General features: G+C 42.0%; 2 protein-coding genes and 1 long non-coding RNA gene across 6 annotated transcripts in view; all 3 read left to right on the top strand.

Moving 5' to 3' along the window:
- The window catches only part of LRRK2 (leucine rich repeat kinase 2), an 816,940-nt gene extending 758,811 nt beyond the window's left edge, over nt 1-58,129 (top strand). For all 4 annotated transcript variants that reach the window (XM_082254234.1, XM_082254231.1, XM_082254232.1 and 1 more), the window contains 7 exons: nt 10,068-10,140; nt 25,571-25,755; nt 27,633-27,785; nt 27,866-28,071; nt 43,399-43,458; nt 43,582-43,712; nt 58,115-58,129. In XM_082254234.1, coding sequence (XP_082110360.1) covers nt 10,068-10,140; nt 25,571-25,755; nt 27,633-27,785; nt 27,866-28,071; nt 43,399-43,458; nt 43,582-43,706 — 802 coding nt within the window. In that variant the 3' untranslated portion in view covers nt 43,707-43,712; nt 58,115-58,129. The remainder of the gene's footprint in view (nt 1-10,067; nt 10,141-25,570; nt 25,756-27,632; nt 27,786-27,865; nt 28,072-43,398; nt 43,459-43,581; nt 43,713-58,114) is intronic.
- Nucleotides 58,130-125,476: 67,347 nt separating this feature from the next.
- MUC19 (mucin 19, oligomeric) lies at nt 125,477-239,392 on the top strand (the record flags this gene model as incomplete). Its single annotated transcript, XM_082256303.1, has 31 exons — nt 125,477-125,579; nt 128,907-129,056; nt 137,293-137,325; nt 138,289-138,514; nt 141,084-141,201; nt 145,108-145,168; nt 145,862-145,965; nt 150,302-150,503; nt 151,255-151,377; nt 160,426-160,546; nt 165,040-165,178; nt 171,550-171,639; nt 178,536-178,611; nt 178,710-178,931; nt 185,430-185,579; nt 186,824-186,918; nt 187,262-187,388; nt 189,521-189,758; nt 189,903-189,955; nt 192,319-192,419; nt 192,651-192,802; nt 193,531-193,669; nt 195,920-196,015; nt 201,195-201,386; nt 209,900-210,139; nt 213,149-213,305; nt 214,525-214,650; nt 219,315-219,459; nt 221,260-221,291; nt 226,282-226,431; nt 239,355-239,392. 31 exons carry the CDS (start codon nt 125,477-125,479, stop codon nt 239,390-239,392), a joined length of 3,999 nt encoding a protein of 1,332 aa, XP_082112429.1.
- Nucleotides 239,393-247,305: 7,913 nt separating this feature from the next.
- On the top strand, nt 247,306-251,944 carry LOC309553296. Its single transcript, XR_014225155.1, has 2 exons — nt 247,306-247,457; nt 251,822-251,944. It is a non-coding gene; the product is annotated as an uncharacterized lncRNA (long non-coding RNA).
- The last annotated feature ends 36,414 nt before the right edge of the window (nt 251,945-288,358 follow it).

Below are 288,358 nucleotides of genomic sequence, written 5' to 3'. Positions count from 1 at the left end.
AGACAATTACTTGACCCCTCCCCCAATATGTCAGCGTTTTGCTAGGAGATATCCCTTTAAGGAGTCTCTCCTGAAGAAACTTACGGTTCCACCGTCGGTGGACTCTCAGGTTTTCAGGTTAAATAAGGCCACACATTTGCCAGTTGGGGGGTTCTCCATCTTTTAGGGATCCTGCGGACAAGAGAGCTGAGGCTCTGGTCCGTTACCTTTTCATCATGGCAGGTTCAATGTTGAGGCCGGTCTTTGCTATCACCTTGGTATCCCAGACTTTAATGGAATGGGCAAAAATTTTATGCCAGGATCGGGAAAGGGGGTCAACACCCTCCTGAGCTGGCGGATCAGTTGATCCAGGGGTTACAGTGCATCTGGTGTGGGGGGGACATCTTTTCCAGAAACGTGGACCTTGTTCATTCAGGACAAATGGGTCCACGAGTTGATTCTGTTTGGTTACAAAATCAAGTTTCGGTCCTTGCCTCTGGCAAGGTTCTTGACTTCCAACTTGCACCTGTCTCGCGATCAGCTACAGGGCCTCTACGGGGCAGTGCAGGACCTGTTGGCACAAGGAGTCATTGTGCTGGTTCCAGTGTCAGAACTTTTTCAGGGTGTTTATTCAAATCTATTTATAGTTCCCAGGAAGGAAGGCAAGCTTGCCCAATTTTGAACCTCAAGGCTCCGAACTGTCTTGTGCGGGTTCAGAAATTTCGGATGGATGGTAGTAGCTTTCCTTCATCAAGGGGATCTTCTGGCTTCTATTGATCTCAAGGACGCTTACCTTCATATTCTAATATATGTCGGGCATCAGCGTTTTCTTCGTTTTGCCGTGGGCGAGGAGGACTGTCAATTCGTGGCGTTACCTTTTGGTCTCGCCTCCACTCCTTGGGTGTTCACAAAAGTTTTGGCCCCAGTGCTGGCCGTGCTAGGGCAGAAGGGGATCGCTGTACTGGGTTACCTGGACGATCTGCTTCTGCGTGCAGAGTCTTCTTCGGCTCTGGAAGCCGACTTGGACATTACTGTGCGAACTTTGCAGGAGTCCAGATGGACATTGAGTTTTCAGAAATCGGCTTTGACTCCGTCCACCAAGCTGGACTACTTGGATCTGACGTTGGACTCCGCATTGTCCCGGGTGTTTCTTCCTCAGGCGAAACTACTGAAGCTACTGGATGCGATTCGGCTCCTTTTGTCCAACCATTGGTCGTCGCTCAGGACTTGCATGCAAGTGCTTGTTCCTTTTGCTCAGTTCCATACCAGACCTCTGCAAAAAGATATTTTGGCCAAATTGAACAAGGATCTGCTGTCATTGGATGATGTGATCCTGTTGAGTCAGGGTAAGAGGGGGTCTCTACTCTGGTGGCTCCGCTCCCCAGCGCTTCGCCTGGGAAAATCTTTTCTTCCCCTGTATTGGACTGTGATCACCATGGATGCCAGTCTGTCCGGGTGGGGAGGTGTTTTGGGAGGGTACTTAGCCCAAGGTGTTTGGACTAGAGAGGAGTCCAGTCTGCCGATCATATCCTGCAAATTCAGGCGATCAGGCTTTGTCTGTCTCAATGGACGGATCGTCTGCAGGGATGCCCTGTGAGAATACAATCGGACAATGCTACGGCTCTGGCATATGTCAATCATCAAGGGGGCACAAGGTGTGCCCCGGCAGCCCAGGAAATAGCCAGTATCTTGAGATGGGCATAACTATATGTTCTGGCCCTCTCTGCTGTGCACATTCCGGTGGTAGAGAATTGTCAGCGGACTATCTGTTGGCAGACGTTGGACCTTGGAGAATGGTCTCTTCACCCGGAGGTATTTCATCAGCTGTGTCTTCAGTGGGGGACCCCTGATGTGGACCTGTTGGCCTCCCGTCTGCACAGGAAGGTGCAGAGGTGTGTATCAAGGTCTCAGGATCCTCTGGCCGATGCTGCAGATGCCCTGGTGGCCCCTTGGCATCACTATTGTCTGATTTACGCCTTTCCTCCAATTCAACTTCTGTCGAGACTGCTACGCAGAATAGAGGTAGAAGGGATTCCAGTCATTCTGGTGGCATTAGACTGGCCTCTCTGGTCTTGGTACGCAGGCCTTGTAAGGCTGGTAGCAGACGTCTCTTGGAAACTTCCTCTCAGGGAAGACCTTCTGTCTCAGGGACCAATCTTCCATCCTGTTTACAGTCCCTGGCCTTAACGGCCTAGCTATTGAAAGCCAGGTGTTGAAGGACAGAGGGTCGGTGATTCCCACTTTGTTAAAAGCTAGGAAATCTACTTCCAGGAAAGTTTATCATAGAGTTTGGAAGGCATACATTACTTGGTGTGAGTCCTGGTACCTCAGTGGGATCTCAATTTGGTACTGTCAGTGCTTTAAAAGCCTCCTTTTGAAAACATTTGTGAACTCCCTCTGCCCACTCCATCGCAGAAGGTGGCTTTTATAGTCGCTATTTCTTCTGCACGTAGGGTGTCAGAGTTGGCTGCATTGGCTTGTCGGTCACCCTACCTGGTGATTCACAGGGACAAAGTGGTGTTGTGACTCTGTCAGGCGTTCTTTCCTAAGGTTGTCTCGGGGTTCCATTTGAATGAAAATATTGTGTTACCATCCTTATGTCCTTAGCTGAAACATCCTAAAGAAATTGCTTTACATTCCTTGGATGTGGTCAGGGCGATTCGGGTGTACCTGGCGCGGACTGAGCCATTTTGGAAATCCGATTCTTTGTTTGTTCTTACGGATGAATCTTGTAAGTGGCAGGCTGCGTTTGCTGCGACCATTTCCAGATGGATCAGGCAGACGGTGGTGCAGGCCTAAGGGTCAGGTTCCCTCTTTCCCTGTCAAGGCGCATTCTACGAGGGTGCTTAGTGCCTCCTGGGCCTTCCGTCATCAGGCCTCAGTGGTTCAGGTGTGCAAGGCGGCTACATGGTCGTCTGTACACACATTTACAAAGTTTTATAAGGTGGATGTACTTGCAGCTTTGGATGCTGCTTTTGGCCGCCAAGTTTTGCAGGCTGGCGGCTGTAGAGGCTCCTGCCTCTTGAGGGTGTTATTTTTTTCCTGCTGGTGAGCTCCAGTTGTTTCTGGTTAAACTATTGTTTTCACCTGGTTGGCTATGTTTAGCCTTGTTGGGAATTATACATATTGCTGTGTTTTTCCCACCCCTCAAGTTGATACTGCTTTAGGACATCCCAATGGTCTCGAAGACATGGGGCTGTGTCTGTCAGTGAATGAAAGAGAAAACTGAATTTTTGTCTTACCGTAAAATCCTTTTCTCTGAGGTTCACTGACGGACACAGCACCCGCCCCTCTGTTGGGTTGAGGTGTATTCTTCTGACACTGCTTGTTACAAACTGAAGTCCTATAGAAGTAAGTGATGGTATACCCCCTGGGACTGCCTCAGGGGAGTAACCAAAATTGTTTCCACCTCTTCTTAAGAAAGAACAGCATAAGCCCAAGGGTCTAGAAGACATGGAGCTGTGTCCGTCAGTGAACCTCAGAGTAAAAGGATTTTACGGTAAAACAAAAATCAATTTTTTTTAGTCTTGTCTGTTAAATCCTTTTCCTGGAGTACATTACAGAACACAGGTCCCTCTCCTCTGCTTCCAAGTGTCCAAGGCAGCTGCATAAGCATTGCTCATAGACTGAGATCCGGTGTCCTGCAATGTACTCCAAAAAAAAAAAGGATGTCGAATATTGAAATAGTGAGACTTATACACTTAATCTGCTAATTTGGGATGCGGACACATCAGCTAGAATGTCCACATAAAATACACACTGCTGTGTGTGGAACAGATACATGAATGAAACATTTGGCCCCTCATTGACATTATATTGCTAAAATGCTTTGCATATCTAAAATTAACACTTGGTAAAAAAAAGTTTGACAATAACTGAAAATATGATCCAAACTTAGAAAAAGTGCAAATATGATCTAAACCTATGATCTCTTTTGCCTCTAGCATGACTATGGGGTTAATTTACTAAAGGCAAGTTGCACTTTGCAAGATCAGTTGCTTCAGACCTTAAAGTGGATGTAAACCCAACTCATGACATTTGACCTGGGCACATCACATAATATATCTCTAGTGTTTACCTATCTCTCTTCAAAGCCTTAAGTCTTGTGTCTTTCTGCTGCTTCATTCCTCTGTTATCAGAATGATAACTACTGACAAGTTCTCAGACACAGGAGATAAAAGCAGCTGGAAATTTGTGTTGGGTGGGCACAGAGATAGATTAGCAGAGAGCTGGTCTATTCACAGCACAACTCTGCATCTTTCATCCTTTCTCTGCCTATGTGGAAGGGGAAGTGTGCCTTTCCTCCAATCAGCTGTCACACGGTGTGTGCCTAAACTCCACATCCAGTGTGGAACAGGAAGAAATTATTCTAACACAATGTTCACTTTCTAAACCGTGTAGAAAGCTGAAGACAGCAGATATACAAATAAAACTTATGTAGGGAGATTTGTTTAATCTCTGTGTATCACCTGAGGCTTTTTACTTCATTGGGTATATGTGAGAATTTACATCCACTTTAATAAATTAGATAAAGCTTCATTTTTCAAAGAATACCCAGTCACATGCAAGGAAAATTAAAAAAACTAAAAAACATTTTTTGCTTGCACATGATTGGATGATGGAATTCAGCAGAGCTCTACCTCATTTACTAAGCTCTGGAGCAACTGTACTTGCAAAAGTGCACAAGCTGCTTGCCTTTTGTAAATCAACCACAATGACTCGTTAGGCTATATTATTTTTTCAGTGACGCAGAAGTCCCAGTTTTCATCAAATAAGGATTTACTGTAAGTCCGTATGCAGGCTTGAGCCAATAGTAATTTAAAGCGGAGTTCCGGGCAGAGAAACGATTTTTGGATGAACATACCCCCGGGACAGTCAGGGCTAGCACATTCCACAATGGCTAGCCTCTGATCTGTCCCGGTTCGCACTTACCTTTTAGAAGAAATACTTACTTAGAAATTTTCTTCCACAGCGTTTCCATCTCGGTTGTGGGCAGCTGAAGCCGGCGCGGTCCTCTTCTCTGTCTTCTTACGCGTCTTCGTGTCCCAGAATGCACTGCACCAGCCCCTCTCGTCACTTCCGGTGCGGCGCCGCATTCCTAAACAGCTTCTGGGCATGCCCAGAAGCTGTTTAGCAGGGGAATGCGGCGTCGCCCGGAAATGACGAGCGGGGCCGGTGCGGCGCATTGATTCCTGGGAGCGATGACGTTTAGCTCCCAGGAATCATCGCGAGGCAGGAAGTGACGGGGTGAGCCTCGGCGCTGGAGGAGGAAGCTGTCATAGGTGAGTATTTACGATCTTCAATAAAAAGGTGAGTAAACAAAGAAAAAAAAAATAACTATCCAATTCCTTTTCAGGTGAGGCATACCTAACGGAGGGGCACAAAAAAAAAAATCTTTTTTGTGCCCGGAACTCCGCTTTAACTAAAAATTAGCTCAGCCATGAACAATAGCTTTGTGAAGATCCAGTCACAGAGATGTTTATTCAATTTAGTGTTTTTTTTTAGAGGCTGTGTTTTTGTGGTATTTAGCAGCTATTCTTTTAAGCATACCCCATCTGCATTCCAGTCTTTAAATTGCAGCTTTGATTGCAAGTACTGTGTTTTGTTTTTTGTTTTTTTTACCTGGGATGAGATACCCATTTCGGGCAGTGCAGGGTCTAGTCTTAACTTTGCTGTTTACAATTTAAGCTGCTCTCCCATTACATCAAACCTCTGGCTGTGTAGCAAGTCATTCATTAGTGACTGTATTATGTGGCTATATGTGGTCATTGGCATCAGTCGCCATCCATGACCCCTTTGTTTACATTTAGCTGCCTGGAACAAGTATATGGAGCAAGAAAGTTAGGGAAAATTCTTTTTTTTTTTCAAAGGGAAAATTCTAAGTCATTATCTACATACGTTTTCCAGAATAGTGACTCAGAAACAGTTTGAAACTAATGGGTCAGTGTAAAAGCCAGACAACCAGCATTTTAACCACTTAAGCCCCGGAAGATGTTACCCCCTTCCTGACCAGGCCCTATTTTGCGATTCGGCACTGCGTGACTTTAACGGACAATTACATGATCTTGCGACGCTGTACCTAAACTAAATTGACGTCCTTTTTTTCCCACAAACAGAGCTTTCTTTTGGTGGTATTTGATCACCTGTGCGATTTTTACTTTTTGCGCTATAAACGAAAAAAAGAGCGTAAATTTTGCAAAAATAACTATTTTTCACATTTTTTTATATGAAATTCCCCTCCAAAAAAAATTAAAAATCAAATTTTTTTAACATTTTAGGCCAATTTGTTTTCTGCTACATATGTTTGGTAAAAAAAATCGCAATAAGCTTATTTTGATTGGTTTGCGCAAAAGTTATTGCGTTTACTAACTAAGGGAAAGATTTTTGTCATTTTTTTTTTTAACGAGTAATCGCGGCGATATGTGTTTTTTTTTTTTTTTTTTTTTTTGCGGGACTGCAACATTGCGGCGGACAGATCGGACCCTTGACTGACATTTTTGACACTTTTGGGGGTACCAGTGGCATTACTACAGTAATCAGTGCTATACATATGAACTTTTACTGTAAAAATGACACTGGCAGGGAAGGGGTTAACTTTATTGGTAATGCAGGGGTTAAGTGTGTCCCTAGGGGCGTGCTTCTAACTGTAAAGGGGTGTGGCTAGTGGTGTAACAACAGAGACATACGATCCTACATAGCAGGACCGTATGATGTCTGTTCTTACACAGGGGAGAATGACAGGCGGCTTTGTTTACATCAGCCGCCTGCCCTTCACCCTCTGCACCGGACACGCGCGGGGATGTGCAGGAGCTCCGCCCCCCTAGAGCCTCACAGGCTAGCGACGTAGTCCTACGTCGCTTTGCCTGTGAGGGGCTGACTGCCGCAGTAAATATACTGTGTGCGGTCGGCAAGTGGTTAAAGAGGTAAGAAGTTTACAGCCCCAGTTTTTTCTCCTGTGCCAGTTTTCTTTAAAATAGGCTATGAGAACACCATAATAATGTCAAACTTTTTTTTTTTTTTTTTTTTAGCCTCCACCAGTCACCAGGTCTAATCCTCCATAAACCTTTATATGAGGTTCTATAGCACAGAGTACTAAACAGACAGGTGCATCTCAAAAAATCAGAATGTCATCAAAAAGTTAATTCATTTCAGTAATTCAATTCAAAAAGTGAAACTCCTATATTATATAGATTCATTACACACAGAGTGATATATTTCAAGCATTTCTTTCTTTGAATTTTGATGATTATGGCTTACAGCTAGTGAAACCCAAAATTCAGTATCTCAAAAAACTAGACTATTGTGAAATCGTTCAATATTGTAGACTAATTTTGTACTCTCTAGCTTTAGTAAATAAACCACATGATGCCACACTCTAATCAGCTAATTAACTAAAAACACCTGTGAAGGTTTCCTGAGCCTTTAAATGGTCTTTAAGTCTTGTTCAGTAGGTTACACAATCATGTGGAAGACTGCTGATTTGACAGTTGTCCAGAAGGCAGTCATTGAAACCCTCCACAAGGAGGGTAATTCATAAAAGGTCATTGCTAAAGAAGCTGGCTGTTCAGAGTGCTGAATCCAAGCAAATTATTTGAAAGTTGAGTGGAAGATAAATGTGTGGTAGAAAAAGAGGCACAAGCAACAAGGATAACCGCAGCCTTAAGAGGATTGTGATGCAAAGGCCATTCAAGAATTTGGGGGAGATTCACAAGGAGTGGACTGCAGCTGGTGTCAGAGCTTCAAGAGCCACCACACACAGTATCCAGGTCATGGGCTACAACTGTAGCATTCCTCATGTCAAGCCACTCCTGAACCAGAGACATCAGAAGCGTCTTACCTGGGCTATGGAGAAAAAGGACTAGACTGTTGCTCAGTGGTCCAAAGTCCTCTTTTTCGGATGAAGGTAAATTTTGCATTTCATTTGGAAATCAAGGTCCTAGAGTCTGGATGAAGAGTGGACAGGCACAGAATCCAAGTTGCATGAAGTCCAGTGTGAAGTTTTCACAGTCAGTGAAATCTTAGGGAGCCATGTCTTCTGCTCGTGTTAGTTTACTGTGTTTTTATCAAGTCCGAAGTCAGCACAGCCCTATACCAGGAAATTCTAGAGCACTTCATGCTTCCCTCTGCTGACCAGCTGTATGAAGAGGCAGATTTTATTTTCCAGCAGGACTTGGCACCTGCCCACACTGCCAAAAGTAGCAATACCTGGTTTAATGACCATGGTATCACTGTGCTTGATTGGCCAGCAAACTCGCCTCACCTAAAACCCCATTGAGAATCTGGGGGGTATTGTCAAGATGAAAATGAGAGACACAACGATGCAGATCAGCTGAAGGCCGCTATCAAAGCAACCTAGACTTGCATAACACCTCAGCAATGCCACAGGATGATCGTCTCCATGCCACACCGCATTGTTGCAGTAATTCATGCAAAAGGAGCCCTGACCAAGTATTGAGTGTATACTATACTGTACATGGACATACTTTTCAGTAAGCCAACGTTTCTGAATTAAAAATCTTTTTTTTTTTTTTTTTTTTTTTTCCTGTAATATTCTAATTTTCTGAGATACTGAATTTTGTGTTTTCACTAGCTGTAAGCCATAACCATCACAATAAAAAAAAATAAATGCTTGAAAAAAAATCACTCTGTGTGTAATACATCTGTATAATATGAGTTTCACTTTTTTAAATGAATTCACTTTTTGATGATCTAATTTTGAGCTGCACTAAACTTCTTTCTTTAGCCTCCACCAGTCACCAGGTCTAATCAACCATAAACCTTTCCATGAGGCTCTATAGCACAGAGTACAACACTTATCACATTTCCTTTATAAAAAAAATTGAGATTTTTCATCTCTTTGCTGAACAAATAATGTTTCATTTATATCTTGATTTTATTTTTTAAATACATTTAACCAAAATGTAAATATTATGCGTGTATGTAAAAAAAAAAATATATACATATATATATATATATATATATATATATATATATATATATATATATATATATATATATATATATATATGTGTGTGTGTGTGTGTAAATTTGTACTATATTACTAAAAGTACTTTAATGGCATCCCAGTCTTAGTCCGTAGGGTTCAATATTGAGTTAGCCCGCCCTTTGCAGCTATAACAGCTTTAACTCTTCTGGGAAGACTGTCCACAATGTTTAGGAGTTTGTCTATGGGAATGTTTGACCATTCTTCCAGAAACGCATTGGTGAGGTCAGACTTTGATTTTGGAGAGAAGGTCAGCTCGCAGTCTGCACTCTAAATTCATCCAAAAGGTGTTCTATTGGGTGGAGGTCAGGACTCTGTGCAGGCAAGTCAAGCTCCTCCACTCCAAACTCCCTAATCCATGTCTTTATGAACCTTGCTTTGTGCACTGGTCCAAATCATTTGGTGGAGGGGGGATTACGGTGTGTAGTTGTTTTTCAGGGGTTGGGCTTGGCCCCTTAGTTCCAGTGAAGGGAACTCTTAAATTCTTACATACCAAGACACTTTGGACAATTTCATTCTCCCAACTTTGTGGGAACAGTTTGGGGTTGGCCCTTCCTGTTCCAACATGACTGCACACCAGTGCACAAAGCAAGGTCCATAAAGACATAGATGAGAGTGATTTGGGGTGGAGGAACTTGACTGGCCTACACAAAGTCCTTACCTCAACCCAATAGAACACCTTTGGGATGAATTAGAGCTCAAACTGGGAGCCAGGCCTTCTCTCCATAATGCGCTTCTAAAAAAAATGGTCAAACATTCCCATAGACACACTCCTAAACATTGTGGACAGCCTTCCCTGAAGAGTTGAAGCTGTTTTAGCTGCAAATGGTGGGCCAACTCAATATTGAACCCAACAGACTAAAACTGGGATGCCATTAAAGTTTATGTGAATGTAAAGGCAGGCATCCCAATACTTTTGGTAATATAGTGTGTGTGTGTATATATATATGTGTGTGTGTGTGTGTGTGTGTTTATATATATATATATATATATATATATATATATATACTGTATGTGCAAAACGTTTTTAGTGTCTTAGTTACTGCTAGAGTATTGATTTTCCTTCCTCTTCTTTTTTTTTTAGCCAGAAAAAATACTTCCTGTTTGTTGGCACAGCAAATGGCCTTATCACAGTGTTTGATGATGCTGCAGTGAAGGTAACATAACTAAATATTTCGATGACAAATGGCAAAATTATTTCTTTCTTGTGCATTGAAGGACACACAAAAAGTTCTTAAATCTTTTGGTTATACCACCGCATTCAGGAGTATTGAACACTAGCAAACAAATAAAAATGTAGACCAGACCTGGGTTTTTTCTTTGCTTGTTTCCTAGGGGGATAGATGTATTGTCTTAGCTCTGCTGATTTAAGACTTATTCTACTTTTTTCTAGGAACTTATTCTTTTGAATCAGGATAAGTCTTCTTGTAGCTGCAAGGAGAGACACACAAGCGCCTTCTAAGTGATGCCTGTAGAGAAACTTTAATAGAGCACAATAAAATTACTACTCAAAAAGGTAGGTATAAATTTGGCATATAGTACTGTATAGATGGTCATCGACTTTACAATCCTGGGGGTCCCCAGTGGCACTTTTTGCATGGTTTCAATGGTCGAGGCTACTTCGGTGGCTTCCGTTGCTCCCCATACCGTGGAACGCAAAGTCCCGTTGTCGGGTTGGCTGTGACGTCACTTCCAGGTTGTGATGTCTAGACGTAAGGCGACGCGTTTGCAGAGCATGCACTCCTTCTTCAGACCTTGGAGGCGCCATATTGGAAGAGGGCTTTTATAGGCACTAGTGGGATATTGATGTACAGGAGCTCTTAAGGGCCAAACTAGGTGGCTATATTCACTGGATATGTTTTGGCCTTACCCAGCTAATGCTAAACACAATCTATTATATATAGATGCAAGGGAAATAAGTGTGGAAAATGAGTGTACACATAACAAATAACAGAATAATATATGAATAGGGCATACAATAAAAAGGTATGAAATAGCGATTAATTAGTTAGTTGCATGCCTTGACCATTGGAACTATGCGAAAACTGCCACGGGGACCCCCAGGACTGTGATGTCCAGGACCATCTTTACAGCGCTATATGCCTGTTTTAGACCTACCTTTGTGAGTAGTGATTTTATTGCGCTCTATTAAAGTTTCTCTACATGCTGCATTTATATTGTGTCTGTCTCCTTGTTCTTCCCCAGAGTTGCTTCTCACTCTCTCACACCAGCTGCCACTACAGTGCGCATCCCCTATGTATGGACATCTTCCATTGACTTTATTCTTTCCCTTGTTTAGTACTTATGTTTGTGGCCTTTTAGAGACTTTTTTGGGTCTACACAGTAAACCCTCTTTTGGGCCAATATTATTGTTTTGTTTTTCTTGTAGCTGCAAGAGGTCTCTTCACTTCTTTGTACAATTGTCCTTGGAAATGACCTGGACACTGCCAGAGCACTTTTCAGTCTGGTTCTGATTGATGAAGCTGCAAAGTGCTTACTAAAGGTCTAGAGCTCTTAGCTTTGCCTTTCTATTTGCTCTAACTTTAAAGACTCACCTGTGTGAGTGGACCATTTCAGCCAGGCACCAGGAGCCCCCTTATTTCTTAATAGTACATCACAGGATATGGTGGAGTAAATGGGCGTTGTTGCATCAGCGGGGGATAGCGATACTGGATGATCTTCTACGAGCAGAGTCTCCGACTGTTCTGACGGGCAAACCGGGAGATTACTGTGCGGACTCTGTAGGAGTTTGGTTGGAAATTTAATTTCCAGTTATTGGCCTTGGTTCCATCCACCAAGTTGGACTATCTGGGTCTGTTCTGAATTCGGCCTCAGCCAGGGAGTTCCTTCCATGGGACAAGTTCCAATATCTGTTCACATGAGACCTCTGCAAGAGACTTTCTTGCTTTGTTACGCAAGAATCCACAGTCACTAGATATTCTGATCCAGTTAAGCCGGGGTACGAGGAGGTTCCTGCATCGGTGGCTTCGCTTTCCGGCGCATCGACAGGGTGATTCTTCCTTCCCCTGTACTGGACGGTGGTAACCATGGATGCCAGCTCCTCTGGGTGGGGTGGGGTGGCGTGTTTTTGGCACGGATTGTGTTCAGGGAATCTGGCCTCTGGAAGAAGCCAGACTACAGATCGATATAATGGATATCTCCTCTGAGGTGTTTCATTAGTGGTGTCTCCGGTGGGGAACTTCCAAGTTGGTCCTGTTGGCCTCTCGTCTCCACAGGATGGTGTTTGTGGCGCAGTCTTGGAATCCTCTTGCCGTTGCCACGGACGCACTGGTGGCTCCTTTGGGGCCGGTGTCTGAAATACGGCTTTCTTCTTCTGGAACTTTTACCAAGGCTCCTGCGTTAGGCTCGAGGCAGAAGGGATTACAGCCATCCTAGTGGCTCCAGACTGGCTTTGCCGGTCTTGGTACGCAGATCAGGTTGCGGTTGGTCGTTGATATTCCTTGGTAACTTCCTCTTTGAGGAGATCTGTTGTCTCAAGGGCCAGTCTTCAATCTTGCTTTATAAAAAAAATACTGACCTAAATCAGTGAGTCAGCACTCACTGTACCAAAATGAAAGGAACCACAGCACCGGTGGTACCACAAATGTGAATCACAAGATGTGAATCAATTAGAAAAAATGAGTGAAAAAATTATATATACAGTCAGGTCCATAAATATATAATCTTTTTGGCTCTATACACCACCACAATGGATTTGAAATGAAACAAACAAGATGTGTTTTTAACTGCAGACTTTCAGCTTTAATTTGAGGGCATTTACATCCAAATCAGGGGAACGGTGTAGGAATTACAACAGTTTGTATATGTGCCTCCCACTTTTTTAAGGGACCAAAAGTAATGGGACAGATTAACAATCATAAATCAATCTTTCACTTTTTAATACTTGGTTGCAAATCCTTTGCAGTCAATTACAGCCCGAAGTCTGGAACGCATAGACATCACCAGACGCTGGGTTTCATCCCTGGTGATGCTCTGCCAGGCCTCTACTGCAACTGTCTTCAGTTCCTGCTTGTTCTTGGGGCATTTTCCCTTCAGTTTTGTCTTCAGCAAGTGAAATGCATGCTCAATCAGATTCAGGTCAGGTGATTGACTTGGCCATTGCATAACATTCCACTTCTTTCCCTTAAAAAACTCTTTGGTTGCTTTGGCAGTATGCTTTGGGTCATTGTCCATCTGCACTGTGAAGCGCCGTCCAATGTGTTCTGAAGCATTTAGCTGAATATGAGCAGATAATATTGCTCGAAACACTTCAGAATTCATCCTGCTGCTTTTGTCAGCAGTCACATCATCAATAAATACAAGAGAACCAGTTCCATTGGCAGCCAATACATGCCCACGCCATGACACTACCACCACCATGCTTCACTGATGAGGTGGTATGCTTTGGATCATGAGCAGTTCCTTTCCTTCTCCATACTCTTCTCTTCCCATCACTCTGGTTCAAGTTGATCTTGGTCTCATCTGTCCATAGGATGTTGTTCCAGAATTGTGAAGGCTTTTTTAGATGTTGTTTTGCAAACTCTAATCTGGCCTTCCTGTTTTTGAGGCTCACCAATGGTTTACATCTTGTCGTGAACCCTCTGTATTCACTCTGGTGAAGTCTTCTCTTGATTGTTAACTTTGGCACACATACACCTACCTCCTGGAGAGTGTTCTTGATCTGGCCAGCTGTTGTGAAGGGTGTTTTCTACACCAGGGAAAGAATTCTTCGGTCATCCACCACAGTTGTTTTCCGTGGTCTTCCGGGTCTTTTGGTGTTGCTGAGCTCACCGGTGTGTTCTTTCTTTTTAAGGATGTTCCAAACAGTTGATTTGGCAGCACCTGTTTCTGCTATCTCTCTGATTGGTTTATTTTGTTTTTTTCAGCCTAATGATGGCTTGCTCTTTCGATCTCATATTTAGAGTTGACAGCAACAGATTTCAAATGCAAATAGCACACTTGAAATGAACTCTGGACCTTTTATCTGCTCCTTGTAAATGGGATAATGAGAAAAGAACACACACCTGGCCATGGAACAGCTGAGCAGCCAATTGTCCCATTACCTTTGGTCCCTTAAAAAGTGGGAGGCACATATACAAACTGTTGTAATTCCTACACCTTTCACCTGATTTGTATGCAAATACCCTCAAATAAAAGCTGAAAGTCTACAGTTAAAGCACACCTTGTTTATTTCATTTCAAATCCATTGTGGTGGTGTATAGAGCCAAAAATATTAGAATTGTGTTGATGTCCCAATATTTATGGACCTGACTGTAAATGATGAATAAAAAAAAAAAAACATTTTTTTAAACAATAAAAACACAACAAAACACAATAAATTGATACGGGGGAGACAAATACATGAACCTCAAATTTGCAAAAGTCCTTTTCAATCCTGTGATGATCATGAGGAAGACCAGTCCTGCTGTGGACGAATCCTAAAGTTCAAATCGGGGTGCTGGGGTGAGAATTAGACAGGCAGCTCCTCAAGAGGTAGGGATTCCCTCCAAATGTGCAGCAAAGAAAAAGAAAGAACAAGGGCGCCAAGTCATAAAGGTGAATGAACAGATGAGAATTTTAATGTAGCAACTTACATGTAAAAACAGGCATTCCAAAGGACAGCATGTGTGGTTGGGATGAACAGTCCCCACAGTGGGTCCGATAGGGAATGGTCACATCAGAGTCCTGAGTGGCGGTCATGTAGATAAAACAAGATCAGCATATGTGATGTCCAAAGGGGGTCTCCACAGTGAAGCCAGATGGTAAGTAGCGGGCTGTGAGGTCCAAGTGACGGTTATGTGTTGAAGGAGCTCACGATCCAGGCACTGTGCTGAAGCCTGCAGATAGCAAAGGCTCCCTGGATGGGCAGCTTTGCTAACGCCGCTGGTCGGACATCACATATGCTGATCTTGTTTTATCTACATGACCGCCACTCAGGACTCTGATGTGACCATTATCTATCGGACCCACTGTGGGGACTGTTCATCCCAACCACACATGCTGTCCTTTGGAATGCCTGTTTTTACATGTAGGTTGTTACATTAAAATTCTCATCTGTTCATTCACCTTTATGACTTGGCGCCCTTGTTCTTTCTTTTTCTTTGCTGCACAATCTTGCTTTATAGTCACTGACTTTAACGGCTTGGCTATCAAAGCCAGGTGCTGCAGGCTAGAGGGCTGCCTGAATCAGCGATTCCCAGGCTGCTGCAAGCTAGTAAATCTACTTTTAGGTAGTTTTATCATTGCCTTTTGAGGAGCATACTTTGCGTAAGTGAATCCCCTAGGGCTCACTCCCACTCCTTTTTGGTGATTCGGAGTTGGTTTCCTCCAAGGCGGTGTTGAGCAGCACCTGGCCTCGGGTAGCATCAAGGGCCAGGTTCGGCCATTGGCGGTTTGCTTTTTTCGTCCTTTGGCCATGCTTTCTGTGGTTGGCACCTTTGTTAAGGGGATTCGCCACTTGACTTCCCCAGTGCAGTCTCCGTTGCCCTTGTGGGATCTCAACTTGGTGCTGTCGGTTTTCAGTAACCCCCATTGGAAAATATTTGCGCGATTCCTCTGCTTACATTGTCCCAAACGGTAGCCTTCGTGGATGCTTTTTCTTCTGCCGTGAGGGTGTCTGTCAAGGTCTTACCTTGCCTTCCTGTTGGCAGCTATCTTGGACATTTGCAGACTGCTGTCTCTTATAAACTCGGTTTGCATTATCACTTGTCTGCTGCCTGGGCGTCACTCAGTGATGATGTTGCACACCTGGCTAAAAATATCACCTGATGGCTTTCAGACCTTGACCTTGCGTTTCTGCTCCAAGGTGCATCACTGCTAGCAGTCCTCTGGTCTCTGTGGTTTCTCCGTGCATGAATTGGCTTGGCTGTAGACCTTCCTGGCTCTGGATTCCGCATCGGCAGACGATCCGCTTCTGGACCCTATCTAAGCTTGGATGACTCCCTGTTTCTGGACTCGATCCCGGGTTGGATGACTACCCGCTTCCGAACTTGACCCCGGCTGTTCTCGATTTTGCTCCTCACTCTTGCTGTGCGATTATTATTGTTGCATAAATAAATCGCTTTATTTTACTTGCATCTTCGTGTGGTCTAGTTTCCTTGCACCCTGACAGTATGCAAGGGCCATGAATCCTGACGATGCAGGTGCTTCTACGCTTCCCATGCTGGTTACCAGGCTCGATCAACAAGATCACCTTTTGGGTCAGTTTGCTCAGGCGTTGCAGACATTGCTTGCACGCACAGCACACCTTGCTCCTGGTGCTGCTAGGCCGGTGGTTCCTCCTGCTGTTGCACCTGTTGCTGCTCCTGTTGCCGCTCCTGCAGCTGAAGTCGCTGTTACCAGAGGGATGACTGGTTCATCCCCCTCCCGCAGCGCTATGGGGGTGAACCGAGTCAGTGTCATGGCTTCCTAAACCAAGTGGGCATTTATATTGGGATTGTCCTCAGGCGTTTCCCTCTGACAGGTCTAAGGTGGACTTCCTAATCTCGATGCTCTCGGACAAGGCCTTGGCCTGGGCTAATCCCTTATGGGAGAACGATAATTCTGAGATTCTTGATTACCCGAGTTTTGTTGCCTCCTTTTGTAGGGTATTCGATGTGCCTGCTCGCTCTGCTTTTGCTGCTAAGCTGCTCCTGTCCATTCAACAGGGTATTCAAACCATTGCCGAGTATGCCATCGAATTTTGTACCCTGGCAGCAGAGGTGGGCTGGAATAATGAGGTTCTGGTGGCGGTCTTCTCTCATGGTCTCTCCGATGCATTGAAGGACGAGATTGCGGCCAAGGATCTCCCTGATGAGCTCGAAGCTCTTGTTTCCTTCCTGATTTTGATCGATACCAGGCTCAGGAAGAGACCATCCTTTAAGGAGCACCTGCGGAGGCCTCCTACCAGATTGGCTCCTATGTTTTCTTTCCCACCCATTCCTCCCTCCCACGCCTCCTGGGGATGGTGCGTCTGGCTGTGGACCCATGCAGCTAGGGTTCACTCGTTTTTCTGAGGCTGTGCGGGCCTTTAGGAGAAAAGGGATGGCCGGTGTCTGTATTGTGGCCTTGGTGGACATTTCCTGAAATCTTGTCCTACCCATCCGGGAAACGCTCGCACCGAAAATCCTGTCAAGGGCAGATCATCCTCGTCCCCAGTTTCCAGTAAAGATAAACCGCTAATCACAGTTGTCCTCTCCTGGGCAGCAGGCTTGGTGGTTACCCAGGTGTTGGTAGACTCCGATGCTGGCGGATACTTAATTGACAGTACTTTTGCTGCTGCGAATTCCATACGCTTGCAGTCCTGTGTTGCTCCACTGGTCATTGAGGCGATTGATGGCAGACCTCTGTAACCGGCACAGGTTACCAACGAGACTGTTCCAGTTGACATGGCTATAGGGGCTGTTCACAGGGAATCAGCCTGTTTGCAGGTTATATCGTCCCAACACTACTCTGTTTTTTTATGGTACCCTTAGCTTCAGAAGCGTAATCCAACCTTTGATTGGCAGTCGGTTGAGATACTCTCTTGGTCTCCACAGTGTGGCGCTGTTTGTATCCATGGGCCTGTTAAGGTACTTTGTACCTCCTCAGATTCAGTGTTGCCTACTGAATATCATGAGTATCAAGATGTATTTGACAAGGTGCGCGCTGGTACTCTTCCTCCTCATCGTCCGTACGATCGTGCCAAAGACTTGCAACCTGGTGCCAGTCCCCCCTCGTGGCAGGGTTTATCCTCTCTCGGTTGCAGAGAATAAGGCCATGAGGAAGTACATAGTGGATGCGCTTTCCCACTTCTCCAGCGGGTGCCAGATTTTTATTCGTAAAGAAGAGGGGGGAGTTGAGACCTGATTATAAGGGTCTCAGTCGCATCACGGTCAAGAATGCATACCCGATTCTGTTTATTACTGAATTGTTCGATCGCCTCAAGGTAGCAACGGTCTTTACCAAGCTTGACCTAAGGACTGCGTATAACCTTGTAAGGATCAAGGAGGGCGATGAGTGGAAGACCGCGTTTAATACCAGAACGGGTCATGCCCTTTGGCTTGTGCAATGCGCCCGCTGTCTTCCAGGAGTTAATCAATGATGTCTTTCGTGATATGTTGCAGCAATGCGTGGTAGTCTATTTGAAAGACATCTTTATTTATTCGGACTCCATTGAATCACACTACCTGGATGTCAGACGGGTGCTGCAACAGTTACGTGAGAATGGGCTTTTCTGTAAGCTTGAGAAATCTAAATTCTATCTGATTCAGGTTGCCATCTTGGGCTACCTCATTTCTGCTGAGGGGTTCTTTATGGTTTAGTATAGGTATTTAGGTTTCTGCTGTTCTACAGTGGCCTCGCCCTAGTGGTCTCTGTTCCATTCAGCGTTTCCTTGGGTTTGCCAACTACTATCGGAAATTTATCATGAACTTTACCTCTTTGGCCAAACATATCTCAGATGTGACCAAGAGGGGCAGCGATCCCCACAGTTGGACGCCTGCTGCTATCCAAGCTTTCGTTTCTGCTCCCATTCTGTCTCATCCCAATCCTGGTTTGCCCTTTGTCCTAGAGGTGGATGCGTCTGAGACCGGAGTAGGCGCCCTTCTCTCTCAGCGTCGGACACCTGATGGACCCTTACTTCCTTTTGAGTTCTACTCCAGGAAGCTGTCTCCAGCTGAATGAAACGATGAGATTGGAGACAGAGCGCTCTTGGCCATTATCCTGGCTCTCAAGGAGTGGAGACACTTGCTCGAAGGTTCTGTGGTTCCAGTTCTCATTCTCACCGATCATAAGAATCTGACGTATCTCTCGGAGGCCAAGAGGCTCACACCCTGTCAGGCCAGATGGGCCTTATTCTTGTCTCTATTAACTATGTGGTCTCCTATTTGCCTGGCTCCAAGAATGTTAAAGCTGATGCCTTGTCTCGCCAGTTTTCTGAGTTGTCCAGGGAGGACTCCATACCGACACCGGTCATACCTTCAGATCGTATCCTGGCTGCCATCCACACCAACTTAACCTCTCTTCTTGGGGAAGAGATCTTGGCTGCCCAACCTGTTGCTTCCACTGACAGACCTGCTGACAAATGTTTTGTACCCGAGGGGTTGCGCATTAGACTGTTGTGCACGTACCACAATTCCAAGACTGCCGGTCAGCCTGGTAAGAACCAGATGTCCTGGGCTATTTCTCGTCAGTTCTGGTGGCCATCTCTCTCCACTGATGTTGCTGCGTAAGTGGTTGCTTGTTTGGTCTGTGCCCAGAACAAATCTCTGCGGCACCTTCCCTTACGCCTACTCCATTCTATTCCCAAAGGGGAAGCGTCCCTGGTCTCACCTGGCCATGGATTATATTGCGAAACTTCCCGCGTCTCGAGGTTACACAGTTGTCGAGCGGTTTTCCAAAATGTGCCAGTGTGTTCCTTTTAAGCGGCTGCCTACCGCTCAGGAGCTTGCCTCTGTGTTTTTGCTAGGGAGGTTTTTTGCTTACACGGGTTGCCTAAGTAGATTGTCTCGGACCATGGGAGTCAGTTGGTCTCTAGGTTCTGGCATGCCTTTTGCTCTCAGTTCGGTATTCGACTCTCCTTCTCCTCGGCCTTCCATCCCCAGTCCAATGGTGCTGCTGAACATTACAACCAACCTCTGGAGCAATTTCTCTGCTGCTATATCTCTGACCATCAGGACAATTGGGTTGATCTGCTACCCTAGGCAGAATTTGCCAAGAACTCTGCCGTCAACCAACCGGCTGTGTTGCCCGAGTCGTTCTCGCTGTGGAGGATTACCTTCGTGCCCTCCGTTCCTCATGGGTGCAGATTCAAGAGTCTTTACGGGTCTCTGCACAGCGTCAGAAGCTCCAGGCAGACCGGAGACGTTTATCTGCTCCTTCGTACCAGGTCAGGGAGAGGGTGTGGTTGTCGGCCCATAATCTCAACCTCAAGGGGCCCACTCCAAAACTGGCACCTCGTTTTGTTGGCCCTTTTTGCATTCTCCATAACGTGAACCCGTGGCCTATGCCCTTGATCTTCCTCCTGGCATGCATATCTCCAATGTCTTTCACGTGTCACTTTTGAAGCCACTGGTTTGCAATCGCTTTACTTCACTTTCTCTCCCTCGTCCCATTCCTGTGGGCAATCATGAGGAGTATGAGGTTGGCAACATCTTGGATTCTCGTCTTTCCTGAGGTCAGGTTCAATACCTGGTTTACTGGAAAGGTTATGGTCCTGAGGAGCGCTCCTGGGTTCCCTCCACTGATGTTCATGCTCCCGCCCCTCTCCACGCTTTCCATGCTCAATTTCCTCAGGAACAGTTTTTTTGCTCCGCGGAGGAGGGGCCGTTGAGGGGAGGGTACTGTCAAGGTCTTACCTTGCCTTCCTGTTGGCAGCCATCTTGGACATATGCAGACTGCTGTCTCTTATAAACTCTGTTTACATCATCACGTGTCTGCTGCCTGGGCGTCGCTCAGTGATGATGTTGCACACCTGACTATATATCCCCTGATGGCTTTCAGACCTTGCCCTTGCGTTTTGTGCTCCAAGGTGTCAGAGCAGTCCTCTGTTCTCTCTGGTTTCTCCGTGCATAACTTGGCTTAGCTGACGACCTTCCTGGCTCTGGATTCCACATCGGCAAACTGGCTTCGGCAGATGACCCGCTTCTGGACCCTATCTTGGTTTGGATGACTACCTGTTCCTGGACTCAATCCCAGCTTGGATGACTACCCACTTCCGAACTTGACCCGGCTGTTCTTGATTTTGCTCCTCTCTCTTACTGTGCGATCATTATTGTTGCATAAATAAATCTCTTAATTTTACTTGCATCTTCATGTGGTCTGGTTTCACTGCACCCTGACAGTGTCGGTCTTGTTGTTCACCTTACTTGGTGGTTCATGGAGATAGAGTGGTGCTTTGTCTCTGCCAGTTTCCTTCCTAAGGTCATCTCTGGTTTCCATTTTAAAATAAAAGCATTGTGTTGCTTTTCTTGTGTTCTAAGCCCAAACATCCTTAACCACTTAAGCCCCGGAGGATTTGGCTGCTCAAAGACCAGGCCCTATTTTGCGATTTGGCACTGCGTGATTTTAACGTACAATTGCGCAGTCGCGCGACGCTGTACCTAAATGAAATTGACGTCCTTTTTCCCACAAACAGAGCTTTCTTTTGGTGGTATTTGAGCGACAATTTTGAAATTCTCCAAAAAAAATGTAAAAATCAAAATTTGTTTACTTTTTAGGCCAATTTGTTTTCTGCTACATATTTTTGGTAAAAAAAAAATCGCAATAAGCGTATTTTGATTGGTTTGCGCAAAAGTTATTGCGGTTACTAACTACGGGAAAGATTTATGTCATTTTTATTGTTTTTTTTTAACTAGTAATGGCGGCGATCTGTGATTTTTTTTTTTTTTTTTGCGGGACTGCGACATTGCGGCGGACAGATCGGACCCCTGTCTGACATTTTTGACACTTTTGGGAGTACCAGTGACATTATTACAGTAATCAGTGCTATAAATATGCACTGTTACTTTAAAAATGACACTGGCAGGGAAGGGGTTATTTTATTGGTGATCAGTGGGTTAAATGTATCCTTAGGGGCTTGATTCTAACTGTGGGGGGCATGGCCTGTGATGTAACCACAGAGACATACAATCCTACATAGCACGATCGTATAGTCTCTGTACTTACATCAGGGATATGACAGACGGCTGCGGGAGATCGCCAGTAGCCGGCAGACATCGGAGCCGCTGGTCACACGTGAGGGGATCCCTGTGAACGAGCGGGGGTGGGAGCGCGCCTCTGGTGGCGCGCGCTCGTCCCCTTCAGACTCCTGGGCGAGCGACGTAGCCCTACGTCGGTTTGCCCAGGAGCAGCTGACTGCCGCAGTAAATAGTCGTGCGGCGGTCGGCAAGTGGTTAAGAGATTGCCTTACACTCTTTGGATGTGGATTGGGCAATCGGGGTGTACCTGGCAGTGACTGAGTCATTCCAAAAAATTGGATTTCCTGGTTGTGCTTATGGATGGTTCCCGTAAGGGGCTGGCCACGTCTGCTGTGACCATTTCCGATGGATCAGTCAGGCGGTGGTGCAGGCCTATTGTATTAAAGGTCAGGATCCTGTAGAGGCACATTCTACGAGGGAGCTTAGTGCCCCTTGGGCCTTCCATCATCTGGCGTCAGTAGTGCAGGTTTACAGGCGGCCACTGGTCGTCCGTGCACACTTTCACAAAATTTTATAGGGTAGATATATTGGCATCTGTGGATACCGCCTTTGGCCGCAAGGTTTTGCAGGCCACTGTTGGAGAGGATTAGTCCTCTTTGAGGGTGTTAATTTTTGCCAGGTGAGCTCAAGTTGTTTCCTTGTTGAGCTCCCGTTTTACCTGGTTGGCTATGTTTAGCCTTTGGCAAGTATGTTTATTGCTGTGTTCTTCCCACCCCTCATTTTGACCCTGCCTTGGGACGTCCCAACAATCAAAGAAGATATGAAGCTGTTTCAGTCAATGAACAAAAGATAAAACTAAATTTTTGTCTTACCGTAAAATACTTTTGGAGTTTTGTTATGTATTTTTCCGACACTGCTTGTTACAAAACTGAGATCCTAGAGCAGGAAGTGGGAGTATACCACCTGGGACTGCCCTATAGGCGTAGTTAAGCTTCATTAACCCTTTTCGGCCTAGTGTCCTATTCCTTGGGCCATCGCTCCTTTGCTAGCAGAGGAGAGATCTCACAGCTTTTATTCCAACCTGTTCTTAGTTTGCAAGCCAAACTCAGATGTCTGGCCAATTTGGACCTCAAAGGTCCCAAAAAGTTCTTGAAATTACAGAAATTGAGGATGGAGTCCACCCAGTCAGTGATTACTTTGCTTCATTAGGGGGACTTCTTGGCATTCCTTCATATTATTTTTGCTTCTCTTTATGTTGCAATTTTACAGCCATACCAACAGTTTCTGCATTTTGCTGTGAAGGATCACCATTATCAATTTGTGGTGCTGACTTTTAGCCTGTCCAAGGTGTTGGCTCTGGTTCTGGGGTTAGTGAGGAATCTTGTATTCCCATTGTGGGCTACCTGGACAACCTACTGCTCAGAAACTGAAATTAATTGTCAAAAAATGGTACAAGCTCTAGAGAGGTCTGGCTGAGTTCTAAACCACCAGATGTCAGCCTTGCTTCCAACACAATGTCTGGAATACTTGGACTTGGTATTCAGCCAATAACAGCTGAATCTGGGTGAATGGGCAACCATGGACAAAAGTGTTCACATAGATTTCTCTGTGGTGGAGGACACCAGGTGTGCACCTCTTTGTACCCAGATGAAGCCAAAAACTGGACAGATTTGTGTCCTGCAGCAGGAATCCAAAAGCGTTGCAATAGATGTCCTAGTGATTTCTTGTGATTCCTTTTCCTTAATATAGGACTTCCCTCCCCTGCCTCCCTCCTTTGCCTATTCCGAAGTATAAAAGTGGAGGGTATTCTGATGGCACCTGCCAAGAAGAATGTGGTGTGCAGACATCATAAATCTCCTGACAGATGAGTTGTGGGCTCTTCTATATCAATATCATCATATCTGCTTTACAGCTTTATCTGCATGGCTAGTAAAACCTGAGTCCTGAGGGATAGAGGCGTTTCTGACTCTATAATCCCTACCCTCCTCAAGGCTAGAAAGTAAACCTTCAGGAAGGTGTACCATCATACATGGTGTGATGCTTGTAAGTTTTTGGTCCCGGACAGTATGTTGTGAGGAGTATTATGGTTTTTCTCTAGTCTGGTGTTGAAATATCTTCAATGGATTTGTCAGCTCTTTGCTCAGGCGTGTGATATCAAGGGCAAGGTTCTGCTTTTCTCTCTCAACACCCATTACACCAGGAGTGTCAGAGCTTTTTCTGTTCAAGTTTGTAAGGCTCCCACTAGTCTTTTCTTAACATGTTTACTAAGTTCTAGTAGGTAGATATTTATGCATCGACGAACACCAGTTTTGAGCAAAAGGTTTTGCAGGCAGCTTTGTAGTAGTGTTCCCCTGTTCTGTTTTGGATTTTTGAGCATGCTGGTCTTGTTTCTGTTTTGGCCTCAACTCATAGTCAGTGTTTTGGAACATCTCAAGTAGTTATGGATATGAAGTCCACTGTGTCCTGCGGGTTAATAAAGTAGGATTTCTGGTTTACCTTTTGTCTTGAGCATTAGGGTCTGTGACTTCTCCAGGAGCGTAGCCTAGTCTTCTATAATTAGACTGTAAACTGCTTGCCACACTTGTGGCTGCAGAATGTGTCTCTCTAGACACTGAGTTGGCAGTTTGGCTTTTCTGAGTGTCTCTGGCAAACTATCCCATTAACGGGTTGGGGTCTGCTTGAAACAGCGTTTCCTTTGATAGTGAGGATGCCGGTAACATGGAGTCTCTGGCTTTATTGGATATTGCTGTGTCTGATTCCTTCTCGGAGGAGGTGTTTACTACAGCCATGCACAGTTTTATTTTGCAGATTGTCCAGGTTATCGCTGACCCTAAGTGCAGAGGCAAGCAACTCGTCACTGCACCTTCCACTGCAAATTAATTGCCTGATCTTCCTGTGGCATTTGCCTATTCCAGACCTTGGGCTCTGGAAACAATGATTCTCAGGTGAGCTCCATACTTCCGGAATTAGCGATCAGATATTACTCCTAAACTGAAAGACTGTTTTGACCCTCATTGATTTGGTTTTCCACACACTTCAACTGGAAGTTCTGCCTGTCGCTTCTACCAATACTAGTCTCCCCTGAGGCCTCCCATAGCTTCCATTTACACTTTTTTTTTTTTTTTAGTTGCTTCTGTATAAAGATTAAAACCACCCTGATAGAATTTCTGCACGTGGTCGATACTGTTCAAGTTTAGGGACCCCACCAATAAGAGACTGGGTGTTACAGACGGGTTTAGTTATGGAAAACATCAAGTTTCCTCTTTCAAGTTAAGGCTCACTCCTGTGGTGGGGCTACAAGTGCCTTTTGTGCATTTCGGCATCAGGCCTTTGTTTCCCAGGTTTGGAAGGCTGCCTCCTGGTCTTCAGTTCATATGTTTTCAGAGTTTTACCAGTGGATGTTGGGACCTTCTCTGGTGCCAGTTTTTGGTATAAGACCCCTCAGGCAGCTATATAAGTTGCAGGCAGTCCCTAGTTCCTGTTAGCAGTTTGCTCTGATGCCAAGCCCTAAGTTGGGTGGCTTTGGCCATCCTGAACATTTAAGGTTTCCCATATCTGTAAATGGAAGAGAAGGAAAACAGGATTTGTTTAGTCATCATAAAATCCTTCATTCATCATTCATCATACAATCCTTTTTTTTTTTTTGGAGTCCCTTAAGTCACATAGGTCCCAACCCTCCTTGTTTAGCATGTTTTTGATACTGCTTTACTGCTAAATTGAAGCATGTTGGTAGGTGTGGTTATCTCTGAGTAAAAGTAAGTAAACTTTGAGTTGTCACTAGAATAGAATGGAGGTTTCATCCAATGGGTTCTGATCTGTGACAACTGGCTAAGATAGGAATTTCTCTTATTTTGGGGTGGTTTACCCTCATTTCCAGTTGGGTCTTCAGGACAGGAAGTGAAGAAACATATCCCCAAGGGACAGTAAAAAGTAACCAAAAAAAGTCTGTAAATAAACATTATTAATGGATTATATGTATGTTCTCTTTTAGTGTCAAGATGTGAATCCTGTGAAGGTACTCCATGTTGGAGATGTCAGCACTCCAGTGATGTGCCTGTGTGAATCTACATATTCATCTGAACAGACTGCTGTCTGGGGGATCTGTGGAACAAAGATCTTGTCTCTTTCCAGTGATTTTATTATTCAAAAGACTATTGAAACAAAAACTGCTGCATTGTAAGTTTGCATGAAGCTTTTTTTTTCCCAAAATATTATCTTTCATTCATTTGTTTTTTAATAACCAGCAAAAAGAGAGTGCTTTGTTAGTGATAGAAGTTGTTCTAGGGCTGTAGCAAGCAAAAGTTTGACTTGTTATAAAGCGGTAATTGTATGTTTGGCCCAAGGTTTCATGTACATAAATCCCTGCATATGGTAACCAAGTGTGTTAGAGCAGTGGTCCTCAACTCCGGTCTTCAGGGCCCACTAACAGGCCAGATTTTAAGTATTACGTTGGGGAGATGCAGACTAGAGTACTGCAATCACTGAGCAGCAAATGATATCACCTGGGATGTATTTCAGTTATTTTGCAAACCTGGCCTGTTAGTGGGCCCTGTAGGCCAGGGTTGAGGACCACTGTGTTAGAGGTTATGGTAGCCCTGATAAAAATGTTAGTATTACTGCTTTATTCAGCTTGGAGCCTTATGTAAGAGTCTTAGTAGAAAGCAGTGTTTCACATGCCACCACGCTTATGTCGTTTTTGTCTGTGTGTTTGTGTGGCTGCGATAGGAACATTTTCTAAAGGAACTGAACTAATGTGATTGTAGACATACAGTATCTCAGTAAATGTGAGTACACCTCTCACATTTTTGTAAATATTTTATTATATCCTTTCATGTGACAACACTGAAGAAATGACACTTTGCTACAATGAAAAGTAGTGAGTGTACAGCTTGTATAACAGTGTAAATTAGATGTCCCCTCAAAATAACTCAACACACACCTATTAATGTCTAAACCGCTGGCAACAAAAGTGAGTACACCCCTAAGTAAAAATGTCCAAATTGGGCCCAAAGTGTCAATTTTTTGAGTGGCCACTATTGTTTTCCAGCACTGCCTTAACCCTCTTGGGCATAGAGTTCACCAGAGCTTCACAGGTTGCCATTGTTTGTCCTCTTCCACTCCTCCATAACGACATCACGGAGTTGGTGGATGTTAAGAGACCTTGCGCTCCTCCACCTTCCATTTGAGGATGCCCCACAGATGCTCAATAGATAAAAAGATATAAAAAAAATATAATATGCCAGTAGGTACTGTTTACTAACTAAGAAGTAGAAACATTTGGGGATCTCTTAAAACCAAGCAAAGGTCAGGTAGACCAAAAGGATTGCAGCCACAACTGCCAGAATAAATGTTTAGGATACAAATAAAAACCAATAGGTAACCTAAAGAAAAATACAGGCTGCTCTTGATAACGACGGTGTGATTGTTTCAAGGAGCACAATACAATACTTGAAGAAAAAATGAACCGCATGGTCAAATTGCCAGAAATAAGCCTTTACTGCGCCAATGCCACAAAAAAGGCCAAGTTACAATGTGCCTGACAACACCTTGACTTCCTAACAGCTTCTGACTCTCTGTATTCTGGAGTGACGAGACCAAAATAGAGCTTTATGGTCACAACCTATAGGTGCTATGTTTGAAGAGGGGTCAACAATTGCCTATAGCAACAAAAATAATATCCCCACTGTGAAGCATGGTGGTGGCTCAGGGATGTTTTAGGGGGGTGCGAGCTCTAAAGGCACAGGGAGTCCTGTGAAAATTGATGGCAAGATGAATGGAGCTTTATCATAGATTTCTAGAAGCGTGTAAGGTGAATAGCATTTAGGGCTATTTGAAAACATTGTCAGCCTCACTAAATTGATGTGAATGTATTAGATTTCTGTAAAGTACTGAGTATTTTAGCAACAATTACATTAGGTAATATATACAAATTTTAAACAAAATGACCATTTGAGAATTCACCTCCAAACCCTATGGGGACAAGAAAATGAAAAAATAGCATTGTACAAATTGTCATAACGTTTACATTAAAATGTTGTATTTGTTCCCCCTAGATTTTCTAATGGATCTTTAAATGACTCGAATATAACTTCTTTTGCAATTGACAAATACATCTATGTAGCAAAAAAATACAGTCCTCATGTGGAAATTTGGGATAAGAAATCAGAAAAACTATCTGGAGTACTGGACTGCGCTCAATTTCTGAAGTAAAGGCCTTATTTTTACTGTTATTTGTGTCTTTAGCTTCTAGTATTTTTTTTTTAACATTTTTTTTCCTGTGTTGTAGAGAGGAAATTGTAAAACAGAGAAAACTGAAGAAGGAAGATTCTTACACTGCACGAGTAAAAGCTTTATTTCTGCAGAAGAATACTGCCCTATGGGTGGGGACTGGAGGAGGACACATTCTTCTCATTGACTTGTCAACACGGCGGCCACTAAAAATTATTTCTAGTTTCTGTGACTCTATTCGATCCATGATTCCTGCCCAGCTAGGTAAAAAAAAATTAAATACATTATCTTGTTAGGCAGCTTTTTGGTTCAGTCCACTTAAAATGTATAAGATTTGAATACACAATTGAACAGAACCTGGATTTCCAGCTGTTTACAGTCAAAACAAAGGGTAATGCTACTGTTGTACCTTTACTTTCACAGTGCAACTCCGCTTAGTAAATAGATATTTGTGAACAAGCAGGTTTTTGATGCAAAAGAGACCTACTGTGTCTCTTTAGGGTGGAACATGTAACATGTTCCTACTGCTGCAACCTCTCCCCCCCTCCCTATGACAGCAGAGAAGTTCCCCATACTAGCTGTCATTGTATGAAATCAGAGTGGGGGCTCCGCCCACACGACCGTCATTCATTCACACAGCTGTGTGTGTGTGAATGAACTACAAGTCCCGACATTCTTTGCGGTTGACGGCTTGTAGTTTTCAATGGACTACCATGTCGCTCCACAGCTTCCTGTCCATGTATCTGCTTGCCTATACGGCACACAGATACACAGAAAGATCTGCAGGAGACCTGCATGGCACCAGCGATCTGCTGATTCTTTATCATCAAACTTGCGATGTGAGGATTTTAATGTACAGCTGCCAGGGTGGCAGTGGGGGGAAGGTGGTAATTACAGTTGATACAGTATGTTAAATGCAAAACCATAAACTGGGAAGGTACCTGCAAACCGTTTTGTGACACGTTTGCTTACCTAGACAGAGGAAACAAGTCATATCCTAACTGTACATCACAGGGCACAAAGGAGTTAAGATACATGACTACTTGGGTTTTGCTGCCAGCTTCAAGTGAATGGACACTGGCAAGAAAAAAGACAGCTCACCAACCCTGAATTTTGTGCTAATGTCTGCAGGTGATGAAATGGCCCCACTAGGTCAACTGGTGAATGCAGTTCAGGGCACTGCCAGAGTGTGTTTTTACCCTATAGGGTGCTGTAAAGGCTATGGCAGCATTTAAAATGTATGTTTTGGTACGGCTTGTACTTCTATTTCTATGCCCCATACTGACTCCACGGAATCCAGCCTGAATCTGCATCATGCTGCCACCTATCAACACTGATACCTACTGTGACTTGTTGGGGTTTTGTAGCTCAGTGGTAGTGCCAAAACAGTGAGTTTACTTAACCTCCCTGGCGGTATGATTGTTTCGGATTTTAGGTGCTGAAAGCGGTACCATTTTGCATGTAATTCTTAAGAACGAGCAGCCCAAACCAACTATTTACATATGATTTTTTTTTTTTACTGTGCGTTCTTCTTTATAACACCTCAGGTATGATAAAGTTTGAAACACAAAATCATAAATTATAATCTAATAAATAACTATAAATAAGTTAAAGTGTATATTATATATATGTGTGTGTGTGTATACATATATATATATATATACGAGTATATATATATATATATATATATATATATATATATACACATAAAAAGTACAGTAAAACTGCAGGAAAGGGCACTGGGGGGCAAACTAATGTGAATTAATTTTATTTTGTAATGTATCAGTGTGTTTGTGTGTTTTACTATTTGAATTTGCCGCCGGTTTCACCCCCCTGCGAGCGTCACGTCGTAGGAGACGGAAGCCGGGGCTCAGAGCATCGGGCAGAAGATCCGGCCGCCGCACACTCCCGGGATACATCGCTGGATCCCGGGGACAAGGTGAATACCCTCTCTTCCAGGATCCAGCGATCTCCCTAGCGGTACCCCGAGTGTGGCTCGGGGTTACCGCTAATGGCTCTGAAAATTCACCCCGAGCCACACTCGGGAATACCGCTAAGGAGGTTAATGCCAGAAATAGTTTTCAGGGCTTTCCTGCCCACTTTTATTTAAAGTCAAAAATTCATACAGAATATGTCTTCCCACGCAGGGGGTTCTCACCGTCAATATGAAACCTAACATTCAGCCCCCTGGCTCTTTTACAGCTTTAATGCTCTGATTAGCACCTCTTGGTCCTCCTGACCATTAGTACCTTATCAAACACATCCCAGTGTTTGGCACAGACACTGCACCTCAGCTCTGCATCTTTCCTTGCAGCTCCCTAGCTGCTCTGTCCCTCATTGACTCTCTCTCAGGCTCGGGACTTGGTCTCTCCTGACATGGACACCATGTTACATGCGAGCACCTCTCACTGCTCCCTTCATGCATTGACTCCCCTCAGGAGGATGGGGCTCTGAGCTCTACCTTTGGCGCTCAGAAGAAACCAGCACAAACCTGTGCCATGAGTGTTACATAGTTAGGTTGAAAAAAGTCCATCTGGTTCAACCAAAAAAAAAAAAACAGTATTGAAAACCCAACCATACAATCCCATATACACAATCCTATACCCGCAGTTGATCCAGAGGAAGGTGAAAAAACCCCCAGCAAAGCATGATCCAATTTGCTACAGCAGGGGGAAAAAATTCCTTCCGGATCCCCCGAGAGGCAATCGGATATTCCCTGGATAAACTTTACCTAAAAAAAAAAAAAAATTTTAGTACCCATTTATATTATGTACACCTAGGAAAGAATCCAGGCCTTTTTTAAAGCAATCTAGTAAGCTAGCCAAAACCACCTCTGGAGGGAGTCTATTCCACATTTTCACAGCTCTTACGGTGAAGAAACCTTTCCGTATTTGGAGACGAAATCTGTTTTCCTCTAGACGTAAAGAGTGCCCCCTTGTCCTCTGTGTTGACCTTAACCACTTTACCACTGGTCACTGTGCTGCTACTGTGGCAAAGTGGCTTGTTAAGGTCTGGCGACGTAAAGCTACGTCACCAGACTCTCCCCTCTCTCGGCAGCGCGCGCGAGCCGCTGGAGGCTTGCTCCCGCTGTATTCAGACACAGCGGGAGTCGGGCCAGGGGAGGAGAGGCAGTGATCACCGCCGCTCTTTTCCCTGATCGTTGGGGATCGAGTGAGGAAATCCGTGTAAACAAAGCGGGCGGATCTCCTGTGTGACAGACAGTGACAGATTACAGGATTCAGCATAGCTGAACCTGCGATCTGTGTCTCTGTCACACAACCCCCTCCCCCCACACACGTCAGTAAGCATGAGGCATACATTTAACCCCTTGATCACCAACAGTGTTAACCCCTTCCCTTATTACAGTAACAGTGCATATTTATAGCACTGATTACTGTAATGTCACTGGTACCCCCAAAAGTGTCAAAAATGTCAGTCAGGGGTCCGATCTGTCTGCCGCACTGTCGCAGTCCCGTAAAAAAAATCGCAGATCGCCGCCATTACTAGTAAAAAAAAATAAACAATAAAAATTACAAATCTTTCCCGTAGATAGTAAACGCAATAACTTCTGCGCAAACCAATCAAAATACACTTATTGTGATTTTTTTACCAAAAATATGTAGCAGAAAACAAATTGGCCTAAAATGTTAAAAAATTTTGATTTATAAATTTCTTTTTGGGAATGTTGTATATCAGAATGTAAAAAATATTGTTTTTTTTTTTTCAAAATTGTCGCTCTTTTTTTTTTTTTCAAAAATTAAAAATCGCACAGGTGATCAAATACCACCAAAAGAAAGCTCTATTTGTGGGGAAAAAAAGAACATAAATTTAGTTTGGGTACAGCGTTGCACGACCGCGCAATTGTCCGTTAAATTATCGCAGTGCCGAATCGCAAAATATAGCCTGGTCAGGAATGGGGTAAAATCTTCCGGTCTTAAAGTGGTTAAAAATACGCTCATTGAGAATTTTTTTTGTCAAAGACATGTAGCTAAATACATTTTGGCCTAAATATATGACAAAAATTGAATATATTGGATATTTTTTTACTGTCAAAGTAGAAAATGTCAATTTTTTTTGCAAAAGTTTCGCTTTTTTTATTAATATCGCAAAAAATGAAAAGCGCAGAGGTGATCAAATACCACCAAAAGAAAGCTCTGTTTGTGGGAAAAAAGGACGTAAATTTCGTTTGGGTACAGGGTTGCATGACCGCGCAATTGTCAGTTAAAGTCGCGCAGTGCCAAGTTGCAAAAAGTGGCCTGGACGTTAAGCAGGAAAATCCTCCGGTGGTAAAGTGGTTAAAGTGAACAACTCAACACCAAGTTCACTATATGGACCCCTTATGTACTGTATTTATACATGTGTAGGGTTATTTTGGTCACTCTTGGCGGCTACTGGGGTATGATGATGCCACCTGCGTAGTATTTAGGAGCAGAGTATATAATCTGTGTGGATCAGGACAGGATTTATAGTAAGTGCCAGTGCCTCCACTCAATCAGGGCTTGTGATTAGCAAGTGAAATCCCAATTGAGAAAACATATCCATAAAGACAATAATCCACACAGCAGAGTGTTTAAATGTCCATGTATTGAAGAAATAACATTCAGTAAGCCATACAACATAAGATATTTTCCTCAGGAACATGAAATCATTAGCAGTGTCTCTGTGTGTCTCAGTCAGGGCAGTCTTTAACGCAGGGCAAATGGGGCAGCTGCCCTGGGCCCTGTCATCATTGTGGGGCCCAAAGCAGCTGCCAACAGTTCAGTTTTTGCCAGGGAAAGTCGTGGTTTTTAGACACATGTCCCGTCTGTTGGTGTCCCGGGTCACTCAAAGCCGACGTTTCCGGCTTTGAAAACATGGCTGTGGGATCTCCCTCCGGCTAGCAGGGCACTTCCTTGTGTACAGTGGAGAGGGTAGGGGCCTCTGACCTGAGCAGCTAATCAGCTTCTCTCTTCAGTGTACAAGCAAAGCTATTCACTTATACACTGAAGCCGATTAGCTGCCGGGGTCAGAGGCCCCTCCACTGTACACAAGGAAGTGACCTGCTAGCTGGAGGAAGATCCCACGTGGGCACCGCAGAGCTGCGTGTAAGTCTAAGCTTGCAGCGATTTCCCCTCCCTCCTCCTCCAGGACCGTCAGGGATCTGTAGTGGAAGGATAGGCATCGGTGTAGCTCTCCCCTTTGGCTCAGGTAGTGGAAGAACATGTAGCACACTCAGTGCTGCACCCTGTCTAGTCATCTGAAGTAAAAAAAAACGTTGAATCTGCTGTCAAGTAGTGCATGATTGTGTATAGAGGGGACCAGATGTGCAGGGGGGTTTGGGGGTACAGCGGGTAACAGATGTGCAGGGGGGGAGTGTTGGGGGGTACAGAGGGGAACCGATGTGCAGAAGAGGGTACAGAGGGGAACTGATGTGCAGGGGGGGAGTGGTGAGGGTGCAAAGGAGAACAGATTTGTGGAAGGGTACAGAGGGGAACAAATGCACAGAAGGGGGTTTGGGGGTACAGAGGGGATTAGATGGGGGGTGGGCTTGGGGGTACATAGGGGAACAGATGTGCAGGGGGGTTGGTGGTACAGAGGAGAACAGATTTGTGGGGGGGTTACAGAGGGGAACGGATGTGCAGGAGGGGTTGGTGGTACAAAGGAGACAGATTTGTGGGGGGGGTGCAGAGGGGAACAGATGTGCAGGGGGGTTGGTGGTACAGAGGAGAACAGATTTGTGGGGGGGGGGTACAGAGGGGAACAGATGTGCAGGGGAGGTTGGTGGTACAAATGAGAACATATTTGTGGGGGGAACAGATGTGCAGGGGGGGGTTGGTGGTACAGAGGAGAACAGATTTGTGGGGGGGGCTAGGGAGCGGAACAGATGTGCAGGGGGGTTGGTGGTACAGAGGAGAACAGATTTGTGGGGGGGGGGTACAGAGGGGAACAGATGTGCAGGGGGGGTTGGTGGTACAAAGGAGAACAGATTTGTGGGGGGGGGGATACAGAGGGGAACAGATGTGCAGGGGATGTTGGTGGTACAGAGGATAACAGATTTGTGGGGGGGCTAGGGAGGGGACCAGATGTGCAGGGGGGGCACAGAGAAGAACAGATGTGTGGGGGGTTGGGGGTACAGAGGGGAATACATTTGTGGGGGGTACACAGGAGAACAGATGTGTAGGTGCGATACAATGGGGAACAGAGATGCGGGAGGGGGCACAGAAGGAAACAGGGGTGTGCTGGCCCTACCCCTCCATATATATATAGAGGGGAACAGATATACAGGGGGAGTTGGTGGTACAAAGGAGAACAGATTTGTGGGGGGGGGCTACAGAGGAGAACAGATGTGCAGGGGGGTTTGGGGGGGCACAGAGAAGAACAGATGTGTGGGGGAGTTGGGGGTACAGAGTGGAACAGATGTGTAGGTGGGACACAGTGGGGAACAGAGATGCGGGGGGAGGGGGCACAGAGGGAAATTGAGAGTGAAATTGCATGGGGGCTGGGGGGGCCAAAGAAAAAGTTTGCCCAGGGCCCAATCAATATTAAGGATGGCCCTGGTCTCAGTGAGGGGATGTTACAGCACTTACAGTCTGTTCTCCAGACAATCCATAAATAAAAATGGGGATTTGGTCCCACCATATGGCCATATAGTGCTCAAGCCCACCACTGCGTCAAAGTACCCCATTATCAGTGGGTCCTACACTATCCATGAAAAAGAGATGAATCCAGCCTTTCTAACCTTTGGAGATAATACTCCTTGCTAGGAAAGATGTGCAAATGCACTACAGGGGACTTCTCCTATATCCACTTGATAGTGGACACTGAGTACAGGTGTGTGTGGGGGGTGGGTGAGGGTTGCTCAACCTCGGTAGTCTGGTCAGACCGAATACATAATAAACAAGCAAAACATTTTGGGGGAGCATACCCATGTATTTCTAAAGCTGGTGCAGTTATGAACCAAAAGACATGTATATTAAAAAAGAATAGCGCACACATGCAAAAGAAATTTTTACCAAATTTGAAGACAATCCATAAATAAAAATGGGGATTTGGTCCCACCATATGGCCATATAGTGCTCAAGCCCACCACTGCGTCAAAGTACACCATATGGTGGGACCAAATCCCCATTTTTATTTATGGATTGTCTTCAAATTTGGTAAAAATTTCTTTTGCATGTGTGCGCTATTCTTTTTTAATATACATGTCTTTTGGTTCATAGCTGCACCAGCTTTAGAAATACATGGGTATGCTCCCCCAAAATGTTTTGCTTGTTTACAGCAGCCATATTGACAAAGGGCAAAAACAAACACTGCATAACAGGAATACACACTTGAAAGATGGGCAAAGAAATGATCACATCACTACACATGTTTATCATATCCCCCCTTAATCTCCTCTTCTCAAGAGAGAATAAATTCAGATCCTCTAATCTTTTCTCATAACTGAGGTCCTCCATGCTTCTTATCAGTTTGGTTGCCCTTCTTTGCACTTTCTCCAGTTCCCCGATATCCTTTTTAAGAACTGGTGCCCAAACTGAACTGCATATTCCAGATGAGGTCTTACTAATGATCTGTACAGGGGTAAAATGATATCTCTCTCTCTGGAGAATACAAGAAAGGACTTTGCTTGCTTTGGAAACAGCAGCTTGGCATTGCATACTATTATTAAGCTTATGATCTACCAGAACACCCAGATCCTTCTCCACTATGGATTCCCCTAGTTCTACTCCACCTAGTATGTATGATGCAAGCATATTCTTAGCCCCCAAGTGCATAACTTTACATTTATCATCATTAAACCTCAACTGCCACATAGTTGCCCAATGAAACAGTGCATTGAGGTCAGCTTGGAAGTTTGGAAGTTTGAGACATCCTGTAAAGAAGTTATTCCACTGCAAAGCTTGGTGTCATCTGCAAAGACTGAAATGCTACTTTTAATCCCAGACCCTATATCATTTATCATTTATAAAGATATTAAAAAGTAAGGGTCCCAACACTGAACCTTGGGGTACACCACTGATAACTTTAGGCCATTCATAGTAAGAATCATTAACCACTACTCTCTGAATTCTATCTTTTAGCCAATTTTCTATCCAATTACAAACCGATCTTTCCAAGCCAGTAGACTTTACCTTACACATTAGCCGTGTGTGGGGAACTGTGTCAAACGCTTTTGCAAAATCCAAGTATACTACGTCCACAGACACCCCACCCCAGACAACTTCTGTCTTTCATGAATCCATGCTGTCTGTTGCTTAAAATATTTTTTTCCAGCAAGAACTCATCTATGTGGTCTTTTATTAAACTCTCCAATATCTTTCCGACTTTAGAAGTTAAACTAACAGGTGTCTATAGTTACTTGTCAAAGACTTTGATCCCTTTGTAAATATAGGCACCACATTGGCCCTACGCCAATCCAATGGTACTATTCCAGTCCTTAACGAGTCCCTAAAAATTAGAAACAAAGGTTTAGAAATTACAGTGCTCACTTTTTTTAGGATGCGTGGGTGGATGCCATCTGGTCAAGGCGCTTTATCCACCCTTATTCTGTCTAAATATTTCTGGACCATATCACTTTTGAGCCATTGTGGATCATTTGGGGCTTGCTTCTGGCAAAATCTGGCATAAACCACCACATTAGACAGTGGCACAGGTATCCCTGCCACACTACTCATCTAGGCAAAAGTAGTACAAAGGTGTTTGTCTTTTGAGGATGCTGCTGCACAATAATTCTGGCCTAGACCAACTCTTCTCTTAGCTGAGTGACTATTTCCCTTGGGGAGTATACAGGCCTGATTATCCCTCCGCAAGCCATGGCTTCATGTAAGCAGAGAGGTGAGACAAAGGACAGTGGGATGGGCTTCCAAAGCCTATTCCCAGGTAGAGAAGTTCCCCTTCAAAGTTCACCCTGCAATGGCTTAAAGCAGCTCTGAATCCCTGCCCTTATCTGGTACTTCCACTATTTCAGAGACACAGTCATGTGCTCCTTTCTTGTCAAGGGAGGCATCCTCTACAGCCATTTCTGGATTGTGGGATCAGCTCTCACTGGCTTGGAACACCTGGGATGCAAAGTGGGCGCTCTCCTTCCTCCCCTCCCCTTTCATGGCTGGATGAGGCAATGACAGACATTCCTCTAGAAAAGGTAAAAGTAGAAGCCACTGAGGATCAGAAATCCTCTGTACATATATCACCCCAGGAGGAATATTAGGGTCCATGGCTGTTTGAAACAGATGGCCATGGCGGGCTTCCTAGTGAATTTGGTGCACTAACCTAACTGCCACCAGAGTCCTCTGGGCCTGACAGCCACCTAAAAAATTTTGTTCTATTCCAGCACACCCTCACTTACAAGAAGGGATATATGCCAATTGGGCTCACCCAGAGAAGGTGCTTTCACCCCAAAACAGTTTGCTCACCAGTATGGAGAAAGAATTCTACATGAAAATGGGTCTGCCCGGTATTTCCTTTTTAAATAGGACCCTGACCGTTCCTGTGGATGAGGTCTTGGTCTATAAAGAAGATATGAATAACAAGTTGGAAGCCCTCTCACCAGAGAGGCATCCTCTCTGGTGGGAGCAGCTCTGCAGCCTGTGATGGCTAAGGTAGGAGTGTACCAAGCCCCAAAGTCTGCACCAACCTTGTTATTTATTCCAGGGAATTTGATGCAGGAGATCCTGCCATTTGGCAGCTCCTTAGAGGCTTTCTGGAAGTCCCAAGATTCTGCGTGGAAGCCTTGGAAAATTCCATAAAGATGCTTTCAGGAGTGGCCCCCATGTATGTCTACATGAGAAGGATTCTATGACTCAAGCATGGGTTTGTGTAAACTATCTGCAAGAAACAAATTTAGAGGCTGTCCTTTAAGCGTGAACACTTGTTTGGACCATCCTTGGATGTGACTGTGGGGAAGAACACACTTTTAGCCCTTAAGAAGAAGGTGAAGGTGACAGAAAAGAAACTGGTGATGCTTGCAGAATCCAAGAACGGTTCCTTTTATAGGCAACTATATTCGGGCTCCAAGCAAAGTTTTGAAAGAGAAAATGGACCCCCAAGTCCTCCATATGTGGAGATTAACCCCCCCTATTGGTGAAGGGGCACCCCCTTTAGCATAGGTGGAGGGAGGTCTACAGAACTTTGTGGTCATTGAGCCAGTAGGGCTCTGGATTAAAATAGGACAAATATTTGGAGTCTTTAGACCTGTCAATTCCAAGACCAGAACGACTCTAGAATGGTGAATATCCACTCTAATGCTGAATACCAGGAAATCCCTTTTCTGGAAGGTCTTGATGGAACCCAGCCTGTTGGGCTGGGGAGGTGTTCTGGAGAACCTCTTCAGGGAACGTGTTTATCAGAGGAGCAGACAATCAAGCAATTTGACTAATGCTTATACGCGTGTCTGTCTGTTGCAGGATGTTCCTATTAAGGTGCAGTCCTACAATGCTATGGCTGTGATATATATATAAACCATCATGGGGGAACTAGAAGTTGTGCTGCTCAAGAGGAAGTGGACCTGATCTTGTCCTGCTAGGAAATTCACATATCTGCTATCTCCACCTTGCACGTTCCTGGTGGGGAAAATTCACAAGCAGGATGGCTGGGCCCTTCATATGGAAGTGTTCACATAGATTTGTCCAGCTGTGGATCTCTTTGTGTCCAGATTGGACAGGATTGGGTCCAGAACCAGGGATCCTCTGCCCTTGCAGTAGATATCTTAGTGACTCCTTAATACCTGCTTTCTCTGATCTATGCCTTTCCCCCACTCCAGCTCCTTCCACGTCTGTTACACAGAATTAGGTGGGAAGGCATTTTTCTGATTCTGATTGCACCCGTTTGGCAAAGAAGAATGTGGTAGGCAGATATCGTATATCTCTTGGAGAACAAGCTGTCAACTCTTCCAGATCAGCCAGACTTGCCAACATAGAGTCCGATCTCCCATCTTATGACTTTTACACCATGGCTGTTGAAACCCAAGCCCTAAGGGATTCCTACTCTTCTCAGGGCTTCAAATGCAATATCAAGAAAGGCATAGCATCAAACATGGAAGGCTTATTTTACCTGGTGTGAAGCTCATAAGTTACATCATCAACAGTTTATCAAGAGGCTTATTTTAGTCTTTCATGCGTCTGGGTGAAGATGTCTTTAGTTTTGAGTACCATTAAAGGATGACTATTGCGTACCATTTTCAGAAACCTATCGCGTTACATTCCTCAGCACAGGGTAGTTCATCCTCTGTTACTCCTCTATCCCCATGGGACCTTAATTTGGTCTTATGGGTATTGCACCCTTCTCCCTTTGAATTCCCCCAAGAGTTCACTTCTTATGAGCAAGGTTTTCTTTTTGGTGGCCATTACCTCAGTTTGCAGACTCTTAGAGTTGGCTACACTTTCCTGCAAAGAACCTCCCCTGGTGGATTGTGAGGCCTCAAACATTTTTCCTTACCTAGGGTGGTTTCTTTGCTCCACCTGAATCAGGACATTGTGTTGCCGTCCTAGAACTAAGCATCCTAAGAAGGTGCTTCACTCTTTGGATGTGGTTTGAGGTATTCTGAAGTTTACAGCTTAGTTTCAGCAGTCCGATTGTTCTGCCTGAGGCTCCTTGCCAAAGTCAGGCTGCTTTTCGATCCACTATATCTAGGTGGATTTGTCAGCTGTTTTTCTCAGGCCTATGTGTTCTTACCTGGTTTGTCAAAAGGACAAAAGCATAACGCTTTTGTTGTGACTGCTACCTGGTCTTCTCTTCACAGAGTTTCTAAGTTCTAGCAGGTTGATGTTCATGTCACTGCTGACATCAGTTTGGGTGGAAGGTCTTGCAAGCAGCTTTAGAGTGAAGTTCCCTCTTTCCCGTTTGTGGATTTGCGGCACATTGGCCTTGTTGCTGTATTGCCCTCCCACATGTTCAGTGCTTTGAGTCATGTATGCAAACTCCTCTGTGTCCTGTGATGTACAATTAAGAAATCAAGATTTTTAGTTTACCTGTGAATAAAAAAAAAAAAAAAAATTAAAGGGCAGTACTTTACAGGACATAGAGATCCCTCCCCTCCTTTTTCGTCTTCATTGTTTGCTAAAGAACCAAGGCTTGGCTGAGCTGGGAGGAGTTATGCCCGGACAGTGATTACTTCCTTTTTTTTTGGCCATTGTCCATTTACCTAGAGGTGGTAGCATAGCACAAGTAGTCAAGTACAATAACTCCTCTGTGTCCTGTGATATAATCCAAGAAACGCATTTTACAGGTAAATAAAAAATCCTCATTTTGTCCCCAGATATTCACTTAAAAGCATTCACTTGTTGGCTGGCCTTTTTTCAGTGCAGAACTTAAGGGAAGCCACATCACACATGCACATTTTTCCAGGTGACGGAGTTTTTTTTTGTTATATAAATTCTTTATGAAAAAATGCAGATGTTTTGTCACAAGGATAACAAAGACCAAAAGAGTATAATCAGGTATGCGCAAAGAAAACAGACATAACAGATATGTAGCCATTGACAATATGTTGGCCTCCTGTCTCCACAAAAGCTAGATACAGGCCTTGGAGCATTTAAATATGTAGATTAACAAGGAGTGTTTATTTCTGTTTCTAGGAAGGTTGTTAGCATAAAGAAGCTAGGCAACAAGATCAACACCCAGGTTCACATCTGTTAGTTTACTGGTGAGGTCCACAATCTGGCTCAGAAAAGTTTTTCCTCAAAAGATATCAAGCATCATTCCCTTTTTTTCAGTCTCCTGGAGATAGGAGAATGATGTGCAAAGTAAAGGATATTTACTCTATGGTCTAGTGAGAAGAAAGTGTTCAAATCTCTTTCCCACATGAGTAAGAAGGGCAAGCAATAATGGTTGGAGGGTCTTGTCAAGAAGGAGCAAGTGTGAGATAAGAAGTGTGCCCTCTCCTGTACATAAAATTTCAAAAGAGCTCACGAGATGAGTCCTTTCATTTTCATCAAGTGCAGTCAAGAAATTGTGAAATTATAATATTTTTCATCTGGAAAAAGAAGAGTTTGATAAGTTGTGAGAATCAGAGAGTAAAAGAATACCATGGGAAGTTTTGTAATCTTTGAGCCCAAATTTGTGTTCCTGAAAAAAAAAAATGTATAAATTATTTATCTCCTACGCTTGCATAGAAGTTGGAGTTCCCCAGAACTGGGGTCACAAGGTCCACTTTTAAAGCAGAGGAATATGAGCACTTGAAGATGCAACCGATAGGAGTGAATTTTGGCAGATCTAGTGTGGTGAATACTCCTTTCCGTAACTTGCAACAGTAGTTCTTTCAGTAATAAATTGTGAGCAAAGGTACAGTAATTATCATGCTTCCTCTTGTTATCACTTGTGAAGGAACAGTAAACCCTTTCATCACTTGTGAAGGATACTCCCCCCCCCCCCCCACACACACAAACACACACCAAAACACTTAAGATCCCCCAAAAAGTTTTGTGTTTTTGCATCGGGGGCGAATACATGCAAAAACATTAATTGTGTTACACATCACCATGCGCACTGGAGCAAGCTCAATAGTTTTAGGTCCATTATTCACAGTTGACTCTAAACTGATGACCTGTCGGAGCTTTTAAAGCGTCTCCTTTAAAACATATAGGTTACTGAAGTTTGTAGCCGTTTCCCGCACACAAATTTAACGTTTGACACGTTTGGTATCGATTTATTCGGCGCAACCGCATCTTTAATATTTTTTTAAAGAAATTTGTCATTTATTGTTTTGTGTGCCCTAAATTTAACTTTTGTGTATTATTTACTGAAGTTTACCATTCCCTGAATAGTTGACATAAAACATTGGAACTACCACTTTTTTTTATTCCCTTGGGTGTCTACTCCCAGAAAATATGTAATGCTTTGGGAGTTTTATGTAATCCCCAGGCCTAATTATTTTATAAACCTGTGCAATAAATGTAAAATCGTCTGACAGCAAAAGGATTAAATTACAGTTTTTACAAAATGTTAAATTGTTTTTTGTTAATCTTTGTGTTTCTAATATATGGAAGTGATATTTTTACTTTGTGGATTCTTTCCTTTCGCCTTAGGGCTTGCTCACACAGTAAGTGACATTACAGTAAATAAACAATTTGAGATGTGGCTTGTCACGGTGAATGTTTCTTGAGCATAGTCTATTAACAGGGAAGGTAGCAGCATGGTTTCCTTTACTAGGCTTTATCTAATGTTTGGCCTCCTGCAGATGATGCTGATGTATGAGCAATTGGCTGAGTAAAGGAAGAGGAGGGGGGCATCCAGGCGCTATTGGGTACATCCAACTGTCTCCCAGAGATATTCTAAAGGGCACTTTCATGCCCTGTATCATAATAATGCACATACCCTCAGAAATGTATGTCAGCCATCTTCAAGAAGCACAAACAGGAATTGTATAGAAGTAGGTGACTGCAGGACACTCTATGCTCTCCTCTATCATTACAGGGCATTGTGGGACATTATATTTTTTTAACTCATTTTAACATGCTGTAAATGCCTGCCAGTGTGCTTGTGGAGCTTTACCACAGACTTGAATAACACCACAGACTTGAATAAGAGGTGTTGAAAGGCTTCAAACTTTTTAAGACCTGATATGAGGCTTCAAATTTGAAGCAAAGCAAGACGACGCAAACGATTTATGTTTTGATAATGTGAACAGCACTGTGTGCTGTCTATAGTAGCATTTTCATAGGGGTTTGAGGAGCGTTAAAAATGCCCCTAAAACACCTGCTTTTATTGCCAGTGTGAACGTGGCACTGGTTAGCATTGTTGCAATCTACAAAATGGTTTTCACTTTTTTGTCTTAGGCAGCAATGGAGACATACCATAGATTAGCAATTTGTTTAAAGTGGTTTTAAAGTCAGATTTACAAATAGCTGGCATGCCCTCTGTTGTATGAAGATATAAAGTACTGTTTGTCAGTTTTTTTTAAATTCTAATCCTGAATTCCTTTTTGCACAGCTATGCTGTGCGGTCATGTGACCTCCCTTGACTCCCCTTCCCCAATATAAGGGGTGCAGCAGGAGGGGATGAGATTCCCCTCTGATGTCAGCTGGCCAGCAGAGGGAGATCACGTGACTGCACAGCAATGTGTGCAAGAAGGTATTTAGGATTCTAGCTTTAGAAAATCTGACATAGTATTTTAAATCTTCATACAGCAGAGGGGATGCCAGTTATTTGTAAATCTTACTTTACAGGTGCAGGTAATAGCTGCAAGAGGGGAGGGGTGGGGAGGAGATTGACTCTAACACACAGAAATGATAGGCAGGGAAGGGAGGGGGAGAGACTCTGAGCACACAGTGGGATGACGGAGGCACTTAAACTGACCATGGTATCATGGATCAGCAGCCATGATTATCATGGTCAGTACACCTAGGGGGACACAGAAATGTTTTTTTTTTTTACTTAGTGAAAGCAATATACAGGGTTATGGGATATTGTAGTGACATAAACACATACATACACAAACCCACACAGATTGAAATGGATATATTGGTGTCTTTATTCAACCCTAACAAGTGTGTAACTCTGATATAGATCCCGTTATCTTTTACTCCAGTCAGGCACCCAGATCTGCTGTTATTTTGCTGTCTTTGGTGAGTCTCTGAATCCATATAACAATGCTTTGTAACTTTGTTTTTTTTCCAGATAAAGGAAGTGTTAAAAATGTTGTACTAATTTTGGGATGCCGCTGCACACCACAAAAAGGTATTTTGTGTGTGGGTGTGTGTATATTTTTATATTAAAAAAAAAACCCCTCTTAAAATGTGTATATGTTCATTTTACATTGCCTTTGCAAAAAAACTTTTTTCTTCTTATATTTTGCTGTAGAAATACAATCTTTTCTATCTGTGTGGGATACAAACCTCCCACATGAGGTTCAACACCTTAAAAAACACAATGAAATTAGACAAGAGCTGGCAGAAAAAGCACGGGGGTTGTCACTAGACTTGTAATTGGAGGTAAGTTAATACATACAGTAAATGTTTGTGGTGTACTGATGCCATTTGTTTTATAGTGAACAATCTACCTAACAAATTCCAGATACCTTTTATGAGAGAAATGTAGAGGCTAGCATATAGTTGTGGTTTGAAAGATTTGTTCTGTATTAGCCAATTCAAGCTGTTGAGGTCTGCAAAGTCCTTTCATTAGTGCTATTGGACTAGGCAAGTCTGAGGGTTATGAACTTTCAACCAGCTTACATTAGGGAAATATGTCCCATACATCATAATTCTCATTTTTTTTTTGTAAGTCCATGGTCTGCATGAACGCATTTGCTTTTGGATTAGAGGCAGAATGTACAGGTGCATCTCAAAAAAATAGACTATCGTCAAAAAATTAATTTTTTTCATTAATTCAATTCAAAAAGTAAAATTCATATATTATCCGCTTCCCGGCCAGCCGCCGCGGCCAGATATACTGCGGCAGGCTGGCTCTCCTGCGCAAACCGCCGTACCCGTACGGTGGCTCTCGGGAGCGGGTCTCTCTAGCCCTGCAACTAAGCAACGGGAACCCGGCGATCGCTGCAGGGACTGACAGAAGGCGGTGTGCCATTGTAAACACGGCATACCGCTCATCTGTCACTGATTGAAACAGGGCTCCTGTGTTCCTGTTATTTCAGAACACAGGAGCCCTGTTTCCATCCACCAAGTCTGGCCCCCACACAGTTAGAATCACCCCCTAGTTACACATTTAACCCTCCTGCCAGTGTCATTATTACAGTAACAGTGCATATTTTTAGCACTGATCACTGTAGTCACTGGACCCCCAAAAGTGTCAAAAATCTCAGGTGTCCGATCTGTCCATCGCAATGTCGCAGTCCCGCTAAAAATCGCAGATCGCCGCCATTTATAGAAAAAAAAATAAAAATGACATAAATCTTTCCCCTAGTTTGCGCAAACCAATCAAAATACACTTATTGGGATTTTTTTTTACCAAAAACATGTAGCAGAATACAAATTGGCCAAAAATGATGAAAACATTTGATTTTTACATTTTTTTTTTATTGGGAATGTTATGTAGCAGAAAGTGAAAAATATTGCTTTTTTTTTTTTTCAAAATTGTCGCTCTTTTTTTGTTCATAGCGCATGATCAAAAAACCGCAGAGGTGATCAAATACCACCAAAAAGGATGTCTATTTTATTTGGGTACAGCGACGCCCGACCGCGCAGTTGTCAGTTAAAATAACACAGTGCCGAATCGCAAAAAATGGCCTGGTCATTAAGGGGGCAAATCCTTCCGGTCCAGAAGTGGTTAAATAGATTTGTTACAGAGTGATCTATTTCAAGCAACCCTTTCATTTAACTTTGATGATTATAGCTTACAGCTAGGGAAAACCCAAAGTAAAAAGTTCTAGATTGTACTCACGGTGTCCCACTTTAATCAGCTAATTAACTCAAAACACCTGTAAAGTGGTCTCTCAGTCTGGTTCAGAAGGTTACACAATCATGGGAAAGCCTGCTGACTTACCAGTTGCCCAGAAGACAGTCATTGACACCCTACACAAAAGGCAAAAGAAGCTGGCTGTTTACAGAGTGCTGTATCCAAGCATAATAATGGAAATTTGAGTGGAAGGAAAAAGTGTGGTAGAAAAAGGTGCACAAGCAACAGGGATAACCGCAGCCTTGAGAGGATTGTGAAGCAAAGGCAATTCAAGAATTTGGGGGAGATTCACAAGGAGTGGACTACGGCTGGTGTCAGTGCTTCAAGAGCCACCTCACACAGACTTATCCAGAACATGGGCTACAACTGCTACAGTTCCTTCAACTTCAACTACAGTTCTTTGTGTCAAGCTACTCCTAAACCAGAGACAACATCAGAAGCATCTTACCTGGGCTAAGGAGAATATGGACTGGCTCAGTGGCCCAAAGTCCTTTTTGCGGATGAAAATAAATTTTGCATTTCATTTGGATATTTAGCCCTCTATCAGGAAATTCTAGAGCATATCATGCTTCCTTCTGCTTTATAGAGATGCTGATTTCATTTTCCAGCAGGACTTGGCACCTCCCCACACTGCCAAAATTACCAATACCTGGTTTAAAGGTTATGGTATCACTGTGCTTGATTGGCCAGCAAACTCGCTTGACCTAAACCCCATTGAGAATCTGGGGGGTATTGTCAAGAGCAAGATGAGAGACACCAGACCCAACAATGCAGATGAGCTGAGGGCCGCTATCAAAGCAACCTGGGCATCCATAACACCTCAGCAGTGCCACAGGCTGATTGCCTCCAAGCCACGCCGCACTGATGCAGTAATTGATGCAAAAAGAGCCCCCACCAAGTACTGAGTCCATAGTATACTGCACATGGACATACTTTACTTTTCAGTAAGCAAACATATCTGTATTAAAAATCCTTTTTTTTATTGGTCTTATGTAATATAATAATTTTACTGAATTTGGGGTTTTCACTAGCTGTTAACCATAATCATCGAAATTAAAAGAAAGAAATGCTTGAAATATATTACTATGTGTGTAATGAATCTATATAATATGAGTTTCACTTTTTGATTTGAATTACTGAAATAAATTAGTTTTATGATTTTCAGATTTTTTAAAATGCACCTGTATGTTGATTAACACTATGCTTTCTGTACTTTATATAGTATACTGCTTTTCTACATCCTTTCTTTATTATGGTTGTGACTAAAAAATAAACATTTTAAAACCTTTAGTTAGGTAAAATCCTAAATTTTCTTTAGCCAGTGGGTGGAGTTCTTCCCTGCGTATATCCTCTATACAGCCAATTGGAAAAAAATTCTTCTGTTAAAAGTGACCTTGCCATAAGGGAAATAAAGGTCCACCATTGCATCTGAAAGTGCTAAATGCCTGCTTGTCTGACTTCAGTTCATTGAGTAAAAAGACCCAGTATAAATTTTACATTGATCATTTAAATATTGCACATTATCAATATCTCCCTCTGGAATAATAAGATTTATATTTATTTATTTTATTGAACATCAATTTATATTTATATTCATTTATACCTTATAGCGATTCGCATCTAATACCCTTGAAGCGCAGTACCCCCCCCCCCCCCATATTTATAAAGACCCAGTATAAGCATTCTGCAATTGTTTACAATATGAGAAGGGGACCCCCAACAGGACTTATAAGGCAGAATCACGGATACATTTAAAGGCAAATGCTAATCTTTATTACAAAAAGTTGAAAAAAGACCCATAGGTCAAATAAAACAATGTCATAATTTCACACAGGATAGTGTCATAAAATTAGAACATAGTACCATTCAATATTGCATATACCCTGAAAAATACAGGTACATCCAAAATAGTGCCCTATGGATAAAAACCTACGGCTGCGCCTCGTCAAAAACGAAAGAGAATATATTGAAGATAAAAGTCCATTCAAAGATTAAATATACAAATGAGTTGAACATGAAACAGTGCTGGCCACTTTAAAAATATTAACAATGTAAAACAAGTCTAAATCCCAAAAAAGAGAATGACCAGTGGCGCACAGAATACACCCTGTGATGACAAAGTGCAGAGAATAATGATCTCAAAGTCCATAAAAACACATATAGTTGAAATGAATTAAAGTGCAAATGTTGACATTCTTGATATAATGTCACTCACCACACCACGTGCAAAAGTGATACCGCTCCCTCTAGGTCATGGGTGTCCAACCTTTTGGCTTCTCTAGGCCACATTGAGTGTAGAGAAATTTTCTCGGGCCGCATATAAAAAATATATACTATAGTTAAGGTATAGAAGTAAAATGCCGCCGCGCCCTTCCCGCGCCTCCGCCCCCCCCCCCGCACTAATTTAACACAACTAGAAGATGATCAAATGAAATTGAATCAGTATACAGAGGTTTACTTCTTCTGAGAGATATTAACCACCTCCCACCCGGGCCATTGTAAATATACGGCCGGGTGGGAGTCTCGTCCTTCTGAATGGACGTTCTGGAACGTCCTTCAGAAGGAGAGAGATCGCGCCGCCGCGGGCACGCGCAGCGGCGCGATCTCGATGTGCCTGTGTCCCTCGGACACAGAGCAACATCATTCGGCAGGAGGGCCCTGTGATTGGCCCTCCTGATCACATGACGGCAGTGTCCAATCACAGCCGTCATGTAATGTCAATACAGCCGTTGTAACGGCTTCGATCTCTTCTCCTCCTGACAGATCCTGTCAGTGAGGAGAAGAGAAGAGGATCGGTGCTGCTGCTGGGGTGATCAGTGAGTATTTCTAATTACTCACTGATCACAGGGGGGGTCTGTGCTGGTAATCAGATGATTGATTACCAGTACAGCCTTGGGGGGGGAGGGGTGCCACTAAGCCACCAGGGATGCCCACCCATGACCACAAGGGATGGCAAGCAGGGCTCAGAGAGCCCCCCAGTGCCCTCCCTATCAGTGTTGCCCACCAATGCCATCTATCAGTGCTGCCCACCAGTGCCGTTATTGCCATCTATCAGTGCCGCCCACCAGTGCCCATTACTGCCCACCAGTGCTGCCTATCAGTGCCGATCAGTGCCCCCCATCAGTGCCGATCAGTGCCGATCATTGCCGCCCAACAGTGCCACCTATCAGTGCCCATCAGTGCCGCCAATCAGTGCCCATCAGTGCTGCCTATCAGTGCCCATCAGCGCTGCCTATCAGTGCCCACCAATGCTGCATATCAGTGCTATCTATCAGTGCCACATATCAGTGCCCATCAGTGCTGCATATCAGTGCTACCTATCAGTGCCCATCAGTGCTGCATATCAGTGCCACCCCATCAGTGCCACCCCATCAGTGTCTCCTCATCAGTGCCTGTCAGTGCGGCATCATCAGTGCTCATCAGTGCAGGAAAAAACATATCTATTTACAAAATTTTATAACCTAAACAAAAAAACTTTTTTTTTTTTTCAAACTTTTCAGTCTTTTTTTATTTGTGCACCAAAAAAGAAAAAACCTGACGGTGATCAAATACCACCAAAAGAAAGCTCTATTTGTGGGGAAAAAATGACACAAATTTGGTTTAGGTACAGCGTTGCATGACCGCGCAATTGTCATTCAAATTGCAACAGCGCTAAAAGCTGAAAATTGGTCTGGGAAGGAAGGGGGTTTAAGTGCCCAGTATTGAGGTAGTTAAAGGAACACTCTAACATCATGACCACTTCAGTGATTTGAAGTGGTCATGGTGGTAGGAGTGAGAAACACTGCACATGCTCGCCTCCCCTCCAAGACAGCCTCTGCCTACCATTAGTCGGAAGCCGCTGTGGCCATGCCCCGACCCGACTTCTTTCCTCCCCAGCAAAAAAAAATTGTCAGGGGGCAGTGGGCCTGGGGTTCCGGGCCACAGGTTGGACATGCCTGCTCTAGGTAATGAACTCACCAGAAATCTGGTAATACTGCGCATATCCAGCACACCAGTTAAGGGGCTGTGTATGGATATATTCCAATAGGGTGGTCAGTGGCTCATAAACATTCCATGAGTATCAATTAATGGAAAAAAAATGGGAAAGACCATAGTGTGATACCGTAAAGATAGGTACTTTATTCACATAAACCATAAAAGTTAAACTCTCATATCCCACAGGAATAATGAGCAGTAAGATCTCCACTGTGTCTCTAAACAGACCAAGGTAGGGCTGATCTGCCATGTAGCTTGGTCAGTTTGGGTGTAATCCTCAAGCAGATCCCAACATGTTTCGGAAGACAATTTCCTCCAGTGGAAAGGTGGGGTATATCAGTTCTAAAATATAACATACAAAAGTAAGTAGTATACAATAAATTAACTACATGCCATGTTAATATGATAGGCTAACACTAAGCTACACTCACAATGTATTTAGGGTGGTCCATAAAATCAATATCAGATCTCTTGAGGCTAATATCTGCTGCTGCCCGTGGAAAACTCCCAGGAAGGCCTCCCAGAGAAAATTAAGCTATTTAAAAATGAGCTACTCAGCATTACAATTCAAAGCATCAGATAAACAGCCAGAGACCTAGGAATCTCAAAAGTGACACCCTTCACTAATATGACAGAAATGAATAGCTCCTTGTAAAATGTACACAAATTACATTAGACTGGATTTTCCAGTAAGAAATGCTGATTTCCTGGGATAACTAATGTTTTAGTCAAGCAAATGCTAAGGACTAGTCACCAGTATACCCTGTAGGTGATCATTTCTCCAAGTCTAATATATCTCGACTCATTCCGCAGTGTACCTTGTGGTATTACCCATCTTAAGATGGGTATACACTAGCAGAATTTTGAACAAAAATTTTTACAAAATTTTTTAGGAAAATTCATAAAAAATGATCAGATAATTGCAATGCCATTTGAAAGTAGGTTAAGATTTTGTTATCTTTTAACATTCAATTTTGGAATAAACTTTACCAAACAAAAACCACATCCACTGTTAGAAAGTCGTACATTCAAGAACATTTTCCATCCTGATCCTTCAAATTTTTTCATCACTGTGGTTTAAAACTAACATTAATTTTACCCCATTAATGATTAAAAAATGATCTTAGAGCATTCTTACAACTAAAAATGTTGAATTAAATTTTGCTAGTGTATTCCCAGCTTTCATGGAAGATCTAGAAACAGCAGGATAGGGGAAGGGCCACAGATCAATAGATAGCAGCAGCAGCACAGGCAGCGAACACAGAGACATCAGAAGGGGTGGAAGTGCATAGATCTTCACACAGAGACTGTGAAGCAGGATGAGATGATCAGGAGGTAGCAGGAAAAGTATAAGAAAATAATTGTCACTATCGCCCATTGACAGACGCAGCTCTCATACTTCTTAGACCATTGGGTTATGCTGCCCCCTGCAGGAGTAGTACTAGGCAAGGGAAAAAAAAACAATTCACGACGCCCACAGGTCTGTCCCTATAGGCATAACCCCACACACCCTGCTCCAGCAAAACAGTTTGTTTCTGCCTAGTAAAAGAGTAGGACCTAGGTTTCCTGCTGGGACTTCGGTCTCAGTTTTTTTATTCTTTTAAGAATATTTTGTTTTATTTATCTTTACTCACTTTGCTAGTTAGTGTTCAGGGGGATCTACCTGGTGATCTACAAGCAATGCAGGCTGAGGTTTCACACTGGATAATTTAGATCCTTAAGGTCTCCCAGCCTGGCCTACGAGCGTGAGCACTATGCCTCGTTACGACGGAGCCCCTTTTTGAATGGGGACGAGCCTGTGGGTGGATGTCTCGCTGGGACGATACGACCTGGAACGCCCTGAGTCGCAGCGTACCCCTCCGCTGGCAGCACCCCCACTTTGGGTGGGAGGTTGTCTGTTCGGAGCGGAGCCCACCCGGTCCATGGTATGGGGAGTAAATGCAGCCCCACCTTGTCCCTTGGTGGTCTTGCTATCTGTATCTGCTATCTGTATATTTGTAAAGGGGACTCCGCGACTTCAGCAGCACTGGAAAGCCTGGTGACCAAGGTCGATTTTGTTATGAAAAGGTTACTAGTCGCAAACGGCTGCTGCCTTCATCATCATTGGTGGGGTCCAGAGACTGATATGGTCGCCATGAACGCCCCCCTACCTGAGGGGTCGCTGTCCTCGCAATCATATGGTGAAGAGGACCTGTCCTCTTCAGTGCGGGAATGCGCTTTAGTGGAAGCCGCTTTGGTGGGAAGAATACTCTTCCTCAATCCTCCAAAGGTAAAGCACCCCGTAATAAGCGGGGACCTTCCTTCACCACTCATAGACAGTTCTTTCGTGCCTCTGAGCGCAAAAAAAAGGTAAGCCGTTTAGAGATTCTGGAGGGACTAAGATGCCCTGGGGCAAGCCCAAGACCAGTCATTCTGGTTCTGCGGACAAGTCCTCTTCAGCATGAAGGGGCGCCCTCACCCGTTTCTGGGGTGGGGGAACGTCTGCGCTTGTTCAAGACAAATGGGTTCACAAACTGATTTGTTCAGGGTACAAGATCGAATTTCGGTCCCAGCCGGTGGACAGGTTCTTTCAGTCAAATCTTTGCCTGTCTCCGGATCGTTTTAAGGATCTCCGGGAGGCTGTGCAGGATCTCCTTTCTCAAGGAGTGATTGTGCTGGTTCCTCTGCAGGAGCGGTTTCAAGGTTTCTATTCAAACCTGTTCACGGTGCCCAGAAAGGAGGGCAAGGTATGTCCAATCCTGGATCTCAAGGCTCTGAACTGCTTTGTGCGGATGCAGAGGTTTCAAATTGAGTCCATTCGGTCGGTGGTGGCATCTTTGAATCAGGGGGATTTTCTGGCCTCCATCGATATCAAAGATGCGTATTTGCATATCCCCATCTTCGAGGGACACCAATGATTCCTTCGCTTTGCGGTGGCAGAGGAAGATTTTCAATTTGTTGCGCTACCCTTTGGTCTCGCTTCCGCTCCCGTAGTTATTACCAAGGTCCCGGCCATGGAGGTGGCCGAGATTCTGGTATGGGCGGAAGACAATGTTCAGGCTCTTTACGCAGTCCACATTCCGGGGTTTGGAGAATTGGCAAGGGGATTACCCGAGTCATCAGGTGCTGGATCATGGGGAATGGTCTCTTCATACGGAGGTGTTTCATCTCCTGTGTGCCCGGTGGGGGACTCTAGAGATGGATCTGTTTGCGTTTTGCCTCAACAGAAAAGTCCAGAGGTTTGTGGCCAGGTCTCTGTACCCTATGGCCGACACCACAGACGCTTTGGTGGCTCCTTGGAGCCAGTATCGGCTAATTTATGCCTTCCCTCCGCTCAAAGTCCTGCCAAGGTTTATTCGCAGGGTGGCGGTGGAAAGAATTCTGGTCGTTCTGGTGGCCCCAGACTGGCCTCATCGGTCTTGGTACGCAGACCTAGTAAAAATGGTTGTCGATCCTCCTGTGGAGACTTCCTGTGCGGGAGGATCTGCTGTCCCAGGGACCGATCTTCCATCCTGCTTTACAGTCGCAGGCTTTAATGGCATGGCTGTTGAAAGCGAGGTGTTGAGGGGTAGAGGTTCTTCTGACTCGGTGATTCCTACACTTTTGAAGGCCAGGAAGTCGATGTCCAGGAAGATCTATCATCGTACATGGAAATCGTACATTTCCTGGTGTGAATCGCTGCAGCTGCACCCTCGCTTGTTTTCTATAGCTAGGGTTTTGGCCTTTTTACAAAGAGAGGTTGAGCAGCAGTTGGCTTTGGGCACTATCAAGGGCCAAGTGTCTGCCTTGGCCATTTACTTCCAATGTCTGTTGGTTGCTAATGCCCTGATTCGCACCTTTATTCCTGGGGGTGCGTCTTCTGGATCCCCCGCAGAGATCCCCATTTCCTCCGTGGGATCTCAATCTGGTTTTGTCCGTTCTTCAAAAGCCTCCCTTTGAGATTATTAGGGGGAAATTTCTCTGCTTTCTTTATCCAAGAAGATTGCCTTTCTGGTGGCAATTACCTCTGCCCGCAGAGTGTCTGAGTTGGCGGCTCTGTCCTGTTCGCCCTATTTGGTGGTCCGCAGAGATAAAGTGGTGCTCTGACCGAATCTGTCTTTTCTTCCTAAGGTGGTGTCGAATTTTCATCTCAATGAAGACATTGTGTTGCCTTCTCTATGTCCTAAGCCTCAGCATCCCATGGAAATTGCCTTGCAGTCTCTGGATGTGGTTCGGGCGATAAGGGTTTATCTGGCGGTAACTGAGTCTTTTAGAAAATCGGACTCTCTCTTTGTCCTTACCTATGGACCTCGGAAAGGTTTGGCTGCATCTGCTGCGACCATTTCCAGATGGATCAGGCAGACAATGGTTCAGGCTTACTGTATTCGTCTGGTGCCTCCTTTCCCTGTGAAGGCGCATTCTAGTAGAGCGCTGAGTGCCTCCTTGGGCTTTTCGCCATCACGCCTCCGTAGTTCAAGTTTGTAAAGCAGTTAATTGGTCGTCTGTGCAAACTTTTACAAAATTCTATGGGGTACATTTGTTGGCATCTTTGGATGCTTCCTTTGGCCGCAAGGTTTTGCAGGCTGCTGTTTCAGAAGAGAATTGTTTATTTCTCTTTAGGGGTTTTCTTCTTTCATGGGTGAGCTCCTGTTCCTGGTTAAGCTTCTTGTTACCTAGTTAGCTAAGTTTAGCCTTTGGAGTTTACATTTACTATCTGGTTGCGTTCTCTCCAACCCTCATGCCTGCACTGCTTTGGGACGTCCCAATGGTCTAAGAAGTATGAGAGCTGCGTCTGTCAATGGACGATAGAGAAAACTGGATTTTTGTAAGAACTTACTGTAAAATCCTGGATGTACATGTGTTTTTGGTGCCTCTTTGTCTGTACATTCTGTTGGTTGTTGGAAGCTGCCACCCGATGCCTTCCTAAAAACGATGAGTCGTCCATGCTATAAACAAAAAAGCCAGCATGTAAAAATAAATAATAAAAAAAATGAAAAAAAATGTGGGGGTCCTACCCTCTCTATCCGGATTTTGAAAGGGACCCTATGCCAAATAAAAAAAATGCATGGGTTCCCCCCACAAAATATTTACCAGGCCCTAAGTTCTGGTATGGATTTTAAGGGGAACCCCACACCACATAAAAAATTGACAGGGGGTCTCCCCAAGAAGTCATACCAGACCCTTATCCAAGCATTCAGGCCAGAAAAAGTTGGATGGCAAGCGAGTGTCCGTCCATCTCCCCCCCCCCCCCTAACCATGCCAGGCATTACCCCCCAAAGCATAACCCTAGCCTGGTGGTTGTGGGGGAGCAGGCGTGACTTTTCAGAATCTTAAAGCCCCCTTTAACATTGGGGCCCCAGATACCAGCCCCCCATGTGAATGCGTAAGGCTACATAGTACCCCTACTCATTCACCAAAAAAAATGTCAAAAGCAAAAAAAAAAACAAGTGTTTTGACAGGTCCCTTATTTAAAAAAGAAAAATGTCCCCCAATGTGGATCCATATTCAATCGTGATGAACACCGACCGACACGAAAAAAATGCCTCCCTCCGTATACAACTGCTCCTGTCACTTGACACTGAATGACAGTGCCACTTTCTCTCACCACTAAGTAAACAGCGGGGCAGGACCACCTGATGTCACTGGGTCACCTGCCCCTCATGATGTCATAAGGGCATGGTCTCCGGGGCTATCCCGTGCCCTCCAGGGGTGGAGTCCAGGTGATCTCTGAGGAAGGTCACATGACGTCGTTGGAGGTAGAAGTCATCCAGTTACATCAATGGGTGACGCTGCCCCTTACATACAGCCGGGTCTCTGGGGAACATCGTGTGGCGGAGTCACTCAGTGTTTAGTGGGGGAAAGCAGTACTATCCTTCAACAAGTGTCAAGTGATGGAGAGGCCGGGTTCAGCAGGCAGCGCTTTTTTTTGTACTGTTGACATTTTGTTGGTGAATGAGTAGGGGTTCTATGTACCCTTATAAGTAGGGGTTCTATGGGGGGCCGGGAACTGTGGGCACCCTTGTTAAAGGGGGCTTCCAGATTCCAATAAGTTACCCCTGTACCCCCACAACCAATAGGCCAGGGTTATGGGGAAGAGGCCCTTGTCCTCCTCAATGTGGGGACAAGGTGCTTTGGGAAGGCAGTCCCTGCCCCAAGGACCCGCACCCATCACCTTGAGGGCATATGCCTGGTGTGATTTCCTGACCTGCCAGGCTGCATGCTCGGATAAAGGTCTGGTATGAATTTTGGAGGGACCCCACACCATTTGTTTTTTTTTTTTGCTATGGGGTCCCCTTTAAAATACATACCAGACCATAAGGGCCTGGTATGAATTGGTTGGCACCCTCACACTGTTTTTTTTATGACTTAAGGACCGCCCTATAGCAGATATAGTGCTACAGGGTGGCCCTCCTGTAAAGAATCTTGTATGTGTGTGTGTGTATGTACATATATATATAATTTCCCTGCAAACAGCACACAGTTTACACATAAAACACTGGTTAGGCACACAGTTAACCTTTTGATCGCCTTAGATGTTTAACCCCTTCCCATTAGTACAGTAACAAAGTGTCAGTGTCTGATTGTCTGCTGCAATATCGCAGTCCCACTATAAGTCGCTGATCACCACTATTACCCCCCTCGTCATGAAGGCAGGTAAATCTTCCGGAGGTCAAGTGGTTAAAATGCCAGCTCATTTGACAGCAGGGTGACTTATCTTTGTTAGAATGCCTGGTGGGTGCGTCAATAGGTAGGATGTCAGCAGGTGACGGCTTCTAACAACCCACCGAAATTACAGGCAAAAACACATTACCCTGTGTTTTTGATGCATGTTGCCATGTTCCACATGTGTTCCAAAAAAAATGTAACATGTTGTACTTTTGTTAATCACTTAAGCCCCGGAAGATTTTACCCCCTTCCTGACCAGGGCCTATTTTGCGATTCGGCACTGCATGACTTTAACGGACAATTGCACGGTCGTGTGACGCTGTACCTAAACTAATTTGACGTCCTTTTTTTCCCACTAACAGAGCTTTCTTTTGGTGGTATTTGATCACCTGTGCGATTTTTTGATCATGCGCTATAAACAAAAAAAAGAGCGTCGGTTTTGCAAAAATAACAATATTTTTCACATTTTTTTATATGAAATTCCCCCCAAAAAATGTAAAAATTAAATTTTTAACATTTTAGGGCAATTTGTTTTATGCTACATATGTTTGGTAAAAAAGCGTATTTTGATTGGTTTGCGCAAAAGTTATTGCGTTTACTAACTAAGGGAAAGATTGTCATTTTTGTTGTTTTTTTTTTTTAACGAGTAATGGCGGCGATCTGCGTTTTTTTTGCGGGACTGCGACATTGCGGCGGACAGATCAGACCCTTGACTGACATTTTTGACACTTTTGGGGTTACCAGTGACATTACTGCAGTAATCAGTGCTATACATATGCACTGTTACTGTAAAAATGACACTGGCAGTGAAGGGGTTAACTTTTTTTTTTTTCTTTTTTTTTTAAAGGCAGGGGTTAAGTGTGTCCCTAGGGGCATGTTTCTAACTGTGATTGGCTGTGGCTTGAGGTGTAAGAACAGAGATCAACGGTCCTACATAGCAGAACCGTATGATCTCCATTCTTACACAGGGAAGATTGTTTACATTAGCCGCCAGCCTTTCTCCTGGTGTAACGGACGATCACGAGGGCACACGCGCGGGGGGTCCGTGACCGAGTGGGAGCGCGCCTCTGGCGGCGCGCGCTCGCTCCCTAGAGCCTCACAGGCTAGCGACGTAGGCCTACGCCGCTTTGCCTGTGAGGGGCTGACCGCCGCAGTAAATAGTCGTGCGGCGGTCGGCACTGGTGTGAACTAGGGACTTTGGAATCCATGGTAACTACTGTTCATGCGTTTTTCATGCAGATTAAAAACGTACTGGACTGCATGTGGTGTGAACTGACCCTTAGGGTTGCATTTTTTACTGACCACTTCAAATGACAGTAACTCCTTTTAGAATCAAATTGATACTTAACAATTGAGACTTCTGGGCACTGTCACACACACAGACACATAGCTGCAGTCAGCCATTATATTTTAATGGACAGTTCTCCCTTCCACAGACTTTCAGGGGTCTTTCATATGGACGGCCAGAGGGCAGTAATAATAGGCAGCTGCCCACCTAAATTCCAACATTACAGCCAGGTGGGGCTGTATACATGCTGCAGCTGCAATGTTCTACTTTGCGGCTGTGGCAATTTTAACTCTTTAAGTCATTATTTCACTGCTATTTAGTGCTCCGAAAGTCACAGTAACAGCAGTTTTACTGGATGGGATGTGAGAGAGAATTTGCAACAGGGTCACATATGGCAATAAAAAATGAATGGTGAGCCTAAACTTCCTCATTCCAGTAAACAAAAAAATGCATTTAACTGTAATGGTGTTAGAGATTTTCTGTCACCTTTTTGTCCAAATGAAAATGGTTTCAACAGGATGAAAATGAGGTAAAATTTCCAAGACCTAGTTCACACTCAGGAGCCGCAAAAATGGGCAACTGAGCTGCAATTTTTACCACCCCCTTAACTTGTAAAGGCAGCCGGGTGAGGTTGCACACATGGTGCAGCCCAATACTTTGCTTCAAGGCTGATACCCCCTGTGGCATTTAGCAGGCAGTATGGTCGCTGAAAATGACCCATTCAAGCAGTTCCTGCATGGTATTGAGGGCTTACAGTTTTAAAAAAAGCACTGAGGAAGCAAGGTGTTACCGCCCAGCCACATGTCAAACCCCCACCCTGAAAAATGATCCATCACATTTCAGAGGGATGGCAAGAGCTGTCAAAAGTGTGAATGAGCCCTTATGGAGTCCCAGATAGCAGATAGCTCTATTGTGTATTATCTACATACCATATTTATACATAAATGTGAATAAACCATGTGTTCAGGTATGAAAATAGCACTTGTTACCTAGCACGTGAAACGTTTTAAGTGTTATCATTTTTATTCACCTGCATATTGGTTTATGCTAGGCAAGTAAACAAATTAACTTTCGTTCTTTCTTTTTTTAACACAGTAAATGCTGCTCATTGCTATACGTATTCAGTTTTCTGTATCATCTTTATAAATATAAGGATCATTGCAACATGAAGGAATACAGATTCCAGGACAGATGTGGAAACCAAACTCGCTCATTGATCTGTTTGTAAAAATTGATTTGCTATCACAAATACATGCAATTTGAAACTAATTAGGCTCCTTTCACAATAGCGCTTCTCCAAAGTTGCATTATTTCCAGTACGACTTTGATGTGACTTTTGCTGCAATTTTGATTTGACTATTGTGACAGGAAGTCAGGTAAATCTGGGAATGTAGTCACTGAGAGGAGACACATTCCCACCTGCTTAGAAAGTCCATTAATTAATTTAGGGTGTTGGCTACAGAGCTAGCCAGCAGGAAGTTGAAAGGCCTTCACCTGTTCAGAATGAGGGAGTTAAGGCTCTATAATTTGTTCAGAGAAAGTCCTATTGTTTGCTGCCTCCAGAAGCTGCATCCTGAAGCCATGTGGGCTGGGAGCAGGAGGACAGTCAGCGTGTGCCTCCCGACAGGATGTGTGGGCCTGGGAGAAGACCCCCCGGAGTGATGTGTGCCCGGGACGGTAACCAAGGGTGAATACGTCTCAAAGGTGAGAAGACGAAGTGTTTCTGTGTGAAAGAAACAAAAGGACTGTGTTGCCCTGTGAAACTATTATAAAAGGACTATTGAGTGTCCACTGTAGGACAAGGAAGTCTGCCCGACGGTAGGTTGGAGACAGACACTTAGGCAGGTTCCAGTTGTGAGAAGGTAGCCGCCCACAGAGGCAAGGATTTATTTTCTGTTTTATTTTATTTTGGATGTTTTGCTGCATACAGCCTGGTGAAGAAAACACCATTTAATAAACCACACTGTTTGTTTGCAAGCACTTGTCGGCTACCTCTCTGGAAAAACGCACCCCCCAAGGGGTCATCCACACCCGCCACCGAGCTAATCCCTCACATATGGTGGAGGTATGCAGTGGGCATAAGCAGAGATCCCTGCAAGGAAGTGCAAATGTTTGATGAACTGTATCTGGTGCATGAGATTGCACAATCTATGTGTGCAGGAGAGAAGATCCTGACAGAAAAAAAAAAGTGTTTTAAAGAGACAGCGGTCTCAAAATTATTTGATGAACTTTGTTGTGTCTGGTGCAAGTGACTGCACAAACTGTGTGTGCAGGAAAAGAGATCTTGCAAGAGAGAGAGAAAAACTACATGTGTTAAAGAGACAGTGGTCTGAAAAAATTTTTGCTGGACTGTGAAAAATTTGTTTGTGGAGTTATTGAAGATGGGGCGTTCAAAACGCCTGAAGAATGCAAAGATAGATGAAATGAGAGACCGGATTCTATGGATGGAGGGGATGTTACCGTCTGAACCAGCCCCATCCATGCCTAAAGAGAGTCTACTAAAGAGGAAGGGTGTTGTCCCTAGCAACACTGATGAAACTGCTATGGAGACGCAGTGTGCTCAGATGAAAAGTAAACCCAAAATGGGGGAGATGCTGAAACAACGGAGCTTTGCAGCTCAACAAAAGGCTCATCAAGAGAGCATGGCAGGCTGGAAACAGAGACGCCAGCAGCCAATGGAGGCCATCGGTTTGGAGGAAACCGAGTATGTGTGCAGGGCTGAGTTGGATGCCTTGCAACGGAAAATGGAAGAAAAGGAACAAGCCTTGGAATTGCTTAAAATGGAGCATAGAAACTTGCAGGAAATGAATGAACTACTCAAGTCTCATGTGTTACAGTGGGAAGAATCCACTGCTCTTCTTTTGGTCGAGTTGCAAAAACGCAGAGAGACTATAATGGAGAAAGATACCATCCTCATGGAAAAGGAAAGTGAAATTCAGACTTTGCAGAAGCAAAGCATGTGTGAAATGTTGGAGTTGCGTAATCAGCTGGAAAAAAGTCTTCAGTGTTTGGAAGTTACAAAAATAGACCTGCAGGAGTCGCAGGAACAGAATGTCGCTCTGAAAACGACATTGTCTCTCAGCGACAACGAGAAAAGTGAAAGAGAGGCTAAATTACTGAGTACTGTGTATGAGCTCACTACTTTGAGCAATGTGGTAAATGAATGGCGTGCGGACTGTGAAAGTTGGAAAGGGGAAGCCCAACGTGTCCAGCAGCAGTTAAAGGAGAAAGAAGCCTGTGTGGCAGAATTACATTCTTATTCCCAGATGCTAGCCAATGAGGTGAAGGCTCTTATGCAGGGAAAAGGAGATTGTGAACATAAGAGGGAAAAAGTAGAGGCACAGCTTCTGGAATCGCAAGTGAAGGTGTCAGAAGGTGACCGATTGTGTGCTAAGCTGTCAGAGAAGGCAAACCGACTGCAGGTTGAGTTGGACAATGTTACAAATCAGCTTTCTCAAGCAGACAGCAAATCTAGAGAAATTGCGGAAGATTTTTCTATCTTGGAATCGCAGCTGCAAGACACGCAGGAACTCTTACAGGAAGAGAGGTGTCAAAGGCTGAGTTTTAGCACAAAGCTCAAACAAATGGAAGATGAGAAAAATGGCTTCCTGGAACAATTAAAAGAGGAGGCGGAAGCAAAGAAAAACCTATCAGAGCAAGTCGCAACATTGCAAGCTCAGATAGCGGATATGAAAAAACGCATGGAAGAAAGCGTTGCTTCATTACAGTGTGTTGAAGATGTGAAAAAGAAGTTTGATCAGATGCTTGGTGAAGAGAAGACTGTGTCTGCAAAATATGCAGAAGAACGCGACCGCGCAGAAGCGGAGGCGCGTGATAACGAGAGCAAAGCCCTGTTCTTGGCTCGCTCTTTGGAGGAAGCTCTAGAGTCCAAGGCTGAACTAGAAAGAGTTAACAAGCAGCTATGTACAGAGATGGAACATGTGGTCAGCTACAAGGATGAGGTTGAGAAAAGCGTTCAGGAGCTAGAAAAGTCTAAACGAGCCTTAGAACAGCAAGTAGAAGAGATGAAGATTCCGTTGCAGGAACTGGAAGAGGAATTCCAGGCAACAGAGGATCTGTCCCAAAGAGGGGATAGTGTGCCTGATGCAGTTTTTAAAAGGATCAGTGTTTTGGGGTCTGTCCTGAGTGAGCCTCAGAAATGTGATGACACGTGGCTTGAATCACCCCTTTGGAATAAACCGTTCCTTCAAAAACTTCAAGCATTGGAAAATGTATCATTAGAGCTTCAGCAAACAAAGGAGCTGAGTAAGAAATGTGGTGATTTCTCAGTTCAGGCTGAAAACCTAGTGGAGAAAACTAAGGCTGTTGGTGAAAACGTGAAGCAAATGAATAAGTGCCTTTCAGGGAGTGTTTCCAAAATGGAACTGGTGAAAGACGGGTGGCAGAAGTTTGATCGTGATCTTGAGATGCATTCCATGTGGAATTCAGATAGAGAAAAAGAACTAGGTGACCTTGAGCGGTCAAATAGTTCAGCAGAAAGTGCATTGAAGAAACCTGTAAAAGAATGTGTTGCAGTTCCATGCTTCTTCACTGATGCAGAGAGGAGGTCTATAATGGATACCACCCAGATCGCTGGGTTCAACTGTGTTGTTGCCTTTGACCCCTATGTTGGTGGAAGGAAAGTTGATGATGTTCTGGTTGGCTACTTCTGTGAAGAGTTTGGCAAGAAATATAAACTGAATATCAAATCAAATAGTAGGCCTTTACTGCGACTCGCTCAGGAGGGCGAAAAGTTTAAGAAGTTGATGAGTGCAAATGCTTCAGATCTGCCTATGAATATGAAATGTTTGAATGATATTGATATCTCTGGGAAAAGGAACAGGGGTCACTTTGAAGAAATGTGTGACAGCCTGTTGTCTCAATTGGAAAATCCTCTGCACAGCATCTTAGAGCAAGCAAAGCTCAAGAAGGAAGATCATTCCCTTTTACAACAAAAAGTCAATGATTGTGTACAGCTGTATGGAGAGGCAACTCAAGTCACAGAGGGATGTCAAGAGTCCCTACTTGGAACAAAGCTTAGTGAAGCAAAGGTTCTCAAAGTTTTGTGGAAAACATTTATGGATTGCAGAGAGAGGCGTCTTAAGAATGTTGAAGACCTTAAGACTAGCCCAATTGAGTTGCCTATGGATCACGGTCCTCCATGGTGGATTGGACAGACGGTTATGAGGGACAAGCTGTCTGACATTTATGAGAAAGCTGTCAATGAAGATGACAGAAACGAGAAGGAGCAAAATGATGCCAAAAATGCAGTTGAAGAATGTGTATATGAGATGAGAGACAAACTGTGTGGCATTTATGAGAAATCCGTCAATGAAGATGACAAAACAGTTTCATCCGGAAGCTTGAGGATAATAGGAGGCTTATCAGTGAGTCAGCAGTGCCTGACACATGCGTGCCTGGAAATATGTGTCCCAACCCTAGGGTTGAAACAAGAGGGGGGGGTATGTGACAGGAAGTCAGGTAAATCTGGGAATGTAGTCACTGAGAGGAGACACATTCCCACCTGCTTAGAAAGTCCATTAATTAATTTAGGGTGTTGGCTACAGAGCTAGCCAGCAGGAAGTTGAAAGGCCTTCACCTGTTCAGAATGAGGGAGTTAAGGCTCTATAATTTGTTCAGAGAAAGTCCTATTGTTTGCTGCCTCCAGAAGCTGCATCCTGAAGCCATGTGGGCTGGGAGCAGGAGGACAGTCAGCGTGTGCCTCCCGACAGGATGTGTGGGCCTGGGAGAAGACCCCCCGGAGTGATGTGTGCCCGGGACGGTAACCAAGGGTGAATACGTCTCAAAGGTGAGAAGACGAAGTGTTTCTGTGTGAAAGAAACAAAAGGACTGTGTTGCCCTGTGAAACTATTATAAAAGGACTATTGAGTGTCCACTGTAGGACAAGGAAGTCTGCCCGACGGTAGGTTGGAGACAGACACTTAGGCAGGTTCCAGTTGTGAGAAGGTAGCCGCCCACAGAGGCAAGGATTTATTTTCTGTTTTATTTTATTTTGGATGTTTTGCTGCATACAGCCTGGTGAAGAAAACACCATTTAATAAACCACACTGTTTGTTTGCAAGCACTTGTCGGCTACCTCTCTGGAAAAACGCACCCCCCAAGGGGTCATCCACACCCGCCACCGAGCTAATCCCTCACACTATACATTCTGTGCATCAAAGTAGTGCATGCACCTTTCCAAAGTCGCTGCAGCTTTAAGTCGCACTGATTTGAAAGGGTGCCATTGAAATGAATGGTGTACGATTTTGTCATGCGACTTTGATGTACAAAGGGGTATGACAAGTGAATGAACTCATGGACACTGTTAACACTTTCACAGAATGATCTGTTTGTTTCCCTAATGAATTTATGTATAGTAGCTAATATTTGATTATTTTTAGTGCAATTTAGATACATAGATAATAAAAATAACGCTTTATGCATTTGCTATATATTTTGGCATTTTATTTATTTTGGATCCTTAATGGGAGTTCCGAAAAATAAAGGAAACCTTTGTAAACTAATCCTACATGAGGAAACAATAATGCTTGTGGATGTGTTAAGCATTTGGCCCACTGACTACATTTTTTTTTTTTTTTTTGCATTTTTTCAAAAAAAAACATTTGTTTATGTACTTGTACATATGTACAGATATGTTTTTTGGGTTTTTGTTTTTTCCTGTCAGCCTAATTTTATACAGATGTTATACTGTGTACATGTTTTTTTTTATGTATGACATGCTTATGCCATTTACTTATTTCATTTCTTTATATATATATAGAGTGTGCAGTATATGGTTTGAAAATTTAGAACTTTGAAGAAAATCCTAAATAAGATATGCTTTAATATATTTACACTTTTTTCTTGAATAAAGAAAGTAAACACTGCCTTTGTTCAATTTATATAATGAAAATTAGGTTCAGCTTTGTACTTTTGCATTTAGGATACTACTGGACTTTCCTAAGACTCCTATAAAATGATTTGGATATCACTGAAGCTGTGTCATACAATCAGATGACCATGGCTTTTCCACAGCTGCAGGAGTTGGCTCTGATGAAGAGGTGCTGCTTTGAAATGTGTTGGACAGGATATTAGACCTCACACTGCTGTCACTGCTCTGCGGCAATCTCCTCACACTGCTGTTACCATTCTGCTTCAGTCTTCTCACACTGCTGTCAGTGCTCTGTTCCAATCTACTCCACCATTGTCACCGCTCTGCTCACTGCTCTGTTCCAGTTTCCTACACCACTGTCAGTGCACTGTTCCAATCTCCTCCACCACTGTCATCACTCGGCCCCAATCTCCTCACAAGGCTGTCCCCACTTTGCTACGGGTTTCTCCAATACTGTCAACCACTCTGCTCCATTTTCCTACACTGCCATCACCGCTCTGCTCACTGTTCTAAACCAGTTTCCTCCACCACTGTCACCACCCTTCTCGACACTATTCATGCAACTGTCACCGCTCTCCTCATGACTTTGCTCCAATATCCCTAGGGATCGACCGATTATCGGCAAAGCCCATATATCAAGGGCCGATATGCACTTTTCCCAATATATCCGATTTGGCCTCAGAGATTACCGATATTTCGGGAAAGTGCATGTACCGGAGTGATGCCTGCAGCTAGAGGCATCACCCTGGTAGCAGCGTCCATAGCCGACGGTCGGCTGTCTTGTAATGACAACCGATGTGGCTGAGAAGCCGCTCGGCTGTCATTACAAGGAACGGGAGGGGTTATCCCTCCGCCGCCTTCCGAGGCTCGCTTGGGTCTCCCGTCCCACCGGGAGACCCGGGCAGCCAGCCTGCATGGCCGCCGAAGACCCGATCAAAGCCGCATTCGGCTCTGATCGGGTCTCCATGCAAAAACCCGGAAGTGATTATGAGTGACATCACTTCCGGGTACTGTCTGGCACCAGATTTTAAAAAAATGACAGCATTCAAATCAGCCAAACTTGGCATTTTGAATGCTTTTAAGTGAAGAGAAGGGGTTTGGGGTCTTTGAGACCCCCCAGATCCCTCCACGAAGGTACCTGCCAAAAAAAAAAAAAATTTTAAATGTAAAAAAATATCAGCCAATATTGGCCGATACCGATATGCATTGGCCAAAATATCGGTATCGGCAATGAAAAACCAATATCGGTCGATCACTAATATCCTCCACTGATCTGCTCCATGCTCCTCCACTACTGTCACTGCTCAGCTCCAGTCTCCACCACCACTGTTACCACCCTGCTCTACTCTCTTCACACTATTGTCATTGCTCTGCTCCAGTCTCCTCCACCACTGTCACCATTCTGCTCCAATTCCCTCCACCACTTTCTTTGCTCTGTTAAAATAAATACCTCAGGCCCAAACTTGCAAGGACCCGCCACCATGCTTCACTGTTGTCTGCAGACACTCATTATTGTACAGCTCCCCAGCCCTTCACAAACAAACTGCCTCCTGCTACAGGCAAATATTTTGCATTTTGACTCATCATCCAGAGCACCTGTTGCCATTTTTTGGCACCCAAGTTCCTATGTTTTCTTGCATAGGACGTGGAAACAAGGCAAAGCGACTCAGCTATGCACAAAAACATAGGAACTGCAGGTCAAGAAAAATGGCATCAGGTGCAAGTTGGCCACCGATTATATTAGTCTTGAAAATGGTGGCCTGAAAGTGTAGGCAAAAGCAACACAGAGGCAGCGTGAAAAAAAAAAATCATGAAGAAAAAGGCAAATGGACATACATGTACCGTATGTAAGAAAAATGGCAGCAAGTGCTTTGGACTGTTGAGTCAAAATTTGAAATCTTTGGCTGAAGCAGGAAGCAGTTTTTTGCAAAGGACTAGAAAGCGGTACAATAAGAGTCTGCAGGAAACAGTGAAGCATAGTATAGGTTCCTTGCAACGTTGGAGCTGTATTTGTGCAAATGGAGTTGGAGATTTGGTCAGTAGACATGGGTAGAACACCACCCTGTTAGTTTTGTGCCAGAACTCCCGAACAGGGGAAATGTTCTAACCCGAATGGCGAACCCCATTGAAGTCTATGGGAGCCAATCAGAAAAAATAAATGCCCATTTTTTAGGCATATATAAAAAAAAGGCCATAAAAGGGGTATGGCGGGTCTGGGTACTGCCCGGGGGGGGGGGGGGTGGTATGTATCGATTAAAAAAAATATATATATATATTTTTTTTTAGGAGCAGTAATTTTAATGATGCTTCAACTGCAACAAAACAAATTAAAAAAATCCTTTAAATATAGTTCATGGGGGGGTCCTCTTAATGTGCCTGTAAAGTGGTGCAAGCATAAAACATGCTGCAACAAAAATTAAATTTTTAAAGAAAAGAGTCAAAGCACATTTAAAATGACTCACCGTTGGAATTTCCGCCACGTGGCTTCGGGTCTGGTATGAATTTGGAGGGGAACCCCACATCAAAAAAAAAAGCGGCGTGGGGTCCACCCCCAAATCCATACCGGACCCTTATCCGAACATGTAGCCTGGCAGGTCAGGCAAAGGGGAGGGGGGACAAGCGAGCGCACCATGAACCATACCAGGCCATGTGCCCTCAACATGGGGGGTGGGTGCATGTTCAATGGGGACAGGGGTCTCTTCCCCACATCCCTGGGTTGGGCCAGGGGGGCCTCCAGATTTCGCACCCCCATGTGATTGAGTATTGGGTATATATAGTACCCCTACCCATTCATCAAAAAAGTGTCAAAACGTAATATACACAAGAAACATGTTTTTGACAATTTCCTTATTAAAAAATAGTGTCCCCTGATCTGATGTAAATCCATCTTCAATCACGCCACCCACCGACAAGAAAAATAGAAAAAGAATCAAAAATGCTCCTGCCTCCTGGGACGCCTCCCAGCGAATGCCTGCTCTGCACTTTGACATTTCTTATATAGGTATGGGGCGGGGCCACCTGGCTACATCACCCGGTGGCATTGCCCCCTTCTGACATCACGGACTGGGCATGCGCGGCATGATTGACGATGGATTTACATAGTACCCATTCACATAGAGGGGGCTGGGATCCGATAAGCCCCCCTGCCCGCAGACCCCCACAACCACAGCCCAGGGTGGTGAGGAATAGACCTTTGTCCCCATCAACATGGGGACAAGGTGTGTGCCCCAAAGCACCCACTGCCCCATGTTGAGGGCATGTGACCTGTTGTGGTTCAGGAGGGGGGGCGCTCACTAGTCTTCCCCTCCCCCCCTTTCCTGACCTGCTGGCCGCATGCCCGGATAAGGGTTTGGTATGGATTTTAGGGGGGGGGGACCCCACGCTGTGTTTTTTTTTTTCTCAAACTGTGCAGCCTACGAGTTTGGGTGTTCGGCGAACACCTGAACAGGCAAATGTTCAGGCCAAACCATTTCCCATCCCTATTGGTCAGGACCGCCCATCCCTATTGGTCAAGATCAATGGTGTCCTCAATGCTGAGAAATACAGGCAGAAAAGTATCCATTATGCCATACCGTCAGGAAATCCCCCCCCCCCCCTTTTAAATAAATTTGTTTTTTATCCAGCTGTGTTTACTATTACTCTACTGTATTGTAACATCCCAGTGAAAGATATAACCGCATATACTAAATACAGCTGGTTAAAACAAAAACTGTGTCTGTCTTCATTTCAAGCTGCAATGCAACAAAATGTAATTATTTTAAAGGGGGGGGGGGGGCGATTCTTTTCTATGCCCGTGTCTTCAGTGTAAAGAAGAACAAGAAGTCCTGGAAGTGATAGCTTGGCCCTCCACAGAGCCCTGATCTGAACATCAAGTCACAAAGGGGTTATTTACTAAAGCTAGAGAGGGAAAAATTTGTCACAATTCTGCAGAGAAACCAATCAGCTTCTAACCTCAGCTTGTTTAATTAGGCTTTAGCAATAAAACCTGGAAGCTGATTGGTTTCTCTACAAAATTGTGACAAATTTTGCCCTCTAGCTTTAGTAAATAAACCCCAAACAGAAGGATTTGAGACCGCCTACAACCACAGACATAGGTCAATAACATAAGTAATAGCATGTACCACCTGATCGGTTTCTGTCAGTTCCCTCCACCTCATCGCAGCCCCAGGCCTTTCAAACAGCCAGAGCCTGAAAACACGGAAGAAAAGCCAGGTGAAGATGGAAGCCCTGTGACAGCGCTGCGCTGGAGGGCTCCGTTTATAGGCAAGTCTGTCATAATGTGCTAATGTGTAGCGGTGCATACTAGCACAGTATATAATAAACCTGTAGGGAGCCCAAAAGGTTTTTGCTTGTATTGGTGGTTTACTACCGCATTAAGCATTTTTATTTTATTTTAATTTTGTTTAGCGCGGAGTAGAGATATATAAATGGTCACACCAAATATTGATTCGATTTGTATTTCTTTTCTGTTCATTTACTTTCCATTTTTTTCATTGATAAAATATGAACACTTCTCTTGCTTAATTTACATCATTTCTTCATACCGGCATAAAACTTTTGCACAGTACTGTATACAGGCAATTGTGGACTATAAGCCAATAATACACAATACTAGAACAAATATGCATCTGAATGCTTCAACATTGTGCCTTGTTTTTTTGGCTTCTGTTTCTGCTCTGCCAACAACGTTTTCATTACATGGATATCTCCTGATATGTTTTAATAAAGAATTTTAAGAAAAAAAGCAGGTCCATTTATTTATTGCTCAATTAGATGCTGCTGGCTACTATCTCTCCTAGTACATTGATTAACTTCCCTGCAGGGATTCAAACAAAAAGTCCATATTTTATCAGAAGCCCTAATGAAGGTGTTTTCTGGCCCCAAAATGCATTGGCTGTTTTTTAGTGTTAACCAATAAATTAGTTTGGGCTTGTTTATCATTTAGACTGACACTCCTTCCATTGAGCTGACCTAAGCTCTCTGAATGTTTCTGCTCTTACTATTTTGTGTGAACCCACATCAGAATCCCAGGGCCTCTTGGATGTTTTCTTTTTTTCTGGACCACTCCTAGATTGGGAGCAGGGAGGTGTTCTAGTTATATTGCCTAAGGGTCCTTTCACACGGGTGGTCCGATCAGTCTGTCAGTTTTTTAGGTGGATCTGATCAGATCCTCCATGCATCCCTATGGGGCAGCGGAGACATGTCCGCTGACACCTGCTGCCATCCGCATCTGATCCTGTCCATGAAATTTGGATGGATGGAAACCCTATTTTCCATCCGTCCAGGGGATCGGATCGGATGGGAGCGGACAGGCGGTCCGCTCTCATCCGATTCCCCGTAGAGAGCAGCGGGGCTCTGAAACCTCCCTCTCCCCACACAGAGCGGAGACAGAGCTTTCATCTGCCGGCTCAGCAGGGATCGGTCCCCGCTGAGCAGAGCACCGTCCTCAATGGAATGCGGACCGTGTGAAAGGACCCTAAAGCAATATATTCCCCCTTTCAGTAAAAGTCACATCAAAAAGGTTTGTTTTTAATTACCTTTTTGTATTTCTACTCCCTTGGTTCGCTGAAGCAATGGCAATAAAGCCAGGGCCTTGCAAATACCCCCTGGGAAGGAAGGCTTTTTTTCAAGATTAATGTAATGTTGTACGGCACATTTACAAGATGAGGTGCACAAGGTTATGTGCTTAATCTTGCTCATGAGCAGTGTGACAATACAAAAAGCTGAGGCACAGACAGCAAGATAGAAGAAGTTGGCTACCAATGATATTAGTTTGATAATGGTGGCCTGGAAGAGTGGGCAAAAGTAGCGCAGAGGCAACATGAAAAGGCTAATCCTAAAGAAAAAGGCACATGGATAAACAGGTATGTAAGTGTACATGTTTAGCTACACTCTTACTCAGGTTTTTAAAGGATGGGGAGGTCCACTTAAACTGCAACAGAGAAATGGGAGGGTCCCCAGTCTGGATGTGCTGATTTGCAGGGCTGTGTAAAGCCCCGTACACACGAGTAGAAATTCGGCCGGGAAATTTCGTCCGACGACCGATCTGCCGATTTTCGGCTTGTTAGTATGGTGCTTCCGACAACCGACTCTGACTTTTCGGCTGAAAAAATCCTGGTGTGCAGGCTATATAATTTTTGTCCACCATCAAAACGCGTCCGATTTTCGTTTCATTAGTACAGATTTCGATGGGGAAAAATCTTATGAGCAAGACTAGGCATGCTCAGAGATGAAAGAACACATACAAAGCAATCCAACACATGACATCACTTCTGAAGTAGAATTCTGTCATGCGGGAAAATTCGTGCGCAGTCTAGAGCACATTCCAACCAACAGAAACGACTATGGACAAAAGACAGACGGCCGGTCGGCGGAAATTCGTTGCGTGTGTACGAGGCTTAAGTTTCAGGACTGGAAGAAAATAAATACAAACTCTTTGTCAGGTATCACAGCTCCCATTTTTTAATTTTACACTTCCCTGAAATTATGGATAAGTTCACTCTTGAGAACATGGTACATGTTTCAATAAACTCTATATTTTGTAGCGCAACCTACATATAAATCTATATAAAGTGCAAAAGCATTTCATATCAGATCAGTGTTACAAAGTGTACATATATAATATGTACACAATGGTATAGATGATACACAATATCATCTATACCAAAAAGAAGACAGCATTGAGTGTCCATATGACTCAAAAAATATGAAATAGTCCATATCATACTCTTCCACCTCTGTGCTTGAAAAAGTGAGAAAAACATGAATTGCCCATGCAATCCTCCACCAGTGTTAGGCTGCCCATACATGTTTAATTCTCTTGTACAATTTTCTGTTAGATTTACCAAAAAACATATAATATGAGGTCAAAACTAAATAACACCTTCAATCGTATCTAATTAGGCAGGCCTTTGTACTACATAGTTGAAGGTAAATCTAAAGAAAATTGTATCATGTATGGCCAGCCTTAGACTGGCCGCTCACCTCACGTTAAGACACCTGTTTTACCAGTGGGTTATAGCCAGCTGTTGCCTATTAGGGATGTAATCATCTGTATTCCACTTTCTGTACTTGACTCCTTGCATCACAGGTGCAGATACAAGTTTGTGATACATTCAAATAAAATTTTAAACATCTAGTGCTCTCTGTTTTAAAACGCTTTATTGCAATAATATGTTATATAGGTAATACACTCATAAGGATGGCAATCCACCGTGCTAGCTGTATAGGCTCATTTAGCAATGGCTTGTTGCCATATGGCTCAGGATGACCATGGGCATCCTCAGAACTTTTTCCAGGGGGGGGGGGGGGGTATCATTTTAAAGAGGTTGTAAACTAAAAAAAAAAAACCCTGTAAGACAAAGGCATAATGAGCTAGTATGCATCGCATACTAGCTTATTATGAAATACTTACCTTAGAACAAAGCCCCTGCAGTGCCATCCACTCAGCAGTGACACGGCCGACATGTTTGGCCGTCTTAGTTCCTGGTTCACGCCCTCCGGCCATCTGATTGGCCAGAGGCACGATGACATCACTCACGCCATTCACGGCACATGGCTCTGAAGGAATGGCACGGGTGGCTGTTCTTTCAGATCGCATGCGCCAATGATGTCATCGACTGCATGAGAAGTAAATATCTCCTAAACAGTGCAAGTTTAGGAGATATTTACAGTACCTATAGGTAAGCCTGTTTATAGGCTTACCTATAGGTACAACTTATAAGAGTGGGTTTACAACCTCTTTAAGGTCACGCATGCTCCGCCCCTTTGCGATAATGTCATGAAGGTGACGTCAGTCACGGCGCAAGCCGCAACTCGCAAGTATTTATTTTTAAAGGGAAACGGCAGAATTTATTTTTAAAGCATTTGTTAACCTAAAAAAAATATATATATATATTGATCCTGTTCCCTTAAAGCATGTTATACAGCACTGTGCTTGTGCTGTGTAATTTGGCCCCTTCTATCACCTAAAATACCTGGCTGATCCTGCCTGGCTATGTCCTCTCCTCTGTAAACTGATTATGGTATACCATGGCTGCTGAGCCCTGATACCGTGGTCAGTCTACATGCCTCCGTCATCCACAGCCCTCCTGTCACCCTTTGTCCTCTCTTCCCCCTCCCTCCCTGCCTGTCTGCTCCTGTGTCAGTGCCCACATCCCCCCCTCCTGCTGCTGTAGTTCAATTTAAAGTTTCATATCCTGTCTACAGCCTGTTTAATAATCCTGTATGCCCCTGTGTATGTGTTTTCTAAAAATAAGCCATTCTTTACCAGTTTTCAGAGCGCCAATCACGTGCCCTGCCGCCTCTCTCCTGCTCTCAGTCTCGTCTCCTCCTCTCTTCCTGACTGATGTGCGATCCGTTTATGTTTCTGTCAACGGACATTATTGTTTTAGACTTCTTACCACTTTGTATCTCCGTTTACTTCTGTTATGTGGAATAAGCTTATTTCCATGTTACTGAATGTGTACCATGCCTTTGCTTAAATAAAGAAATATTCTGTTTTGTTAAAAATCCTATCCCCACCTTCCTTTGACGTTATCCTCATGGGTGTCTGCAAGTCGTCCCCCCCCCCCCCCCGGAATCTCAACTTCCTCTTTAAAGTGGTTGTTAAGCCACTTTATACCATCCTGTCTGGTCTGTTTATTAATCCTTTGTGCCCGTGCTCCCGTGTCTTAAAAAAATAAGCCTTTCTTTACCAGTTTTCAGGGCGCCGATCGCTGCTCACGTGACCTGCCAGCCCTTTCTTCTTGTTATCTGACAGCTGCCTGCCGCGGGCGGGGCCGAAGATTCCCCGCTTAGGGGTTCCAGCCACACTGCAAAGTGCACAGTTGTGTGAGGAGGAATACATTACACCTATGCAGTCCATGGCTTCCACACCCTATAAAGCTTTTTAGGACAGTTCCTGCAGATGTAGATTAATTCATACATGGAAAGAGCAGTGTTAATAGATTTTTTTCCCAGGAAGCTATGGAGGGGAACGGGAATTCCACTTAAGTATAATTCCTCTTTTAGCATAATAGAACAGGTAAGAAACGAGTATCTTAATAGTGCATCTAGGCCTCTGCTTGTCATTCTGGATACCTAGCAACATCAGTTCAGGAGTGATTGGGAGAGCCAGCTGAAGATGAGGATCTATGAGTTCAACCACCTTTTTCCAGAAGCAGGCCACTCCTGGACATCCCCATGGAGATATGTACCTATTGCTTACCCACAACGTGTATACTCTAAAGACCTCAGGGGAAATATTCTATGCAGTCTCTGGGGTGTGTAATAAACCCTAAGAATTAAATCTGTTTTAACTTATCACATGAGGATATTAGCAATCTAACACTGTCTTCAAGATAATTTTCTCCCAGTCATCCTTGTCGAGGTCAGTTAAGTCAGTTTTCCATCTTGGGAGAGTCAGTAGATAGCAAGTCCAGATAAAGGGCAAATAAGGATTTAGATAGGGATTCTTGAGCCAAACGTTCCTCAATAGGGTCCATTTTTAGGTTGAGGGGGAGGGATCGGGCTTGTGTGGCATGACGCAATTGGAATTATCGAAAGAGCATTCATCCTGGTAGTTTAAATTTGGCCCTAAGGTCTGAGAAGGGGAGTAGAGTACCCACCGGAAAAACATCCCTCAGGGTCCTAATTTCATGTTTAGCCAAGTGCTGATGGTCAGGAAGGGAACAAAAATGGGGGAGATTAGGATTACCCCATAGTGGGTGAAAGGGGCACCAAGTATTCCTCTTATGGAATCTTCTCCTAGCCACTACCCAAACCCCGAGTGTAGTCCTAGAAAGCGGCATGACAGAGTAAACCCGACTTCCCCGATAGACAAAATTCCCCAGCTCCTGGAGGGAACCCAAAGTGGCAGACCAAATTCCCCAGCTCCTGGAGGGAACCCAGAGTGGCAGCCTCGAGGCATGCTGCAGCATTAGCACGAGATTGTATAAACCACCACTGGGGTGACTAAAACTGACACCCAGTAGTACATCCAGAGATCTGGTAGTGCCAGGCCACCACACTGCACAAGGAGAACTAAAGTCGTTCTCGCCAGTCGGGGGGGAGGCTCCCCCCTATATGAAAGACCCCATGCATTGTTCTACTTTCTTCAAAAAAGAGTTGGGTATCCAGGTAGGGCAGTTATGGAAAACATAAAGGAATTTGGGGAAGCTGATACACCCATGGAGGTTCAAGGGCAAGGATGCCCATGACCCACACTTAGCACGTAGTTAAGTTTTTTCAGATCAGAAAAACTGGTCCAGTTCCAGGGGACATGGATACCCAAGTACCTTAATTGGTCAACCTATAACAACTGGGATTCTGCCGTGTCCACCAAGGCCTGGGGGTCTAGACGGAATAGAGTGGACTTTGTCCAATTAATGCAAACCCCGGAGAATTGCCCAAATTCATAGACTATATCAAGGGCTGCCCGAAGAGAGGAGTCCACATCATGCAGATACAGGAGGGCATCATCGGCGTACAGGGAGATTTTTTCTACTAGGGACCCACCCTCAACCCTTTGATCGGGAGCTCCAAATGAGAATGGCCAGCGGTTCCAGCGCAGACACAAAGGCGACAGCCCTGACGTGTACCCCTTTGTAGCAGAAAGAATCCAGATAGCTGGTCATTAGTGTGGATCCGAGCCCTGTGGGTTCTGTACAACATCTCTGGCCACTGAAGAAGTTTTCGGTCTAAATCTATGCATCACCTCCTACAGGAACCCCCACTCTACCGAATCAAATGTCTTCTCGGCATCGAGGGAGCCAATGACTCTTCACCACTATTAGCATGGGGGATTAATAAGTTCAGAAAGAGATGTCGAAGGTTAATGTTGATGCCCTTCCCAGGCATGAACCCCGTTTGATCCAGATGAATTATACCCCCCTTTAAGGACCACTCCTCAAGCACCCTAGATAAACAGTTTTCGAAGACCTTTGCCAAGATGTTGGTGTCAACATTAATCAGGGATATTGGTCTATACGAGGAGCACTCTTCAGGGGTTCTTACCCGGTTTGAGCACCAATACCACTACCGTCCACCCCGGGAGTCTTTCCTGACTTAAGTTGGGTCATAGCTAACTGAAACTCCTCCAGTGTAAGCTCCTGGTCTAGGCTAGAACTAGTCTCCAAGTCTAGGATGGGAAAGTCAACCCTATCTAGGTAGGGGTGTAATTCTAGGGCGGTAAAAGTTGCATGGGAGGAGTATAAGTGTACACTACTGAAAGAATCTGTAATTTATGTCGCTGGTTAATCTTAATAATTCCCCCACGTAGTCTCTAATACCACTAATATGTGTAACAGCAAATTGTCCTTTAGCCAACCTAATTATGCGAACAAGAAAACATGGACTTTATCGGCACAGGGGTATAATAAAAAATTAAACATTTTATTGGTGTACAATTAAAAACAGAGAAAACGCCTGTAAGGCAACAATATGCCAGCAGTACTGTGATTGATGGGAAGCATGACAAAAAATATACAATAAATTGATATATGGACACACAAATAAAAAATTAATCAAATATTTATCTGCGACGTATTCCACATTAGAGGGATCCATCAAAGAGGACAGGTGGATAAGGCTGTCCTTTGAAGGGATCTGTCAGCGTGGTCACCGCAGATACATATGATTAGTAGAGTTTTTGAGCTAGAACACTGTTTCACATATGTGCTTCATCTGGAGTTTTTAAGTTTATCACTCTGTACTCTGCTTGCAATTGGTATACAAAAGGACACAAGGGAGGTGAGACTGAGGAGCCAGGAGCCGCATAAGGTAACTAGGAATCATGGATACTGATTCCTGTTAGTGGGATGTTGATAATTCATATGTATCATTCATCATACAGATCCACTTGTATTATGGATCCATGGATATCCATGGCCAGAATATCGTACATATAGCCCGCTCAGAAAAAAACATTCTTTGCCAATAGCCCAAGGATATCAAATAGAATAAAAACAGGATTGCTTACAACAGGGTATACAGCCTTAAACCGGCTCATATATGTCACGTCCACCGTCCTGGGATAGGGAGTCGCCACCAGGTCAAAGGACTCCACAGCTGCTCCCCAGGGGGCCTAATCCTAATGTTACTATCAGTGGGACGTGGTCTGAAATACCTTTGGGAAGGATAAAAACCTCTGACACTCTCTGTAGGCAGTATAGGCTAGATCTATGTGTGATAGCGTTCTGGAGGAAGCTGAGTGGCAAGTGAACTCTAAAGGGTGAGTGAAAATGTCGCTAGATGTTTACAATGTCAAGTGCGTTCACCCACTGAGACAGACCAGGAGGTGGAATGGAGCCTATCCAGATCTGGGGAGGGGGTCAAGTTGAAATTTCCCATTAAAAGAACATCCTCAACACCATAGTCAAGCCTAATTTGCATAACAGTAGCAAGTATAGAAACATCCGCTGGAGGTAGTAGGTAGAGGCCCACTGAAATTAACAGATTATCCACTTTTAAAACATGCATGATAATGTATTGGCCTCCAGGGTCAGTCCTAAAGTTCAGAAGCTGAAAAGGAAGCAATCTGTGCATCAAGACACTGACTCCCCTGGAGTAACTGGAGTACGTTGCATGGTAGTAGGAACCTACCCAGGCCCGTTTGAGGCCCTAAATGTGTGAGCCTAGAAGGTGAGTCCCTTAGAAGATTTACTCCTCAGATTTGTATACTCTAAGATAATTAAAGACTAGGGACCTCTTAACTGCAGAGTTAAGCCCTTGTACGTTCAAAGGAACTATGGAAACTGTAGTCATGTCACAGTAGGGAGATAAATTGAACAGAGATAAAATAGAGGGGCGCGTACTCCAGCCCTCCAGGGAGCATCAGGCATGAGATGCAACCCACATTGTGCGATCAAAATCTTACTACCAACATGTATCTGCTTTCCATCAACATTCCTTTTATTGAAAAATAGTCAATGCCATAAAGGAACAAACCCGTAGTAAAATAAAATGAACCACTAAAAACGGGAAAGAAATTAAAATCCAGCTTGGGTCAGCAATGGCTGACATCCCATTCGCCCCACCCCGCAGGACCCACATAATGTGAAACTGCTTAATTCCCCAATAACCTGCCCGAGGGCAACAGAAAAACATGAAGGCATGTATGTAAATGTGGAGTGTCAATTAACCCATGTCAGTTTGCATTCTGGTAGTTCCACAGGTAATCGAAAGAAGGGAGGGGTCAGTATATGCAAAGTTCCCTACAGGGGATGCTGGAAACAGTAGGATTTAACCTGGGTCAGGGTAATCACCTGGACTAAGCCAGGGACACAAAACTTATAAGTGCAAAGTAGTTACAGATAAGCATAACCAACAGATCTTCAATTAACTTGAAAATAGAGGGTAAAGCCTCCTGAAAGAAACATGAAAATGTGAAGAACCTCTGGCATGTCTAAGGCCCAGCAGTGCTCCCCCCGCCAATGAAGCCCAAACAGGAAGGTACACAGCAATAAGGGGACAGTCATAACTTTTCATAACCTTGAGGCAACATCCAGGTAAAAGCAGGTCAGCAAATTCTTCAGCCCTGTGGGTGTAGGGACTCCAAAATACCAACAAAAATGCTCCAACAGATATAATGATGCTTCTTTATTAAACCAACGGACAGTCAATACAGGATACAAAAAGGTAGACGCGTTTCACACGTAAAGTCGTGCTTGTTCACCACCTACACATACAAAGCAAAGGTCTATTTAAGGTGTGTACCAATCGATACCCCACCCCAAGCAGATCAGTGCCAAATCTCCATCACATAAGCAAAGGGGCCACAATATAATGAAAAATTCTGTGCAAAAAAATCGTTGCTACGCATGAACATAACAAAAAGACACGATTGCTCAAAAAATTACAGGATAAAAACATATGTTGAAAAAGGATCTAGTAAGTTTAAATATTTAACATCAAAGGTATGATTAGAAAATACAATAATATATACACCAAAATGTTACAAGAATGAGATAGCATGTAAATAAGCCAGAGCCAAAAAACTCATGAAATCTGCTACAAACAGGCCGATTATCCAATAGATCAGATATAAATCACCAATCGATCGACCGGACTAAAAGACACTCTGGCAGTAAATAAGACTAAACAAATGGGGAAAACACATAATCACCAGCTAAACCCAAATTAATAATCTCCAAAGGCAAATACATAATAAATCGGATTAAATTAAATATGTATGTGAGGATAAACTGCCAAGAAAAAAAATAAAAACCCATATATCTGACAAGCACCTCTGACAGACACAAATCAAAGCTAAGGGATCATCTCAACGGCAACATTGCTTCACATAGCCTATAAATGTTGCTGTCAAACCGATGTAGCGTATTATACCAACAATTGAACAGCAGACATCGCTGGGTGTGATCAAGTAAAAAAAATACTGATCCCACACACCAGACAATATATACTGATCAAACTGGGCACCCTGGCCAACATGTTATATACAGCACACCAACTATAAATATAACTAAAGCTATTAAAGTGACTTAGACTAAGTTAGACCAATCTAACATATTGTAGCAACAATTGATTAAACAGCAGACATTACTGGGTGTGATAAAGTAAAATTACTGATACCACACACCAGACATTGTTGTTGCCGATCGAACTGGGCACCCTAGCTGCACAACAACTCTCCAACAATAAATAAAATTAGAACCAAGAGGAGCAACCAGAAAAGAAAGAGAATCAAAGCACCAAAAAGAGGAGCATATTGCCAATTTAATCATAAAAATGTGTGATGTCCCACTCATAGTTCAATCCATATGGTATACGTGTCTTGAACTGATATATCCAAAAAACTTCCCTTTTACAGAGAAGTTTAAAGACATCACCCCCCCCCCCCTCCCCTTTTTGGCACACTAACCCTCTCAATAATTTGAACACCAACTAAAGAAATATCACCATCATGACGTTGGTTAAAATGTCATGCAACCTTTGTCGGAAGTTTTCTCATACTGTTCAGATGTTCATAAAACCTATCCCTAAGGCATCTAGTAGTGCACCCTAAATATTGGACATTACACAGGCGACATTTAATAATATATATAACATATTCCGTGTTACAATTAAAAAAATAATTAATCTTGTGCGTTTTCTCCGTAGAATAGGAACGCACCGTGTCACCTCTAACAATGTGTTTACAGCCTAAGCATCCATTTGTTCCACATTTATAGTTGCCCTTAAAGGGTAACCACGTAAGAGACCGTGAAACCCTGGGATTAAACAAACTTGGCGAAAGGGAGTGACCTAAAGTAGGTGCCCTTCTTGGGACAACATTAATGCCATCCTTCAAAAGATGTGCACAAATGTTGTCCTCCAACAAGATAGGGAGATATTTGTGAATAATCCCCCTGATTATATTGAATTCTGCGCTATATGGTGTAATGAGAGTAAGTTTGTCTTTATTAAATTTCTTATTATTGGGGGAATGGATCCTAGATGTAGTCTTCAGTAAAATATACTCTCTCTTTTTAGAATTAGCAATAAACAAAGCCCTATTAAGCATCCATCTAGGATATTCCCTTTGAAGAAAATGGGTATAGAGTACTTTGTTCTCCAGTTCATAAGAACATTGATCACTACAAATCCTTCTTACTCTAAGGAATTGTCACACGGGGATCCCCTTGATGGTGTGTCCTGGATGACCAGATGCAGCCATTAATAGGGTATTACCCTATTGATGGCTGCAAGAGTGGTTTCCTATATAGACTGGTATTAATCCTAGCATCAGCTCCATACAGATGCACATCTAGAAAACAAATATCTGAAACACTACACTGTCCAGTGAAGTTCAAATTAAGGTTGTTGTCATTCAAATAATCAAGAAAACTGTCCTAAGAGCCCATCTCAATATCCACAAATGAAGATTAAGTCCTCAATGTAGCGACGGAACATTTTAATAAAAGGTCTAAATGGATTTTGCATACCATAAATGTACCGACGCTCCCACCATCCCATATATAAGTTGGCCAAAGAGGGTGAAAGTTTGGCGCCCATCGCTGCACCGCAGAGTTGGATGAACCATTCACTATTGAATTTATGATTCAACAAATACTGTAAAACATCCAAAATGAACATGCAAATTTCAATGGAAAAACCAGTATAGTGTCTCAAATAGAAATCAATAGCTTCAATGGCCAAATGATGAGGGATGGAGGAATAGAGGCTAGATACATTACAGGTCACCCACATAGAACCCTGATCCCACTGGGTGGCACTTACAATGCTAAGTAGACAGTTAGTGTCTTTCAAATAGCTATGTAGTTTAACCACCAAAGGTTGTAAAACGTGGTCAAGCCAATGACCCAGTCTCTCATTAAGGGAACCAATACCAGCAATGATAGGTCTACCTTGTAGTGGATCCAACCCCTTGTGGGTTTTTGGGAGGTGGTGGAAAATAGGTGCAATAGGGTAGTCAGGAATAAGGTTACTAGCAAACTGCTCACTGAAAACTCCCAGTTTAACCCCTTCCTGCACTAAATTAGATCACAACACCTTAAATTTCTTCGTGGGATCACTCTTTAATCTCATATAGGTTTTAGGATCTAAAAGTTGTCTCTCTGCCTCTCACCTGTACATATCCACTCCCATAACCACCACCAAACCTCCCTTATCAGAATTACGAATAACGATGGACTCATCATCCTGTAGTATTTTGAGAGCCTTCCTCTCCAATAGGGATAAATTGTCAAGGCCCACACCAGTGTAATTGAGAATACGTGCGGACGGTGACACTAGATCCCTTTTTAACAAGTTTTTGGAATTAATTCATTTCTGGACAGTGGGCACTGATGGGATATAAGTCTGAGCGTGTTTTAAATGGTCTAACAGATACACACTCTAACGAGAGGTTTTTACTATTATCTATTGAATTTTCTCGTGATAGATCTTCTAATTCACCCAGTGCACATTGTTCTCTAAATGTAAAATATGGATCATCATCGTCTCCCCGATGTTGGAAAACGGGAGAAGAGAGCGCATTATCATCACTATTGCACACTTCAGAATTAAAATAATGTTTTTTAATTACCACATTTCTAATAAATTTATTAGTATCAAGTAAAGTATCAAAAACATTAAAATGTCTGAAGAGGCAAAAATTCAGTCCCTTTGGAAAGTAAGGAAGACTCTTGTACAGACATAACTCTGTTGCAAAGATTCAGCACATTAGTGATACCTGTTACTGTACATCCTCCGTGTGTGTGTGCGAAGTGGATAACGATTGCCATCTTTGTCTCCCCCTGCGTTTTTGTCCTCTTCTTGTTTTTTTGTATTTGATTTGCGTTGTTTCTTGTGTGTTTCCATCTGAGCGACCCATTTTTTGGGGGAGTAATAGCACCTGGTTTCTTAGACCCTTGAGAGGTAGTTGATGGACAATCTGTCCAATGTAACTGCCATATTATCCACATATTCAGCCTTGGTATCAGAGAAGCTAACATGTTTAGCTGATGAGTGGCTCCATCTGCGTCTGCGGTTCCACATATAGACAGAGCTGGAATCATAGTCCAACATATCCCTGAGCATTTTCTCTTTTTTTATTTCCAATTATGTAATTTTCCAATTTATTAAGTCTCTTATTCAAACACTTATCTAGATCAGAAAATTCAGCCGGATGAGCGGTGTGTGCACGTGTTGTTAATTTAGGGACTCCAACCAGTCCGCTGCATCCTTTGGGGAGGTAAAGAAGCAGACTGTTTCTCCATTCATAACCCACAGCTCCATTGGGAAAAGAACACTGTACTTGATCTCCTTGGTGCGTAGGGCAGCTTTAACCCAGTAAAAAGACTGGCTGAGTTTCTGAGTCACCACACAGTAATCGGGGAACATCATCAAATGGTTATTTTGGTATGTGAGCTCATCTGCAGCTCTAGTGGTCCTTAGTATTTCATTGAGGTCTCTAAAGTTGTGGGGGGGCCCCTTGTGGCCCTGATTGTGGTGCATGCAGTGAGCCCTTTTCACAGTGAAAGGGGGACAGCTGTGCAGCAGGCAAGAGGGAATGCAGCAGTTCCTCAACAAAACCATTCTTGCCTTCAGCCCCCTTCGCTAAGCCAATGATGCGGATGGTATTCCTTCGACATCTGTTTTTAGTGTCTTCAGCTTGGCACTCCAGCTTCTTCACCTTGGACTGCAGAATATGGATCACCACAGTCTTCCACATGGCCCACTCGTACCTCTTCAACAGTCAGACGGGAATGAACCTTATCCAGGTCCTGACGGATAAGGCCAATGTCCAGCTGTAATGCTTCAATTTTGTTGGTGAGGGCAGCTTGGTAAGCTATCGGAGCCATAACCTCCGGGGATGCCTCGGGCCGATGCGGCGGGCTCATCCGAATGATATTTCAGAGATTTCTCGTTCTGAGACACCATAGCTACACGTGGCTGCCGACTCGCTCCAGGCCGTGGTTCGGGGCTCTCTGTATAGGCTATTTTCTGGGGAGAATTACGTTTCTTACCCCCTTTCCCATGGCCGGAGGATTTGGAACGCATCCACACCGTACATTGGCGCAGGAGTCCTCGGTAACCCAGGTAAGGATGAATGTAGGAGATCACTCCAGCAGAGCTCCAGGGAAGATGTCTGGGCACTCCGCCATCTTGGGCACGCCCCCCAGGAGCCTAAACTTTGAAGTTATCCCTAGCTGCCACTATTTGAAAGCTCCGCCCACCCAGCCCTGTCAATCAGACACATAGCTCAGTGTGTCTGAATGAACTAAAAGCCCCAACATCATTAGCCGCTTGTAGTTCTCAGTGAACTACCATGGTGCTGTGGAGCGCCGTGCTAAGTCATTTCGTCTTCCTGTTGGGGAGTATCAGCTTACCCATAGGGGATGTACGAGTAAGCCTATACACTGGCAATGTGCAGGAGACCTGCATGGCATCAGCAATTTGCTGATCGCTGGAGCAATGCTTTCATGGCTCCTGCAACAAAAAATAATAAATGCACAGTTTTTTACCTGCAAAAAAAATGTGCATTTATAATTTTTTTTTTGAAAAGTGAACTTATCCTTTAAGCTTTGAGTTTCTTAGCAGAGAGACAATCATACTGTGTAGAATCACAAAAGTATCTCATAATATATGTCAAACTGATGCCCTTGATGCAAGTCCAAAGCCCATAAACATAGGCCCTAGCTGACCAGGGGAGTATTATTGTATTCTCAGAAAATTTAGTGTTATACTTAATTTATAAAATACTTCAGTGCTGAAAAGGCAAAATTAAACATTTTAGAGTTGTCACAGAAAATGTAAAAGGGCAAAAAAAAAATGCTATAAAGTGCACCAGGCAAGCTAGTGATATGTATATAAAAACAATTAAAGCAATAATGTTTATTCATTATTTATAAATCCAGACTACCAATATATAATGATCCTAAATAAAAGCGTCCAAAAGAAAAGTGTATTTCTTATAGTGAATATGATCCTTGATAACACACACCCTCAGTGCTTGATTCTCACCCTGAAAGATATAAAGACAAGGCCATGAAAGGCGTCATTCTACTCAGGGGTTAAATGTCCCTCTTCTGGAATCTCCCACAAGTGTTCCCTGCTCCTCCTCTTCTCCATGTGCTGAGGGGGTACCCATTAGGGTGTGCTCCCTTGTTGGGCTGTGTGCATCCATAGACAGACCCCTCTCCCTCCTCACAGAATTTGACTGACAACAGCAAAAGCCAATTGCTTCTGCAGGTTTGTGTTTCCAGAGAGGCTAAGAAGAGAGAGCAGCGCTTTTTCGCAGATGGGCACAGCGTTGAATACAGAAAGAACTCAGATAAGTGTTTAGGGGAGGACAAGGGGAACAAGCAACAGCTAGTAGCAGGCTTTTTACCTTAATGAGAAAAAATACATTAACCTCCCTGGCGGTCTGATTATGTCAGAATTTTTGTGCTAAAAGCGGTACATTGTTTTGCATGGAAATCTGTTGTTTTATATTTTAGACCTGCAATTCTTACTATAATAACTCACTTAAACCTGTCCAAACAAGAGTCTAGTAAACATCCCGGGTATGATAACGTTTGAAACACAAAATCATAAATTATAATGTAATAATAATAAATTTCATCAAATTCTTCATTGTTTTCGAAGTGGAGATATTTCATTGTGAGGGAGAATCTGTACTCAGGGGCGCTGCCTGATCCGTATAGCAGTCAATAGAGCACCAAGTCCGCACATCGCTGAGCTCAGTCGCAGAATCATCGCTGTTGTCACTTTTAGTACCTGATGACGAATTTTCCCACGAATCACTATCACTCAGTTCTTCAAATCATTCCGATACATCGTCGCTGTCTTCCAGTTCGTTCAAAAGCATTTTTGAGCTAAAAGAACGCTTTTTGGACGCCATGGATGTTATCAATTTTCCAGGCACAAACTACCGCAAACAATACAGGCAGGGCACTGGAAAAGCCTCTAGGTGAAATGGCATGATACAAAGTTGTACTTCTAACAGATTACACTGTATCATGTCATTTTTTTTTTTTAATCTCACCCGGTTCCACCCCCCTGCGACGCGGCGCCCACAGGGAAGGGAGCCGGAAGAAGGTGCCTGCATCGGCCGAGCACCGAGAGAGATGACAGCGGGAGGAAGGCTGCAGGAAGGCTGGGGAGGACAGCGGGGGATTGCAGGGGAAGGTGAGTATCATGCTGGGGTAATCCCGAGTGTGTCTCGGGGTTACCGCTTTTGGTGCTGAAAATTAACCCCTAGCCACACTCGGGAATACCGCTAGGAAGGTTAAGGTAAAATACCTTTAAGAATTTTAGACCCACTTTAATTAGCAGCAATAGCAGGGATCCAATTCAATACCTTATTACAGGGGTATTGAATTAAAATTCAAGGAGGTCCAGTCACTAAAAATTTCTTCCGGCCAAGGTCTGAATCTTAAGTCTATGCCATAAAAGATTGCACGCATCTACTTTCCTTTTCTTGGTGCAAGCCACACTCTCGTGCTTTTGTTACTGTTTCCCCACACACTCTGGTAATACTCTGTAATTATACATTGGATGTTCCCCCTAACATCAGGTGCCCTTACCAGAGTAATTCATTTATATTATACATTGGGTTCCCCCATCAGACTACCCCCATAAATCAGTTGCCATGTCAGAGTACCCCCTTATATCAGATGTCCTCATCAGAGTGCCCCCTTAAGTAATGTGTTCCTATTAGAGTGCCACCTTACAACAGGTATTCCCGTCAGAGTGCCCACTTATATCAGGTTTTTGCAACAGAAGGCCCCCTTACATTTGGTGTCTTCCATCAGTGTGACCCCTTACATATTTTGTCCCTATCAGAACGCCCCATTATACAAGGTTCCCCCATCACAGTGCCTTACATTAGGTGTTATCAACAGAGTGCCTCCTTACATCAGGTGTGCCCATCAGAGTGCCCTTTAGATTAAGTGTGCCCATCAGAGTGCCCCTTTACATCAGTTGTCCCCATCATACCATCATGCCCCTTTTTATACCAGGTGTCCCCATCAGAGTGGTCCTTTACATCAGGTGTCCCCATCACAGTGCCACCTTGCATCAGGCATTCCAGTCAGAGTGCCCCTTACATCAGATATTCCCATCAGAGTGCCCCTTACCATTAATTGTGCTCATCAGTGTGCCCCTCAACATAAAATGTACCCATCAGTGTGCCCCTTAACATAAAATAAGGGTCATGTTGATGGGCATATTTTATGTTAAGGGGCACTCTGATGGGCACAACAAAATGTACCATTCAGCGTACCCCTTAACATAAATTGTGCCCATCAGCGTGCTCCTTACCATAAAATATGCCCATCAGCGTGACCCATAACATAAGGGGCACTCTGATGGGCACAACAAAAAGTGTCCATCAGAGAACACCTTAATATAATATATGCCCATCAGCGTGCCCCTTTACATAAAATGTGCCCATCTGTGATCTCCTTAACAAAATATGCCCATGAGCGATCCCCAAATACCTTGAGGGCAGGAGTCAGCACAGGTGGCAAGCTGCAGGGGGCCAAAGCCGTGAGGTATCGTGCCTCCCTAAGGAGCGAGAGCTTGGAGTCCCAAGCAGCAGGGGGCGGGGAGCGTATGTGATATTACGCCTCAACTCGCGGCCTGGCCAGGAGTGAGAGCCGGGAGCGAGAGCCATGATCAGCAGCAGGGAGTGGGGCATACACACATCCACCGTCCCAGCAAGCAACGACTGCTAAAACGTGGCACTACACTGTCGGCCTGACGGGTCTGGACAGGAGCGTCGCTTGGTCCGTATTAATGACGGCTGCCCTGTTAGATTGTACGCTCCTTTGAGCAGGGCTCTCATAACCCTCTTGTATTTTATTGTATTGTAACTCTACTGTCTCCTTTTTATATCGTAAATTGCTGCATAACCTGTTGGCACTATTTAAATCCTGTATAATAATAATAAAAATATTAATATTAATACAGTAGGCTTTTAGATTTTAGCAGGTCAGAAAGAAATCTAGATGCAATCCATAGTACAAGAGGTATTTCATTCTACTTTCTGTTTAAAGTATTTGTGAAGGCATATCATAATAATAATACATACTTTAATAACTTACACTTTTACTAAAGGGAAGGGGTTCGAGACTTTAAATGAGGCGTGTGCCATGGCCAATTAGATAAAAACATGTTTATTACAGCAGAGATAACAGTGAAAATAACAATGCATATGACAAAAGTGAAAATGGAATTAGATAACAGACATGATAAACATGAGCTGAGTACGTATGACTGAATCACATAATGACATAACAGGTTTAAACAGTTTGTGTGGAAGAAAAGACAATACAGAATACTGAGATTGCATCAAAGTATGTTTGACGCGTTTCTATGGACTGCATTCAACTTCATCAGGTGCAGATGTATAGTGAATGTCTGCAAAGGATATACAAATATATATCAAGTGTACAGAAATGGTATGTATTGAGAAAAAGGAAAGAAGGTGATTCAAACCTCATCAACTTACAAGGCAGCTCAGATCTATTGTTGCATACTGATATGGTTTTACCGGGAATGGCTGGAAGTAGGGCTCTCCCAGGAGCTGAGGGGGTGAAACATATGCGGACAGGGCATGAGGCGACAGAAACTCAAGAAGAGAAAGCATAGATGAATGGGGATAAAAATGGAAGTGAGAGACTTGCAGTGGTAGGGAATAAGGATGAAAATGGAAGTAAGGGACATGCAGCCACAAAGTGATTCAAAAGGGAGGTACAGAAGTGTGTATATATATATATATATATATATATATATATATATATATAGCAATGGGTGATGCTATTGAAACGCAACGTGTTGTCCAAAAGAGGGACATAATGAGGAAGGGCATGCATGGGGTGCTAAAAGATGACCATTAGGGTGAAGGCCCACAATGTGAAAAGATGGCATGAAGTAGGGTGCAGGGTGTGGAGGGAAAAACCCAAGGGTATAGGATGGGAAGGATGAGAAGGGACTAGGATAGAGTAACTTACCAATGAATGGGACATCAAGCCTCCAAGGGGGGAAATTTGAGGATGAAGAGCAGGAGTCCAAAGTCCAAGAAAAAAGTGTCACACCAAGCCAAAAATGTCCACATAGTACCCCCAACGCCACGTAAATGTACATAGGAAAGGCAATCCCACACGGGAGATAGGCGCCATGTGGCAAGCCACTCCCGAAGGGATGCCTTATATGCACAAGGTGGAAGTCACAGCCAATTACACGGCACCGTAGGAATGACGTCACGTGCATAGCGTGAAGCGTGGCGACTATGCTCAGCAGGAAAACCCGCCCAAACACCAGTGCCGCTAAGCAGGGGGGATGGGCAGGTCACAGATGAGCATCGCAGCTCCCGTGAATAAGAGACTGCCAGACAGCCCATCGAATACATACATGATCAATGAGTCTGAGTGAAAACGTGAAGCCGTATTTAGAATACCTGTCTGACAGTCTCCAGGGGAGGAGGAGACTGCCAGACAGCCCAACGAATACAAATGTAGGCAATGACAAAAAGACGCAAAAAAGGATGCTGATGTATTGTATATAGATGAAGTACATAACGTGAATAAACATATTGGGAATATCCCGATTGAGTATTTCAAACACCTCCTAATGGGGGGGGGGGGGGGGTTTATTTATTGCACTAGTGGTGGCCATGAAGTAGGGCAATCACCACACTGGTTATAGCCATAGGGGTAAGACAATCACCTGGAGTCAGAAAATTCGGACTAATGATACAAATTGGTCATGGACACACGTCTCCATCTCTAATTTGCGTAGCAAAGCACGTCCCTGTAACAGGGAAGAATTTGGGACTTTGAATGAGGCGCCAAAGAGCACCTCCATTCCTAAACTGAATACAAAAAGGAAGGGATTTGAGACTTTAAATGAGGCGTGTGCCATGGCCAATGAAATAAAAACATGTTTATTACAGCAGAGATAACAGTGAAAATAACAATGCATATGACAAAAGTGAAAATGGAATTAGATAACAGACATGATAAACATGAGCTGAGTACGTATGACTCAATCGCATAATGACATAACAGGTTCAAACAGTTTGTGTGGAAGAACAGACAACACAGAATACTGAGATTGCATCAAAGTAGGCCCGACACATTTCTGTGGACTGCATTCCACTTCATCAGGGGAGATGTATAGTGAATGTCTGCAAAGGATATATACAGTAAATATATATCAAATGTACAGAAATGGTATATATTGAGAAAAAGGAAAGAAGGTGATTCAAACCTCATCAACTTACAATGCAGCTCAGATCTATTGTTGCATACTGATATGGTTTAACCGGGCATGGCTGGAAGTAGGGCTCTCCCAGGAGCTGAGGGGGTGAAACATATGTGGACAGGGCATGAGGCGACAGAAACTCAAGAAGAGAAAGTAGAGATGCATGGGGATGAAAATGGAAGTGAGAGACTTGCAGTGGTAGGGAATAAGGATGAAAATGGAAGTAAGGGACTTGCAGCCACAAAGTGATCCAAAAGGGAGGTACAGAAGTATATATATATAGATATATATATATAGCAATGGGTGATGCTATTGATACGTAATGTGTTGTCCAAAAGAGGGACATAATGAGGAAGGGCATGCATGGGGTGAGGGAATGAAAGCAGTGCTAAAAGATGACCATTAGGGTGAAGGCCCGCAATGTGAAAAGATGGGATGAAGAAGGGTGCAGGGTATGGAGGGAATGGAAAAACCCAAGGGTGTATGATAAGAAGGATGAGAAGAGACTAGGATAGAGTAACTTACCAATGAATGGGACATCAAGCGTCCAAGGGGGGAAATTTGAGGATGAAGAGCAGGAATCCAAAGTCCAAGAAAAAAGTGTCACACCATGCCAAAAATGTCCACATAGTACCCCCAACGCCACAGAAATGTGCATAGAAAAGGCAATCCCACATGGGAGATAGGCGCCATGTGGCAAGGGATGCTTTATACGCACAAGGTGACCTGCCCATCCTCCCCTGCTTAGCGGCCCTGGTGTGTGGGGGCGGGTTTTCCCGCTGAACATCGGTGCCGCACTTCACGCCATGCACGTGACGTCATTCCTACTGCGCCGCGTAATTGGCTGTGACTTCCACCTTGTCCCCATGACTCTATTAAAAACTGTGGCCAAAACTCATTAGTATCCCACAAACCTGGAAAGGGGGAAAAGGGACCATCATGCCCCTTTTTATACCAGGTGTCCCCATCAGAGTGGTCCTTTACATCAGGTGTCCCCATCACAGTGCCACCTTGCATCAGGCATTCCAGTCAGAGTGCCCCTTACATCAGATATTCCCATCAGAGTGCCCCTTACCATTAATTGTGCTCATCAGTGTGCCCCTCAACATAAAATGTACCCATCAGTGTGCCCCTTAACATAAAATAAGGGTCATGTTGATGGGCATATTTTATGTTAAGGGGCACTCTGATGGGCACAACAAAATGTACCATTCAGCGTACCCCTTAACATAAATTGTGCCCATCAGCGTGCTCCTTACCATAAAATATGCCCATCAGCGTGACCCATAACATAAGGGGCACTCTGATGGGCACAACAAAAAGTGTCCATCAGAGAACACCTTAATATAATATATGCCCATCAGCGTGCCCCTTTACATAAAATGTGCCCATCTGTGATCTCCTTAACAAAATATGCCCATGAGCGATCCCCAAATACCTTGAGGGCAGGAGTCAGCACAGGTGGCAAGCTGCAGGGGGCCAAAGCCGTGAGGTATCGTGCCTCCCTAAGGAGCGAGAGCTTGGAGTCCCAAGCAGCAGGGGGCGGGGAGCGTATGTGATATTACGCCTCAACTCGCGGCCTGGCCAGGAGTGAGAGCCGGGAGCGAGAGCCATGATCAGCAGCAGGGAGTGGGGCATACACACATCCACCGTCCCAGCAAGCAACGACTGCTAAAACGTGGCACTACACTGTCGGCCTGACGGGTCTGGACAGGAGCGTCGCTTGGTCCGTATTAATGACGGCTGCCCTGTTAGATTGTACGCTCCTTTGAGCAGGGCTCTCATAACCCTCTTGTATTTTATTGTATTGTAACTCTACTGTCTCCTTTTTATATCGTAAATTGCTGCATAACCTGTTGGCACTATTTAAATCCTGTATAATAATAATAAAAATATTAATATTAATACAGTAGGCTTTTAGATTTTAGCAGGTCAGAAAGAAATCTAGATGCAATCCATAGTACAAGAGGTATTTCATTCTACTTTCTGTTTAAAGTATTTGTGAAAGCATATCATAATAATAATACATACTTTAATAACTTACACTTTTACTAAAGGGAAGGGGTTCGAGACTTTAAATGAGGCGTGTGCCATGGCCAATTAGATAAAAACATGTTTATTACAGCAGAGATAACAGTGAAAATAACAATGCATATGACAAAAGTGAAAATGGAATTAGATAACAGACATGATAAACATGAGCTGAGTACGTATGACTGAATCACATAATGACATAACAGGTTTAAACAGTTTGTGTGGAAGAAAAGACAATACAGAATACTGAGATTGCATCAAAGTATGTTTGACGCGTTTCTATGGACTGCATTCAACTTCATCAGGTGCAGATGTATAGTGAATGTCTGCAAAGGATATACAAATATATATCAAGTGTACAGAAATGGTATGTATTGAGAAAAAGGAAAGAAGGTGATTCAAACCTCATCAACTTACAAGGCAGCTCAGATCTATTGTTGCATACTGATATGGTTTTACCGGGAATGGCTGGAAGTAGGGCTCTCCCAGGAGCTGAGGGGGTGAAACATATGCGGACAGGGCATGAGGCGACAGAAACTCAAGAAGAGAAAGCATAGATGAATGGGGATAAAAATGGAAGTGAGAGACTTGCAGTGGTAGGGAATAAGGATGAAAATGGAAGTAAGGGACATGCAGCCACAAAGTGATTCAAAAGGGAGGTACAGAAGTGTGTATATATATATATATATATATATATATATATATATAGCAATGGGTGATGCTATTGAAACGCAACGTGTTGTCCAAAAGAGGGACATAATGAGGAAGGGCATGCATGGGGTGCTAAAAGATGACCATTAGGGTGAAGGCCCACAATGTGAAAAGATGGCATGAAGTAGGGTGCAGGGTGTGGAGGGAAAAACCCAAGGGTATAGGATGGGAAGGATGAGAAGGGACTAGGATAGAGTAACTTACCAATGAATGGGACATCAAGCCTCCAAGGGGGGAAATTTGAGGATGAAGAGCAGGAGTCCAAAGTCCAAGAAAAAAGTGTCACACCAAGCCAAAAATGTCCACATAGTACCCCCAACGCCACGTAAATGTACATAGGAAAGGCAATCCCACACGGGAGATAGGCGCCATGTGGCAAGCCACTCCCGAAGGGATGCCTTATATGCACAAGGTGGAAGTCACAGCCAATTACACGGCACCGTAGGAATGACGTCACGTGCATAGCGTGAAGCGTGGCGACTATGCTCAGCAGGAAAACCCGCCCAAACACCAGTGCCGCTAAGCAGGGGGGATGGGCAGGTCACAGATGAGCATCGCAGCTCCCGTGAATAAGAGACTGCCAGACAGCCCATCGAATACATACATGATCAATGAGTCTGAGTGAAAACGTGAAGCCGTATTTAGAATACCTGTCTGACAGTCTCCAGGGGAGGAGGAGACTGCCAGACAGCCCAACGAATACAAATGTAGGCAATGACAAAAAGACGCAAAAAAGGATGCTGATGTATTGTATATAGATGAAGTACATAACGTGAATAAACATATTGGGAATATCCCGATTGAGTATTTCAAACACCTCCTAATGGGGGGGGGGGGGGTTTATTTATTGCACTAGTGGTGGCCATGAAGTAGGGCAATCACCACACTGGTTATAGCCATAGGGGTAAGACAATCACCTGGAGTCAGAAAATTCGGACTAATGATACAAATTGGTCATGGACACACGTCTCCATCTCTAATTTGCGTAGCAAAGCACGTCCCTGTAACAGGGAAGAATTTGGGACTTTGAATGAGGCGCCAAAGAGCACCTCCATTCCTAAACTGAATACAAAAAGGAAGGGATTTGAGACTTTAAATGAGGCGTGTGCCATGGCCAATGAAATAAAAACATGTTTATTACAGCAGAGATAACAGTGAAAATAACAATGCATATGACAAAAGTGAAAATGGAATTAGATAACAGACATGATAAACATGAGCTGAGTACGTATGACTCAATCGCATAATGACATAACAGGTTCAAACAGTTTGTGTGGAAGAACAGACAACACAGAATACTGAGATTGCATCAAAGTAGGCCCGACACATTTCTGTGGACTGCATTCCACTTCATCAGGGGAGATGTATAGTGAATGTCTGCAAAGGATATACACAGTAAATATATATCAAATGTACAGAAATGGTATATATTGAGAAAAAGGAAAGAAGGTGATTCAAACCTCATCAACTTACAATGCAGCTCAGATCTATTGTTGCATACTGATATGGTTTAACCGGGCATGGCTGGAAGTAGGGCTCTCCCAGGAGCTGAGGGGGTGAAACATATGTGGACAGGGCATGAGGCGACAGAAACTCAAGAAGAGAAAGTAGAGATGCATGGGGATGAAAATGGAAGTGAGAGACTTGCAGTGGTAGGGAATAAGGATGAAAATGGAAGTAAGGGACTTGCAGCCACAAAGTGATCCAAAAGGGAGGTACAGAAGTATATATATATATAGATATATATATATATAGCAATGGGTGATGCTATTGATACGTAATGTGTTGTCCAAAAGAGGGACATAATGAGGAAGGGCATGCATGGGGTGAGGGAATGAAAGCAGTGCTAAAAGATGACCATTAGGGTGAAGGCCCGCAATGTGAAAAGATGGGATGAAGAAGGGTGCAGGGTATGGAGGGAATGGAAAAACCCAAGGGTGTATGATAAGAAGGATGAGAAGAGACTAGGATAGAGTAACTTACCAATGAATGGGACATCAAGCGTCCAAGGGGGGAAATTTGAGGATGAAGAGCAGGAATCCAAAGTCCAAGAAAAAAGTGTCACACCATGCCAAAAATGTCCACATAGTACCCCCAACGCCACAGAAATGTGCATAGAAAAGGCAATCCCACATGGGAGATAGGCGCCATGTGGCAAGGGATGCTTTATACGCACAAGGTGACCTGCCCATCCTCCCCTGCTTAGCGGCCCTGGTGTGTGGGGGCGGGTTTTCCCGCTGAACATCGGTGCCGCACTTCACGCCATGCACGTGACGTCATTCCTACTGCGCCGCGTAATTGGCTGTGACTTCCACCTTGTCCCCATGACTCTATTAAAAACTGTGGCCAAAACTCATTAGTATCCCACAAACCTGGAAAGGGGGAAAAGGGAAAGAACGAACGTACAAATAAATTACGGTGAAAAAATATAGCTATACATTACTCTGCTGTACAAATATACAAACAATTTAGGTTTGCTTGAAGATGATACACTCCCCACCAAACAAACTCGCTTTGTGGGGATTCTCAAGGTAAGCACAATATACATTCCCTAACTGACTGTCTCTAAGATGATCCCACCTGTAGAGAAATAGAAGCAAAAGTTAGTCAACTGCATACATTTTAGAAAATTCAAGACTAACTATCTAAGACAGTTGAATGAAAAGACTCCTATCAGGGCGGCCTTTTCATTCCCTTCCCTAACTACTTCTGCTGATCAGTGTCTTGACTCACCGCGGGGTCCACTCCTGGCAGATAGGAAGCCAATGCCCTACACTGGCTAACTAGGCAGAGTCCTGTTCTGAAGTGAGACACAGCACCCCCTGGTTGGGTCCCAAAGTACTTCTTGTAGGAAACAGGGCAAGTCACTGGAGCCTGAGTGACCTGCAGTCCTGCTGAGTCAGGAAAGTAACAACAGGGGTTCTTCAGGGCACCCCCACCAAAGTTCCTGGGTACATTCTTGAACCTGTAGCAGCTGTGTCTCCTCTTTGCTTGAACTGTGGAAGGTTTCCCACACAGTATTTGTAATCCACATAGATCCTGGCCCGGTGACCCAAGGGATCTAACATAGCAAACAGTCTTCCAAAAGACCCTGGCCCGATAGCCAAAGGGGTCTGCAATTAACCTTGAACATTTTCAAATAGAAACTCGTAAACTTCAGCATTACATTTTTCTCTTACAGTTCCTTGGTCAGTTGTGATGGCCAGCCAGCCAAATATGCACAGTTTGAATTCTTTTTGAAATGAGCAAATTGTTCCTTTTAAATATAGTAGTCAGGATGGGGAACCCAAACATAAGTTCCTTGCTCATCCTTTACTCGGATGGACCAGGCCTCCACCCTGTCAATGTAAATGGAGCGCCCAAAGTTCCACTGACCTTTTACAGCATTAATCCTTCCCTTTAACTTCTCTTCAGGTGAATCTCTATATGTTTTGGGAATGAACAAGAAGTCCCATATGACCTCATCACACCAGAAATCCCTGTATTTCTCGATAAGCAGCATCACTTCTCTGGGAACATAAGGGTAATCGTACCCGTATTCCACTGCCACCTTTCTCTGTATCCACCTTTGCATCCGGGATAGCTGGGGAAGAGTTCTCCTGTTACCTCTCCCAGGTGGAGAAAATGGGGTGGTCACTCTCTGCATCATGTTCCCATAAGCAGCATTTTGGTCTCTAGCTCTAGCAATGTTTCCCGGAGGGGTGAGACCTGGGATCCTCTCAACATAGGTGTCACAGAATCCCAACTTTTGAGCTAAGTCCCGCCTCTCCATAGCTTCCTTGGGCTCCTTGTCAATGGTTATTGCAACTGGGGAGCTGCTCTCAGCTTCTGACCCCCAGTCCCACTCTGTTTCATCAGCCGACCCCTAATCGTCGATCCCCTCTTCTATAAAGCCATATTTGTACTGGAAGGATGGGGATTATATGGGCACAAGGCCTGCTTCTTCCTCACCAATAGTGCTGGTGGCTGAGGCTTGGACAATTGCAGGCTTTGCAGGCTGTTGAATTGAAATGGGAGTGGATCCTGCCAATACTGTTGCGGTTGATGCACCTTCCAGCCACCCTCCAACCACTTGTGCGTGCTTGCATCCCCTCCCTAGGGGCTCTGTGACCGAGTCCCCCTCAAAAACACTGAAGGCCCACTGGCTGCTGGCATGGCCTCCAGGTGTATCATCAAATGCAACATGCCCCTTCTGCCTCTGCGGAGGAACTTGGATTCGGTCCCGGTCACCTCCTGAGTGAGGCCTGACATACAACTTCTTGGGCTAGTCCTCGCTCCTCTCTGCCCAGAGCAGCAGATAGCCTCACTGCCCACACTGGACCCACGCCTACACTTTCAAAGTAACAGCAGCACATTGAGGACATACCTATCCTAGGTATTCCCTGCCTCCTCCCGTGCACAGCGCGAGCCCGCCTTCAGGCACCATTCGGATGCCTGTGTCCCATACTAGGGATGTATTGGGCTGGTGGTTCTGCTCCAGTATCTGCCTAGCAGAGTCTTCGCCGATAGCGGCAGCAACAGCGGTCACACTCTTTTGCTCTCCCATAAAAGCTATGTATCTCTCTCCTTCATGTCCCACATAGAAGACTTATCAATAAACTGCAGTCATTGAGCATGGACTCCCATATTGTTGAGTGGATTAGGCAGTGGCTGAGTGACAGACAACAGAGGGTTGTAGTCAATAAAGAACATTCAGAACAAGGTCATGTTACCAGTGGGGTACCTCAGGGATCTGTACTGGGACCAATTTTGTTTAATATCTTCATAAGTGATATTGCAAAAGGCCTCGATGGTAAGGTTTGTCTTTTTGCTGATGACACAAAGATATGTAACAGGGTTGATGTTCCTGGAGGGAAACGCCAAATGGAAAAGGATTTAGGAAAACTAGAAGAATGGTCAGAACTCTGGCAACTGAAATTTAATGTGGATAAGTGCAAGATAATGCACCTGGGGCGTAAAAACCCAAGGGCAGAATATAGAATATTTGACACAGTCCTGACCTCAGTATCTGAGGAAAGGGATTTAGGAGTAATTATTTCAGAAGACTTAAAGGTGGGAAGACAATGTAATAGAGCAGCACGAAATGCCAGCAGAATGCTTGGATGTATAGGGAGAGGTATAAGCAGTAGAAAGAGAGAAGTGCTTATGCCGCTGTACAGAACACTGGTGAGACCTCACTTGGAGTATTGTGCGCAGTACTGGAGGCCATATCTCCAGAAGGATATAGATACTCTAGAGAGAGTCCAGAGAAGAGCTACTAATCTAGTACATGGATTGCAGGAAAAAACTTACCAGGAAAGGTTAAAGGACCTTAACATGTATAGCTTGGAAGAAAGAAGAGACAGAGGGGATATGATAGAAACTTTTAAATACATAAAGGGAATCAACTCGGTAAAGGAGGAGAGCATATTTAAAAGAAGAAAAACTACCACAAGAGGACACAGTTTTAAATTAGAGGGGCAAAGGTTTAAAAGTAATATGAGGAAGTATTACTTTACTGAGAGAGTAGAGGATGCATGGAATAACCTTCCTGCAGAAGTGGTAGCTGCAAATACAGTGAAGGAGTTTAAGCATGCATGGGATAGGCATAAGGCTATCCTTCATACAAGATAGGGCCAGGGACTATTCATAGGATTCAGATATATTGGGCAGACTAGATGGGCCAAATGGTTCTTATCTGCCGACACATTCTATGTTTCTATGTTTCTATGTGTCTCCCTCACAGCCACACCCGAAGGAGGGGGTATCAATAGGACTCCCTTGGTCACTCCTGATTGGTTTGATGTTCCCGCTGTCTCCACCCTTTTTCCATGTTGGGCGATGACTCCTCCTGCTAGGCAGGTCTGCATGAAGCGCATTTTCCCGCGCGGTACTGTAACTCTTCCCCTGCCATGTTCTCTCACTCTAGCCCACAGGGAAGTGGCAACTAAGCGCACCATGTCACTTGCCAGACATGCATCCACTCTCCTCAATTGCACCAGGGGCACAACTGCGCCTTCCTCCACTGAAGCCAGCTGTCCCTCCTTGCTTGGCAAGAATAATATCCCGCTGCCAGTCGCACGGTCGATAGTTCTCTTCCTAGCCATACATGTGCAATTTACATCTTCCATACTGTCTCCGAGGTTAGCCCCACTGCCTCTCCTGGCATAACCAACTATGATCCTCACAGCATCCGTGCACCCACTATATAGAATAAATGTCCCGCTGTCGGTCGCACGGTCGACATCAGTCCATATAGCATGCACACGCACCCGGCCCCTGGCATCTCTCTTCCCGTGCCCCCTGGTCACCATCTTTACTGTCCTCACCGGGACCACTGGCATCCTCTTCTTCGTCCCCACCGGGACCCCTGATGCCATCTTCTCCATTCCCACCGGGACCGCTTCCTGTTAAGCAGTTGCAGCATTCATGCACTTTCACTCTTTTTCCCTCTGCTCTCCAATGTTTGACAGCAGAATACATATCATACTCCATGTGGAAGGTTCTCATCATTTTGCAGACTTTGCTTGAACACTTGCGTTGCCATAAGCAACCTTCCATGTGCACTTCTAACTTCATTCCAATCTCCCTGCTTCCCACAGATCTGGCCTCACACTTGGCTTGGTACTTGAACAACAGTTCTGGGCACAAAAATGGACTTTGCCGACTTTTTCTTCTGCCGTTGCGGGGGGGCAACCAGCCCAGTAACCAATGGCAAAATCCAGAACGAGCCCCCAAATGTAGAAGCATTTCCAGGCATTGGAAACAAAAACACAAAGAAAGGACGCACCAGCCTAGCGCATTATCCTCAATAAGGCCTTTATTAATAACAAAATAAAATATGCCTACTCACAAACGGGTGATGTAAACCAGCATATCAGATACAAACAGGGAAGTCCATGAATACAGAGTCCACAGTTTCAGTTTTTGATGTTGGCTAACAGGTTTCGAGGCCTCACCTCTTCCTCAGAGCCTAGGGACCATACCTGGACTAACGATTTATATAGCAGAAGTGATTCCAAATAGCCCAAAAAGGGCTCCTCCCATTTGGGTGTGGCCACAGAGGTGTGGTTAACTCCGGTCACACCAACACTTCTTAGTCCATACAGAGAAAACCTTTGATAAATCTATGTTCTACACATATCTGCTGATCACAACCATAAGACATAATATGATATACAATAAAAGCTTTCACACTCGTTGTATAGAATCAGGCTGTATGTATATGTATATGTACAGTGGGTACAGAAAGTATTCAGACCCCCTTAAATTTTTCACTCTTTGTTATATTGCAGCCATTTGCTAAAATCATTTAAGTTCATTCTTCTTCCTCATGAATGTACACATAGCACCCCATACTGACAGAAAAACACAGAATTGTTGACATTGTTGCAGATTTATTAAAAAAGAAAAACTGAAATATCACATGGTCCTAAGTATTCAGACCCTTTGCTCAGTATTTAGTAGAAGCCCCCTTTTGATCTAATACAGCCAGGAGTCTTTTTGGGAAAGATGCAACAAGTCTTTCACACCTGGATTTGGGGATCCTCTGCCATTCCTCCTTGCAGATCCTCTCCAGTTCTGTCAGGTTGGATGGTAAAAGTTGGTGGACAGACATTTTAAGGTCTCTCCAGAGATGCTCAATTGGGTTTAAGTCAGGGCTCTGGCTGGGCCATTCAAGAACAGTCACGGAGTTGTTGTGAAGCCACTCCTTCGTTATTTTAGCTGTGTGCTTAGGGTCATTGTCTTGTTGGAAGGTAAACCTTCAGCCCAGTCTTAGGTCCAGAGCACTCTGGAGAAGGTTTTTGTCCAGGATATCCCTGTACTTGGCCGCATTCATCTTTCCCTCGATTGCAACCAGTCGTCCTGTCCCTGCAGCTGAAAAACACCCCCACAGCATGATGCTGCCACCACCATGCTTCACTGTTGGGACTGTATTGGACAGGTGATGAGCAGTGCCTGGTTTTCTCCACACATACCGGTTAGAATTAAGGCCAAAATGTTCTATTTTGGTCTCATCAGACCAGAGAATCTTATTTCTCACCATCTTGGAGTCCTTCAGGTGTTTTTTTAGCAAACTCCATGCAGGCTTTCATGTGTCTTACACTGAGGAGAGGCTTCTGTCAGGCCACTCTGCCATAAAGCCCCGACTGGTGGAGGGCTGCAGTGATGGTTGACTTTCTACAACTTTCTCCCATCTCCTGACTGAATCTCTGGAGCTTAGCCACAGTGATCTTTGGGTTCTTCTTTACCTCTCTCACCAAGGCTCTTCTCCCCCGATAGCTCAGTTTGGCCGGATGGCCAGCTCTAGGAAGGGTTCTGGTCGTCCCAAACGTCTTCCATTTGAGAATTATGGAGGCCACTGTGCTCTTAGGAACCTTAAGTGCAGCAGAAATCTTTTTGTAACCTTGGCCAGATCTGTGCCTTGCCACAATTCTGTCTCTGAGCTCTTCAGGCAGTTCCTTTGACCTCATGATTCTCATTTGCTCTGACATGCATTGTGATCTGGAAGGTCTTATATAGACAGGTGTGTGGCTTTCCTAATCAAGTCCAATCAGTATAATCAAACACAGCTGGACTCAAATGAAGGTGTAGAACCATCTCAAGGATGATCAGAAAAAATGGAAAGCACCTGAGTTAAATATATGAGTGTCACAGCAAAGGGTCTGAATACTTAGGACCATGTGATATTTCAGTTTTTCTTTTTTAATAAATCTGCAACAATGTCAACAATCCTGTGTTTTTCTGTCAGTATGGGGTGCTATGTGTACATTCATGAGGAAGAAGAATGAACTTAAATGATTTTAGCAAATGGCTGCAATATAACAAAGAGTGAAAAATTTAAGGGGGTCTGAATACTTTCCGTACCCACTGTATATATATATATTCTCCCCATATGTAAAAAAAAGTTTCTGTTAAAACCACAAAAATGTGTGGGAAGGGGGGAAACCAAATAAATAAATAAAAACATGTAAAGAATGTATCATGACCTACCCATGTTAATCCTAAGAAATATTGTCACAAGCAGTGAGAGGGATGGAAGTTGTGGCTAATATAATTGATATTAGCATAGTCTTCTTCTAGGGATGCCCTTGAATTGTGGGTGAATGAGATTAGAGCATAAGTGGGGTCACCAGTATAGATGCATCCAGGGTGCACTTCCAAATTGATCCCATAAGCTTACTGTACTGCTCATCCCTAATGCAGAGTAAACACAGCGTGTGACAGTAGGGGAGGTGGAACGCACGCTGCCGGATCCCGGAAGGGCCATCGCGTAGTGCGTTCCAGGAGAGTGACGTCAGTTCCGCCTGGGTCACGTCCGCCACTCACCGTTGCCGCCCCCAAACAATGCAATCTGTCTAAAAAGCCGAACAGCTGGAACACTCCAGCCGACGGGTCTTCCCGCAGTGTCCACAACCCCTCCACAACCCCTCATTAGGTACTCCATCTTCCCCCTACTTGAAAAGCGTGGCACATTAATATGACCCTGCCCAGATTCACCCATAGCATCTCAAGATATTCAGATGGGCATTCTCTGCCAGAGTAAATAATCATGTACATGTATATTCATGGCACAAGTAGTCAAATATATAATAAGATGGAAAAAAAAAAAATATATATATATATATATATATATATATATATATATATATATATATATATATATATATACACAACCATCAATCAAAAGAATTGATTCAATAGCCTTTGTCAAGAGTAAAAAGAATTCATAAAATTCTATATATTTATATATACAAAATGACACTGTGCCTTGTGAGAGGCTCCCCAGTGTCACATACTTTACTACTTTGAGGGAAAGCACAATGTCACATTAGGAATGAATTCCTTCTATGATACAGGAAATGACAGATCAAAGGTATATATATATATACATATATATATATATATATATATATATATATATATATATATATATATATATATATATATATATATACTGTGTATATATATATATATATATATATATATATATATACACATATATATCAATACGTAATAAAATTATATATATATATATATATATATATATATATATATTGTGACAGGAAGTCAGGTAAATCTGGGAATGTAGTCACTGAGAGGAGACACATTCCCACCTGCTTTGAAAAGTTCACTGATACTATAGGGTGTTGGCTACAGAGCTAGCCAGCAGGAAGTTGAAAGGCCTTCACCTGTTCAGAATGAGGGAGTTAAGGCTCTATAATTTGTTCAGAGAAAGTCCTATTGATTGCTGCCTCCTGTCGCCGTGTGGGCTGGGAGAGGAAGGCAGACATACGTGTACCTCCCGACGCCGTGTGGGCATGGGAGAAGGACTGCTGCCTCCTGTCGCCGTGTGGGCTGGGAGAGGAAGGCAGACAAACGGCTGCATCCTGACGCCATGTGGGTAGAGGACAGTCCTGTGTGCCCCCTGAAAGCTGAGTGAGCATGGGGAAGACCTCCTGAAGCGGTGTGCGCTCAGGAGGGTAAAAACGAGTGAAGACGTCTCAAAGGTGAGAAGACGAAGTGTTTCTGTGTGAAAGAAAACAAAGGGACATGTTCAATGGACAATGTTTGTGCTGTGTGAAAAGCAAACAAATGGACATTTGAGTGTCTGCTGTAGGATCAGCAGTGTCGGCCCAACAGTAGGTTGGGAAGACTTCTTAGGTAGGTTCCAGCGTGAGAAGGTAGCCGCCCACAGAGGCAAGGATTTATTTTGTCTTTTATTTTATTTTGGCTGTTTTGACGCTTGCAATTGTGTGAAGTAAATTGCATGAATAAATCAGTCTTGTTTTCAACCTCTGCTCGGCTATCTCTCTGTGAAAACGCACCCCCAAAGGGGTCATCCACGCCTACCACCGAGCTAATCCCTCACATATGGTGGAGGTATGCAGTGGGCAGAAGCGAAGATCCCTGCAAGGAAGTGCAAATGTTTGATGAACTTTATCTGGTGCATGAGATTGCACAATCTATGTGTGCAGGAGAGAAGATCCTGACAGAAAAAAAAAAAAAAAGTGTTTTAAAGAGACAGCGGTCTCAAAATTATTTGATGAACTTTGTTGTGTCTGGTGCAAGTGACTGCACAAACTGTGTGCGCAGGAAAAGAGATCTTGCAAGAGAGAGAACAACTACATGTGTTAAAGAGACAGTGGTCTGAAAATTTTTTTGCTGGACTGTGAAAAATTTGTTTGTGGAGTTATTGAAGATGGGGCGATCCAAACGCCTGAAAAATGCAAAGATAGATGAAATGAGAGACAGAATTCTATGGATGGAGGGGATGCTACCATTTGAACCAGCCCCATCCATGCCTGAACGGAATCGGCTAAAGAGAAAAGTTGTTGTCCCTAGCAACACTGGGGCAAATGAAACTGCTTTGGAGACGCAGGGTTCTCAGATGAAAAGTAAACCCAAAATGGGGGAGATGCTGAAACAACAGCAAGCAAATGCAGCTCAACAGCAGGCAAATGCGGATTTTCAGCAGAGCTTTGCAGCTCAACAAAAGGCTCATCAAGAGAGCATGGCAGGCTGGAAACAGAGACGCCAGCAGCCAATGGAGGCCATCGGTTTGGAAGAAACCGAGTATGTGTGCAGGGCTGAGTTGGATGCCTTGCAACGGAAAATGGAAGAAAAGGAACAAGCCTTGGAATTGCTTAAAATGGAGCATAGAAACTTGCAGGAAATGAATGAACTACTCAAGTCTCATGTGTTACAGTGGGAAGAATCCACTGCTCTTCTTTTGGTCGAGTTGCAAAAACGCAGAGAGACTATAATGGAGAAAGATACCATCCTCATGGAAAAGGAAAGTGAAATTCAGACTTTGCAGAAGCAAAGTATGGCTGATATGTTGGAGTTGCGTAATCAGCTGGAAAAAAGTCTTCAGTGTTTGGAAGTTACAAAAATAGACCTGCAGGAGTCGCAGGAACAGAATGTCGCTCTGAAAACGACATTGTCTCTCAGCGACAACGAGAAAAGTGAAAGAGAGGCTAAATTACTGAGTACTGTGTATGAGCTCACCACTTTGAGCAATGTGGTAGATGAATTACGTGCAGACTGTGAAAGTTGGAAAGGTGAAGCCCAACGTTTCCAGCAGCAGTTAAAGGAGAAAGAAGCCTGTGTGGCAGAATTACAGTCTCATTCCCAGATGCTAGCCAATGAGGTGAAGGCTCTTATGCAGGGAAAAGAAGATTGTGAACATAAGAGGGAAAAAGTAGAGGCACAGCTTCTGGAATCGCAAGTCAAGGTGTCAGAAGGTGACCGATTGTGTGCTAAGCTGTCAGAGAAGGCAAACCGACTGCAGGTTGAGTTGGACAATGTTACAAATCAGCTTTCTCAAGCAGACAGCAAATCTAGAGAAATTGCGGAAGATTTTTCTATCTTGGAATCGCAGCTGCAAGACACGCAGGAACTCTTACAGGAAGAGAGGTGTCAAAGGCTGAGTTTTAGCACAAAGCTCAAACAAATGGAAGATGAGAAAAATGGCTTCCTGGAACAATTAAAAGAGGAGGCGGAAGCAAAGAAAAACCTATCAGAGCAAGTCGCAACATTGCAAGCTCAGATAGCGGTTATGAAAAAACGCATGGAAGAAAGCGTTGGTTCATTACAGTGTGTTGAAGATGTGAAAAAGAAGTTTGATCAGATGCTTGGTGAAGAGAAGAATGTGTCTGCAAAATATGCAGAAGAACGCGCACGTGCAGAAACGGAGGTGCGTGATAACGAGAGCAAAGCCCTGTTCTTGGCTCGCTCTTTGGAGGAAGCTCTAGAGTGTAAGGTTGAACTAGAAAGAGTTAACCAACAGCTGTGTACAGAAATGGAAGATTTGGTCAGCTCCAAGGATGATGTTGTGAAAAGCGTTCAGGAGCTAGAAAAGTCTAAGCGAGCCTTAGAACAGCAAGTAGAAGAGATGAAGATTCCGTTGCAGGAACTGGAAGAGGAATTCCAGGCAACAGAGGATCTGTCCCAAAGAGGGGATAGTGTGCCTGATGCAGTTTTTAAAAGGATCAGTGTTTTGGGGTCTGTCCTGAGTGAGCCTCAGAAATGTGATGACATGTGGCTTGAATCACCCCTGTGGAATAAACCGTTCCTTCAAAAACTTCAGCAAACAAAGGAGCTGTGTAAGAAATGTGATGTTTTCTCAGTTCAGGCTGAAAACCTAGTGGAGAAAACTAAGGCTGTTGATGAAAACGTGAAGCAAATTAAGTTCAAGTGCCTTTCAGGGAATATTTCCAAAATGGAACTGGTGAAAGACAGGTGGCAGAAATTTGATCGTGATCTTGAGATACATTCCATGTGGAATTCAGATAGAGAAAAGGAACTAGGTGACCTTGAGCGGTCAAATAGTTCAGCAGAAAGTGCATTGAAGAAACCTGTAAAAGAATGTGTTGCAGTTCCATGCTTCTTCACTGATGCAGAGAGGAGGTCTATAATGGATACCACCCAGATCGCTGGGTTCAACTGTGTTGTTGCCTTTGACCCCTATGTTGGTGGAAGGAAAGTTGATGATGTTCTGGTTGGCTTCTTCTGTGAAGAGTTTGGCAAGAAATATAAACTCAATATCAAATCAAATAGTAGGCCTTTACTGCGACTCGCTCAGGAGGGCGAAAAGTTTAAGAAGTTGATGAGTGCAAATGCTTCAGATCTGCCTATGAATATGAAATGTTTGGTGAATGATATTGATGTCTCTGGGAAAAGGAACAGGGGTCACTTTGAAGAAATGTGTGACAGCCTGTTGTCTCAATTGGAAAATCCTCTGCACAGCATCTTAGAGCAAGCAAAGCTCAAGAAGGAAGATCATTCCCTTTTACAACAAAAAGTCAATGATTGTGTACAGCTGTATGGAGAGGCAACTCAAGTCACAGAGGGATGTCAAGAGTCCCTACTTGGAACAAAGCTTAGTGAAGCAAAGGTTCTCAAAGTTTTGTGGAAAACATTTATGGATTGCAGAGAGAGGCGTCTTAAGAATGTTGAAGACATTAAGACTAGCCCAATTGAGTTGCCTATGGATCACGGTCCTCCATGGTGGATTGGACAGACGGTTATGAGGGACAAGCTGTCTGACATTTATGAGAAAGCTGTCAATGAAGATGACAGAAACGAGAAGGAGCAAAATTATGCCAAAAATGCAGTTGAAGAATGTGTATATGAGATGAGAGACAAACTGTGTGGCATTTATGAGAAATCTGTCAGTGAAGATGACAGAAACAGTTTCATCCGGAAGCTTGAGGATAATAGGAGGCTTATCAGTGAGTCAGCAGTGCCTGACACATGCGTGCCTGGAAATATGTGTCCCAACCCTAGGGTTGAAACAAGAGGGGGGGGTATGTGACAGGAAGTCAGGTAAATCTGGGAATGTAGTCACTGAGAGGAGACACATTCCCACCTGCTTTGAAAAGTTCACTGATACTATAGGGTGTTGGCTACAGAGCTAGCCAGCAGGAAGTTGAAAGGCCTTCACCTGTTCAGAATGAGGGAGTTAAGGCTCTATAATTTGTTCAGAGAAAGTCCTATTGATTGCTGCCTCCTGTCGCCGTGTGGGCTGGGAGAGGAAGGCAGACATACGTGTACCTCCCGACGCCGTGTGGGCATGGGAGAAGGACTGCTGCCTCCTGTCGCCGTGTGGGCTGGGAGAGGAAGGCAGACAAACGGCTGCATCCTGACGCCATGTGGGTAGAGGACAGTCCTGTGTGCCCCCTGAAAGCTGAGTGAGCATGGGGAAGACCTCCTGAAGCGGTGTGCGCTCAGGAGGGTAAAAACGAGTGAAGACGTCTCAAAGGTGAGAAGACGAAGTGTTTCTGTGTGAAAGAAAACAAAGGGACATGTTCAATGGACAATGTTTGTGCTGTGTGAAAAGCAAACAAATGGACATTTGAGTGTCTGCTGTAGGATCAGCAGTGTCGGCCCAACAGTAGGTTGGGAAGACTTCTTAGGTAGGTTCCAGCGTGAGAAGGTAGCCGCCCACAGAGGCAAGGATTTATTTTGTCTTTTATTTTATTTTGGCTGTTTTGACGCTTGCAATTGTGTGAAGTAAATTGCATGAATAAATCAGTCTTGTTTTCAACCTCTGCTCGGCTATCTCTCTGTGAAAACGCACCCCCAAAGGGGTCATCCACGCCTACCACCGAGCTAATCCCTCACAATATATATATATATATATATATATATAAACGATGTAAACTACTCACTTTTGAGGCCACATAATCGTTCTGCCTAAAATTTAATTGGTAAAACTACACCAACCAGATATGGTATCTAACAAACTCAGGAGAGATGTATCTTAAAAATGCTGACATGCTCAGCTGTAAGGTAAGACTTTTGTGTGAAACACAGGAAAGAAGCATAATATTACTAAATACAAAAATCTATGTATAAGAGAGAATATTGCTACATAAGGTATAAACATTAGGACACTACAAAAAGGAAGGATGTAGTTATTAACAAGCTATATCCGGGAATCTACAACTACAACCTACATGGATGGACAAATGGTACATAAAGGAAGTGTAAGAGACTGTCCCTGCTAATACCCTAATATCAAGATATAATAAAGGAAAAACAGATCAAAGCAGGGGAGCAGAATGTATCACAAAGTTACAGGACCCCCTGAATCTCAAGGTCCTCGTTGAGGCCTCCTGGTTGTGATCAGCAGATATGTGTAGAAAATAGATTTATCAAAGGTTTTCTCTGTATGGACTAAGAAGTGTTGGTGTGACCCGAGTTAACAACCCCTCTGTGGCCACACCCAAATGGGAGGAGCCCTTTATGGGCTATTTGGAATCACTTCTGCTATATAAACCGTTGGTCCAGGTATGGTCCCTAGGCTCTGAGGAAGAGGCGAGGCCTCAAAACGCGTTAGCGAACATCAAAAACTGAAACTGTGGACTCTGTATTCATGGACTTCGCTGTTGGTATCTGATATGCTGGTTTACATCACCTGTTTGTGAGTAGACATATTTTATTTTGTTATTAATAAAGGCCTTATTGAGGATAATGCATAAGGCTGGTGCGCCCTTTCTTTGTGTTTTTGTTTGCAGTGTTATGTTGACCACCCCGCTTGTAGAGGGCAGCAAGGTCTAGTCATTGGGGATGCCAAGTATGAGTCCCGTGACAGGAGTAGTCTGTGAGCCCTGTTTCTGAGTGCAGGAGTAAGGTGCCAAGCACCATAATTTTTTTTTCCAGGCATTGTCTGCCAGCAGCCCCTTTGAGCTGAATACCCAAATGTGAGATTGGAGTCAAAGATGAGTCCGGCTTTGGTTTGTTTTGTTTATTTGATACTGGGGATGGGAGAAGGGAATGAGTGGGATACTCATAGTTACATAGTAGTTGAGGTTAAATAAAGACAATAGTCCATCCAGTTCAACCTGTGTAGGTGTGTATGACCGTAATCCTCTCTCATACCCCTGAATGTTCTGATCCTTGAGATGTACGTCCAAGAGTCTTTTGAAAGTAGCCAAACGCTTCTCCTCTAATCGCATTGTATTCCCTCCAGTCCTCATGCAATCCTTTCAACTGAATAGCATTTTTTCTATGCTGAGATCACCATTGAGGTATTTATAATTTGCTATCATGTCCCCTCTCAGATGTCTCTTCTCCAGGGGGAATAAATCAAGCGATTGCAGACGCTCCTTATAATTAAGGTCCTCCAATCCCCTATTTAGTTTAGTTGCCCTTCTCTGGGCTCCAACACATCCCTCCTGAGGACTGGCGACCAGAATTGGACAGAATACTCCAGATGCGATCGGACCAGATTTTTTATAAAGTGGTAGGATTATAGCTTTATCTCTGGAATACATCCCTTTCTTTATGCATGCTAATATTCTACCGGCTTTTGCAGCTTCCGCTTGACATTGCATGCTATTGCTTAGTCTATCATCTACCAAGACTCCCAGATCTTTCTCCATTTTTGATTCCCCCAAAGGTTCCCCCCCCTAAAGTGTATTGTGCTTTTATGTTTTTAGTCCCCAAGTGCAAAACCTTACACTTCTCCACATTAAACCTCATTTGCCATGTCGTTGCCCACTCTGTTATTTTGTTCAGGTCATTCTGTAGGATATCTGCTTCATGCTGTGCAGTTATTGCCTTGCCCAATTTTGTGTCATCTGCAAAAACTGATATAGAACTACTGATCCCGTCCTCAATGCTGTTTATGAATAAATTGAACAATGTTGGTCCCAGGACTGAGCCTTGGGGGACCCCACTTACCACCCCAGACCAGTCTGAGTATGCGCTATTTATTACCACCCTTTGAAAACGCCCTTTTAGCCAGCTCTGTATCCAAGAGCAAACCTTGCGGTCGATGCCTGCAGACCTTATTTTATAAATTAAGCGCTTGTGGGGAACTGTATCAAAAGCCTTAGCGAAATCCAGGTACACCACATTCACTGGTCTCCCCCTATCTAGCTCACAGCTCACCTCCTCGTAGAATGTTAAGAGATTGGTTTGACAAGAACGCCCATTTGTAAACCCGTGCTGATTACTGCTGATGATGTTGTTGTCTTTAGCAAACTTTACGATATAGTCCCTTATCATCCCCTCCAGAAGTTTACATACTATCGATGGCTCAACTAGGTACAAATGGGACACTTTGAAGAAAAATGCCTTTCAGCGCTGTCTTGACGCCAGGCTGGATGCCGACCAGCGCTTGCTGGCACTTGAAAAACACTGACTTGCTGAACTGTACTTGAACTTGACTTCTGACACTCTGGTTAGCTCAAAAGTCCTGGACTGCACTGAGACTTGACTCTTGATGCTCTGGTTAGCTCAAAATTCCTGGAAACAGCTCCCTCCAGTCCTTCCTGACTGAGGTAACTTCTTGGAACTGCTTGTGCTGCTGCAACTCTCAACACTGTACACTGCACACTGTACACTTTAACACTTCAGGGCCCAACCGCTGGCACCCCCTCTGTAATTCAGGGTCCTCTTACTAGGCACCCCCTCTATACTTCAGGGTCCTCTCACTAGGCACCCCCTGTTCGATTCAGGGTCCTCTCACTAGGCACCCCCTCTACACTTCAGGGTCCTCTCACTAAGCACCCCCTCTACACTTCAGGGTTCACACTGGCACCCTCTCTGCTTCTCTTCAGGGTCAACACTGGCACCCCCTTTACTTTTACTCCTGCACTGGCTAGCTATCTCCTGGATCCCCTCGACCTTCACCGGAGTGGTCCACTCTCTCTCTAGGCAGACCCCCAGGGGGCAGTTTGCAGTACTCACGAACTGGGAATGCTTTCCTGAAACTGGACCCCTCTCAACTCCGCTGGTCCTCGGCACACCGGATCCTCTCTTCAGCTCAGCTCAACCCTCTGTCACCTCAGGCAAGCCGCCTGGGACACCCGATCCTGCTGACAGGAAGAGAGACAGCCATACTCTCCCTCCTTGTACTCTGCTTCCCGCCAAAGACGCAGCGTCATGCGTTCCCCTCAAACTTATATCCACTCCCAGAATGCTGTGTGGCAGAATCTGTCTTTCTGGGGTAGATTCAGGCCTGAGTGCACCATTGGCTGGGTTTCCTCCACTGCCCAATGAGAACCCTCTCATTGAGTACAGTGGGGAGACTCCCCAGTCTCAACAGCTACACCTGGGAGACATGACAGCCCAGCTGAAAATCATGGCCCTGCTGTTAGGCAGCCAGGGCCCACTATACTTTTACCTAGCACCGACTTTGTAGGGTGCTGCATCACTATTATAGATGGTAGACAATTTTAAGTGACATAACCAAATAAGGAATAGTCATTACATAAATAAAAAAAAACACACACACAGTGATATGAGCAAGTGCACAGCCCTAAACCCCTAACCCATAGGGAGAAAGAAAAAAGGGAAAAGGTGAGGGGATGGGGGCAAAAGGAGGGAAAGGGGAAGACAATAGGAAAAAGGAGAAAGCTAAAATGGGAGAGGCTTAAAATGTACATAACCTGGGACAGCTAGTCAATCAAAGGAGATAATATCCCATCCACTGCAGTACTCCAAGAATCTATCTATGCCATCCATATCTTATCAAATTTCCTAGGACAATTACGACTGGCATAGGTAATTTTATACAAGGGAAAAACTGTGTTAATGGCAGTACACCAGGAGTCAACAGTAGGGGCAGGGGGCGACTTCCATTTAAGAAGTATTTCTCTTCGGGCACAGAAGGATGAGAAGAAGACAAATAGCTTATTGTAATGGCTGAGCTCCACACCTGCCAGCACTCCCAGAAGCAGTATCTTGGGATCATGAGGTCCAATGCACAATAGTTTGCAGGACCAAGGACAAAAAAGCACAGAGCTTGGGGCAAGTCTAAACCATGTGAAATAAAGTGCCATCAGCTCCTTGGCATCTAGGGCACAAAGGACTGACCATGGCATAAATACCAGCTAATCAGACAGGGGTATAATAAAATCTATCCAAACATTTTACTTGACCAAATCGATCTTGAGCTGAGATCATACTCGTGACATAGTGAGATGTACATGCTTCCCACTCCTCCTCAGTCAGGTCAGGGGTATCTGTCTGCCACTCAGATAACAATTTAGTAAGTTTGACTGAGTGAGCCATGGAGAGATGGAGGTAAAGTGATGACAAGAGTTATCAGGGATTTAGAGATCAGGAGACACTCCAGCAGATCAGATTCCAGAGTGAGAGCATCTGGAAATTGTGCAGTCACTGCGTGTCTGAGTTTCAAATAACGAAAGAACATCTGGTTTGGTAGATGAAACTCATCACGGAGATCATTTATGGTCCTCAATCTGCCAATAGATATAATTTTTTTGAGTCCCACTATCCCTGGAGCTGCCCACATCTTGGGATCAGGCGACAATCGGTGTGGACGGGAATGGTTAGTTCACAGGGGGACATGGGGGGAGACCACATAGGGCTGATATTATTGCGCCCCGGCTTGCTGCCATGTTTTAATAGTGGTTTTCATGAGACAAGCGAGTGCAGGGTGCACCCTAAAGCCCGGTAAAACTAAGTTGCTGAGAGTGGCATAGGTACCTACTATAGCCGCCTCCAGCGTTAATGCAGGTTTGTCCTTTGGTTGAAAAAAACACCATCGGACTGTAACCGAGACCACTGACCGATATTTGAGATGGAAGTCCAGGAGGGACTGACCCCCTTGAGAGAGAGTGAAAGTCTCAGAGTGGATTTTGCCAGTCTAGGAGTCTTGCCAGCCCAAACAACGGAGCCAACAACTCTATCCAACTTGTTGAAAAAAACTATTTGGTTATGCAGACAGGCGTATTATGGAAAAAATACAAAAACTTAGGGATATAGATAATTTCCTAGATAAATTCTGCCCACTGGGGACAGCGGAAGGGTGCGCCAGGTGGTGCCTGAGATAGGGATTGAAGCAAGGGGAACAATTCAAGCTTGCCCAAAAGAACAGGTATCGTTTGACGAACAAATCCCCAAATATTCACATTCCATGACCCACTGTAGTGGGGTACCAGTGGCCGGTGGAGAAGACCATGAGCCAAGGGGAAAAAATTGATTTGTTAATCCATACCCCAGAAAAAACACCAAACGAGCCATAAACTGGAGCGCTGCCTGCAAAGAGGGACCAGGATCATTAAAAACAAGAGGGTATCATCTGCATATAGTATGATAATTTTGACAATAGAATTCACCCGAATGCCCTGTACTCTGCAATCTGTTTGCAGGACGGTGGCCTGTGGCTTCATTCCGAGGGCAAAAAGTCCTGGAGAAAGGGGGCAGCCCTGGCGTGTGGCCTGATGAAGTAAAAACGGAGAGAAGAGGTTGTTGTTGGTACGAATTCTAGCCACAGGAGAGGGGTAGAGCATATATATCCATGAAATGAAGTGAGGTCCAAACCCAAATTTTTCCAAACAGCCCAGAGGAAGGTCCATTCTACAGAACCTAAGGCTTTTTTCGGCATCGAGGGAGGTTACAACCCCTTGGCTGTCTGGAGATGCCAAAGCAATATGGGTATGCAGCCTACGGATGTTAATGTCAGTTCCCTTACCCGGGATATAGCCAGGTTGGCCAGCATCAACCAAGGCCACAATAAATCCAATCAACCAAATCACCAGAATTTTAGCTAGTACCTTAGCATCTACATTCAGAAGAGATATCGTTCGATATAACTAACTGAGATTCGGGTATTTCCAGGGCTTGAGAATCACCACCACTACCACTTTAGACATAGAGGCCAGAAGGGAGCCCACAGACACCGACTGATACAACATAGCATGGATACGCGGCACCAGATCCTTTGCATAGGCCTGGTAGAATTAGACAGGAAGGCTGTCAGGTCCAGGGGTATTGCCAGTCTGAGGAGATTTAGGAGCCTTCCCTAACTCCTCCATTGTGATCAGGGCACCTAGTTGGTGCGGTAAGTAGAAGTCAAACAAGGGAGGTCCACTGTGGACAGATAGGCAGCAAGGTATTTGGCTATATACGTCGCTCTGGAGCTATAAAGGGAATGATAATAGGACCCAAAACATTTGTTGATCTCAACCAGATCATGACAACGGGGCCAATATTCTAGAAATAGTGACAGAAGTGGATTGTTCCTTGGCCAGCCAAGTAAGCATCTTACTGTTCCTCTCTCCATGCTCAAAAATAAGCTGGGACTGATGTAAGATTGCTTTTTTAGTGATGGAGGTGTGTATTAGTAGGGCCTCAGCAAGTGCATCTTGCCAGGAACGATAGGAGTGATCGCTCTGGGAGTGGGTGTAAGCTTGTTCTAGAATTGTGGCTCTATGGTCTGCCTGGTCGAGAGCATTCTGAGAGTCCCTATAGACCCGTCTAACAATATCACGATACCATGGTATCTGCCTTATAGACATCCCAGGTGAGAACTTCTGTGGCCACTCTAGTATCAGAGATCCAAAACAGGGAGAGCTTCCAAAGACTTTTTGAGGGGGCAGTAGTAGAAGTCACTTAGAGCAATAATGGGAAATAGTCAGATATTCCCAGTGGGAGAATAGAGATATCATGTATCTGGGAAGGACAGTCACACTAGCTAAAGCCAAATCAATCCGATAAAAGGATTTATGTGTGGCAGAGTGACAAGTGTAAATAAGAGAGCAGGGATTCTTCCAATGCCAGACATCCATAGGATGATAGGTAGTCATACCAGGAGTGGAGATCTCCGGAGGAGGAACTGTCAGGGTGCAGCTTGATCCATTACCATGTTAAAGTCCCCCAGGAGAATACCATTGTCTGTCTGGTATTTAGTCAGATAAGCCTTAAAAGCATGAAGAAATCCGGTAGAGGCTGAAGGGGGCAAGTAGATACCCACCAATACCAACTCTTGGTTGTAAATAAAGGCATTTAAATTAACGTAGAAACAATCCAGATCAGCACCAAATCCATCAATAAAAAAGGCAAGAATTTATAGAGTAGAATGCTGACTCCCCTAGAGTAATTTGTATAGGAAGGATGATAATGGTGTCCAACCCAGGGCCTCTTGAGACTAAGGAGTTTACCACTCACTAGGTGTGTCTCTGGTAGGAGACAAATATGAGGGTTGTACGTCTTAAGAAACTGGAAAAGCAGAGATCATTTAACAGGAGTTCAAGCCCCTAACATTCCATGAGATACGTTACAGACTGCCATGGCAAGTGAGAAATGTAGAGTACAGAATCAAGTCTGGGCAAAATCCGGATGGTCACCCAGCAAACTACACACACTGTCCTACGAACAGAATACTTATCACATCATAAACAGCACTTAAAAATATGCAAATAAATTCAATAACCACTTCCCCACCCCCAATCCTGCTCCTCCAAACAGAAGACTGGAAGAGGCCTGGATCCCAAACCAAAACATGGTATAGCTACCAAATGGGAGCACAATGTGCAACAAGTGAGGAGGAAAAATCCCCAAAAACAAAGGGTAAGTCCACAAACAAAAGGAAGCCTCTGAAGTCTGCTTATAGTGCAGGTGCAGGTCACCCTGCCTAAGCCAGGGGTACAAGCTTAAACTTGCTATACCACCAGTCGAATAGTACACTGTGCAGGCGAAGCCCAGGGGGAGAGGCATTAGGCCAACACTTGGGTCCTTAGTATAAAGACATGCAGCGAGTCAGCTTCGTCGGGGCACCACAGCAGATGAAGTGGAGATCTACAGGGGGTTGTAATGGTCACTGGAGCCCGGAGTGTCCCTGGAGACAGGAAAAGTGGCCCATTACAAGAAAGCACAGCCAACACAGAAGGCCCTTTCCCTCTTCTCCTCTCAGGAGTGATAAGGCACATTAGATGCATAGATCTGTTATAAATTACTTTAAGTAGAGGAGGTACAGTAAATCAGTCGCCCAGGGCAAACATAATGAATACAAACAAAACAGGAGAGAAATCATACAGGCTACTTGCGGGTAGTTTCCAACCAGGACTTAGCATCTTCGGGTGCAGTACGAACTTGACCAAATCCCCAACCTTTACCCAGAGACGAGCAGGGAAAAACATGGTATATTTCACCCCCTTCTCCCGCATCTTGGCACCGACTGCGCCTCAACTGAATAATCTTGGAAGATCATTAGCTTGAAGTTTTCAAAGTGCAGATCCCTTTGAGCTTGAGCAGCATGGAGGACCTGAAATGTAGGAGTTTGAGGATGAAAGTGCGTGGGGTGCGTCTGGGAAGGAGGCATGCGATGAGACTGAGAAAAAGTGGAAAAAATGGCCACCGGGCAGAAGCCGCACAAGGAGTTGCTCCATAAACCTAATAGGGTCAGTACCTTCAGATCCCTCAGGAAGGCCCAAGATTCTCAAGTTGTTCCCCTGGTTTCGGTTATCAATGTCCTGCACGGGATTCAAAGTAGCATTCTTTAACTTTCTGGGCATGAAGATCTCCAGCATGATCCCGCTGGCGGTCCTTGACATCCGAGATCCGTGTCTCCACTGTGGCAATGAGGTCCCTAAAAGTGTCATTTTCTGAAGTTCTGCCTGTGCATAATGTTCAGAATGATAGGCAGAGGCGCATAAAGGAGTTCAACATATGGCTTAGTAAATGGTGTCAAGAGCAAGGATTTGGCTTTGTTTCCCATGATAGCTCTACTTGGAATAGAAAGGAAATGTACAAAAAAGATGGTTTGCATCTTTCTCTCAAAGGAACAAATGTACTTAGTGAACAACTCCAAGAATTTGCGAAAGAGTATTTAACCACTTACCGCCCGCCCGCCGTCATATGACGGCGGGACGGTGCGGCTATTATCCTGGGCGGACGTCATATGACGTCCGCCCATTCAAGCACGGCAGGCGCGCGATCGCGGGCGCGCCGCCGTGCACTGCCGGTGTCGGCGTGTCCCCGGGACACAGCCGGTCACCGGCAGGGGGGAAACAGCCAATAGGCATGGCTGTTTCCCACGTGATCGGCTGTGTTCCAATGACACAGCCGATCACAATGAAGGCGCCCGGGAGATGACCGCGCATGCGCGATCGGGAGCGCGCAGCGCGGTCATGTCGGTGGCACTGTGTTCCGTAGGAACACAGCTGTCACCGGCGGTAGTAAACAGTCACTGACAGTGACTGTTTACTAAGTGATCGGCTGTGAATCCATTCACAGCCGATCACAAAATGTAAACACAGAGCAGTAACTGACTGTTACTAGCTCTTCTCCCCTCATACAGTTTCCAGTATGAGGGGAGAAGAGCTAGAAATAGTGAGTTACTGCTCTGTGTACCTGCAAAAGTAAAATCACACTAATAAAGGTCCCCCCACACAGTCCTCAGCCCCCCCCATGTCACCTGTCACCCAACAGTCACCTCATCAGTGCCCAGAAATTGACACCCATAACGTTCACATGTGAGCGCAGCGATCGCGGGCAGAATCACCGCGATTCTGCCCGCGATCCGGAAATCATTGCAAATTGCGGGATGCCTGTGCGTTGCCCGTTTTTTGCAATAGCACCCCAAACGCTGTGCGATGTTGCCGCCATTTCAGCCTGCCGAATCGCAGTAACATCGCGCAAACATCGCATGACGCCCAAAAAAGGTACAAGAGCTTCTTTGGGGCGTCATGCATTGTTTGCTTGATGTTACCTCGATTTGGCAGGTGGAAATCGCAGCAACATCGCACAGCGTTTGGGGTGCTATTGCAAATCACGGGCAACGCACAGGCGTCCCGCCATTTGCAATGATTTCTGGATCACGGGCAGAATCGCAGTGATTCTGCCTGCGATCGCTACGCTCACATGTGAATGTAGCCTAAAATTCACCGGTCACCAGAGACTGCCATCAGTACCGCCGTGCACCATCGCCCGTCACCTGTCACCCATCAGTGACCATCGCCCGTCACCTGTCACCCCATCAATCACCGTCACCTGTCACCCCATCAGTCATCGTCACCTGTCACCCCATCAGTCACCGTCATCTGTCACCCTATCAATCATCGTCACTTGTCACCCCATCAATCATCGTCACTTGTCACCCCATCAATCATCGTCACATGTCACCCGGTCAGTGATTGTCATCTGTCACCCCATCAATCATCGTCACTTGTCACCTCATCAATCATCGTCACCTGTCACCTCATCAATCATCATCACCTGTCACCCCATCAGTCATCGTCACCTTTCACCCCATCAGTCATCGTCACCTTTCACCCCATCAGTCATCGTCACCTGTCACCCCATCAGTCATCGTCACCTGTCACCCCATCAGTCATCGTCACCTGTTTGCCATATACATGCAATCACTTACTGACCGCCTAACGACTATATGTGTCGGCCATTAAAAGCTAAATACTGGGGTTATGGCAGAAGATAGCCCCCATAACCCCGGTATTTTTTGAAACGGCGGGCGGTCGGCTTTCAGATAAGGGTGGTCCCAAGTGGCGGATTCGCCGCGGAATTACCCTTACGGTGCAGGGGAAGAGGTGCCCCCCCCCCCTCCTGCCGCGTCCCAGACGTTTTCCCAGCTTACCGGACCCGCCGGCAGCGGGGAAAACTATCCGGTCCCGGATCCTCAGAGACAGGAAGTCGAGTGAGGGCAAGATGGCCCTCACTCAACTCTATGGTCTTGGAGGACCGGAGCTACGTCAAAAGACGTTGCCTAGCAACCGGTTTAAAGGGCCGCTTTTTTTTTTGCTTTTTTTTTTTTCCTCTTTCAACAATTTTTTTTTTTTTGCTTTTTTAGTGTAGTTGTGAGGTGTGAGGTCTTTTTGACCCCAGATCTCACAATAAAGAGGACCTGTCATGCCTATTTCTATTACAAGGGATGTTTACATTCCTTGTAATAGGAATAAAAATGATCAAAACATTTTTTTTTTTAAACTGTGTAAAAATAAGAAAATAATAAATAAAATAAATAGGAAAAAAAATAAAATAAAATTAAAGCGCCCTGTCCCCGTTAGCTCGCGCGCAGAAGCAAACGCATACGCAAGTCCCGCCCACATATGTAAACGGTGTTCAAACCATACATGTGAGGTATCGCCGCGATCGTTAGAGCGAGAGCAATAATTTGAGCCCTAGACCTCCTCTGTAACTCTAAGCTAGTAACCTGCAGACATTTTTAAAATGTTGCCTATGGGGATTTTTAAGTACCAATGTTTGGCGCCATTCTGTGAGCATGCGCAATTTTGAAGCATGACATGTTGGGTATCTAATTACTCGGCGTAACATTATCTTTCACATTATGGAAAAAAATTTTTTCTAAATTTACTGTTTTCTTATTTTTTAGATCAAAAAAGTGATTTTTTTTCAAAAAAATCGCATTTGGAAGACTGCTGCGCAAATATGGTGTGATAAAAAATATTGCAACGATCTCCATTTTATTCTCTAGGGTCTCTGCTAAAAAAAAAATATATAATGTTTGGGGGTTCCAAGTAGTTTTCTAGCAAAAAAAATGATTTTAGCTTGTAAACACCAAGTGTCAAAAATAGGCCCAGTCTTAAAGTGGATAAATGGACAACTTTGTGTAAAGCGCTACTTGGATGTTAGGCCTATGTATGTGGCCAGGCTGTGAAAAAGTGTTACACATGTGGTATCGCCATACTCAGTAGGAATAGCAGAATGTATTTTGGGGTGCAATTTTTGCTATGTACATGCTATGTGTTAGAAATATTGCATAAATGGACAGCTTTGTGTAAAAAAAAATGTGTTTTCATTTTCTTTCCACATTTTCCAAAAACTTGTGGAAAAAAATGACATATTCAAAAGACTCATTATGCCTCAAAAATTATACGTTGGGCTGTTTGCTTTCCAAAATGGGGTCATTTTATGGGGGTTTCCATTGTCCTGGTGCTCCAGGGCCTTCAAAAGTACGATAGGTTGTCAGGAAATTATATGTGTAATTTGTGCTCCTAGAATGCCGGACGGTGCTGGTTGGATGTTAGGCCTCTGTATGTGCCAGGCTGTGAAAAAATCTCACACATGTGGTATCGCCATACTCAGAAGGAGTAGTAGAATGTGTTTTGGGGTGTAGTTGCAAGTATACATGTGCTGTGTGAGAGAAATAACCTGTTAATACGGCAATTTGTAGAAAAAAAAAAAATCTTCATTTTGCAAAGCATTGTGGGAAAAAATTACAACTTCAAAAAACTCACCATGCCCCTTATTAAATACCTTGGAATGTCTACTTTCCAAAAAGGGGTCATTTGGGGGGTATTTGTACTTTCCTGACTTTTTAGTGTCTCAAGAAATGAGATAGGCCTTCAGTACATCAGGTGTGATCAAGTGTGATCAATTTTCAATGATACCCACCATAGCTTGTGGACTCTATAACTTTCACAAAGACCAAATAATATACACTTACTTGGGTTATTTTTACCAAAGATAAGTAGCAGTATAAATTTTGGCCAAAATTTGTGAAGAAAAATTACTAATTTGCAAAATTTTATGACAGAAACAAAGAAAAATGCGTTTTTTCACAATATTTTCAGTCTTTTTTTATTTATAGCACAAAAAAATAAAAAACCCAGTAGTGATTAAATACCATCAAAAGAAAGCTCTATTTGTGTGAAAAAAAGGACACAATTTTTGAATGGGTACAGTGTTGCATGACTGAGTAATTCTCAGTCAAAGTGTGAGAGCGCTGAAAGCTGAAAATCGGTCTGGGCAGGAAGGGGGTGAAAGTGCACTGTAGGTAAGTGGTTAAACTAGGAAGGGGGGGGCAAAAGAGTGAAAATACAAGAGTCCAATTGCCCCCCGGAACAATGCCAGAACAGGTCAGAAGCACAGAGGTTAAGAAATTATAAGCTTAGAGTCCTGTCTACAAATGCTCGCAGCTTAGGTAAAAAAATCAATGAACTTGGGTCAATAATGGCATCTGAGAATGTAGATTTAGTGGCTGTTACGGAGACATGGTTTAATGAAAGAAATGACTGGGACATAACCATACCAGGGTACTCTTTATACAGAAGAGACAGAGAAGGCAAGAAAGGAGGAGGAGTGGCCCTGTATGTGAAAGATAGCATAAATCTAACCTAATACAAGTTGGTGAGGCCAACATAGAGTCAGTTTGGGTTACGTTGCAGTTTGCTAATCATGCAGTAACTCGTGTAGGTGTGATATATAGACCACCTGGTCAAGTTAAAGAACTAGATGATCTACTAGTTGAAGAAATAGCTAAAATGACAATGAAAGGAGAAGTTATCATTATGGGAGATTTCAATCTTCCAGATATAAACTGGAAAACCAAAATAGCAAGTTCTACCAGGAGTACAGATATTCTAAATTCCCTACTGGGGTTGTCTCTGCAACAAGTGGTTGAGGAGCCAACCCGGAGGGAGGCCATTTTGGATTTGGTATTCACAAATGGGGATTCGGTATATGATGTCATTGTAGGCGAAACCTTGGGATCTAGTGATCACCAGTCAGTGTGGTTTAATATAAGAACTGTGAAAGAGTCACACCACACAAAGACAAAAGTTTTAGATTTTAGAAAAACAGACTTTTCAAAAATGAAATTAGTCATAAATGAGTCCTTATCAGACTGGAACGGATTACATGGAGTCCAGGAGAAATGGGACTACTTAAAAGGTGCATTATTGAAGGCAACAGAAAATTGCATTAGACTTGTCAGTAAAAGCAAAAAAAGGAAGAGACCACTGTGGTACTCAGCAGAAGTGTGTAATGTTCCGGTACCTTTGGTACCCTAAATTACTCTTTTCACAAGTGTATGCGCCCCACCATTCTCTTTTGGAAAGGTGCGCATACACCTTTAAGACTGAAGCTGTCATCACTCAGCGCCGGACTAGATGGCTATTTAAAGCGCCGGTTCTCACTCACATGTGTTCGTTCAAACACCCTTACCTGGATGCTAACTTGGCTTGAAGCTTTCGTGCTTGCAAGCATACCTCGCTGACGGAACCTCGCTGCGCTGATCCCTGCATCCCGCTTCCGGATCATCCGCTCCTCCTGAACCAACCTTCGGCTGTATTGCTATTAGTGCTAAGTACCCCGCAGGGGAACCCTCTATAAACTTATACTAAGCTTACACTATCTAGCTCTGCATAGTAAAGACTATTTATCACATCTGCATATCTAGATTGCTAGCTCTTAAGACTACTGCTACTTATTCCTGCACTGGGTTGATCTCTCTTGTATGTCCACCTGCTACTCTGTCATCTGCTACCATACATGATTGCTAAACCTACCTGCATCCATCTGCTACTGTCTTACCTTCAAGTGTCTGTCACCTACCACCTCCACTCAACCTGTCTCTTAAATCTTCATCACTGTGTTACTACATACATAAAGTCACTCTAGGAACCAGCTTGTTGAGTGTGTGTATTTACTAGCTGAATTAAGACCTTCCACACATGATGAGTCATTGAGGTTGGGAATGGTATCTCAGCATCTCTCTTACATGACTACTGAAGTGGAATATTTCTGCAGCTGAAAATCCACACCATACATGAAACGCAGGAGCGTTACAAAGTGGCCCAAATCATTAAAAATAAAAAGCTAGCATTTTGTAATTATAAAAAAACCCAGAGCAATGAAGACAAGGAAATCTACAAGATTAGGCAGAAAGAGGCCAAGCAAGTTATAAGAACTTCTAAAGCACAGGCAGAAGAAAAACTAGCTCAGTCTATGAAAAAAGGGGATAAGACATTCTTCAGATATATAAATGAAAAAAGGAAATTAAAACAAGGAATAACTAAATTAAAAACAAAGGACGGAAGGTATGTAGAAGAGAATAAAGGGCTAGCCGACTGCCTAAATGAATACTTCTGTTCAGTTTTTACAGAAGAAAAAGAAGGAGAAGGACCTCCACTTGAAAGGATGACTAATGAATCGTTTGATGCATGTGTCTTTACAGAGGAAGACGTTCTAAGATTGCTGTCTAAGTCACAGGGTCCTGATGAGATACACCCAAGATTATTAAAAGAGCTTAGTAGTGAGCTGGCAAAACCATTAACAGATCTATTTAACCAATCATTAGTAACAGGAGTCGTCCCGGAAGATTGGAAATTGGCAAATGTCGTGCCCATTCACAAGAAAGGTAGTAGGGAGGAATCGAGCAACTATAGACTAGTGAGTCTGACATCAATAGTAGGCAAATTAATGGAAACCCTATTAAAGGATAGGATTGTGGAACATCTTAAATCCCATGGATTGCAAGATGAAAAACAACATGGGTTTACTTCAGGGAGATCATGTCAAACAAATCTTATAGATTTTTTTGACTGGGTGACTAAAATAACAGACGGTGGAGGTGCAGTAGACATTGCATATCTAGATTTTAGTAAGGCTTTTTGACACTGTCCCACATAGAAGACTTATCAATAAACTGCAGTCATTGAGCATGGACTCCCATATTGTTGAGTGGATTAGGCAGTGGCTGAGTGACAGACAACAGAGGGTTGTAGTCAATGGAGAACATTCAGAACAAGGTCATGTTACCAGTGGGGTACCTCAGGGATCTGTACTGGGACCAATTTTGTTTAATATCTTCATAAGTGATATTGCAAAAGGCCTCGATGGTAAGGTTTGTCTTTTTGCTGATGACACAAAGATATGTAACAGGGTTGATGTTCCTGGAGGGAAACGCCAAATGGAAAAGGATTTAGGAAAACTAGAAGAATGGTCAGAACTCTGGCAACTGAAATTTAATGTGGATAAGTGCAAGATAATGCACCTGGGGCGTAAAAACCCAAGGGCAGAATATAGAATATTTGACACAGTCCTGACCTCAGTATCTGAGGAAAGGGATTTAGGAGTAATTATTTCAGAAGACTTAAAGGTGGGAAGACAATGTAATAGAGCAGCACGAAATGCCAGCAGAATGCTTGGATGTATAGGGAGAGGTATAAGCAGTAGAAAGAGAGAAGTGCTTATGCCGCTGTACAGAACACTGGTGAGACCTCACTTGGAGTATTGTGCGCAGTACTGGAGGCCATATCTCCAGAAGGACATAGATACTCTAGAGAGAGTTCAGAGAAGAGCTACTAAACTAGTACATGGATTGCAGGAAAAAACTTACCAGGAAAGGTTAAAAGACCTTAACATGTATAGCTTGAAAGAAAGAAGAGACAGAGGGGATATGATAGAAACTTTTAAATACATAAAGGGAATCAACTCGGTAAAGGAGGAGAGCATATTTAAAAGAAGAAAAACTACCACAAGAGGACACAGTTTTAAATTAGAGGGGCAAAGGTTTAAAAGTAATATGAGGAAGTATTACTTTACTGAGAGAGTAGTGGATGCATGGAATAACCTTCCTGCAGAAGTGGTAGCTGCAAATACAGTGAAGGAGTTTAAGCATGCATGGGATAGGCATAAGGCTATCCTTCATATAAGATAGGGCCAGGGACTATTCATAGGATTCAGATATATTGGGCAGACTAGATGGGCCAAATGGTTCTTATCTGCCGACACATTCTATGTTTCTATGTCAAGATCCCTCCTGATTAGGCTGACATCCACCTGCACATAGTCGAGCCTCCATGAGAGCCACAAAGGCAGCAGCCTCAAGCAGGGAAGGAGACTGTGACTCTGTTTGCATGGCCATGTTGGAGAAGATGGCAGCCGCTTGTGGGACTTTCGACGAGGCTGGGGCCAAAGTGGAGGAAGCTGTACGGCAGGCCAGAGTTGCACCTTTCCCCTGTGCTAGGACCAGGATATTCCTCCACCCGAACAGCAGGAAACAAGGAGCCTGCAAGGAGAAGTTTCCCGCACTGGGAAAAGAAGGATCAGTGGTAGCGGTCAGTAGAGTTCTCGTTCTAGACATCTGTCTCCAGTGACATTACATACACGCCCCCTCGAGACTTCACTTTTTACTCTAAACCCCACAATAGCTTCTGTAGGATTGATCATGTCTTTTATTTCTAACAACATTTACCCTTGGTGTCTAAAATTTTTGTAGTTGATATGGTGTCAGGATGATTGAAGCACATTATTCCTATTATTACATTGTAATATATAATGAAATAGAAAGTCAACCTTTTTTTCCCCGAGACCCACGTTTCACAACGCTTTTGCAGTGGGCCCTCAATGCAGAAATATCTGAAACAGAAGTCCTTCAGGCCATTAAATCCTTCACACTTTCTAAAGTACTGGGCCCCTACAGGTTTTCTAATATTTACTATAAAAAAAATCCAGTTTCTTGGAAGAAGATTTTTCCAAGAATTTGAATTTTTCCAAGGATCTGGTTTCTTGGAAGAATCTTTTCCAAGGACTGGGGCGGGGGGATTAGTGCTTCGATCTTCTCGACACTGTGGTTAATATAGTGTCAGGATGATTAAAGCACATTATTTATATTATTACATTGTAATATACAATAAAATAGTTCAACTTACCATAATGCAGAATCAGTGAGATCCCTGAGCTTGTTTTCCTACCACCAAATGCAGCTTGTCACTTGCCACTGTAGCCTGCCACCATATTCAGCATGTAGCCTGTCACCAGATGCAGTGTGTCACTGTTCAGGCCTGCAACCAGATGCAGCTTTTCACTAGTCTGCCACCACAACCATCAGATGTAGCATGTCACTAACCTGCCACCAGATGCAGCATGTCACTAGCCTGCCACCAGATGCAGCTTGCCACTACAGCCACCAGATGCAGCTTGCCAATAGCCTTCCACCACAGCCACCAGATGCAGATTGCCAGTAGCCTGCCATCACAGCCACCAGATGCAGCTTGCCACTAGCCTGCCACCACAGCCACCAGATGCAGCTTGCCACTAGCCTGCCACCAAAGCCACCAGATGCAGCTTGCCACTAGCCTGCCACCACAGCCACAAGATGCAGCTTGCCACTTGCCTGCCACCACAGCCACCAGATACAGTTTGCTACTAGCCTGCCACCACAGCCACCAGATGCAGCTTGCCACTTGCCTGCCACCACAGCCACCAGATACAGTTTGCTACTAGCCTGCCACCACAGCCACCAGATGCAGCTTGCCACTAGCCTGCCACCACAGCCACCAGATGCAGCTTGTCACTAACCTACCACCACAGCCACCAGATGAATCTTGCCACCGCAGACACCAGATACAGCTTATCACTGTGTGAAGGTTTTGTGCATAGTAAAGTATCCTTGTAAGGAAGGGCATGCCAATAGATCAAATGGCTCCTCTGGACAGACTTCTGTGCACAGGCTAATACATGTTCCCTCTCGCTGGAATTGAGCACATGCTAAGGCATGTATGCGCGCACATACCCGTGCACCCCGGTGCTCACTTGCACATGTGACAGCTGTTGGTATCAAACAGGCTATTTAAACTGCAGCAGTACTCAGAATCATATTATGTGCTTAATACAGTGTAGTGCTACTGGCCCAAAACATTCCTATATTCAGTGTTATTCATAAAGTGTATATTCTATCCAAAATCTCAAACACATAAATAAAATAAACTCTATATAATCCACCACAGAAGGGGGTAGCGCTCATTTTACACATATTATCAGTGCTCAGAATTAGTGCTGCTTTGTCATCAGCCCCCTGTGTTCCTGTGATTCTGTATCCTGATTCCAGTTGACCCAGCTTGTCTTGACTACACTCTCAACCCTGCCTGCACTGATCTCCGCTTGCCCCCCTGACCTCTGCTTCTGTCTGCTACATTGGCTCCTGCTTCACAGATCGGTTTCAGACCCGGCTTTTTTCCTGATTATGCTCCTGGCTGTGCCCTGTATGGATCCATCTTGTCTGTGTTTAATCCTGCCTGACTCTGCTTGCTGTCACCGGTACCTGCCTACCACCCTGCTGTTACGTCTGACCTACAGTCTGTTACCAGCAACTGTCACAGCTGCCCACTGTCAGCAGTACCAGCATGCCTCAGTCTGCTGCCTACCAGCTTGCCTGCTTACTCAAGCCTTCTGATGACTTCACCTGCCCGGCATGGACAACTGCCCTGCTGCTAGCAAGACGTACAGGTACTCTTGCTGAACTCTTGTACACGTCCATCCTGTCTGTGTTTAATACGGCCTGCCTGACACTGCTACTCTGCTTGCTGTCACTGGTACCAGCCTACCACCCTGCTGTTCCGGCTGACCTACACCCTGTTACCAGCAACTATCACAGCTCCCCACTGTCAACAGCACCAGCCTGCCTCAGTCTGCTGCCTACCAGCTTGCCTGCTTACTGAAGCCTTCTGATGACTTCACCTGCACAGCATGGACACCTGCCCTTCTGCTAGCAAGTCGTACAGGAACTTTTGCCACTGTTTATTCCTGTGCTTTCTGTTTACACTACCAGGGGACCGGAGTCAGAGGTGAAGAGAGAGATTCCTAATCATATCAGGCTCTGCTACCAGGTATGTGAAACTCTTGCAGCCTCTCTCCTTACAGCCTCCCTAGAAAAATGGCATTCAAGTTAGGGAGCAGGGGCACTGGCACATGCATACTACACTACAGGGTTCCGCTCCTATGAGCATTTAGAACTTTTTGAGGTGAACCCAACAGCGGTGATGCAATGGTGGTGATGTCATCTCTCTGCTCTCCTGTGGTTTACCTCCTTGCGGCCTGGCTTTAAACAGGGATCAGACTGGCACTGGTCTCCAGCTCAGGGGTTAGGGTCCCCTGATCTACAATATGTTTTGAAAAGCTGGGGTTTCGGTGATGCCATAATATCCTGGATCACGGTGTACTCATCCCCATCAGCCATGGTCAGGTATGCAGGATATTTCTCAGACCCCTGTCTAATACTCTGCCGCATTCTCCTTATTTTAACCTTAGAACATTTGATATTAGTGACCTGAGACAACCCCAACATAAATGGGATTCCTTATGCTTGCTCCCAATATAAGGTAAATTTATTCACGAATGATGCTCTCCTGATCCTTACAAACCCTCTCCCTACTCTCCCAAATCTACAACTCACCCTTGCACACTTTGTGGACATCTCGGCGGGCCTCCGAGTCAATGTTACCAAAACAACAGCCTTGAACATATCACTTCCTAATGAACTGGTCTCACATCTCCAGCCAGTTTATCCCTATTAAATTGACACCTAGATACTCCTTCCTTTTTGTGACCAACTATTATCCATCATTACGTTCCTTGACTTTCCTTATATATTCTTGGTAGTTTCCCTGTCTGCTAGATAGGGTGTGTTCATGCAACCGAAATGCAGATTTTACCAAAAATGATATATTATTTTCATAGTCTACCGGTGAGGGTTCCTGCCTTCTACATGCAACTCCTACAATGTAGGGTCCTTGTCCCTTATTTTGGCTTACAAGCACCCCAGAGTTCCTCATACCACTCTTTTCACGTGCAGGGAGGCCTAGGGATTCCTAATGTTTTCAAGTATTATTTAGCTACCGCAAATCCCACAGCTTTCCATACTACATTCTATTTCCTGCTATTATGTCCTGCTACAGGCATTTCTGGAACTCCCAAATTGTGCACCCACCCCTGTTTCAGCATTGTTTTCCGGTAACCTCTTTTACCGATCTTAAATAACCCTCTCGTTCCACCTGGCCTGGAGCAACCAAGGACCTTTGTATGGAGGGTGTCCCATGGGTTCTCAAATGTGTATTACATTCTAAAGTCCTGGGCATTTCTTTTCTGGGCTTCCATACTAGAACCCCTTGGGGCCCCCCATCTGAAGCCTTTCGCTATTTGCAATGCCACCACTGACTTTACTTTTCGGAAAATGGCCATTGAACATAGGTGTCTGCATTCCCCCGGATCACCAGGGCATATCTTGGATGTTTATTCCTCGTTAAATAACCAGAGCTCCATATCCACCACATCCATTGATATAGAGGACTGGAACAAAGTTTGGTCACACATAGCAAAATGTTCTTTAAACATGTCCATTGTCGAGTCAGCATAAAAGGTTCTCTTCAGGTGGTATTGGGTCCCTGCCCGCATACCCCATGCAACCCCCACATGCAGTGACATACGCTTTTTAGGTTGTGGTCAGCGTGGGAATGTCTTACACACCTGGTGTATTTTGAGCAAGGATTTTTGGCTTACTTTATTCAGGTTATTACATCTAATGATCCGTAAAGACGCTAGGGTAGCCTTGTTACATTGTCCAGTCCCTGGCCTCTTTTGACACCAAACAGGCCATAGCTAAAGCCTTGAAAAAGCCAGTTGTTCCCTTTCAAGAAGTGAGAAATCGTTTTGACTAGGTTTATGTTATATGAAAAAATGTCCAGCATTTTTAATTACTCTCACTCCTAAAAGTTTGGGAACCCTGGATTAATTATGCTCTCCCATCACTTTATCCCTTTGGTTTAGGCAAATTTTAATGTACTGTCTGGCCTGTGGCCTGTCCCAAAGTCTGAAAGGCTTACCCCCCCCCCCCCAACCTCTCCAACCCCCCCCCCCCCTTAACTTTTTTTTCCTATTCCATCATTCTATCTTTCTCTTGTCTTTCAACCCCCTATCTCCATTCTTGCCATTTCACTAGATACTGTACATTTAAAATCTGGGATGTTCTGCTTCATTTAGTGTTATATGAGAGTTGAATATACCCCTGGCTGGATCCCTGGTCCACTATCCTGTGTATGATTATACATGTTTAAATGTTGGAAAATGGTTTACCCTGACCATATACGTATGACCTATTTGTGAAATTAGCTATACCCCTGAGTGGGTTAATTTGTTTTTATCTTAAAAAAAAAAAAGAAATAAAAGCTGAAAAGGAAAAAAAAAATGTATTACTTTATCTTAAGTAATGACAAAGCTATTGCCAAATAAAATAGCCCATAACAAAAATGCAAAATGTGCTCTGGTCAAAGGTGGTGTACAGGTATGAGAAGTGGTTAAAGATTATATGTGCAGTGAGTCTATTGGATTTGTTCGGTACACATAAACTGGATTTCCCCTCACTTCCTTTCTCTGTGACAATGGTCGCCATGAGAAATATATAGGTGAATCTCCTCAATGAGGACACAGTCAGGAATAAAAACCTTACAGAGGGTCCAACCCTTCCCCATTCTATCCAAAATTAAAAAAGGTAGAGACACATTTTAATTATTCCCTACATTCTCCAAAACAAAAAAAAAAAAACATTTTGGCCTAAGTACATTTTAAATCTGTTGAATATTTAATAAGCAGGATGGAACAGTGCCCTAATTTCTGATTTAATTATATGCAGAAAGTAATTATTAAAAAAATATGAGTCTTCACTGTATTGACATTACAGAAGATTCAGCAAACAATGCTGGAAAACTACAATATGAATGTTGCGTTTTGGAAAAAGTTGTTTACTTAGCTCTTTGATTAAAAGGTGTGTTTTTTATTCAGAGAGAACTCAGGTTTTATATAAAAGCTGTGCAAAGGAAACATCCCTCATATTAAATGATGCTGGTATTAGACTACTAGCTAGAAAGATGAATTTAAAAATCTTTACGTTCATAGGTCTACTTCTGCTAGTCCAGATTTCAATATGTCAAGGTGAGTTAAGAATTTATCAATACATTTTTCTGTATTTGTAAAGTTCTACTTCTTTTTTTTTCCAATTCACACAAGTGTACATTCTGCAAATAATACTTTGAAGTTTTTTTCCCCTAAAATATGGTAATTAAGCAATTATTCCAGAATTTCTTGATTGTGGTAATTATTTGTGCCACATACTTGTATTAGCCATTCACACTAAGAAAGTAAGAATGCTAAAATGCTAAAATTTAACACATGGAAATGATTCATATTGTGTCCATAGAAGCTAAATGCTGGTTTTATCATGCTGACAGTTTTTTTTTTTAAACATAATTCTTGTATTGGATGCTTAGTAGACACCTTGGAACACCCCAGCAGAATGGCAGATATCATTACATATTGCTAGTAGCATGTATAAATCGTGGATGGGAAAATATATTAAAATTTGCATCTGACAAACCCAGTTTTCTAATGTGCTCTTAAAATGTAATTTTGATGACCAGATAAGGAATATTAAAACCAAACTTGCATTTTATGATGTTCACAAATGTTTAGCATAACATATATAAAAAATAATATATGTAATATGTAATGTATTATATTATATTATATATTATATGTAATATAATAATTTATACATAAAAAAAAAAGTTTTTTTTTAAACCGAATACTTGCATCAGGGCAAAGGGGTGTTGTGATGATTTCAGAAAGCTACAGTATGTACAGCACCCTGCCAGGCATGGTCTTACATGGCTTCCTAAATATATCACAGCTCCCCACCTCAATCCTTCTTTTAGCAGTTCTCAGCCCTGATGTAAGCATAGAAATTTGCAGTGTGCAGTAAAATCAGGGTAAGCAATTTTAGTACAAATGAGCAGCCTTTTAAACTGTGCAGGCCTGAAGGGAAGGCTGAACTTCAGCTTTCAAAGGGTTACCATTGGAAAAAGAGTAATTGGGGTGCATTAACCAAAATTTAAATTCTCCTGTATAATTTGGTTTCCATGCATGTAACAGATGTTGCAGCTAGCGGACTAAGTATTATAGTTTATGCTAAAATCTAATGTACAAATTTAGTGGTGTTCTAGTCTATACAGTTGTACAGAATTACCAGTCAATTTCTCCTGTAAAAAAACTGTGGCAATCATTATAGGTGGTTTCTCTGCAGTTTACCCTAATCCTCTCATTTAATGTTGTCATAATATGTACAATTGTACACTTCCATTAGATTAGGTTTAGTATATTTTGGGACAATTAACTAAGCAATAAGGTATTTGGTGGAACTGGTAGAATTGCATGAATAGCCAGGTCAAGTTCTGCTCCTGATGGGACTGGGGTTAAAAAAAAAAATGGTGGGTAAATGTAGTTGTGTTTCCACCAGCAAATTGACCACTGCTTTTCCAGTTGCTGTCTGAAAGTTGGCAATGGGGCATTTGACAGTGACTCAAACATCACCAGCAGCCAGTACTTGGGGAACCTCATGCAATTCCACTTCTTACTTAACTTGCTAAATTTGGCGATGCAAAAATTCCAAAAGGATTATGCAAGTCTTAAGCAAATCATGGTCATGGCCAGAAAAATCTTCTCCTACATTTGAAACTTCAATACTCACTTTCCAAAACCAGGAGGTGTCTGCATAACCAGGAGAGCGCTTGTGGTGATGGAACTAGAAGGATTATTAACTTATTACAGTATGCATCTATACATGACATGTTTTCTATGTTCTTTATATGTGTGCAAGGTATTAGGAAGATTTGGTTTTTCAGGGTGGATACTGTCTGCAGTTCTTTCCTTTTGCTCACAGTCTTCAGCTAGAGTTCTGTTGGTAGACCTTCGTTCCAGGGAGTTTTGGATCACTTATGGTACAAGAAAAGGGTGCCTTTTAACATTGATTATTTTTACTTTAGTTATGGAGCCTTTAGCTGCAGTAATCTGTCAGGCTACTTGTGTCACAGTCATCATCATTAACAGCCCCCATGCTCACAAAATCAGCTTGTTTTCCAACAATGTCATTTTGATTCTAAATCTTGTTCACTTTGTAGTAGCAGACCTACCCAAACTGTATGAGTATAGAATGAGCAGAGGGTTTTTAAGTCAAAGACTTAGGTCCAGCCTTAATAGGCTAGTACTCTTAGTAATATTCCTAATAGCCTTGATACTAGCCTGTTATTTCCTGCCAAACAAAAGTGATCACTACAAGAACAGTTTCTTTTGCATGGGTCTCTAAAGGTGTTTGGTAGATATTACCCTCATCTGTACTGCTTCACTCCTTTTTAATATATATTTTAAGCCAAAACTTAGCTCTTTTACTAATAAACTACAGAAATGTGATCCCTTCTATTTATACACTATAGGCAGAATTGCAATAGTTAAAATGCTTATTTTGCTAACATTTTAATATTTGTTTAGAACTATTACAATCCCTATTCACCCTTCTTTCTTCAAAGCTGTACAATTAGTTCCTTAGACATTTATTTAAGGATGCAGGAAATCATGATATGCTGTGCAGATCATGTCCAAAAAGCAGGAGGGATGGGCGTTCCTCTCATAACAGATTACTACCAGGTCTATATGCTAGACCAGAATCCCTACCCAAATAATAAATAGGCAATTTTAGAGATGCAGGCACTTCTAGAACACAATTAACCAGCTCTGCTTTTAGCATGTACGTTTGGAAAAATCTTGTTTGCCTCCTCCTATCTCATGATCAAAGTCACTCTTTGTACCTTGGCTACCGTGGATGAGTCAGATACTACACCAACTGTTCCCCTTCCTATTCCTGTAGATTATTTATAATACACAATATCTGATGCATGTAGATTTGGAAGGCACAGGGAAATACATTTTTACACAACTTGTTTTACAATAATATCTTAAAATCCTTTCTTTCCCTAATACTGGAATATCAAATCTCCCCTACAGAGTTTTATCAATACCATCCTATACACCACTACTCCCAAATGCAAACCTACAGAAGTATATGTTTACATTCTAAATTGCTAGCTCATCTTACCGACAATAAGCACTTTCATGGTATCCCTCTGTTTTCAATCGCAATGAACATGAAAAATATTCTATAAAACGTGCTCACATGACAGAAGGAATTGCACTCCACATACCCTGCTGACAGTTGGGAGAAAGCCTTATGCTGTTTCTACCAAACTTCACACTGCACACACAACTGGGAGTTGATGCAGCATATACCTGTATACCATTGATGGTATCTTACAACACGCTAACTATCCTGTTTTCCCCTGCTTCCCAAACTGCCCTGACTGCTGGAGACAATGAGGGGAGACTGGAACCCTTCTTCATGTCTTGTGACAGTGTAAACATTTTAATTGGATGACTGTATACTCCTGAGTTTGCCAATACTTTACCCGGGGAATTAAAAATGATTTAGCTGCTAAACTGTCATGGTTGTATGCATATAGATGAGCCGTGGATGTCCATGGTATGGTTAGTTGGGAAATACAATAAAGGTGAGGCAGCTTAATATCACACCAAAATGGTAAAATAAACAAACCACACTAGATGCCATGGGGAACTGCCAGAACTACAACACAACATACCTTTAATAAGTGAAAGTGAGAGCAGTGCCTGTTTTCTCAGCTCCTTTATAGCACATTAAATGAAAAGGTCTGGGAAATTAAAGCTACATATAACCATGTAACTGCTATTTTTGTATGGTGATAAGGTATCCTCATTATTGTACACATACAGCATATCATTATGTAGCAATCTACTACTGCTTTCCATGTGCTGTTGAGCTCTAATATAGCCACATAGTGTGAATTCATGAATATCATTCAGCCTAGCATATTTGGTATGACAAAAAGTGTGGGATATCCTGTGCTACCTTATAGGTAATAATATATGGCTTGTCTTGTGACGGGTGGCTGCATACAACCTAATTGTGTTCCCACAATGTGAATCAAATAATGAGATTATGTGTTGTTGCACCCAATGCCCTTAGTAGTGTCAGTAAAAGAATTGTGTTGTAAAGTGATATGATATTGATATTTATATATATCCCACTTATATTTGTTTATTACTATTTACCAAGGACACTAAGGAGAAAGGTTTTAGACTTTATTTGCACTTTACAACACAGTTCTTTTACTGACACTACTAAGGGCATTAGACGTAACAACACAAACTCTCATTATTAGCTAGGAATATTTGTTTACGTTTTTGGTTCAGAGCAATATGCAGATCAGCAAAACAGACTTCACACTGATCCTGTTAAAGGCCAATCACACAAAGTATTGAATCTAGAGATAGCCAGCATTTTCAAAAGGAGCTCAGAAATGGTGTGGATTTAAAAGAGCTGCATCCTTTAACCTAAAAACCAATCAGTTTAACATAAGTATTATTCAAATTAATGGAATCACTCCTAAAATGAAGAATGAACGATCATTTAATAATACTCAATTTGCTAGACCCAAAGAAGCATGGCTTTCCCAAGGGCAGATCACGTTAGCCTAATCTGATTTAATTTTTGACTATATCACAAATGTTTTTGACAAGCTGATGCTGTGGAATAGCCTATGTAGATTTCGGGAAAGCATTTGATAGCGTTCCACATAATGATCTCATAAATAAGTTGTACAAGTCAGGACTTAATCATTGGGTGGTTCAGTGGATATGTAGCTTGCTAATGGATAAGTGTCTGATTGTGGTTGTGAATAGAGAGAGGGAGGGGTTAGAGAGAGGGGGGGGGGGTGACAGAGAGAGAGAGGGGGGTGAGAGAGGGTCAGAGAGAGAGAGGGGGGTGAGAAAGGGGGTGAGAGAGAGAGAGAGAGGGGGGGGGGGTGAGAGAGAGAGGGAGTGACAGAGAGAGAAAGGGGGGTGACAGAGAGAGCGAGGGGGGTGAGAGAGAGAGGGTCAGAGAGAGAGAGAGGGGGTGACAGAGAAAGAGAGGGGTGAGAGAGAGGGGGGAGGTGACAGAGAGGGAGGAGAGAGAGAGGGTTAGAGAGGGGGGGCAGAGAGAGAAAGGGGTGACAGAGAGAGTGAGGTGGGTGAGAGATAGAGGGTCAGAGAGAGAGAGGGTGTGGCAGAGAGAGGGGGTGACAGAGAGAGAGAGAGAGAGGTGGTGACAGAGAGAGAGAGAGGTGGTGACAGAGAGAGAAAGGGGTTGAAAGAGAGAGGGGTAAGAGGGGGGTGAGAGAGAGAGGGGTGATGAGAGGGAGAGAGAGGGGGTGAAAGAGTGAAGGGGGGGTGACAGATTGAGACAGCCTTGACAGAGAGGGGGTGACAGAGAGAGAGTGAGTAACATAGAGATTGAGAGCAAGGTGACAGAGAGAGAGAGATGGGGTGAGAGAGAGTGTGAGAAAGAGAGAGAGGGGGTGAGGGAGAGAGGGGGGTAAGAGAGAGAGAGAGGGGGTGAGAGAGAGAGGGTGAGAGAGAGAGAGGGGGTTGAGAGAGGGAGAGGAGGAGGAGAGATAGAGAGGGGGGCGAGAGAGAGGGGGGTCAGAGAGAGGGAGAGTCAAAGAGGGGAGGGGGTGAGAGAAAGAGAGAGAGGTGGTGACAGAGAGAGACAGAGAGGGAGGGGGTGAGAGAGGGTCAGAGAGAGAGAGATAGGGGGTGACAGAAAGAAGGAGTGAGAGAGAGGGGTGACAGAGAGAGACACAGAGAGAGAAGTGGTGAGAGAGAGAGAAAAAGAGAGGTGAGAGAGAGAGAGTGGGGGTGACAGAGAGAGAAAGGGGGTGAGAGAGAGGGGGGTGACAGAGAGAGCGAGGGGGGGGGGTGGGAGAGAGAGGCTCAGAGAGAGAGAGGGGGTGACAAGAGGGAGAGGGGTGACAGAGAATGTGGGGGTGACAGAGATAGGGAAAGAGAGAGGGGGTGAGAGAAAGAGAAAAGGGGATGAGTCAGAGAGAGAGAGAGAGAGCCTTAGCTCTGTCTGCAGTTCCTCTTGTGCCCCCATGTCCTAGTCCCTGTCAGCCGGGAGGTGTGTTTGTGATGGTCAGTACAGTACCTTCCATGCCTGCAGGATGTTCATTTTCATGGAGGTGCTCTGCTCCTCTTCCTGTACATCTATGTGAGGAGGAGCAGTCCCTGGCTACCTTCCCATCCCGCACATCCTTATTCTCCGGTCAGCCTGTCCTTCTGAGCCTGGGCCTGGGAGCAGCGAGGAGATTGAAGTAGTCCAGGGAGTTCCAGGCTCTGGCAGGCACCGGGGATGCTGTGCCCGCTGTTGCACGTATCTTCAGAGGTCTTCTCCCTCCCAGGCTATTGGTGCGTGCCCTCACTGCTCTCCTTCCCTGTGGCTTCCGTCTCCTGGACCGCCCGCTCGCACTGTCGAGCTGGTAGCTGGAGCCGGGTGATATTATCCTGCCTGCACCTTGCCACCTTCACTTTCCCACTCCTCGCACCTGCTGTCACCAGACCGGGCTTCTATTGGCCCTGGGCCTTCACTCAGTGCTCTGCAGCTCCATGAGCCCCTACATTAGTCCAGCCCTGGCGAAGGGGCATTTTACTGCCCCCACCCTGTCTGTGCTGCCTTATGGTGACGCCGGCCCTGGCTGAAAGATTAGTCAAAGTAGTGGTGCAGTTCAACATTTCTAAATGCAAAATAATGCACTTAGGGAAAAAAATCCTATAATAGAGTATAATATTGGGGATACAATACTTACTAGAACTAGACAGGAAAAATATTTGGGGTACTTATTTCAGATAATTGTATATTATTAAATTGATATAGTGTGGGACATCTATCAGCACATAATAGGTACCTACAGTATATACCAAAAGTTTATAAATTGCACATTCCAGGACAACTCTCTGGACTTTACTGGCACCACCTTTCCATAATTGTAATGAAACCACCAATAGTTTTCACTGTCATTGCATTTATTTATACTAAAAAAATGTTAAATCCTTATAAACCATACATTGCTCCAGTGACTACCACTCCAAAATGGGGGGGAAATTAAAAGACAAACTAATGGGTTACTAGCTCCCAACACCTCTGCAATTCCCCATATTGACTTCAACTACACCAGTTAAACTCAAATGCCTACATTACTGTGTATTGCTTACAAATAACTAAAAAAAATGTGCCATCAATTTTGTGGTTTCAAACCATACCCACACAGTTTTTTTCTCCCAAACCAACTAAATTTTTTCCAAAGGAGAGTCAGATTTGTACACTGCAAAAAACAGAAAACACATCAAACCCACCATGGCCTGAAATGCAACTTGTATTAAACATATTTATAGAAATTCAAATAAAATACTAAATAAGCTGTAGTAAAAAAAAAAAAAAAAAAAAAACTGCCAAGTGTATGACTTTAGTCAGTCCACAAGGATAGAGTTTTTTTTAACAAAATATCTTCATTTCTCCAACAATGGGAGGTATCACTAATTATCGCTGAGAAGCAACCGTACTCTCTGCAAATGTATATCTTATTCTCTCAGAGAGAATTACTGTTGCTACACGGAGGGTTGTTCAAAGGGTGGTCAATTGGGTTCACTTACCCTCACTTGCTACATCCTTGGACTAACACTAAAGGGTACTGTAGTTACCGAAAGGCTTGGCTGCCCTTCCGAAGCCCAACTTGACACAGTCCCTGGTAACACCACTATACTGATCCAGTACTTCTTCCATTGGAGCTCACGTGTCTCCCTTTAGCCTTCTGCATAGTCACCCCACTTACCCCAATAGATACAGTAAGTGCCCACAATAAAGCAGTCAAACACAAAATTAAAATAAACGCTCAACTCAACATGAATCATGTATTATGCAACATGTAGGCTTTATCAGGGGTGCATAGTGTGGTAAATTGCTCCACAGAAGTAGAGTTTGAATGGGAATGTGGAGTACTTTTTGACAGATTTACCCAAATATGTTATCCTAGAAGGGAGCTGTAGAGATCTTATAAGATGGTAAAATCCTTGCTGACGGACTTACTGCTGGGATGAATAAACAACAAAAAGGATAAAGGGGAAACACAGGTGATTGGTACACACTCATGCCAGTTGGGGTATATTTATAACATCATTAAAAAATATTGGCATGTATGCTCAAAGAAGTCTAATTTACTTTATTTTGTAATGGAATATATTTAAGACTTAAGATCCAAGTTCATTAATTACCTTTATCAAACATTAGACTCATCTGTTTACTTCTTGGAAAGGCAGTGGGATTGACCATGACCGCTTATGTTCATTTATTTCTTTGTATAATTGAAGCGACATCATCATTGAAAATGTGTTTCTTGGCACACTGAACATTTTATAAATCTTTTCTTTACAGTAACAACCACCGAAACGAGTTCTGGCACGTCTGGTAATTATTATAGTCTTTAATGGTATTCTTTTACTAAAATGTTGTCTTATTTGTAGCACATATTGTCTACAGTTGTGTAAATGTTTCTCTTTCTTTAAAAATCTTAACGGTAACTCCACTTTCTCCGCTTATGTTCATTTATTTCTTTGTATAATTGAAGCGACATCATCATTGAAAATGTGTTTCTTGGCACACTGAACATTTTATAAATCTTTTCTTTACAGTAACAACCACCGAAACGAGTTCTGGCACGTCTGGTAATTATTATAGTCTTTAATGGTATTCTTTTACTAAAATGTTGTCTTATTTGTAGCACATATTGTCTACAGTTGTGTAAATGTTTCTCTTTCTTTAAAAATCTTAACGGTAACTCCACTTTCTTGGGGGAAAAAAATGAAAAAAAAAAACGAAAACATAATATAGCGTATACAATTGCGACACAAGTTATATTGTAATTGAATGCGGCAGTCATTTTCTGAAAATGCAATGCAATATGGCTACCTGGAGGTGTTTTGTACACTGAATGTGTACAGAACTCCCCTCAGAAACATAATTTACTGCTTTTGTGATTGGATCACCAAATTTCCCAGAAATCTGCAATAAGATACAAGTCAGATTTCAGGCATCCAATGCAACAAAAATCTCAAATAGGAAATCACAGCTAAAGTGATGCAGGCCCAGCAGCTTTCTCATTAGAGCCCTGCAGGTGCACAGCTTAATGATAATTTTGAAACCACACCCATTAGACTCACTTTCCCACATGGATACAGACAAACACACAGGGATTTCTTCAGCATAACAAAAGGTAGAAATCTGCAACACAGTTTGTTAAAATCCTTGCAATGTACATAGATTACCCAGAGGGGAATGTTTTTTTTCTTAACAAAAGTGGAGTTATGCTTTAAACATGTAAACATGCAAATGTCACGTGTTATACATATAATATATGTTTTTTTTATACAGGGCACTGTAGCACATGGGGCAGTGGACACTTTCAAAGGATGACTGGTCAAACACATTATGCTAAAACCAATAATAAAGTAGCTTTAATCTATCACTGCGCTGAGGAAAACCCAGAATTTGTTATTCACTGTCAACGTGATTCTGGATCACTTGTAAACATAAATGCAAAGATAGACAGCAGTGAGATTGTAATCAATAGCAGTGGCATCTATGTTGACAACCACAAGTAAGTAAATAAGAGTCATAATTCTATAGACTACAGATTTTATGAATTGTGTGTCTCTTTGCATTAGGGAAATTACTGCTATGATATAGTAAATTAATCCTGCCACAAGAAGACCCCTAAGAAGGAATGACAGAGAAAATGCTATCACCTTGCTTTCTAGCTTAAGTTAAAGTGTTACTAAACACATTACTATGCTCTCAAAGTTTTCACATGTAGATATGGCAAAAAAATCAATCAAGGGTAGATTGCATATGAATCAATAGTATGTGGGGTGGAGCAAGTAGTAAATTCCTGAGCCAACCTGCAGATGTCACTGTTCCTATGCCTGAATCACAATTTGGGAGCTGCCCCACAAGCCTCTGCATTGTGTGTGTCACGTGAGGCGGCCCTGAGTGTAAATATTCAATCCATCTCCCGGCATACCACATTGTTTCATTAGCATGTGAATAGATAGCAGGGGAGGAGGGGAAGATCATGACTTAGAAGCAGTTGGAGCCACCCACAAAACTATCTTTTGACAGGTGCTGCAAATAAGTAAATATAGACTGTCTTTAGTATATAAATGACATTGCAACTATTGTGGTCTTGAAGCAAAACCTAAGATTAGTAACACAAGGTATACATGAGTAAAATAATCCTACCTCTGTTATCTATACTTAAAGATAGGCTAAAGCTGTCGGGAAGCATAAGGTTTATTAATACAAAAAGCATGTAGTGACTTACTCTTAGGTTAGTAAGGGCTGGTATGGTAGGTGAATAGGATCATCCATCTTCTTCTCCTGGATACCGTTGGGGAAAGGAGGGGTACGGGGTGCCGGTGGCGTATGGAGGCTGTTGTCAGGCAGACTGTCTGGTGGTGCTGCGGCAGTGGAGGACTCTCGGTGGGGCTCCACTTCCTACTTCCGGTCAGCCCGACTTCACTTCCGATGCGGCGGAGGGAAGATAGGCGTTACTAGCTTTCGGAGCATCCGTACTCCTTCATTAGGCGCCTAACACATTAATACATGCTTTTTGTATTAATAAACCTTATGCTTCACTAAGCCGGCGCTGCTTTATTTCTGCTTATACTCCTCAGAGCCTCTCCTTGATCCAGCTGGCAGCCGCTGTTCATGGGCCCCCTCCCCCCCCCCCTTCTACCTCATCTTTCAAAATATTTTTTTACCCATTTTTACTTTCTATCCTTTATGGTGTGCCACCCACCAACATCAGAGAGCGCCATGTAATCATTGACTAAAGCTGTTGGGAGAAAAAGGTAGAGTAAACTTGCACTTGTTGCAAAGATGGCTACTAAAAAATAGAGAGTGTGGCTAGGAATTAACGGTAAGCCATAATCATGACTGGATTTACATCACTGAAGCTTGTAGGCACAAAGCCTTTGGTAGCAAAAGCTACACCTGTCTGTTAGGATCACCAGTTTTATACAGAAGATTTACTCGTTCTAATGTGGCTTAGAATGCAGATGTTAAATAAGGATGAGCTGAACTGCCTTTGGTTTGGTTTGAGCAGGGTTTGGCGAACGTCAAAGGTGTTTGGATGTCAAACCTGAATCCTGTTGAAATCTATTGAAGCCAAATCTGTCAAATCAAAAATGCCAATGTTCTGAACTAATAGGCAAAAAAAAAAAAATCATGGGGATGGGCACTGCCCTTGTGAACATGTACAAATGCAAAAAAAAAATGTTTTTTAATACTATTTGATCGGGAGCATTGATTTTTTTTTTTTTTTAAGGCACTTGCATTTACAAAATAAATAAAAAGAGTAATGGATGGGATTTTAATGGCATGTCCTTCGAAGCTGTTCATTCGAAGGAATTGCATGAGGACTCGAGGACATACAATGCGATTAGAGGAGAAGCGTTTTAACCTCAGGCAACGAGGAGGGTTCTTTACTGTTAGGGCTACAAGATTGTGGAATTGTCTACCACAAGAGGTGGTTTCTGCGGGTAGTATGGTGACTTTCAAAAGACTCTTAGACTTACATCTCAAGGATCAGGAGATTAAGGGCTATGTTAGATGATTACAGTCACACACACCTACACAGGTTGAACTGGATGGACTGTTGTCTTTATTCAACCTCACCTACTATGTAACTATGTAAGAAATTACAACCATAAAAAATGAAAACGTTTATTGTACATTGTAGAAAAAAAAAATACAAGGATTAAAAACATGAGAATCCCTCGTACATACATATATACCCAGTTTTATGTATACCCCAAAATGCCACATAAGGACAGAGTTTTGCATTTCACTCTGACATGTTTCAACTATTGTCTTTTTAAGGGGTGATACAATGAGGGTAAGTTCTACAAGAGACCAATATATTAATAGAATTATATAGCACATGAATGACAAGTTTCATATAACCAATGATAATGAACAGAAACAAAGTATATGTGTATACATACAGCCTTCATAATGAAGACAGTGGAATCTGTAAACATTGTTTTGCAAATAGCATTGGTAGTGCAAACAAAGCAGTAAAGACATATATTTTGTTTTGCATTTTATTATACTAATATTTGTATTAATTAAAAAGCAATAATGACATTTGCTTTGTTTCACTATAGGATTAAAGTGCCTTATACAAATGGAAACCTTCATGTCCGCAATTGTGGCATGTATACACAAATCACTAGCCATCGAGGTATATTGACTATCACTTTTAAATTGCAAATTGGAATAAATGTAAGTACTCTTACCTAATTTGGTTTTGTTACACACTAGAAAATAGCGATTTTGCATTTATCACTCTTCCCTTTTCTGCATATTTAACAAACTCCTCCATAGAATATGTATCTAAAACAAATATTGGTTCATACTGCATAGCTCTTTTGTAGTCAAATATCTCTATTCTCTATTTATCTACAAATGAGATGAATAGGGTATTTTTTTTATATTTTTTGGGTGGGAGGACAGAAGAGCACAATGGCGACAGTAACAGCGGTAAAGGGACTTCCAAAACAAAATAAAGATCGTACTCCTGAAATACATATAGTGGACAAAAAGGGAAAGTTGTTATAATCAATGTTATCACTCATGGGATCCAAGAGCGAAAGCAGAGAGTAAAAGTACCTTTATTTACTCTCCTCCTGTATTGTATCATTGCACTTCTCATCCCCATTGTGTGGTCCTGCCACCCTGACCACCATGTTATCATCAGATTTGTCATCATTGGTAATGCTCCAAGGCTTTTCTCAGGTTTTTTTTTTTTACCTTTTCATCATCTAAGTCACTATGATCAGAACCTGAAACTGATTCACCTTGTTTAGATAATTAGGTAAATTTGCATATGTGGTTTTCAAGTTCACCTGATCTGAAAGGTATCATGCTTCACCATGACCACTATTACATATATGATGCATGCATAACCCTGCAGAATACTGAATATTTGGCTTAGCAGTGCCCTAGCTCCATGCCACAGTGTTTTAGTAAATCCCCCTCATTGTTTGCTCTTAAAAGAACAAATCATTTTGTGATATGCCAACCCTTATTTTCTGAATAGTACTATAAACTACTAAGTACTACTTACTACAGTACACAGAATTCTGGAAGTATTGCCAGCTCCTGAAATAAAGACAGCAAAAACAATAATTTAAAACTGTGGTATAAAACAATGTACTTGCGTGCTGATATGTTTAAAGAATAGTGATAGAGTAAAATTATAACCAGTGTCTCTAAGTATTATTTGGACCGCTCACACACACACCAAACCCCCTCTCATAAATGTATGTGTACTATATAACCAAAACTAAAAATGGATAGGAGCGCTGCACCATTTTTAGTTTTAAATATGAACATTGGTGTTAGTTTATCTGTCAGAAAAGTGCTACTAGCAGGACAATGAGCTTCTAGAGAAAATATCTGATCCTGAGACCAAAATAATTACATACTTTTTAAAATCACGCTTTAAATGTTGCCCCTGATAGTGCAACTTTTCCTACAATAAAAAGTAAACTTTTGGACCTTAAACAGCCAGGTATATATATATATATATATATATATATATATATATATATATATATATATATATATATTTATTTATTTATTTAAAACACACTTCTTTTTATCTCAGCTAGCCTCTTTTACTACAATTTTGAAATGAATTGTCAGATGGCAGTCATTTATTTTAACACCTTTTTTGCTTAATAGGTGCCATTTTTAAAAACACTATGGGGGCTTTTCAAAAAAAGAAACCAGTTTCCTCCTATTTCTCAACATGCAGCAGTGTTTACTTAAAGTAGAGGTTCAACCAAAACCTAACTAACTCTAAATCTACTTGCAGCCAAATTCTAAAACTAATCTATCTAGCCCTGTAAAGCAAAAGTGTCTCTACATACCTTTTTTGCAGCCGATCCGATCCCACACTAAGCTGTTAGCAGCGGCTTCTCTGTGTAGGCATGTGCAGGAGAGGCAGCTGACTACAGGAGCCCCATAGTAACTCTATGGGTGACGTCACTTCCCAGGCATTTCATAGCCATTGTCGGCTTTCTCCTGCACACAGTATCCGCCATTGGAGGCGGGACCAGATTGGCTTCAGAAAAGACATGTATAGCAATTTTTGCTTTACAGGGTTAGATAGATTTGTTTTAGAATGTGACTGCCAATAGATTTAAAGTTAGTTTTTGGCTGAACTTCTACTTCAACACTGATCCTATATTTTACAAAACATTCATAACACTTTTTAAAAGAAGAAGAGTTTGATCACTTTGACCGGTCATGTGGCCAGGCTTTCTTCCTCCACTCCTCCAAGCATTTGTTTCCAATCCATTAAAATAAAGGGGGCTTCACTTGCTTTGGGAACACGATACTTTATAAAAAGCGCTGGTGTATTTTTTATGGATACAGTATGGCTCTAGTAAGATTATACTGCTGCTTCATAAATTGGCATTTATGTTTAGGGGAAATGGTAAGCTCTTCGGCCAAACACCGAAATAGCTTTTATGAAACAAAACTGTATTTTTTTTTTTTTTTTTTAAATAAGTGCCACTTGTATTATGCTGTTTTCAGAAAGAGATTACCATCTCTTGCACATAAAACAGCAAGGTTTTTTGTCAAAGCACTCCTATATTTTTTTTGAATAGCAGTCTTTTCAGTACACTATGTATTGTAAACAGGTGTCATCTTCTTAGACAAATGAGAAATATATATATTTAAAACAAGCCTTCATTTGCCCTATAATTGGTAACATTGCTCCACAGAGTTTTGTAAGAAATTGTTACCTTCTCGAATTTAAACAGTATTTTGTGAAAAAAAAAATAATTCTAATTTTTCATAATCTTCTTGAACAGAGGATTTCAGCAACACCACGCTTGTCCCAAAACTTCAGCTATTATTTTTCTAACATAATGATTCAGAGCCATTTAATTAGCACTACTATAGAAATATTTTGTCGTAGCACTTGCTAGAAATATAGTATTTTGAAAAATGATCTCTGCATTTCACGAAATAATGAGAAGTTCACTCAGCCTGACTGACTCATTTAATACACTATTTAACTTGTAAATACGTGCAAAAGCCTGCCTATAGGTGTGACTATAGCAGCTACATTTTTATGTGAAAATTATTTAGTACGGTATATACCCCTGCCTACCCAGTGGCATATCTATAGCCATAGCAATCCACCTCTTAGCTATAAGCTGACACGACAGCTGAGATTTCCTGCAAAAAATGCACAGTTTAAAGTTAGTATTAGAGCTATAGGGTGATTGTTATTGTTGGTCCTGCTACTACTATTTCACGATGATTAGAACTTACTTGCTGTGGCGATGAAAGGGTAAAAGGGCTGTAGAATTTTCACCAAAGCCCTGAGATCTAATACCCTTAAACATGTAATCTGATCTTAACAAAAGACTGGTGATCTAAGGAGAACAGAAGAGTTATCTGAAAAATGGAGGATAGAAGTTAATTTCCTACACTGCTGCCCCACTCTTTCCTTGCAACCTATTGTCCATAGCAGTGCATTGACTGAATTAACAGCTCTCTTGTTACCTGTCCATGATATAGGCATATTTTTGTTGAGATTGGTGACCATACCATTTTTTTCTATAGAGCTGATTAACAGTACAACCAGCCTCCCCATTCATGCCATTTTTGTGCATATGTGCAATTGTGAGCAAACACAACAAAAAGTGCCTCTCCACATGCCACCATGTGCCTCACTCATCAGATAATTATATCCCTTTAATTACTGAGAAGGTCCAACAGCGCTGTGGGATCTCCTTCAAACCAGCACCTTCTCCTTTGGCCCCCTCAATCCACTTCTCTAACCACCCCTCCTTTTAGCTCCAGTGAACCACATGGCCATCTTGGAAACCAGGAAGTGTTTGGTCAACAGTAAGAAAGGCAACCCTATAGTAGTTTTATGTGAGTGCATATAGTGAAGTGTGCTGGAGATATTATATAAAAATGTTACATTATATGTGGATATTTCTGGCTTTTTATGGTACTTGATATCGCAGTCTGGAGTTCTGGGTGGTAGCTGACAACATTTAAAGCAGATTTGGAATTGTTTGGTTTTTTAAGTTGTTAATCATGAAGAATTAAATTACAATTGTATTTTTTTTAAATAAATAATGTATTGTTTATTGGTAGATACATATACAGAAGGATTATGAAACATGTGGAATTTGTGGAAATTCTAAAATTGTTTCAGGTAAGCATTATGTGCTGATGTTATTAATCCAATAAAATACTATTTTTTTAATTACGATGTGTCTTGCCCATTAAGGATAAAATAACAGGTTTTGTTTTAATTCCCACCACTCCCTACCTTTAATTTGCTCCTCCACTTTTCCTTTCACCCCCAGAAACCAAAGGAAACACCTGGAACTCCAGGTGCAGAGTAATTTGTGACCCATTCTATGTGACAGTGTTGGTTGATCACATGGGGAGTCCATAGCCCTATGTAATCTACAACTCCAGCAGCTCATAGTTTAAGGCTTACATTTTGCTCTTGGAAGCCTGATGGGGATGGGGGAAGGATAAGTTAAAAGTTTACAATGAAGATTATCTGTATTACAAATACATATATAATGCTGAGAAGATAGGGAAGGCAGAAATATTTTTTTTTTCACTTTTTAGCATTTGAAAATGTACTTACCTTTTACTTCTTTAACTTATGATAATTTAGTGTATTTTCAAATGCTATCTTTAATGACTACTTCAGAAATATGCTCATGCATACTGTAGTTGTTTGCCTGTGACTTTACTGGTACTAACAGGTTTAAAAAGTAAAATTCGTTTCTGCTTTTTCTTAGTATGCTTTCCAGCACAATCATATCTGTATTAAATATAAAATGGTTATTTCAAATGTATGTTTAAATGAATTCAACATATTATTACCTAGCTGAAGAGTGGCCACAGTTTGCCAGGGATTGCATGCTTTATGAAGGTGAGGAAGATGGTGAAGTTCAGTTTCTACCAGATAACATGAGTGGCAAAGGAAAAGAAGTGAGTATAAGTCTTTATTATTTAAATACTTTACAGGTTATAATTTTAGAGTTAACTGAATTATGGCCCTAGAATTATTGCTTTTACAACAGTGTTTTACGATGATACCTCACATGTGTCACACAATTTAAGTTTACATACACATGCTCACCCTAAGCTGAATGTTTGGATTGGGGTGGTTACTGAAGTGATAGGGGTGCTTTAAACATTTATTAATTTTTTATTTTGTTAATAAAATGTATTTTTTTTAAACTTTGTTTTTTTTTTTTCTTTAGTTACTTTTATTGTTAATACAAGGTGTAATAGTTAAGCAAGCACAATTTAACTGTACCCTACAGCAGCCAAGGTATGATAGCTGTGAATCTGGAACTGAGGTATTACATGGTGTCTATGGGTTCATTAGTCACAGGGAGAAAGGGGAGTTGCTGTTCGCCAATCACCTCTTGCTCTAACTGTAGAAGCAACTTTCCATGGTCCCGGGCTCTCTGGAGGATCGGGAGAGCCCAGGAACTTCCTTAACCGCTTGCCGACTGCGCACAGTATATTTACTGCGGCAGTCGGCCCCGGCCAGGCAGAGTGACGTAGGTCTACGTCGCTCGCCTGTCACTCCTTCCAGAGCCAATAGCGGGCGGGCGCGCGCCCGCCGAGGCGCGCGCCCGCCTCGGCTCGTTCACGGAGGAGTGCGGGAGTGTGACTGGCGGACCCGATGTCCGCCGGTCACACTACGATCGCCGCTACAGCGGGAGAAAGACAGAGCGGCTTGTGTAAACAAGCCACCTGTCAGTTCTCCCTGTGTAAAAGTGAAGATCAAACAGTTCTACTATGTAGAACTGTTGATCTTTGTTTTTACACTAGTAGACATGTCCCTACACAGTTAGAATCACGCCCCTAGGACACACTTAACCCCTCCCTGTCCAATACTGTTAACCCCTTCCCTGCCAGTGTCATTTTTGCAGTAACAGTGCATATATATAGCACTGATTACTGCAGTAATGTCACTGGTACCCCCAAAAGTGTCAAAAATGTCAGTCAAGGGTCCGATCTGTCCGCCGCAATGTCGCAGTACCGCAAAAAAAATCGCAGATCGCCGCCATTACTCGTTAAAAAAAAAAACACCAAAAATAACAAAAATCTTTCCCTTTGTTAGTAAACGCGATAACTTTTGCGCAAACCAATCAAAATACGCTTTTTGCGATTTTTTTTACCAAACATAGGTAGCGTAAAACAAATTGGCCGAAAATTTTAAAAAATTTTGATTTTTACATTTTTTTTTGGGGGAATTTCATATAAAAAAAAGTGAAAAATATTGTTGTTTTTGCAAAAATTACGCTCTTTTTTTGTTTATAGCGCGTGATCAAAAAATCGCACAGGTGATCAAATACCACCAAAAGAAAGCTCTGTTTGTGGGAAAAAAGGACGTGAAATTCGTTTAGGTACAGCGTCGCACGACCGCGCGATTGTCCGTTAAAGTCACGCAGTAAAAAATCGCAAAATAACCCCTGGTCTTTTAGCAGGAAAATCCTCCGGTGGTAAAGTGGTTAAACCCTTTGCTGGCTGTTAAAGTTGATACCAAGCTCATGGCTGGAGCAGCTGTGAGCTTGCTAATCCCTTGTTTACCATGCCATTTATAAACTTACCTTGCTTGACAAGGGTTCAATTTAGTGTTTTTGTATTTGGGCTTTTCTCCCTTTTATTGTGTGTGTTTGATCGTTGTATTTTTTTCACTTTCAATTTTTTATATGAATTTTATTGCTGTCAGTAACTCTCAAGACCGGAAGATTTGACCCCCTTCCTGACCAGGCCCTATTTTGTAAATCGGCACTGCATTAGTTTAACGGACATTTGCGCGATCGTGCGACGCTGTACCCAAATAAAATTGATGTCCTTTTTTTCTCACAAATAGAGCTTTCTTTTGGTGGTATTTGATCACCTGTGTGATTTTTAATTTTTGCGCTATAAACAAAAAAAGAGTGACAAGTTTGAAAAAAAAAAAAACAATATTTTTCACATTCTGCTATAAAACATTCCCAAAAAAAATGTAAAAATCAAATTTTTTTTACATTTTTTTTAAACATTGTTTTCTGCTTCATACTTTTGTTAAAAAAAAATCGCAATAAGCATATTTTGATTGGTTTGCGCAAAAGTTATCGCGTTTACTAACTACAGGAAAGATTTATGTAATTTTATTTATTTATTTATTTTTTTAACTAGTAATGGCGGCGATCTGTGATTTTTTTGCGAGACTGCGACATTGCGGCAGACAGATCGGACCCCTAACTGACATTTTTGACACTTTTGGGGGACCAGTGACATTACTACAGTAATCAGTGCTATAAATATGCCCTGTTACTGTAATAATAACACTGGCAGGGAAGGAGTTAACCTTATGGGTGATTAAAGGGTTAAATGTATGCCTCATGCTTACTGATGTGTGTGGGGGTGGGGTTCTGTGACACAGACAGAGATCACAGGTTCAGCAATGCTGAATCCTGTGATCTCTCCCTGTCTGTCACTGAGAAGACCTGCCTGCTTTGTTTACATAAGCAGGCGGGTCTTCTCACACTTTCCCCGACGATCGGGGAAGGGAGGCGCGATCGCCGCCTCTCCTCCTCTGGCCCGACTCCCACTGTGTCTAAACACAGCGGGAGCGAGCCTCCGGCGGCACGTGCGCCGCCGAGACTACTAGGAGTCCAGCGATGTAGGTCTACGTCGCTGGACCCAGGGGAGCCAAACTGCCGCAGTAGGATTACTGTCGGCAGTCGGCAAGTGGTTAAAAAACACTAAAAACCACCTGAAGTTTGTTTTCCCTTTTGACCCTATTGCATTTCAACAAAATCGTGTGCAAAAATTTCTCTGCAATGAATACTTAAACAAAATTAGCACTTAAATAAAAGAAAATGAGAGGAGAGAGTGAATTTCAGTTAGTGAACATGGTAAAATTTCATTTTGCATAAAATACACAATCAGGTGTAAGGAAAATAAAAACAATAATGTTTTGCTTGCACACAATTGGATGATTGATGTCAGCAGAGTTTTACCTCCTCAACTAAGCTCCGGGGAACATCCCCTTGCTATATGCAACTTTGCTTGCAAAGTGAACAGTCTATTTATCTTAGATTTTAGGAAATTACACATACTGTAGAATAGTTAGGTGGTGGACTAGGGATCTGTAAGACTCAACATGTTTCTCAGGTGAACTCCACTTCTTCAGGAGAGTAATTGAGGACAATTCTGAACTAGACAGAAACATGAGCATGGCAAATGCATTGATTTGTGTACTCAAGATACATTACTATATGCTACAAACACATACTTTGTATTACATACATTATAATTGCAAGTTCCAGGAGACACAGTGGCTAAAAATTGAACAAAAGACTATCTCATGTTTTTTTTTTTTTTTACCTGCTTCACAAATGCTTTTTTTAAGTAAATGTTTGCTATACCTAGCCAGGGGTCTTTACTTTACTCTCAATAGATTGGCCTGTCTCATAAAATCCTTAATCCTAGAGCAGCTACAACTTAATCTTAGGTATTGACTATAGGGCATGCTTTAAACTAGTGCCCTTCGGTGGGCACTACCGACATATAATAAAGAATTGCCTGAAGTGAGCTTCCTGTATAACATAGTGGCCACCACCCCATCCTCTTGAAAAAAACATTCAGCATCCAAAAAGGATACTTTTTCTGCACTATAGTTCATGGTGGATTTGAGTCTATGGACTGCATTTATGTTAGACCAACATTAAGACAGTCTTTGGTCAAATGAATGACATGTTTAGTGTTCACAAACAGATTATTGTATAATTTTTCATTTCGTTTTTTATAATTTTTTTTAAAATTGCATATGTGTAATTTAACTCAATTAATGAAAGTGGTAAACAGGAAATACTCATATGCTGTATTTCATATTTACCTGATAAAATAATAAAAATTTTTTTTTAGAACATTTTAATCCTGAATAAATAAAGAAAAGATATATATATTTATATATATATATATATATGAAATAAAAAATGTTACATGAAAAGGTTGTGAATTATGTGTTAACATCACAACAGGAACAGTTTACACATATTGAAAATTAAATCTTTTAATAATGCAATATACTTTTCTCTCATGATCAACCAAGTGGATTTATTGCACGGTGTAACAGATAATGGTAGTGTGCCAATTGCCATTTAATACATTCAGTAATTTTTTTTTGTTCTTAATTGTATGAGACTTATTGTATCTCTCATTCTTTTAAATATTTTAGTTTGTACTAGGGCCAATTTTTTACAGATGATTTTTGCAATATTTTTACATTTAATAAAACAATTTATGTGTTTTTCAGTACTGTGACAACATTTTTAAAGCTTACTTTCCTAATATGGATGAATTGCAATTAGCATGTGAAAATGACTTTGATTTATGTGACCATGAAGACGCACGATTCTGTACATGTTCAACATTAACTCAAGCAGCTAAAATGATTGGGAACGATGGTTGTTCAGAGGAAACAAGATTCTGGAGAGAAGATCTAAATGTTGTATGTGGTAGGTAATAAATGTGTATGTACATATAATGTGTATCTTTTGCCCAATCTGAAAATGATGCAATTATCTTTTTATCTATTTTTTTAACTTACCTAGCATACCTGTCTAATAATTTCAGGAATTATTGATTCCCAACTTTTAATTTTTCTGTATTGCATTTAGTTATTTTTGCAGCATCAAAAGACAATAGAAGTGAATAGGCCCATATTAAAATAAAAAGTCTCTCTAATTTTTAGTATATTAGCTTTTATGTCTACCTGGTGAGAATGTAGCATGCATCATCATCAGTCTGAAACTTATTAGCAAGTCCAATGATTGAAATGACATATGATGAGGTTAGGGGCTGCTAAAAGGAATCCATACCCCTTCTACTAGAAGATGATGATTTGATAGCTTTTGATTATTTGCAAAAAGATTACAACATTCTAAAGATGACATGGCTAGACAGATTTTTTTTTTTTTTTAGGGCAGGGAACAATTCCAGCATTGTTCATAGCAAAAGGACATTGTAGACTGTTAAATGTGTGACAATGAATATTTGAAAAAAAAAAAACATGCTTAATGACCTACATAAACAAAGTACCCCATATTAGTCACACAGATTTTCCAGCATGTTGTGAGGGACTGATTTTTCCAAAAAATTTTCAATTCTAAAATGTAGTTGGGAAGATAGAAAATAATTCTCAGATCTTACATTTAGTTTTATTGGCAAAATGTTTTGTATAATACATTTTTTACCTTGTGTCTGTAGGCACTCAAAATTGCTCAGAAACCCAGCTCTTCAGTGAATGTGCCCCAATGTTTCAGCCGACATGCTCAAATCCAAACCCTGTTCATGAGAAAGGAGTTATTGCTGGTTGCACCTGTCCAAATGGTAATATAACAATAATACATATTTAACATTATAGTACTAATATAAAGATAATGCTTACTAAAATATTGGATCTGTCTTGTCTCATGTGGAATCATTAGAATCAAACTATTTTGGAATTGTGATTTTTATTATTCTTTTCAAAATGAACAAATCTACATTCAAAGAATCACTAAACTCTCAGGTTGCCCATTTGCTTGTCTTTCAAGGTTGTTCGCCATTATTAACCAAAGCTTTCTTTTCATTGTTACTTGTCTAACAGAAAAGGAGTTGCAGCTACACCTAAAGAAAACTAAGAAACATAAGCACTTGACCTATATAGCATTAACCCCATTTCCAAGAAAAATGAATAACCACTTTACCACCGGAGGATTTTCCTGCTTTACGTCCAGACCACTTTTTGCAACTTGGCACTGTGTGACTTTAACTGACAATTGCGAGGTCATGCAACGCCGTACCCAAACTAAATTTACGCCTTTTTTTTCCCACAAACAGAGCTTTCTTTTGGTGGTATTTGATCACCTCTGTGCTTTTCGTTTTTTGCGATATCAATAAAAAAAGAGCGAAAATATTGCGAAAAAATTGACATTTTCTACTTTGACAGTTAAAAAAATATCCAATATATTCAATTTTCACATATATTTAGGCCAAAATGTATTTAGCTACATGTCTTTGACAAAAAAATTCTCAATGAGCGTATTTTTAACCGCTTTAAGACCGGAAGATTTTACCCCCTTCCTGACCAGGCCATATTTTGTGATTCGGCACTGCGTTACTTTAACAGACAATTGCGCTATTGTACGACACTGTACCCAAATTAATTTATGTCCTTTTATTCCCCACAAACAGAGCTTTCTTTTGGTGGTATTTGATCACCTGTGCGATTTTTACTTTTTGCGCTATAAACCAAAAAAGAGCGACAATTTTGAAAAAATAACAATATTTTTCAAATTTTTTTATATGAAATCCCCCCCCCCCCCAAAAAAATGTAAAAATTTAAATTTTTTAACATTTTAGGCCAATTTGTTTTCTGCTACATATTTTTGGTAAAAAAAAACGCAATAAGTGTATTTTGATTGGTTTGCGCAAAAGATATTGCAGCCACTAACTACGGGAAAGATTTATGTGATTTTTATTGTTTTTTTTAACTAGAAATGGCGGCAATCTGCATTTTTTTTTGCGGGACTGCGACATTGCGGCGGACAGATCGGACCCCTAACTGACATTTTTCACACTTTAGGGGGTACCAGTGACATTACTACAGTAATCAGTGCTATAAATATGCACTGTTACTGTAATAATGACACTGGCAGGGAAGGGGTTAACTTTATTGGTGATCAAGGGGTTAAATGTATGCCTGGTGCTTACTGACGTGTGTGGGGGGAGGGGATTGTGTGACACAGGTACAGATCACAGGTTCAGCTATGCTGAATCCTGTAATCTGTCCCTGCCTGTCACATAGGAGATCCGCCCGCTTTGTTTACACAAGCGGGTGGATTTCCTCACTCGATCCCCGACGATCGGGGAAGAGCGGCGGTGATCACCGCCTCTCCTCCCCTGGCCCGACTCCAGCTGTGTCCCCGCCGAGACGGGGAGGAGTCCAGCGACGTAGGTCTACGTCGCTGGACGATAACGAGCCACTTTGCCGCAGTACCAGCTCAGTGAGCGGTCGGCAAGTGGTTAAACATGGCATTGACTAGATCACTTTATCTTATTATCTTAGTTTCTCTTTTAACTGAAACAAATCCACAAATTGTGCGACTGATGTTGTACTTATATATCTTTTTAGAAAAGCATGAATAGCTACCATGAAATTATAAACAAATAGGCCTAACTTCAGTTATATGTACACTGTGTGAAGGTGTTTTAAGGTAGGGCATACATAAGTAAGGAAGAGGAAATCTAACTATAAAGATTTTTTATCATGACCTACGACAAGGAGCTAATTTTAAATAAATGTTGGAAATGCTCTGGACAAAATATTTTGCTACCAGATTGTTCCACCTACAAAGCCCCAGAGGTTGGGCATGAAAGGACAAGAACAGAATGGTTGCATGTACATGTAAAACTGGACAGAAGACAAAGACTAGTTGTGGACAGAGAAAAGAGAACAAGGGGGGGGGGGGGGGCTAAGTGGACTTTAAAGGTACCGTCATGGACAAACAGTATACATGAATACAGTAATTTGTAAAATATTAAAAGTTTATTAAACAAAACCACAATAATATAAAATTGTCCATAACATAGACATTATGAGCAACCAATTACACAATAGGTCGGTAATACAAGCATTATTTATATGATTGGTACATCAACTACAATGGATGGGGTAGATGTTGAAAATGCCCTAAACTTACCGCCACAGCCAGACATGAGAAGTAGCTGGAGTGCTCATACGCCTGACATGTTTCGCGTGTTGCCCTTCTTCAGGGGCAAGCAAAAAAGTATACAGTTGATATAACAGACAAATGGCTACATGTAAGAGAAAATCAATATCACAGTTAGACAAAGAAAAAAGATCATCATATCAGTTACTATGGCTTTAAGGACACGTCTGATACCCGCATGATACATCTCCCAGAGAGTAGACCTGGCTGCTTCCACATTGCTGGGCTTGCGGGCTGCTCTCGGATGAGGTGGGTTTGGCTCTACCTTGGGAGATGTATCATGCGGGTATCAGACGTGCCCTTAAAGCCATAGTAACTGATATGATGATGTTTTTTCTTTGTCTAACTGTGATATTGATTTTGTCCTTCTCTTACATGTAGCCATTTGTCTGCTATATCAACTGTATACTTTTTTGCTCGCTCCTGAAGAAGCGCAACACATGAAACATGTCGGGCGTATGAGCACTGCAGCTACTTCTCATATCTGGCTGTGGCATTCAGTTTAGGGCATTTTCAACATCTGCCCCATCTATTGTAGTTGATGTACCAATCATATGAATATTGCTGGTATTACCGACCTATTGTGTAATTGGTTGCTGATAATGTCTATGTTATGGACAATTTTATATTATTGTGGTTTTGTTTAATAAACTTTTGATATTTTACTAATTACTGTATTCATGTACTGTATACTATTTGTCCATGATGGTACCTTTAAAGTCCACTTAGAACCCCCCCCCCCCACTCCCCCTGTTCTTGTTTCTATATTCAAATATTGGGACGGTGGTACCTGTGCTGAATATCTCTATCTTGATCTGAGCTTTTCTAAAACTAGTTGTGGACAGAGTGTAAAGTTAGCAGAAATGTAAAACAGAGATGAATGCTGGAAACAATTATTTGTAATACTCTAATTAATGATTTGGTGGCTATTTAGAGTAATGTTGGCAGCTTTGCCTATGACACTAAATTACACCAATCAGCCATAACATTATGATGACCAACCTAATATTGAGAGCCCCTTTTGCTGCCAAAACCCTGACCTGTCATGGCATGCCCATCCCCAGACCCCTGAAGGTATATTGTGGCTATCTGGCACCAAGCTGTCAGTAGCAGATCCTTTAAAAGAGTTCAAGATTTAAAAAAAAAACAACTCACTTAGGCTGATGCAGTATTGGTCCAATAATGCATCTGTCCCCGTCGCCCGTCGCCTCTAAGACCAAAAACTGAGCGATCAAACACCCTGATTGCTCCATAATGAAACAAAAAAAGTCTGCTCCAGGTGAGTGAGTCTCTAGTTATTCCCCACACACACACTAGTCAGGTGATAGCCCAGCTCGCATGCTGTGTAAGTAACATATAGAAATTATTCAGAACGGCTGCACTTCCAAAGAGGGGACAAAGAGGTAGACACATTTCACGCAAATGTTAGTGCTTAGTTATTACCTATTGGAACTATTTACTACAATTACCTATATACAGTTTTAATGTGTCATTATTATGTTACAGGTGAATTTACTAATAAAAACAGTACTCAGCTGGTACCACAAAGAAAACTCTGCTGCAGTACACAGTACATACATTAAAATCTTATGTGAAGAGTTCGGTCCAGATCCACTGCCTTTCTTTCTGGCAGTGGATCTGGACTGAACTCTTCACACAAGATTTGAGTTTATGTACCGTGTACTGAAGCTGGGTTTTCTGTGTGATACCAGCTGAGTACTGTTTTTAATTCATTAACCACTTTACCACCAGAGGATTTTGCTGTCTTACGTCCAGGCCACTTTTTGCGATTCGGCACTGTGCGACTTTAACTGACAATTGCGCGATCGTGCGATGCCGTACCCAAACAAAATTTACGTTCTTTTTTTCCCACAAACAGAGCTTTCTTTTGGTGGTATTTGATCATCTGTGCGATTTTTAGTTGTTGCGCTATAAACAAAAAAAGAGCGTAACTTTTGAAAAAATAACAATATTTTTCACATTTTTTTATATGAAATTCCCCCCCCCCCAAAAAATGTAAAAATCAAAATTTTTTAAAATTTTTGGCCAATTTGTTTTCTGCTACCTATGTTTGGTAAAAAAAATCACAATAAGCGTATTTTGATTGGCTTGCGCAAAAGTATTACTAACTAAGGTAAAGATTTCTGTCATTTTTGGTGTTTTTTTTTTAAACGAGTAATAGTGGCGATCTGCGATTTTTTTTGCGGGACTGCGACATTGCGGCAGACAGATCAGACCCTTGACTGACATTTTTGACACTTTTGGGGGTACCAGTGACATTACTGCAGTAATCAGTGCTATATATATATGCACCATTACTGTAAAAATGACACTGGCAGGGAAGGGGTTAATTTTATTGGAGAGGGAGGGGTTAATGTATACCTGGTGCTTACTAACGTGTGTGGGGGAGGTGACTGAGTGACACAGGGACAGATAGCAGGTTCAGCTATGCTGAACCCTGCAATCTGACCCTGCCCGTCACTTAGAAGATCCGCCTGCTTGTGTTTACACAAGCGGGCGGATCTCCACACTCGATTCCGCGACGATCGATCGCCGCTGCTCCTCCCTTGGCCCGACTCCCGCTGTGACTGAATACAGTGGGAGCAAAAGGGGAGTGTCTGGCGACGTAGGTCTACATCGCCAGACGATAACGAACCACTTTGCCGCAGTAGAGCTCTAGTGAGCAGTCGGCAAGTTGTTAATTCACCTGTAACCTAATGATGACACATTAGAGCTGTATATAGGTGTAGCACTACCCCCGTAGGAGCTGCTGGTTTTGTTTTTGGGTCCACGTCCTGCCTATCAACCCTAAGAATTGGCTCAAACTCCCCCTGGGCACAACTGATATGAGACAGAATTGTGACACAAACTGGCCACTGAGGGATGCAATTCAACATATATCATCCCAATCAATAGCCTGTTACCTTTCACGGGCCGCAGTCCCTCAGAGTGATACAAATACAACACGCTGATTTTTGTACTTAAAGCGGAGTTCCGGGCACAGAATCGTTTTTTTTTTTTTCAATCTCCCCCTAACAATCACCCTTACACATCGATACATCCGCTAGTCCTGGTTAGAATGGTGAAATAATGAGTTTGCAAGAATAAAATCTTACTTTATATAATTTCTGATGTGCGGCGCCATCTTTGTTGTGGATTGCCGAGTCCGTTGTGGGGAAATGTCTTCCCTTCTTCCTGATTTCAGTGGGCGTAGGCCTGTGAGTCAAGAAATGAGAACAGTGGTCGGCCGCCCATGTGACTGCAAAGTGCATCATGGGAGCGCCGAGGAAGAGCTCCCAGGACGCATTGCGGCACGGAAGTGACGAGGAGAGCCGAGGCGCAGGAGGGAGGAAGTCCTTTGAAAGGTGAGTATACAAACCTCTGTAAACAGGTAAGTGAAAAAAAAAAAACTATGGGAATATCCAATTCTGACTCAGCGGAGGGTAAGGAATACAATGCAGTAATTATTAGAAATTGAATTTTGTGCCCGGAACTCCGCTTTAACCAAGAATAACTTTACTTGGTATAACAAAGAGCAAAACAGAATAAGATACAAGTTAACTCTGTGGGGCAATGCAAGGGTCAAATAAAATAAAAGAAATAAAGTTAGTGTCACAACAATAGATAATATAGGTAAGTCAGCAATACACCATATATTTATGCAGCTAAATGATTGCTCGCAAGCTTTCCCTTTATTGAGCTATACCTTACATATGTCTAGTCACTGTACCATATAGGTAAGGCTTATCTGATTCCCGCACACTCTTCCTTCTTCTGGTCAGAGTCTTCGCTAGCAACCGTTGGTACACAGGTTATTTGTAATCCAAAGGTATTGAGACAAGTGGTTATAACTTTTTGCCATATTCCTGAGTACTTATATACCTGCAACTCACTTATGGCGTATCTGTCAGCCTCCTGACATTTTATGTGCCTGTCTGTAACCACTCGGTCTTCTGGGAGGTAAACTAGGCCACAGAGTGTGTGGCACACTATTTAAAGAGTGGCTGACACTAACTGTGAAGTGTGGCTTATATTAGCTGTCTATAGCCACGCAGACTCCTGTGAGGTAGTTGTGAAGTGTTGCTGATACAAGCTGTTTCTAGCCACACAGATTCCTGTGAAGTAGTTGTGAAGCATGGCTGGTATTAGCTGTCTCTTAGTAACGCAGGCTCCTGTGAGGTACATTAGGCCACAGAGTGTGTGAGGCACTATTTAAAGTGGAAGTAAACCCAAGGATATAATAGTTTCAAAATACAGTTACATTCCCGGCATGCCGGAAATGCTAACTGTCACATTGGATGTGCTCTCAACCAAACTGTCAAACCATCCAATGGCTGGGGTCATAACTGGTCACATGTGGAGCATCATGGCAGTTGAGAATTGAACAGAAGCCAAGATGGCAGCTTCCTTGGCTGAAAATGATAGGAGGGTTTACTTCCACTTTAAAGTGTGCCTGGCACTAATTGTGAAGTGTGGCTGATATTAACTGTTTCTAGCCACGCAGACTCCTGTGAGGTAGTTGTGAAGTGTTGCTGATACTAGCTGTTTCTAGCCACACAGACTCCTGTGAAGTAGTTGTGAAGCATGGCTGGTACTAGCTGTCTCTTAGTAATGCAGGCTCCTGTGAGATACACTAGGCCACAGAACGTATGACACACTATTTAAAGTGTGCCTGGCACTAACTGTGAAGTGTGGCTGATATTAACTGTTTCTAGCCACGCAGACTCCTGTGAGGTAGTTGTGAAGTGTGGCTGATACTAGCTGTCTCTTAACGCAGGCTCCTGTAAGGTACACTAGGCCACGAGAGTGTGTGGCGCACTATTTAACCACTTAAGCCCCAGGCCTATTTCTGACACTTTTTGTTTACAAGTTAAAATCAGTATTTTTTCCTAGAAAACTACTTAGAACTCCCAAACATTATATATATTTTTTTAGGAAAGACTCTGGAGAATAAAATGGCGGTCATTGCAATATTTTTTGTCACGCGGTATTTGCGCAGCGGTCTTTAAAATGCAATATTTTTGGAAAAATTACGAAAAATCACATTTCACTGCATTTAAAAAAAACTAAACAGTAAAGTTAGCCCATTTTTTTGTATATTGTGAAAGATTTCAGGCCGAGTAAATAGATACTCAACATGTTACGGTTTAAAATTGCGCACACCGGTGGAATGGTGACAAACTACGGTCAATAGAAATCTCAATAGGTGACACTTTAAAATTTTTTAACGGTTACCAGTTTAGAGTTAGAGTGAAACTTCCGTATTCGTTTTCTTTTGTGCGCGAGCTAACGGTGACGGGGGCGGCTAAAATTTTTTTCTTTCCTATTTATTTTTATTTTTTTTAACTTTATCACAGTTTAAAAAAAAAAAAAAATCTGATCACTTTTATTGCTGTCACAAGCAATGTAAACATCCCTTGTGACACCAATATGCAGTGACAGGTACTCTTTATGGAGGGATCGAGGGTGTAAAAGACCCTAGACCCCTCCACTACACTTCCATGTATTCAAAACGCCGAAAACGGCATTTTTGAATACAGTCGTTTTTTAAATCTGCCGCCTTTTGCAGCAGAGTAACCCGGACGTGACGTCATGGACGCCGCCTCTGGGTTACGTCATCGGAGACCCGATCAAAGCCACTTCCGGCTTAGATCGGGACTCCATCCAGCCGGCGGATGCGCCGGCTTGTTGCTCGGGTCTCCCGGTGGGACGGGACACCAAAAAGCACTGCGCCCCGAGCCCACCCAGTTTTGTGACAATAGCGAATTAAAATTTGCTATTGTCACATGGATCCTCCTCCTGGCCAATCAGGAAGTGGGTTCTGGGACCCATTTCCCGATTGGCCGAAAGGAGAAGCCATGTTATTGGGCATGGAGGAGGAGGAAGGAGACGAAGAAGACTGGGAAGAAGCTGCCGCCGCTGTCGCCAGATGGGTGAGTGAGCCAGGGGTCCTGTGCTGTCATGCTGGGGGGGGTCCTGTACTGTCATGCTGGGGGGGGGGTCCTGTACTGTCATGCTGGGGGGGGGGTCCTGTACTGTCATGCTGGGGGGGTCCTGTATTGTCATGCTGGGGGGGTCCTGTACTGTCATGCTGGGGGGTCCTGTACTGTTATGCTGGGGGGGTCCTGTACTGTTATGCTGGGGGGGTCCTGTACTGTCATGCTGGGGGGGGGGTCCTGTACTGTCATGCTGGGGGGGGGGTCCTGTACTGTCATGCTGGGGGGGGGTCCTGTATTGTCATGCTGGGGGGGTCCTGTACTGTCATGCTGGGGGGTCCTGTACTGTTATGCTGGGGGGGTCCTGTACTGTTATGCTGGGGGGGTCCTGTACTGTCATGCTGGGGAGGTCCTGACTGTACTGTCATGCTGTGGTCTGGGGTGTGCAGCCTGGTGTGGTCCAGGGGGGGGGGGGTGTATGGTGTGGTCCGTCTGCCGCCCCCTCCGGCCCATGGAGCATCAGCCACCACTGAACACACCTTTTTTGTCTAATTGTTGTCTGGGTATATTGTGCTTTGTGTGTATTTATCTGAGCTGGGGAGCTGCCTGAATCAGAACTTGCATTCCTGCTGCTTGTCCTAAGTCTTGATAGCTATGCTGAACACAGAACACATAAGCCACATCTGTGAGAAGCCTTATATAATTCAGTATCTTTTTATTGGTTATAGGTCTTGTGCTGGATGACATTGGAGGAAGCAACAGATGTGTAAACATAGATGAATGTCCCTGCTTCTATGACAAAATCTATCAGCCTAATGAAAAGCGAAAAGGCTCTTGTAACTCAGAATGGTAAATGATAGAAGTACTCACTTATTAGAATGATAAATGTTAGGTTTGCAAAAATATGCTAGTGGACTAATTTCTTCAAAACATTCTTACTAAATATAGTTTTTTTTTTTTTTTTTTGGAGTTATCTCAATTTTTTCACAGATATTTTATACTCATGGCACATAAAAAATGTACCAAATCAGAGAACTCATGAGTGCTTAAAGAGTAACTCCACTTTCGTGGGGAAAAAAAATAGCAAATAAAAAAATATTAATATAGCATATATAATTGCGACATAATCGTGACTGAATGTTTTTAAAAATTATATTTCCTTTTCAATCTACAGCTCTGTAATTGTATGTAAAATGCAATGTAATGTGGCTACCTGGAGGTGTTCTGTATGCAGAATGTGTACAGAATGCCCCCTAGAAACATAATTTCCTGCTTGTCTGATTGGCTCACTGATTTTCCCAGAAGTCTGCACTAAGATAAAAGTCAGATTTATGGCCTCCACTGCAACAAAAAAGTAATTTTTGGTGAGATATGCCCAATAGGAAATCATGTCTAAAGGGATGCGGGCCCTGCGATGTGCCTCATTAGACCACTGCAGGTGCAGCAGCTGGTTGATAATTATGAAACCACTCCCATTAGACTCACTGAGCAAATGGGCACAGAGAAGCAAACAGTGATTAGATAGAATAACAAAAGGTAGGAATCTGCAAACATTTTTTTTAAAATCCTTGCACTGTACTTATTTACCCAGAGGTGAATGATTTTTTCTCAACAACAGTGGTGTTACTCTAAACTAAGCTAGAAACAATAGTATACATCACAGTGAATATGAGCAGTGAAAATAAACTTTTAGTTGTGAAGAAGGCCCAGATGTAAGCAGCTTTCTTTATTTATTAACCACTTCAGCCCCGGAAGATTTTACCACCTTCCTTACCAGGCCCTATTTTGCGATTTGACACTGCGTTACTTTAACGGTCCTTCAACGCTGTATCCAAACGAAATTTACGTCATTTTTTCCCCACAAATAGAGCTTTCTTTTGGTGGTATTTGATCACCTTTTTTTTTTTGCGCTATAAACAAAAAAAGGGCCACAATTTTGAAAAAAACAAACAATATCTTTCACATTGTGCTATATGACATTATCAAAAAAAATTAAAAATCAAAATGTTTTAACATTTTAGGCCGATTTGTTTTCTGCTACATATTTTTAGTAAAAAAAAAAATCGCAATAAGCGTATTTTGATTCGTTATTGCGTCTACTAACTACGGGAAAGATTTATGTCATTTTTATTGTTTTTCTTTTTTTTTTACTAGTAATGGCGGCGATCTGCGATTTTTTTGCGGGACTGCAACATTGCAGAGGACAGATCGGACCCCTAACTGAAATTTTTGACACTTTTGGGGGTACCAGTGACATTACTACAGTAATCAGCGCTAAAAATATGCACTGTTACTGTAATAATGACACTGGCAGGGAAGAGTACAGGTGATCAAGGGGTTAAATGTGACCCTAGAGGAGTGATCCTAACTGTGGGGGGCATGGCTTCTGAGATGACCATAGAGACATGTGATCCTATATAGCAGGATCTCATGGGCTCTGTCATCGTCCCAGGGAGAAGGACGGTCGGCTGTGTTTACAACAGCCGACTGTCGTCCTCTCTCAGCGGGGAACGATCGCAGGTGTCAGGCGGCAATTGGAGCCTCCTGACACACGCATCAGCTTCCCCGCTGATGCGCGCGCTCATCACCTAGACTCCCGAGAGCGAGTGCCGTACATGTACGGCGATTCGCCCAGCAGAGGCTGCCTGCTGCAGTATATCTCCGGCGGGCGGTCATAAAGGAGTTAAAGTATAACTAAAGCCAAAACTTTTTTTCAGTTTTGGATAGACTAGAGAGGGATTCAAATGCTTGTCAGTTTTCATCACTGTCTATGTCCCCGTTAAGGAGATTCATCCTTTCTATTCTTCCTGTTTACCATTAGCATTGAAAGTGAAAGTAAAAGAAAATTCCAAATTTTGGGTTTTCCTCAGAAAAGTAATAGAGGGGAAATCTTCCAATGGGGACACTAGTTCTGGTGACATGAGGGTCCCCAAGAAATTCCCCTAATTTGCAGGGATTTCCTCTCACTTTCTGTTTGTGTATGGGACAGGAAGGGAAATCTCCACAATAGGACACAGATGGCTAAAAAAATCTGACAGGGATATAACCCTCCCTTGCTCTATCCAAAATTAAAAAAAAAAATTTTGCCTATAGTTCTACTTTAACTGTGTTATGGCACCAGTGTAGTCAGTTGTAACGTATTTTAAATATATACCATGGCAAAATTTAAAAAAGCACATACAGTACATTTTTGCAATACATGCACATTTACCCATGTTATGTCTCTTTAAAAAAAATATAAAGTAACAAAACAGTAAAGATTAGACATATTTTGCATGTAAAAAATACATTAAAAAAACGCATTAAAAAATGCTCCATCCCAATTTATTGTAGGAACAGAGCAGCTGCCAAGACTAGCACCCCCTAGTGCCACAGGATGGACCACCCTGTTCTTTTGGGCTGCACATTCACAGTGTTTACTGTCTCCTGTCACCCTATGATAAGCAGAGTGACTGTGACAGGAGACAGTAAACACTGTGAAAGAATAGGGTGGTGCTTCTGATGGCTGCTCTGTCCCTACAATAATTCAGGGTGGAGCCTTCACAAGCCGCAGAAGATTTTACGGTTGCTTCTTTCAAATTTGGTTTTGGACTACATTCTTTAAAGGATAAGTTCATCTTTTTTGCCTCTAAATTCCAGCTCCTCTATGTACCAATATACCATTAATGTACTCCTTTTGCAGAAATAAAAAAAAGCTTTCTATTTATTTTACACACCCTTACCTCTGTGTCCAGTTACCTCTGTGTCCAGTTGGCTGTGTAAAAAAACTTCTGCATTACTTCCTGGACAGATCTTGGGACTTGACACAGGAAGGAGTTTACCAGCTGACCTCATATGCACACATCCTGTCCATTCTACCTTCCTGTTCCAGCAGATTACTACCACCCTTCGTTAAGTGCAAGTTTTTCCTGTGCAATCAGTGAATACTGATCTCACTAAATACACAGGCAGTGATCATTCATTTGGCAGAGTGTGCAGGAGCTGAGCGATCAGATAACAGCCTATGTGGATAGAGCTGTAATACTGAAAACAGGAGAAGCATGTTCTGTGTTCTGTAAAGCTCACCATACACTATACAATCAGATTGGACAATCTCCTTTGGATCTACCATCAACTATGTAGTGCCAGGGCCTGCCTGACTGGAAACAGAGTGATTGGATAGATGGCGTGCCTTCCTATTATATAGTTTTGGTAAATCTAAAGGAGATTGTACAATCAGATTGTATAGTGTATGGCCACTTTTATACACCTAAAATTAACTAGTTGCTCTTTGGTTGTTAATGGCACACCAAACACAGAAGCAAACACACATCTTTTTGCCATGTGGAAAAAATGAGCAAAAAACACAGCAAAACTCACAGTAGAAAACGTGCAACCTGCAGCACGCAAAAATATCCCATGAGCTACTTTGCCATGTTTAAGCAGACTTAAATCAATGGACTGCCCTATGCGTGTCATGGGAAAAATGTGCCAAAAAACATGCGCTTCTACACTAAGTGTGAATGGGCCTGAGAGTGAAAGTGGGTGTGTTTACACAAGAACAAGAGGCTGCATGCACATCTGTGCATTTCCGAACGCATGGGAAACCACACAAAAAAATTCACCCTTTTCCTTGCATTTCGGAAATGAGCTGCAAACACACCAAAAAGCATGGTAAAAATGCACTGCGCTCTGCTCTAAAAAAGTTCTGGAGCGTTTGTTGCATGTAAGGCAGCCCATTCAAGTTATTGGCCTGCCTTATGCGTAACAAAAGAAAACGCTCAAAATCACACGTGCAGGAATGTGAGTTCCCACTACGTAGAGCTGTGAATGGGGCTTGACAGCTGAGTGTCTCCATTCACTTCCTCCTATGTACTTGTATAAACCTGGTCATATTCTATGCAATCCCTTTAGATTTCCCTTTAGATTTACCAGAACTATGGAATAAGAGAACCCACCTAACGATCCATTAACTCTGTGTTCAATCAGGCAGGCTCTTGTACTACACCAGGGGTGCCCAACCCGTGGCCCCAGAGAGTTTAGCATGTGGCCCAGGCCCATCTAGAGGACCGCTGGGGGTGCCGTGCAAACATAGCAGCTGTGGCAGCTTACATTGCCAATCTAGGCAAATGTACGCAGGGATCCTGTGCAAACCTAGTTGGTGGGTACAAGGTGTGTGCTAATGAGTTTAGCTTCTAAACTGTATGCTGTGTCTTACGGGCTCTCATGTCCCAAATCTACATACAAGGTGAACTTACAATTTAAAAAAAACGTTTTATTAAACATTTTAATTGAATACATTATTTTAATTTTTTATGTATACTAACATAAACAACATAATAAAAATTATGTCCAATGGTTAGCTCTTGTTCAGGTGGAAAATGGATCTGTTCAGAGGAAAAGTGCCCTGGAACCTGCAAGATTACACAAGGCATATATGTCTCAACATTTGATGGCATGGAATACAGTTTGTCAGGCAACTGTCAATATATCATATATCAAGTGAGTACCTTTATTGTAATAAGTGCTGGGACAAGGTCATTCAGCGCCCAGGGCAAAAAACCCAAACTGCGCCCCCTCTTCATTATGTATGAGCTTAGGGGATGCTACTCCAGCAGCCATCAGCTTTTCAAAATGCCTTTTATCAGAATGAGTTTACTGGTGCCCCCCATCCATACAGTAACCTGCTGCACCCAGGGCAGCTTCCCCTCCTGCCCACTTGTCCAGCCCCATCTGTAATATTTATCACTACATTACATTATGTTAATTATTTTTAAATAAAGTTGCAGTTTTGCATTTGCAATTTACTAATTAACTTTTTATAAACTTCATGAAGAAAAGTTTACAGTAAACAAAAATACGTACAATAATTATATAAAAAGAATATAGAAACTCTTTTCTTTTCATTTCCAGATACCATCTGGCACATTAGATCTTCTGGATGACATTTGTACTTTTTGAGTGAGCATCAAAAACAAGCACATACAATGTTATTCAGAAATTTTTGATGTTTAATGCCGGTAATTTCTGTCTTCACAAACTTGACTCAAATTTATGTTAATTTAACAATTTACAAAGACTATTTTTTTCTGTGTGTATAACAAGATAACCTCAACAGTTGCTTAAAGATTCGTTTTAAATGTTATCACATTGCTGTCTGCAATAAGGAAAACACAGTTGTGCTTACATGATATCCTTGAATTCAATAGACTTTGCCACTGCCGTGGCTCAAAAACCCTCTATGTCACCTATGGGTATGAAGCTTTACATCAGGGGTCTTCAAACTATGGCCCTCCAGTTGTTCAGGAACTACAATTCCCATCATGCCTAGTCATGGCTGTGAATGTTAGAGCTTTACAATGACCCATGGGATGTGTAGTTCCACAACAGCTGGAGGGCCGTAGTTTGAGGATCCCTGCTTTACATAATCTATGCACTTCATTTATTCAGAAACAGACTGTCATAGTGTATCATAGTATACAGACCCTCTTCTCTAGTCTCTTGGGTCTAGGTTTTTAATGAAATCATAAATGTAACCTCTTCCCAAGGGAGGAAGCATAAACATCAGATTAGAAAAACGTGGGATCATTTTTCAGGCCCAAAGCTTTTCAGTGTATAAAGTATTGGAGTTTATCTTTTACCATTTCAGAGACCATAATTTAACACCATATTTTTGCTCACAGTTTAAGGAAACAGGATGGGGGGGGGATTATGAGGGCTTTGACTTACAGGAGTATTGGTTCAAAATTACAGGCTTCAGGAGAAATATATGGAAGTAATTAGGAATATGGAGTAAGGCAACAAAAGGCTTGAGCTTATTTGAGACAGGGTAATCTGAGTTAGAAAAGAACATAGAGAAAGTTACATGTAGCAAATTTGAAGGAGGGAAGCCAAAGTTTAATGTGCTTTGTGGACAACTAAACCTAAACTGGTGGTAAACCGTCACATATACCCAGTGAAGTGAATAGCCTCAGATAATACACAGAGATGAAACAAATCCTCCTACATAAGATGTACTTGTTTAATTGCAGTCTACTCTTGTCTACAACCCCTTCAAAGTGCTGATTTGTGATAAAATCCTTCTGCATGTGTGAGGAGTACAGAGGAGGGGATGGGGAACTGCAGTTACACTGTGTGAGAGCTGCCTGGAGGAAAGAAATTACCTCCCTCCACTTAAGCAGAGGAACAAGCAGCGCTGTATTCTAAATAGACAAGCTGCGTGCTTATCTCCCTCCCTGTCACAAATTTTAGCTCATGTTATGTCATGTATCAGGAAAGCTTCTCAGAAAATGACTCATGCTGATAACAGAGGAATGAAGCACCAGAGAGAAACAACACTTAAGCCTGGTACACACTACAAGGTTTTTTTTCGTTCAAACTGTCAGCTCTGGTCTGAGTTACTGTAGTAACCATCCAAAGTTAATACAGCGATCTCCCCCCCCCCCCCCCCGAGCTATTATGTTCTGACAGGGAGATAGCCCCCTCGCCAGAACACTCTGATCAGTGCTATCTGTCATTGGCTGAGAGCATTGAATGGGAGTCGGTTGGCTGCTGGTACACACAGGCCGAATGTCGGCCGTTTGTTTTAAACCGGCCAATGTTTCCTGACATGTTTCCTGGGCTTTAGAACTTTGGAGAAAGAAAACTCTACATATGTGTGCTTAGTTCAAATTTCATGACTGGGGTTTATAACCACTTTAATCTGGAGAAAACTGAGGTGCTTATGATGGTGCTTCCCAGACATCTGGAAAATCACTTATTGTGGCTGGAATAGATATAGATTACTGAATAGAGCTCTGGATGTTTAAGAGTGGAAAAAAAATCAGCAGATTGAAGGATTCAGTTGTTGTTGGCGAATTCAGCCCATGTGGGAAGATCTATCCAGTTATCCTGGTGGGCAAAGAAAAGATTCACAACATCTGGTCCAAGATCTGATTTACTCATCACATTTTTCTATTAAACATGGAATAGTGGGCAGATGGGACATCCAGTCTGATGCTCAGAAGGAGACAACGAGCTCTCCAAAATCCTTTAGGAAAATAAAGTGTGCTCTCTGTAAAAAGTAGACTACCATGACCCAGATAATTGTATATTCTCCAAATGGGGACATATCAGTGATGACATCCATTGAGATGTGCAGCCACAGTAAATCTGCAACAGCCAGTGACAATATAAGCCCAATCTCAGGAAATTTAATCCAAGCATAACATACAATAAAATCTTTCCTAAAGCTGGGTCAATCAGTACATGTGGAAAAACAACTTCTGAGTTTGGCGAAAATTCCTGGTGCCCAGCAAGTTTTGACCTAGAATGTTTGTTAACTCTTTCAACATGAGGAAAAGTCAAAAGTAACTTTTTACTTTATTTTTGCTATATTTTATCTCAGCACTGCAATTAATATAGTTTATTTCATGTTGTAAAACATTGGGATGCTGGTAAGATTGCTTAGGACACAATTCGCTAAGTTTATTAATTAATATTTAAAGCTGTATCTTCAACTGAGGATTTGACTGTTAAGAGGCATTGGAACCAAGATCTTACCTGAAGAAACTTGTGACAGATGGAGGATGGACAAAGGCAAGATATGTGCAGGATTCATATTCAGGATAACATAAAAAGGTTCAGGTTCAACAGTCCTTAGGAAGAAAAAAGTGAGACAAGGGATCAGCTAGCTTATTTTTTTGTGCTGGACTGTGGGTCATAATGAAGTTAAATTTAAAAAAGAACAACACCCAATGGACTTGCTGGATGCTTTCTCTTGGATCCGACTGAAGACACAAGTTTTTATAGAAAACAGGATTCTAAAGAACCAGAGAAAAAGAGAAAGGGGACTTAAGTCTCTCAAAAGTCTTGAGCATCTCTGGAGGTCACACCTGTGATAGTGGCCATCTGGTTCTTTGGAAAGCCCAAGAGGGACAATACCAAAAAAAAAAAAATAGGTAGACCCAGAGAGTCCCACACTAAAGGAATAGTTTAAAAAAATTGAGTATATTTATGAAAAATAATTTTTAAGTAGCTGTGAAGAGAATCAATTAGAGAGGTTTAATACCACCTGGGAAAAATGGGTAGAATTCAAAAGAATGAGGAAATACGTGGAGATAAGGGGTGAAGAGAAATAGAAAGAGAAGGGAGGAAAACAAAGTTGGTAGTTGGTAGGAGAAATAGAGTAATTGGTAAAATATGGAGAGGGGACAGGTAGGGGGGAGAGAAGGGAACAAGGGTTATTTTATTTTTGTTTGTTTTTTTTTGAATGTATGAATATATTGAATTGTTTGCGGTTTTATCTTTTTTTTGTTGGTATATGAAAAACAAATCAAGGAAAAGTAATAAAAAAAGAAAGCCCAAGAAACTTTGTACAACCTTCAGCCCGAGACGTTGAATCCAAATCAGTCAGTTGATCTGAGTTTTAAGACTGAGTGGATAGGATGAAACCAAAGATGTGTACCTCATACAAACAGGCACTTATCAAACTTTGTTAACAGTGAATTGCCTTGTAAATAGAAAGCACTCTTTCCTGGATCTTTGACCTATTGTTTTCATGAGTCAATATCTTAAGATAAGAGCATAGTCTAACAGGCGGAACACATGGGATTCAAAGCGTATGAGTTGCCTAGTGGGACCTTTTCTTTATTGATGGACTCTTTTTAAGGACTTATTTTGGGTTCATTTTTATGTTTTTATTTAATTATCCCTCTTTGCTTTTTCACTATTATATGTGTAATCATGTGATATCAAGTATATTTTTCAGCACAGGGAATATTTTTTATCTATTTTTTTTATTTTCAGACGTTTTATTTTTGTGTGGAATCAATTATGGTTTGAATAGTGTTAAGGGCTATGCAGCCCTATAAAATTATTGGATTGACTTTGGGGGGCGTAGGAACTTTTATCAGTGCAGGCAGCAGTTCTGGAATTTTTATTCACACTGGTTGGATAATTGCGCATAGGAAATTTTGATATACCAACTTCCCAGGTCACATTTTGTGAGAATCTTTGCCCCATGGAATCGATGGATGAGTGGTAGTGGGTAGTAGATTTTAACCGAGATTGCATTCTGGCCAACAGTCGATAAAGGGATGGACTTTTTTTCTCAACCAAAAAGTATCCCATTCCAGCAGGAGAAGATTTATGAATAAACGCCTTTTAAATGCTATCCGCAATGTACTCAGACATCAACTTGGCTTCAGGAAGGCTGAGGGTATAAACTTGACTCCTCTGGATTTTGAAACCCGGGATAAATTAAATAGCATAATTACATGGCAAATGGGGAGGAAGATGAGCCATTTTGCGTTTAGAAAGTATACACATAATGGGCTGGCATGAGTACAGACCTCAGAGGAAGCCTAAAAAGTAACTTTACTACAAGATGGACCCTAAGCTAGCAAGCGTGAGAAGGGCCGATTGAACACAGGTGAATGTTGTTGATTCATAAAACCTATACAGGCCTTGGAATCACCAGAGAAGAACAGCAAAGCTGATAATAGCAGCTGGTGCTGTGTGGTAGTGCAGGCCAAAGAGGAAACATTTGAATAATACCAGTTTCACAAGGGTAACCATGTGGCGGCAGAAGTATAAGGAACTGGACTCAGGGTGCCTGCATGTTCACTGAGAGTGAGGGCCTTAAGAAAGGCACAAGAATTTGCAGGGACTAGAGACAAACTCTGGAGACACCTAGAGCCTAGGTGAGTATATATTTTTTTTTTTTTTTTAAAGTCCATACTAATCTTTTAGGATTTAATTACCCTCCCTCATGAAGGAGCTAAATGAGAAAAAAAATATTTGCCATCCAAAATCTTTAGCGAAATAAACCCATGCTCTGTTGATCACTGGAAGTCAGTTGCATTGTGGAATGTTAGAGAAAAAGCAGGATTACCCAAAAATGTGCACAGGGGCACCAGGGAAAAGGACAACCTAAATTTAGAGTGGTAGAAATACCAGCCACTCAACAGTTTTCAGTCCCCTATGTGATAGCAATAAAGTTCATTTAAAAAAAATAAAAAAAAGTAACATAATACATATAAAGTAAAAACAAATAATTTTAAAGCCACCTGGCCCAGGTGGACACACATACATACAAAAGTCAAAGCGTAGGGTGTACCTACATACAAAATGATAACTGCGTTGATTTTACATGACATAACAATTGGGAGCTCTAAAGGTATGCTGTGGTATTGAGTCAACATCTCAAACTTGTGATCCTCAAACCATTTTAAACCATTTTTGCACTGTGGCAGGACGCATTATCCTGCTGAGAGGCCACTGCCATCAGGGAATACTGCTTCCATGATGAGGTGTACTTGGCCAGCAACAATGTTTAAGTAGTTGAAAAGTGTCAAGTAACATTCACATGAAGTGCAGAACTAAGGTTTTCCACCAAAATATTGCCCAAAACAATACACTGATGCTGCCAGCTTACCTTTTTCCCATAGTGCATCCTGGTGCCATCTTGGTCATCCACATGATGTAAAAGAAAACATGATTCATCAGACCAGGCCACCTTCTTTCATTACTCTATGGCCCAGGTCTGATACTTATACACCCATTGTAGGTGCTTTTAGCTGTGGATTTAGGTGATCATGGGCACCCTAAATGGTCTGCGGCTACACAGCCCCATACACAACAACCTTTTTTTCTATTTTCGACACATCAACTTCATGAAAAACATGTTTACTTGCTGTCTAATATATCTATATATATATAAGCCTTTTATGTGGAAAGCTTATTTATTACCCACACAACTAGTGTATTGTAATGAAACACCCTACTACTGTTAATGGTCATCAAATTTTCAGTTACCAATGTATGTACAGTATACTGTATAGTATGTGAAAGGTTGCTTATTTAACAATGTGTTTTTTTTTTTTTTTAAACAGTCTCTTGGCTTAATCATTTTGGCAGACATAGAAACTCCAAATGCTCAGTCAGCAAGCAGTGTGAGCAAAGTAACTATTAATATGAATGTGGTAAGTAAAATACAAATAACTTAATCTAGTATGCAGTTTAGCACATTTTGGGTTCTGTTTAAGTGTCTGAATTAGGTATATATTTTCTTAAGGACTATTGATTAATACATGGATTGGGCTGATCCAAATATGTTATGGATTGCTCTTGTTTCACCTATAGTTGGATCCTTGCTGGAAAAAACACAAATAAAATGATATGCTATCTATTTGTATGAAATGTGTATTTAGGTTTCCCTTTCCAGGCATGGATCCACATAATTAATTTACACAAAACATAAAAATTGCTGTGTATTTCTCCTAGACGCACATTACTATTTTAATTACAAGACGCATTGAGCAAATATTTCTATATGACCTTCACCCTTATCTTAAAAATTACAGCATAGGCACCTTTAGGCCAGGTTCACACTTGTATGGGTGGTACCTGCTGCGGGTCCGCACTCATTTCCACAGCCGCAATAACCTGCTTATAAAACGCAAGCAATGCCTGCCAGTGCCATTAATTCTAATGGCCCACACATACACTGGAAATCACAGCATCTGCTTTCTGCACTGGGAACCACACTGCACTTGCAGTTCCTGTGTGGGCTGTGATTTCAAAAATGAAGCAGGGACCTTTTCCCTGCATTTTCAGGAGGCACAGCAACCTATTCAAATGAATGAGCTGCTCTGCCTGCGCAAAACATGGCCCACAGAGCCGTAAGTTTGAACCAGGCCTTAGAAATGTCTATCTGACATTCAGCAACTTAGTATTAGAAAATACATCTCGATAGTTAATGTAGATGTGGAGTATTAATGCAGAAATCACATCCTAAAAGTTATTATGTATTTGGTTTGGGTAGGACTTAGAAATTTAGAAATACAGACAGAATAAGTACCTATAAGCCTGTATAATCAGTGGGGGTGAGTATAATATTTAGACAATGTTAGAGAATGTTTTCATTTAGCTTTTTCATCTAGGTGCCGGCGGCAGTCAGCGTCCTTAACAACCAGTAACTGTCATGGTTGTTCAGAAGTGGGTTGCCACCACGTCCCATACAACCGATAACTCATTAGCTGTCCCCCTTTGACAACTGTATGTAAAGAAAAGCTTTGCCGGCATTAATAAATTACAGAAAAAAAACTTGTGGGGTCTTCCCCAATCCATACCAGGCCTGGATTGGATATGAAGTTTGAGGGGAAACTCCCACTCCAAATTATTTTAAAAAATGGTGTAGTTCCCGCCAAAATCCATACCTTATCCTTATCCAAGCAGTAAGCATGGTCAGGTAAGAGGGGGTTAGTGATCATCCCTCCCCTCCTGAACCATACCAGTCCATATGCCCTCAATTTGGGGGGGAGTGCATTGGGGCACTCTTCCCTACAACCCTGGCCAGTTATTGTGGGGGTCTGTGGGTGGGAAGCTTATTGGAATCTGGAAGCCCCCTTTAATTAGGAGGCCCCCAGATCCCTGTCTCCCCATGTAAATGAATATGGAGTACATAGTACCCCTACTCAATCACCAAAAAGTGCTGAAAAGTAAATGCTGGGTCGATCCTGGGCATGTTGGTTCGATGATGTTACAATGGGCAGGTCTGCCCATTAATGTCACCAGATGGCTCCACCCCTTATTTTTGTTTTTGCAGCGGGGGTGGCAGAGCCGTCAGACAGCAGGAGCCAGCATTGGATGTAAATCTCTTTTTTTTTTTTTTCGGTTGGAGATGATGGCAGTTACCATGATTGACAATGGATCTACACTCTGGAACATTCTTTTTTTTAAAACAAGGACTTTTCAAAAACTGTCTGCCTTTTTATTTACTTTTTCAGTACTTTTTTGGTGAATGATTAGGGGGGCTGGGATCTGAGGGGCCCCCTTGTTAAAGGGGGCTTCCAGATTTGAATAAGCCCCCCATCCGCAGACCCCCCTTAACCACCTGCCAGGGTTGTGGAAAAAAGGACCTTTTCCCTGTTAACATGGGGACAAGGTGCTTTGGGGGGGCTTTTGCCCCCCCCTGTTGAGGACATATAGCCTTGTATGGTTCAGGTGGGTAGGGCGCTCATTCATCCCCTCCCTTTCCTGACCTACTGGGCAGAATGCCTGAAAAAGGGTCTAGTATGGATTTTGGGAGGGGGGGGGGGGCACATTTTATTTTACATTTTGGTGTGGCGGTTCCCCTCAAAATCCATCTCAGACCCAAAGGGTCCACTGGTTGTTAAAAACACCAGCTAACGCCGGCGTTGAATTACCACAAGCTTTCACTACAAAAATACTGCATCACTTCATATAGGACAGCGTATTTTAGTAGCATTTTTTGTGAATGTCGTAAAAATATTGAAAAACGCTAAGCTGTATTTTACCGCATTTCTTAAAGTGGTTGATACCGCTTTGTGAATGGAGCCCACAGTGTTTTAGGCTAGGTTCACATCTGTGCAGTGGTTCCTGCTGCAGGTCTGCACCCGTTCCTGCAGTCGCAACCACCCGTACAGAAAAACGCAGATGTGAGCAGGTGCCATTATTCCTAATGGCAAGCCGCATGTACTGGAAATCGCTCCCGCACTGAGAACTGCACTGCATTTGCATTTCCTGTGCAGGCTGTGATTCCAAAAATAAACAGGAACCTTTTCCTACCTTTCAGGAGGCACAGCAGCCCAAACAAAATTTGCTGCTATGCCCGCACAAAACAGGGCTCGCAGAGCAGCATTAGCGTGAACCTAGCCCTACCCAGTTTCATCTAGTCTGATTATTGTACATGCCCTAAAACATAAAAGGATATCTTTGTATGTATGTCTCAACCTTGTGCATTTATGACTTTTTCAACGTGCAATATTGCAAAGGATGCAAAACGTGCAACTTCTATTTGCAATTGTAATTTTATTGTATAGGACGCAGAGCAATTAATCTCCAAACATAGAACTGATTGATAAAATCTTTGTGGAATGTTAAAAGAACTCTTGTAAGTTATGAGTATATGGAAAAAATATTTTTTTGAGGGGGAAGGGATGGTGTATGTGTATACATATAAAGTGTTTGGAATCTCTTGATACGGCCTGTCCTGGGGTTACAAACATCTGACTTACAAACAACTGAAATCTTCTGAACAGGGGCACAAACAGCAAAACAATTGGTACAGGGGTGTTAACCCTTTCCTATGCTATTTAAAAGAAACGTAAAAATGATTATTTTGGCTGGAGCTACACTTAAAAAATGTACCTGTTCCGACTTACAAACAAATTAGACTTCAGAACAAACCTACAGTCCCTATCTTGTTTGTAACTGCCTGTAATAGGTTATGGACATCTTAGTACAGCATCCTAGGACAACATAGGTATACTGTCTGGTCTCCAGTGGTGCACCTAGCAAATGTGGCACCCGAGGTCGATCATTTTTCAACACCTCTCCCACACACTAAATAATCACAATAAAATGGTGCACGCGGGGCGCTGAGCCAAAATGTGGACATGTTCAAAGTGCTCTGAGAGTGGGAAGGGCTTAAAGGGACATGAAAAAAAAAAAAAAAAACTCTAAGCCTACTAACTATATACACAGTACACATATGCCACAGTACTTCTACCTACACTCTCAGGAGTTCATAACAAAGAGAATATTTCACAAACACTCAGAAATGTATAAGGTAGAGAATGTGGGGCTCAGTAATGTGTAATGCACAGGCCACTGCACAAAACACAAAATAAAATTAACCTCTCCTGCCAGGACAAATCTGACCCCCCACAAGCCCATATCTCCCACAGATCAAATCTTAAAATAAAACAGCCCCAATCACTCCTCAGTTCAGATCTTCCCTCACAGCTCTTGGCCCACAATCTCAGTACAGACCCCTCTCCCAGCTTAACCTCTTAGACCCCTATGTCCTAGCCCCTCAATACAGACCCCTCAGTACAGACCTTTTCCCCCCTCCTAACCTAACTCCTCAGAATAGACCCTCCTCCCAGTCTAAGCCCTCAGCCAGTCAGGTCCTCATGGCATTAAGGTTTGTCCAAACCTTTGCTTCTCCGGGCAGGAGGATGTCTTCCTTCCTTTGGAAAATTTTGAGTGACCGTGTTCCGCATTTCAGACAAGTAGGTTGCAAGCTGGTGCTTTACAGATAAAAGATAAAGCTCCTATCCTTTCTATTGGAGTGTTTTTTCCCATCCACTTTTCATCTCAATATTTGGGAGATTTGAAATGATAGTATTTGATGCTCTATTTTGGCCCCTCTGAAAATTTTTGAAGGCATTCATTAAAATCTGTTACTGTCCCAAGTAAATGTAGGGTTGGGCCTGACCTGAACCTCAAGTGACTCATCACCTTTGTGAGAGTTTGCAACCTCAGTATGAATTCTGTTTGATCGATCATGACCTTTCTTCATCAAGGGGGTCTGTTGGTCTTGGTAGACTTCAAAAATGCTTACTTGAAAGTTCCCATTTGCCCAGGTCACCAGGTACTGGGACTGACCTTCTGCTTTGCGTCCATTTTGACCCTGGAATTCAGTCTAGGGTGTTTCTCCATACACGAAGCTTCACTCCCACATTCAGCCTTGGTGCTCATGCACATAGTCATCAATTTACTTTGCCATGCAAGCTCCTGGTCTATTTGTTGTAGGTAGCTCCCTGTGCACCTCAAAAACGATGTAAAATTCATACCTGACTTTTATCCTAGATTCATAGTATCCCTGATTACTCATTCACACTAAAAAAAAAAAAAAAAAAAAAAAAAACACACGCTGACAGACTGCTCGCCAAAAATAACAGGTGCAGTTAAACAAAGGGGTGGGGTATTCATCATGTTAATTATTCGTTGGGTCAGTGAGCTTAGTTCATCGTAACTGATGTGGATCTACATTTCCACCAGTAAACCTGTATTCCTGTGGTGTATATAGCCTGTGCACGGAGAAGCCACCCACTACAGGCTGCCTGCAGAAAACTACGGGAGAGGACTAAGACAAGACCAGCGACCCTGCACAACAGAGCAGTGGTGACCAGTCTTTATTACAGAAAAATTTCTACACAGTGGCAAAGTTTCAAACTGGGTTGCTGCACAGATCTGGAAAAATACACGAAGTACACCAAGATTCAAAGAAGAATACACATGACTCTTTTATTCAGGCCATATTTACTTTGGGTTTAAGGTGTAAAAGGAAAAAGCAATATACTGTATAGACCAAAATTGTAGACCTTCACCTGAGAATGCTAGTTGTCTGGTCTGAATGTTTTCTGAGTCACTGATCTGAAATAAACAAGCTAAAGTAGACAGAAAGGTCAGAAACTCTCACCTGTAAAATTGTTTTGCATTAGTGTAAATATTGAAGCTACTGAATTATAATAACAGCCAGGTAAGTTGCATTTTCAGATGGACAAGTCAGCAGCTTTTCCCTACATATTTCAATTTACATGTGTTTCTTTTAAACCAGGCATCCACATATACTTTATTAAAAAAAAACTCTCTGCACAATGTAAATATTATAGGTTATATATATTTTTTCAGTTACATTATATTGTCCCTTAAAGCAGATTTCCACCCTTGGGGGAGACTTCCCTCCTCTGCACCCCCCCCCCCCATTCCTCCACTGCTGAAATAGGGATGTCTTTTTATTTTTTATTTTTTGCACCTCCCTCCCCTAGGCCAATGCCATGCAAGGTCCTCCCTTTGCCTTCTGGGATATGTGCATCACATAGGTCTCACCATAATTTTTGACATACATTTAATAGTTAAAGGGAGAAGTACTTCCCCCTGTGGATCACAGGAGTGCAGTTAGTTCTGGAAACCATATGGTCGGGATCTACCCACACGCCTGGTCCAGCACACAGCTTAGCCTCTCAGCAAGAGCCTGAGCCGACTGCTTCTGCCCCCTCCACAGCTCATCACTCCCATTAATGAGGGGGAGTTCTCTGCTCAGGGAGCCCTGAGAACCGAGTGATCAGTGGTGTTCGTGTTAGAGTCGGCAGTAGAGAGATGCAGCATGGGGCTGATGCTGCATCGACCTAGGTATGAATCTACAAAAAAAAAAAAAAATGCCATACATCTCTTTTAACTCCTAGAAAATTCTGTAGCTATCGGCAATGGACTCATGGTACCTGTTTATCTGCAGTCATTTCATCTGTAGATTGTTCTAAAAACACTCAGATTAAAGGATTCTTTTCCAAACTCTAGCAGCAGCGGTTAGCAGAAAGGTAATAGAATTTGCTGAAGAAGACGCCCGTTTTTTTAGTCGTGTCATCGGGCACAGGAAAATGCTGCAGATTCTTGAGAACACACCAGTAGGAACTGCAGCAAAGAGCAACAGCAGGGTAGGCAAAGGAAAATGCTTTAGTGCCGGTTCACACTTCTGCGAGTGCCGGGTTCGCATGTAATATCGGAGCGCACTGCTCCGACATTACATGCGATCGGCTGTGCGGTGCGAGTTTAGCCATACAGTTTGTATGGCTAAATTTGCATCGCACCCGCAGCAAACACGCACAGGAGGCATTTTTGCAGCCGCATCAGGATCGGATCGCACAGCGGTTCACACTTGTGCGATCCGATCCTGTGCGAACTGCACGATCGCACTGCGATATGCGATCAAACTGGGGGTGTCGTTAAGATTACATTGACACCCCCAGCGTATCGCATATGGCAGTGTGAACTGCCGGGGGTGCGTGTGCGATGCGGGAACAGGCTGCGAATTCGCAGCCTTCCCGCATCGCAGAAGTGTGAACCGGCACTTAAACCCAATTAAATGCAAAGGGGGAATTAATGAAGTTGGGATCGGTGGCAATTGATCTTGGTAAATTAATTTCGTTTATATTTTACCATGCCTAAAGAACAATAATAGTCATGGTTTCAAAGAAAAAATATATTTGTTACAATGCTGTCAAACCCAATTAGTATTATCATCATTTACTTTTTTTTATTTTTTTGTCTTTTTTCTTTTTTACTTCAGGGAGGTGATGAACATACATTTGAGATTCCAAAGGCTGGGCCTTTTAGCGATATGGACCTAGCGCACCACATGTCTGGTAAAACAAAGTTGAATAATTCATAGTGCAAAATGTAAACTTTCCTGAAATGATCATTCCATATTACATTCAATGTTTGAAATTATATTTCCTTTCAGATCATTTATATGTGAAACAACATGGTCAGGATTTTTACGTCAAATTATTCAATAAAGTGGAACTCTTTGTACAACGCATACCTGCAATGCAAGTCTACATCTCAATTCCATCTGAAAATGCAGAGGGGAATTCACCAGGACCGAAGCAACCAAAATCTAGAGTAGCTAGAGCAGCAGGGCAGGGCGACCAATCAGATTCTACCTTTGATTACCTCTCAAAAGGTAAGCTTGGTGACGGAACACATGCAGAAATTTTCTAAAGATAACAGCTGTCATTTTTACCCCATACTCATTCTCCTAGTGGGGCTAGATAAATCTGGAGGTTTATCCAAATAAGCTACAATTATTAAACAGTAGAACATTTACTAACTGTATTAACCACTTTACCACCGGAGGATTTTGCTGTCTTACGTCCAGGCCACTTTTTGCGATTCGGCGCTGTGCGACTTTAACTGACAATTGCGCGGTCGTGCGACGCCATACCCAAACTAAATTTACGTCCTTTTTTTCCCACAAATTGAGCTTTCTTTTGGTGGTATTTGATCACCTGTGCGCTTTTTTCTTTTTGTACTATAAACAAAAAAAGAGCGTTTATTTTGAAAAAATAACAATATTTTTAACATTTTTTTATATGAAATTCCCCCCAAAAAAATGTAAAAATCAAATTTTTTTTAAATTTTTGGCCAATTTGTTTTCTGCTACCTGCTTTCAGCTGCTGCGGGGAGAGACACAGACACAGGGCTTCGTTCCTGTATTTGCTTCTCCGACACGACCCCTCCCTGGGATTTTTTTTTTACCAAAAATATGTAGCAGAATAAAAATTGGCCTAAAATGATGAAAAAAATTGAGTTTTAATTTTTTTTATTGGGAATGTTATGTAGGAGAAAGTGGAAAAAATATATATTTTTTAGAATTGTCGCTTTTTTTTATAGCGCAAAAAATAAAAATCACACAGGTGATCAAATACCACCAAAAGAAAGCCCTATTTGTGGGAAAAAGGGACATCAATTTTATTTGGGTACAGCGTTTCACGCCTGCACAATTGTCAGTTAAAGTAACGCAGGGCCGAATCGCAAAAAATGGCCTGGTCATTAAGGGGGTAAAACTTTATGGTCCAGAAGTGGTTAAAGCCTCATGTTGAGTGAGGAGGCGTTTGAAGCCTTTCAAGGCCTCCCATTCAAGTCTATGGTAATGCTTCGCCAATGCTCTAGCAGGCATTTGGGGTGTGGTTTTGGGGCGGTTGTGGCGCGTTAAAATTAGTTTATTTCGGTCACTTTCCATTGTGAAGCAGTTTTACCGTGCTTTAACGCTCTAACCTTATGTCAGGGTCCCCAGAGAGCCCCCCCTTATTCCAGGGTCCACAAAGAGTCCCCCTCTCATTAGGGTCCCCAGAGAGCCCCCAGCCAACATCAGGGTCCCCAGAGAGCCCCCCTTCACATTGGGGTCCTCAGAGAGCCCCCCCTCACATCAGGGTCCCCAGAGAGCCCCCCTCACATCAGGGTCCCCAGAGAGCTCCCCACTCACAACAGGGTCCCCAGAGAGCCCCCCTCACATCAGGGTCCCCAGAGAGCCCTTCCATCTTACAGCAGGGTCCCCACAGAGCCCCCCTTACATCAGGGTCCCCAGAGCTTCTCTTCCGCTAACATTACATATAAACCACCTGAAGTTCCTTACCTTATTTAAATTTACAGCACGGGGAGGCAGGACACTGCGTGATCACAGAGCAGCCAGATCTAAACAAGGAAATTTCACCACTGATAGCTGCAGGAGTGAGCCAGGAGTTGTGGCAGCAGGCAGCCCAGGACAGACCACGAGAGAAAGTTCCACTCCCCGCTGAATGCAGGGGTGGAGTCATAGTAACCACATGGTTGGTTGCTAGACGCTGGCCAGTCCTAGCAACCAACCACTGCTGGCCTGGCAGTCAGTGGCGAGCAGGAGCCGGGGATTGCCCCGGCGAAAGTACGGCCCTGTTGCACTGCTGCACCGCTAAGTCGGAGGCAGTAATATTTTCCCGGGGGGGGGGGGGGGCAATCGCTCTGTTACTACCTCCCCCCCAGATCCGCCCCTGGCTTCTGGATGGGTTACCATGGAGCCTACCATTTATAAATCCAACCTACTCACTATGGCAACAGTAAACAGAGAAGGTAGTACTGCTAAATCAGTGAGGACAAGTTGTGGATTTCTTGGTCATCTCACCAGAAAAAAAGCTTGAATTCAGTACCACTGCTCTACAGTCTCCTTTAAACTCATCTCTAACCGGAACTCTGGGGTAAATTACCTGGCCTACTGATCACTGAAGTACAAAAAAGTTTTTTTCTTTTGTTTTAGGCTGTATTCACACCACATGCATTGCATTTACACAAGTTGACACATTATTTTTTTAAATCTTTATATCTTTATTATTTTCCTTCAATAGGCAAAGAATCACATACAAAAATAGTAACAAGCATTCAACAGTCTCTTTGTCTGCTTAACAGCAGGGCCATGATTTTCAGCTGGGCTGTCATGTCTCCCAGGTGTGGCTGTTGGGACTGGGGAGTCTCCCCACTGTACTAAATGAGAGGGTTATCATTGGACAGTGGATGAAACCCAGCCAGTATCTACCCCAGCAAGGCAGATTCTGCCACATAGCATTGTGGAGTGGGTATAAGTTTGAGGGGAGCACATGATGCAGCGTCTTTGGCGGGAAGCAGAGTCCCAGGAGGGAGAGCGTGGCTGTCTCTCCTCCTGTCAGAGGAATCGGGTGTCCCAGGCAGCTTGCCTAGTGAGAAGGGACAGAAGGCTGAGCTGAGCCGCAGAGAGGATCCCGTGCAGAGGACCAGCAGAGCTGAGAGGGGTCCAGTTTCAGGAAAGCATTCCCAGTTCGTGAGTACTGCAAACTGTCCCCTGGGGGTCTGCCTAGTGAGAGAGGACCACTCCGGAGAAGGTCAGAGGGATCCGGGAGATAGCTAGCCGGTGCAGGAGCAAGAGTAAAGGGGGTGCCAGTGTTGACCCTGAAGTGTCAAGAGGGCGCCAGTGTTTGGGCCCTGAGGTATAGAGGGGTTGCAAGTGCGTGGATCCTGAAGTATAGAGGGGGTGCCAGTGTGTGGACCCTGAAGAGTTAAGTGTACAGCGTGCGGTGTGCAGTGTACAGTGTTGAGAGTTGCAGCAGCAGAATCAGTTTACATGAGCTACCTCAGTCAGGAAGGACTGGAGGGAGCAGTGTTCAGGACTTTTGAGCTACCCAGAGTGTCAGAAGTCAGTTCTTAGTACAGTCCAGGACTTTTGAGCTAACCAGATTGTCAGAAGTCAAGTTTCAAGTACAGTACAGCAAGTCAGTGTTTTTGAAGCATCAGCAAGCGTTGGTCAGCCCCCCACTTTCTGCTCCATGTCCACCAATATACATAGAACCGGGTCTAAGCATACATTTATTTATTCTATCCAGCACCTACTTCCAGTATCTATGCAGCTTGGGGCACCTTCATAACATGTGGATCAAATCCCCAACTGCCCAATTTACATCTGGGGCAGGATGCATCCGATCTTCCCCCAAACGAAAACAGTTTTTTGAGCGTATAAAATGCTCTATGGAGTATATAAAACTGTGTGAGCTTTTGGGTTGCTGAGAGGGATAATGTATCTATTAAGGTTACTATACCATCCCATTGTATATCTGTTAATTGCCCTACATCCTCCTACCATTTTATTCTGCTAGACAGCTGAGAGTCTTTATCCAATACCCTTCCCTTTATATTTCTATATAGTTATGAGATCAACCCTTTTAAAGATGTAGCCTCTACCAAATTTTTCAACAAAGGGAATCTACACCATTCTAGTCCCCCTTCCTTAAATTGTGTTGCCAGTGCATGCCACAGCTGCAGATACATATAAATCTCTATTCAAGAGCCCAAATTCTTCTTTCAGTTCCTGAAATGTCTTCATTATCCCTGCTTTGTGTATTTGCAAAATCTTATCACTACCTTCTGTTTCCAGTTTCTAAAATTCTCCAGTCCCATAAGTTCAATTAAATTTTCGTTATCCCAAATAGGTGTATACTCTGTTAGACCCGAGTACCCAAATATTGATCCTATATATTCCATACCTTCCCCAATAGCATTGTTGATAGACACTGATCTGCGCCCCCCCCCCAAGAGTTTGCCTCTAATGCCTCTATGAACAATATATGTGGGGTATAGGCCAGCAATGCTCGTGAGCTATAACAGGTGGTATTATTGCCTACTTATTTGTTGTAACTGAGCTGCCAAGAAGTAGCTCCAGGGATGGGGGACAGGCAACCCCCCCCCCCCCGTCACTCGGCAACTGTTATATTATTAGGCGAACTCCAGCCTGCCTCTTCCTTCAGATCAATTTCTTAAAAAGACCTTCAAACTTCTAAAACCATCCTCCAGGGATCCATATTGGGGAATTATGCAAAATATATAACAGTTGAGGCAACCATATCATTCTAATCAGGCTGCAATGACCCACTACTGATGGAGGAAGGCGGCTCCATGTCCCGCACTTTATTCTAAATGATTTTATTAAGGGCTGTAGGTTTTCCAGTATATACTACCCAGGGTCAACTGTTATGACTATTCGCATATATTTAAAGCTCTTTACTACTTGCAGGTGTCTAGCGCTCTCCGGTAGCTCTCGCCCTAACCCTTTACCCGGGAAAAGAACAGATTTCTCCCAGTTGATGGGGAGTTCTGAGAACAGACCAACTATTTTCCCATGATCCATTGTTGCTATAAATTAATGGTTCACATCCTCTAAAAAATGTCTATCGCCAAAGGTTCTATCGCCATAGCAAAAAACAGTGGTGACAGTGGGCACCCCTGCCTCGTCCCACGGAACAACAACAATTATTCAGAGGATCTTCCACCAGTTTTAACTTTCATCCTTGGACCAGCATACAGCAGTTTAACCCAGTTTGCCAACATTAAATAGAGACCAACATTAAATAGCGATAGAGCCCGCCACAGATGGTTCCACTCGATGCTGTCAAATGCTTTGACAGCATCGAGGGACAATATGGCTCATGATCCCAACTTTTCTGATGGGATTTGTAGATTTAAGAATAATCTCCTAACATTTAACAATGTCGATCTACGAGGAATAAAACCACATTGATCAGGTTGAATTAAAGTATGGATTATTTGAATTAGTCTAATCGCTAATACTTTTGCCAATAATTTAACATCTGTGCAGAGTAAAGAGATTGGTCTATATGTGCATCCCCTTTCCTCAACCATGTAAAGGGCTAACCCCTCTCATAATGCTCCAAGAAGCTGGCCAGCATGTGTTCCACGAAGTCCCCTGGGACCTGGGGCTTCTAGTGAGCAGATTTATGAGTCTTATCACGAGGTGGAGCACTTGAATCAAAATAAGAAGACATGGTGTGGTTGACGGCATTTATTGAGCACTATTTTTTTCCACTTAAGATGACTTCTTTGTATATGGACTGTAAATGATTCACATTTATTAGTTTCTGCTGGTTATATAGCAATAGTGTATTGTTGTGTTCACACTATTGGCACATTTGTATGTTATTTTCCATTATATCTACATTAGCCATCACTTAACAGCGCCCATAGGTGTGCGCAGCCTATTGCATTAGGGTGTACACCCCAAAGTTTAAATACACATGCATGTGTGTGCCTACATGTATATGGCCCCGGTACATTACGCTCCCTGCTAGCACAGTGAAATAGAAGTGCGTAGGCACTTCTCTTATGGCAGAGCAAGTCAGAGGGAGATCTTTCCCATCTCCTCACTGGCAAATAGAGCTATAATGCTAATGTGCCCAAGGTGATTAGGGTGTGCCCAGGCACACCCAGCACACCCTGTGCGCACACCTATGACAGCGCCTGCTTTATATGTATTATTTTTGTTTTTAGTGTTTTTTCACTTAAAGGGGCAGCAGTTAAGGGAACTCACTATATGGATGAGGCGCCCTTCATTGATTATTTCATCATTTTCACTTAGGGGTGTACTCACTTTTGTTGCCAGTGGTTTAGACATCAATAGCTGTGTGTTGAGTTATTTTGAGGGGACTGAAAGTTTACACTGTTTTACAATCTGTACACTCACTACTTTACATTGTAGAAAAGGGTAATTTCTTTAGTGTTGTCACATGAAAAGATATAATAAAATATTTACAAAAGTGTGAGGGGTGTACTCACTTTTGTGAGATACTATATATATATATATTCACACAAACAAGTTGATGTTAAAAACAAGCTACAGGAGATCCATTGAAACACAAGAAGAGAAACGTGCACTATTAGGTTGCAGGAGATGCATTAAAAGAAGGTTGCAAAAAATCTAGGGCTATAAGGTAAGAATGCTAAACACTTTGAGGGTTTGGTTACATGCTAATGTTATTATAGCTGAATATGTTTGCATGCGCAAAAAAAAGTAGCAACTATGTGTTACAATGCATTTTATCACAAAAATAAATGCAAAAATTTAGTTTTTTCCTTCAACATTAAAAAATATACTGGCTATGTATCAGATTAGGAATTTAAATGTATGTTTTAACTGTTTCTGTTGAGGAATATTAGGTTATTTCACTTGACCTCTATTGATAGATATGGTAGGAAGTAAATGTTATGTTATACTGTATCATGTATCATCATCATGTATCATTATATCATGTATCATGTATCATCATAAATGTTAAATCATGTTATATTATAAGCATTTGGGAAACTTATGTTTTCAACTTTCCATTTAAAGGGATTTGTGGTTCTTACAATCAAAATTCAAAAGATGACTTTACAGGTAGTAACGGCGTGATAGAATCCTTACCAGCAATATTTGTCGATTCTTGGGCACAATATTCGTGTCTTCCTGCAGAACACACAGCTTGCATTAACTTAGAAAAAGGTAAAATCTTTTACATTTTGGTGATTTTACCATTTGCAATTTGCTATTAATGTATTATAGTTTAAAGACCAGTTAATTGATTGCAATAGTAAATATCCAGTCTACTTATTTGGAGGCACTGTACATTCGTATTTTAAAATTGTAAACAACCATAATAAAAATAGGATCAATTTTATTTGCTATTTTAAATGTACTTTTATTAAGCAATCACTGAAAAAGGATCAATCATTCCTTAACATGTGGACCCAATAAGTAAATAATCTAATTGGTCAGAATTATTTGAGGAAGATGTTCATTTCACAGTTGGCTTTATTTTATGTTCTGATAATAATCTATGGTTTCTCATTGGTGCCTTTCATGCCCACCCATTCTTCTTTGTGCAGAAATAATTTTCTCATAGCTAATCAAGAGAGATTGTGTCATCATCTTCATGTAAATCATGTAAAAGTCACTAATTCTTATATTTTTAAATGTTGGTGAGTGCAGCTTTCTTTTTTGTTCACATTGTTAGCCATTCATTGTTGGATGTAGTGCAGGGCTGTTTTTTTTTTATTTTTAATACAGTTTAGACATGACTGTATTCTTATAAATACAGTATGTACATGAACACAAAGAGCAGTGCATTGTTCATTTATTTTATTTTTTTCATGCAACATATCATAAGGGAAAACAACAATAAACAAATATTTGTATACTGTTAATCAGTAGAGGGAGAAGGTTAACTCATGAATATGTCCAACTTAACAGTAGATAAACAGTCTGATTGAATTTAAGGTACCCATACACACAAGCGGAATACTGTTAAGATTTGGGCTACGTTTATAATATTTTGGTGGTTAGCAGACACGTGATACCTAGTATGAACTATTCTCAAGGGAGCTAGAGATCAGCATTGTTGGATTTATTTTTCTGATTATTATTGTTTTTGCGCTCTATCTAAGTCTGGTTGCTTTCTCTCTTTGTCTTTTATTGTCATAAACATTCTGTCCATGCATATCTAGGGTATGTGGCTGCTGCTGGTGCAATAAATTAATACATTTAATTTTCCTAGGTAGTATAATACAGAGCATACATCAGCCAGATACATATTGTATCTCTAGATCAATGAATGATTTATTCAATATGTGTGAAGTAATTCGTATGAATGCTAAGTGCCCACATGATATTGTTCACTCTATGTACCACATATTCAATAGTTGCCCCTAAAAATGTATTTATTTGTGTTTTTTTTTCTTTTCTTTTAGAAATGTTTGCTGAAGAGCATTGCTCAGAACTTAAAGATTCTTCTGGAGTGTTTTCCAAAGGCCATTTTTATGTAGATTATGGTCCATACTATGAGGTACAATATGCCCAAAAAGATGCAGATTGGTTGTTTAACTGATTTGATTATGAAGGAACTAAATCATTTAACGGTATTGTTCTTAAGCATGTGTTCCATTTTCTTTTATAAAAATACATTAGTTGGTAACGCAAAACACACATTTGACAGGTTTGTGCATATGTTATTTAATTTCTTTAATTTCTAAGTTGCATTTTTGTTTTTTTATGAATTCAAAGTATGTTATAATTTTTTTAATGAATTTACAAATCTCCTCTTGCTATTTTTTGTGCATTTTGTTCAAATAATTCAATTTTTTGCTATTGTGTTGTTCAGTTACTGAATTATTGTATTTTTATTACAGAGATGTGTAAGTTCAACTTGTAAAAGTGAGGACGTCTGGGCTGGTGTATGCAGTGCACTGGAAAATTATGTGCAGGCCTGTGCTGAAAAGGGTGTTCTGTTGAAAAATTGGCGCAATCAGAATTGTAGTAAGTTCTGTGTTTGAGTTCACTCACTATAATAAATAAAAACTGAAATATGGGTGCTAACTATTATTCAGAGGCTGTCTGTAAACGATATTCTACTCCATCATACCATTAGTCTCTTGAGAAATCAGTTCAATAGAAACCGCCTGACATTTGGCCTGAGTGTACTGCAGCCGGTCCCAAAGAAGTCGGCTGTTTGCCTGGCTTCTGTCGAAGGGGCATGATCAAAAAAGGTGGCTAAAAGCACTGACTGGAGTGTTTTTTTTGGGGGGGGGGGGCATCCCCCTGTCAGAACACAATATAACAGCAGGGAGATAGCTGCACTAACATTGGCTTGTTAGTACAGCGGCTCCAACCTGAGCAGTCAGTTTTTTGTTTTGTTCAGCCTGCTGGGTTGAAGGAAATAGCAGAGTGTACTAGGCTTTAGTCCAGCAATTCAAACGTCATTCTTACAGTTTGTTAATTATTTTGGTCATAAGACACTGGTTATGACCATGGATGAAGATACAGGGTTTAAAAAGCCATTAGGCTTTTACCACAGATTGGTATAGTGTATCTTCTAACTTTATCTGCTTATCTTTCATGTGCACTCCAGTTTCCAGTGTTTTGCAGACAGGATCTTGAGTACATAATCTCCTTTTTTGGATAAAGTAATGTGTACAAGGACTTACACACTCAGAACATTTGTTTATAATAATGAAGTTTATGAATATGTATATGAAGTGTCCAGAAAGTGGGTTTATCGAGTTTAGCACATGATTTGCACATACTTTTGACAATACCCCATGCTGCAATAAAACAGAAGGCAAAAAATTCTAGCAATTCAGGCAACATGTAGAATCCACTTTACCATTTTGGGCCCCTACCCAATAGAACATAGTACAGTTCCGGGACAGGTAACTTTCCAGGACAGCGGTCACAACTTTTTTAACCTTTATTTACTCCCTTAGGGGACCAAATACATGTAGCACTTGGTCTTTTTCAGATCTACACTGCTTTTGCTAAGCAGTATGGTTGGACAGTGTACTCCCCAGTGTTCAACCATACTGCTAGAAAGGAGACAACAGCACTGGTCTCTGGCAGCAGGGACTTCTCTGGAGATCAATGCCATTATTCACAAAAGATTATACAGCCCTGACAGATGGATATTACAGTTCTGTAGAGATGACTGATCTTTTACTATTATGAACAAACAGGCAGCGCTGCGTGACTGTGTCACACTTACCCCCGGTTCTGACAGTGCTGATTATTCATTCATAGAAAAGCTCACTCAGCACTGTGGCACTATTTGATTCAATCCATCTACTGGGGCTTTGTGTGTTTCTCAAGCAGCGGCAGATACAGTAGCTCACACTGTCCAGAAGAGCTGAATGATATTTTATTGTTATGAGTGAACAATCAGCTCTGCCTGTTCATTTACAATAATAAAAGATCATTGAGTGTTGCAGAGCTTTGTGATCTATCTGTAAATCTGTAAATAAGCTACTCGTAAACATGCAAAGAGCCATTGCATTGATTGTTTACTCATATGAGTAAAAAGAACAGCCAGCTTAGAGAGGGGGAAGGGTCAGTAATGGCTGCAGCTCCCCCACACCTGAAACACCCATAAATCAGGCAACAGAATGGGATGGAGGTACAGCCAGCTAAAGAGGTGCTTTTAATTCACAACAGTACCATCAATCAGAATGGTACCAAGAGCTATATGCCCTTGGTCCCGTGGGGGATTAAGTAAAAGTTAAACATTTTTCATGGACGTTTTTTAATGTTAGGTCTGTATTTATAAAATTGGGAGTTACTTTCGGAAATGAAAACAGCCATGTCATTACCAACAGACATGCCTTTCTTACCAAAAACTGCATCTACAGCTATAATTAACTGGTTCATTTAGTGAAGTGATTGATTCAAGACATGTATTTTATTCTCAGTAAAGATATTAGGAGAGCAAACATTCCCCACAGCAAAATACATTTGATTTGCCAAAATATATTTTATTTTGTTTTACTGTCCTTCAGTATTTGGATGCAGACTGAACTAGATTTTTCCCTTTTGAACCCAAATACTGAATTCTGAAAAAAAAAAAATAATAATAATTCATATTTTACTCATACACGTGCTTAATGTTTGTACTTTTACAGAAAAAGAATGCATGAACAATCAGGTCCTTCGGTTTACCTCTTTGTCCTGTTTCCCGTCTTGCGCTTCAACATCTCATATTTGTGATAACCAAGGCCTTGTGATGGAAATGTGTACATGTGAAGAAGGCCAATATTTGAATAGTGAAAATATTTGTGTCACTAAAGAAGGCTGTGATTGCCAACATCGTCATGGTGTAATACCAGCACATGAAGAGATGGAAATAGATGGTATCCCATGGTGAGAAATCTGCTATTTAAAAATGATGTGAAATCCTCCTTCTTTGAATAGATATTTAGAAAAACTGTAATAAATAGAATTGATAAAATTATGTATTGGAAACATTTAATATACATGTCAATAACATGCCACATTGTATTTCAGCAAATGCAAGGAAGGAAGGATTAAATGCGATTTAAGTAGTAATGAAATAAAAGGTAAGGATTTGTTTTGTTTCTACTGAACAATATAAATGTATTTTAGTAAGGTGTTTTCACTAAAGGATAAAAATCCTTACAATTACGGTGAGGTTACCAACCTCCATTGCCCTCCCAATCCTATATTTTATGCCTACTGTAGATCAGGTCCTCCATTGGCTGCAGCCTATTCTAGAGTCGTTGGTCTGTCCATCCTTTTTACTGAGCTAGAAGGAAAAGGCATACTGCACATGCATGCCCTTTTTGCATATATTCTAATGGTGACTCTGTGGCTTACCAGCTCAGGTGGAAGGAAAATTATGGAAGTGCCATTCAAGCTGGTGCAGAACATGTCTGTAGAGGTAGTTGTCACTGATCTTAGGCCTATATTGGGCTCTATATATGGAATGGGGAGAGTGGGAGGGATCAGGTAGACCCAACAAATGTAAAATATTGTTGTCTTTTAAGCTATTTTTTTCATTAAAAAATAAGACAAATAACAGTTTTTATATGGCTCAGATCAAAACCCCAGTTAGTACACTTATTTCAATTATTCTGGACCACGTGTTAAAATATTACACTCTCTCTTCTTATTATTATCAGTTTAAATTAAATTTTTATTTTTTAAGTAAGTTTGAAATGTATGGATGAAAAGGAAAATCTTTCCATATGAACATGAAGAAATACAATCTCCAAAAAGATTAATAAACATGGGGAAAAAATCTATAAGAGATGTACAGCCTAAAAAGCTTTTGGACATACTTTTCATTTAACATGGATTTGTTAAGTAAATTCAAATTCACACATATTCATTGTGATAAATAGTCATGTTTATGTAAAGGTTTGATCAGTAGACACCTGTATAATGCACACATTCTGAGTATTTGGACTCCAACCCTTTTTATTGAAACAAGTGTTATGGCTGCTATGCCTTTTATCATGTCAGACTTTATTCTGCTATTTGGTTAAATAACTTATTTCATAATTTTTTTCAAAATATGACCACACAAGAAATGAAATATTTCGTAGAACTTTGTTTATTATAATTTTGTTTGTGGACATTTTCCTATTGATTTTAACCACTTGGTGTCCGCGCTATAGCTGAAAGGCGATTCAATTGCCGGGGGGGTGTACATGGACATCCTCGCGTTCACGTACTGCCCACATGTCCCCTGCAGCGCACTCGGTGATCATGAAGTCCTTGGGACTTGGCTGATCACAGATCGGAGTAAAGGGCAGATTCCAGCTCTTTACCACTTGATCAACTGGCTTTTTTTCCCCTCACACTGACAGCGTGAGGGGAAAAAATAAGCTGATTACTAGCTTCTGTAAAATGGACATTGGTCCCACACAGTGACTGCCAGTGCTGCTAACCAGTGCCCATCAGTGCTCCTAACCAGTACCCACCAGTGTTACCTATCAGTGCCCATCAGTACTGCTAACCAGTGTCCATCAGTGCCACCTACCAGTGCCCACCAGTGCCACCTACCAGTGCCAATTAGTGCTGCATCTTCAGTGCCACCTACCAGTGCTGCCTATCAGTGCCCATCAGTGCCACCTATAAGTGCCACCTATCAGTGTCATCTCTTAGTGCCCTTCAGTGCCACCTATCAGTGCCCTTCAGTGCTGCATATCAGTGCCCCTCAGTGCCACCTATCTGTGCTACCTATCAGTGCTAATCAGTGCCACCTGTCAGTGCAGCCTCATCAGTGCCTCCTGATCAGTGCCCACCAGTGCTGCCTCATCAGTGCCCATCAGTGCCACCTACTAGTGCCTATCAGTTCCACCTTATTAGTTACTATCAGTGCAGTCTATCAGTGCATATCAGTGCAGCCTATCAGTGCCCATCAATGCAGCCTCATCAGTGCACATCAATGAAGGAGAAAAATTACCTGTTTGCAAAATTGTATAGCAAACTATGAAAAAGTTTTTTTTTCATAATTTTTTTTTTTTTTGTTTAGCACCTAGTGGTGACTAAATACCATCAAAAGAAAAACATCATATGGGTACAGTGTAGCATGACTGTGCAATTGTCAAAGTGTAACAGCGCTGAAAGCTGAAAATCGGCCTTGGCAGGAAGAGAGTATATGTGCCCGGTAAGCAAGTGGTTAATAGGATTTTCAGACCTGGCGTGGTCTTTTAACCGAATCGTTGCACAAGATCCTATACAGTATTATTGCCTTTTATTTCAATGGACTAGTGTCTAAAGAATTTAAATGTCCAAGTTTTGAAGAATGTATACATTCCATAAAATAATGAAAACATACTAACAGCTAAATTATGAAACGGTGTTTAACAGTTTTATTTTAAAAAACAAAAACTCTGTAAGACAATAAAATGTCCCTTGAATGATTTAAAGCATGTATGTGTGTATATGATTTCAGATATATGTTCAGGGGGAGCAAAGTATGTAGACTGTACATATCCCAACACACAAGGAAGAGCTGACTTAAACTGCAAGACTATGCACTTACCAGCCATGCATGTAAGTTGTATAAATATTTATTTTGTTTCAGTGGATGTGGAAGTTTTTGAAGGTATTTTTATTTAGATACAGTATCAAATACAAGATAAGAAACATTTTACAGAAAGTTATCTGATAACTAATAAAACTAACGTATATAGTAGTAGTATACCTCAAAATGCCTAATTGAAACAGTAAATAATGTAAATGACAAATGTTTGATTAAATATTAAGGTGACTTTTTTTTTGTAGCAAGATACCATCTGCAAGCCTGGATGTTACTGTTCAGATGATATGGTTAGAGATTCAAGAGGACAGTGTATTCCACCTGAAGAATGCCCATGTCTTCATGGAGGAACTGAGTATAAGAGTGGGAGTACTATTACTATCTCTTGCAGAAAATGGTAATTATTTTTTAAGTCCATAAGTTTGTCTTTACTTAAAAACAATGTTAAACAAAAGTTTAAGGGCTCTTTCACACGGGAGGTCCGATCAGATCCGCCTTTCAGTTTTTTAGGCGGATCTGATCGGATCCTCCATGCAGCTCTATGGGGCAGCGGGTGTCAGCGGAGGTCACCTCCGCTGACGCCCGCTGCCATCCGCATCCGATCCTGTGCTGAAATCTGGATGGATGGAAACCCTATTTTTCCATCCGTTCAGTAATCGGAGCGGAGCGGATCTGATGAGAGCGGACAAGCGGTCCGCTCTCCTCCGATCCCCCATAGTGGGCAGCGGGTGCTGAGACACCTCCCTCTCCGCTCTGCAAGCGGAGACGGAGCTGTCATCTGCCCGGCTCAGCGGGGATCGCGGATCGATCCCCGCTGAGCAACACGGATCCGCCTGCGGAGGCGGACCGTGTGAAAGAGGCCTAAAGTTAACTTTCAGACAGCATCTAATTTTGAGACACTTTATACATATGAGACTTTTCAGGATTCAATATTGCCAAGTCATTGTGTACTGAAACCATACAATTCACACTATTAAAAGGTGTTTTATTTTGTAAGACACCGATGCAAATACTGTACAGTTAAAAAGAAATGTACATTTTAAAATTGGTGTGCTAGTCTGGTGGAAAGCGTAACTTTACTTTTGTTCTGGCTTCTGTTGACTTTAGTATTTGTGTCTTATATAGTGACTGCAACAAAGGAAAATGGGACTGTACGGAAGAGAATTGTGAAAGTGTTTGCAGCATTCATGGAGATGGACATATTGCAACTTTTGATGAAATGTGGTTTAGTTTTGGTGGACCGTGCCAGTATACATTTGTAGAAGTGGGTATAAATGTTTTTTTCTTTGTATATATATATATATATATATTTATATTCCTCAGCACATAAAGTGAATTGAGCCTTATTTCATGTAATTTAATGAATTGTAATAAAGAGTGGCGGCTGGTGCTCAACATTTTTTTTTGGGGGGGCGCAAATAAAAAAATGTAATAGGCATTGCTTTGCGGCAAAAAACGCGGTAAAAAAGTATGTGACTTCCAAGAAGTTCCTGCACTACTTTGGTCCGACTTTGATGAGTTTTGCGGTCCGGAGACCTCAAGATTACACAGACATTGCTTCAAGTGTAGTCAAAATTGCGGCAAAATCGTGGCCAAACATTGCAGAAAATTCACGCGACTTTTAGGTCGCAGAAGTGTTAAAGGGGCTAAAGCTGGAAAAAATGCTGCAGCTCTAACTTTTGTTTTGTTGTGGTGCCTTAATGCAACCCATGTAAACACGCATATAATGCAAGACTGGTGTGAATGGGCTTCAAAATCTCTGTGTATCCCAACACTGCATGAAATGATGTACAATAGGGATAAAATATATATATAAAAAAAACTAGTCTACATGAGTGCTTCTAATATGCTTTTGACATTTTCTTGTGCTGGACAGACCTAGCTGGTGGGGTTTCATGTAATGAAATTGAAAAATGTAGGCCACTATAACTGACCTTTTTCTGAAAATGCAAGTTGCCTGGCCTAAATGATTTGCGAGTCAATGACCAAATAAACAAGCTGCAGCTAGTAAAGTAGAAGGCAAGTCAGAACTCATCTGCACACTTTTTCTAGGTCAGTGGCTTTGAACATATAAAATTTCATAGATCAACATTACAGCCAAGCAGCTAGCATGTTCAAAAGGAGAGAGCTTTAATCGCTGACAGCGTCAGACAGTTCAGTGGGGGAGGTCAATTAGTGCAGTCAGGATACAGTCAATTTCATGGGGCCCTTTGGGCCGCAAGACCTTCTTCCCACCCACCGCAGTCCGGACTTTCTGTCTTCAGGTGCTAGGACGAGTCTGTTGAGATCACATGTAGCCGTAGTGCCCAGTCGCTAGTCCATGCAAACTCGATAAGGGCTGGTCGGGGCATCAGCTGCGTTTGTCCGCCGTATCACGTCACCAACACCAGTCCCCCAGCCAGGGGCAGACTGACAACTCATGGGCCCCCCGGGCATTAGAAGATTATGGGGCCCTCAGGCTTAGAGATGGCTGCCATGTGGTCATACACACAGACACACATGCACAGTATTCTACATATACACACATGCAAAGTATATAAACACAGACACACACACACATGCACAGTATATACACACACAGACACACACGCACAGTATATACACACACATGCACAGTATATACACACAGACACACATGCACAGTATATACACACAGACACACATGCACAGTATACACACACAGACACACATGCACAGTATATACACACAGACACACATGCACAGTATATACACACACCTCAAAATCAGCCTGATCTAACACACTCCTGCTGCCCTCATCTTCTTGCATGCTGTAACTTGTAGTGCTCCAGAATCTCACAGGCACATTAGGTGGGAATGCAGGAGAGGAGGACACTGTGCCTGTGTACTGGTGGGCAGGTTATGAGTAGGGAGGTGTAGATAAGATCTGGGGAGAAGTTCAGAACATGTCCTTCCTCCAGAAGCAGTGACACTTCTCACACAGAGAGAGAATCCATCTCACAGCCTCAGAGACAGAGGCCCTGCTAGAGGGAGCACAGCTCCTCTCCTCTCCTCTCCTAAATCTCATTTAGCTCACCCCAGCTTACCTTCAAGCAGGCTACAGCTGGTCCTACAATGCAGGCTGTGTCCCTCCTCTCTCTCCTGTCCTCCAGCTCCTGGCAGTGGCATCTCCTCTTCTAAAGTCAAAAGAGCTGCGCTCTTATGGTCAGTCTGCCCCTGCCCCAGGCAGGAAGCAGAGAGAGCGATGCCCGGCCCAAGCACCACCCCCTACGATGTCGGACGTCCTGATTGGTCCGGGCTGGACCAATCACAGGACGGCAATCGTGAGTGGGAGTGTTTGGGGCGCATCGCTCTGTGCCCTGAGGACACTCTAAAAGGCCGCCAATCACCGTACAAGAAAAGAGACACGCTATGCCAAAACCCCCACCCCCCATCCCATAGCCAGCAATGTGTCTGTGCCAGCTGTGTATTTTCCCTGTTTTGCTTCTGAACATTTTTAAAGTTTATAAGTATTGTAAAATTGTCTTTAATCTAGGGAGAAGAGAAAGACACATTCAGAATATCAGTGCAAAGTGAACCTTGCTGTGAAGGGGGCCTAACTTGTTCTAGAAAAGTTATATTTCAAACACCTGTAAGTTACATTACCGTGCATCTTTATAATGTACATTCAAATTGTTTTTAGTGTTAAACATGTTTAAGCTATTATATTTCAGTCAGAAAAAAATCCACTCTGTTATTTCTTGCCTATTAAAACTCTGAACCTTTTTCCTCCTTTCTTTGGGGCCCTAATTCCCCCCATTTCAAATTGTCCACCTTGATGCACCCGGGGGGGTTCTCGCCTTCTCCGATTGTCATAAATATTTTGTGGCCACGCAACTAGTAACAGCGGTTTGGTGGCTATCTCCCGACAGTACCAATACCTCCACGGTACTGGAGGCTACAATGGTCTCCTCCCTTGAGGCGCTACAGCGTCTTGTATTTAGAGGCCTTAGGGCCCCTTACCCACTTACCCCTTTGATGCTCACCACTATCAGAGCCTTGAAATCTGGCCTTAATTGTGAGCGCATCCCGGAAAAGGCTATTTCTCCTTCTACACCTCTTTGGCTTAACACATCTATGACCCTTTTTTAGGCTACCTAATCCATTTTCCTGGGCCAAATATACTTTCAAATACATCTCACAGATCACTAACAGCACCACCCTGAAGTCATGGCTACAATTATCCTCAGAGTCATCCCCCCTCATTGTTTGTTTCGGTATATGCAGCTCTCCCATGCCTTCTCCACCAAATTTCCACATGCATCCCTAGCTTTGTTCCAGCCTGTCTTGGAGTGAGTACTCCGGGTAGGTTGTACGGAGAAACAAACATCCAGAATTTATGCCCACCTACTATCGGTTGCTCTCCCTACATTGTCTGCCCTGCATTCTAAATGTCAGCATGACATCTGGCACTTGGATGATGGTGATTGGGACGATATTTGGCACCTCCCTTTTCGTATTCTGGTCTCCGCAAGGAACAGATTAATTCAATTCAAGATAGTCCACAGGGCCTATTACATGCCATTAACACTTCATCCCATCTCTAGTCCCTCTCGTCCCTCGGAGTGCTCGAGATGCGGTCATACCCCCGGAGATTTCTGTCACATCTTTTGTTCCTGCCCAGCTATTGGGGCCTATTGGACAGAGATGTTGGCGGTTATTAACGAAGTGAAGGTAACTAAAATTCCATTCAAAATGGAGGTCTGTATCCTGGGCTTAGTGGAAAACTTGATCCCATCTACGACAGAGAGGACACTGGTGGGCCTTCTGCTTTTCTACGCTAGGAAGGCAATTGTGCTGCACTGGAGGAAACAGGCCCCTCCTTCTATTGTCTTCTGGAGAACCATAGTCAATAACAGTCTCCCACTGTACAAGGACACATATGTAAATAGAGGTTGTCCTGCAAAATATCACAAGGTATGGTCTAAGTGGCTGGCAGATCATTCAACTGCCCCGTCATAGTGTGTCCCATAAGTGTTGTGATAGCATAACATAATATTTGTTACCAATCCCTCGCTGGTTGGGTTTCCCTCTGGAGTGTTCGTTTCCAACATGCATTAATGTTTTTAGTTTTCATGTTTAAGTACAGACAATAATGATATGTTCGGCCACACCACACACAATCTTGAGAGCTCTATGTGACAACCAGCTGTTTTCTATGTTTAATTTTTACGCCCCTGCGTGGGCAACACAAGTTTTCCTATTTATTTGGGTTTTGTATATTTTGAAGCTTTGAGTTTTATGTAAAAGTGAAAACTGTTCAAAAAAAATATTAAAAAAAAAACCTCTGAACCTGGAAGTGCTCAGAGCTGTGAATTTCAGGATTCATTCCAGACCAAAGAGCTCAATGAACCTCCACTCTCCATTATGGTTTCCCTTGAGTTGTCTCAGGCTGCAGGAATGCATTGCTTGGCATTTTTCTAAGTGATTGTGTGGTGAATATCTCACTACCATAAACCAGAAGGAGAAAATTAACCACTTCGCCCCTCACACCTATTCACCCCCTATGGACCAGAGCAATTTTTACATTTCTGCTATAGACCTGTTTGCTTGGCAATAGCTTTGTCATTACTAAAGGTAACAAAGTAATACATTAAAAGGCTTTCTTTTCATGATATTATCTTGCAACAATGAATTTTATATATTTTTTTTGCAATCCTAAGACAATAAAATACAACAAAACTAAACAAACACACATTTTCTTTCCAATTTTAGCAGTGTTAGTTTAAAAATAAATAGTGTTACTGCACATTAAATTACACATTTTATTCTGTAATTTGTCCTGTTTACAATGACATTCAAATTATGATTCTGGCGCAAAGAATCGCAAAGATATTTACAAATTAAATCAAGTGTTTTTTTTTTTTTTTAATTTTGTGCTTTTTTAAAATGGGAATGTGTAAATATATGTTAAATGTTTAAAAATGTTAACAAACGAAACATTACAAAAGCATAAATGTTATTAGTAAATAATAGCAGGAAAATAATAGTTGAAGAGAGAAGGAGACTAAGGAGTTTTTTTCAGGGCTGATTTGAGTAAACTAAGGGTTAATAAGAAATATTGAAAAAAATATAAAAATGAATATTAAAATATATGAAAAAAATAAATAAAAATCTTCTCTGAGTATATTGTAAGGCCAGCATTACAATATACTCGGAGAAGAAGTCAGTATACTGGAAGGGGATGTCCCAGAAGCAGGACGGAGAGACTGGATGTGCTACACATGCCCTTTGCACTATGATGATGTTTTTTTTTTTTTGGGCGTGTGTAGCACGCCTAAAGGCTGCAACTAGTTAAAACAAATTATCACCTTGCAGTGACAGGGTTAATTATTGCAATCACTTGATCAGTAACCACTTATCATGGTATACTGATCAAATCAAATCTGATCAAATCTTTGGCACTGTGCAGCCTGTTCATGGAGATAAGAACAGTCTCTAGAGTGTAGACCTGCTCAGATAATAAAAAGTTTAACATCCTCCTGGTACAAGGACCTTTCTGTTCTGTTAATTTAAAGCAGGGCTGTTGGGATGCAACTATCTGCCTTTATGCCCTCTGTCAATGAATAAATGTTTAATAGCATAATAAATTAGGAAAATATGAAAAGTGGAACAGGTCTTATGCTTTGCGGGTAATTTATAACAAATTACCTGTTAAGCACACAGCTAATCTGGGATTAAAAAAAAAACCCTCTTTAAAGTTCTTTAAAGCCGATGTCAGAGTGCTTGCGAGTGCCAAAGAGAAGAGGCTTCAGGGTCGGCTACATGACATTAAGAGAGTCTGCGAGACTAAGCGATTAGGTAAGTAAAAGTCCTTTTTACTGGTACCCTAGCCATAAACTAGCATTAAGGCTGAGTTCACACTTATTGCAAAATGGATGCGGGTTTCCCTGCATTCAATTTGCATGGCAATATCGTTACTGACTCTCAATGGAACAGGTTCACACACCTAGAGGGCGGCTGCGGTCCGCACAGGAAAAGGGTCCTGTGCATCTCTGGCTCAATTTCAGGTCCAAATTCAGGCAAAGATTCAGACCTGATTCGCACCTGAAAACGGAGAACAGGAACGCAACAGACCCTCTGCTGTCAGCTGGTGTGAAGCCGGCCTTAAAGGATAAGTTCTACTTTAGTGACATGTTACACCCATTTTTAGGGTATAACGTGTAACATGTTACTAAATGTGCAGTCCCCCCCCCCCCCCCGGAGGCTCCATTGTGATAGCGAGCCTACACCCGCTGTCACAATTTAAAAAAGGCTGCGTGGGGCTCCGTCCACCCGGCTGCATTATTTATTTACTGTTCTGTGAATGGGAGAGCTACAACTATCATCAGGCATTCTGGCTGATAGCTTGTAATTCTCAATGAACTACCAAGGAACTGATGAGCGCTCTTGGTAGTTCATTGATCTTCATATCATTCAGAAACTGCCTGACTGTACGAGCTACACTGACAGTCTGCAGGAGTCTAAGATTGCACCCGGTAATCATTTTAACTCCAAAGTGCTCATTTATATGTAACGTATTATAGTATAGCAACTGTTCATGAAATAAACACAAAACATAAGATTTTAACTCTCTGTCATAAACAGTTTAAGTGTGGTTAGTCAGATTATTAGGTATTTAATACTGTAGGTGTGTCAATAGTTTAGAATGCTTAAAACAAAGACTCAAGCTATAATAAATATATAATTCCATTTAATCTGAAACAATTATATATTGCAACACACTGTATATATAACAGTAATACTTAGCTTATTGTAAATCTCCTTTTGGAAAAATAAATCTTCATAAGAAAAGCAACTAAAACAAATAAATAACTTGGTAATAAATATTAATTCACCAGATGAAAAAATACCAGATAGCTGGGTATATAGTTTCCACAGCTAAACTGATAATGAAACTGAACACAATTAAACGTAAAGACTAATGTCACATTATGCACTGTGTGACAAGTTACACCTGTATTTAAGGTGTAACATGTAACATGTTGCAAATGGATCCACCAAATGCTAAAACGCTCCCCCCATGGCACTGCGTTTTCTCCCCACAGCAGCTGTCACTTTTGCCTGCACAGCTGCATCATTTATTCACACAGACCTGTAAAGGAATGAGCTACAAATCCCATCTGCCATCACAGCAGATGAATAGTTTTTAATGCGATACAAGTGCAGTGATCACCGCACTCATAATACATTGACACTTCCTCCAACTTTCCAACTGCAACTCTGTACCTTGGTACGGACATAAAGCTAGAGGAAGAGTCTGCAGGAGCCTGTCATTGCACCTGAAATCTCTGATTGTGTGTGCAAAGCTTTGCAGGCTCCTATTAAAATTTTTTTTGTAAAAGGTGGATTCAGCGTTTAAGAAATTATTATACCAATTGGAGGTCAAAAAGCAGGTGTATAATGATCTGAAAAAACATTATATTTTACCTTTGATTGTCAAGAGCTGGGAAATTAGACTTTTTTTGAGAAGAGATTAGATGTCAGGAACCTAATATTACTTGAGTATAGTAGGTTTCTTTTTCTACTGACATTCTTTATATTATTACTTTCCTAGTTCTAACCTGTTATTGAGATATTTTTGTATATACTATACTTTTATGTACTTGAGATGTTACTGCAACTTTAATAATTCATTGACTTTTATTACTGTTCTTCCAATGTGTTGAATCTGTGTAAAATACTACTTCACAGAACTAGCTGCAAGCACAATAATTATTTGAGATTAATAATTTTACTTAAAACTAACATTGTTCTTATGTATATTTTAGGATGTGACAATCACCCTTCAAGATGGAAAAGCCAGAATTGAAATTTCTGAAGATTGCTCACTGAAAAACCCAAAAGATAAATATTCTATTACCACAGTTGGTATGCACATAGTTGTTTGGCATGAACTTGGAATTGTTCTAGTATGGGATAGAAATACAGGCTTAACAATGAAGATGAACTCAGAATGGGCTGTAAGTTTCTTTTTTAAGGTGTTACTGTTTGTGTAGTTTAAATAATTGTACCTAATGATATGTTTTATGATAGCACTAGCAAGTAGTGTGTTGTATTAGCATACTGACAGAATTAAGTAAACTGATTTGGCAATAGCTTTCATTAAAGCATCATTTTTTTTCTTAAATCTGCAGTATAAATATAAGTTAATATATAACTAAAAGCAAAATGTTGTTTGTTTAAAATACAGTAGTGAAGGATTAGGACACCTGCCTGACATCTATTACTCCATGTGCTTCCATTGGGGAGATTTTTTTAAGGTGTTATTGCTTGTGTCATGTAAATAATTGTACCTAAGGACATGTTTTATGATAGCACTAGCAAGTAGTGTGTTGTATTACCATGCTGACAGAATTAAGTAAACTGATTTTGCAATGACTTTCATTTATGCATAAATGTATTTTTTTTTAAATTTGCAGTATAAATATAATTTAAAATATAACTAAAGACAAAATGTCTTTTGTTTAAAATACAGTGGTGGAGGGTTAGGACACCTGCCTGATGTTTATTACTGCCTATGCTTCCATTAGGGAGATTCTTTGACCTGTTTATTGTTCTCACAAAGAATGATGAAAAAAAAAAAAACCTATTATGGTTAAAAATCCTCCCTTACACTATATAGAATGAAAAAAAATGTTTTGACTTTAGTTCTACCTTAAGGCCCATTTAACACTAATAGACCAATCAGTCTTCCTGTCAGTTTTTCAGGCGGATCCGATTGGAACATCCATAACTCTCTATGGAGCAGCAGATGTCAGCGGACATGTGTCTGCTGACTCCCGCCGGCATCTGATCAAATCCCGTCTGATAAAAACAAATTGATGGGAATCTGTTCCCTGTCTGTCCAGCGGATCTGATGAAAACCGGATGGAAACAGAGAAGCAGTCCATTTCCATCCGACCGCCCATAGAAAAGAGAGGGCTGTGCCTGTGTCTGCTCTGCATAGCGGAGCAGACATGGATTTGTCATTCACCTGCTCAATGGGGATCAGCGGACAGATCCCTCGCTGAGCAGGTGGATCTGCTTGGCGGAGTCTGCAAGGGGCCTAAGTGTTAAGCAGTGTATGCCACTATACATGCACTTATCATTACTGTAATACTTACAAATTCAATCAGGCCAGATAGTATAGCTCTCCATATACTTCCAGCATTGTGACAGGAGAGCTGTGCCTCTAAATGAAGCTCCACGGTCATTTGTCTGGCCTTCCGCTTCCCTTGCCCATTCACAGAATGCTTTATATTTTGTTAACCCATGCATAGAATACAAAGCATTTTTTGAATGGGCAAAGGGAAGGAGAGGCTGACAAACAACACTGTGGTTTTTATGTTTGAAAGTAGCAGCTGTCAGAACTTCTCTCTACGTCCTTCTGAATAAATGTGTATATATTATAGAAAGTAAAATCATACTTAAACTGGCATACTAATGTTTAACATATTTTTGCACTGCAGATTAAAAAAAAAATGCATACATCATTTTTTTCAGGATATTCAAGGTTATCCATTGATGATATTGTCTTGCAAAAATGTTTATTATAAGCAATATGTAGACAAGAAGATGTAACAAAACTAAAGAATTGCACTTTTCTCTACTTTAACCAATATTCATTTTTTTTTTTTTAATATAAATCTTTTTTATTGAGTTTTCAACAGAAAGAGTATTACAACAAAACAACAACAAAAAAAAAAAAAACCGAACTACGGTGCCAGGGTCCACACTGACCCGAACTACTAGGCATTACAGGCAGTAAGGCACGGTACCCACGCAGGGGTCCAAATGGGAAACATTAGCAGCAAAGACATCATAAAGGGCAAACATTTCATCCCATGAAACCCGACAACTGCTCAGGGGGCCATCCTGATACAAGACATGCTACAGAGGCACAGGAGGGTGACACCTCAAATTAGACCGACGCGGGCATCCCCGGTCGCCCTAGGGTGAGGGACGAGGCCCGCATCAGCCGCTCGCAGCCGTGGAGGGATCAGAGAGCCACCTCCTCCACACCCTGTCATGTTTCTTCGGGCAGCCTCTATGCGCATACGTGTCTTTGTAAAGAGGAAGTACGGAGTTCACCAGTATCTTCCATTGTAGTACCGTGGGTGGAGATCGTCATCGCCAATGCAAAACAATGGATTTCCTGGCATAATAAAGCAGAAGACCCAGCAACGTCCGATCAGCCACCCGGGGCACCAGGTCGTCAAGCAAACCCAATATGCAGATCCTGGGGCTGGGGTCAAGTTTAACCTGAGAAACCTTTTCAATCAATTGAAGCACCCCGGACCAAAAGTCAGAGAGATGGGGGCAGGTCCAGAATATGTGAATGCCACACCGCCAGCACTCCGGGGAATGAGATGCATGCATCTTGTGGAGACGGTATGGGGTGAGATAGGCTCTATGGACTATTTTAAATTGGATGAGTCTGTCCCTAAGAGATACCAGCATCTTAAAGGGGACCTCCCACACATTAATCCAATCCTCCGAGTCCAAGTCCGGAACGTCCCGGGCCCAGCGATCATGGAGGCCAGAGAGCTCCGGAGAGCGGACTCGGAGAAGGTGGGCATACAGAGCCGACACCGCTCGCTCCGAGCAGTTGTGTCGCAGAACCCGTTCCAGGTCCGATTGCACCAGCTGAGCACTATTGGGCGGGAACTGGGCCTTGAAGGCATGAGAGAACTGCAGGTATCTGAACACTAGGGATGGCGGGACATTAAACGTATTGACAAAGTGGGACAGTGGAGGGAAGGTGAGATCAGGCGACACATCCGAGAGTTTCTTGATGTTGAATTTAGTCCACACCAGCGGGTCAGGAAGGGAATAGAGATGCGGCAAATCAGGATTGTGCCACAGAGGCGCGTTGGGGGAGACCGCCGTGCCCGGATAACCCTCGAGCCGCAGCCCGAGGTTCCAGGCTCGCAGTACCGTGGACATGGAGGCAGTGAGCCCGAGCGGGGCCTTGGGGCCCCTAAACAGCGTGTGGGTGAGTGCCTCCACCGCAAACGCAGAGTTGTATAAATCAGGATTCAGCCACCAAACGGCCGTGACCAGTTGAGATGCTAGGAAGTATTTGTGGCAATCTGGGAATGCCAGCCCCCCCTGGGAAAGGGGGCGCATAAGGGTGGCAAATTTATACCTAGGCGGGCGCGACCCCCACAAGAAAGAGGAAAATAACCTATTCAGTGCCGTGAAAAAGGACTTAGGTATCCATTGCGGGGAGTGGCGAAAGAGGTACGTAAATTTAGGCAATACCTTCATCTTCACTAGATTAATGCGACCTAGAAGGGAAAGGGGTAGGTTCTCCCATGCCTTCAATCTCGCCCTAACTACGTTGACCACCGGGTCCAGATTAAGTGAAATAAAGGCGTCGACATCCCGAGACACCCGCACACCCAGGTACACCATGTCCTCTACCCATTGCAACTGAACATCCGGCGGTGCCGAGCGTCTGGCCCCCTGGTCGATCGCCAACAGCTGCGACTTAGACCAGTTGACCCTCAACCCGGTCACCTTGGAGAAGGTGTCCAGAACGTGCAGCGCCCCCCGGAGGGAAGAGTCTGCATTATTCAAGAACAGTAGGGCTACCCTCTCCTCCAACCCGGCAATCCGCAGGCCCCTGACATGCGGGGAAATGCGGAGGGCCTCCGCCACCGGCTCCATGGCAATGGCAAACAAGGCCGGAGAGAGGGGGCAGCCCTGTCGTGTGCCCCTGGATAGGTTGAACCTAGAGGACAACTGTCCACCCAAGCGAATAGCAGCCACTGGTGCACTGTATATGGTTTGTAACCAACGGATGAAGATTAGGGGAAACCCCATTCTCCGGAGATTCTCCCACAAGAAAGGCCACTCCACCGAATCAAATGCCTTTTCTATGTCAAGTGAGGCCACCACTCTAGTCCCTACATTGAGATGCTGTGCTTGTAGGTTGGTGTACATTCTGCGAAGGTTAACGTCTGTGGACCTATGAGCCATAAAGCCCGTTTGGTCCTGATCCACTATCGAGGGAAGTAAGGGCTGGAGTCTAGTAGCTAGCAACTTGGTCAGAATTTTCAGGTCATTGTTGAGTAGCGCGATAGGCCTGTAAGAGGCGCAGAGCTTGGGGTCCTTAGGGGGCTTGTGAATAAGGATGACATGTGCTTCCGCCATCGAGGGGGGCAAGGATCCCCCCTCAAGGCACCCGGTGAAGGTCGCGGCCAGCAGCGGGGCCAGGAGTCCCGAGTGTGTCTTATAAAATTCTATGGGCAGGCCGTCCGGGCCCGGGGCCTTGCCACCTGGTATGGACGAAATTATGGCCAAAACCTCGTCAGTCGTGACCGGACGCACCAGCCAATCTCTCTCCCGGTCCGAGAGCCAGCCCAGGGCCACTGGGTCCATGAGGGAGTGTAAGTCAGTTGGGCTAAAGTCCGGGGGAAGAGTGGTGGTGTAGAATGTGCTATAGTATGATCTAAAGGCTTCCAGTATGTCCTCGGGAGAGGTAAGGGCCTCCCCTGTGGGAGAGGTGAGCTCCGGAACCACCGTCTGGGGTGAATCATGTTGAGAAATCAGCGCCAGAAACCTACCATTCCTGACCCCCTGTTCGAAAAAGGACTGGCGGGAATGGTACATTGCCAACCTCGTAATCTCCGACATATGTAGATGCAAATCCCTCTTTTTCGCCTGCAACGTCTCGAAGTTGGCGGCCGAGGGGTCCAGGCCATACATGGCAGTGGCGCCCTCCACCTCCCCCTCCAGACAGGTCAGCGTAGCTGAATGCTGGACCTTGACCGCCTTAATGGTAGACATATAGTGGCCCCTGGTGTAAGCCTTGAAGGCGTCCCATACCACTCTGGGCGTGGACGTCTCTGCGTTATTCTTCCAATACTCATAGAGCCACAACGTGCCGCAGTAGAATGCAAGGTAAGCTCCAAGGGGCAGTGATCAGACAGCCCTGCCGGCAAATACCGTGCCGACACCACATCAGATAGCACCGCTATTGGCGAAAGCTAGGTCAATTCTGGAGGAGGTCTTGTAAGAAGCCGAGAAGCAGGAGTAACCCCTCTGATCGGGGTGTTTCCAATGCCAGATCTCCGTCAACCCTGCGGCCTCCGACCAGTGTAATAGATCCTCCGAAAAGGATTTAGGGGTGGACGGCCTGTCCAGGGACGGGGAGAGAATGGCGTTGAAATCCCCCATCCAAAGCAGCCTGGCAGGGCAGTACGGGGAGACCCAGTCTAAGACAGAGTACAACACATCAGGTTTAAAGGGCGGGGGTACATACAGGCCCACTATCACATACCTACGGTGCCACAGAGTGAGAACTAGCACAACATAACGGCCCAGAGGGTCCGTATGCACCGCCTCCACCTCACAGGGAAGGGACTTTCCAATTAAGATCGAGACCCCCCTTGCGTAGTTGGAGTAGGAAGCATGGAACGACCTGTGCACCCAAGGTTTCTTGAGGGACAACAGTTTGCTGCCCACCAGATGCGTTTCCTGTAAAATTACTATCGATGGTTTGTGGGAATTTAAATACTGAAACATGAGAGCGCGTTTAAATTTTGAATTGAGGCCCCGAACATTCCAGGAGAGGACGGAGAAGGTTTGCAGGTCACGTGAGGTCATGACAACTGTACTGGAAGAAAATGGGAGAGGACCTTGTGGGAACCATCGTCAGCATCTGAGGAGCAGCAAGAGCAGGCAAACCCAAGCACCGTAAACACAACTGCAGAACAGGGGACACATTTACACAATCAAACAGAACAAAAACACCCAAGCACAGAGTGCCTATCCTGCCAAGCCCCAGCATTCCCCCAAGAAAAACAGGACGGACCAAACTAGTCCCCCCCGGGGGGAGCCAGGGATAGCTTATACCCCAAAAAACAACCAAACACAGAGTCCAGAACCGCTGTTAGGCCCAGGGCATCAGCCTCAGCAGTAGGGGGGGTCACACCGACTCCACCAAACAGGGGGGGAGCCGGGGTGGGCAGCACAGATGAAATATCCAAAAAAATAGAAAAGGAAAATCCCACCACAAAAAAACAAAAAGACCAGCGGGGGATTCTATGTAGCAGTGTGCATCTCGGCAGCCGGTCCAGCTCCATACAGTGAGCTACAGTGAACAGTCAGAGATGAGCAGCGGCAGTACGTATGGCACATACAAGGAGGAGGGGGGGTCCAGGAGAGAAAAATGAGGGGGGGGAGAAAAGTGTCAGGAAGGTAGGGAACAAGGCCAATAGAGGGCAATCCGAGTCATAAAAGCCATATAAAATGGGGGGGGGGGGGAGGGCAACAGTAGAAAGGGGGGTATACTTGCGCAGCTCAGGTGTGGGGGGAATCCGGATCAGCGAACGTCCAGCCAGGAGGCCGCCAGGTCAGGAGTATCAAAAAATCTGGTGCGATCCCCGTCGATCACTCGGAGTCTGCTGGGGTAGAGTAGAATGTACTTGATACCCAGATCGCAGAGACGCTTGCGGATGTCAGTGAACTGGCGGCGCTTCTGTTGCACCTCAGGGGAATAATCCGGGAACAGCATAATGCGGGCATCCTTATAGCGGAGTTCTTTCTTGGCTCGGGCCGCAGCCAGGAGACGGTCACGGTCCCGGTAGTTGAGAAGGCGCAGCAGGAAAGGCCTGGGGGGTGCTTCGGGAATCGAAGGAACCGCGGGGACCCTGTGGGCCCTCTCCACCACAAAGGTCGGCGGCATAGCGGGGAGGTCCAGCAGCTGCGGCAGAAAGGTCTCAGCAAATTCCGCAGGCCTGGGGCCTTCCGCACGTTCCGGCAGCCCCAAGATGCGGATGTTGTTCCTTCGCAGGCAGTTTTCGGTGTCAATCGCCCTGTCTTGGAGAGCCTTAACCTGCACTTGCAGAGCATGGAGGTCTCTGGAATCTTCCCTGGTGTTATTCTCCAAGCGGGAGATGCGGTCCTCTGCTTCAGACACCCGCGAGCGGAATTTGTCTAGATCGTGCCTGATCAGGCTAATGTCCGTGGCCAGGTTATCTATTTTGACCGTAAGGGTGTCCTTGCATGCCTGTATCGCCTCTAGGATATCCGATGGAGAGGGATCCCGCTGCCGGCTGGGGCCTGCCTCCGTCTGAGTACTAGCCGACATGCTGGAGGGAGAAGGCCTCGTGACCAAGATGGCCGCCGAGCTTCCCGGGGGACAGGGAGAAGAAGCGGGCGTAGCCGAGGATCTAAGCCGCCCAGGCGATAGCGGAGGTGCCCGCTGCTTACCGCTCATCTTCTTGGGGGGACCCAGGGTGGTAAAAGGGGGTGCCAAGGATAATCGGGTAGCTCAATGAGGCAGAAGGATGAGATCAGGATCGGAGCTCCGGCGTCGCATGTCCACTCAGTCTCACATCCCGGTCACGCCCCCAACCAATATTAATTTTAAATCAACTAGTGCCACTGTAGAGAAAAAGGAACGCAGTGCATCTTTAATCTATATTAAGTAAGTAAAGTGTGTATATATATATATATATATATATATATATATATATATATATATATATATATATATATATATATTTGTATATATATATTTTTTTATGCAACGCTAAATTAACAAGCAAAATTAATGAAAAGGAAACAAATATTAGTTAAAAAAATTTAAAAATCAGCAGAAAAATAATTAGGAGAGAAAAGGAGGAAGCAGTTAATTAGGGTTGATTAGTGTGATTAGTGTTAAATAAGAACAAATTTTTCTTAAAAACATATTTTACTGTTAGAGTTGTTTTAACTGACATCATATGCTTATCAAAGCCCCCCTTAATTTGCAGTAAAATGAAACAGTATATACCGCAGACCAATAATGTTGCTACATGCTATTTCTCAATAGAGCTGAGCAGTGGGGTTGATTTACTAAAACTGGAAAGTACAAATTATGGTGCAGCTCTGCATATAAACCAATCAGCTTTAAGGGTTTTTTTTTGCAAAGTTCAATTGAACAAGCTAAACTTAGAAGCTACCATGCAGAGCTGCACCAGATTTTGCACTCTCTTGTTTTAGTAAATCAACCCCTCTGTTCTGAACTCTGTTCAGAAGCTTTATTATAGCAGAGCAGATCAAGTCTTGGGTGTAATTTGACAGGTCACATTTGGTGGCAAGTGCTGCAATAGAGGAAAAAAAACAAAAGGGTGTAAGGTATATATCCAGAGTTCTATATTGAGGTTTTTTTTTAAGGGCACACACCATACACCAAATCATCAGGTAGGTAATATTGCTAACAGCCTAAACAATGCTGCATCTAAAACCTGTGCTGTAAAGACGTTTTTTTTTTTTTTTTGATTTTCCATTTTTTTTTTCTAAACTGCATTTGTTGGAAGGTTGCTTAAAGTTTCTGTTTGTTTCTGTCTTTGTATGAAGGTAAATTTCACGTCAATAATTTTGGCTATCCTACTTTGTAAAAATACTTCTACCTTATTATACAAAGCTGTTATGCCTAAAACATGATTTCGCATAGAATAGAAATTTGTGCAATGCTTGTATATTTATTTTTATAAATCAGGGAAAAGTTCGTGGACTCTGTGGTAATAACAACAAAGATAAGAGGGATGATTTTACTACTAGAAGCGGCAGCAAGGTTACCAGTGCCAAGGATCTAGGAAACAATTGGAAGGATGATCCATCATGCCAAGACACAGAGGTCCGGAAATCCCCATGTGATGCAAATCCTAATTGTAAACCTTGGGCATTAAGAAAATGTCAAATAATGAAGGAAGAGTTATTTAAAGAATGCCACTCAAAAGTGAGTTTTTATTTGCATACTTTCAATTTGGGTTACATTTTGATTTCCTTTTTAAAAATATTTACTTTGAAAACAAAAGCAGCTTCTCTCTCCCCCTCTCTTTTTTCTTCCTCCTAGTTGCTTCCTTTTCCTTCTTCTTTCTAGTGTCCTCTTTGACACAATCTACCACATTACGTTAACTATTTTTGTGTTCCTATTTTTGTGACCGAAAAGCTCCTTTTTTGTGCAAGCGTAACCTTATGTCAGATGAGCTGGTTCTCTCGGAGACTCCACCGAGGTCTGGCCTTGTTTTTCATCTCTGTACAATGTCACCTGGTCAACCCCAAGTATCGCTCTGGATTTCACTTTGATTTTAGTTCACAACTGCCTGGATTCTGAAGTGCACCTCTGAATGTGCATTTAAACCTGAAGTTAGTAAGCCTATTTTCCCTAGCAGAATATAGCCTTTTTTGGGACTTTGTCTTTAGGCCAATTTTCTGTTTTTGTTTGTGCAATGCCTATCTGACTGAAATGTGGATGACCTGATTCATTGATACTGCCAGTTTATGATTCTGATATCTATTTTCTGGTAAAAATGTATTTCAATAAAAATATTGTAAAAGAGAAACAGGAGCAGCTCTAGTCCATGGCACTTAAAGCATGTAACCCACATCTACTGCCAGATGTCCTCAATCTGAGATCTCCATCTTACATAATTGTGCAAATATTAGGACTACCAATCAATATGGAGAATTTTGTTGGGGACAGCTATTTAAAATGTTCACTCTATTGAGAGGGAAAGAAAGCTTTGGGTTGATTTACTAACAAATTAGAGACAGTTTAGATTACCAAGTGAATCTTCATTGATCTTATTGAATGAGCTAAAGCTGTGTTCACTTCAATCATGTGCAAACACAAATCCTTTTTTTAAAGTTTTCTTTTCACAGGATTGGGTAAACATTTTACCTACTGAGCTAAATTAATACAAAACTTAGTGAACAACCTCTATTCCTTTAGTAAATCTACTCGTGTGTTATGAAATACAGTTTGTGAAAGGATATATGAAAAATATATTACCAGCATTCATCTACTGAGTGAGACTAAATTAAATATCACATTTTTCACTTCTTCAAGTTCTCAGCGGTCTAATTCTTCTTTCTTTGGTAGCTTCATCTCAATATTTTAGTCCAGTTAAAGTGACTTAAGGTCTTGTTTCTCTTTCTTTCTTTTTTTTGATCTTTTATTGAATATATTCTTTCTTTAACAAATTATATTAAGTAAATTAATTTTTACTGCAACCTTAATGCTTTCATTACTTAGATGATGAAATTTACTATTGCTTTATAAATGTAGTAGATGTAATAGACTTATTATGTAACGTTTTATATTCATGAGGGTGGTAATTTTTGTTGGTTTCCCATATTTTATGCATGTTATGTCATATAATTTCTAAGTATGGTGGTTGAGAGATGTTATAATGCTAATATGTGTATTTCATGGTGGTTTTAGAATGCAAAAAGTGCTTCAACACAGAAAGCATATTGCAATTGTATAACTGAATTGCGCTCTAAAGAGCTGCCAATATGGAAAGATGGGGAGGCCATGTGCTTGTCTTTCCAAACCATAATAGGCCCCATGCCTGCAACATGGGGGGGGGGGGTAACTCTGCAGTTGGCTACTGCCCCCACCCCAAATATATCCAATGCCCATGTTGATTGGAACAAGGGCCTCATCCCCACATCCATGATTCATTGGATGTGGGGTCTGTGTGGGGGACTTACCAGATTCTGAAAATCGCTGAATATCTAACTCTCCCATCCACAGGAATGAGTGAAGGATACATAGTATCCCTTGTTACTCATTTACAAAAAAAATCAAAATAAATTAATTAACTCACATATGCCACAGAAAACATATTTAAAAACAACAGGAAAATCCCACATTGTAAATCCAACATCAATCATGTTATCCAGTGATTTAAAATCATTGTCAATTGCAATGAATGATACCTCTCTGACTCATTGGGACGAACACCATAACCCAATCCACTCTCGCTGCAAATCACAGCTCGCAGCTCCAGCTGGCAGCTAAATGTCAAGAAACAAGCTTATTAATGTCATTTCCCAAAGATGGTCATGACCATATTCAGTCAATGACTTTATCTGGATTGCCCGCCAGCTTGTTTCAAATTTAAATCAAGCTGGCAGGAGGTTGTCCTGAAGTTTCGCTTAGTGGTGGTAATAATACTGCCACTAAACTAATTACTTGGGCTGCAAGAAGTTCGGGAAGGAAGGCAATATGGCCATTTAATTTGCCTGTCTGGGGAACTGTGAACAGCTCAGGTTTGAGTAGAAATTATTGTCAACCCTAACCAAAGTTCATCCCTAATTAAATATTAAAAGGCTGGTAAGCAGCCAACTCAGTGCTGGTAGGGAGAAACAAAATAATTTGTTAAGTGAAAAATGAGTATGTCAGGCTAACCCCACTTGAATACAGCACTTACAAAACAAACTGTTAGGGGCCATGCACACTAGGTGGCTGAAAAAATTCCAGAAACTTTTGCAGAAAAAGCAGTATAAAAATTACACATAGTGACTCATGTTGCACAAGAATTTATGAGCATTGATGGGCATTTTCTTTTATAAGCATTTTTTCCTAAACATTCCCCTCTGCTCATTTTTCACTGTGATCAATGTACACTTGAAAATGGCGAACGCTCCTAAACACAATGTTTTTGCATGTTTAGGTGCATGTATGAGCTTTTATGCATGTCAAGCACTTTATCTGCCCAACAGCTCCTCTTAAAGTGATTCTGATTGGGTATTTTCATTGGAAAATGCTTCTCTGCAAATATACTTGTAAACACCCTTATGGACAAACAGGCTACCATAGACCTGCTTATATATATAAAAAAGTTAATATTCTTAGCCTGGCTATTCCATGTATGTTTTTAGGGTTTTTTCTGATTAAATACATTTTTGGTTTCTGGTTAATTATTTTAAAGTGTATTTTTTTTTTTTTTTTATTCAGGTTGATCCAACAGTTTATTATGAAAAGTGTATTGAAGAAGCATGTGTGTGTGATATGGAGGGGAAATATCTTGGGTTTTGTTCATCTGTTGCATTATATGCACAGGCCTGCCTAGAAAATGGAGTATGTGTTAACTGGCGGAACCCTGATCTTTGCCGTAAGTATCAATTTTAGCTAGTATGACGTATACAGTAAATGTTAAAGGTAAATTCCACTTTCTTCCACAATATTTTGTTAAATTATATAGGCAAAGTTACGTCAGATGTATCAAATGGTTACAAATATGAGATTACTCCTTACAATACTGTGGTTAAAAAAATCTAGGGGAACCTATACAATGGGTCAAAAGGTATAATAGTACAAAGATTAGAGGAAATCATAGAGTGGAGATTGCTTGTTCCCATCCCCCCTGATATTTGTGGCTCAAAAATGCAAAAAAAAGAGCAAGTAGAGGAGCGGATGATGGATAGAAGGAGAACTTCATCTCCTCTCCCCACACTAGGGTCTTCAACAATAGATGAGATGTTAGACAGGAGGGGGTCTAAGTGCAACTCCACTTATAATAAAAAATAGTAAAACATCTATATATTTGCTATACAAGCCATTTAGAAGTAAAGGTGTTGTAATTTTTTAAAACTATGAAAAAATGTATGGGTCCCTTCATTCTAATATGGAACCTTGGATGAATTCTGTACAACATGGGTGTTTAAAGCACCCCCAGAAATATATTTGGGATGCTAAAAAAATTTCAGGCATCCCCCACAATATTTTTGTTTTCCTTTTGGTAAAATGATTACTCAGACTTATGCTCTTCTAATATGATGCTGACACTGAAGCTTTCCTCATGAGATTGCTTAGGTTTGCTCAGGTGGTTATAATTAAGGCTTACTTTTGGAGGTGACAGGGTGAAACAAACAGCTATTTCATGAGAGAAAGGAAACCTCAACAAAATTAGCTAATTATTGTAATATACATTAATCAACTAAATGGGGTTGTTTTTTCCCCCAAAAAAGTCAAGTTACACTTTAACTATAAGAGAAATGGACTGTTACAACCACCTTTCTTTTCCTTATTTTAATTTCTGCACTTTGCATAAACAGGCCTCAGAATGCCTAATAATAATATTTCCAGTATTTAGTGTTAGTGTTCATATCCCTATTGAGTGCTAGATATCTGTCTCCAGGTAATCTCTCTACAATTATCCACACCACTAAAAGGGTTTCAATATGAAGTAAAATGAAATGGAATTGATTGAATAATGGAATAGCGACTGTTTACTTTGATCGTTGTTTATTTATAAGTAAAGAATCTAAAATGTTATTGTTGTTCATTTTTCTTATTTCAGTACTTTTATATTGTTTATCTTTTTCATGTAGCGGTGTTCTGTGATTATTATAATATATATGGAGAGACTACTTGGCATTATGAGCCTTGTGGATCAGCACAGGTGCAAACATGCGGTAACCAAGAAATTTTTAGCAGCTATTCAGCTTTGCTAGAAGGTAAGATAAAAAAAATAAAAAAAAAATGTTGAGAAAGAAAAAAAGGTTTAGGGTGTTTGAATCACTGACATCTGTTAGCTTTAACAACATACTGTATTGTAATGAAATATTATACCTTTTGATTAGAGCTAAATTAATGTGCATTAGATTGTAGGCAGTTGTTTTTATTGGTTCTACCTGGCATCACTTCTATACAACTAAAGTTGACCAAATTGTTTTTTAGTGTGGCCCTCTAAATCTGTCAGTAATTGTCACATGATTTTTAAGGAAACCTAAATAGGAACATATAGGAAAAGATGTTATTGTGGGACTAAATACACCTCTGGTGACCATCAAATGATATAACATCTGACTTGTATAAAAATGACAAATTGTATTGGCAGTTAATTAAAACCTTTGAAAACTTCATAAAGTATTGTAACACGGTAGTTTGTTAAACTTTCGGTGTATTTCTTGAATTGGGGTCTAGGCGTTTCACGGCCACACCGCTTCCTCAGGACTCACAAGGATCAATACAATCAAAGTTGTTAATCACAATCATAAAAGCACTACTACAAAGAAAGAAGAATAACACAAACGAATGATATATACAAACAATGCGATTTAACATCAGTATAATATATATATTAAATTAGTTGTAAGATCTAGTACTTAGACACTGGTCTAAGCAGTCAATGCTCTGGTGCTTCTGTGGGATCAGTACAACCTGATCTGTACCTTTACTCCTCTGAATCTCTTTCCTCATCTACTCTGCAGGATTGTGATAAGGGGCATTCCAGTTAGAAATAGCTCCAAACTGGCCCAGATGGATATGGTATTCTGATATGATCAAACTGCTGACAGACACTCCATGGGCTCTTCTAGTAGTTCAACTGGATCTTCTATCTCAAAGACCAGTTACCACTGTGCTTCATGGTCCCTGGCTTTAATGGCACGACTGTTTAAGCCCAGGTATTGAGAGAATGGAACCTCTCTGATTTGGCAATTTCAAACGTTAAAAGCTAGGAAGTCTACTACGGAAAGAATACTTTATATGGCATAAAGAATGATGTTTTCACCCCAGAAATCTTAATCGTTATGCAGTTGGGCCCGGAATAACATTTGGCCCTGAGTACCATAATGGGTCAAATATAGGGTGAATCTCATATAGCTCCTCCTGTGCAGCAAACTATAACTCTGTGGGATTTTAATTTGGCTCTGTTGGCTCTTCAAAGACTGAATTTTGAACCTATAAGAGATATTCCTCTTTTCCCCCTACTCACAAGGTTGCTTTCCTCGAATCCTCGGCAGCTTTATCTTATAAAGTACTCTTTCTTGTTTTTGCACAGAGATAAATGTTAAGACACAGAGCCTCCTTCTTTCCTAAGGTAGTTTCAGCATGCCACCTCAATTAGGATATTGTTCTGCCTTCTCTATTTTACCTTCTAGTACATCAGAAATACATTTATTTTATTTGTCTCATTGTAGTTTGTTCTGTGGCAGTTCCTCTACCAGCCACCTCAACCATTACCAAAAAAGCTCTCTTTTTGTCATCCCTGATTGTCCCCATAATGGGGAACCAGCTTATCTTGCCATCATTTACAGGTGGTTCAGACAGATTATTGTTTAAGCCTATGGTCCTAGATATCAGGTTCCACCCTTTTCTGGTAAACCTTACTCTTCTCAATCTGTGAGCTCTTGTTTTTTCAGCGTTAGGCCAGATTTGCAAGGCTAGTCTTCTGTTCACACATGTTTTACTAGGCAAATGCCTCATCTGATGCCAGCTTGGGGTGTACTGTCCTTCAGGCAGCTCCCAGTTATGTTGTTTTATTAAATCCCTAGTGCTGCAGATGCAAAACTGCCTTGCCACTGGTTAGTTTTTTTGGGGTATAGTTCGAAATGATTTGGGCGTATGACGCTCTTGAATTTAAATTACACCTACTCATTCACCCCAAAAAAGTGTAAAAAATAAATAAAACCAGTAAAGAGGTTTTTAACAAACCCTTAATAAAATACCTCCAATGTGTCTTCTTCCTATGATTTTGTCTCCCTCTGGTTCTTCTCTCTCTGGTGATGTCTTCTTCCTCCGGTTCTTCTCACTGCACTGATGTCTTTTCCTTATGATTCTTCCCCTGGTTCTTCACTCTCTGCTGTCTTCTTCCTCCAGATCTTCTCTCTCCGCTGTCATCTTCTTCCTCTGGTTCTTCCTCAAGTTCTTCTCTCGATGCTAGCACCTGCTGTTGTGTTAGCTCCAGCGTGTGCTAGCGTCACTGAAGTCACCACCCCATCATGCCCCGGGTGGTGATGTCACAAGGGGGCAGGGATGACATAACCAGACGGTGACGCCCCATGGCTGTATAAGTAATGGCACATTCTCAAGCTAACACAACAATGGGGGAAGAATCAGAGAAAGAAGATGACGGCGGAGAAAGAAGAACTGGAGGAAAAACCAGAGGAAGAAGACAGCGGAGAGAGAAGAACCGGAGGAAGGAGAAAGCAGAGAGAGAACAAGGGGAAGAATTAGAGGGGGAAGACATCAGTGTAGAACTGGAGGAAGAAGACATTACCGGAGAGAAAAGAACCGGAGGGAGAAGAAATCAGGGGGAGAAGACACATCACACTGGAGCTATTTTAATAAGGACTTGTCAAAAACCTGTGTACTTGTTTTATTTATTTTTGACACTTTTTTGGGGGGGTAAATGAGTAGGGGTACAATGTACCCCTACTCATCCACATATGGTGGGGGCCAGATCTGGGGTCTTCCTTTGTTAAAGGGGGCTTCCAGGTTCCGATAAGCCCCCTGCCCGCAGACCCCCACAACTACCACCCAGGGTTGTCTGGAAGAGGCCCTTGTCCTCATCAACATGGGGACAAGGTGCTTTGGGGTGGGGGCACAGAGACTCCCTGCCTGAAAGCACCCACCTCCCATGTTGAGGGAATGTGGCCTGGTATGGTCCAGGAGGGCTGACCTGCCGGGCTGCGTTCTCAGATAAGGGTCTTGTGTGGATTTTGGAGGGGACCCCACACCATTTTTTTTACTATGGCGTGGGGGTTCCCCTTAAAATCCATACCAGACTAAAGGGTATGGTATGGTCTTGGGGGGGACCCCACACCGTTTTTTAATTTTGATGTGGGGTTCCCACCCTCAGGATTCATACCAGACTCAAAGGGCCTGGTATTCGGATCAAAGTCGGATCAAAGTCAGATCATTGAAATTACATGGAAGTTGGACATGAAGTCGTAGAGTAAAGTCAAAGTTTAAGTCATCTGACTTCCACATCGGAGCAGTGTGAACCCTGCTCTAATCAATGAAGAAGAGGAAGCAGGAGATTAAAATAAATACATTTATGTGAATGTGTGCAATTTTTTTTAACCCTTTCACACACCCCCTCCTCCTGTGGTCATTTTGGGGGTGTATGTACTGTCCTGGTATTTTTATTTGAAATGTTTTATAACAGAAAGTAAGGGAAACTTTTTTATTATTTAAAACTTTAGTACTTTTTTCCTTTGCATTTTTAACCGCTGTATTGACAATTGACGGGCGAAAGATGGTTCTCTCGTTCTGGGACAACGTCATATGACGTCATCCCACTCTCCCTGGGACATGGCGCATCGCCGATCTCGGTAAGAGCCGATGACGAGGTTCAATCCAATCACAGCTAAACACATGTAAACAGGTAAATGCCAGTTATCAGCATTCCTCGCCTCACACTGACAGCGTGTGAGCAAAGGAGAGCTGATCAGTGGCATTTCCTCACAGGGGAGATCTGCACAGATAATCAGGGCACTGATCATCAGTGCCCTGATGATCAGTGCAGCCCCAACAGTGCCCAGCAGTGATGCCAGTCAGTGCCCAGTGATGCCAATCAGTGCCCATCAGTGATGTCAGTCAGTGCTGCCTTTCAGTGCCCATCTGTGCTGCCTATTAATGCCACCTATCAGTGCACACCAGTGCACCTATCAGTGCCCATCAGTGCTGCATATCAGTGCCTCCTCATCAGTGCCCTTCAGTGCTGTCTCATCAGTGCCCATCAGTGCAGCCTCATGAGCGCACATCAGTGAAGGAGAAAAATTACTTATTTACAAAATTTTATAACAGAATCTAAGAAAAACTTTTTTCCGGTCTTATTTTTCTTTTTTTAGCAAAAAATGAAAAACCCAGTGGTGATTAAATACCACCAAAAGAAAGCTCTCTCTGTTTCAAATAAATTATACAAATTGTGTTTGGGTACAGCATTGCATGCCTGCACAATTGTCATTTAAAGCCCCTCAGCACTGAAAGCTGAAAATTGGTCTGGGCAGGAAGGGGGTGAAAGTACCCAGTATTGAAGTGATCAATAAAACCCATTGTTTATTAAATACTACCAAAAGAATGCTCTATGTATCTAAAGAATTATATGCAATTCATAAAAGTGCTACATGACATAGTAATCGTCAATATTGCAGTCATATCATAGAAAGCTGAAAAAGGGCCTGGTAAATATGGGGTATACACAGGCTAGAACTCAAATGGTTAACTAAGATGTGAACAATTTTAGTTAATTTTATGTGAATTACATTTTTTACGGACTTTTTTTTACACATTTTACTTGTAGATTACATTTTTATGTGATAGATGTTTTTTTGCCATTTTTAGCATGGCTAAAAATTCCTTTTAACTAATATCCTGCTCTGTCTGTATGTAGGTTGTTATCCGAGATGTCCTATTGGTGCTCCTTTCCTAGATCAAAACTCTATGGAATGTGTTAGAGTTTCTGACTGTAGCTGTTCTTACAATGGAAGAATAATGGCAGCAAATTCACGGATTGTGGATGAATGTGGAAGGACATGGTATTACATTTATTTACCAAGCAATAACAAGTTTTTTTTCTCTCTAAAAGCTAGGGGTAAAATAATTGACATAGTCAGACCATGTGTGGACACATCTGTTTGACCATCATGTTTGGGTATTTATTGGGAAGGTGAATTATTTTCAAATAAAAATGTTGTCTCCACCTTTTTGGGTTGCTAAAATGTAATTTGTGGATCACTGGTTAAAACCTTTCAGTGTAACGAAGCAATTAACCAAAATTTTGAATGGTAAGTTTTAAATTAGATGTGAAATTCAATGTAACTGTCCATTCTTTAGTAGTCACTTGCAGCATTGATATTTTAAGTGAATATTAAGAATTGCAAAGTGTGCTAAAGCTTTCCTGCTTTGTAATTTTTAGGCTATGATGTAATAAATGTTGTCCTTTAAGGTTGTAGATACTGTGTTTGCTTACTACATTTAGTTAGGCCCCATTTACATATATGCGTCACGTGAACGTATGTTTTTCCGTGCATTTATTTTTGCATGTTTTCACTCAACACACATAGGGGAGCCCATTCACTTGAACTGTTCTGACCTACATATGAAAAACGTGCACAAAAGAAGCAACTTTTGGGCGTTTTGTGCATTTTGTTATCATGGAAAAATGCATATTTTTTGGCTGTGTTTGGAGTGACTGGAATGCATAGATGTGAATAAAGCCCTTTATGTTAGGTCTGCATAGATTAATGAATGGTTAAAACCCTGTAACTTTTTTGTTTTTTTTTACTGTCTGTGTTGGTTTGGGAAGCTTTATTTTTACTTCCTGTCTAGCAGCACAGCAGGAAGTGAATGAGGATTTCTCCAAAGTAAGAAATCCAATCTTAGACAGTTGTCACCTAAACAACTGTCCCTATTTGAATATTTCCCCCGTTCTAGTGTTAACTCAAAACAGCTTTTACCTCACTTTCAGTCCCAGTGACAAAGGGCAAATGGAGGTGGTTAATCTACCCAGGTGATTACAAAGATGACAATAAAAACTTGGCAGAGGTTCAAACCATTTTCTAGTCTGCGAAAAAAACATACAAAAATGGATTTTGATGTGATTAATCTCTCTCTCTCTATATATAATATATATATATATATATATATATATATATATATATATATATATATATAGTAAATTGATAATATAGGTAGATATATCTACAGACTTAATTTTGTTAAAGTTATGATAATACTACATATTATCTACATCACATCATGTTCTGGAATCCAAGTAATTGCACAAGAATGCCTAATGCAATGTCTTAAATTAAAAACAGGAGAAAATGAAAGATTTATATTCTGCTTCCATCAGTTAATTTGGTTTAATTACTCTAGCAAGTTAATACAGTGTGAAAAACTGTAGGAACCTAAAACTCCTGGTGTTACCCCATGGCTGTGGCGCCATAGGTGTCACATACAGCTGGCCATAGAAGTGCCATGCCATAGAACTTCTGTACACTATAAATACATCATATGCGTGGGTAAATGCTGATAGAAAAAGGATTAGTGTGTACACGAGTACAAGCATGTGAATGCGTACAGCCATTTTCCCTAATATGGAGCTTCCATGTAAAGGAAATACGCAATGGAGCATCGTTTAGCCATGCACTTCTATGGCAGGTTGTACAGGCCCGCTTTCACTGGAAAATGACAAGAATCGTATGCTAGAGCTTCCAAGTGCCTGCAAACGTTCATGTGCATGTATCCTTGTTATACATTTAATCATCTTGAAAAAATGTTTTTGTTTACGTTAAACATGAATCATTAATAAAAGCATCTTTTTTTCACTTTAGCTATTGTAGTAAAGGAAATGTTATTTGCCAAGGTGAGCATATATTTAATTTTACTTAACTCAATAAAAAACATATATGTCCAGTAAATAAAACCTATGCATTCTGACAATTAGTTCATAAAGAATAAACTCGTACATGCCAGTTTCTGTGTAACAATAAGTAACAAATAGCAAGGGATTTTTTATGTGACAAATGCAATAAAAATGATCACCATTTGTAAATACTTTCATATGCTTTACTAAAATTAAAAAAAAAAATTTAGGGGGCAATCCAGCCACCTAAACCTACTCAATACTCTAGTTTTTTTTTTTTTAATGAAAAGCATACATTATTGAAAATTGCTTTTATATAAGAATCTATAATTTGAATGAACTAAAATAATAGGTAAATATAAAACACCAACGTTTTTTTGTTTGTCTTTTTTTTATTTACTATTTTCACTTCTTTATTCTGATTAGAAAAGTGAATCTTTCAGTTCTGATTATTAGAACAGTGTAATTTCCTTAATGTTACAAGTTCTTCTGTTTTTCTACTGTTTTTTTCACTGTTCTTGTGTTTATTTGACATCCACCACATTTGTATGCTTGTGGATGTGGAATATGAGAATTCCATCATAAAAGTGGAAAATGTAACTACACTTAAATGATCAATCTCTTTCTGCCTATCCTTTTATTAAATAATAGGTATACCGTATGTTCATCTGAAATGCTCAAACTGACCCCATTATTAACTCCGAAGAACATTTGTTTACAACTTTCATTGCTTCTCTCTCTCTGATCTGTGTCCACATCTGAACAATAAGTTATCATAGAATTGAATAGCGCCCTTTCCCAAGCCTCTGCAGTCAGGAGAGATGGACCCACACAACTCTATGGCAACTCACTGTATAGGTATGGCTTGTCAGTGAGAGAGAGAAGAGGAAAGGATGAAAACAAAACTGTAGCATTGGGCAGGCCCTGCTTGTCAGAGTTCACGTTTTGCTACTTTATAAACAGCTGGGAAAATAGTTTTCCAATTCTTAAAGCTAACTTGAAATTTCACAAAATATTAGTTAGCTTTGCTCATCTCTATCAATTTCCTCAAAAAGTATTAGTAAAGTATTTTATGTGTTCATCACAGTGTGCCATTCTTGTGCTTTGTGTCATGGGTTAAAGCAGTTCTACTGCTTAAACAAACCTTATTGCATTTCCTAAAGTATTGTCCCCTCACCCCCCCCCCCTAATATTTACCTGGGCCTGATCTCGATCCAGTGCTGTTCAGGAGGGAAGTTGCACTCTTCCCCCCGCTCTCACAGGCTTTGCTGAAAGCAGCAGGAGCCAATGGTTCCCACTGTTGTCAGTCAAATCCTGTGACATTGTATATATTGTTACAAAGCCATGTGTATTTCCTATGGTCCTCAAATCCATCTAGTGGCTATAATGAAGTAATTTACTACTGCCTCTAATAAAGGAACATTTATTCAGAAGAGAAGATAGCCTAAAGAAAATTCGTTTTTTTTTTTTTTCTTTACTAAATTCACACAGAGCAAATGAACACACAGATTGGCAGGGTGAATGTCTTCTCTCTCTCTCTCTCTCTGATCTGTTGTCATAGAGTTGAATGGAATAATTTCCAAAACTTTTTCAGTCAGGAAAGATAGCCCCACACAGCTCTATGGCAGCTTAATGTACAGTTACAGCTTGTCAGAGAGAGAAGAGGAAAAGAACTAGAAATTTCACAACTTGCCAATATTATTTAGTTCTCCCCCTCTTTATCAATTCCCCCAAAAAGTATAAACCTATTTTAAGGGCTCATGCCACCATACTGTTCTTCTGTGCTGCATTATGCACACTCATTAAATAACGTTTTGACACACATTAATATATGTTGCAGCTAATTAGTTTTGAATGGACCACAAATACACAATAAAAACAAAAAAAACAGTAGCACATTATAGCAGACTTACCTTTAAAATGGAGTCCTCCAGCACTACACTGTCACCGCTGCCAGCGTTCAAATCTTCACCTTGTCTTTCTTCTGCGTTTGCACTCACTGACTGTTCGAATGGCTGGGCCACAATGACATCATTCCATCCATAGCAACAAGGCACTCTGTGTTCATGGCACAATCAGTGTACCCTGACTGCAGAGCATCACTGTGCATGTACAGTTACATCATCGGCTAGAGCGGATCTTTAGTGGACAACTACAGCATTGAGATTATAAATTAAACAGTGTACTGAAAAATTTGCTAAAGCTAACAAATAGCATGTTTTAATGCACACGAGAAAGAATTTTAAGTAACTAAAATAAAAACTAGAAATGTTTTACATAATTATTTGTGTTATAAATCTATATCAGTATCTTAAAAGTCACATCAACAATTTTGTATTGTTTATAGCATAATGCAGGTGTTTTTGCAACGCAAAAGAGTGATTCAGCCCTAAACCACGTTTAGACCTAGGAAAGCTCTGGCCAAGATCTTTTCACAAAAGGTTTACTTCTAGAAATATACAATTTTCAGCAAAACTCAACTCCAAAGATCCATTGTCGAAAGGCAGGAGTTTTAGTTGTTATACAGTATCTTCATGCTTTCGTGTTCTTCTTTTAAAGCTCACTATTTGTTTTGCTTTTGCTTTTAGAACGTTTTATGTCATTTATTAACAGTAATTTATTACTTTTCAGAAGAACCAACAGTACCACCGACATATCCAGAAGGTACTCATTAATTTACACGCAAATAAATCTGAGTGTTTAGATGAGAATAGCTTTTATGCTTTATGCTGGGTTTGAACACACCCACACCCTGGGTGTGTTCAAACCCATGCATAGGCACATACACAGATGTTATATTGGAAGCAGTGCCTGTTTCCATGCAATTGACAGCAATGGGACTGCCTTCCCAGGGATGCATGGGACAACTGTGCATCCCTGTGGGGTTTACATGGCCCTCACATGGGGCACTAATTCATGGGCCCCATGTGGATGAGGCCTAAAACTCACAGTGGCAGAGAGACTTTGCAGACCCTGCCAGGGAAAACTCCTCACTCTCCCCGCTCTTTAGCTAAGCAGCACTTGCTCCAGCTTGGTCCATACCTCTATATTGATCTGAGGCTGGTGGAATACATTGCAAAAATCATGCATTGCACTTTAGACACACTGGGGTTGATTTACTAAATTGATTTGATTTATTTACTAAAACTGGAGAGTGCAAAATCTGGTGCAGCTCTGCATAGCTAACAATCAGCTTCCAGTTTTTTTTTTTTTTTTTGTCAGAGATTAATTGAACAAGCTGAAGTTAGAATCTGATTGGCTACCATGCGGAGCTACACCAGACACTCCAGTTTAAGCAAATTAACCCCACTGTTTGCAGGATCAGAGCTCTGCAGGCTTCACTGCAAAAAAAGTAATTAATGCACAGCTGCTGAAGGTAATTCCTTACTTTATGCAAAACAAGAAATAAATGTTTTGATATAAACAAACTTTAAGGTACTTGAGTTACAGAATTGTTAGAAGGCAGCTTTCACGCACACTTATCGGCAGCTGGTGGAAGCAGTCTTGAAAGAACACTATACAAAGACATATTTTAATGAATTTAAGAGGATTTTAATGAAATTGTGTCTTTATCTCTGTTATGTTACCTTATGTTTCTCTTGATCTTGCCGATTTCTAATTTACAGTTGATATGCAGCATACTGTATGCACCTGTAGTTCATAATATATCGTGTATAGATAGGTGCCCAAAATAACACCCTTAAGATGTTGCAGAGAGCATCTCTTCTCAGGATGGTTAATTTGTAAGTATTCTCTTGTATTCTGCCCATGTCAGAACAGGAGGATCAGGCTGCAAAGGCTATCCCATCTTAAGCCTTAGCTCATTGCTTAAAGCAGACACTCAACATTTTTCTCACAAAACTATGGAACTTAGCCTTTATCTTCCTTTAGCATCCCAGGCAGAGTGTCATTTATGAATCCTGATCTCCGACAGGAGTAGGGCCAGTTTTGGATAAAATAGGGCCCTAGGCAAAATTAAAGAGGGGGGCATAGCTTTCCATCTCCTTGCTCCACTGCTATTCTACCAACTAAGGCTCTGGGCTTCCATCTAACTTCAGCCCTAGAAGGAAGATGTGTCAGCCTCCCAGGTGGCCCTACAGTCTAAAGTTGGCTGACATTTATAGATAATATAATTAAATACCAGTACACACATACCTATGCTTGAGATGGACTCATGTCCATTCATTTTTTAAATAACTTAAGAATTGAGATTCACATTCTAGGAAATGTCTATTTTTAAGCATTTTTTTGCAAAACAAGTGCCAAGGGCCAAGTGCAAAAATGTATCAGTGCTAGGAGACCATAGCCTCAAAAAACAAACACTTTTTGGTGACATTATTATTTTTGTGTTTAAATAAACAAAATCCAATAGAAGAATGTTCCCCCTTGGCATTGGGACTTTTAAGACATTGCGTATTGGATGATAAAAAATGAAAATATTTTAAACTAATATTTATTAATCCAATGAAATATATAAAAATGTGTTGTACAAATAGTTACACATGCAAGTGAAGATACAAAAAATACATAAGATACATAAGATACATAACAATGTAGATATAGCACAATAGTGATGAACTGTAAATTCTCAAAATCCAAATACACATGGGACTCTGCTATGTCGGGCATCCACAACCTGCTAGATTTAACACAAATATACTTACAAAATCTGTTCTTTTTTATATTGTTAAATAAATGTGTATAATAGGTCAAATAGGTCTATGCGTTTTATGGCCGCAGGCCCCTTCTTCAGGACCAAATTTCCTATACTGCCCTGTGCTTGTTAATTATATATAAAGATTTCCTATGTCCAATATCAACTATCATTGTATTTCCTGATGCCAGATGGTAAAAGTTGTAATGATGGTGCCCTAGCCCCACAAGGAAGTACAGTGAAAAATTGTTATGTTTACTTATTGAAATTAGACTATGGACTAGGGGTTTGAGGTATGTTTTTTATGCTTTAATATGTGTTTTTGCCTCTCCCCAGTGCCTCCCTCTGCTCCCATTTGTAACATTCATGGATCCCTGAACTTTGGAAGTGATGTTACTCTATCATGCAGCTCAAATGAGGGATATCCAATTCCCACCTATCGTTGGAAAAAGGTAGATGGTGATAGCCTGACCTCGGTAACGCAAGGTAAGCAAACTAATATCAAAAGACCAGTGACTTCTCTAAAATTGCAACCTATGTTTTTACTAGAGATCAATGACATAACTAAGAATCCAACCTAGTGATTCTTTAGAGATACGTGACATCACTATGAATGCAGCGCATCCTTTCACTAGAGAACAATGACATCACAAAGATTGCAGCATATCCATTCACTAGAAATCAGCAACATCACTGAGCCTATTCTATTTACTAGAGATTGAGGATATAATTGAGAATGCAGATTATACATTCACTTGATACCATTCATATTACTGAAAATGCAGCTTATCAATGATATGGAGACAAGATCAATGACCTCACTTTAAATGTAGCAGTTGATCAGAGACCAGTGACCTCAGTGAGGAAGCTTTCAGGAAAGGCTCTGCCAAAGTGCAGATGGAGTTGTTTTTTTTTCCACAAAAAATTTTATTGAGTTTAGGATAAACACAAAGAAGAAAGAGAACATATTACAGGGGCAGCCGCATATAATTAAACAATGGAATACATATGACAAATATAAGGAAATCCATCTCAGAGGCAACAGGAGTAAACACTCACGTAGGAGTATCATGAAAGCCAAACAAAAAAGAAAACACTTAGCATCAGCGGGTTCGGCGTATGCGATGTCCCCCGGCCACCCGCGATCGGTCCCCATAGAGACATAACAGTGGTCTGCATATGTAAACAAGGCAGCCAGCCGTTCTGTCACAGATGAACACAAGGATCCTGTGTTCCTGCTATTTAGGAACACAGATCTCTATGTTCTTCTAGTGAGTCCATCCCCCACACAGTTAGAAAGCATCCCCTAGGAACACACTTAGCCCTTTGATCGCACCTGGTGTTAATTCCTTCCCTGCCAGTGTTATTAGTACAGTAATAGTGCATATTTTTAGCACTGGTTACTGTAGTAATGTCACTAGTCCCTTCAAAAGTATCAAAAGTGTCAGTTAGCTGTCCGATCTGTCCGCCGCAATGTCACAGACCCGCTAAAAATTGCTGATTGCTACCATTACTAGTAAAAAATAAACAAATAAAAATGCCATAAATCACTTTGTTGTCACTTACTGAGGTTTTCCTGAGGTTACGACTGTTTGTTACTTTATTGTTTGCTCTCTGTACCCTATGGGTTATTAGTTGTATCTCTGTAATTCTCCAGTGCATGTTAAACGTTGTACTACATTTGTTAACTCCAATAAAATCTTTGAAACAGAAAAATGCCATAAATCTTTCCCCTAGTTTGAAGACGCAATAACTTTTGTGCAAACCAATCAATAAACACTTAGTGGGATTTTTTCTTTTTTTATCAAAAATATATAGCAGAACACATATTGGCCTAAAATGATGAAAAAACTTGATTTTTTTTATTTTTTATATTTGCTGTGTTTTATAGCAGAGAGTAAATGATATTGTTTTTTTTTTTTTTTTTTCAGAAATGTTGGTCTTTTTTTGTTTATAGCAAAAAAAATAAAAACCGCAGAGGTGATCAAATACCACCAAAAGAAAGCTCTATTTGTGGGAAAAAAAAGTCAAATTAACGTAGTGCCATATCGCAGAAAATGGCTTGGTCATTAAGGGGGTAAAACCTTCTGGTCCAGAAGTGGTAAAAGCATGCTAACATGTCAGCAGTGAAGAATAAAGTGACAGTAAGAGTTTTTTCATCATAGTGGCAGAAATAGGTTTGCCAGCAGTAGCAAATGAGGCTATAGGATCCAACACGGGAGTCTCAGCTGGCTATAGGGGATCAGTGGCACATACTGTACCTCTATATCAGGTTCTCCATTGGAATCTCTCCTGCTGGGAGAGGGAGGTACTGGATCAGGGCTAATTTCTGTGTACACAGAGGCTGCAGCGTCCGTGGCATAAACCTGTGTAGCAACCGCCACTAGAGGACAAGCCGCGTCCGTGCCGTTTTGACTCCCACCGCCATTTTGTTGTAGATCGTGCCGCATAATGGGGCAGAAACCCGGAACTTTCTTCAGCTGGGTGTCTTCTCAGGTGTCTCCTGGACATCTCCGTGGGTGCATGGCACAGAAGTAATGCAGCAGGGCTTTGGAAGGGACCTCGGGCCAGCGTGGATATGCAGTCCCTCAGAGGTGCACACGTAGCACTGGCTTTATACAGCCATCTTGGTTGAGCAGTCACTCCACCCCCATGCATATGGAGTTCTGAGGCGCATATGTATGCACATATGCCGGCCGAGAATGGACCAAGCCGATGTGCACAGACGTGTGCAGGTGCATGTGCATTCACAGGCAAGCGCCTGTCAACAGTACTGGCACCAAACGGCCAATTTAAACAGAGCTTCTGCACTGGCTAATTGCTGTTTGTCTACAGCGTTCTGTGAGTGTGTTCCTGATTCCTGTGTTTGAGATCTGATCTTGAAAGAAATGGGGGTCTAAAGATGGACTTTGTTGGCACACCACAATGACATAATGTCGTAAAAACTGTAATTTTTATTCAAAACATATAAAAATTTGGATAACAAATCCATATAGCATTGTCATTAAAATAATATGCAACAGCTTTACTCCAAAATATTGTAACGACATGTGAAACCCACCATACCACACAATATTAAAGGTAGTTACATAGTAGTTGAGGTCGAATAAAGACAACAGTCCATCCAGTTCAACCAGTGTAGGTGTGTGTGGCTGTAATCATCTCTCATACCCCTGAATGTTCTGATGCTTGAGATGTATGTCCAAGAGTTTTTTAAAATTAGCCGTACTCCCTGCAGTTACTACCTCTTGTGGTAGAGAATTCCACAATCTTGTAGCCATTACTGTAAAAAAAAAAAACCTGCTTAGCCTGAGGTAGTAAAATGAAAAAAAAAAAAAAAACATATGTTCTATTACTAGAACTTTGTAGTGTGTATAAATGATGAATGGTTTCCAACGGTGGCGGTGGATTCACTGTGAATGATACAATTCTCTACATGTTTCACGCTGCCGCGCTTCTTCTGGAGAGTATCGGAATATAGTTTGCTCACAATGTCGATAATAATTCAGATGTTGCAAGGTACAAGGAAAAGATCACAACAACAAGAAGTCAGCTAAGCCGGTGGATGACCCAGATGTCAAGCCCAAACAGGTGGAGGTGGGGGGATATCTAAGATGGACAAATCTTCTGACCACGATCCAATATTTGTAGCAAAAAGCAGAAGACTCAATATGATTCAAACAGGAGATAGTCATGGTAGGAAATTGTGGATGGAAACAAATCCCTCCATGGTTAAGCCTGTTTTCATTTGTTAATCAGACCGTGATATAGCTGGCAACTTGATGATGCAGATATATCTAAAGCTCATGAAGCATTAATGGTCCTCCCACAGGATTAATCTGGGGTAGTGTAGTCCATGTTTGGTAGTCCTGGCAATGATAATGCTATATGGATTTGTTATCCAAATTTTAATATGTTTTGAATAAAAATTATAGTTTTTACAACATTGTGTCATTGTGGTGTGCCAACAAAGTCCATCTTTAGACCCCCACTTCTTTCATATATATTAGGACGAGGCACATGTTCATTCTAGTGTCCATAGCGCCATCCTATGATGACACCTTAAACTTAGCTGAGATCTGATCTTGACCCGGCTTGCTCTTGACTATCCACATCTGCTACCTGCCCTGACCTTGGTTTGTCTCTGGATCCCACTTCTGCCTTCTGCTCTTATTTGATCCATTTTCTGTTGCCGACCTTGTTTGTGACCTGATGATCTTGCTGCCTGCCGTCTATGCCTGATCCGCCCACCTGTTACTGACCCAGCTTGTCTGACCCTGCATCCAGCCTTTCAGGCCTTTAGTCCAGCTTATCATCATTGGCTCCTACTTCCTGATTCTCATCCACAGTCGGTTGTCTGCCAAGCCCTGCCTGCCTCCAGCTGTCCTGCTGTCTCATCTGGTTGTTGTTAGCTGCTCCGTTTCCCAGCATCTTTCCAGCGAAGTATTGGATACTACCAGCGCAGACTACTAGACTGTTTATAGGCACTCATACCTCACTGTGCTCTTGCGGTTACTATCTCACTACACTGCCAGAGCTGTACGAGAGGCCTTCCTCATCACGCCAGACTTACTGACCAGGTACATGGCAGAAGCAGACTATCAATTCACTAGAGACCAATGATGTCAATTAGAGTGTGACCTATTTACTTTCAAGAGACTCATCTCTTTTTTTCTCTGCTCTGTCTAGTGCTGATCAACATATGCCTTGCACTGCAGCTCAACTAGCTTTATGACCAGCAACTGACGTTGTGCTGTTTCCACTCTCCCAGTCTGATCTCTACTGTACAGGGAATACTACAAAATGCTCATGTTCTTACACTGCTTACAATTAAAAAATATGCATTTGATTACTTATTATTGAACACTGTAAGGTACCTGTAAAAGGTTAAGTTTAGAGTGGAGCTTTGGTTGAGGGTTGAGGCGTTTAGCTTAGTCAGGCAGTCTGAGTCAGCAACAAATCTTGACAGCAATGTACAAAGTCAGAAACCAGAAGCATCAGGCTAAGACAGTAATCCAGGAAACAGGCAGAAGTAAAAATCCAGAAGTTCAGTAGATATCACACACCCAGGGAAACAAACAAGCACAGTCCACAAGAAGTAATGCAATTTAAGTTGATCTGACTGTGGATTGATTGCATCTGGAAGACAGGTGGGGCTAGAGAGTATTAGGAGGAAGTACTATGCAAGGTGTATACTGGAGGATTCTGGTTTCCCAGTGGCAGAGTGAACAGAACTGCCACCCAAGAACAGAAGGGCCTAAATTCAATCCCAGGCACATGACAAATACAGAGTTCACCTTTTACCCACAACTCCTGATTTACATATTTCTTCTGGGTAAAGGACTCTTAGATTTTCTGAAAAGGTCCACCCACCATTTTGCAGCGCACTCCCTGTTTTTATTTCTACGTAGCTATCCTGTTCTTAGAAATTCCCTTGTTATGCCTTGCACCCTAATCCTTGATTTGCAGTCTGTGAGGAGAAGCCTGCAAGGCCCTTTGGTTGACAGAGACACGCTATGCAGAGCTACAGGGAGGGTTGCAGAGACTGGTCACTGGGGGGGGGGGGGGGGGGCACAGCAGGACAGTTACCCCCTCAAACTTTAAAAGATGGGGCACTTGTTTAAATTTTTTTTTTTTAGTTCCATACAGTTTTCATGTTCATTATTTTATTGCGTTTAACCACTTAAGCCCCGGAAGATTTTACCCCCTTCCTGACCAGGGCCTATTTTGAGATTCGGCACTGCGTTACCTTAACGGACAATTGCGCAGTCGTGCGACGCTGTACCTAAACTAATTTGACGTCCTTTTTTTCCCACAAACAGAGCTTTCTTTTGGTGGTATTTGATCACCTGTGCGATTTTTTGATCATGCGATATAAACAAACAAATAGCGTCAATTTTGCAAAAATAACAATATTTTTCACATTTTTTTATATGAAATTCCCCAAAAAAATGTAAAAATTTAATTTTTTTAACATTTTAGGCCAATTTGTTTTATGCTACATATGTTTGGTAAAAAAAATTGCAAAAAGCATATTTTGATTGGTTTGCGCAAAAGTTATTGCGTTTACTAACTAAGGGAAAGATTTTTGTCATTTTTGAGTAATGGCGGCGATCTGCGATTTTTTTTGCGGGACTGCGACATTGCGGCGGACAGACCGGACCCTTGACTGACATTTTTGACACTTTTGGGGTTACCAGTGACATTACTACAGTAATCAGTGCTATACATATGCACTGTTACTGTAAAAATGACACTGGCAGGGAAGGAGTTAACTTTATTTGAGAAGGAGGGGTTAAGTGTGTCCCTAGGGGCGTGCTTCTAACTGTGATTGGATGTGGCTTGAGGTGTAAGAACAGAGATCAATGGTCCTACATAGCAGAACCGTATGATCTCAATTCTTACACAGGGGAGAATGACAGGCGGCTGTGTTTACATTAGCCGCCTGCCTTTCTCCCGCTGTAACGGACAATCGCGAGTGCCCAGCGGACATCGGGTCCGCCGGGCACACGCGTGGGGGGGCCCGTGAGCGAGCCTCTGGCGGCGTGCGCTCGCTCCCTAGAGCCTCACATGCTAGCGACGTAGACCTACGTCACTTTGCCTGTGAGGGGCTGACTGCCGACGTAAATCGTCGTTAGGCAGTCGGCAAGTTGTTACAGAACTGAATATAGCATTATAGTTTGCCATTCAAGTGGTAGTGCCATATAGAAGTATAACAATAAAGAATACATAAAGAGGTTCATAAACAAAATAACACTAAGATAACATACAAGGTAGAGCTGAATGCCAAAATACAAACACATACAATATATGCAGACAACCCTGATTCGCAGGCTTTTTTTTTTCAGATTCATACTTTCCTTGGACCGGCGCCTTTAAAAATTTAGAAAAAAAAAAAAATATATATATATATATATATATATATATATATATATATATATATATATATATATATATATATTTCTTACTTTCTGCTGTAAAACAAGTCCAATTAGAAAAAATGGAAAAAATCAAATTTCTTCATCAATTTAGGCCAAAGGTATTCTGCTACGTTTTTGGTAAAAAAAATACCAATAAGCGTATATTTATTGTTTTGCGCCAAAGTTATAGAATCTACAAACTATGGGATAGATTTACTGAATTTTTATTTATTTTACTGTACTAATGACACTGGAAGGGAAGGGGTTAACTTCAGTGGTGATCAAATGGTTAAATGTGTTCCTAGGGAGTACTTGTTAACTGTGTGGGGGTGCTTGTAGTATGGGAAGGCAGAGAGATTCATGTTCCTGCTTTGTAGGAACACAGGATCACAGCTTTCCCTTCTCACAGAACAGCAATCTGCCTTGTTGGCATAGGGAGACCGCTGTTCTGCTTTTCTCCTGAATGATTGATGGGTCCTGGCAGACATTGCATCTGCCAGATGGGCTGATTGGCTCTCGTTGTATCCAATCATAGTGGGAGTGGGTTGCCGGTGGCACGCATGCACACTCCAGACCTGGAAGTGTGAAATCACGTAGAAGTAAGTGATTCTGCACAGGAGAGCTGCCTTGCTGCTGTACATATACAGTATACTGTCAGCAAGCGGTTTAAACTGTGAAATAGGTATGTCAGGAGTTCGCTTTTTAAGAGTGCTACAGCATGGTCAGGTGCTAACGTCATGCCAGCAAGCATAGATACACGAAGCATACGAAATACCTCAGCATAAAAAGCAATCACAATAGGATAAGACAACTAAATATATAAATGGGTTCCCGTGTCTGCAAAACCTCGAAAGCAATTTGGGGGATATGTTGGGAGAAATTTTGTATTCCTCGCAGGAACTAGGTACCATCTGGTAAGCAGGTTATAATTTGCCTCTAGGAATATGTTCAATCTGGAGGACTTAGCGGATCATCAAATGTCAGCCCAAGCCTCAGGGTCTAAAAGGATGCCAAGGTCTCAGGACCAGCGGTTTGCATACAACAGTAGTATAGTAGTAGATGGTGAGGTCAGGTATGCATATAGTTTGGAAAATACAAACAAAGGGGTACAGTGTCACAAATTGATGTTAATAACAGTCAATGTATAAAAATGAATGTTCTAAAGAATATTGACTTTGCAGAGAGATGTGACTGCCAACAGGCTGCCAACAGGAAGGCAAGGTCCTTGTAGTGTGATTGTTGGTGACTGCTGGTGGACCTTAAGGAAGATATCCAAGTTGGCATTTCATCACCACTTGTGAATGTGAGGAGCCGGATGGTTGCTGCATTTACTGCGGATTTTAACCACATGCCTGTCTGACCACTCTATAGTTTGAGGGCCTGCTTGTTCTGGTAAGCGGTTTATCTGTGTGAAGCACTGTGGTGTAGTGACTATTGGGTTTAGATCCAGCAGGACTCTTCTCTCCATTCTCCTTCTATATCTTACTCACAGAGAGGACTTCCTTTTGAATATACTCTTTGGTGGACTTAAGGACTGGCTGTCACATCTCTCTGCAAAAGTCAATATTTTTGACTTCTTGATTTACTCGGACTCCACTGAATCACACTACCTGGATGTCAGATTGGTGCTGCTACAGTTACGTGAGAATGGGCTTTTCTTTAAGCATGAGAAAGGTGAATTCCTCCTGTCTCAGGTTTCCTTCTTGGGCTACATCATTTCAGCTGTGTTCTCCATGGACCCTCAGAGGGTTTTGGCTGTTATACAATGGCCTCACCCCAGTGGTCTCCGTTCCATTCAGCGTTTCCTTGGGTTTGCCAACTATTATTGGAAATTTATCAGGAAATTTTCTTCTTTGACCAACCTGAAACAGGGGTAGGTGCCCCCCAGTCTTAGCATTGGACACCTGATGGACCCTTACTTCCTTATGGGTTCTAATCCAAGAAGCTGTTTCCAGCTGATTGCAATTACGAGACTGGAGACAGAGAGCTCTTGGCCATTATCCTGGCTCTCAGAGAAAGAAGACACTTGCTCGAAGGTTCTGTGGATCCGACTCTCATTCTCACTGATCATAAGAATCTGCCGTATCTCTCGGAAGCCAAGAGTCTCACACCCCGTCAGGCCAGCTGGGCCTTGTTTTTGTCTCGTTTTAACTATGTGAACTCCTATTTGCCCGAATCCAAAAGCTATAGTCTTGTCTTGCCAGTTTTCTGAGTTGTCCAGGGAGGACTCTGTGCTGACACCGGTCATACCTTCAGATCATATCCTGGCTGCTATCCGTACCAACTTAACCTCTCCTCTTGAGGAACAGATCTTGGCTGCCCAACCTGATGCTCCAACAGAGAGACCTGCTGGCAAATGTCTTGTACCTGAGGGGTTGGGCATCAGACTGCTGCACACATACCACAATTCCAAGACTGACGGTCATCCTGGTAAGAACCAGATAAACAACAAACAAACACAGGGGCGCACAGGCCTAGTGCATTATCCTTTGGTTGGTTTATTAAAAATAAGAAGATTAAAAATACTCACAAACGAGTTTCTTGGTTAAAAGCATATCATGTAAGGAACGCAGTCCTCAGTAGTATGATCCGAGGGTAAGTTATCCCTTGAGTTAGTAGTGGCTAACGCGTTTCGAGGGTTAGCCTCTTGGAGGAAGAGGCTAACCCTCGAAACGCGTTAGCCACTACTAACTCAAGGGATAACTTACCCTCGGATCATACTACTGAGGACTGCGTTCCTTACATGATATGCTTTTAACCAAGAAACTCGTTTGTGAGTATTTTTAATCTTCTTATTTTTAATAAACCAACCAAAGGATAATGCACTAGGCCTGTGCGCCCCTGTGTTTGTTTGTTGTTTACAGTATTTCCAGACTTCCCTGGTCGTGTAAAGGGCAGCAAGGCCGCAGCATTTTTTCCTGGGTTGTCGCATCCACAGCTCCAGAAACAGTGGAAAGACCTTAACGAGGTGGACTAGAAGCTACACCTCTCTGAGCGCAGGGAACTGGTGCTTTGCACCTTAAAACTTGTTTGGTAAGAACCAGATGTCCTAGGCTATTTCCCGTCAGTTCTAGTGGCCATCTCTCTGAACTGATGTTGCTGTATATGTGGCTGCTTGTTCGGTCTGTGCCCAGAACAAATCTTATCGGCACCTCCTCTTGGGCCTACTGCATCTTATTCCCAATGTGGAGCGTCGCTGGTTTCACCTGGCCATAGATTTTATTATGGAACTTCCCGCATCTTGAGGTTACATGGTTATCCTCATGGTTGTTGACCTATTCTCCAAGATGCGCCACTGTTTAAGAGGCTGCCTACCGCCCAGGAGCTTGTCTTGGTGTTTGCCAGGAAGGTCTTCCATTTACACGGGTTGCCTAAGTAGATTGGCTCAGACCGTGGGAGCAAGTTTGTCTCCAGGTTCTGGCGCGCATTTTGCTCTCAGTTGGGTATTTGACTCTCCTTCTCCTCGGCCTTCCATCCACAGTCCAATGATGCCGATGAGCGTTCCAACCAAACTCTGGAGCAATTTCTCTGCTGCTATATCTCTGACCATCATGACAATTGGGTTGATCTACTACCTTGGGTGGAGTTTGCCAGGAACTCTGCCATCAGCTCGTCTTCTGGAATGTCTACGTTGATGGCCAGTTATGGGTTCCAACCCGCTGTGTTGCCCAAGTCGTTCTCGGCACAGGACATCCCAGCTGTGGAGGATTATCTTTGTGCCCTCTGTTCCTCTTGGGTGCAGATTCAAGAGTCTTTACGGGTCTCTGCACAGCGTCAGAAGCTCAAGGCTGACCGGAGACATTTATCTGTTCCTTCGTACCAGGTCGTGGAGATGGTGATTGTCGACCCGTAATCTCAAACTCAGGGTGCCTTCACCAAAACTAGCACTCCGTTTTGTTGGGCCTTTTCACATCCTCTGCAAGGTGAATCGGTGGCCAGTCGCTATACTTCTTCACTTTCCTGTCCTCATCCCATTCCTGTGGGCAATCATGAGGAGTATGAGGTTAGCAGCATCTTGGATTCTCGTCAGTTCCGAGGTCAAGTTCAATACTTGGTACACTGGAAGGGTTATGGTCCCGAGGAGCGCCCCTGGGTTCCCTCCGCTGATGTTCATACTCCCGCCCTTTTCCGTGATTTTCATGCTCGCTTTCCTCAGAAACAGTTTTTGGTCCATGGAGGAGAGGCCGTTAAGGGGAGGGTACTATCAAGGTCTTACCTTGCCCTCCTGTTGGCAGCCATCTTGGACATGTGCAGACTGGTGCCTCTTATAGACTGTGAATGCATCATCACTTCCTGCTGCCTGGGCATCGCATTTTGATGTCACACACCTGACTATATCTATCACCTGCTGGGTTGCTATCATTGCCCTTGGTTTTGTGCTCCAAGGTGAATCTCTTCTAGCAGTCTTTTGTTCTTTGTGTTCCTCCATGCATGACCCGGTTTGGCTGAACACTCTCCTGGCTCTCGACCCGGCATCGGCTGGCGTTTCTCCGGGCTCTTGACTCGGCATCGGGTGACGACTCTCCTTGCTCTCAACTTTGGCAGACGACCCGTCTTCGGCAGACTACCCACTACTGGATCTGAACCCGGCTTGGATTACTACCCGCTCCTGCACTTGACCCCAGCTTGTTCCTGATCTCATTTCCTCACTGTTGCTGTGCGATTAATATTATTGTTGTTTCCTCCAATAAACTGCTTAATTTTACCTGCATTCCTGTGTGGTCTGGTTTCCTGGCACCCTGACACATGGTATGCAACTGTTACGATCTGTCAATTAATGATGCATAATAAAAGTTATAATATGTATGTTTTCATAGATCTCATTAGTCTCTTTATTTCCACATTGTAAATTAGATTTTCTTCACACTGTACTCCCAGGACAGCTTGATATTTTCTTCATTAGTATTTAAATATGAAGCAAACTCCTCTAAACTCATTTGGTTTCCTAATGATGACATCACTTTTATATCATTTAAACTGGGTGAATCTATTTGACTGTATGCCATTTGAAGAAAGCACGCTTGTGTGTGTATATAGGTTTTACTTTACGGTTGTGTATTCCAACTGTCAATGTGCAGCATCCAGGAGTTCACTTAGTGCAACAATACTTTTATGGTTAATTACAGTGACCGCAAGCAGCTCATGAGAAATATTACCAAGCTTGAGGCAGCGCAGAAATATTTCTTCACTCCTTTGGGGACAAATAAGCCTGAAAATTTGTGATTCACAGCTACAAGCTGAAATTACAGAGCAATCCCCTACGCATATGCTATCAAAAAGTTATTGTTCCAGTTCCAGATAAAAAGTTTGAACCTCTGTGCAGTCCTACAACCAAACCACAATGTTTGCCCCATCTTGGTTTTTCTGTTTTTAGGGTACAGAATTTCTGGACCCTAAAAATCTGAAAATCTGTGTTTTTCACCTCACCAAAGATTTCTGCGGTTGCTGTGGAGGAACGCCACTTCCAGTCATGACTCTGATGCTCAGCCAGCCACAGCTCACCAAAATGCTCACCAAGGTCCTGTCTCCAGTTCTGTGGCTCTTAGGGTGCCAGGGTATTTTATGGATAGGGTACCTGGATGACTTTCTTCTGAGGGAGCAATTGTTCCCTTTTTAGAGACAAATGTGCCTCTCATTATGTGCACTCTTGAGAGGTTTATATGAGGTTTGAATATTCAGACATCTGCCCTAAATGTAGTCGAGAGCTCAGAATACCTGGGCCTATTCCTGGACACTGTATAGGTAGAAGGTGAAGTTGCTAATAAAAAAAGCCTTAACAAATTCCTCAACTCACATTTGCGTGGAGGTTTTGGGGAAGATGATAGCCTTCTGTGAGGCAGTTCCATTTCCCCACTTTCAAACCAGACTTCTACAAAATAATGTCCTGGTGGTGTGGGAACAGAGGACTCTTACAAAGTATGAATCCCAGCATGAGATTGCCTCTGGGACTGTGGATTTTTTCACAGATTCTGGGGATGGGAAGATCGTTCTTCCTCTTTCCTAGAAGGGCCTGAAGGCAGATGCCATTATGTCAGGCTGGGGAGGAATCCTGGACAAAATATCAGTCCAGCAGACTTCATGTCCACAGAAGAGGTTTCTACCCATCAATATTTTCGGATCGAGAGTGAATGAACTTACCCTGCTCCATTGGTCAGTGTTACTGGAAGGCCGCACTACGAGGGTTTAGTTGGTCAATACCATGGCAGTGGCATACATAAAGAGGCACCAGAAGTTGGGTGGCCCAGGCAGAGGCGGTCCACATACTGGCTTGGGTGGAACTTTATGTTCCAGATTTGCCCACCATATCTATTCCTATATTCCAGATGTGGGAATTTTGCTGGTGGATTTACTTAGCCGTCAACATCTGTCTCCAGTATAGTGAGCTCTTGACCAAGGGCTGTTCAAAGAGCTTGGCCAATGGATGTGCATCTTCTGGCATCCAAGTTCAATGTGAGCCCACTCTACTATGAGTGTTTTGTTGCCTCCTAGGTTATTCATCATCAGGCCTCAGTAGCTCAAGTTTGTAAAGATGTTACTGTAAGTACCTGTAATAAATATATATATATAAACAAAAAAAAATACTTGGTCCTTGGTTCATACCTTTGTTTTACAAAGTGGATGTTCGTACTGCAGAGGAGGCTTACTTTGGGAGGTGCATTTTGCAGGCTGCTGTGTGAGGTCCTTACCAGTTTGGGGTTGGTGGTTTGGTAGCTGATTGTGTTGTTTCCCTACCTTCATTTAATTGCTTTGGGATGCCCTTATCAAATTAAGGTGCTCTGTGTCCTAGGATGTATGAAAAAGAAAATTGCATTTTTGGTTTACCTGTAAAATCTGTTTATTGAAGTATATCGCTGGATGCACTGATCTTCCTTTTTTGGCTCATGACTTGCTACAGAAACTGAATTGGGAGGGGTACTATCTGGGAGCAGTGGCGGCTGGTGAATAAAAATTGTGGGGGGGGTGGCGTCAAAACCAACAACCCCCCCCCATGGGATGGATTGCTGGCCTGCGATCTACTCTACCACCCCTCCCTCCTTCCTCCCCCCCCTCCCAGTATGGATGGCTGGATGGATGGCTGGCTGCAGTGGTGTATTTAGGTTTTGTGCTGCCCTAGGCCTGACTAAACGTGGGCACCCCGTAATTTAAATATGACCCACCCCTTCCTGTAAAGGACACACCCTTTTCTGTTTTTGACCCGCCCTGTCATCTGTAGACCACAACCACAGTCTATCAGTGGCCCTCAGTGCAGTCTCATCAGTTCCCATAAGTTCAGCTTCATCAGTGCCCATCAGTGCAGCATATCAGTGCGACCTCATCAGTACATCCCCATCAGTGGCCACCAGTGCAGCCTATCAGTGCCCATTAGTGCAGCCTATCAGTGCATCATATCAGTGCCCATCAGTGCTGCCTCATTAGTGCAGCCCCACCAGTGAAGCTTATCAGTGCTGCCTTGTGCCCATCAGTGCAGCCTTATCAGTGCCCATCAGTGCAGCATATCAGTGCTGCCTTATCAGTGCAGCCTCAGTAATGCTCGATAGTGCAATTTATCAGTACCCACCTTTGCCACATCATCAGTGGCCATCAGAGCAGCATATAAATGCCCATCAGTGCAACCTATTAGTGCAGCATATCAGTCCTGCCTTATCAGTGCCGGTTATCAGTGCCACCTCATCAGTGGCCATCAGTGCAGCCTTATCAGCGTCCATTAGTACAGCCTTAAGTCACTGGATTAGTAAGATTACTCCTTTCTTTTAGGATATTTGGACTTGTGTTTGCTGTCACTGATTTTAATCATAGAATTATTTCACTTATTTGTATAATAAATAGGAAGTCCATAGTCATTATACAAAAAAGTGAAATAATCAGTGGCAGCAAACACAAGTACAAATATCTTATAAGATTGGAGTAATCTTACTAACCCAGTGACATATTGCGATCGCACATATGAGGTGAGCAGGTCCAAAATATTATTGCCATCATATACAATAAAAGTCTTATTTGTATATGATGCAATTCAATATGCTCACTCAAGGACAAGGATGTTTAAAGAAATAAAATTATATTATTGATATGATGCCTGCCATACCTGGGGGTGGAGGAGGGTAGGCGGAGAATTAGGCTGCAGTGCCACACTTAGCATTGGCGGCCGTAGGGCCAGTTGTATTAAGTGTGGTCGGCGGCCTGCGGTCTACCTGAATGTCCTCACAGGCCGGTATTATCCCCACAGGTGACCGCTTTATGGGGCTGCCAAACTGACTTGCCTCCTGGACCCTGCCCAATTCGCCCCATAAGACTGGCACTATACTAAAAGTGTAGCGCAAGCCGATGGGAACCCTTTTTGTGCAGGAGCTGGGAGAAGGCTGTTTTTTTTCATGCGGGGTGCAGCTTTTTTGCTGCCCCCTCTGCAAAGTGCTGCCCTAGGCCTGGGCCTTGTTGGCCTAGGCCAAGATACATCACTGGCTGGCTGGCTGGCATCTTACCTGCTACTTTACCGAGCGCAGCTGTGTCTTCTCCTCGACCGTATATCCCCTCCCTCTTCCTGGCCAATGGCCAGTAAAATCATGTCTCTTTTTAGCCAATCAGGAAAGGGGTCTCACGACCCGATTCCTGATTGGCTGGGAGACGAGTCAGTGTGATAATAGCGAATATTAATTCGCTATTGTCACACAACTGGTTGGAAATCGAGGCGCAGTGCTCTGCGCCCCAGGCCCACCCTTTTCTGAAGCCTATTAGAGCCTCTGGCTCTAATCAGGTGCTTAAAATAAAAAATCCACATTAAACTCCTTGCGTCTGGCGCCCCTGCATGTAGATTAGGGGGCCAGATGCATGCATGGGAGGGCAGCGCCCCTGCGCCCCTAATGGACGGGCCGCCCCTTAGAGGACTTCCTTACGTTTCTTGCCAATCAACTGAAGGTGCTAACATAACTCTATCTTTTATGAATATGAAGATGCTTTGTGTCTTGTGATGTACTCCAAGAACAGGATTTTACAGGTAAACCAAAAATCCTATTTTGCCTAGCTGTGATGCCAATCCAATCTATTCCAATGACTGGCACAAAACAAGTATACAGATCAGGAATTCTGACTTCACTATGACCTTTGTCATTTACACACATGTTCCAGAATACTGTCCAGTAGGTAGTAAAGCCAGATACAGCCAAGTAATCAGCATTTTCAGGGGTATAGTATTAGCAACCTCCATATTTCCCTCAGCACAGATTTGTTTTAACACAAATTAAAAAACAAAAACAAAAGGGGCATGTATGCAGCTAGTAAAGTCCGAGCAAGGCAGGATCTCTGGTCTACATCTAAAACATATTTTTCAGTATATTTCGCATCATGCCTTATTGTAAAAAAATTTTTTTAAAAATGTTTGTTAGTGAATCTTTTGAAACTTCTAGACAGGCTGCCAATAACAGCATTTCCTGTTATAGTCTGACAACTCTAATCTGCTATGATTTCCAAAAAACAACAATATCTCTCCTGCGCTCGAGTGGTATGCGGGAAGGTGAATGTTCTAGGCGGTTTTATGTCACAAATGAAGTGGTCTTGCTGCCCTCCTCAGGACCAAGGGTATCCAAAAGGCACTATAAGTAAACAACATAAGAAGGGTGCACCAACCTTGTGCATTACCACGTAGAACGTAGCATATGAACAAGCATATAGGAAATGGACACCGCTTGCTTCCAGGACACTTTTCTACTGCTGGATAGCGTGATGGCGTCCTCAAAACCTGATGTGGCTTATGCTTTTCGAGGGAGGACCCTCTTCCTCAGAGCCAAAATAGTGGCGATTTTGGCTCAGAGGAAGAGGGTCCTCCCTCGAAACGCGTAAGCCACATCAGGTTTTGAGGACGCCATCACGCTATCCAGCAGTAGAAAAGTGTCCTGGAAGCAAGGGGTGTCCATTTCCTATATGCTTGTTCATATGCTACATTTGTGAGTATATTGTAAGCTACCCTTCTTTGATTTTAATAAACTTTTAAGCGGTAATGCACAAGGTCGGTGCGCCCTTCTCTTGTTTTCTTGTAGTAACTCTAAGCTGCTGCCTCACAATTTCCATTGTTGTAGCTAGTAAAGTCAGAGCATGGCAGGATCTCTGGTCTACATCTAAAACATATTTTTCAGTATATTTGGCATCATGCCTTATTGTAAAAAGTTTTCTTAAAAAATGTTTGTTAGTGAATTCTTTGAAAACCTTCTGGAGAGGCTGCCAATAACAGCATTTCCTGTTATAGTCTGGCAACTCTAAGCTGCTGCCTCGCAAATTCCATTGTTGTAGGCCTGCTGCATAGTCTTATTAATTTAGCTGTTGGGATGCCTATCTGCTGTAACTGATAGTCAGCATAAGGACCAACTGAAATCAAACACTAAAATGTAAGCTTAACACTAAAATGAAATAAACTAACCTATATATACCCATTAACATGATACCCTGTGAATAAAGAAAAGCATGGAATGTTTTTGGTTTTTAAGCAAATGGTGTCCTATCAGCTCAACAAACAAACTTGAGGGTGCCTTTCCATTAGTCAGTTGGTAATTTTGGGACAAGATACATTTTTCTGATTTCACTAAGCGTATCCCTATGGAAACACAGAGATACATAGCAGACATACAGGCACCTTCAGGCAGTAACTGACCACTAGAGGATTCTTTTTCATGTACTACCATTGCCAGATAGCTTATTATTCACCCTTGTTGTTCATTTGTTCTCTTCAGACGAGTTTCAAGGAACAGCCCTCCTGAAGAATATAAGCACTAAAACCTCAGGAAGCTATCAGTGTGCGTCTTCCAATATTAAGGGAACCAGAACCTGTGTTCTACACCTGAAAATATTTGCAGGTAAGTTCACCTAATATCTCTGAAACTACTATGTGGCAGACAACATACTGTCAGAATCCAGCTGGTCGAGAACTGGATGCAAATACTGCGCTTGACAGCCTGGATTTAGCCAATTATCATAAATGTAGCCAAGGATGTAGCTTCAGAACATTGGGCCCATAGCAAAACCTCACCTAACCCCCCCCCCCCCCCCCCAGCCACCCCCCTATTGTCACTGATCCTAACATATTTTATGTTTAAGTCAAGAAAAGGTGCAGTGGGTATATAAAAGAAACACCTCCATTTATAATAATCACATTTTGTTGCTTTGCAGCCTGAAATGAAGACAAACACAGTTTTTTTTTTTATCCAGCTGTATTTACTTTATAACACCCAATTAAAAGATATAAAACCAACATGTCAGAAAAAAATAAAACAAATTCAAAAACAGAATCACCGAGTTTGACAAAGGATCAACCCCTCCTAAAAATGACTTGTAAAATCAATTAAGTGTAGCTAATCACCTTTTCAATGACACACAAAGTCATAAAACTTTCATCTGTGATCAGCTGTAGTCATTTTTAATTAGTTAAACGTGAAAAGAGCTTTCCTGGAGCATTACAGTCCCTGGTATTGCAACTGAAGCAAACAATCAGCTATAGCTGGCAAGGCACTGCCAGATAGCTTATTATTCACCCTTGTTGTGCATTTGTTCTCTTCAGACGAGTTTCAAGGAACAGCCCTTCTGAAGAATATAAGCACTAAAACCTCAGGAAGCTATCAGTGTGCGTCTTTCAATATTAAGGGAACCAGTTGTGGACAGGCACAAGTCAGGAGATGGACATAAATAAATGTAAAAAGGCTTTATCAATGCCTAGACGCACAGTGAAGTCTATTATTAAGAAGTAGAAGATATTTGGTACAACACCCTCCCTGGATCAAGATGTCACTCCAAACTGGTTGAAAGAGCCAGGAGGAAACTGGTCAGAGAGGCTACCAAGAGGCCTACAGCAACTCTTAAGCAGTTGCAGGAATTTATGAGAAAGAGTGGTCATTGTGTGCATTTGACAACAATATCACAAATTCTCCACAAATGGGGCTTGTAAGGAAGGATTGCAAGAGAAAAGACACTCCTCAAGAAAGGCCACATGCAATCACAACTGAGCTTTGCCAAAATGCACCTTGAAGATTCTGAGGCCACATGGAAAAAGGTGTTATGGTCAGATGAGACTAAAATTGAATTCTTTGGCCTCAACATCAAATCATATGTCTGGCGGAAATCCAATACAGCTCACCATCCAAAAAACACCATTCCTCCAATAAAGCATGGAGGTGGTAATATCCTGTTATGGGGGATGTTTCTCTGCAGCAGGAAATGGAGCACCTGTCAGGATAGAAGGAAAAATGGATGGGGCAAAATACCGTCAAATTCTTGAGGAAAAATCTGCTCCCCCCCTGCCAGAAAGTTGTCAATGGGAATGACAATGACCCAAAACACAGCAGAAATTACGACACAGTGGTTGAAGGACAAACAGGTGAATGTCCATGCATGGCCTAGTGAGAGTCCAGACTTAAACCACATTGAAAATCTGTGGAATGACTTGAAAACTGCAGTCTACAATCGGTTACCATCACATTTAAAGGAGAAGTACAGCCAAAGCTCGTTTAGCTGTAATTATCCTGTGGATTACAGGAGTGCAGTTAGTTGATGAAACAAATCTCCCTACATAAGATTTACATGTATATCTGCTGTCTTTAGCTTTATATATTCTTTAGAAAGTGCACATCGTGTTAGAGATTTTCTCTTTCTGTTCAGCACTGGGTGTGCAGCCTTGGCATACAGCCAGGAGGAAAGGCACACACCCCTACTCAACATAGGCAGAGACTTGCAGAGCTGTGCTGTGACAAGAGAACTTGTCAGAAGTTATCATGCTGATAACAGAGCAACAAAACAGCAGAAGGACATGGGACTCATGGCTTTGGATTGAGATAAGAAAACACTACAGATATATGTGCCCAGGTCAAATTTTCTGAATCAGGTTTACATCCACTTTGAGGCTAAGTTCACTTTTTAGACCATGCTTCATGTTACATCCATAATTAAGGTGTAACATGAAGCACAGTCACATAAAACATTTTCAAAACCCCCTTCGAACCTGAATCACAAGGTGCTTCTGCCTGAATCACAAGGTGCTTCTACCTGCATCCCCATGCAGGTAGTTCTATTCATATCGTTTGGGATGCAGCTGTTGCACAGATACAACACAACATCCGCGTGGGTGCAGGTGCACAGCCATGAACACAAACAGTATGCATTTAGCACTATGCACCAACACCCAAACAGATGTCAAGTTGAGAGCAGGGACTGTGTCCATGCAGACGCTGCATCCCAACTGACATGAATGGGACTGGTTGCACGTGGATAAACAAGGCTCTCACTCAGGTGTACGCTGTAGTACACCCATGAGAATGTCTTACTGTTCATGTGCAGCATATGTACTTTTAGTTCTTAATACAGGTATATCATGTAGATTAGTGTAGTGCAATACCAAAAATACCACTACCTTAATTTTTGCAGAGAGCATGCCTCCTCAGGGATGGTTAATTTGTTAGTATTACCTTGTATTCTATGTCAGAACAGGAGCATAAGGCTGTGTGTCAGGCTGCAAAGGCCATCCAATCTCCTGCCTGAGCTCACTGCTTATAACAGACATGCAAAATTGTTGTCAGAAAATGAAGGCATTGTTAATAATGCATGAAAGAAAGCTCAAGGGTTTATCAACTTTTGGTTTTAGAGCTTTTTTTTCCTGGGTGTTTCAACCATATGTCAAATGCAATTCAGCATATTTCTATACATTTGAAAGGTACGGATGACAGTTTTCTATCTATGTTTGATTTGCATTTCTGTGGATGCAGCAAGTCCTATTGGAGAAGCAATTGCATTGCAGGCAAAGCAGTTTAAATGCAGCCTTTTGTGTATGAATGAATGCATGTGTTTGAGCAATGCTGCATACAAATACAAACATCTGCATTTGATATATACAAACCATTACCGTTCTTTTGAATTCAAGACAGAGTGTCAATTTAATCCTGATCTCAGACAGGATCAGGACCAAACTTAGACAAAATGGGGTCTGGGCAAATATAAAAGGGGATATTTTTTTGCATGGCATTCCAGCTCCTTGCACCCCCTACAATTTTACCAAACAGAGCCCTGGGCCCCCACCTAACTTTGATTCTAGAAGGAAAACCTGTCAGCCTCCCCGGGGGCTTACAACCTGACACTGGCTGACATTTCTCCTGTGATGGAGAGAAAATACAATTAAAAAGGAGTGTGTACATTAAGAGGGACTCATGTTCCAAAATGTTTAAAATAACCTAAATGATTATGTTAAGTTAAGAGATTCAGATTCTAGAAGAGGTCTATATTTAGGCATTTTTTTGCAAACACGAGAGGCCCAAGTGCAAAAATCTATCAGTAATAGGAGACTGTAGCCTCAAAAAGGTTAACAGTATTTGTTGACATTTTTATTGTTTACAAACAGAAATTAAACTTTATGGACTACAGTATTTTTGGAACATATTTTACTGTTTTAATATGTGTTTTGTCTCTTTCCAGTGCCTCCCTCTGCTCCTATTTGCAACATTCAGGGCTCCATGAACCTTGGAAGTGACCTTACTCTATCATGCAGCTCAAAAGAGGGAAATCCAAAACCCACCTACAGTTGGCAGAAGTTTAATGGTTCTATTCTTCAGGACTCTATAACACAAGGTGAGCAAACTAGTGTCTAAAGACCAGTGAGTTTCCTAAGATTGTAGCCTATGTATTTACTAGAGACTGATGACATCACCAGGAATGCAAACTTTTCATTCTTTAGAGACAATGGACATCACTGTGAATGCAGCCTATCCTTCTACTGGTCTCTAATGGAAGGATAGGCTGCATTCACAGTGATGTTGTTTATCTCTAAAGAATGACCCTGCCCTCCATGAGAACGTGGGAGAGGACAGTACCACAGGCACCAGTATTATTTGGTGATGGGGGGGTGACTATCCAAGGTGGGGTCTAGATAACCATTGAACTCACCAATTAGTAATAAGGGGGTATCAGGTCTGTCCAGCAGGTACAACAGCAGAATCTGCAAAACCTCTCGAGAAAAGGGAGGTGGTATGTAAATCATACCCACATAAATGGGGGCTGATTAGTGCTCCGAGTAAGAGGAAAGAGGTTCCGGACAGTTTGCTTAAGAAGGTGTTACCCTGTCAGTCTGCCTCCACCCCTTGTTAGAATTAGAGATCGACTGATTATCGGCAACACCGATATATCGGGGGCCGATATGCACTTTCCCCAATAAATCGAAATCAGCCCCTGAGGTTACCGATATTGTCGATATTTAGGGAAAGTGCATGTACCGGGGTGATGGCATCCTACCTCCACCACCGCCGCCGCCAAAGAGAAGACTCGGGTCTCCATGTAAAAAACCAGTAAGTGATGTCATGAAATCACTTCCGGGTACTCGGCGCCGAATTAAAAAAGCTGACAGCATTCAAAACAGCCAAACTTGGCATTTTGAATGCTTTTCAGTGCTGAGGAGGGGTTTGCTTAAGAAGGTGTTACCCTGTCAGTCTACCCCCACCCCTTGTTAGAACTAGAGATCGACTGATTATCGGCAACACCGATATATCGGGGGCACTTTCCCAGATATATCGGAATCGGCCAATGAGGTTACTGATATTGCCGATATTTAAGGAAAGTGCATATACCGGGGTGATGCCTGCAGCTAGAGACATCATACCGGTGTCCATAGCCGACGATCAGCTGACTTGTAATGATTACCAATTCACAGCATATGTCAGCTATGAAAAAATCTTAATTAACACTTTGATTTACAGGTTTTTAAAGCAACGTTAGGAAACAGAGAAAATCCTAGAGTCCCGTGTGTGTATTATAGGTGTTTCAGTTAAAAAAGGCAATTCATTTAACGTTAAGGAGAATAGTCTAAAAATAATGACAGCATATGCTTTACCCATAAGTGGCTGAGGCTAGGTGTACAAATATGCGTATTGGGCGCAATTTAAATTGCATCCAATCCGCATGAAATGTGAAAGAACATTGCTTTCTATTGTGCCTATTCACATATGTCTGGTGCAGTCAGAGTGTTGATTCAGTGCGAATTGAAAAAAAAGTCCTGTCAGTTTTCTGAGCAGTGCAGTCTGGCTCAGGTGCGAATTCAGGCCCATTGACTTCTATGGGAATGCTTCTGAATTGCATATGTCATTCAGTTGTGAACAGGATAAAATCTTGACTTGATCCTGATGTAAACCTGACCTGATACTGATGCAAACATGACCTGATATGTCCTGAAGCGCTGAAATATTACTTTGTCAATTAGCTTTGAAAACGGAGCATCAATTCACTCATGTGTGAGACCAGCCTAAGGGTTTGAATTGTGTTTGTTTTTAGTCTAGGTAGCGTGTGGTGGGCCTTGTCTGCTTGTCAGCGGGGCCATGATTTTCGGCTGGGCTGTCATGGTTCCCAGGTGTGGCTGTTGAGACTGGGGAGTTTCCCCACTGTGCTCAATGAGGGTTCTCATTGGGCAGTGGAGGAAACCCAACCAATGGCACACCCAGGCTTGTATCTACCCCAGAAAGGAAGATTCTGCCGCACAGCATTCTGGGAGTGGGTATAAGTTTGAAGGGAGCACATGATGCAGCATTTTGGGCGGGAAGCAGAGTCCCAGGAGGGAGAGTGCAACTGTCTCTCCTCCTGTCAAGAGGAATCGGGTGTCCCAGGTGGCTTGCCTGAGGGGACAGAGAGCTGAGCTGAGCTGCAGAGAGGATCCAGTGTGCTGAGGACCAGCGGAGCTGAGAGGGGATGAGTTTCAGGAAAGCATTCCCAGTCGTGAGTACTGCAAACTGCCTAGTTAGAGGGGACCACTTCAGAGAAGGTCAGAGGGATCCGGGAGCTAGCTAGCTGGTGCAGGAGCAAAGGAAAGGGGGTGCCAGTGTTGACCCTGAAGAGTAAAGGGGGTGCCAGTGGTTGGGCCCTGAAGTATTTAGTGTACAGTGGAAGTGTACAGTGGAAGTGTACAGCGTGCAGTGTACAGTGTTGAGAGTTGCAGCAGCAGCAGTGTTACTAAAGGCTACCTCAGTCAGGAAGCACTGGAGGGAGCAGTGTCAAGGACTTTTGAGCTAACCAAAGTATCAGAAGTCAGTTTTCAGGACAGTGCAAGCAAGTCAGTGATTTCAAGCTCCAGCAAGCGTTGGTTGGCATCCAGCCTGCGTCAAGTCAGCGCTGAAAGGCATTTTTCTCAAGTGTCCCAATTTGTACCTAGTTGAGCCAGAGGAGTATTCCACTCATTCCCTTCTCCCATCCCTATATCAAATAAACAAAACAAACCAAAGATGCCGGACTGTTCTTTGACTCAGATATCACACTTTGAAAATCAGTTTAAATGTGCTGTTGGTGTTACCGGTGACCATGGCAGACCCATGTCAGGCCCAATGCCTGGAAATATTGCTACATATATTTTTACGTTTTTTTAGGACAAATAAGGTTTTTATTACATACGAAATATATACCCTGCTTATTCCTTTTTTAATAAAAGTTGACAAATAGACATTTGAAAAAACACTTTGTAGATTATTTTACACATTAAAGTGTTTCATTAAATGAAATCATTATTATATTTTAAATTGTTATGCACTGTATTAGAATCTGAACTCAGAGCTGTACTTGGGGAAGTATGGAGGCTGACATTGCTTATCTCTGCTTCTGAAAATACGGTTTCCCTCAATGTCACCCAATTCCAGTCTGTCCCAATCCAGTGACTTCAGTATTTTTTTAACCAATGACCCAAAACAAGTATACAGATCAGGAGCTCCAACTTCACTCTGACTTTTGTAATTAGCTTTAATGTTCCAGAATACTGACCAAAAAGTAGTGAAGCCAGGTTCAGCCAGATAACAGTTTAGCAATAGCAACCTCCATATTTCTCTAAGCACAGGTTTGATACAATGTTAAGTGTCACCAGGGAGTGGCACTGTGGACACTAATATGTAAACCAGTGCCTCATCCTAAAACATATTGTATTGATGTAAATGCAAAAGAGAATGGACTTTAGTGGTACAACACAACCTCACAAAAGGCCAAATATGTCTAAACTATACGATGTATTGCAATCACATTAAAACCAAATAATTTCAATAAAACAAAGTAAATGCCAAAAATGGTGTCAATACCCCAACAATCCTATGGACCATCAACCTCAATGTTGGATTGGCACACCCATAAGCTGCAGAAAAACTAGGACCTGCAATTGAGGATTCCTGTTAGAAGATGTAAGTGGGCAACCGACAGCAGGTTGTTGTGTCCGGTAGTTGGGGTACAGCTCAGCTCAACATGTTTTGTGCCAACCGCGCTTCTTCAGGAACTTATTACCATAAAGAACAGTTAAAAATAATTTGATGAATCAGCAAAACAACTCGAGGGAATATGACATAGCAAAGGAAAAAGGAGTGTCCAAATCTTGTCGGGATGGGGGTATACCTATAATATACCTCTAATAGCAGTAAAGGCAGGATAGACCTAGCTTGTAGTTTGTTTCAGCTACTAATGGTGTCCTTTCATGGACTATGGATCGACCAAGAGACTGTGCCAGTCACATAAGATTACAGCTGATGTAAAAAAATGGACTAACAAAGGCCTTATCGGGGAAAGTACCGCAAGTTGAAATTCAGTTAAGGAAGTATAATTTTCTCAGATATCTAAAGTAAGTATATTCCTGCCAGTTTCTCCTAGCCGCCAGCAACTGGCAGAAATATACTTATTGGAGCTGTTTCACACAGGTCTGGGGTGGCCATGGTCCACATTAAAAAGGGTCCTGTGTGTCTGTGGGTCCGATTTAGGTTTGACTTAAGTGTGAATTCAGGCAAACATTTGGGCGTGATTCGCACCTGAACCGATAAACAAGGATGCACCCGAACCCCAGGCATGAACCCGTGGCCCCATATGTGTGAACCCGGCCTTACAAGCAGCTGCAGTCAGTAACTGACCGCTAATGGATCCTTTTGTATGTATCGCTATTACTGGACAGCTTGTTAGTCACTCTTTTTATTCATATTTTTTCTCTTCAGACCAGCATGAAGGAACAGCCCTGCTGAAAAATATTAGCACTGAAACCTCAGGAAGTTATCAGTGTGTATCATCCAATTTTATGGGATATGGAACCTGCATTCTACATGTGAAAGTCATCACAGGTAAGTTCACCTAATATGTCTGAAAACTGCTGTGTGTCAGATAACATACTGCCAGGATCCAACTAGCCAAGAACTGCATGCCAGTTCTGTGCCTGACAGTCTAGGGCAGCCAGTTATCATAAATGTAGCCAGGGGTGTAACTTCAGATATCAAAGCCCCATAGCCAAATTGTGATGTAGTCTCCCAGCCACCTCCCTTGTGTCACTGACCCTAAAGCAGAACTTAACTATCTGAAGACCACAAACCAAAAATGCTATTTTTTATAATATTCAAAACAAACTCACCCATCCATATCTCCATGCTTTAAAAAACACCCCCTAGCAAGAAAAAAAAAATACCTAGGCTCAAGGGATGTATGACATTATTTTAGCCTAGACCAGAAACCAGGAAGCAACTGAAGAAATTATAAAAAAAAAGTAAATATAATACACCTTCCTATATATTTACAAAAACTAGCAGCATAAAAATTAAAAATAGTTAAAGTGTTACTAATCCCAGGACTCTGCATTCACTTTATCTGGTCTCCCACAGTACACAGATTGCGGAAATATTTTTATTATTTTAGTAAATATAAACTGCTAAATACCTTTTCTCGTCATCATTATATAGCAGCCTTATGATTTCTATCTGTGTTCAGCCGAGCACTGGTTAAAGCTTGTAGGAGGAGTTTTCATTCTCCTCTGATCACATGCACCCTTCACAAAAAAAAAAGCAATACACACTAAACTGAGCATGTGCAGAGTGCCTACAAGGCTCTGTACTATTAGTAGATGGATTGGGGACAATAAAAGAAGGAGAGGATCACAGAAGACAGGATTAAACAAATCAAAAACGTTTTACAAAATGCAGAGGATTAACCCCTTAGGTTCCACGATGAGTATAACAACCATTTTTTACTGCATATACAGACTGATTTTACTGTTGTGGGTTTAGTAACACATTAATATTATTATTTCAGGTACTTATATAGCGCTGTCAATTTATGCAGCGCTTTACATATACATTGTACATTCACATCAGTCCCTGCCATCAAGGAGCTTACAATCTTAGGTCCCTAACTCACATACATACACAGTAGGGCCAATTTTTTTTATACAGGATCCAAGTAACCTACCAGCATGTCTTTGGAGTGTGGGAGGAAACCAGAGTACCCGGAGGAAACCCACGCAGGCACAGGGAGAACATGCAAACTTCAGGCAGGTAGTGTTATGGTTGGGATTCGAACCAGCAACCTCTTGCTGCTAGGTGAAAGTGCTAACCACTGTGCCGTCCAATATTAACTATGAAAGTAAAGTTCCACTTTAAATTAACTATGAAATTAAAGTTCCACTTTAAAGAAGCCTGTATCCTGTATTGTAAATTCCATTTGCTGGAGAACAGTTAAGGGCACTGGACTATCCTCTCCATTCTTATGATCTCCCAATTGCTTTCAACAAATAAAAGGCTAGCTGGGAGTAAGCGCAAGGAGTCTTGGTTGTTATATCTTCATGCTTTCTTGTTCTTCTATTAAAGCATATTCCTTTTTTTTTTTTTTTTGGTTTTATTAAAACCTTTTATGTCATTTATTAACAAAGCAATGTATTACTTTTCAGAAGAAGGACAAAAACTACCACCAACATATCCAGCAGGTACTTATTCATTTATGTGCAAATAAATCTTTATTTTATTGCCATTCATGCCATCTTCATAAAAAACAAAATTCGTTGTAAACCGAAAAGGGAACTGCGCAAACAGAGTGATATTTGACAATGAATATATAAATGTGAAAAATTAAGGAATTTCTTCCTCTAGCTGAGCAGCAATAAAAAAACGTGATAACGCAATATGTGATAATGGATAAGGGTTATTGAGCTCAGCAGTGAAATCACAATAAAGTGCTAGTCCATAAACAGTGTTATGTCTCACATAAATCACATAAACATATGAACCAATAAATTATAAGTGAATAATTCAATAAATGACAATAAATAATCGGTGAGTATATCAATGAACATAGTCCTTCAAAGTGCTCGGTGCAAACTATTTGTTCCAGCAGCAAAAAATGGACTTGATATAAAGTGCCTTCACCAATCACCATGCACCCAGTGCTCGGATAAAATACTTCTTACCAGAAAAAGTTGACCCCTTAGTTATAGGGGGTCATGACCAGCATGTATCTCCACAAGCGCTCCAAATTCTCCTGTTACTGTCTTCACATCCAGTGTGTGATAAGCCAGAAGTATAGAGGTAACTCCGAGACTCCGGACAACCTGTTCCTTCATGTCTGTACTAGAGGTTCACGTGACCAGTAGAATATAAAGAAGGTACTACTTTTTTAAAGACCCCACGCAAATGTTTATCAAATCGCTATTTTCACAAAAAAAACACTAAAATCCTTATTTGCACACGAAACCACAACATAACTTACAAAATTCCTGCTAAATTCCTACTACTCCTCGTTCAATGGGGTATGCTAAAGCGTATGCCTATGGAGGGCCATGTTTACCAGCACGTGGATGCACTGAACACTGTGCATTCCTGTGCAGGCAGTCCTATTCATGGCAACTGGGATGCAGCGGCTGCGAGAATAGATCTGGTATTTGTGCAGCTACTAGGCCCCAAATGCAGACAGTGTGAGTTCAGGGACATACACCCATATGGATGTTAAGTTGGGAGCAGTGGCTATGTCGATGCAACCACTCTATCCCAATTGAAATGGATGGGACTACCTGCACAGGAATGCAAGGAAAATCTGTGCATCCCTGTTCAGCTAAACATAGCCTTGCTGTATTATGCCCTGCGTGAATGAGGTCTTGGGCCTTGTTTAGACTTAAGGTTGGGGTTGGCAAAAATGTGCGGTTGAGCTGCATTTTTGCCACCTGCCAAACGATCCCCCATTGCAATAGGCAATGGACAGGGTTCTCAAAGTTGACCCAAATTGTAACGATGCTTTCCGCAAAATACTACACATTCAAGTTAACAGGGAAGCGCCACAAATGTGCCGCAACCTCATGCAATGCATGAGGTTGCGGCGCATATGTTTTTGAAATGGAGTTAAAAAAGGTTGTAAGGAGGCACTGCATCACTTCCTCACCGCCTGTTGGTAGCCACTGGAACGAGATCCAAGCGCAAATCAGGCTTCAGAGGCAAGGAAGATTTAGACGCATGTTTTTTATTTTTTTAACATTTTTTTTTCTTTTGCACATGTACATTTTTATTTTAAAGTTTTCATTTTTGGGGGGTGGGGGTCTTTGGAGAGATATCAGGGGTCTAAGGGGTCTAAACAGACCTCTAATGTCTCTTTTTTGAAACAGAGAAAGGGACTGAAGAGAGTGCCATTCTCTGCAGTCTGAGTTGCTCTGTAGATGAATAGATAAGGCCCTTTCACACAATCAGACTGATCGGGTTAACCTGTCCTTTTTTCAAACGGACCTGATCAGGCCACACATTGTCCTTTTCGGGGAGACGAATGTCAGCAGACATGTGTCAGCTGCCACCCGCCTGGCATCAAATCCGACAAGATCCGCTTAAAACAGACATATGGCGATACGTTCGCCATCCGTCCAGCGGGTTGGATCAGATGGGATCGGTTTAAACAGGCTGCCCATTTTTATCCGATCTCTTCCAGGACTCTGACAGGTCTGCCTCTGCACAGTGACCCGAGATGGAGCTGGCATCTGCCTGCCCCGCTGAGCAAACTGAGTCCGTCAAAACATACTGTATCAGCTCCGTGTGAAAGGGGCCTAAAAGTCTGACTAGATTCCTAATAATTCATAAAATAAAACATAGTTTCATTCCCAAACTGACACATAGTTTACTATATGTCAGTGATGAAAGAATACAGAAGTTATCTGTACTGATGTACCAGACCCCCACCCCCTGCTCTCCTCCATCCTGACAGATCGGTCAGAGGCTGCTCCATGATGACAGATTTGTCGGCAGGCTGCAGCTGGTGGGAGGGCAGAAGAGGGAAGCCGACAGCTGGGGGATCAAAGGGATTAGGTTGATAAGGGGGGGAACAGTACTGGGGGGGAATCAGAGCGGGGGACGTGAAGCAGAAGGGAAACAGAGAATTAGAGGGGGTGAAGGGCAATTTAGATCACAGCAAAGGCAAGTGGAATGGCGGGTGAAACAGCTCAGTGAAGCAGCGGCAAGGGGGGAGGGGAGTAACATTTCAAGTAAATTGCCATTGATCACAGTTTTCAGTTTGTTCATCAGTATCTGTTGAACAATTCTGCTATTATTTTATGGTCACTAAATAAACCATGCGCTTATAGTAGAGGAGGAACGCAGGTTGGTACGAAGTATGAACCTGGCCAGCTCGAAGCAGTCCTATAGGTCCGTACACTAAATATGGACGTGGCAGCGAAAGGGTTAAATTTGAGTTTACTAACACTTTGACATAATTCAGATTATACCAACTAGCAATCATGGTGGTACTGCACAATCATGCACCAAAATCCCTTATGCTATATCAAATTGCAAAAAATACAACACTGTTGATGTAACTTTGAAGGCGCCAATATACAGTGCCTTGCGAAAGTATTCAGCCCCCTTGAACTTTACAACCTTTTGCCACATTTCAGGCTTCAAACATAAAGATATAAAACTGTAATTTTTTGTGAAGAATCAACAACAAGTGGGACACAATCATGAAGTGGAACGAAATTTATTGGATATTTCAAACTTTGTTAACAAATAAAAAAACTGAAAAATTGGGCGTGCAAAATTATTCAGCCCCTTTACTTTCAGTGCAGCAAACTCTCTCCAGAAGTTCAGTGAGGATCTCTCCGTATAATTGCACCTGCACTGTGATAGACTCAGAGGTCCCTTTAAAGCGCAGAGAGCATCATGAAGAACAAGGAACACACCAGGCAGGTCCGAGATACTTTTGTGGAGAAGTTTAAAGCCGGATTTGGATACAAAAAGATTTCCCAAGCTTTAAACATCCCAAGGAGCACTGTGCAAGCGATAATATTGAAATGGAAGGAGTATCAGACCACTGCAAATCTACAAAGACCTGGCCGTCCCTCTAAACTTTCAGCTCATACAAGGAGAAGACTGATCAGAGATGCAGCCAAGAGGCCCATGATCACTCTGGATGAACTGCAGAGATCTACAGCTGAGGTGGGAGACTCTGTCCATAGGACAACAATCAGTCGTATACTGCACAAATCTGGCCTTTATGGAAGAGTGGCAAGAAGAAAGCCATTTCTTAAAGATATCCATAAAAAGTTTGCCACAAGCCACCTGGGAGACACACCAAACATGTGGAAGAAGGTGCTCTGGTCAGATGAAACCAAAATCGAACTTTTTGGCAACAATGCATAACGTTATGTTTGGCGTAAAAGCAACACAGCTCATCCCCCTGAACACACCACCCCCACTGTCAAACATGGTGGTGGCAGCATCATGGTTTGGGCCTGCTTTTCTTCAGCAGGGACAGGGAAGATGGTTAAAATTGATGGGAAGATGGATGGAGCCAAATACAGGAACATTCTGGAAGAAAACCTGATGGAGTCTGCAAAAGACCTGAGACTGGGACTGAGATTTGTCTTCCAACAAGACAATGATCCAAAACATAAAGCAAAATCTACAATGGAATGGTTCACAAATAAACATATCCAGGTGTTAGAATGGTCAAGTCAAAGTCCAGACCTGAATCCAATCGAGAATCTGTGGAAAGAACTGAAAACTGCTGTTCAAAAACGCTCCCCATCCAACCTCACTGAGCTCGAGCTGTTTTGCAAGGAGGAATGGGCAAAAATGTAAGTCTCTCGATGTGCAAAACTGATAGAGACATACCCCAAGCGACTTACAGCTGTAATCGCAGCAAAAGGTGGCGCTACAAAGTATTAACTTAAGGGGGCTGAATAATTTTGCACACCCAATTTTTCAGTTTTTTATTTGTTAAAAAAAGTTTGAAATATCCAATAAATTTCGTTCCACTTCATGATTGTGACCCACTTGTTGTTGATTCTTCACAAAAAATTACAGTTTTATATCTTTATGTTTGAAGCCTGAAATGTGGCAAAAGGTCACAAAGTTCAAAGGGGCCAAATACTTTCACAAGGCACTGTACAGGTACATCTCATAACATTAGAATATCATCAAAAAGTAAATTTTATTTCAGTAATTCAATTCAAAAAGTGACAGATGCGTTACACACAGAGTGATATTTTTAATTCTTTTGAATATATGGCTTACAGCTAGTGGAAACCCAAAATTCAGTATCTTAGAAAATTACAATATTACATAAGACCAATAAAAAAAAAAAAAAAAAAAAAGATTTTTATTACAGAATGTTGGCTTACTGAAAAGTATGTACAGTGCACTCAATACTTGGTTGGGGCTCCTTTTGCATGAATTACTGCATCAATGAGGCATGGCATGGTGGCGATCAGCCTGTGGCACTGCCAAGGTGTTATGGAAGCCCAAGTTGCTTTGATAATGGCTTTTAGCTCATCTGCATTGTTGGGTCTGGTGTCTCTCATTTTCCTCTTGACAATACCCCCCAGATTATCTATAGGGTTTAGGTCAGGCGAGTTTGCTGGCCAATTAAGCACAGTGATACCATGATCATTAAACCAGGGATTGGCACTTTTGGCAGCGTGCACAGGTGCCAAGTCCTGCTGGAAATTGAAATCAGCATCTCCATAAAGCTAGTCAGCAGAGGGAAGCATGAAGTGGTTTAGAATTTCCTGGTAGAGGGCTGCACTGACTTTGGACTTGATTAAAAACAGTGGACCAACACCAGCAGATGACATGTGCATTTCATTTGGAAATCAAGGTCTGGAGAAAGAGTGGAGAGGCACAGAATCTAAGTTGCATGAGGTCCAGTGTGAAGTTTCCATAGTCAGTTTTTCAGCTGGACCTGATTTGACCTTACATTCACCCTCGTGGAGCGGTGGATGTCAGCGGTGACATATTCGCTGACATTCGCCGCTATCCGATCTGATCCTGTCAGCAAAACCCTGACATATGGTGGTCCTATTTTCCATCTGTCTGGCAGACCGGATCAGATATGATTGGATGAAAATGGACAGGTGGTCCATTTTTACCTGATCTCTCCATAGAGGAGAGTGGTACTCTGTCTGTCTCCGCTCTGCACAGTGAGCAAGTGGAGTCCATCTAACAGAGGCACAAATGTGAAAGGGGCCTAAGTTCTATGACACAAACAATTATAACTTCACAGTATAACCTGGTTAACTTTACCCTTAACCATATTATATTCATTTTATTTTTTTTTAAATCAGATAATTTTTATTAAGAAACTTTTTGTTACAAACAACAGAAAAAAGAGAAAAAGAGAAAAAACATCCAACACAGTGAACCATAGCAGGGCAGTAACAGTACATATCAGCAAGTGACACTGGATTAAATACAGGCATAAAAACCCAAAATTGGGAAAACAGGTATAGCTGAGGTAAGGATCAACTCTAGGTTAGGAGGCCCCCTAGGTTCAAGGAGGGTATACCAGTGCATATATCAGTGCCTTAAGTCGGTCTTTCAGTCAATGAAGCGCCTTTGAAACAGGCCCTGCCACATTTGAAAGCACAACTAGGCAGGAAAGAAATAAAAAGATAAACAAAGAAAAAATAGGTGGTGCAGTCTCCTAGCATAATGCGGGAACTTTCCACTTTCCCCCTCCCCCATTGACAACCTCCCTGCCCCTCAGGGCGAAAATAATTAAGTGGCCCGGTCCTTATATTAATTTTTTAATGACCTTTTAAATTTAAAGTCCAGTTATCTTGCAAGATTATCAAATGCTGGAGTCCTGATGAGTACTGGGCTTAGAAATAGAGTGTACCTTCAAAATATGGTCAGCAGTTTTATTTATTTATTTATTTCAGGTACTTATATAGCGCTGTCAATTTACACAGCGCTTTCCTTATACATTGCACATTCACCTCAGTCCCTGCCCTCAAGGAGCTTACAATCTAAGGTCCCTAACTCACATACACAGCAGGGCCAATTTTTTATACAGGATCCAATTAACCTACCAGCATGTCTTTGGAGTGTGGGAGGAAACCGGAGTACCTGGAGGAAACCCGCGCAGGCACAGGGAGAACATGCAAACTCCAGGCAGGTAGTGTCGTGGTTGGGATTCGAACCGGCGACCCATTTGCTGCTAGGTGAAAGTTTGTTTCAGCCCTAAACCACATTCAGACCTAGAAATAAATCTGTCAGAATATTCATAGAAAAGCGTTATTCAGACATCTCAGAAAAATACTATTTTCAGCAAACTCAACTCAAAAGATCACTTGTCAAAAGGCAGAAGATTTGTTTGTCTTACGTGTTTGATTACTTGTTTTTCCTATAAAGCTTATTCCTATTTTAGTGATTTTTCATTATTAGAAATTTTTATGTAATTTATTAACAAAGCATTTTTTTTTTTTTTTTTACTTTAAAAACGAAGGACCAGCATCACCGCCAGCTTATCCAGGTATTTATTCATTTATGTGCAAATAATTTTTTGTTTTATTGCCATTCATGCCATCTTCATTCTGCTACACGGCAAGGGTCCAATTTAACTAAAAAGTAAACCAGCTGTTTATAGAAATGTCATGCATTAACCATTAAAAAGTAAATTACATTTAAAAAATAAATTACATTTATTTTCAAATTTATGTTCCATTCTTTACTGAACTCCATTCAACTCTCTAACAAGCTGTTGCATTGATGTGGACACAAATCAGAAAAAAAAGAAGCAAACATATACAAATTTGTGTTTGGAGTCCCAGCGACCCTTTGCACACAGGGCCATCAAGCTGCAGAATGTCCCTCCTGGCATTTCTAGTGAACACAATATTAGAATATTTATTCAAAAGAGAAAATATCCTAAAAAAAAATTTGTTTTTCCCTATAGAGTTCTGAGTAAACCTTATCAGGGTATAGTTGTCACATATGATATCAACACTGTAGGTGACCGCTAAAGTACAGAACGTATAATTTGCTTTTAAGGGTGAGAGCATGACATTCCTAAAAATAGTTTGGCCTCTCCTGACAATTTTTTTCTTAGCTTTCTGTGCTGGTCTGGGTAGATTTCCCTTTACTTTCCTGTCTTGTGTATCAACATGCTATGAGTGAGACTTTCTTCAAAGTAAGGGAAATCCTGTCTTAGCAAGTTGTGCCAAAATAAGTGTCCCCTTGGAAGGTTTCCTTTTTATTCCTGTTCTAGGTAAAACTATTAGTATGAGCTCCTCCCTTACTTTCAATCCAGGGACAATGGTCACTAGGACAAATACTGTAGAAAGGGTCCTCTCCCCAGTGGTGACCCAGACAACAATATTAACCCTGAAAAAGGTTGTAATCTTCTCTAACTGACTAAGATAAAACAGAAAACTGGGTTTAGATGGAGTTATCTCATGTTAAAATATATTGAGTATTGATAATATACTGTGGATAAATAAACCTATAGGCTATCTTCTGTAATATGTGTGCATTGTAGCTACTTTGCCTTACTGTATTGAGGTGCAATTCTTAATGAAGAGCAAAAGCTTCATTTATCTCTGAAACACATTCAGATCTAGGGCAAATACAGCCAACATCATTTTTTTATTTCTTCACAAAACGTTTTACAAATGTTCCAACAAAAACAATCTTTAGCAAATCTTAACGTAGTTCCCTTTTCAAAATCCAGGAGTTTTTCCTTCTATATCTTCAGGCTTTCTTCTTTTTCTAGTAAAGTTTTTCTTTTTAAACATTATGGGGCTAAAACAGATGTTCTCTAAGTATTTTATATTCTGACTAAATAGTTTTTCAATATAGACACTAATAAATCATGGCATTATGGGCACTGGATTCAGCTGAGGAGCATAGGAATAACATACATGTTTATAAAGAGGTACAATGAATGAATTTGCAAAGAATAATAATGATAATAATATAAATAATAATAATAATAATGCTAAGCAGAAACACAGATCTCTGTCTTCCTCCAGTTAAGTCACCCCCACACATGTAGAAAGCACTCCCTAGGAGCACACTTAACCCTTTGATTGCTCCTGATATTAACCCCTTCCTTGACAGTGTCATTAATACAGTGAGAGTGCATTTTTTTTACCACTGATCACTGTATTAGTGTTAATGGTCCGCAAAAAAAGTGTCAAAATGTGTCCAGATTGTGTATATGGGATTGTATGATTGTTTTTTTTTTTTTTGGTTGAACCAAGGAATTTTTAATTCTATAAATACAGACTCTTTTGTTCTTTTAATAGCTATAACTTTTGCGCAAACCACTTAATATGCACTTAATGGGATTTTTTAACAGAAATATGCAGCAGAATACATATTGGCCTAAATTGATGAATAAATCACATTTTTGTAAAAATTTTATTGGCCGTGTTTTATAGCATTAAGTAAAAAATATTGTTTTTTTTTTTTTTTTTTCCAAAATTGTTGGCCTTTTTTTCTTATAGCACAATAAATAGAAAACTTCAGAGGTGATGAAATGCCACCAAAAAATGGCCTGGTCATGAAGGGGGGTAAACCGTCTGGGGCTTAAGTGGTTAAAGAATGCTTGGATTTTTTCCTAAATGTACACAAAAAAACTGGGTTCTAACATTTATAGGTAAAATTGATCCAGGGAATATCCTATTGCCTCTCGGGGAATCAGGAAGGAATTTATTTCCTGCTGTAGCAAATTGGATCATGGTTTTCTGAAGTTTTTCACCTTCCTCTGTATTAACTGTGGGTATAGGATTGTGTATATGGGATTGTATGATTGTTTTTTTTTATTGGTTGAACCAAGGAATTTTTAATTCTATAAATACAGACTCTTTTGTTCTTTTAATAGAGTTTATCTTTTTTTAAACACTATGTGGCTAAAACCAACGTTCTCTAAGTATTTTCTCTTCTGAATGAACGGTCTTTCATTTTGGGCACTGGTACATCACTGCATAATGGCCACTAGATAAATATGAGGTGCATTGGAAAAACATAGTCTTTGTGAAAAGAGGTACAATGTAAGAATTCCAGAGAACGCTAAAGGGAATTAGCACTATTGGTAACATTTATATGCTCTTTTCTTCTAGCATTACCTGCAATTGTTACATTGTATCTCGTTTTAAAAAAGCCATGTGTATTTCCTATTTTTCTCAACTCCATCTCGGGGCTATAATGCAATATTTTACTAATGTCATTATAAAAGAACATTCCATCAGAAGTGAAAATAAACGTAGGAAAATAAGTCATTTCAAAATCTGCACAGAATGAATGAACACACAGATTGAGATCGTGAATGGCATTGGGAATTTTTCATTAAATAGACTCTTTTATGTCATTTAATAAAAGAGTATTCCATTTATTTTCAGAAACAGAAGAAACAAAATCAGCATCTTCAGAAGGTATTTATTTATGTGCACATTCAGAAGGTATTAATGTAGACAAGGCAGACCGACGTTCTGTCAGAGAAAATTATGGAGATCTTGTGTTTCTGCTAAGCACAAACACAGATCTCTGTCTTCCTCCAGTTAAGTCATCCCCACACAGTTAGAAAGCACTCCCTAGGAGCACACTTAACCCTTTGATTGCTCCTGATATTAACCCCTTTCCTGACAGTGTCATTAATACAGTGAGAGTGCATTTTTTTAAAACTGATCATTGTATTAGTGTTAATGGTCCGCAAAAAAAGTGTCAAAATGTGTCCGCCGCAATGTAGTCCTGCTAAAAATTGCTGATCACCGCCATTACTAGTAAAGAAAAATAAAAATTCCATAAAAATATCCCATAGTTTGTAGACGCTATAATTATGTACAAACCACTCATTATGCGCTTAATGGGATTAAAAAATAAATAAATAAATATTTAGCAGAATACATATTGGCCTAAACTGAGGAATAAATCACATTTTTGAAAAAAAAAAAAAAAAAAAAAAAACATATTGGCCATGTTTCATAGCATAAAGTAAAAAATATTGTTGTTTTTTTTCCAAAATTGTTGGTCTTTTTTTCTTATAGCGCAATAAATAGAAAACTTCAGAGGTGATCAAATACCACCAAAAAATGCATGAAGGGGGGTAAACCTTCCAGGACTTAAGTGGTTAAAGAATGCTTGGATTCTTTTCTAAATGTACACAAATAAAATGGGTTCTAACATTTATAGGTAAAATTGATCCAGGGAATATCCTATTGCCTCTCGGGGAATCAGGAAGGAATTTATTTCCTGCTGTAGCAAATTGGATCATGGTTTTCTGAAGTTTTTCACGTTCCTCTGTATTAACTATGGGTATAGGATTGTGTATATGGGATTGTATGATTGTTTTTTTTTTTTTTTATTGGTTGAACCAAGGAATTTTTAATTCTATAAATACAGACTCTTTTGTTCTTTTAATAGAGTTTGTCTTTTTTTAAAATCTATGTGGCTAAAACCAATGTTCTCTAAGTATTTTCTCTTCTGAATGAACAGTCTTTCATTTTGGGCACTGGTACATCACTGCATAATGGCCACTAGATACATATGAGGTGCATTGGAAAAACATAGTCTTTGCGAAAAGAGGTACAATGTAAGAATTCCAGGGAACGCTAAAGGGAATTAGCACTATTGGTAACATAAATTTGCTCTTTTCTTCTAGCATTACCTGCAATTGTTACGGGTTGTATCTCTTTTTAAAAAAGCCATGTGTATTTCCTATTTTTCTCAGCTCCATCTCGGGGCTATAATGCAATATTTTACTACTGTTATTATAAAAGAACATTCCATCAGAAGTGAAAATAAACTTAGGAAAATAAGTCATTTCAAAATTCGCACAGAATGAATGAACACACAGATTGAGATCGTGAATGGCGTCGGGAATTTTTCATTAAATAGACCCTTTTATGTCATTTAATAAAAGAGTATTCCATTTATTTTCAGAAACAGAAGAAACAAAATCAGCATCTTCTGAAGGTATTTATTTATGTGCACATTCAGAAGGTATTAATGTAGACAAGGCAGACCGCCGTTCCGTCAGAGAAAATGATGGAGATCTTGTGTTTCTGCTAAGCAGAATCACAGATCTCTGTCTTCCTCCAGTTAAGTCGCCCCCACACAGTTAGAAAGCACTCCCTAGGAGCACACTTAACCCTTTGATTGCTCCTGATATTAACCCCTTTCCTGACAGTGTCATTAATACAGTGAGAGTGCATTTTTTTTAGCACTGATCATTGTATTAGTGTTTTTGGTCCGCAAAAAAAGTGTCAAAATGTGTCCGCCGCAATGTAGTCCTGCTAAAAATTGCTGATCACCGCCATTACTAGTAAAGAAAAATAAAAATTCCATAAAAATATCCCATAGTTTGTAGACGCTATAATTTTGTACAATCCACTTATTATGCGCTTAATGGGATTTTTTTTTTACAATAAAATATGTAGCAGAATACATATTGGCCTAAACTGAGGAATAAATCACATTTTTGAAAAAAAAAAAAAAATATTGGCCATGTTTCATAGCATAAAGTAAAAAATATTGTTTTTTTTCCGCAAAATTGTTGGTCTCTTTTTCTTATAGCGCAATAAATAGAAAACTTCAGAGGTGATCAAATACCACCAAAAAATGCATGAAGGGGGGTAAACCTTCCAGGGCTTCAGTGGTTAAAGAATGCTTGGATTCTTTCCTAAATGTACACAAATAAAATGGGTTCTAACATTTAGCCCCCGTTCACGCTAAGGCGACTTGTGAGGCGACCTGGTCGCCTCACAGGTCGCCGTAGGTCGCCTCCCATAGGGAAGCTGCGGACCCGTTCTAATAGGAGTGACACAAGTCGTTCCGACTTAGAAAAAGGGTCCGGAGCTTCTTTGGGGCGACCAGGAGGCGACCGCCATAGACTTCAATGTTATGAAGTCCGTGGCGGCCGCTCCGAGGTCGCGGCGCGCTGCTCGCACCGCGACCTCGGAGGTCGCCACCCGAAGTCGGATCGCTTGCATGTGAACGGGGGCTTATAGGTAAAATTGATCCAGGGAATATCCTATTGCCTCTCGGGGAATCAGGAAGGAATTTATTTCCTGCTGTAGCAAATTGGATCATGGTTTTCTGAAGTTTTTCACCTTCCTCTGTATTAACTGTGGGTATAGGATTGTGTATATGGAATTGTATGAATGTTTTTTTTTATTGGTTGAACCAAGGAATTTTTAATTCTATAAATACAGACTCTTTTGTTCTTTTAATAGAGTTTGTCTTTTTTTAAACACTATGTGGCTAAAACCAATGTTCTCTAAGTATTTTTTCTTCTGAATGAACAGTCTTTCATTTTGGGCACTGGTATATCACTGCATAATGGCCACTAGATACATATGAGGTGCATTGGAAAAACATAGTCTTTGTGAAAAGAGGTACAATGTAAGAATTCCAGAGAACGCTAAAGGGAATTAGCACTATTGGTAACATTTATTTGCTCTTTTCTTCTAGCATTACCTGCAATTGTTACATTGTATCTCTTTTTAAAAAAGCCATGTGTATTTCCTATTTTTCTCAGCTCCATCTCGTGGCTATAATGCAATATTTTACCACTGTCATTACAAAAGAACATTTCATCAGAAGTGAAAATAAACGAAGGAAAATAAGTAATTTCAAAATCTGCACAGAATGAATGAACACACAGATTGAGATCGTGAATGGCGTTGGGAATTTTTCATTAAATAGACCCTTTTATGTCATTTAATAAAAGAGTATTCCATTTATTTTCAGAAACAGAAGAAACAAAATCAGCACCTTCAGGAGGTATTTATTTATGTGCACATTCAGGAGGTATTAATGTAGACAAGGCAGACCGCCGTTCCGTCAGAGAAAATTATGGAGATCTTGTGTTTCTGCTAAGCAGAAACACAGATCTCTGTCTTCCTCCAGTTAAGTCACCCCCACACAGTTAGAAAGCACTCCCTAAGAGCACACTTAACCCTTTGATTGCTCCTGATATTAACCCCTTTCCTGACAGTGTCATTAATATAGTGAGAGTGCATTTTTTTTTAGCACTGATCATTATATTAGTATTAATGGTCCGCAAAAAAAGTGTCAAAATGTGTCCGCCACAATGTAGTCCTGCTAAAAATTGCTGATCACCACCATTACTAGTAAAGAAAAATAAAAATTTCATAAAAATATCCCATAGTTTGTAGACGCTATAATTTTGTACAAACCACTTATTATGCGCTTAATGGAATTAAAAAAAATAAAAATAAATATTTAGCAGAATACATATTGGCGTAAACTGAGGAATAAATCACATTTTTGAAAAAAAAAAAAAAAAAAACATATTGGCCATGTTTCATAGCATAAAGTAAAAAATATTGTTGTTTTTTTTTTGCAAAATTGTTGATCTTTTTTTTTTATAGCGCAATAAATAGAAAACTTCAGAGGTGATCAAATACCACCAAAAAATGCATGAAGGGGGGTAAACCTTCCAGGACTTAAGTGGTTAAAGAATGCTTGGATTTTTTCCTAAATGTACACAAAAAAACTGGGTTCTAACATTTATAGGTAAAATTGATCCAGGGAATATCCTATTGCCTCTCGGGGAATCAGGAAGGAATTTATTTCCTGCTGTAGCAAATTGGATCATGGTTTTCTGAAGTTTTTCACCTTCCTCTGTATTAACTATGGGTATAGGATTGTGTATATGGGATTGTATGATTGTTTTTTTTTTTTTTATTGGTTGAACCAAGGAATTTTTAATTCTATAAATACAGACGCTTTTGTTCTTTTAATAGAGTTTGTCTTTTTTTAAAAACTATGTGGCTAAAACCAATGTTCTCTAAGTATTTTCTCTTCTGAATGAACAGTCTTTCATTTTGGGCACTGGTACATCACTGCATAATGGCCACTAGATACATATGAGGTGCATTGGAAAAACATACGTCTTTGTGAAAAGAGGTACAATGTAAGAATTACAGAGAACGCTAAAGGGAATTAGCACTATTGGTAACATTTATTTGCTCTTTTCTTCTAGCATTACCTGCAATTGTTACATTGTATCTCTTTTTAAAAAAGCCATGTGTATTTCCTATTTTTCTCAGCTCCATCTCAGGGCTATAATGTAATATTTTACTACTGTCATTATAAAAGAACATTCCATCAGAAGTGAAAATAAACTTAGGAAAATAAGTAATTTCCAAATCTGCACAGAATGAATGAACACACAAATTGAGATTGTGAATGGCGTTGGGAATTTTTCATTAAATAGACCCTTTTATGTCATTTAATAAAAGAGTATTCCATTTATTTTCAGAAACAGAAGAAACAAAATCAGCACCTTCAGGAGGTATTTATTTATGTGCACATTCAGGAGGTATTAATGTAGACAAGACAGACCGCCGTTCAGTCAGAGATAATTATGGAGATCTTGTGTTTCTGCTAAGCAGAAACACAGATCTCTGTCTTCCTCCAGTAAAGTCACCTCCACACAGTTAGAAAGCACTCCCTAAGAGCACACTTAACCCTTTGATTGCTCCTGATATTAACCCCTTTCCTGACAGTGTCATTAATATAGTGAGAGTGCATTTTTTTTAGCACTGATCATTATATTAGTATTAATGGTCCGCAAAAAAAGTGTCAAAATGTGTCCGCCGCAATGTAGTCCTGCTAAAAATTGCTGATCACCGCCATTACTAGTAAAAAAAAAAAAAAAATTCCATAAAAATATCCCATAGTTTGTAGACGCTATAATTTGGTACAAACCACTTATTATGCGCTTAATGGGATTTAAAAAAAAAAAAATATGTAGCAGAATACATATTGTCCTAAACTGAGGAATAAATCACATTTTTGAAAAAAAAAAAACAATATTGGCCATGTTTCATAGCATAAAGTAAAAAGTTAAAAATATTGTTTTTTTTTTTGCAAAATTGTTGGTCTTTTTTTCTTATAGCGCAATAAATAGAAAACTTCAGAGGTGATCAAATACCACCAAAAAATACATGAAGGGGGGTAAAACTTCCAGGGCTTAAGTGGTTAAAGAATGCTTGGATTCTTTCACAAATGTACACAAAAAAAATGGGTTCTAACATTTATAGGTAAAATTGATCCAGGGAATATCCAATTGCCTCTCGGGGAATCAGGAAGGAATTTATTTCCTGCTGTAGCAAATTGGATCATGGTTTTCTGAAGTTTTTCAACTTCCTCTGTATTAACTGTGGGTATAGGATTGTGTATATGGAATTGTATGAATGTTTTTTTTTATTGGTTGAACCAAGGAATTTTTAATTCTATAAATACAGACTCTTTTGTTCTTTTAATAGAGTTTGTCTTTTTTTAAACACTATGTGGCTAAAACCAATGTTCTCTAAGTATTTTCTCTTCTGAATGAACAGTCTTTCATTTTGGTTACTGGTACATCACTGCATAATGGCCACTAGATACATATGAGGTGCATTGGAAAAACATACGTCTTTGTGAAAAGAGGTACAATGTAAGAATTCCAGAGAACGCTAAAGGGAATTAGCACTATTGGTAACATTTATTTGCTCTTTTCTTCTAGCATTACCTGCAATTGTTACGGGTTGTATCTCTTTTTAAAAAAGCCATGTGTATTTCCTATTTTTCTCAGCTCCATCTCGTGGCTATAATGCAATATTTTACCACTGTCATTACAAAAGAACATTTCATCAGAAGTGAAAATAAACTTAGGAAAATAAGTCATTTCAAAATGTGCACAGAATGAATGAACACACAGATTGAGATTGTGAATGGCGTTGGGAATTTTTCATTAAATAGACCCTTTTATGTCATTTAATAAAAGAGTATTCCATTTATTTTCAGAAACAGAAGAAACAAAATCAGCACCTTCAGGAGGTATTTATTTATGTGCACATTCAGGAGGTATTAATGTAGACAAGGCAGACCGCCGTTCCGTCAGAGAAAATTATGGAGATCTTGTGTTTCTGCTAAGCAGAAACACAGATCTCTGTCTTCCTCCAGTTAAGTCACCCCCACACAGTTAGAAAGCACTCCCTAAGAGCACACTTAACCCTTTGATTGCTCCTGATATTAACCCCTTTCCTGACAGTGTCATTAATATAGTGAGAGTGCATTTTTTTTTAGCACTGATCATTATATTAGTATTAATGGTCCGCAAAAAAAGTGTCAAAATGTGTCCGCCACAATGTAGTCCTGCTAAAAATTGCTGATCACCGCCATTACTAGTAAAGAAAAATAAAAATTTCATAAAAATATCCCATAGTTTGTAGACGCTATAATTTTGTACAGACCACTTATTATGCGCTTAATGGAATTAAAAAAAATAAATATTTAGCAGAATACATATTGGCCTAAACTGAGGAATAAATCACATTTTTGAAAAAAAAAAAAGAAAAACATATTGGCCATGTTTCATAGCATAAAGTAAAAAATATTGTTGTTTTTTTTTGCAAAATTGTTGATCTTTTTTTCTTATAGCGCAATAAATAGAAAACTTCAGAGGTGATCAAATACCACCAAAAAATGCATGAAGGGGGGTAAACCTTCCAGGACTTAAGTGGTTAAAGAATGCTTGGATTCTTTTCTAAATGTACACAAATAAAATGGGTTCTAACATTTATAGGTAAAATTGATCCAGGGAATATCCTATTGCCTCTCGGGGAATCAGGAAGGAATTTATTTCCTGCTGTAGCAAATTGGATCATGGTTTTCTGAAGTTTTTCACCTTCCTCTGTATTAACTATGGGTATAGGATTGTGTATATGGGATTGTATGATTGTTTTTTTTTTTTTTTTTAATGGTTGAACCAAGGAATTTTTAATTCTATAAATACAGACTCTTTTGTTCTTTTAATAGAGTTTGTCTTTTTTTAAACACTATGTGGCTAAAACCAACGTTCTCTAAGTATTTTCTCTTCTGAATGAACAGTCTTTCATTTTGGGCACTGGTACATCACTGCATAATGGCCACTAGATACATATGAGGTGCATTAGAAAAATAGTCTTTGTGAAAAGAGGTACAATGTAAGAATTCCAGAGAACGCTAAAGGGAATTAGCACTATTGGTAACATTTATTTGTTCTTTTCTTCTAGCATTACCTGCAATTGTTACATTGTATCTCTTTTTAAAAAAGCCATGTGTATTTCCTATTTTTCTCAGCTCCATCTCGTGGCTATAATGCAATATTTTACTACTGTCATTATAAAAGAACATTCCATCAGAAGTGAAAATAAACTTAGGGAAATAAGTCATTTCAAAATCTGCACAGAATGAATGAACACACAGATTGAGATCGTGAATGGCGTTGGGAATTTTTCATTAAATAGACCCTTTTATGTCATTTAATAAAAGAGTATTTCATTTATTTTCAGAAACAGAAGAAACAAAATCAGCACCTTCAGGAGGTATTTATTTATGTGCACATTCAGGAGGTATTAATGTAGACAAGGCAGACCACCGTTCCGTCAGAGAAAATTATGGAGATCTTGTGTTTCTGCTAAGCAGAAACACAGATCTCTGTCTTCCTCCAGTTAAGTCATCCCTACACAGTTAGAAAGCACTCCCTAGGAGCACACTTAACCCTTTGATTGCTCCTGATATTAACCCCTTTCCTGACAGTGTCATTAATACAGTGAGAGTGCATTTTTTTAGCACTGATCATTGTATTAGTGTTAATGGTCCGCAAAAAAAGTGTCAAAATGTGTCCGCCGCAATGTAGTCCTGCTAAAAATTGCTGATCACTGCCATTACTAGTAAAGAAAAATAAAAATTACATAAAAATATCCCATAGTTTGTAGATGCTATAATTTTGTACAAACCACTTATTATGCGCTTAATGGGATTTAAAAAAAAAAAAAAAACATATTTAGCAGAATACATATTGGCCAAAACTGAGGAATAAATCACATTTTTGAAAAAAAAAAAAAAAAACATATTGGCCATGTTTCATAGCATAAAATAAAAAATATTGTTTTTTTTTCCAAAATTGTTGGTCTTTTTTTCTTATAGCGCAATAAATAGAAAACTTCAGAGGTGATCAAATACCACCAAAAAATGCATGAAGGGGGGTAAACCTTCCAGGGCTTAAGTGGTTAAAGAATGCTTGGATTCTTTCCTAAATGTACACAAAAAAATGGGTTCTAACATTTATGGGTAAAATTAATCCAGGGAATATCCTATTGCCTCTCGGGGAATCAGGAAGGAATTTATTTCCTGCTGTAGCAAATTGGATCATGGTTTTCTGAAGTTTTTCACCTTCCTCTGTATTAACTGTGGGTATAGGATTGTGTATATGGGATTGTATGATTGTTTTTTTTTTTTTTTTTAATGGTTGAACCAAGGAATTTTTAATTCTATAAATACAGACTCTTTTGTTCTTTTAATAGAGTTTGTCTTTTTTTAAACACTATGTGGCTAAAACCAATGTTCTCTAAGTATTTTCTCTTCTGAATGAACAGTCTTTCATTTTGGGCACTGGTACATCACTGCATAATGGCCAATAGATACATATGAGGTGCATTGGAAAAACATAGTCTTTGTGAAAAAAGAGGTACAATGTAAGAATTCCAGAGAATGCTAAAGGGAATTAGCACTATTGGTAACATTTATTTGCTCTTTTCTTCTAGCATTACCTGCAATTGTTACATTGTATCTCTTTTTAAAAAAGCCATGTGTATTTCCTATTTTTCTCAGCTCCATCTCGTGGCTATAATGCAATATTTTACTACTGTTATTATAAAAGAACATTCCATCAGAAGTGAAAATAAACTTAGGAAAATAAGTCATTTCAAAATTCGCACAGAATGAATGAACACACAGATTGAGATCGTGAATGGCGTCGGGAATTTTTCATTAAATAGACCCTTTTATGTCATTTAATAAAAGAGTATTCCATTTATTTTCAGAAACAGAAGAAACAAAATCAGCATCTTCTGAAGGTATTTATTTATGTGCACATTCAGAAGGTATTAATGTAGACAAGGCAGACCGCCGTTCCGTCAGAGAAAATGATGGAGATCTTGTGTTTCTGCTAAGCAGAATCACAGATCTCTGTCTTCCTCCAGTTAAGTCGCCCCCACACAGTTAGAAAGCACTCCCTAGGAGCACACTTAACCCTTTGATTGCTCCTGATATTAACCCCTTTCCTGACAGTTTTATTAATACAGTGAGAGTGCATTTTTTTAGCACTGATCATTGTATTAGTGTTTTTGGTCCGCAAAAAAAGTGTCAAAATGTGTCCGCCGCAATGTAGTCCTGCTAAAAATTGCTGATCACCGCCATTACTAGTAAAGAAAAATAAAAATTCCATAAAAATATCCCATAGTTTGTAGACGCTATAATTTTGTACAATCCACTTAATATGCGCTTAATGGGATTTTTTTTTTACAATAAAATATGTAGCAGAATACATATTGGCCTAAACTGAGGAATAGATCACATTTTTGAAAAAAAAAAAAATATTGGCCATGTTTCATAGCATAAAGTAAAAAATATTGTTTTTTTTCCCCAAAATTGTTGGTCTCTTTTTCTTATAGCGCAATAAATAGAAAACTTCAGAGGTGATCAAATACCACCAAAAAATGCATGAAGGGGGGTAAACCTTCCAGGGCTTCAGTGGTTAAAGAATGCTTGGATTCTTTCCTAAATGTACACAAATAAAATGGGTTCTAACATTTAGCCCCCGTTCACGCTAAGGCGACCTGTGAGGCGACCTGGTCGCCTCACAGGTCGCCGTAGGTCGCCTCCCATAGGGAAGCTGCGGACCCGTTCTAATAGGAGTGACACAAGTCGTTCCGACTTAGAAAAAGGGTCCGGAGCTTCTTTGGGGCGACCAGGAGGCGACCGCCATAGACTTCAATGTTATGAAGTCCGTGGCGGCCGCTCCGAGGTCGCGGCGCGCTGCTCGCACCGCGACCTCGGAGGTCGCCACCCGAAGTCGGATCGCTTGCATGTGAACGGGGGCTTATAGGTAAAATTGATCCAGGGAATATCCTATTGCCTCTCGGGGAATCAGGAAGGAATTTATTTCCTGCTGTAGCAAATTGGATCATGGTTTTCTGAAGTTTTTCACCTTCCTCTGTATTAACTGTGGGTATAGGATTGTGTATATGGAATTGTATGAATGTTTTTTTTTATTGGTTGAACCAAGGAATTTTTAATTCTATAAATACAGACTCTTTTGTTCTTTTAATAGAGTTTGTCTTTTTTTAAACACTATGTGGCTAAAACCAACGTTCTCTAAGTATTTTCTCTTCTGAATGAACAGTCTTTCATTTTGGGCACTGGTACATCACTGCATAATGGCCACTAGATACATATGAGGTGCATTGGAAAAACATAGTCTTTGTGAAAAGAGGTACAATGTAAGAATTCCAGAGAACGCTAAAGGGAATTAGCACTATTGGTAACATTTATTTGCTCTTTTCTTCTAGCATTACCTGCAATTGTTACATTGTATCTCTTTTTAAAAAAGCCATGTGTATTTCCTATTTTTCTCAGCTCCATCTCGTGGCTATAATGCAATATTTTACTACTGTCATTATAAAAGAACATTCCATCAGAAGTGAAAATAAACTTAGGAAAATAAGTAATTTCAAAATCTGCACAGAATGAATGAACACACAGATTGAGATTGTGAATGGCGTTGGGAATTTTTCATTAAATAGACCCTTTTATGTCATTTAATAAAAGAGTATTCCATTTATTTTCAGAAACAGAAGAAACAAAATCAGCACCTTCAGGAGGTATTTATTTATGTGCACATTCAGGAGGAATTAATGTAGACAAGGCAGACCGCCGTTCCGTCAGAGAAAATTATGGAGATCTTGTGTTTCTGCTAAGCAGAAACACAGATCTCTGTCTTCCTCCAGTTAAGTCACCCCCACACAGTTAGAAAGCACTCCCTAAGAGCACACTTAACCCTTTGATTGCTCCTGATATTAACCCCTTTCCTGACAGTGTCATTAATATAGTGAGAGTGCATTGTTTTTTAGCACTGATCATTATATTAGTATTAATGGTCCGCAAAAAAAGTGTCAAAATGTGTCCGCCACAATGTAGTCCTGCTAAAAATTGCTGATCACCGCCATTACTAGTAAAGAAAAATAAAAATTTCATAAAAATATCCCATAGTTTGTAGACGCTATAATTTTGTACAAACCACTTATTACGCGCTTAATGGAATTAAAAAAAATAAATATTTAGCGGAATACATATTGGCCTAAACTGAGGAATAAATCACATTTTTGAAAAAAAAAAAAAACATATTGGCCATGTTTCATAGCATAAAGTAAAAAATATTGTTGTTTTTTTTTGCAAAATTGTTGATCTTTTTTTCTTATAGCGCAATAAATAGAAAACTTCAGAGGTGATCAAATACCACCAAAAAATGCATGAAGGGGGGTAAACCTTCCAGGACTTAAGTGGTTAAAGAATGCTTGGATTCTTTTCTAAATGTACACAAATAAAATGGGTTCTAACATTTATAGGTAAAATTGATCCAGGGAATATCCTATTGCCTCTCGGGGAATCAGGAAGGAATTTATTTCCTGCTGTAGCAAATTGGATCATGGTTTTCTGAAGTTTTTCACCTTCCTCTGTATTAACTATGGGTATAGGATTGTGTATATGGGATTGTATGATTGTTTTTTTTTTTTTTAATGGTTGAACCAAGGAATTTTTAATTCTATAAATACAGACTCTTTTGTTCTTTTAATAGAGTTTGTCTTTTTTTAAACACTATGTGGCTAAAACCAACGTTTTCTAAGTATTTTCTCTTCTGAATGAACAGTCTTTCATTTTGGGCACTGGTACATCACTGCATAATGGCCACTAGATACATATGAGGTGCATTGGAAAAACATAGTCTTTGTGAAAAGAGGTACAATGTAAGAATTCCAGAGAACGCTAAAGGGAATTAGCACTATTGGTAACATTTATTTGCTCTTTTCTTCTAGCATTACCTGCAATTGTTACATTGTATCTCTTTTTAAAAAAGCCATGTGTATTTCCTATTTTTCTCAGCTCCATCTCAGGGCTATAATGTAATATTTTACTACTGTCATTATAAAAGAACATTCCATCAGAAGTGAAAATAAACTTAGGAAAATAAGTAATTTCCAAATCTGCACAGAATGAATGAACACACAAATTGAGATTGTGAATGGCGTTGGGAATTTTCCATTAAATAGACCCTTTTATGTCATTTAATAAAAGAGTATTCCATTTATTTTCAGAAACAGAAGAAACAAAATCAGCACCTTCAGGAGGTATTTATTTATGCGCACATTCAGGAGGTATTAATGTAGACAAGACAGACCGCCGTTCAGTCAGAGAAAATTATGGAGATCTTGTGTTTCTGCTAAGCAGAAACACAGATCTCTGTCTTCCTCCAGTAAAGTCACCTCCACACAGTTAGAAAGCACTCCCTAAGAGCACACTTAACCCTTTGATTGCTCCTGATATTAACCCCTTTCCTGACAGTGTCATTAATATAGTGAGAGTGCATTTTTTTTAGCACTGATCATTATATTAGTATTAATGGTCCGCAAAAAAAGTGTCAAAATGTGTCCGCCGCAATGTAGTCCTGCTAAAAATTGCTGATCACCGCCATTACTAGTAAAAAAAAAAAAAAAATTCCATAAAAATATCCCATAGTTTGTAGACGCTATAATTTGGTACAAACCACTTATTATGCGCTTAATGGGATTTAAAAAAAAAAAATATGTAGCAGAATACATATTGTCCTAAACTGAGGAATAAATCACATTTTTGAAAAAAAAAAAACAATATTGGCCATGTTTCATAGCATAAAGTAAAAAGTTAAAAATATTGTTTTTTTTTTTGAAAAATTGTTGGTCTTTTTTTCTTATAGCGCAATAAATAGAAAACTTCAGAGGTGATCAAATACCACCAAAAAATACATGAAGGGGGGTAAAACTTCCAGGGCTTAAGTGGTTAAAGAATGCTTGGATTCTTTCATAAATGTACACAAAAAAAATGGGTTCTAACATTTATAGGTAAAATTGATCCAGGGAATATCCACTTGCCTCTCGGGGAATCAGGAAGGAATTTATTTCCTGCTGTAGCAAATTGGATCATGGTTTTCTGAAGTTTTTCACCTTCCTCTGTATTAACTGTGGGTATAGGATTGTGTATATGGGATTGTATGATTGTTTTTTTTTTTTTTTTTAATGGTTGAACCAAGGAATTTTTAATTCTATAAATACAGACTCTTTTGTTCTTTTAATAGAGTTTGTCTTTTTTTAAACACTATGTGGCTAAAACCAATGTTCTCTAAGTATTTTCTCTTCTGAATGAACAGTCTTTCATTTTGGTTACTGGTACATCACTGCATAATGGCCACTAGATACATATGAGGTGCACTGGAAAAACATACGTCTTTGTGAAAAGAGGTACAATGTAAGAATTCCAGAGAACGCTAAAGGGAATTAGCACTATTGGTAACATTTATTTGCTCTTTTCTTCTAGCATTACCTGCAATTGTTACGGGTTGTATCTCTTTTTAAAAAAGCCATGTGTATTTCCTATTTTTCTCAGCTCCATCTCGTGGCTATAATGCAATATTTTACTACTGTCATTATAAAAGAACATTCCATCAGAAGTGAAAATAAACTTAGGAAAATAAGTCATTTCAAAATGTGCACAGAATGAATGAACACACAGATTGAGATTGTGAATGGCGTTGGGAATTTTTCATTAAATAGACCCTTTTATGTCATTTAATAAAAGAGTATTCCATTTATTTTCAGAAACAGAAGAAACAAAATCAGCACCTTCAGGAGGTATTTATTTATGTGCACATTCAGGAGGTATTAATGTAGACAAGGCAGACCACCGTTCCGTCAGAGAAAATTATGGAGATCTTGTGTTTCTGCTAAGCAGAAACACAGATCTCTGTCTTCCTCCAGTTAAGTCACCTCCACACAGTTAGAAAGCACTCCCTAAGAGCACACTTAACCCTTTGATTGCTCCTGATATTAACCCCTTTCCTGACAGTGTCATTAATATAGTGAGAGTGCATTTTTTTTAGCACTGATCATTATATTAGTATTAATGGTCCGCAAAAAAAGTGTCAAAATGTGTCCGCCGCAATGTAGTCCTGCTAAAAATTGCTGATCACCGCCATTACTAGTAAAGAAAAATAAAAATTCCATAAAAATATCCCATAGTTTGTAGACGCTATAATTTTGTACAATCCACTTATTATGCGCTTAATGGGATTTTTAAAAAAAAATATATATATTTAGCAGAATACATATTGGCCTAAACTGAGGAATAAATCACATTTTTGAAAAAAAAAAAACATATTGGCCATGTTTCACAGCATAAATTAAAAAATATTGCTTTTTTTTCCCAAAATTGTTGGTCTTTTTTTCTTATAGCGCAATAAATAGAAAACTTCAGAGGTGATCAAATACCACCAAAAAATGCATGAAGGGGGGTAAACCTTCCAGGGCTTAAGTGGTTAAAGAATGCTTGGATTCTTTCCTAAATGTACACAAATAAAATGGGTTCTAACATTTATAGGTAAAATTGATCCAGGGAATATCCTATTGCCTCTCAGGGAATCAGCAAAGAATTTATTTCCTGCTGTAGCAAATTGGATCATGGTTTTCTGAAGTTTTTCACCTTCCCCTGTATTAACTGTGGGTATAGGATTGTGTATATGGGATTGTATGATTGTTTTTTTTTTTTTTTTTATTGGTTGAACCAAGGAATTTTTAATTCTATAAATACAGACTCTTTTGTTCTTTTAATAGAATTTGTCTTTTTTTAAACACTATGTGGCTAAAACCAATGTTCTCTAAGTATTTTCTCTTCTGAATGAACAGTCTTTCATTTTGGGCACTGGTACATCACTGCATAATGGCCACTAGATACATATGAGGTGCATTGGAAAGACATAGTCTTTGTGAAAAGAGGTACAATGTAAGAATTCCAGAGAACGCTAAAGGGAATTAGCACTATTTGTAACATTTATTTGCTCTTTTCTTCTAGCATTACCTGCAATTGTTACATTGTATCTTTAAAAAAGCCATGTGTGTTTCCTATTTTTCTCAGCTCCAACTCGTGGCTATAATGTAATAATTTACTACTGTCATTATAAAAGAATAGGGTTGAGCAAACACGGACTGTTTATTCGTACCGAATAATTGGATTTTTGTTACCCGAACACGGACCCGAAAACTTTACTGTATATTCGGGTAAAAATCCGTGTTCGGTCATTTTATTTCCGGGTTTTGTATGCATTGGCACGCTTTTCATGGCGGGCTTTCAACAGCCAATCAACAAGCGTTTAACTGGTGTGCCTTAAGCCATCCCAGCCATGCCTACAAATGTATTAGTAGTTGTGATCGGCCATCTGAAGCATGTGACCAAGTCTTTATAAGTTCGAGCCAGCGCCGCTGCGTCATTCTGCTGTGTAGTTCAGGGACAGAGCACACATCATACGTGCTGGCTGCTGATTAGGGACAGACCGGCAAAAATCATTTTTGTCCGGATAGAATTGAGGGACAGGTCGGAGTGTGTTAGGCAGGGCGAGTTGTAGGGCATTTTAGGGCGAGGCTGCTGATTTTTAGGGTCAGTGTTCTATCGATTTTGCTGTGTGGGGGGGGGGGGGTTTGCAGTGACCGATCTTATCAATCCTTTTAGGGAGAGGCTGGAGAAAGGCAGGTGTCAGTGGTCCACATCGATTTTGCTGTGTGTGGGGTGCAGTGAACACAATCTTTTTTGCCCACTGAGGAGGAGGGAGAAAAGTCTTTTTCTATCAGTCACTGTGTGCAGCGTTTTTCCTTCAGTGCTGTGCTGTGCTGACTGTGATAATACACTGCTGTGTTCACATGTGCTATTATTGAGAGATTTCAAAAGTTATACACTTTTTTCTATTCCACTATTCAATATACACCCTTGGGTTAAAAAAATCAAATTGTGGCATAGCCTGTACTAATCTAGTTAAAAATTACAAACTTAAAAGGGGAATTTTTTTTTCCCTCCATAGCCTGCAGCAGAGCTGGTCCACATCGATTTTGCTGTGTGTGGGGTGCAGTGAAAACAATCTTTTTTGCCCACTGAGGAGGAGGGAGAAAAGTATTTTTCTATCAGTCACTGTGTGCAGCGTTTTTCCTTCAGTGCTGCTGTGCTGACTGTGATAATACACTGCTGTGTTCACACATGTGCTATTATTGAGTGATTTCAAAAGTTATACACTTTTTTCTATTCCACTATTCAATATACACCCTTGGGTAAAAAAAATTAAATTGTGGCATAGTCTGTACCAATCTAGTTAAAAATTACAAACTTAAAAGGGGAATTTTTTTTTCCCCCCTCCATAGCCTGCAGCAGAGCTGAATGATATAAGACACTGCTGTTCACATGTGCTATTGATAAATCACACCAATTTTATATCATATTTTCTATTCCGCTATTCAATAAAAACCTTTGGGTATAAACAATTAAATTGCGGGATAGTCTGTGTTGGTACGTGTGAGATACACCTTTCCAATTTTTGGGGTGCATCTCATACTTCTGAAGATTTGAGGGTGCTGCCTGTTCCGAACTCCTCCTACTCCTCATCCTGCCTTTGGGGGTACAAAAAACAGTAATTGGGGCCTAGTCAGGTTCTGTACGTGTGAGATACATACACCATTTTTTGATAATATTTTCTATTCCGCTATTCAATAAAAACCTTTGGGTATAAACAATTAAATTGCGGGATAGTCTGTGTTGGTACGTGTGAGATACACCTTTCCAATTTTTGGGGTGCATCTCATACTTCTGAAGATTTGAGGGTGCTGCCTGTTCCGAACTCCTCCTACTCCTCATCCTGCCTTTGGGGGTACAAAAAATAGTAATTGGGGCCTAGTCAGGTTCTGTACGTGTGAGATACATACACCATTTTTTGATAATATTTTCTATTCTGCTATTCAATAAAAACCTTTGGGTATAAACAATTAAATTGCGGGATAGTCTGTGTTGGTACGTGTGAGATACACCTTTCCAATTTTTGGGGCGCTTCTCATACTTCTGAAGATTTGAGGGTGCTGCCTGTTCCGAACTCCTCCTACTCCTCATCCTGCCTTTGGGGGTACAAAAAATAGTAATTGGGGCCTAGTCTGGTTCTGTACGTGTGAGATACATACACCTTTTTTTGATAATATTTTCTATTCCGCTATTTAATCAAAACCTTTGGGTATAAACAATTAAATTGCGGGATAGTCTGTGTCGGTACGTGTGAGATACATACACCTTTTGATATCATATTTTCTATTCCGCTATTCAATCTACACCTTTGGGTAAAAACAATTAAATTGCGGGATAGTCTGTGTCGGTACGTGTGAGATACACCTTTCCAATTTTTGGGGCGCATCTCATACTGCCGAGGATTTGAGGGTGCTTCAGTCTGCCTCCTGCCTGTTCCGAACTCCTCCTACTCCTCATCCTGCCTTTAGGGTACAAAAAACTTTAATCAGGGCCTAGTTTGTGTTTGTACGTGTGAGATACACCGTTTTGTAAAATTTGTCCTATTCCGCTATTCAATATACACCCTGTTTGAGTGTAAAAAATTAAATTGCGGGATAGTCTGTATCGGTACATGTGAGATACACCTTTTTAAATTTGTTTGGCGCATCTCCTTCTACCGCCGAGGATTGCAGGGCGCTTCAGTTTGCCTCCTGTTCCCAACTCCTCCTACTCCTTTTCCTCATCCTGCCTTTAGGGTACAAAAAATTGTAATCGGGGCCTAGTCTGTGTTTGTATGTGTGAGATACACCGTATTATACAATTTTTCCTATTCCGCTATTCAATATACACCCTTTTGGAGTGTAAAAAATTAAATTAGGGCATAGTCTGTATCGGTACGTGTGAGATATACCTTTTAAATTTGTTTGGCGCATCTCCTTCCACCGCAGAGGATTGCAGGGTGCTTCAGTTTGCCTCCTGTTCCCAACTCCTCCTACTCCTCTTCCTCATCCTCCCTTTAGGGTACAAATAATTTTAATCGGGGCCTAGTCTGTGTTTGTATGTGTGAGATACACAGTTTTTTATCCTTTTTCCTATTCCGCTATTCAATATACACCCTTTTGGGGTAAAAAACATTAAATTGCGGCATAGTTTGCATATTTGACTGTGAGATACACCCGTGCGATACTGTTGTTGTTTTGTTCCGCTATTCAATAAACACCTTTCTAGGGCAAGATCATAAATTACAGAAATATGAGGAGACCGTCAAATAGGGGCCATGGCCTGGGTCGTGGTGCTGCTGGTAGAGCTCCTGTTGCAAGGAGAGGACGTGGTCGATCTGTGCCAGCTACACGCACAAGTGAAACACCTTCCTCAAGTGTTAGTAGGCGACAGAACCTGCATCAGTATTTGGTAGGGCATCATACGCCTCTAGAAGTGATGAGGCCAGAAGAAGTAGAGGCGATAGTAGATTGGTTTGCTGCTGACAGTGCCTCCAGTTCCTTCACATTGTCTCCCACCCAGTCTACTGCAGAAAGGTCAGAGTTGACACCTGCAGCCGATGTCCAACCGTCTTTCACCTCACCCCCTTGCAAATTAGGCAAGCAGTCTGAGCCCCAAGCCATACAGCAGTCTCTTCTTCTTTTTGATGACTCTGTCAGCAGGATTTACCAGGGCCATCCACCTAGCCCTGCCCCAGAAGTGGAAGAGATTGAGTGCAGCGATGCCCAACCACTTATTTCTCAAGATGAGTACATGCAAGGACCATCGCAGCACGTCTCCGATGATGACGAAACGCAGGTGCCAACTGCTGCGGCGTTCAGAATTGTGGAGACCGACAAGGAGGGCAGGGTGAAGACTGGGTGGAAGATGATGTGGAGGATGATGAGGTCCTCGACCCCACATGGAATGAAGGTCATGCAGGTGACCTGAGTAGTTTGGAGGAAGAGGCGGTGGTTGCACAGAGCCACCAGCACAGCAGAAGAGGGAGCAGGGTGCAGAAGCGGAGCGACCGTGCCCTAGACACTACGCCTGCTACTGCCCAACGCAGCAAGGGAACGAGCGCACCAAAGCCAGCTCAAAGGAGTTCTCTAGCGTGGAAGTTCTTTAGAAAATGTGCTGAAGACAGGACACGAGTGGTTTGCACCCTGTGCAATCAGAGCCTGAAGCGAGGCATAAACCTTCTCAACCTGAGCACAACCTGCATGATCAGGCATCTAAGTGCAAAGCACGAGCTGCAGTGGAGTAGACACCTTCAAAACCAAGAAACGTCTCTGGCTCATCCTGCTTCCTCTTCTGCTGCAGTCTCGGCCGCTCCATCCACATCTGTAGTGATACCGGCACCTGCCACCAAACAGAGGATCTGTCAGCAACACCACCACCTGGGTCACCAACCATCTCCACAATGCCCCGTGGAAGCGTTCAGCTTTCCATCTCCCAAACACTTGAGAGGAAGAGGAAGTACCCCCCTACCCACCTGTGATCCCTGGCCCTGAATGCCAGCATTTCAAAATTCTTGGCCTTTGAAATGCTGTCATTCCGTCTGGTGGAGACGCACAGTTTTAAAAACCTTATGTCGGTGGCTGTCCCCCAGTACGTCGTGCCCAGCCGCCACTACTTTTCCAGGCAAGCCATCCCTTCCCTGCACAACCAAGTGGGGGAAAAAATCAGGTGTGCACTGCGCAACGCCATCTGTGCCAAGGTCCACCTAACTACCGATACGTGGACCAGTAAGCACAGTCAGGGGTGTTATATCTCCCTAGCAGCACACTGGGTAAATGCAGTGGCGGATGGGCCTGAGGCGGATAGCAATTTGGAGCATGTCCTTCCACCACCGAGGATTGCAGGGCGCTTCAGTTTGCCTCCTGTTCCGAACTCCTCCTACTCCGCTTCCTCATCCTCTACCGCCTCCTCATCCGGACAGCATAACACCTTCACCACCAACTTCAGCACGGCCAGGGGTAAACGACAGCAGGCAGTTTTAAAACTTGCCTGTTTGGGGGAAAAACCACACACCGCGCAGGAGTTGTGGAGGAGCATGGAACAGCAGACAAATGAGTGGTTGCTGCCAGCGAGCCTCAAGCCCGGCCTGGTGGTGTGCGATAACGGGCGAAATCTCATAGCAGCTCTGGGCCTAGCCGGTTTGACGCACATCCCTTGCCTGGCGCATGTGCTGAATTTGGTGGTGCAGAGGTTCCTTAAAAACTACCCGATATGTCAGAGCTGCTGCAGAAAGTGCGGGCCGTCTGTGCGCACTTTCGGCGTTCTCACCCTGCTGCTGCTCGCCTGTCAGCGCTGCAGCGTAACTTCGGCCTTCCCGCTCACTGCCTCATATGTGACGTGCCCACAAGGTGGAACTCCACCTTGCACATGCTGGAGCAGCAGCAGGCCATTGTGGAGCTTCAGCTGCAGCACGCATGCGTGAGTCGCTCTGCGGAACAGCACCACTTCACCACCAATAACTGGGCCTCCATGCGAGACCTGTGTGCCTTGTTGCACTGTTTTGAGTACTCCACCAACATGGCCAGTGCCGATGACGCCGTTGTCAGCTTAACTATCCCACTTCTATGCCTCCTTGAAAAAACAATTCAGGCGATGATGGAAGAGGATGTGGCACAGGATGAGGAGGAGGAGGAGGAGGAGGATGAAGAGGTAACATTTCCAAGGCTTTCAGGGCAGTCATTCACAAGGGGCTCCGAGGGTGGGTTCCTGCACACACAAACGCCAGGGACACAATTGTCCAGCAGGGGCACAGTTCTGGAGGATGAGGAGGATGAGGAGGAGGAGCTGGAGGAGGAGATGGAACCATGTTCACAGCAGGGTGGCACCCAGGCCAGCTCATGGCCATCATTGGTGCGTGGCTGGGGGGATACAGAGGACACAGACGATACACCTCCCACAGAGGACAGCCTTTCGTTGCCTCTGGGCAGCCTGGCACACATGAGCGATTACATGCTGCAGTGTCTCCACAACGACCGCCGAGTTGCCCACATTCTAACTTGTGCTGATTACTGGGTGGCCACGCTGCTGGATCCCCATTACAAGGACAACGTACCGTCCTTAATTCACTCACTGGAGCGCGATCGCAAGATGCACGAGTACAAGCGCACGCTGGTAGACGCGATGCTGCTGGCATTCCCACCTGACAGCGGGGGCCACAGTGGAAGCACAAGGCAGAGGAGGAGGAGGAGGAGGAAGAGGTCGCCAACGCAACCAGGGCACCGCCAGCACCTCAGAAGGCAGGGTTAGCATGGCCGAAATGTGGAAAAGCTTTGTCAGCACGCCACAACAAACAGCAGCACCAGCAGCTCATATGGAACGTCTTAGCAGGAGGCAGCATTTCACCAACATGGTGGAGCAGTATGTGTGCACACGCCTACATGTAGTGAATGACGGGTCTGCCCCCTTTAACTTCTGGGTCTCCAAATTGGGCACATGGCCTGAGCTTGCCCTTTACGCCTTGGAGGTGCTAGCGTGCCCTGCAGCCAGTGTATTATCTGAACGGGTATTTAGCACGGCTGGGGGCGGTATCACAGACAAGCGCAGCCGCCTGTCCAGAGACAATGTGGACAAGCTCACGTTCATTAAAATGAACCAGGCATGGATCCCACGGGACTTTTCCGTACCTTGTGCAGAATAGCGATGGATACCGACCTTACCCAGCCATTGTTCTATTTTTGCTCTTTCTCACTCTTTTGGGGTGTACCCTCATTTAAAATTTCTGAAAAAAAGCAGTGTTGGCTACCTCGTCCTCCTCAGGGCCAGATTAACATAGGGGCTATTGGAGCTGCAGCTCCAGGCCCCTACCTTAATATAGGCCCTGGGTTGGCCATATTCACTGGTACCGCTCTTCTGTCACTTGTAAACACAGAAGTCTGGCTTCTATGCTCGCTTCCCCAGGCAGCTCCCTCAGAACCTCCCCACACAGCACGAAGGCCGGACAAGGAGGGACAGTTGCCGATGCATGGATGTGTTTATGGGCTTCAGAGACAGCATCCCATGTTGAATTAGGCATGCATGGCTGCACCCTTCCTCCTCTGGGTGCATGCCAAGGCACAGCCCTTAAGGCCCTTCAAAATCCTCAGCACCAAGCCCATGATGCTCTTAATCCGGCCCTGGTCCTCCTCCACCGCCGCTTCCACCTACACCGCCCATAGGTGTGCGCAGCCTATTGCATTAGGGTGTGCACCCCAAAGTTTAAATACACATGCATGTGTTTGCCTACATGTACATGGCCCCGATACATTACTCTCCCTGCTGGCAAAGTGAAATAGAGCAGAGCAGGTCTGAGGGAGATCTTTCCCATCTCCTCACTGGCAAACAGAGCGATAATGCTATGTGCCCTAGGTGATTAGGGTGTGCCCAGGGTGCCCAGGGTGACACCGCCACATCCACCACCACCTCAACCTTCCTCCTACTCCATATGGGCCTCGTCCTTCAGAGATGAAGAACATTGTTTTATTTTTCAGTTTTTTTTGTTGTTTTAAGTTATTTCCCTATCCACATTTGTTTGCAGAGCACTTGTCATGCTCTTAACTACGTTTTGCTGTCATTTGCAGCAATCTAGCCCTTTCCATTGGTGTTTTAGAGCCATTTTAGTGCCTGAAAGTTCGGGTCCCCATTGACTTCAATGGGGTTCGGTAAGTTCGGCAAAAGTCCGGGACACGGACCCAGACTTTTTTTTCAAGTTCGGCCGAACCCGCCGAACACAGACATCCAGGTGTCCGCTCAACTCTATAAAAGAACATTCCATCAGAAATGAAAATAAACTTAGGAAAATAAGTCATTTCAAAATCTGCACAGAATGAATGAACACACAGATTGAGATCGTGAATGGCGTTGGGAATTTTTCATTAAAAATTAGACCCTTTTATGTCATTTAATAAAAGAGTATTCCATTTATTTTCAGAAACAGAAGAAACAAAATCAGCACCTTCAGGGGGTATTTATTTATGTGCACATTCAGGAGGTATTAAAGTAGAAAGGCAGACCGCCGTTCCGTCAGAGAAAATTATGGAGATCTTGTGTTTCTGCTAAGCAGAAACAAAGATCTCTGTCTTCCTCCAGTTAAATCATCTTAACCCTTTGATTGCTCCTGATATTAACCCCTTTCCTGACAGTGTCATTAATATAGTGAGAGTGCATTTTTTTTTAGCACTGATCATTATATTAGTGTTAATGGTCCGCAAAAAAAGTGTCAAAATGTGTCCGCCGCAATGTAGTCCTGCTAAAAATCGCTGATCACCGCCATTACTAGTAAAGAAAAATAAAAATTCCATAAAAATATCCCATAGTTTGTAGACGCTATAATTTTGTACAAACCACTTATTATGCGCTTAATGGGATTAAAAAAAAAATATGTAGCAGAATACATATTGTCCTAAACTGAGGAATAAATCACATTTTTGAAAAAAAAAAAAAAATATTGCCCATGTTTCATAGCATAAAGTAAAAAGTAAAAAATGTTGTTTTTTTTTTTTTGCAAAATTGTTGGTCTTTTTTTCTTATAGCGCAATAAATAGAAAACTTCAGAGGTGATCAAATACCACCAAAAAATACATGAAGGGGGGTAAACCTTCCAGGGCTTAAGTGGTTAAAGAATGCTTGGATTCTTTCCTAAATGTACACAAAAAAAAACTGGGTTCTAACATTTATAGGTAAAATTGATCCAGGGAATATCCTATTGCCTCTCGGGGAATCAGGAAGGAATTTATTTCCTGCTGTAGCAAATTGGATCATGGTTTTCTGAAGTTTTTAACCTTCCTCTGTATTAACTGTGGGTATAGGATTGTGTATATGGGATTGTATGATTGTTTTTTTTTTTTATTAGTTGAACCAAGGAATTTTTAATTCTATAAATACAGACTCTTTTGTTCTTTTAATAGAGTTTGTCTTTTTTTAAACACTATGTGGCTAAAACCAATGTTCTCTAAGTATTTTCTCTTCTGAATGAACAGTCTTTCATTTTGGGCACTGGTACATCACTGCATAATGGCCACTAGATACATATGAGGTGCATTGGAAAAACATAGTCTTTGTGAAAAGAGGTACAATGTAAGAATTCCAGAGAACGCTAAAGGGAATTAGCACTATTGGTAACATATATTTGATCTTTTCTTCTAGCATTACCTGCAATTGTTAAATCGTATCTCTTTTTAAAAAAGCCACGTGTATTTCCTATTTTTCTCAGCTCCATCTCGTGGCTATAATGCAATATTTTACTAATGTCATTATAAAAGAACATTCCATCAGAAGTGAAAATAAACTTAGGAAAATAAGTCATTTCAAAATCTGCACAGAATGAATGAACACACAGATTGAGATCGTGAATGGCGTTGGGAATTTTTCATTAAATAGACCCTTTTATGTCATTTAATAAAAGAGTATTCCATTTATTTTCAGAAACAGAAGAAACAAAATCAGCACCTTCAGGAGGTATTTATTTATGTGCACATTCAGGAGGTATTAATGTAGACAAGGCAGACCGCCGTTCCATCAGAGAAAATTATGGAGATCTTGTGTTTCTGCTAAGCAGAAACACAGATCTCTGTCTTCCTCCAGTTAAGTCAC

This window comes from Pelophylax lessonae (assembly GCF_965119305.1).
Source record: "Pelophylax lessonae genome assembly, chromosome: 4".
NCBI lineage: Eukaryota > Metazoa > Chordata > Amphibia > Anura > Ranidae > Pelophylax > Pelophylax lessonae.
This window is presented reverse-complemented; position numbering and strand designations above follow the sequence as displayed.